General features: G+C 42.6%; 13 protein-coding genes, 2 long non-coding RNA genes and 2 other non-coding genes across 36 annotated transcripts; 13 read left to right on the top strand and 4 right to left on the bottom strand.

Annotated features, from left to right (window-relative positions):
* Window positions 1-2,714: 2,714 nt before the first annotated feature.
* On the top strand, window positions 2,715-3,680 carry LOC117720995 (taste receptor type 2 member 39-like). Its single transcript, XM_034519685.1, has one exon. It carries the CDS (start codon window positions 2,715-2,717, stop codon window positions 3,678-3,680), a length of 966 nt encoding a protein of 321 aa, XP_034375576.1.
* Window positions 3,681-51,204: 47,524 nt separating this feature from the next.
* On the top strand, window positions 51,205-52,164 carry LOC117720352 (taste receptor type 2 member 40). Its single transcript, XM_034518789.1, has one exon. It carries the CDS (start codon window positions 51,205-51,207, stop codon window positions 52,162-52,164), a length of 960 nt encoding a protein of 319 aa, XP_034374680.1.
* Window positions 52,165-75,996: 23,832 nt separating this feature from the next.
* LOC117720334 (glutathione S-transferase kappa 1-like) lies at window positions 75,997-80,467 on the top strand. Of its 3 annotated transcripts, none has more exons than XM_076913461.1 (8): window positions 75,997-76,229; window positions 76,673-76,754; window positions 76,869-77,065; window positions 77,524-77,624; window positions 77,774-77,809; window positions 79,393-79,509; window positions 79,844-79,937; window positions 80,233-80,467. In XM_076913461.1, the coding sequence occupies exons 1-8, from the start codon at window positions 76,121-76,123 to the stop codon at window positions 80,280-80,282; spliced, it is 786 nt and encodes a 261-aa protein (XP_076769576.1). In that variant the 5' UTR covers window positions 75,997-76,120; the 3' UTR covers window positions 80,283-80,467. The 3 variants fall into 3 exon arrangements, with proteins under 3 accessions (XP_076769576.1, XP_034374648.1, XP_076769577.1); XM_034518757.2 differs by having other exon boundaries at window positions 75,999-76,192; window positions 76,937-77,065; XM_076913462.1 differs by having other exon boundaries at window positions 76,026-76,229; window positions 76,937-77,065.
* A 3,372-nt stretch (window positions 80,468-83,839) lies between these two features.
* Gstk1 (glutathione S-transferase kappa 1) lies at window positions 83,840-88,248 on the top strand. Of its 2 annotated transcripts, none has more exons than XM_076913463.1 (8): window positions 83,840-84,128; window positions 84,527-84,608; window positions 84,792-84,920; window positions 85,379-85,479; window positions 85,629-85,664; window positions 87,198-87,314; window positions 87,651-87,744; window positions 88,014-88,248. In XM_076913463.1, the coding sequence occupies exons 1-8, from the start codon at window positions 83,961-83,963 to the stop codon at window positions 88,061-88,063; spliced, it is 777 nt and encodes a 258-aa protein (XP_076769578.1). In that variant the 5' UTR covers window positions 83,840-83,960; the 3' UTR covers window positions 88,064-88,248. The 2 variants fall into 2 exon arrangements, with proteins under 2 accessions (XP_076769578.1, XP_034374681.1); XM_034518790.2 differs by having other exon boundaries at window positions 83,842-84,032.
* Window positions 88,249-98,083: 9,835 nt separating this feature from the next.
* Window positions 98,084-100,443, top strand: Tmem139 (transmembrane protein 139). Of its 2 annotated transcripts, XM_034519330.2 has the most exons (4): window positions 98,097-98,187; window positions 98,518-98,618; window positions 99,136-99,391; window positions 99,611-100,443. In XM_034519330.2, the coding sequence occupies exons 3-4, from the start codon at window positions 99,153-99,155 to the stop codon at window positions 100,008-100,010; spliced, it is 639 nt and encodes a 212-aa protein (XP_034375221.1). In that variant the 5' UTR covers window positions 98,097-98,187; window positions 98,518-98,618; window positions 99,136-99,152; the 3' UTR covers window positions 100,011-100,443. The 2 variants fall into 2 exon arrangements, with proteins under 2 accessions (XP_076769575.1, XP_034375221.1); XM_076913460.1 differs by lacking the exon at window positions 98,518-98,618 and having other exon boundaries at window positions 98,084-98,187.
* On the top strand, window positions 100,232-118,909 carry Casp2 (caspase 2). 4 transcript variants are annotated; one of them, XR_013104053.1, is made up of 12 exons: window positions 100,960-101,114; window positions 103,429-103,579; window positions 103,806-103,973; window positions 104,118-104,199; window positions 104,782-104,876; window positions 105,155-105,331; window positions 110,203-110,331; window positions 113,360-113,450; window positions 113,535-113,595; window positions 116,186-116,335; window positions 116,511-116,620; window positions 116,776-118,909. XR_013104053.1 is itself a non-coding variant. In XM_076913458.1 (11 exons), exons 2-11 carry the CDS (start codon window positions 103,448-103,450, stop codon window positions 116,905-116,907), a joined length of 1,266 nt encoding a protein of 421 aa, XP_076769573.1. In that variant the 5' UTR covers window positions 100,232-100,374; window positions 103,429-103,447; the 3' UTR covers window positions 116,908-118,909. The 4 variants fall into 4 exon arrangements, 3 of the variants coding, with proteins under 3 accessions (XP_076769573.1, XP_034375474.1, XP_076769574.1); XM_076913458.1 differs by lacking the exons at window positions 100,960-101,114; window positions 113,535-113,595 and adding an exon at window positions 100,232-100,374; XM_034519583.2 differs by lacking the exon at window positions 113,535-113,595.
* Window positions 112,325-112,413, top strand: LOC117721122 (small nucleolar RNA SNORD88). Its single transcript, XR_004608391.1, has one exon. It is a non-coding gene; the product is annotated as a small nucleolar RNA SNORD88 (small nucleolar RNA).
* A 4,822-nt stretch (window positions 118,910-123,731) lies between the features above and the next one.
* On the top strand, window positions 123,732-154,358 carry Clcn1 (chloride voltage-gated channel 1). 5 transcript variants are annotated; one of them, XR_013104045.1, is made up of 23 exons: window positions 123,732-124,214; window positions 127,720-127,840; window positions 128,222-128,353; window positions 128,942-129,070; window positions 129,472-129,605; window positions 130,976-131,053; window positions 132,082-132,160; window positions 136,873-136,998; window positions 137,312-137,396; window positions 137,597-137,698; window positions 137,994-138,078; window positions 138,315-138,464; window positions 143,401-143,470; window positions 143,623-143,733; window positions 145,252-145,465; window positions 145,694-145,827; window positions 148,181-148,413; window positions 148,828-148,969; window positions 149,228-149,307; window positions 149,517-149,555; window positions 151,130-151,228; window positions 151,596-151,862; window positions 152,349-152,410. XR_013104045.1 is itself a non-coding variant. In XM_034519185.2 (23 exons), exons 1-23 carry the CDS (start codon window positions 124,035-124,037, stop codon window positions 152,718-152,720), a joined length of 2,988 nt encoding a protein of 995 aa, XP_034375076.1. In that variant the 5' UTR covers window positions 123,740-124,034; the 3' UTR covers window positions 152,721-154,358. The 5 variants fall into 5 exon arrangements, 1 of the variants encoding a protein (XP_034375076.1); XR_013104046.1 differs by lacking the exon at window positions 152,349-152,410 and having other exon boundaries at window positions 151,596-151,700; window positions 151,776-151,794; XM_034519185.2 differs by lacking the exon at window positions 151,130-151,228 and having other exon boundaries at window positions 123,740-124,214; window positions 151,596-151,700; window positions 151,776-151,862; window positions 152,349-154,358.
* Window positions 153,907-163,311, bottom strand: Fam131b (family with sequence similarity 131 member B). Of its 2 annotated transcripts, XM_034519187.2 has the most exons (7): window positions 163,130-163,310; window positions 160,645-160,754; window positions 160,340-160,375; window positions 159,983-160,076; window positions 159,522-159,719; window positions 157,459-157,602; window positions 153,907-157,238 (listed from the first exon to the last, which is right to left on the bottom strand). In XM_034519187.2, exons 1-7 carry the CDS (start codon window positions 163,155-163,157, stop codon window positions 156,766-156,768), a joined length of 1,083 nt encoding a protein of 360 aa, XP_034375078.1. In that variant the 5' UTR covers window positions 163,158-163,310; the 3' UTR covers window positions 153,907-156,765. The 2 variants fall into 2 exon arrangements, with proteins under 2 accessions (XP_034375078.1, XP_076769572.1); XM_076913457.1 differs by lacking the exon at window positions 160,340-160,375 and having other exon boundaries at window positions 163,130-163,311.
* Window positions 162,258-179,694, top strand: LOC143434523 (uncharacterized). Of its 5 annotated transcripts, none has more exons than XR_013104048.1 (6): window positions 162,258-162,322; window positions 166,933-166,991; window positions 171,139-171,208; window positions 173,067-173,206; window positions 177,378-177,493; window positions 178,476-178,612. It is a non-coding gene; the product is annotated as an uncharacterized LOC143434523 (long non-coding RNA). The 5 variants fall into 5 exon arrangements; XR_013104047.1 differs by lacking the exon at window positions 162,258-162,322 and adding an exon at window positions 163,438-164,955 and having other exon boundaries at window positions 178,476-179,694; XR_013104051.1 differs by lacking the exon at window positions 166,933-166,991 and having other exon boundaries at window positions 162,274-162,322.
* LOC143434524 (uncharacterized) lies at window positions 178,531-188,574 on the bottom strand. Its single transcript, XR_013104052.1, has 3 exons — window positions 188,346-188,574; window positions 183,386-183,448; window positions 178,531-178,672 (listed from the first exon to the last, which is right to left on the bottom strand). It is a non-coding gene; the product is annotated as an uncharacterized LOC143434524 (long non-coding RNA).
* On the top strand, window positions 187,294-196,167 carry Zyx (zyxin). Of its 3 annotated transcripts, none has more exons than XM_034518894.2 (10): window positions 187,294-187,425; window positions 187,974-188,198; window positions 188,668-188,870; window positions 189,014-189,106; window positions 189,219-189,713; window positions 193,709-193,829; window positions 193,954-194,123; window positions 194,233-194,411; window positions 195,110-195,230; window positions 195,624-196,167. In XM_034518894.2, exons 2-10 carry the CDS (start codon window positions 187,991-187,993, stop codon window positions 195,726-195,728), a joined length of 1,695 nt encoding a protein of 564 aa, XP_034374785.1. In that variant the 5' UTR covers window positions 187,294-187,425; window positions 187,974-187,990; the 3' UTR covers window positions 195,729-196,167. The 3 variants fall into 3 exon arrangements, with proteins under 3 accessions (XP_034374785.1, XP_034374784.1, XP_034374783.1); XM_034518893.2 differs by lacking the exon at window positions 187,294-187,425 and adding an exon at window positions 187,507-187,839 and having other exon boundaries at window positions 187,977-188,198; XM_034518892.1 differs by lacking the exon at window positions 187,294-187,425 and adding an exon at window positions 187,507-187,839.
* Window positions 196,168-196,356: 189 nt separating this feature from the next.
* Window positions 196,357-210,795, bottom strand: Epha1 (EPH receptor A1). Of its 2 annotated transcripts, none has more exons than XM_034518891.2 (18): window positions 210,632-210,795; window positions 209,702-209,769; window positions 205,378-205,659; window positions 203,616-204,018; window positions 203,236-203,391; window positions 202,594-202,938; window positions 202,355-202,482; window positions 201,973-202,123; window positions 201,616-201,712; window positions 201,343-201,401; window positions 200,498-200,623; window positions 199,576-199,761; window positions 199,387-199,448; window positions 199,080-199,286; window positions 198,802-198,951; window positions 198,344-198,537; window positions 196,714-196,869; window positions 196,357-196,618 (listed from the first exon to the last, which is right to left on the bottom strand). In XM_034518891.2, exons 1-18 carry the CDS (start codon window positions 210,711-210,713, stop codon window positions 196,540-196,542), a joined length of 2,931 nt encoding a protein of 976 aa, XP_034374782.1. In that variant the 5' UTR covers window positions 210,714-210,795; the 3' UTR covers window positions 196,357-196,539. The 2 variants fall into 2 exon arrangements, with proteins under 2 accessions (XP_034374782.1, XP_076769571.1); XM_076913456.1 differs by lacking the exon at window positions 210,632-210,795 and adding an exon at window positions 209,987-210,125.
* Window positions 210,796-237,832: 27,037 nt separating this feature from the next.
* Window positions 237,833-240,235, top strand: LOC117721069 (taste receptor type 2 member 143). Its single transcript, XM_034519762.2, has one exon. The coding sequence runs from the start codon at window positions 238,484-238,486 to the stop codon at window positions 239,366-239,368; it is 885 nt and encodes a 294-aa protein (XP_034375653.1). The 5' UTR covers window positions 237,833-238,483; the 3' UTR covers window positions 239,369-240,235.
* Window positions 240,236-240,278: 43 nt separating this feature from the next.
* On the top strand, window positions 240,279-247,841 carry Tas2r60 (taste 2 receptor member 60). Its single transcript, XM_076913455.1, has one exon. It carries the CDS (start codon window positions 243,578-243,580, stop codon window positions 244,541-244,543), a length of 966 nt encoding a protein of 321 aa, XP_076769570.1. The 5' UTR covers window positions 240,279-243,577; the 3' UTR covers window positions 244,544-247,841.
* A 14,394-nt stretch (window positions 247,842-262,235) lies between these two features.
* On the bottom strand, window positions 262,236-262,342 carry LOC117721144 (U6 spliceosomal RNA). The gene has a single exon (XR_004608406.1). It is a non-coding gene; the product is annotated as a U6 spliceosomal RNA (small nuclear RNA).
* Window positions 262,343-272,658: 10,316 nt separating this feature from the next.
* On the top strand, window positions 272,659-274,184 carry LOC117720330 (taste receptor type 2 member 41). Its single transcript, XM_034518753.2, has one exon. It carries the CDS (start codon window positions 272,659-272,661, stop codon window positions 273,583-273,585), a length of 927 nt encoding a protein of 308 aa, XP_034374644.1. The 3' UTR covers window positions 273,586-274,184.
* Window positions 274,185-284,851: the final 10,667 nt, after the last annotated feature.

Here is a 284,851-nt window from a genome sequence, read left to right as displayed (position 1 = left end):
TGGAACCTGAAGAGGCTACCTCCTGTAGCCAGGCAGGAAGCCCAGTGGAGTGATAGAGACACCAACCTATCCACAAAACCCAGTTTTGTTTCAAACCAAAATTTATCCTGTCTATTAGAAGTACAGACATGGGGGATGGAGCAGAGACTGATCGAATGACCAACCAATAACCAGTCCAACTTGAGACCCATCCCATGAGCAAACTCCAATCCTTGACACTATTAATGATACTCTGTTATGCTTGTAAACAGAAGTATGATGTTCTCTGAGAGGCTCTACCCACAGGCTGACTCAGACCAATACAGACACCCACAGCCAAACAGTGAGTGTAGCTTGGGGACTCTTATGGAAGAATAGGAATGTGGGCTCTGAAGAGAAGAGAAACTCCACAGGAAGACTAACAGTCAACTTAACCTGGATATTTGGGGCCCTCAGAGTCTCAACCAGCAACCAAAGAACATACATGGGCTGAACCTAGGCTTCCCCACACATATGAAGCAGATGTTGTACATCCTGTTCTTCATGTGGGTCCCAAACAACTGGAACAGGGGTTATCCCAAAAGCTCTTGCCTGTATGTTCTTCAAGGTAGGATGACTTGTCTGGACTCAGTGGGAGAGAAAGTACCTAGCCTTGGAGAAACTTGAAGTGCCAGGGTGGGGAGGATACCCAGTGGACCCCCACCTGCTCCGAAGAGAAGGGGAAGGAAGATCGATGAAGGATTGTGGGAGGAGATGGCCTGGATGGAGTGCAGGGAGCATGATGTAAAGTGAATAAGTAAAAAGTAAAAATTTTAAAAAGTAGTATCTTCTTGAAAGAAATAGGATAAAATACTAACCTTAACTCTATAGACAGCAAACAAATACCTTTCAAAAGTGAGGGGTTTGTCAAGATTTTAATGTACTCACATACAAAAATGTGTCTTCTTCTAATTATTCCTTTTAAGTGGTTATGATATCATAAAAGACTACCAGGAAAACATCACAGTTGAATCAAAAATATGTCTTACCCCCCCACACACAGACACAAACACACACACACATAAACACACACATAAACATACAAACACACACAAATGTGCACGCACACATGCATGCGCACACACACACACAAAATCCACACAGTGAGCAAGACTATGCACTGATGCGGTCAGGCCTGATTGGTACATCTACATACCTGTGGCTCAGGGATTATCTCAGAAAATGAAAGACTGAGTTACAGGACCCAGATGCTTACTTGCTGTGAGATAGTATCTTACCTAAAAGCTTACCCAGAAAATCTCAATAAGTCTGCCTGAACAAAGCAGCATAATGAAGCCTGGCATGGAGTTGCACACCTTTACTTCCCACACTGGGGAGGCAGAGGCAGAGGAATTGCTGAGTTCAAGGCCAAGCTACTCTACAGAGTGAATTCCAGAACATCCAGGGTTATGCAGAGGAAGTCCTGTCTTAAAATACCAAAAAGAAGGGGGAAGAGAGAGGGAGGAAGAGCAAGAAGAAATGGGGGGAAGAGGAATTAGAAGGAAGAAAGCAAGCAAGGAAGGAAGAAAAGAAGGAAAAAGAAGAGGAAGAGGAAGAACAACTGTATAGTGCATGAAACCAGTTGAAATGCCAGCATGGAAGGTGACATTTTACAGGTTCCCATCCTTAAACAAAGAGCAACAAACAACCAATGACTGCTGAGAGAATTGTTTTTTACAGGCATGAGCCCTCTGATACATTATGTTATCCAGGTTATACACTCTCAACTGGTCTGCCATAAGCACAAATAATAACACTAAATGGGCTCAGTAGTGTGTGTGTGTGTGTGTGTGTGTGTGTACGTGCGTGCATGTGTGTGTGTGTGTGTGTGTTTTATCTAATAAAAGGGTATAGAAGAGTACACAGGAGACATTGGACTGGGGAGAGAAAAAGTAGGAAATGATGCAAATACAGCACTCATGTATAAAATTATCAAAACTTCTCAAAAAGAGAATGACTTCAAGTGACTTGGATTTGAATACCAGTCTCTCAATCTTAAGCTGTGTGCTTTAGACATGTTTTTAAATCTCTGCATAACTGAATTTCCTCATCTACAAAATGAATATGGTAGAATTGCATAATGTTGAAGTGTGAGTGTGTGTGTGTGTGTGTGTGTGTGTGTGTGTACACGTGTGTGTGTTATTTATACATTAGCACAAAATAAGTACATACACAAAATAGTATGAGTACATATATACCTATGCCATGAATTTTAATAAATTCAAACACTCGAAACTGATATCTAAAAATTCACAGAGAGATCATTGATTTATCTTCATTTCCTGAATTCACAAGTGAAAATTCATTCAATAGGGAGTTGGTTTATTATATTAAATTTTTAAGCTGAACAAGTCAAAAGCATTGTTCTCAATACCACGTTAGTGGTTTATGAAACTGAAGCCATTACAGGTGCTTCCCTGGGAGTCCAGACCAAACTAACATAAACACATCCAAATCTAGGGAGAGGACATGAAAGCAAATAATCCCATCATTTGCATCTCTGTATTTAGATACAAGTATTTTGGAATACACAAATTGAGTTTATTTTATTAAAAAAGATAAACAAACTGAATATGTTTGGGAATGGTACATGAGCTTCTTCCTTCTATGACTTAAGTCATAGGAGTTGTCAGGGACCTGCTGGGTGAATTTCAGGGACAGATTTTCCTGCAGCCTCCAAAGAGGAACCACCCAGGATGGCTCACCCTAGCAACTACTGGAAACAAGATGTTCTACCATTGTCCATCTTGATTTTAACACTTGTGGCCACTGAGTGCACCGTAGGTATCATTGCGAGTGGGATCATCATGACTCTGAATGTAGTCTCATGGGTTCAGAAAAAGGCAAGTTCTGTAACTACTAGGATTCTGATTCTTCTGAGTGTGTCCAGAATAGGCCTCCAAAGCATCATGTTGATAGAAATGATCTCCTCCATATTCAATGTTTTTTTAGAAAACAGTGTTTTATATAGAGTCTCAAATGTAAGTTTTGTATTCTTAAATTATTGTAGCCTCTGGTTTGCTGCTTTGCTTAGTTTCTTCCACTTTGTGAAGATTGCCAATTTTTCTTACCCCCTGTTCTTCAAGCTAAAGTGGAGAATTTCTGGATTAATGCCCTGGCTTCTGTGGCTTTCCGTATTTATTTCCTTCAGCTCCAGCATGTTCTTCTGGAACCACAAATACACTGTTTACAACAACAGTTCTCTAAGTGTCAACACCTGCAACTTCACCAGGAAATTGTACTTCACTGAGACCATTGTGGTCAATGTAATGTGTTTATTCAGTTTTGGAATCCTCCCTCCTCTGACAGTGTTCATTGCAGCAGCTACTCTTCTGATTTTCTCTCTCAGGAGACACATCGTGCGTATAAAAAACAGTGCCACTGGCTCCAGAAACCCACACATAGAGGCTCATATGCAAGCCGTCAAAGAAACCAGCTGTTTTTCCTTTCTCTACATTTTAAATGCAGCTGCTCTGTTTCTGTCCACATTCAACATAGTCAGCACCAGCCTCTTCTGGAGTATTGTCCTCAGAATCATTCTGCCTGTCTACCCAGCCGGCCACTCAATTTTACTGATTCAGAGCAACCCTGGATTGAGAAGAACATGGAAACAACTTCAGTCCCAAATTCATCTGTACTTACAAAGTAGATTCGGATATTAGCACCCAACATGGAGGACCACACAACATGGACAACCACCCCCACATTTCCCTTACCTGGATCTCTCTTTTCTCTGCACCTTCCTTTATCAAACACAAACTGGTTCCTTCACCTGATGCAAAGTCTCTATTCAGGATAGATCAACATTGCTCTCTAGTGCTCTGTGGGCACAGTCTTTGTGATATTTAATATATTCTTGTCCTTAGGGCTCTGTTTATCTCCCACTTTCTCTGACTCCAAGGCAGTGACTCTTGACATCCACTACACATTGGAATACCAAGGTCTTACTTGAAAACATCATCTAGTCCAGCTTTGCATTTCACAATAATCAAATAAGGATTTCTGGTGTTCTTAGAAGCTTTTTTTAGTACTCCAGGTGGGTCTAGTGTGCAATCATAGTTGATACAAACACCAAAGCAAAAGCTTCTAAAATTTAAGTTCCTGAAAACTCCTCTCTTTCTCTCTTCATGTGCCCTTCAACCACATGGGGCTTTTCTAATCAATATCTGGAAATGCATTTGTGTGCACCCTCCAAAGATACAAGCTAAATAATTTAAGAAGAGCTAACAATACAAAAAGCATCCTTCAAACTAAAACCTATTATCTGACGGTTTTTTTCTAGATAAATGATTTTATAAATTTGTAGAAATGCAGAAGTACACACAAGAAGAAACTCACTGCAGAATTGCTCTTAATAAGAAAACCTATATTCAAACTACATCATTAGTATGACATATAAATTTTGTATTTATTTATTATCTGTGGGTGGGTACATGCACACTTGCCATGACATTCATGTGGAAGTCAGAAGATAGCTTGCAGGAGTCAGTTCAATCCTTTTACCAAGTGGATCCTGGGAATCAAGTGCAAGTCGTCAGATCAATCAGCAGTAAGAGAATCATCTCAACAATCCTATGTTCCCATTATTAAAAGGAGATAGATACATATATAGATTAAAAGATTTATATTCTATTTGTAAGTACAAAAACAAAATAAAGTTTTATTCTAGTTGTTTGTTTTGTTTTATTCTGTTTTGTTTATTTTTATTTATTTACTGTACATCCCACACATACCCCCTTTTCCACAGTTGTGCCCCCATCCTCTCCTCTCCTTTCCCTTTGGGAGGGTGGAGTCTCCCCCTGGGTATCCCCCCACCCTGCCATAGCAAGTCAAGGTAGAACTAGGTGCATCCCATCTCACTGAGGCCAGACAAGGCAACTGAGCTGGAAAAACATATCCCACAGACAAGCAACAGCTTTTGGGATAGCCTCCTCAAGTTGTTCAGTACCCACCGAAGACCAAGCTATACTTCCACTACATAAGTGGAAGGAGGCCTAGGTCCAACACATGAATGCTCTTTGGTTGGTGGTTCAGTCTCTGAGAGCCTGAAGGGTCCAGGTTTGTTCATTCTGTTGGTCTTCTGGTGGAGTTCCTATCTTTTTAGGGGCCCTCAATCCTTCCCCAAACTCTTTCATAATAGTCTCCAAGCTCCACCTACTGTTTTACCGTGGATGTTGGCATCTGTCTGGTTCAACTGATAGGTGGATCCTCTTAAAGGACAGCCATGCTAGACTCCAGTCTGCAAACATAACACAGTGTCATTAATAGTGTCAAGAATTGGTGTTTGCCCATGGGATGGGTCTCAAGTTGGGGTGGAAGAACTCAAAAAGTTTGCCATCAACAACCCAAAAACCTTAGCTGTGACTCACAGCATTGGAAATATGGATCCTGGGGAGGCTGCCTCCTGGGGCCAGGCAAAACTCTGGTGGAGCAATAAGGACACCAACCCAAGCACAAAACTTTGGACCCAAGATTTATCCTGTTTACAATACATGCAGGCAACAGGGGAAGGAACAGAGACTGAGGGAATGGTCAACCAATAACTGGCCATTATTTGGTATGTTGATGTCTACTTTCTTCAGTTCATTATATCTTGGAGATCTGAGCCCTTTGTCAGATGTAGACTTGGCAAAAAATCTTTTCCCAATCTGTTGGCTGCTGTTTTGTCCTATTGACAGTGTCCTTTGCCTTACAGAAGCTTTGCAGTTCCATGAGGGACCATTTATCAATTGTTGATCTTAGAGACTGAGTCATTTGTGTTCTGTTTAGGAAATTGTCTCATGTACCAATGTGTTCAAGGTTATTTTTCACTTTCTATTCTATTAGATTTGGAGTATCTGGTTTTATGTTGAGGTTCTTCATCTACGTGGACTTGAGTTTTGTGCATGGTGATAAATATGGATCTATTTGCATTCTTCTACATATAGACATTCAATTGGACCAGCACCATTTGTTGAAGATGTTTTTTTCCATTATATGCTTTTCACTTCCTTATCAAAAATCAAGTATCTATAGGTCTGTGGGTTAATTTCTTGGTCTTAAGTTTGACTCCATTGACCAATGTGTTTGTTTCTGTGCCAATACCATGCATGCAGGTTTTTTTCTTAATCACTATTGCTCTGTAGTATAGCTTGATTTCAGGGATGGTGATTCCACCTGAATTTCTTTTATTGTTCAGTATTATTTTGACTATCCTAGGTTTTGTGTTTTTCCATATGAAGTTGAGAATTTCTCTTTCAAGTCGGTCTATAAAAATGCATGGAATTTTGAATGGGATTCCATCGAATCTGCAGACTGATTTTGACTAGATGAACATTTTTACTATGTTACTCTTACCTAACCATAAACATGTGAGATCTTTCCATCTTCTGATATTTTCATCAATTTCTTTCTTTGGGGACTTGAAATGGTTGTCATACAGATTTTTTTACTTGCTTGGTTAGAGTTACATGAAGATATTTTATATTATTTGTGACTATTGTAAAGGGTGTTGTTTCCTGAATTTCTTTCTCATCCAGTTTATCATTTGTATAAAGGAGAACTCTAGGAAAAAAGAAAAATTAAGCAGACCAAAGAAGAGTAAAAGGCAGAAAATAATCAAAATCAGGGCTGAAATACAATCAGTTAGAAGCAAAGAATTCAATACAAAGAATCTATGAAACCAAGAACTGGTTCTTTGAGAAAATCAACAAGATAGACAAACCCTTAGCCAAAGTTATCAAATTACAGAGACACAGTATTCAAACAAACAAAATCAGAAATGAAAAAAAAACATAACAACAGACATTCAGGAAATTCAAAGAATCATTAGGTCTTGCTTCAAAAGTCTGTAGTCCACAAAATTGAAACATTTTAATGAAATTGATGATTTTCTAGACAGATATCACTTATCAAAGTTAAATAGGTAAACTATTTAGACAGCCCTATAAGCCCTAACGGAAGAGAAGCAGTCATTAAAAGTCTTCCAGCCCAAAAAGCCCAGAGCCAGATGATTTTAGTGCAGAATTCAACCAGACATTCAAAGAAAAGCTAATACCAATAATCCTCAAACTAGTCTACAAAGTAGAAACAGAAGGAACACTGATGAACTTATTCTATGATGCCACAGTCACCTTGATACCTAAACTACACAAAGACTCAACAAAAAAAGAGAACTTCAGACCAATTTCTCTTGTGAACATTGATGCACAAAAAAAACCCACTTAGTAAAATACTCACAAACCTAATCCAGGAACACATCAAAGACAACATCCATCAAGCTAAATAGATTTCATCCCAGGGATGCAGAGCTTGTTCAAAATGTAAAAATCAATCAACATAATCTACCATATAAATAAAGTGAAAGAAACAAGTCACATAATTATCTCATTAGATGCTTAAAGGGCCTTTGATAAAATCCAGGTCCCCTTCATGTTAAAGGTATTAGAGAAATCAGGGATCCAACGCACATACCTAAACATAATCAAAGCAATATACAGTAAGTCAATAGCCAACCTCAAGGTAAATGTAGAGAAACTTTCAAAAGTCTCACTAAAATCGGGGACAAGACAAAATTGCCCACTCTCTCCCTGTCTATCCAATATAGTACTTGAAGTTCTAGCCAGAGCAATAAGACAACTAAAGGAGATCAAGGAGTTAGAAGTTGGAAAAGAAGAAATCAAAGTGTCACTATTTGTAGATGACATAATAGTATTCATAAGCTACCCCAAAAATTCTACCAGAGAACTACTACACCTGATAAACCCCTTCAGAAAAGTGGCAAGATACAAAATTAACTCAAAGAAATTAATTGTTTGGGACTCTTATAAAAGAACAGGAGGAAGGATTGCTGCCCCTAAGAAGATAAAAGTCCACAGGAAGACCAACAGAATCAACTAACCTGGATCATTGGGCCTCTCTGAGACTGACCCACCAACCAAAGAACATACACAGACTGGACCTAGGCCTACCTGCATATATGTAGCAGATGTGCAGCTTGGTCTCCATGTGTGTTCCAAACAACTGGAGAGGAGGCTATTCCAAAAGCTATAGCCTGGTATATGTTCTTCTAGCTGGACTAACTTGTCTGGCTTCAGAGGGAGAGAATGCACCTCACTTCGGAAACTTGATGTGCTAGCCAGGGTATGGGTATGTACAGTATATGTAGTGGGGGGTCCCCACCTACTCAAAGGAGATGGGACAGGGTTTATAGAAGGGGGTAACTGGAAGGGGGCAGTGAGTGGGATGTAAAGTGAATACATAAATGATGATGACGATAATGTATTGAAAAGAATTATATTCAATAAAAGAAAGAGAACTTAAAAAATAAAAACAAAAACATCATAAATTTTGAGGGCAAATGGGTGGAACTCAAGAATAGCAACCTGAGTGAAATAACCGAGTCCCAAAATGGCATGCATGATATGTACTCATTTATAAGTGGATATTAGCCATAAAATGCAGGATACCTATGCTGCACTCCACAGACCCAAGGAAGCTAAACAAGAAGGGAGGCTCCAGCACAAAGCTTGAATCTCACATAAAAGCAAGAAAAAAATAGTCATAGAAGGCAGATGGAGGGAGGGAACTGAGTAGGAGAGGGAACAGGGAGAGGAATGGGGTGGGTCAAGATCAGGTGTGGAGAGGGACAGGAAAGATGGCCAGGTGGCTATGAGCTTGAATAGAAATCTGCAACTGACTGGGATGGGGAGGTAATGGTTCACCTCAAGGAGGATCTAGAGACATAGGATAAGGGAGGTGGCCACAAATCAATGGGAATGACCATAGTTGTGACTCACAGCATTGAGAATATGGAACCTAAAGCAGCCACCTCCTGTAGCCAGGCAGAAACCCCCAGTGGAACAACTGGTTCATGAAGCCACCCACAAAACTTTTGACCCAAATTTATCCTGTCTACAAGAAATGTAGGTACAGGAGGAGAAGTGTGGAGCAGAGCCTGAATGGCCAACCAATAATGGGCCCAACTTAAGACCCATCCAATGTGCCAACACCAATTCCTGACACTATTAATGATATACTGGTATACTTGTAGACAGGCATATTCAGGATGTTATAGAGACCTAAGATAAAGGAGGTACCCAAGAATCATCAGAGTGACCTTAGCTATGATTCCCAACACTGGGGATATGAAACCTGAAGAGGCCATCTCATGTAGTCAGGCAGAAACCCCAGTGGAGCTATAGAAACACCAACCTACCCACAAAACTTTTAACTAAAAATTTATTCTGTCTACAGGAAATGGAGCCACAGAAGATGGAGCAAAGACTGAGGGAATAGCCAACCAAAAACACAGATTGTTTTTCTTCTTTAATATTTCTGCTTTCCAAGAATACATATTTGGTATTTATTTATATTCCTTATGTAAAATCCTGGAATAGTGTGACAAAAATTATTAGCAGATGACTTCTTTATCAGGCAGAGTATCTAGACTACATAAAACATGTTTAATCTGATTTATGCCTTTCTGTCATCATATAACCTTCAGTCCATGACCACAAAGATATTTTTCATGTCTACTCAAAAAAAATAGTATAAGATATTCAGCATTGCTTCTCTGAACTCTCAGCTTGCCTACTTAAACTATATGATTTGTGTCTCTCAAGTAAATACTACATGTGCTGTTAAACCTCAGTACCACAGCTCTTTCTGTGATGCTATAGCAGAATGTGACTAACAGTGAGATTTATGATGAACAAAAGCATTTGACTCAAGGTCTCCAGCCTAAGAATTTCAAAGAGATGATGTGATATTATAGATGTGTGTGTGTTATGACATTCATCTTTTTACGTAAATACTAAGGATCCAGAATTCAGGTCCTCATACTTACACAACATGTACTTTACAACTGAGCCACAACCCCAATCCCCTGTGGCAGTTAGGAGATCATTTTCAACATATAAAATTTGGGGTCCACAGTCAAAACAGCAATCAGTAACACATTTTCCACTAACTTGTCTGTGGAGCCATTAGCTTACCAATCAATGTACACTGTGACCCTCTACGTGGAAGTTGTAAAATTAATTCCTACCTTTTACTTTTATTGTAATAATGTGCTCTGGGATATAAACACTTGTGGGACTCAGTTTACAATGACTCTGATAGCAATCCTTTGGCTTTCTAAGAGTGTATCAGGAAATGGGTTGCATTTTTAGCTTACAATACTTTTGCCTTATGATGAACTTATCAGGGTGTAACCTCAATGCAGTTAGAGAAACATTTCCATCAGCTTTGTTACCAAACATTCCTCTCTTCTGTTTCAGTTTTTCCCATACTTTAAAAGTTTCATACATGTACATAGTGAGTCATATACATGTTCATCCCATTAACCTCTTTTATTCCCCCTCTTCACTCTCTGAAATCCTTTTTCCCAATAAGACACTCCTTTCCTACTTCCATGTCTCTTGGATATGTGACCTACTAAGTTTCATTAAAGTTTTTTGCATGAGGATAAATAGTCATATGGTCAAACTATCTTCTTTTCTTTTTTTTTCTTTCCACACGTTTTTTTATTGTGTTTTTATTTACATTTCAGATGCCATACCCTTTCCCCATTTCCCCTCCCTAGAATACCCCTATCCCATACCCCCTTCTCCTTTTTGCTTTTATACAATTTTTTAATGGTCAAACTATCTTCTAAACACTCATGTGTTTACATGTAGATCAATGCTCTTTCCAGCCTTTCCAGGGAAGCATCTTAACTGCACTAGGTGGTACTTGATGCAAGCATGTACCTTTCCTTTGCACTTTCTGATTTCCCACTTCTGTTTCCTTGCTTTTATTAGTTGGCTTAAGCTTACTTTGAGAATTTTTTTTGTTGGTGTTTTCCTCTTTTAAACATGAGGTAAAACTTTTCACACTGAAGTTTCTAACAAGGAAAAAAATATTTTTATGAGTGCTTGCATGTAAATCTAAAATGCTGAGGGATCTCTTTATGGTTGAGTCCTTGTCTTCTGGATACTGCTGTTTCTAAATCATTTTTACCATCAATATGAGTCTTAGCAGTGTGTGCCTTTCATTTCTATCATGTGAAAAATAAAATTATATCCCCACACATAAGCTGGTTGTTAGCTATTACTTGTTCCTAAAACAAAGGCAGTGTTGCATTTAGAAAGTCACATGGATGGCGCTCGCCTTTAATCCCAGCACTTGGGAGGCAGAGGCAGGTGGATTTCTGAGTTCGATGCCAGCCTGATCTACAGAGTAAGTTCCAGGACAGCCAGGGCTACACAGAGAAACCCTGTCTCGAAAAAAAACCAAAAAAAAAAAAAAAAAAAAAAAAAAAAAAAAAGAAAGAAAGTCACATGGAGAGACAATACTGTTGGCTGTGTTTGTCTCTCAGCAGGCTAGATGTGGCAGAAGCAAGAAAGGAAGTGGTGAAATGAAGAAAGAGAAGGAAGCATGCAAATAGTTGATGGAGAGATGGTGTGTGCTATGAAGAAAAGCAAAACTGGAGTAATGAGGGTCATTGTTATTCTTGCTCCTTGGGAAATGGTGAATGTCCATCAATGGTGTCAGTAACAAACACAAGTGCCAGTGGCCCTTGTCTTCTTTCTTTGAGAAAATTGATCATGTGTGAGCCGCTGTGATACCCTGAACTGCACCCTAGCCCAGGAAGATAAATAGTATCTGCAAAGTAGAGACCCACAACTGACTTGACATCATGTTATGATGACTTCTCATCATTGGCCTATTGGCTAATCTCTCTAGTTGGTTGTCATACTGATTCAACCATGAGACTGGATGACTCTGTGTTGAATTGCAGTTTTTCTGTGCTGTGTTTTACTTTGACCAGGGATTGATTTTCTTTGGATTCTAAGGGTCGTACAAACATTTAACCATCCTATCTTTCAAAAGAAGATGTCATTGCAGACACAGTATATGTGGGCACCACTACAAAGCAGAACAGTTTGTGTACCATGAAAAAAAAAAGTGTAACTGGAGATATGAGGGTGGTGAGTAACAGCCTAGTGTGAATAGAATGGTGTCAGTAATAATCACAAGTGCCACTGGACCACTACTGAGGCCATGGTAAATTCCTGGCCCATGCCTCCACCAAGGACCATGTCTGGGTGGTAGCCCAGCAACAGTAGGAGAGATGGCCCTAATGGCATGGCATAGAAGAGTTGGTTCCACCCCTTAACCGCTGTCACAGACAGGAGAGCTAGCTGTGCCCCTCACTTGGACAAAGGAAGAGAGCTGGTCCTGGTGCTGTGAATGCAGGAGAGCTGGTAGGCAGATCTACCACCCAAGGGCCAGATCAAGGACTTTGAGTTAGCTCATCCCATCTTCTACTCCATCTATGAACTTCTGGAGCACCTGTAGGAGCCAGGCCTGCAGAAGTAATGCTGCAGAATCTCTATGACACAGGGCAACAACAAGATATCCAAGATGAGTCCCCTAGTGAGAATCCAGTACTGAAAGTGTGACAAGCCAGAAGCCTGGAATGGACCAACGACTCATTGCAATGGACATGGATGCTGTGACACACCGCAGCATCCATGGCAAGATGTAGTTTTGTTTTGTTGGGTTTTTTTGTTTTGTTTTACTTTGTTTGTTTTTAGTTTGTTTAGGGGAGAAGGTTGCAAGGGTAGAGGGTAGATATGGAGGCAGGGGGGGGATGAGTGAGGTTGGGGTACTTGACATGAAATTCACACAGCATCAATTAAAATGTTCAAGAGAAAAGAAGAAAAGTCACTTGGAGATGAGTATAAAAAGAAATCGGATTGGCTGCTGAAGAAATTAAATAATAAAATGCAACATTAAAACAGCAATAAAACTAAAGAATATAGAGATTATGGAAAATTGGTAATGATATTGATAAAGTAGTCAAGTTCAAATCAGAAGTCTTGAGTTTCTATCTGCTCACTTTCCCAAATGCTAACTGTCCCTCTCAAATTTATTTTCATCAACTATTACATAAAAAGTTACTACATCCAGTAGTGGATGGAAACACATGCTGAGACCCATAGCCAAACAGCAGGTGGAGCACAGGGAGTCTTGTGGAAGAGTGGAGGATAGAATTGAGCAAGCTGGAGGGATTAAGGATACCACAAGAAGACCTACAGAGTAAACTAAGCTGGGCCCATGGGGCTTCACAGAGACTGGACCACCAATCACAGAGCATGCAGGGGTTGGACCTAGGACCCCTACACATTTGTAACAGATGTGCATCTTAATGTTTATGTGGGTCCCCTAACAATTGGAACAAGGGTTGTCTCTGACTCTGTTGCCTGCCATTGTATCACTTTCCCCTACCTGGACTGCCTGGTTGGGCCTCAGTTGGAGAGGAGGTACTTAGTCCTGTTTGAACTAGATGTCCTAAGGTGGTGTGGTAGACAAGAGGAGGAAGGACCTGAGTATTGGAGAAAGGGTTTGGACTGGGAGGAAATGTGAGTAATGTGAATAAAAATATAAATTATGAAAACAAGGTTAATAATACGAAAAAGTTTATAACAGTAACTGAGATAACGTATTCATGCTAAGTAGTTGACATGCTATGTAGCCATATTGGTCACTATGTATCAGGAGCAGCGAATGATGCTGAGTCACTAATCTCTAGACCCTGACCCAAGACAAATTCTGTAGACAAAATCTATCTCACTTTCTATTTTATCTACAAAGAGCTTAGAGAAACCCCTGCTTAGATAAAGACACTACACTTTTCCCCTTCATGGCTTTTCCTAAGAACCTCATTTTATGAACTTTGGTGTTTCTGGGCTTCTAAGTGAAGACAAATGCAAAACTAACAAAAGTTAAGAAGAATCCTGGGACTTGTCAGTAAGCAGAGATACTTGGGATGACTTTATTTAAGACCGGTCCTGGAGGTCATGCTCATGACTTGGAATAGAAAGCACCCACAGGAAGTAGGTCATTATATAAGAAAAAAAGTGAAGTTCTCTCTCCATCTGCTGAACCATAAACACAAGCACTACTAAACAAATGATCCATGGGCCATGTTAGCCAGTGTTTTTGACAGGCACCATCCTTAACAGCTACCAACAAATCCTGGGACTTTTTTATTCAGTTTTTTTATGGACTTCTAAGAAGAAAGTGAGTTTTCTAAGCAAGTGTTTAAAAAAATGCTGTTGTTGGTTATTTGATCCTCACTGAGGATTTTATTGTTAAAAAAAAAATAAAGCATTTGGTATTCAAAATGATGGCGTGCTTCCTCGTATCTTAACAAAACGGATTTTGAATAATATGCTAGATGTTGAGAAAATTTGCAGACATTCTTTGTGAAGCCTTTTCTGATGTCACCGTTCTAGGCGGACATGAGCAGTATCTAACAGAGCCATGGGAAGTGAGACACGGAGCAGCAAAGCCAAGAGGAAATGCCTGGGTGTATTTACACATATCACTCATATCACAATCCTGGATTCAAGATAAAAGTCAAATGCATTTTCATGGTTTCTCTATATAAGATTTCAGCTCTTTAGTTAAGTTTATTTCTAAGTATTTTATTATTATTGATCCAATTGTAAATAGGTCTATTTTTTAAAATTTCCTTTTTAGGTAATTTATTGTTTGTATAAATAGATACTACTGATGTTTGTATGGTGGACTTGATTATTATTTCTAACATATGTCCACATGTTTAGGGGTTCCTCCATGTAACTAACAAGTAGAGATAATTTTGCTTCATCTGTTCTAGGGGGGGAAGCTCCCTTTAACCACTTTCATTGTGGGTTTGTTCATATTTGTCTAAAGATATTCTCTGATTTCTATTTTGATTTCTTCTTTGGAACACTAGTAATGTAATTTGTTTGTTTTAAGTCACAAATAATAAAAAAGATGCCTACGTTCTTGGATTCAAAGAATTGATTTTGTCTAAATGCCCACTCTACATAAAGTGATCTATAGATTCAATATTATTCATATCAAAATGTCAATAGCATTTTTACAGAAATAGAAAAGAAATCTGGGAATGGTGGTGCAGTACTGTAATACTTGCATTTAGAAGCTAAAGCAAAAGGATTATAAGTTCCCCACAAGCCTGGGTTCCAGAATAAGATCAGAAAGGAAAAAAATAGGAAAGGAAAGGAGAGGAGAGGGGAGGGGAGGGGAGGGGAGGGAAGGGGAGGGCAAAATAATCTTAAATAATATTAGCCAGAACAAAATAGAAAGAAGCATATTTCATCATGTCAAGACTTTATTACAAAGTCACAGTAATGAAAGGAAAATGATATTAAGATCAAAACAAACAGTGGTCAACAAAGTCGACTGGAAATCTCAGTTTACTCACAGTTTATAGTAAATTAACCTTTGACTACAAGGACAAAAAATACACTAAACAAAGGGTAATCTCTTCAGTAAACAATGCTGAAAAGCTATGTATCCACTGGGAATGAATGAGATTTTACATCATACCTAAAATTGATTGAAGACAAATATAAAAAAATTAAAGTCTCATACATTCTACAACATAACATGGGACATTCATATCAGTGGTCTTGGCAATGGTTTCTGAGATATATCAAAAGTACAGGCAGCAAAAATGTAAAAAGGCAAATGGTACTACATTAACTAGAACCTTCTCCATTAGCAAAACCATCAAAAATAGCCACCTATGTTAATGGAAGAAAATATTTGCAAATTATATACCAGATAAGTATAAGTAATTAATATCTAAAATGTACAAGGAACTCATGCAACTTAATAGCAAAGCAAAACTGAAAATAATCAAAAATGTTTAAATATACACTTCTCCAAAGAAGGTACACAGGCAGCCATTGGGCATATGAAAAGGTACTCATGACTACTGATTATCATGGAAATGTAAATCGAAGTTTCAATAAGTTTTCATCTGTTAAATTGGCTACTTTTTAAGGTCAATAAATGTTAGTAGGGTATAGAGAAAAGTATTCCTATAGAATTCTGATAAAATATAAATGGCATGACACTGATGAAGAACAGCAGAGGGGTTGCTCGAAAACTTAAAAATGTACATACAAGCACATTTTGATCAAGCAATATCTTTTCTAAATAGATATCAATAAAGTCAGGATCTCAGTAGGTATTGTGGCTAAATTGTAATACCAGGACTGGATCTCCTATTTTTTTTTTTTTTGAAGTGTTGTAATAGTGGTTAAGATTTAGAAAAAAAATCCAACACCCTTACACACACACACACACACACACACACACACCTAGCCTCACAGAGACTTGCAGTGACAGGGTTGAAGGGAGTGGATACCCAAGGAGTCCCCCACCCATCCAGAGAATAAGGGGAGGGGAAAAGAATTGTGGAAGGGGTTACTGGGAGGAGAGCAATGACTGCAATGTTAAATGAATAAATAAATAAATAAATAAATAAAACCAGCATGGTATTCGCATACAAATAAGCATATTGATCAGAGGAATCGAATTGAAGACCCAGACATAAATCTGCATACCTATAGACTTCTGGGAGGAGAGCAATGACTGCAATGTTAAATGAATAAATAAATAAATAAATAAATAAATAAATAAAACCAGCATGGTATTCGCATACAAATAAGCATATTGATCAGAGGAATCGAATTGAAGACCCAGACATAAATCTGCATACCTATAGACTTCTATTTTTTTTTATAAAGAAGCCAGTAATACACACTAAAAAAAAAAATATATCTTCAACAGTCAGGGTTAAAACTGGATAGCTGGATGTAGAATAATTTAAGTAGATCAAAACTTATAACCCTGCACAAAATTCAACTTCCAGTGCACTAAGGACTTCAACATAAAACCAGATAAATTCAACCTGAGAGGAGAAAAAGTGGGGAATGTCTGTGAACTCACTGTTACAGGAAAAGACTTCTTGAACACAACACTGATAGTGCAGGTAATAAGATCTACAATTATTAAATGGGACCTCATGAAACTGAAAAACTTCTGTCAGGCAAAGAACACTGTCACTTGGATAAAGACACAGCCTACAGAATGGGAAAAGATTTTTATCAACTCCATATCTAGTAGAGGACTTATATCTAAAATATATAAAGAACTCAAGAAATTAGATATCAAAAGTCAAGAAATCCTACATGATCATGGTGAATGATCATATGGTGAATCATGTGTTCTTGGATTGGGTTTATGAGAATTATATTGAGTATTTTTACATCAATATTCATGAAGGAAGTTGGTCTGAAGTTCTCTTTCATTGTTGGGTCTTTGTGTGGTTTAGGGATCAGTGTAACTGTGGCTTCACAGAACAAATTGGGTAATGTTCTTTCTGTTATGTCTTTGAAGGTCTGATAGAATTCTGCACTAAAACCATCTGGTCCTGGGCTTTTGTGGTTGGGAGACCTTTAATGACTGCTTCTATTTCTTTAGAAGTTATGAGACTGTTTAAATGGTTTATCCGATCCTGATTTAATTTTGGTACCTGGTCACCGTCTAGAAAATCATCTATTCCATCTAGATTTTCCAGTTTTGTTGTGTATAGGCTTCCTGACTTTGTTAATTTAGATACTGTCTCTGTGCCCTCTGGTTAGTTTGGCTAAGAGTTTATCTATCTTGTTGATTTTCTCAACAAAAAAAAAAAAAACCTCTTGGTTTTGTTGATTCTTTGTATAGTTTCCTTTATTTCTACTTGATTTTGACCCTGAGTTGCATTATTTCCTGCTGTCTACTCCTCTTGGGTGTGTTTGCTTCTTTTTGTTGTAGAGGTTTCCGATGTGCTGATAAGATACTAGTGTATGATCTTGTAAGGCCCCCATGAAGGGAAGACCTCACTCAAACCTCAGGAATTTGTGGCCACCCATTAATTCACAAGACACCGAACTTGATGCAATCAGCAAGAGGTATATTTCGATCAGTATACTGAGGTCAAGACCCATGACCCACACAGGGGCAGTGGGGTCTGACCCAGGGACCTTGGAGACAGAGAGAATTTAAAGCCAAAAACCAGAACTCAGGGGGGCAAACCACAACCTAGGGGGAGTGAAGGAGGGTTATTGGAGAGTACCTGTGGAAAGTCCCAGCCCATTATTCAGTTTGTGACAGGGTCCAAGGAACAGTCATCATGGGGAACATTTTGTATAGACTATTCTCTAAGAGCCTATATGTAATCAGCCATCTATCTTGTGGTCAGCCAAGTTCCTGAAACACAGAGCTCACGACCAAGCTGACCTGCACTCTTGGTTCTGCCCAGACTGTTAGGAGATGTTGAAAATTTTTAACTTTCAATCTCTCCAATTTCTTTACGAAGGCACTCATCCCAAGGATGCAGAGATGGTTCAATATATGGAAATCAATCAATATAATCCCCTATATAAACAAACTCAAAGAAAAAAAGACATGATCATCTCATTAAATGCTGAAAAAGCCTTTGACAAAATGCAACACTCCTTCATATTATAAGTATTGGAGAGATCAGGAATTCAAGGTTCATGCCTAACCATAATAAAAACAATATACAGCAAATCAATAGTCAACATCAAAATAAATGGGGAGAAACTTAAAGCAATCCCATTAAAATTAGGGATAAGACAAGGCTGCTCACTCTCCCCTTATCTATTCAATATAGTACTTGAAGTTTTAGCTAGAGCAATTAAGAAATTGGGGAAATAATGCCCTTCACAATAGTCACAAATAATATAAAATACCTCAGCGTGAATCTAATCAAGTGAAAAATCTGTATCACAAGAACTTCAAGTCTCTGAAGAAAGAAATCAAAGAAGATCTCAGAAGATGGAGACATCACCCATGCTCATCCATCATCAGGAGTAATGTAGTAAAAATGGCCATCTTGCCAAAAGCAATGTACAGATTCAATGCAATCCCCATCAAAATTCCAACTCAATTCTACATAGAGATAGAAAGTGCAACTTGCAAATTCATCTGGAATAATTAAAAAACCTAGGATAGTGAAAACCATTCTCAACAATAAAAGCGCTTCTGGGGGAATCACAGGAATCACCATCCCTGACCTCAAGCTGTACTACAGAGCAATAGTGATTTTTTAAAAAAACAAGAAAAAAAAAAAACCCAACAAAAAAACAAACATGGTATTGGTACAAAGGCAGGCAGGTTGATCAGTGGAATAAAACTGAAAAACAGAAATGAACCCACACACCTATGGTCACTTGATCTTTGACAAAGAACCCAAAACCATCCAGTGCAAAAAGAGCATTTTCAACAAATGGTGCTGGTTCAATTGGTGGTCAGAATGTAAAAGAACGCAAATTGAGCCATTCTTATCTTCTTGTACAAAGTTCAAGTCCAAGTGGATCAAATGACCATAGGTGTGTGAGTTCTTCTTAGTATAGGACACTCAAATGGCTGATAAACACTTAAAAGAACTGTTTAACACCCTTAGCCATCAGGGAAATGTAAATCAAGGTACTATGAGATTCCATTTTACATCTGTCAGAATGGCTACAATTAAAAGCACAAGCGATAGCTCTTGCAGGCAGGAATGTGGAAAAAGGGAAATAGCCTTTTATTGCTGGTGGGAGTGCAAACTTGTATAGCCACTATGAAAACCAATATGACAGCTCCTCAGAATATAGGAAATCAATCTGTCTCAACACCCAGATATTCCACAATTGGGCATATATCCAAAGGACTCTTAATCCTGCCCCAGAAATACTTGTTTAACCATGTTTCTTGCTGTTCTATTTATAATAGCCAGAAATGAGACACAACCTAGAGGTCCCCAACAGAAGAGTAGATACAGAAAAAAACTGTACATTTACACAATAGAAGATTATTCGGTCATTAAAAAAATTAAATTATGAAAGTCAAAGGTAAATGAGTTGAACTAGAAGAAAAATTTATCCTGACTAAGGTAATTCAAACCCAGAAATACAAATATGATGTGTGTTTACTTATATGTGGATATTAGCTGCTATGTTGATGATAACCAAGCTAGATTCCATAGAAACAAAGATTAGAACCTTATTCAGACATCATCAGAGAAGCTTCCTCTTGCAGCATATGGACACCCACAGCCATACCTTACACAGAGTAAAAGACCTCTTAACACTCATGCCCAAATGGAATGGTTCCATCACATCCCTTCCCTTAAGGTTCAGGAAGCCGAAGAAAGAGCGGGTAGAAAAAGTGTAAGAGCCAGATGGGATCAAGGACACCAAGAAAACAAGGCCCTCGACATCCGCATATGTGTACATATGCTGATATATTTGTCTCTCTTTCTCAACTGTAAGTCTACAGTCAACATCAACATGGCCTCCAGCTACATTAAGCTGTAGCAGCGCAGATTCAGATACCACCATGACCTCAAGTGCCTGCACAGGCCACAGACATCAGCATGGCCTAAGGCAGTGACACACAGATTATGGAAATAAAAATCACTTTTAACCTCACTCAAGATCCTAGGTTTGCACGAAGCCTCACTCCACAGCTAGGAACCATGCATCCACGATCCTCCATGCATCTTCAGGCAGATCAACCCCCACAGTTCCAGAAGCCCAGTAGGTGAACCCTACACAGCCTCTTCTCCATTGCATTCACACAATACTTTCACTAGCAATTCAGTCAAGACACGGAATTCACTTTCCAATCCATTCCTGGCTATTATCACTCCATTCTTTTCATTTTTGTGGATTATTTTTGTCTCCAATGGAATCTCAGAGAAAAACATTACAGAGTTCTATTAAGCGAGAACTTATTTCATTTCAGAATCTTTCTTTATGCTAGCTAGAATGTTTCATCATGGGTAATCCCATATTACACAAAGCTTCATTTTGGGTAGGCTAAGATGATGTTCTTGAGGCAATCTGTGAACTACAATATAAACTCCACAGGTAATAGTCTATTTTGTTTTCTTTTTGTGCACTTTCTTGCCTCCTAAGAAAGCTGCTGGTTCCAAGATGTTCTCCTTCGGGAAAAGTTTACCTACTTTTCAGATTGGTTATTCGATGACAGTCTCGGTTTCCCATTCTCATTAGCAAAGTTCCATTTCACAGAAAATTTCCAGAAAGTTCAAGTTGGTAGGAGCTGATGGTCGGACTGAAACTGCAAGGTGCTTGTGATTGCAGATTTTACCTGTGAGGTCGTTAGATTTCCAAATGCCTCCCTGCTGTATTCATCTGCGCGGGGACCAATTTCGAAAAGTAGGCTAGGATTTGGAATAAAATCACCTGAAGTGAAGGGCCAGAGAATCAAAAAGCAGTGAGGAAAGATGAAATAGACCCTTCCCACTGATACTAGATTTGAGGATGAATTAAAATGAGACAGTTTGAAAGAAACTGGCAAGATGCTTAAAATGCCTCATGTAGGTCCATAAATCCTTTTCTGTCTCTCTGTCTCTCTGTCTCTCTCTGTCTCTCTGTCTCTCTCTCTCTCTCTCTCTCTCTCTCTCTCTCTCTCTCTCTCTCTCTCTCCCTCTCTCTCTTTCTCTGAATTTCTTCTATTCTAACTGCTCATGTGCCCTCAAGCCAGTGCCTTCCAAATGTGTGTTTATTATACCTGTCTCCTGATTTTTAAGCATTCTCTACCTCCCAGAAAGCCTCTTACCTTTTTAAATTTTAACTTTTTAAATTTAAACTTTTTAAATTTTGGACCCAAAATATTGCTAAATAAATTACTCCATCTCTATTTTCTGCCTTGAAAGTGACAGGTCATTGAGTTCTAAGAATTATTATGGGTCGGCATCTGTGGCTAGGATGAAAAATAACCCCATTAAATTGCCTAGAAACTGTTGTTTTCCTGAGGACACGCAGGCTTCAAGAATGCAAATAAGAGACTGATCCAATTTCTACCAACACAGCAGAGGAAAATGCCATTTGCATCTGCACTGAAGATCCTCAATAGCTGCAAATAAATCAGTAGCTCCTTGAAACCAGAAGCCAGGCACAAGTAGGGAGCTTGAGTGGCAGAGGATTTAGAAAGAGAGACAGAGTACACAGCACCTAAAGTCAGGATGAGTGAATCTACATCGCCACTCAAACAGAAAGGTGGGCAGTGTATTCACACATACTTAACCCGTGCTGGTTAATGCCAACTCCTTATTTTTAACCAAAAGTGAGAAATTCGGAGAGCTGGACACTAGCTTTGTGGAATAGCGCTGCCTCTGACTAATATTTCAAGTTCAATTTCTGCAAAACTACAAACTCTTCTTATCGAATGGGTAGAGAAGAGATTCTTGCTTGTATTCTCCTGTTTCTTGAAATCAGCTGCCCAGTTCTTCCACCTAAATGCTCTACTGGCCTGGAAATTACTTCTAGTAGGTAGCATCTCCTCCTAAGGATTCTCCAGCATATGCCACTGCCACCATCCTTTTCTGAAACATAATGGTTTACAACTGTCAGAAAAGAAAGCATACCCCTGATCTTTATTTCCTCAGACTTTTACTAGAGAAGAAATAAACAGTGTTGAGAACAACACATCAACCTGAATTTAGAACATAAACAATTAGGAGGGTGGTGCTTCACACAACAATGATTTCTTTTGCAAGTGCTTTTCATTGTAAACATGTATGTCATAGTGAAGGGTGGGCATAGTAAAAGGTATTGAGGTAGGGTAGTTTTTAAGGGCAAAAAATATTAGAAGCATGAAATTCGAAATTTTTGTAATAATAATCCTTGGCCATAATAATTAATAATGAGAGTGGTATTTGTCCAAAGTTAAACAATTGGGCAAGCGTGATGGAAATATACATGAAGAAGCATGTTTGGGACAAAGTTGCTGTGACACCTACATTAGTTTGGAGTCTGGCAAAGTCTTGCATGATAGTTACCAATCCAGCTACATTTGGGAATGTTTCCTTGGGCTCAAGAGGTGGCACCCACATCTGGTTAGTCAAAATTGTCTGTAACTCCAGCTCCAGAGCATCCAATGCCCTCTTCTGAACCCCATGGGTATCTGTACTCATGTGTACATACCCATATAGAAACAAATACATGTACATAATTTAAAACAAAATACCTCCCTCTCTTTTTCTAGATATATGGTCTCACTGTGCAGCTCTTGCTGGCCTGAAACATGCTATGTAAATCAAATGGGCTTTTCACTCATAGAGGTCTACCTACTTCTGCCTCTCAAGAGCTGAGATTAAGGGCATATACCATTATACCCTGAATAAAATTTTTTAAAGGAAAGAAAAGAAAAAAAACTCTTCCTTCACAAACTCTCAGCTTTATTTACTTTTTTTTGGGGGGGGTGGATTAAGGTTGACACAAGTGTCTATTTTGGTTTTGACAATTTTCACATTTCTTTTGTGAAAAGAAAAGCAAATCATTAAAATATTTTTAAACATTTTAAATTCTATAAATTTTGGCCAACACCCATCTGTGTGCACACAAATAATAGGTGATAGATGACAGATTCGATAGAGAGATGATAGGTAGATGGTAGATGGATAGATAGATAGGTGATAGATAGATAGATAGATAGATAGATAGATAGATAGATAGATAGATAGATAAGAGAGGGGATAGAGAGAGAGCATCCATTTTAGAGCACCTTATTTATGATGGACACCTTTACACTGTCATGCAAGTCATTTATGAAGTGAGAGCAAGAACAGTCACTTCTAAGAATCACACAACATAGAAACCACCTTCCAAACATGCAACTATGGAGTGAAAGGTTAAAGCACAAAACATGAGCTGAGAAGGAGACCTCACCCCTCAAAGAGAGATAGGGAAAGAGGCCTTAGGACAAGAAGGAAATAGCAAGCAGCAATACCGGGGGGGGGGGGGTAGACAATAAGTAGATTTGGGGACGGGAAGAACGTACACTATAAGCATTCTAAGCTGAATGGTGAGCAAGAGGACTAATTATCCTCACTTCTGGAGTAATGGTTGGGTTCCTGTACCACAATCCTGAGAGGGATCTCGCCCCAAAGTAGCTTCCCTGCTTTCTCAGTCACAAACCAGAGCTTGAGAGTCTTGCCACAGTCCCAACTTCTTTCCCCTCTGGCTTCCCCAACTCGTTATTTTTCTTCCTTCCTTTCTGTGCTCCTTCTTAACTTCCCTTCTTCCTTCCTCACATTCTTTCCTCCTTGTCCTCTTTCCTTTCATGAAATATCAGTAGATACACCTTGCTTTTATAAATAAAATTATTTTAAACTGAAGGTAGAAACCAGCAAGATGGCTCCGATGGTAAAGGGAACCGATCCTTAGAAACCTTATGGTGCAAACTAACCCCTGCAAGTTGTCTTCCCACCTCTACATGCTATGGCACATGGAAGCACACATCTCATCTGCACTTAGATTTATAAATTTAATTAATGTTTAAAGTAAAAAGTAAATAGCAATGATTAAGTGCACTGAACAAGACAGACTTTAACTTTAGTTAGTATTCTGTGCACCTGAACAAGCTATTTCTACCCATGCCCTTTTCTTGGACAAATAATTATGCAAACTTTGGAAATAAAGACAGCATGTAGCCCCAGAGGTAAGCACAGAAGCTCTGCTTTAATTCTAACAGTGGCAGTGCACCTGCATTGGCATTTTAAAGGTTTGTTGCTATTTCTGAACTAGAATCAGGTTAATCCTCTTTAAACTCTCTTTGTTCTCTCTAAAAACCTTGTCTCAATACATTTTTCATGTAATAACTGTTAATAGAGTACTGTTAATAACTATAATAACTGTTAATTGTGGCATTTTGAACTTCTTAAAATCATACACAGATATATTGCATACAATAAAAACCACAGGCAAGTTGGTTTTAGTCTAATGATTGTCATATATCATTTCAACCTTTGTGGGTAAAGTCCCCTGCTGTGTCCCTGGGTGCCAGCAGGAGAGGATGAGGTTGGACAGGACAGAGGCTCATTTACCAATGAGGGGACAATATTGGGTTCATATATGATTGGTGTCCTCAAGAAACCCACAAAATTTTTCTGTTTATAGCTTGAGAGGCTAAGCAACCCATCTCTTTTTACATTGGGAAGCATTTGGAAGCTCAGTTTTAAGCTGCAGAGATGCAAACTGTATGCCTTCTCCCAAGTAGCCATATGCCCCAACTATTCCTGCCAGCATAGATTTAAATACAGTCTTCTTGCTCTTCCTTCCTGAGCAAGCTGGTAGTCAACAGTCCAGGCTTCCCTTTCTTCTCCCACTACCCCTTAAAAGGTGAAAACCTTACCTCTTTTCTCAAATATCTATATAACAGAAACCCAGTGTTTCTGAGAAAAAAAAAAGGAAAGCCAGGAGTCTCCAAGATCCCCATCAATCCCCCTCTTTGTAGGAGGAAAATCTTTCCAGTCTGTGGCTGATTCAATAAAACACTTAAACCAGCTTTGTCTCCAAAAGCAGCTTGTTCTGGATTTATCAGAACACCTGGATTCCAAAAGCATTGTGATGAGTAACTCTCTCTAGACCATTGCCTTGGCTCAGTCTTCAAGAGTGCCTCTCTTCAGCCATGAGCAGCCAACCTGGCAGAGCCTATAGCTTTCAAGACCAATCAAAATAACTTACCTAACCCAAATAACTCCATTCTGCTTCTAGCAATAAGAAAGAGTGAAATGGAGTCTGGTCTTCCCTCTTTTGCTTGCTCAAATGCATCAATTCCTTTAAGGAGGCAGCATAAAGAAGAACCATGGGACTTACCTAAGTACCATGGCTATTCCATAATGACTGAAATAAGCAAAATAATGCCCCCAAAGATGACAATCTTCTAATTTGTGGCACATGTGACTATGTCCCCAGATATGATGAAAAAGCATTTGATGGTGTGCTTAAAGGGAGAACTGTACAATGGAAGAATGACCCTGGATCTTGGACATGAGCTTAGTATTACCCAAAGTATTTTGAAAAGTGGGAAGAGTCAGAAGAGTCAGCATCCAAGAAGAAATATAACAATAGAATCAAAGGTTAGAATCATGCCATTGCTGGCTGCTAGCTAAATTAAGAAGTGGGAGCAGCTTGGGGAAGCCGAAAGGGCAAGCAAAGGGATTTTTCTGGACAGACATCCAAGGGAGCACAGCCTTACCAGCAACCTGACTTTGAAAATGATACAATATAATAAATTAGAGATGGCTTATGCTGCCAGGATCTCTGTTACCTTATTATAAGTGGAAAACTAACGCACTTATGCCCTGTGGAGTATGTGATAGATTTTCCAGAACCCCATAGCAAGGCTTTTAGTGCAGGAGCTTTCTTAAAAGCAGAGTATTTCAAGCTTGGGCACTGTTTGCCACCCGGAAGGAAGTATTTCTAATTTATGAAGACATTCAAGGTAATCATGACTTGGGCGAAGCTTCTAATATCAAGTGGTTGCATGCCAACCTGCTTCTGACCCCACTGTATTGCTCAGGAAGCCCCAGAGCAAAGCAATATTTGGTCCAAAACTTCAGGGCTGCCAAGGTTAACTGAAGAAAGAAATACACCCTTTAACTTCTTTTAAATCTCTCTCCTTCTCATCACATAGCTCCATTAAAATCTGTCACAAAATAACCTGAACCTAGTTTAGGATGTAGCTCAATTGGTAGAGTACTGTACCAATGTAGGATGAATTTAAAAGCCCCGTATTCAACCCCAGCAATATGTAAAACTGGGTATGGTAGAACATATGTGTAATCCTAGAATTTAGGATATAGAGGCATCAGGAGGATCAGAAGTTCAAGATAAGCTGAACCTGGTTAGCTTCTACAGTGGGTACCTGGAGAGGAAAGCATTACCCACATATTCCCAATCTCTGTCTCTGTCTCTGTCTCTGTCTCTCTCTCTCTGTCTGTCTGTCTCTCTCTCTCTCTCTCTCTCTCTCTCTCTCTCTCTCTCTCTCTCTCCTTTTACTTGAGGATTATATTAAAATTAGATCTTCATGGAGCTGGACAGATGGTTCAATGGTTAAGGACACTTATTGCATTTACAGAGGACCAGAATTCAATATCCAGTACCCAAGCCATCATGGACCTCCCAACTGCCTATAACTCCAATTCAAGGAGATCTGACATTCTCTTCCACTTTCTGTAGGCACTTTCATGCATGCATACACAGATACACACACACACACAGAGAGAGAGAGAGAGAGAGAGAGAGAGAGAGAGAGAGAGAGAGAGAGAGAGAGAGAGAGAGAGAAACAAAATAAAAAATTTTTTTCTCTGTGTAGCCCTGGCTGTCCTGGAACTCACTCTGTAGACCAGGCTGGCCTCAAACTCAGAAATCCGCCTGCCTCTGCCTCCCAAGTGCTGGGATTAAAGGTGTGCGCCACCACCGCCTGGCTAAATTTTTCTTAAGACTTTGATTCTCTATTTCAGAGTTTGGAGTTCTGGATATAATTGTGTTATTATATTTTGAGAAAATTCTATGGTCTAAAGTCTTTGCAATTTATAAAACACTGCTTGTCACAAGAAATGATGAATGTAGAAATGGATACGCCACCAGCTGATCTGCATAGTGCCATGAGCAGGTGTCAGAGTGCCACACTGCATTCTATTCTCTATGCTATTATAGGCAGCTGAAGACCTACTAACTTTAAGATTCACAAAACTAGTAAGGCATCACCTTTACATGGATAGCACACTCCAAAACAAGGCAGTGCTTCTCAACCAGGGAACTTTTTTCACCAAGTGATATTTGGCACCATCTATCTGAAAACACTTTGGTTTTTTATAATTTGCCCAGAAGTTATTTGTATGAGATTGGAATTTTAAAAATAGATTCTAATCCAATAAGAGAAAAGAAGGAGTTTCAGAAAGTCACAAGGCTATTGAAAGGATAACTTAAAAGTGTGGGGGAAAAGAACAGGTAACATACAAAATAAGAAGTGAGCTGAACACAGCTCTAGGCTTGAGACTCCCTGGTTAGGATGGAGGACACAGCCTAAGCTGCATCTAAAAGGTAAGTGAAAATTGAGAAAACTTTCCCTCAATAAAAGTCCTCATAAGCTTCAAATCCAGTGTCCAAGTTTGGAGAGGAAGAGTACTTCCTCCAGTGGATCAGAGCTAAGTAAGAATCAGTCTGTCATCTGTATGACTCCACAGGCCAGACATCATCTTAAAAGGGAACCTATTGTTAGCTAGGTGTGGCAGCATACACCAATAACTGCAGCGCTTGGAAGGTAGAGATAGGAGAACCAGGAATTCAAGGTTATCCTTGGCTCCATAGTGAATAAAGAGGCTAACCTGCTCTTTGTAACTAAGATATTCAAGAAGGAGAGGATGGCCTACTGTCAAGAACTAAACTACCCTGGGGCCTTAAAACAAGAAACAACCACAGATCAGGGGCCTCCTTTTAGCCTGTGACAGGCCCCCAAATCAGTGAAAGCCTATGAAAGCAGCTGTGAAGAACAGGAGAATCATAGGCCAATAAGCCAAACTGCAGGTGGTTCAAAGCTTGGCTCAGACAAGAAACTGCATAGAAACAAATAGGTCCATAGTCTATGGCTGGGGGCAGTTCTCATTATCTGTGAATGGACTGGAGTTTGAGAGCTCTGATGCTGAGGAAAGGAGGTGAATTCAACCCTGGGGTCACCTATGTGTCATTCACAACTACAGATCCTGAAAATTCAGATAATAGGGTAGTGTGCTGGATACTCATGGCTGCATCATGATCAGATACTCAGGAGATCTTGAAAAGTGAAGACAGGCCCTCCATCTCTACAGATCTCGTTTCACACATGCCCAGCACCCTTGGAGGATACTCCAGGCTAGAATGTTAACCCATTCAAGATGAAAGTGCCTAGTCCATTAACTGCAATGCCAAGTGTGGCCAGCAGAGGTTCCTGGTACATAAGGAAGAGACATTATAGTGCGAAGACAACAGACCCACATTAGATATGTGTTTGAGCCTTGGTCATGAGAAAGATAAGAGTCTATACGAGCTCAATTCATCAGTCCTCACACATATAACTGATACTGTCCATTTTCTAAGGACCCAAGAAGGAAACATTCTGACATTTCATCTTTTGCTTTCTGACTCTTGCTTCCATGTTACTGAACTTTAGCAATATTTTTACTATGTTGCATTGGGGAAAATACACTTCTCTTTTCAGAAAGTTTTTTCTTCCTTTTCACTTCATTGCCTTTTTTCTATTTATTTTAAATGCATCAATATCACTCCTTTATTGTAATTATCTAAAATTGTTTTGAACTTGTTCATTGTTAGAATTTTTTCTCCTTTCTTGCTTTTTTTTCTTCTCATTAACATAGCAATTCATTTCCACTCCTCTTCTCTTTGTTTCTTCTCCATGACCTTGCTGTTAGTTTCTGCCTCTCCTTTCTTTCATTCATATTATTCATAAATAGTTCATTTATAAATAATTTATAACTTTTATAGCACATTTTGCAGCAGTGTTTGCATTGTCTGTTTTTGTAACTAGTGATGCAAGGGAACATTGATCCATTTTACATTTATTCTTGATCTTGTACGGTTGGATGATGTTCTTCCTTCTTTCTTTTCTCTTATGCTGCCCTGGGATTCAGGCCTTGGGATTCAGTTGCTCAGAATGAAGACTGACAGTAAGACAAAGCTAGATCCCAAATAGCAGGTGACTCAGTCACAACACAGAACCTTGAGAGAAACATAGAAAAGCAGCACTGTGTTACTGCTCTGAAAAATTATAACTCCTGAACTGCCAAACTCACATGTGTTTAAATAAGTAAGTTACCACATGAATATTTTTAGCTTTTCCTATTAAAAAAAAAAAAGAAACCTAATGGTTGACTTGAAGACAATATAAACAAGAAGCTTGTTATGAAATAAGTCCACCTCAGACCACAACATGAAGACTCTTTTTTCTTTTTTTTTAATTTTTTATTAGATATTTTATTTACATTTCAGATGTTATCCCCTCACCCCATTCCCCCCACAAGAGCCCCATATCTCATCCCCCCTCCTCCTGCTTCTATGAGGATGTGCCCCCACCTACTCCCTCCATTCCCACCTCCCCACCTTCGAATTCCCCCACACTCGGCATCCAGCCTTCATGGGACCAAGGATCTCCTCTCCCACTTATGCCCAACAAGGCCATCCTCCCCTACATATAAAGCTGCAGCCATGGGCCCCTCCCTTTGTGTTCCCAGGCTGGTGGTTTAGACCCTGGGGAGCTCTGGTTGGTTGGTTTCCTCATGAGGCTGCAAACCCTTTCAGCTCCTTCAGTCTTCACTCTAACTCCTCCATTAGGAAACCCTTGATCAGATCAGTGGTTAGCTGTGAGCATCTGTCTCTGAATGTGTCAGACTCTGGCAGACCTCTAAGGAGACAGCTATATCAGGCTCCTGTCAGCATGCACTTCCTGGCATCCACATCAGCATCTACCTTTGGTGACTGCACATGGGACGGATACCCAGGTAGAATGGTCTCCAGACAACCCCTAAAGACTATTAAAGTCAAAAAGAAAATTTTTATTGCAAGCCAAAGGCTGCAATAGAGAACTTGCCCAAATCATGCAGTGCCAAACCAAGCCTTATATCCCTTTGTTGCTGTTGTCGTTGTTGTTTTGTTTAAAAAAAAATCCTGGTTGCCATACTTTAGTTAGCAAAAATCAAAACTAGAAGACAAAAAGAAATGTTAGTACATTTAGGAACCTTCCTCGAACTATGGATTCTCTTTATGGATCAGGTCTTTGTTCCCATTTTGGTAAGTGCTGAGGCCTATGCTCTGGGTTTGAAGGTCAGAATGGTGCCTACAAGATGGCATTAGTTGAGCTAAGGTCTGGGGACATATTACAAACTGTATTCAGGACCCAAAAACGACAACATAGAGGGAAAGCTCATCAAAATGGATGAGAAATCATAAATAAGCATGAAAATGTCAGCATCATGGAAGGAAAACATCTCTAGGGAAGTTATGATTTTGAAAAATAAAAATGCTGAAAACAAAAAACTCAGTAAATCAGAAAAGGGCACATGAACAGAGAAGAATTTCTCTAGGATATGGTATAGATAAGCATAGTTAGTGCATTAGTCAAGGTTCTCTAGTGGAACAAAACTAATATGAGAGAGAGAGGGGGGAGGGGGGGAGAGAGAGAGAGAGAGAGAGAGAGAGAGAGAGAGAGAGAGAGAGAGAAATTGGAGATGAAGGCAATGGGAGAGGGGAAGGGGAAGTAGTGAGTGAGTTAACTAAAACTAAGAATGTGTAGAAAAGGCCTTGTTAAGACCCACAGGTTAGCATGTTGCTCTCCCCTTATTGCAAAATCCATTTGAAGAGTCTTCTTGGTTTTGAGGTGAGTGACAACTGTAGGATCATTTCTTTAGTTACTTGTCTACCTATGATCATTGACTTCTACTCAGAGAGCTCAGTACGAAAGCAAGATCCATAATTAGCAAGCTGTTGCATACCTTCTTTGTTGGATAGTGGGGATTTCATTGTTAACTTTCAGGAAAACATTGAGAGACAAAATTTCTGTTTAATGCATCTTTCATAGAAATATGCAGAACTGGAAGGACACACTCTGGTACATCAACCAGAGAAAGAGCATGCTCAGAAAGCAAGAGAGAAGGAGGTAGATCAGGGCCTACATGCTTTATCCAGACTTTCCTTGAGTAAAATACCAAGCGTTGCCTTCTCGTCAAAACTTTTCTTCACTACCACAAGTTTTAAATAATGTCACCACCAGAAACCATTTAGTCTAGAGAAAGGAAACGATATCTGCTTTCTCTCTCTAACACTTCACCCTATTTTTTCTTCATTTTTTTTTCAGAAACTACTATGTTTTTTGACAAAGTGGCCCATCACTCACTTCAACCGGCAGTGGACAACAATTCCAATTTCTAAACATTACCATCAACACTTGGCATCACCTTTTCATTTTACCACCCTAGTAGGTGTGGGGTAATAGCAGTGTCAGGTAATAGCTCCTTTTGGATGTGTTTTAATGTACATTTCCCAATGGCTAGTGAGATATTTCCACATGATTTTTTTTTTTACTATTTCTCTATCCTTTTGGAAAAATATCCAAATTCTTCACCCATTTTTAATTGTTTTTCTTATTATTCATTAGTATGAGCTTTTATATAATATTTTTATTTAATAGTCTATCATATAAAGATAATTTATGGTTTGCAAATATTTTCTTCCATTTTGTGAACTATCCGTTCATTTAACACCTTTCAGAACATAAAAAATATTTTTAAAGTAAATTTAAATTATTTTTCTTTGATTATTTGTGTTTTAGGTCTCATCTCCAAGATGTATACCTATATCTCCTTATATCTAAGTCTTCACTCTTTTTCTGTTAATTTTTCATGAAAAAGAAGACTTAACATGAGTATTTGATTTTTCCATCAACATTTATGAACACTATTCTTTCTTCTATTGCATAGCTGTTACACACTTGTAGAAAATCAATACTTTGATTGACATGAGTTACCAACTGAAGTTATATTATTTGTTTACCTATCTTGTCTTCTTCCAAAATTCCTTAATTGCTCTCCCTCACACCCTGTCCCCATGTCCACACAAATAAATGTTCCTTTTTGGAAGAGAGTTACATCTCACTTAACTATTTATTTCCAACCAAGTAGTGGATACTAATCACATACTCATGTTAGGAAAGAGACTTGAGCTTTCCTAACTTATTTGAAAAATAAGTCATTGTATACTACTATACCTACATACAGATAACTTCCTAAACCAATTATGCAACTAATTCCTGGGTAAATAAAAGGAGCCTAATAAGGCAAGTAACTACCCATTGATAAGGAAACAGCAGAGAATTTGAGTAGAAACCAAATACCAAATATAAAAACCCCAGTAAACTCATTCCTTAACATTCTAAAATTATCTCGATGAGTTTATGAATTTACATGATTCGTTTCTAAATTTATTCTCCTTATATGGAAGGCTCTAAGGCTACACCTGTTTACAAACCATTGTTCTATTATTCTGATTCCTATTTTCTTTAGAAATAAACTCTGTAGTTGCTTGAAAATATTTTACTTAAGAAATTAGACATTTTATTACTTTTCAAAAATAAATATAACTATTCGCTTTAAAAAGATAATACTTTGAAGGTGTAAAAAGCATTGGAGTGGCTCAGGCTCTAAGATCAATTATTGACAAATAGGAGCTCATAAAATTGAAAAGCTCTGTAAGGCAAAAGACACTGTCAATAGAACAAAATGGCAACCTACAGGTTGGGAAAAGATCTTTAACAACCCTACATCTGACAGAAGGCTAATATCCAATATATACAAAAAACTCAAGAAGTTATACTCCAGTGACACAAATAGCCCTATTTAAAAATTGGATACAGAGCGAAACAGAGAATTCTCAACTGAAGAATCTCAAATAGCCGAGAAACATCTAAAGAAATGTTCAGCATCCTTAGTCATTAGGGAAATGCAAATCAAAACAACCCTGAGATTCCACCTCACACCAGTCAGAATAGCTAAGATCAAAAACCCAGGTGACAGTAGATGCTGGTGAGGATGTGGAGAAAGAGTAACATTGCTGGTAGGATTGCAAGCTGGTACAATCACTCTGGAAATCAATCTGGCAGTTCCTCAAAAAATTAGAAATAGTTCCACCTGAAGACCCAGCTATACCACTACTGGGTATATACTCAAAAGATGCTCAATATATAACAAGGACACATGCTCCACTGTATTCATAACAGCCTTATTTATAGTAGCCAGAAGCTGGAAACAACCCGGATGTCCCTCAACAGAATGGGTACAGAAAACATGGTGTATTTGCATAATGGAGTACTACTCAGCTATTAAAAACAGTGACTTCGCCCGGCAGTGATGGCACACGCCTTTAATCCCAGCACTTGGGAGGCAGAGGCAGGTGAATTTCTGAGTTCGAGGCCAGCTTGGTCTACAGAGTGAGTTCCAGGATAGCCAGGGCTACACAGAGAAACCCTGTCTCAAAAACAAAAAAACAAACAAACAAAAAAAAAAAAAAAAAAAAACGGTGACTTCATGAAATTCACAGGCAAATGATTGGACTAGAAGATATTATCCTGAGTGAGGTAACCCAGACACAAAAGAACACACATGGTATGTACTCACTGATAAGTGGATATTAGCCCAAAAGCTCAGAATACTCACAATACAATTCACAGACCATATGGAGCTTAAGAAGAAAGACGACCAAAGTGTGGATGCTTCAATCCTACTTAGAAAGGAGAACAAAATAATCATAAGAGGTAGAGGGAGGGAGGGACCTGGGTGGAAGAGAGGAGGGGGAAAAACAAGGGGGGGGGGATAATGTATGGGAAAACACAGGAGAAAAGTTCAGAGGGTCAGAAAACTGAACAGAAATATGTAGCAGTGGAGGACGGGGAACTGTGGGTAGCTACTACAAATTCCCAGATGCCAGGGAAGCAAGAAGTTTCCAGGACCCAACGGGGATTACATTAGCCGAAATACCCAACAAGGGAGAGATAGAACCTGTGAAGACCATCTCCAGTAGGTAGGCCTGGCCCCCAGTTGAGGGATGGGACCACCCAACCATCTCAAAAATTTTAATCCAGAATTGCTCTTATCCAAAGGAAGTGCAGGGACACGAAAAAAAAAAAAATGGAGCAGAGACTGAAGGAAAGACCATCCAGAGACTGTCCCACCTAGATATCCATCCCATATGTAGACACCAAACCCAGGCATTATTGCTGATGCCAAGAAGTGCTTGCTGACAGGACCCTGGTATAACTGTTCTCTGAGAGACTCTACCAGCACCTGACCAATACGGACGCAGATACTCACAGCCAACCATTGGACTAAAGCCCAAGGGACCCCAGTGGAAAAATTAGGGGAAGGACTGAAGGAGCTGAAGAGAATTGCAACCCCATAGAAAGAACAATATCAACTAACTGGACCACCCAGAGCTTCGAGGGACTAAACCACCTATCAAAGAGTACACATGGAGCGGCCCATGGCTTCAGCTACATATGTAGCAGAGGATTGCCTTATCTGGCATCAGTGGGAGTGGAGGCCCTTGGTCCGGTGGAGGCTTGACACCAGAGCGTAAGGGGATGCTAGAGCTGGAAGGGGGGAATGGGTGGGTGGGTTGGTGGGAGAGCACCCTTAAAGAGGCAAAGGGGAATGGGGATGGAACGGGGGAGTTACAGAGAGCAAACCAGGAAGGAGAACAACATTTGAAATGTAAATGAATAAAATAACAAATAAAATAATAATAAAAAGATAATACTTAATGAAAATATATAATCCTGACCATAATAACAAAAATTAAGAACTCTCCCTAAAAGATAGATTGGTAAAACCTCTTAGCCAACTGCCTAAAACAGAGAAGTTTTCCCTTAAGAGGCTCTCACTTGGAAAGACCGTGATTGCTCACCAGTGGATGAACTAAGGAATTGCTCCACTTACAGAAAAGCTTCATTCATCAGCTCCATCTCCTGGTGAAAAGTGCTAAGTATTACATAACTCCTTGAAGGTGCCAGGCTTGCACTGGCAAAGTCACTTAAGACTTCTGAATCAGTCTCAATTACAAAAGATTACACGTCTTGTTGTCTGGGATTAAAAAGTCATAGGAACATAAAATTCTGATTTCTTTGTTTCCTTCCCAATATGTAGCTTTTGTACAGGGTCTGAAACATTCCCTTTGTGCACAAAGTCTTCCTTGAAGAGGCAAATAATGCAATTTAAATAGAATTAAGAATACAAGGTATTTGATTTTTTTTTTCAAAAAAAAAAAAGACTTCTGAATCTGCAAAAAAAAAAAAAAAAAAAAAAAAAACCAGACATGAAGATCTATGGGTGATGTAGGAAAATTCAAACTAGCTACCTGGAAAATAACTACTTCAGCTTGCCAAAGTTTGTATAAGTGCATACATACAATGATGGTCATAATTTCAGTACTTCCAGAAAGCTAAAAGGAGAAATATTTTATTTTTAACATTTCTGTCACGGTTACTTACCTTTTGTTTTGGAATCTGAATAATTGTTTTAATTTCCATTGATGCCAAAACACATTGCAACATAAACACAGAAATCGGCCTTGGTTGCAAACTATTCACCAAGGTCAATATCTAGCTCTGTGCAGTTTAACATTAAAAAGGAACTATTCACAAAGCTGATTATTGAACCTTAATTTTAAGCATAAATTTAGAGAGGCTACATGGCCTCGTGCCTAGCTGAGGAGTTATTGAAAGATGATGGCTTCTGGGGGTAGGGGTTACTTTTTCTTTTAGATTATGGCCATTGATATGTTGGCCATGCTCCAGGGGCTGCCCCCACATATGTGCACATATTGTCAGCACTAACCAGACTCAAAGGAAAATAAGTGAACAAATCTGAAATTGGGAAGAAAACGTGTTAGGAGAGCCTAAGGGAGATGGAAAGTACAAGTTAGATACAGTCAATATATGTTGCACACATGGATGAAAGTTTCAAAAGAATAATCTAAAATATCTAAAATAAAATAATCTAAAAAGAAACATTTCTCCATTAACTTATTTATTCACTTTACATCCGGATCACAGCACCCAACTCCTCCCAGTCTCCACTCACATGGCCTCTCCTCCATCCCTCCCTCCATCTCTGAGGAGGTACCCACCCATCAGCACACATCAAGTCACTGAAGGACTGGGCATGTCCTCTCCCACTGTGACAAAATACCTGAGAAGACCAACTTAAGAAAGGTAAGCTTTCTTCAGACTTGATATGATGGAAAATATAAAAGTCCACAAAAGCAGGAAAGGAAAGACAGTAGGGACATGGAGAGACTGATCAGTGGGTGCACAGTCAGACAGAAAGAGCAAATGTAGAAACTTATCTATCTTTCGCTTCTTTCTTCATTCTTCTTTTATTTTTATTTTTTTATTTATTTTTATTATTTATTTATTTTATTATATTTACATTTCAGATTTTGTCCCCTTACACCATTCCCCCAACCACCCAGGAACCTCCTATCCCATCCCCCCTCCTCATGCTTCTATGAGGATGTGCCCCCACCTACTACCCCATTCCCACCTCCCACCCTAGAATTCCCCCCCACTTGGTGTTCAGCCTTCATTGGACCAAGTATCTCCTCTCTCACTTATGCCCAACAAGGCCATTATCCCCTACATGTATAGATGGAGTCATAGGTCCCTGCCTATGTGCTCCCAGGCTGGTGGTTTTGACCTTGGGGAGCTCTGGTTGGTTGGTATTGTTGCTTTTCTCCTGGGGTCACAAACCCTTTCAGCTTCTTCAGTCTTCTCTCTAATTCTCTATTGGGAACCCCTTGATCAGATCAATGGTTAGCTGTGAGCATCCACCTCTGTATATGTCAGACTCTGGCAGACCTCTAAGGAGACAGCTATATCAGGCTCTTGTCAGAATGCACTTCCTGACATCCACATCAGTGTCTACCTTTGATGACTGCACATGAGATGGATACCCGGGTGGAATGGTCTCCTGATGGCCCCTCCTTCAGTTTCTGTCCCACACTTTGTCTCCGTATTTGCTCCCTTGAGTATTTTTGTTACTCCTTCTAAGTAGAACTGAGGCATCCCCTCTTGGTCCTCCTTCTTCATGAGCTTCATGTGGTCTGTGAGTTGAGTCTTGACTATTCCAAGCTTTTGGGCTATTATCCACTTATCAGTGAGTAAATACCATGTGTACTTTTGTGATTGGGTTAACTCACTCAGGGTGATATTTTCTAGTTCCATCCATTTACCTAAGAATTTCTTGAATTCATTATTTTTAATAACTGAGTAATACTCCATTGTGTAAATGTACCACATTTTTTGTATCCATTCCTCTGTTGAAAGACATCTGGGTTCTTTCCAGCTTCTGGCTATTATAAATAAGGCTGCTATGAACATAGTGGAACATATGTCCTTATTATATGTTGGAGCATCTTCTGGGTATATGCCCAGGAGTGGTATAGCTGAATCCTCAGGTAATGCTATGTCCAATTTTCTGAGGAATCGTCAGACTGATTTCTAGAGTGGTTGTACCAGCTTGCAATCCCACCAACAATGGAGGAGTGTTCCTCTTTCTCCACATCCTTGCCAGCATCTACTATCACCTGAGTTTTTGATCTTAGCCATTCTGACTGGTATGAGGTGCTATCTCGGAGTTGTTTTGATTTGCATTTCCCTGATGACTAAGCATGTTAAGCATTTCTTAAGGTGCTTCTCGGTCACTCGAGTTTCCTCAGTTGAGAATTCTTTGTTTAGCTCTGTACCCCATTTTTAATAGGGTTATTTGGTTATCTGGAGTCAAATTTCTTGACTTCTTTGTATATATTGGATATTAGCCCTCTATCAGATGTAGGATTGGTAATGATCTTTTTCCAATCTGTTGGTTGCCGTTTTGTCTTATTGACAATGTCCTTTGTCTTACAGAAGCTTTGCAATTTTATGAGGTCCGATTCATCAATTCTTGACCTTAGAGCATAAGCCATTGGTATTCTGTTCAAGAACTTTTCCCCTGTGCCCAAGTATTCAGTGTTCTTCCCCACCTTCTCTTCTATTATTCGTTGTATCTGGTTTTATGTGAAGGTCCTTTATCCACTTGGATTTGAACTTTGTACAAGGGGATAAGAATGGATTGATTTGCATTCTTCTACATGCTGACCTCCAGTTGAACCAGCACCATTTGTTGAAAATGCTGTCCTTTTTCCACTGGATGGATTTAGCTCCTTTGTCAAAGATCAAGTGATCATAGGTGTGTGGGTTCATTTCTGGATCTTCAATTTTATTTCAGTGATCTTCCTGCCTGTATCTGTACCAATACCATTCAGTTTTTATCACTATTGCTCTGTAGTACAGTTTGAGGTCAGGGATGGTGATTCCCCCAAAAGTTCTTTCATTATTGAGAATAGTTCTCACTATCCTGGGTTTTTTGTTATTCCAAATGAATTTGCAAATTGCTCTTTCTATCTCTATGAAGAAGTTATTTGGAATTTTGATGGGGATTGCATTGAATCTGTAGATTGCTTTTGGCAAGATGGCCATTTTTACTAAGTTAATCCTGCCAATCCAGGAGCATGGGAGATCTTTCCATCTTCTGAGATCTTCTTCAATTTCTTTCTTCAGAGACTTGAAGTTCTTGTCATACAGATCTTTCACTTGCTTGGTTAGATTCACTCAAAGATATTTTATATTCTTTGTGATTATTGTGAAGAGTGTCATTTCCCTAATTTCTTTCTCAGACTGATTATCCTTTGAGTAGAAGAAGGCTACTGATTTGTTTGAGTTGATTTTATATTCAGCCACATTGCTGAAGTTTTTTTTATCAGGTTTAGGAGTTCTCTGGTGGAAGTTTTAGGGTCACTTAAGTATGCTATCATATCATCGGCAAATAGTGAAATTTTGACTTCTTCCCTTCATATTTGTATCCCTTTGACTTCCTTTTGTTGTCTAATTGCTCTGACTAGGACTTCCAATACTATATTTAATAGGTAGGGTGAGAGTGGGCAGCCTTGTCTAGTCCCTGACCTTAGTGGGATTCCTTCAAGTTTCTCTCCATTTAGTTTTATGTTGGCTACTGGCTTGCTGTATATTGCTTTTACTATGAATTCCTTGAATTCCTGATCTTTCCAAGACTTTTAACATGAAGGGATGTTGAATTTTGTCAAATGCTTTCTCAGCATCTAGTGAGATGATCATGTGGTTTTTTTTCTTTGAGTTTATTTACATAGTAGATTACATTGATGGATTTCTGAATATTGAACCATCCCTGCATTCCTGGGGTAAAGCCTACTTGATCATAATGGATGATTGTTTTGATGTGTTTTTGGATTCGGTTTGCGGGAATTTTATTGAGTATTTTTGCATCAATATTCAAAAGAGAGACTGGTCTGTAGATCTCTTTCTTTGTTGGGTCTTTGTGAGGTTTAGGTATGAGCATAATTGTAGAACAAATTGGATATTGTTCCTTCTGTTTCTATTCTGTGAAATAGTTTGAAGAGAATTGGTATTAGGTCTTCCTGGAAGGTCTAATGGAATTCTGCACTAAAACCATCTGGTCCTGGACTTTTTTTGGTGGGGAGACTTTTAATGACTGCTTCTATTTCTTTAGGGGTTATGAGACTGTTTAAATGGTTTATCTGATCCTCGTTTAACTTTGGTACCTGGTATCTGTCTAGAAAATTGTCCATTTCATCCAGATTTTCTGATTTTGTTGAGTATAGGCCTTTGTAGTAGGATCTGACAATTTTTTTAATTTCCTCAGTTTCTGTTGTTACGTCTCCCTCTTCAGTTCTGATTTTATTAATTTGGATACTGTCTCTGTGCCCTTTGGTTAGTCTGGCTAAGGGTTTATCTATCTTGTTGATTTTCTCAAAGAACCAGCTCCTGGATTTGTTGATGTTTTGTATAGTTCTTTCAACTTGGTTAATTTCAGCCCTTAGTTTGATTATTTCCTTCCATTTACTGCTCTTGGGTATATTTGCTTCTTTTTGTTCTAATGCTTTCAGGTGTGCTGTCAAGTTGTTAGTGTATGCTCTTTCCACTTTCTTTTTTGTAGGCACTTAGAGCTATGCGTTTTCCTCTTAGTACTGCTTTCAGTGAGTCCCACAAGTTTTGGTATAATGTGTCCTCCTTTTCATTAAATTCTAATAAGTCTTTAATTTCTTTCTTTATTTCATCCTTGACCAAATCATCATTGAGTAGAGCATTGTTCAGTTTCCACATGTATGTGGGCTTTCCATTGTTTTTGTCATTATCAAAGACCAGCCTTAGTCCATGGGGTCTGATAGGGTACAGGAATTATTTCAATCTTTTTGTATCTGTTGAGGCCTGTTTTGTGACCAATTATATAGTCTATTTTGGAGAAGGTACCATGAGGTGCTAAGAAAAAGGTATATTCTTTTGTTTTAGGATGAAATGTTCTATAGATATTAGTTAAATCCAACTGGTTTATAACTTCTGTTAGTTTCATTCTGTCTTTGTTTAGTTTTTGTTTGATCATGGAATGATCTGTTCATTGCTGAGAGTGGGGTGTTCCAATCTCCCAGTATTATTATGTAAGGTGCAATGTATGCTTTGAGCTTTAGTAAAGTTTCTTTTATGTATGTGGGTTCCCTGGCATTTGGGGCCTAGATGTTCAGAATTGAGAGTTCATCTTGGTACATTTTTCCTTTGATGAATATGAAGTGTCCTTCTTTATCTTTTTTGATTACTTTTGGTTGAAAAATGATCTTATTGATATTAGAATCACTACTCCAGCTTGTTTCTTGGGACCATTTGCTTGGAAGATTGTTTTCCATCCTTTTACTCTGAGGTAGTGTCTGTCTTTGTCACAGAGGTGTGTTTCCTGTATGCAGCAGAACGTTGGGTCCTGTTTATGTATCCAGTCTGATAGTCTATGTCTTTTTATTGAAGAATTGAGTCCACTGATATTAAGAGATATTAAGGAAAAATGAATGTTGCTTCTTATTATTTTTGTTATTAGATATGGAATTATATCTCTGTAGCTACCTTCTTTTACGGTTTTTGGAAGATTACTTTCTTGCTTTTTCTAGGTTGTAGTTTTCCTCCTTGTGTTGGAGTTTTTCCACCAATTATCCTTTGAAGTGCTGGATTTGTGGTGAGATATTGTGTAAATTTGGTTTGTCATGGAATATCTTGGTTTCTCCATCAATATTGATTGAGATTTTTGCTGGGTATAGTAGTCTGGGCTGGCATTTGTGTTCTTTTAGGGTCTGCATGATATCAGTCTAGGATCTTCTGGCTTTTATAGTCTCTGGTGAGAAGTCTGGTGTAATTTTATAGGTCTGCCTTTATAAGTTACTTTACCTTTTTTCCTTACTGCTTTTAGTATTTTCTTTGTTTTGTACATTTTATGTTTTGATTATTATGTGACGGGAGGTATTTCTTTTCTGGTCTAGACTATTTGGGGTTCTGTATGCTTCTTGTATATTTATGAACATCTCTTTCTGTAGGTTAGGAAAGATTTCCTCTATAATTTTGTTGAAGATAGTTAATGGCCCTTTAAGTTGGGAGTCTTCACCCTCATCTGTACCTATTATCCTTAGATTTGGCCTTCTTATTGTATCCTGGATTTTTTGGATGTTTTGGGTTAGTAGGTTTTTTGTATTTTGCATTTTCTTTGGGAGTTCTGTCAATGTTCTCCATTGTATCTTCTGCACATGAGATTCTGTCTTCTATCTCATGTATTCTGTTAGTGATACTTGCATCTATGACTCCTGATCTTTTTCCTAGTTTTGCTACCTCCAGGGTAGTCTCCCTTTGTGATTTCTTTATTGTTTCTATTTCTATTTTTAGATCCTGGATGGTTTTGTTTAATTCCTTCACAAGTTTGGTTGTGTTTTCTTGCAATTCTTTAAGGGATTTTTGTGATTCCTCTTTAAGGGCTTCTACCTGTCTACCTGTGTTCTCCTCTAATTCTTTGAGAGTGTTATTTATGTCCTTCTTAAAGTCCTCTATCATCATCATGAGAAGTGATTTTAATTCTGAATCCTGTTTTTCCAGTGTGATGGAGTGTTCAGGGCTTGCTGTGGTGGGAGAACTGGGTTCTGATGATGCCAAGTAACTTTGGATTCTGTTGCTTATGTTCTTGTGTTTGCCTTTCACCATCTGGTTAACTCCAGTGCTACCTGAACTCACTGTCTCTGACTGGAGCCTGCTTTTCCAGTTATCTTGCTTGTGTCTGAACTCCTCAGGGTCCAGATATCTCTGTGATCCTGTGATCCTGTGATCCTGTGATCCTGTGATCCTGTGATCCTGTGATCCTGTGATCCTGTGATCCTGTGATCCTGTGATCCTGTGATCCTGAGCTCCAGCTGCTCTGAGTACAGTGGCTCCTCTAAGATGTCTCAGGATATGGTGTCTCCATGGTAGCAGACCAGCTAGGTATCTGCTGCTTTGTGTGCAGCATCTCCTCTAGGATGTCTCAGATTAAGGTGTCTTCACAGGAGCAGATCAGCTAGGTGTTCACTGCTCTGAGTGTAGTGGCTCCTCTAGGATGTCTCAGGATATGGTGTTCACTGTTCTGAGTACAGCAGCTCCTCTAGAATGTCTCAGGATATGGGGGCCCGATGCTCTGAGTTCAGTTCTTCCTCTAGGATGTCTTGGGATACGGTGTCCACAGGGAAGGAGACCAGCCGGGTGTCTGCTCCAGGCACAAGGCTTCTTCGTTCATTCTAAAACCTCCACCCATGGAATAGAGCTTCCTGCAGTTAATGTAAATCTTCCCACCTCAATTAATCCAATCTAGAAACTCCCTTACAAAACAACGCTTAGAGGTCTGCTTCCAAAAATTCTAGATCTTGTCAGTTGGATGATCAGCATTAACCATCACAACTTTCCAAAGTGAATCTTTTCACACTTGTTAAAACATTTGTAGGAGCCTAGCTTTCAATCATCGCTGCACTAATTTCCCCATGGTCTATCACACTATGGTGATCAACCTTCACTGTACAGGTGAGACTTGGTAGCTCACTGGACCACAGGAGAATGCCTCCACAAATCTGAACTCAATAAGCCTTTTGGAGAAGTTATTTTCAGTATATCTCAGGTTTTATCATGCCCTCAATAACAGTCCTAGGAACTCATACACAGAAAAGAACTAAGAAACGAAATGCCAGATGCATCACCATACAGCATCTTATAACCACTGTGGTTGACTTTCAGGGAAACATTCACAGGGTTTTCTCTCTCAAAAGACCAATTGTATGATAAAAATCTTTACTGCTAAGCATAAGCACATTTTTCCCCTCAGATGATGTAAGGTTACTTCTTTCAGCAGACCAACAACAGTCTCTTTGTTCTGCTAGGACAGAGCCTCCTGCCTTATGTGAACTGACTGGTCCATGTACTATATATCTGATTGCCAACTCTCTGTGTCTTCAGCTTGGACAGGAGGCTGAATGCAAGTGGTGAGCAATGTCTGTGGCATCTTCCATTTTTAACTTGTAGCAAAAAGCAATGCCTTTTGAATAATGCAAATGAGCATATGCAAAGCCTGTGTCCTTACATAACTTGCCACATAAAACTCGAGTTTCATTGCAAGTCCAGTATTAACTCCGTACAAACCAGAAATAGAATCATAAAGGTACACAAATTTATATTCAACTGTTCAAAAGTTTCCACTTTCCACAAAAGCTAATTTCTAAAGTACTTTGCAGTGTCATGTCTATCATGAGCACACTGTCCAAAATATTTCCAGTCATAAAAATTTGCAACACATGGTGAAGAAATAAAGCTAACTATTATATTAACATATTTTAAATATGCTTGTGGATAATATGAAAAACAAACTTTTTTACATAATTTATCTTTCAAATTCTTAGCCATATTTAAATAACATGACTTCAGAAATGTCATTTAGCATGTTAACAACAGTGTTTCTGGTAACATTCATATTTGCACATATTAACAACTTTATAAAACACACAATTTCCAGTAAAATGTTTATTCAGTAAACATTTCCACAACTTGCTATATGTGATAAGTTGCATGCTTCAGGAAGATATTTCACTTACATATATGACTGCTTAATTTATAAACAAAGATAAAATCTGTTCACATTTCCATTGTCTTCTCCCTCCACTAGATTTAGATTGCAGTTTTTATGTATCTTGTCTTTGTTTCTGTAGTACCTTGTTTCATGATGGCTTTCAGACTATTTTCTTTCATTATGCCTTATGACAAATAAAAATATTCATTAATGAACAAAGTGGAAAGTATGCCCCTCTGGGGTATAGTTTTTTTTTCTCTATTTTTTATAGAGATATGTATCCAAGAATTATGCTTCTTTCTAACACTGTATTGTGGGTGCAACTCCACAAACCAGAAACTTTGATTTGTAAAGGACTATAATTATTTCTTATAACTCAGCCATTCAGTTGTATTTCCTTATACCTGATAGAAAAATACATCTTTCTTAGTCTTCTCTAAAAATTCACTGAGTCATTGCTACAGAGTATTCTGAGTGCCATTGTTCATGTTATCATTGTTCCTACAGACCATATGATAAAATCAAAAATAGAGCCCCATAATGAATGATGAGTCTTAAAATATCTCCATTATCTCCAGTTCCCTACTAAAACAAATATAGAGAGATTTAAAAGGCAATAATTCAGTTATTCTCGAGAATAAATGTTCAGACTCCATTAAGGTTATCGAATGGTGATTTGGATGTTTTTCATGAGTTCTTTGGAAATTTTAGGCAGTACATAGACAGCCATGAGGAAGATAGGTAGGTCAAAATAAAGCAGCAAATGACTAAAGCTAAATGCCAATTAAGGTAAATCTACTTACATAAAAATTACGGTTATAATCAGCAGACAGAGGTCTGTGTTAGAGACACCAGAAGAACTCAAAAGCAAGCTATCACATGACAATCAACACATGGAAGCCTGACATTCAGAAGGGTTAGATGGCCAGATGGTGATGACCAAGAAAGCAACAATTCCAGGAAAGCTATGAGGAAAGAGCAGCCAATGAAATAAAAAGACTCTGTCTTCTGTCTCCCACATCAGCTGGGACTTGAAGAAGAAAAGATGGATGTCTCAGAGCCTACCCTATGCCTAGGCAATCCAGCCAGCAAGGGTCTTAGCTAAAACTAACTAATAAAACAGTAGAACATAAAATTTAGACAAATATTAAGGTAAACTGAACTGTTAATATTTTTATTATAAAGTATAAAAACTGATCAATATATCACTATGGATGACAAAGGGGGTATTCAGCACCATTCTGATGACCTCCTCTCAGGCTAATTCCCCTTATATGAAGTGACATGACGCTATAAGGAAATTATATTTTAATGCTTACTTGGTCATACAATCTGTATTGTGTATTTCCTTACTGAATTTTCCCAGGATTTCTCCTTCCTGTTCTCTCTAAAATGAAATCCATGTTCCTTGGGTATCATACTCACATGGCATGGTAGAGAGGACTGGAGTCTAACCCATGGCTTTACATTGACCTTAAATGAATGATTGACCTTTTATCAGAACTACTTATTAAATCTGCCAGCTAAATTAAATGTTGCTCTCCTTGGGATCCACCAATTTCTTCAATGGATTTCCAACTCTTTCTGTGGATGTTATGAGGGTTTAGCAGCTTTCTAAGGGGTAGATTCAAATGCTGTTTTGCAGCTCTGCTTGTCTTTGACACTCCCATGAAACCTTAAGAAGAGGACAAGGACACAGATCATAGAGATCCTTCCTCTACTTTCTTCTCCTTTTGTTCTTTCCTCTCCAACTTGAGAAGACATTTTCTATCTCTATGTGCTGGTGGAGAAAGAAGTATTTCCCCTAACTAAATATTCTTCCAAACCTGATAAAATTTTTCAACCAAATGGCCATGGTTCACCATAGGATCTTCCCTGCAGTACAGATCCTTCTATCTTGGTCTATTATGTGCTATCATAAGAGAATGCCAAAAATAGGGCAATATATTAAAATAGAAATTTATTTTTTAAAGTTCTGGAATATGAGAATTATAAAGCCAGGTATTTTTTTATCTGGCAAAGACCATCTTGCTGCATCCTTCCATGGAAGAAGGTGGGAAAAAAGTGAGCAAGAAATGGCTGAGCTCACTTCTATAATAAACACACTGCTGAAGAAATATTAATCTACTCATGAAAGCAGAATTCCTATGACAATCACTTCTTAAAGGACCCTCTCACATGTTTAGCCTTAGATGAGGTAACTATTATCACACAGGCTCAGAAAACATCTTGAAAGAGAGGATAGAAAGATTGTAAGGGTCAGTGACTGGAGAGGCATGCTGGAAAACAGTATCTTCTAGTCAAGTTAGCATCATGGTGCTTAGATTCTCATAGCATCTGTGGTATGTGTCAAAGAGTAGTTGACTCAAAATTCTAGCATATATGTATGAGAGGGGAGCACACAACATCTCAGCCCCAGCTGAGGAAATATTGATGGAAGATAGATGCTGGGGAATAGAAAGTCAGTTTTCTTGGTTGTATGGCCCCTGATAGGTTGTCCACACTACAGAAAATGGCCCTACAACCACATATTTAACTTCGCATAGCACTAGATGGACTCTGTGAATCATTTAAAAGGACATGAAGTTGGGTGAGAAATCTGTTGAAGGTATCTAGGTGGAGTTGGAAAGGATTGGCATGATCAAATACATTGATTTGAAGATGTTTGGCCCATAGTGGGTGGTCCTGTTAGGAGGTGTGACTTTGTTAGAGGAAATGTGTTGCTGTGGGAGTGGACTTTGAAACTCTGCTCAGTTTGGAAGAGTCAGTTTCTCCTAGCTGAAGTCAGATCAGGATGTAAAACTCTCAGATCCTCCAGGGTCATGCCTGCCTGAACACTGCCATGCTTCCTGCCATGATGATAATAGACTGTACCTCTGAACTTGTGCCAGACTCAATTAAGTGTTGTCACTTATTTTTTTATTGGATATTTTATTTATTTACATTTCAGATGCCATCCCCTTTCTCCATTTTCCCTCCCTAGAACCACCTTATCCCACCCCCCTCATCCTTTCTGCTTTTATACCATTTTAATTACATGCAAGTATTAAGGTCAGTTCTAGGTTGAGGGACTAGTAATACAATAGATGCAAATAGTCAAGGAACAAGCAAAACAGTCAACACAAATAGTCAAGGAACAAGCAATGCATTAAACTCAATTATGTGAACACTCCTGTGATCACTGTTTCTAAAGGCTTATCAAGATGACCAAAGTATCTGAGCCTACTTCCATTTTTTAGCCCAAGATCATTTTCATGTCTGAAGCCTACTTCCTTGTTCTACCTAAAATTTAGATTCCTGTCTGAAATTACTTCTTTGTTCTAGCCTAATATTTAGATTCCTGCCTGAAGCCTGCTTCCTTGTCCTTGGCCAATGTCATATTCCTGCCAAGCAGCCCCTTTTCTTGTCCTTGGCTCATGTCAGATTCTTTCCAAGCAGCCCCAAAGGCTCTCCACCTCTCCCCCTTTTTTATTTCATTAGCAAGACTGAGCCTGTCTTAGGTCATTCTGACAAGAATGCCTTTCTTACCAGTCATGGAATATGCATTATCAAAAGCAATTCACTCTGTCTTAGTTTGGTAAGGCTCTGTGCAGAATCTTGACTTTCCAGCCTGTTAATTTAATAACTCTGTCTGGGGAAGTGTTGTCACTTACAAGAGTTGCCTTGGTCATGGTGTCTTTTCACAGCAATGGAAAACCTAACTAAGATATCCCTCCTCTCAACACTGTTGCTTTTGGGAATCAAATTTGCAACACATAAAATTTAGGGGACACATTGAAGCCATTTCACATTCATTCTAGCTCTCTATATTAAAAGTAAATAAATGAGATGAGTTGACAACACTACAGTTATAAAATTATGACTTCCTTGGATTTGGCAACCTTAGACTTGCAGCCTGTGTAGACCCTGAGCACCCATTTCCAGACCTTGACTGCTGCCTTCCCTTGCCTCCTTGTTCAAGTCTTTGTAATTGCAGGCAAATCCTGCCTAGCATGTCTTTCTGCTCTCAGGTGAAGAAAAGTATGAATGAAAACCAACAGAAATGAAACCAGAAAAATTAAAATCAATAACTACAAGTGAGAAATTTGTACATATTTATTGAAAACATATATAAGTTGAGTCAAAATAAGCAAAAAAATGAAAGCTGGTACTCTATAATATAATATAATATAATATAATATGTAAAGCTACTCATAGTCATTAATCTCCCCTCCTAAGAGAAGAAATTGAAGACAGTGTGCCTCTTACATGAAATGTCAGACTGGTCAATAAATACTATTTTCTGTTCCCACCTGTGATGACTGAAGAAGCTACGAGTTGTCTTGGGTAAGTCTGTATGTTGACATTATGATTTCTTTTTCTCTGTAGAATACTTTAATCATTTTGTAATATTTATCTTTGTCTAATACTATTTTTATACAAATATGAACAAGTAGCACAATATAATTTGACTGGGCTTAATTTTCATTTTGTTTGTTTGACACACAGTCTTGCAATATGGAACTTGAAAAAAATTCTCAAGCTTTCTGTCCTATTGCCTCAGCATCTTCAGTACTAAAGTAAGAGGCAAATTCTACTGTGCCCAGCTACACAACTAAGTTTTTTAGTAATCAATTTGTAACACCTTCTTTTAAATCAAATTAATTTGGGGTTGTGAAAATTCATGATTTATCATCCTTTTCATCTAATAGGACAATTTCATAAGAAAATTATAGCTGGTACCAAATCTGAGTGTCAAAAGATATTGAAAACTGCACTATATGTTTAATTGAAAATTATATTCCCTGTTTAAAACAAGCAACCTGCCTTAGTCAGGGTTACTATTGATTGCTATGCTGAATCACCATGACCAAAGCCACTTGGGGAGAAAAAGGGTATGTTTTACTCTCAATTCCATATAAACTGTCCATCTTCAAAAGAAGTAAGAACAGGAACTAAAGCAGGACAGGAACCTAGAGACAGGAGTTGATGCAGAGGCTATAGAGGGGTACTACTTACAGGTTTACTCCTTGTGGCTTGTTTGGCCTGCTTTCCTGTACAATTCAGGACCATCAGTCCTAAAATGGCACTACCCACGATAAGCTGTGCCCTTTCCTATCTAATTTCCTTAGCTAATAAGAAAATGTTCTACGTGCTTACCTACAACCCAATCTTATACAGACATTTTCTCAGTTGAGGCTCCCTCCTCTTAATGACTGTAGCTTGTTACAAGTTAACATAAAATTAGACAGCACAAAACAATTGACTAGATTCAGCCAAGTCACCATGCAATCTCAAAAAAATAAAAAATAAAAAATCTTCTGGTTGAATGGGAGGTGTTGGTGCTACCAGGGGGATCAGAAAACCAGGCACATGAACCCACACCATGAAGCCTGCCGGTCCACAGAACATACTGGCTCACCCATTCTCTTTAATCTGTACAATGCTTAGAGGCAAAAAAAAGGCCACCCTCTCAGAGGAAGACTGTGTCGTCATCCTACTTTGTGCAGTTTAAGACCTTTCCAGAAATAACTTCGTTGTAAATGAAAGATGTTCACATATGAGTTAAATGAATTTTTATTGTCTTACATGGTAACTATAAAATTAAATCTTACAAAATAAGGGCAGTAAAACATGTAGCAGGTGGGGGAATGAGGAACTGAGTACAGTCACTGGAGGGCCTCAGACCCCAGGAAACAAGAGGCTCCCAGGACCCAACTGGAATGATGTTAGCAGAGAAGGGTAAATAGAACCTATAGAGACCACCTCCAGTAGATAGTTATGGCCCCCGGTGGTGGGATGGGGTCACGCACACATCTCAAGGTTTTTAACCCAGAAATGTTCCTATCCAAAGGAAGAACAGGGACAAAAAAAATGGAGCAGAGACTGAAGGAAGGGCCATCTGGGGACTTCCCCACTTGCTGACAGGAACCTGGTGTGGCTGCTTCTTAGGAGGTTCAGCCAGCAACTGAGCAATGCAGATGTGGTTGCTTGAAGCCAACCATCAGACTGAGCTCAGAAACCTGGTGGGAGAGCTGGTGGAAGGACTAGAGAAGCTGAGGGAAATTGCAACCCCATAGGAAGAACAGCATCAGCTGTCCAGACCACCCAGTGCTCCCAGGGATTAGACCACCACCCAAGGAGTATACAGGGAGGGATTTGTGGCTCCAGATACATAGGTAGCAGCAGGTCAGCCTTATCTGACATCAATGGGAGAAGAGGCCCTTGGTCCTGTGGAGGTTTGATGCCCCAGTGTAGGGTGATACTGGAGGGGTGGGGTGGGAGATGGTGGGTGGGAGGGGGAGCATACTCATAAAGGCAAAGAGAAGAGAGGAGAGAGAGGTTGTGGGATGGGAGGATTTATGGAGGGGTAACTGGGAAGTGGGATATCATTTGAGATGTAAACAAATGGAATGATTAATAAAAAAAGGAAGGAAGGAGGGAAGGAAGGAAGGAAGGAAGGAAGGAAGGAAGGAAGGAAGGAAGGAAAAAGAAGACTGAGCACAATAGTGTATGCCTATAATCCCTGCTATTTAGGTAGCAGTGGCAAGAGAATGATAGGCTAACCTGGGCACCATAGAAAGGAAAAATGAGACAGCGGTAGGTCTTTATAAATAATAGCAAGTAGCACCAGTCTTGTGAGATATGTTTAAAAAAAATCACGGGACACTGGGATTTCTAACTTGGGATTCTTCTCATATGGACTAAAAATAAGATGAAAAGATACTATGCTGGACATTCTTGAAAATTTTGTCTTATCTGTTTCTAAAAGCTCCCAAACAAATGGGTGTTTATGAAAAATGGAGTCAGAGCCAGTAACCAAATCCTTTCATAATTTGCATGTCAAACCTCTTCCTTGTAGTCATGTGATAAACAAATAAAGAAAAATAGGAAATAACTCTCAACAAAGAGGGGAAGTACTGCAGTAACTCTGACTGTGGGAAGATCACAGGTAGACACCACTTCTCAGTGAGGAGCCTAAGTCGGAGTCAGACAGAATGGCAATAAGAACCACAAATTCTGACTATTATGCTCACAGGTATGAAATCATAATCCCTTTCATGGTCTCTGTAATAGACTGTCTCGTTGGCATCATTGGCAATGGCTTCATCACAGTCATCTACGGGACCGAATGGGTCAGGAGCAAAAGACTCCCCGCTGGTGAGAACCTCATGTTGATGCTGAGTTTTTCCAGGCTCTTGCTACAAATCTGGATAATGGTAGAGATTATTTATAGTCTATTTTTCCCGATCATTTATATCCATAATACTGTGTATAAACTATTTAAAGCCATCTCTGTGTTTCTGAACTACTGTAACCTCTGGTTTGCTGCCTGGCTTAATGTCTTCTATTGTCTTAAAATTGTGAACTTCACTCACCCTCTGTTCCTTATGATGAAGCAGAAAGTCATAGTGCTGTTGCCTCAGCTCGTGAGTCTGTCAGTGTTGCTTTCCATCACCTTAAGCTCTGTTTTCTCTGAAGACATCTTCAATGTGTATATGAATGCTTCTGTTCCCATCCCTCTTTCCAACTCCACAAAGATGGTGTACTTCTTTATGACCAACGTACTCAGCCTGGCTTTCTTATATTATATGGGGATCTTCATTCCTTTGTTCATGTTCATCATGGCAGCCATTCTGCTGATCATCTCACTCAAGAGGCACACCCTACACATGGAAAACAGCACCACAAGCTCTAGAGACTCCAGCATGGAGGCTCACTTGGGTGCCATCAAATCGACCAGCTACTCTCTCATTCTCTACATTATCAATGCACTGGCTTTATTTTTTTGCATGTCAAACATCTTTCCTACCTACACCACCTGGAATAATTTGTGCAGCTTTATCCTGGCTGCCTATCCAGCCGGCCAGTCAGTGCATCTGATCTTGAGAAACCCAGGGCTGAGAAGAGCCTGGAGGCGGTTTCAGCACCATGTTCGTCTTTGGCTTAAAAGGTAAAACCAGTGAATGGAATCTGGAAGTATAAGACCTGACTCAACCAGTTCTGCCTTTCCTCACAGATCTCTTCATTCACTTTTCCCCGCATACAAAGCTTGCTCTAACACTAACTACTGCTCCAGTAACTGGATTTTTACATGAATGTGAAATTGGATTAACTCGAGAATCTAAGTAGATATAAGGAAGAAATTTGAAGATTGACTCAAAAAACACCTTTACACAGATTTTTTTTTTTAATATCTGGCCCCATCTTTTTTTTTTTCTTCTCTCCAAGACTCCTTGAGGCTTAGGAGAAAATCTCAGTTCAGCTAGGAGAAGCTTTGAATGATGATGTTATCTGCTCAACAGCCTTTGATTCTTGAAAATACTCCAGACAACATTTTAAAAAATCATCTGATCTACTTTTGACATCCTAATATCCTCAAAGAATAAAAAGAGAACTCCTATCAGGCACAGCATTCAGAGCGATAAAGGAAACCAGAATTCCTACAAAGAAAGGGATTTAGGAAACAAACAACTGGCCACAGTTACTAGGACATAAGATATTAGATATTAAAAAAATAAAACGTGAAGAAAAAGGCTTTGGGTTGCAGTGATTGGAGGCCATGCTTACTGCTAAAGAAGTGATAAAGTGGCATCCAGCTTCCGGAAGTCTCCAGATAGGAAGAAGAAAAGGTGAGAGAGCATGTAAAGAGATAGATTCTAAAGACTAATAACACAAGGAGTTTCTCTGGATTAAATGGTGAAATAGAAGACAGAAAATGGAAACATGGTTAAACGAATTAGTTGTTTTTCCAAATGGGAAGGGATGAAGCAAGAAGACAAGAAAAATGGAATAGGAAAGTGTCAAGTAAACATAAAGATCAAATAAAATATCAGTTTTTCTTACTAGCCAACTCATAGCAATGTAGCAGTTACCCTCTGGCTTTACCTGTTCCAGGCTACCTTGAAGAAACTAATGGGGCTTGGGTTACATGGGAGAAGATGTGGAGAAGGAAAAATTCCTTTTCATTGTCACCTCTGAGAGTGGCATTGGAGGCATTATTTCAAAGGGTTGTGTGCAAAATGGGAACTAGAATATACCTTCTATTGTGTACCTTGAAAATTAAAATTACTGAAGAAAACAGAGAATGTTTCTGCTCATAGGAAGTTTAAAGATCTCCCAAATAAAACCCAAGGTTGACAGGAAATACAAAACCTAATTCTGTGCCATTTTGCCTCTCAGATTCATGTTATAGAGCCTGTTACACCTAAACACTACAAATGAGAAAAATAAGTCTCTCTCTCTCTCTCTCTCTCTCTCTCTCTCGCTCTCTCTCTCTCGTTACCTTGTTACTGTGAAAACAGTCTTTTGATTTAAGTGACTATTACCTTTTTATAGTTATTATAGTAAAGATAAATTAGATTGCACATTTTATTCCAATGACTATAAAATGGAAAAAATTGTTTTCCAAGTAACAGATGTTGATAAAGCACTTCCATACCCACTGTATATATACTAATACATCACAAAAGAAACATGAAGTTGATATCACATTGACAGGAATTCTGGTAAGATGCCAGAATGAGTAATTTCTCTTGGGGTTTGTTCTGAAGAAATGGCATCCCTTTGTTTGCAGGCACCTACAGCAGTAGGCAGGAAACTGAGTAGCTCATCGATGCTGTGTGTTGTCCTGCTTTCAACTTGGTGAGACTCATTCACATTCACTTTCTTCCTTTATGAAGAACTATACATACAGAAAGGACCAGAAGGCTTAGTCTTCAAGTATGTTTGTTTAAGACAGAAATCAGAAGTCCTAAATAAAGACAAAATTAGACTACTGCTGAACTGAAGAAAATAGCTAACTTCTCAAACCCTGGCTTGCTGTTGTCCTGGCATCCTTACTGGAAGTACTTAGAAACTCTTTCTGTCCGCACCCCCCCCCTTCATCACCCTCAGAGATATACCGAATTTTTTTCTTACTCTGGATAATTATACACTGTATGGGAAAAGTAATGGACTTTTGGTGGCTGAAAGACTATAGTGTGGAAAGCTCAGTACTAAGATAGAGGGTCCAGGGTCTTAGATCTGGCTGAGTTTCCACAAATGAAGAATTTATGACAGCCCAGGGGAACATAAAATCTGTGACTTGAGGAGTACTAAGCTACCCCACAATCCAACACAGTACTGGTCTATCCCACAACCCAACACAACCATCTCTCTGAGTGTCTGCTAAAGCTCCACAGTGGTTTCTCTGTGCTTTGAATTTGGAGATAACTTGGTTTTTTGATTCCTGCTGTGTCCTTTGGTTTGGGCTACTGGACAAAAGGGTCTCTGTCTCCGCTTCTAAATAGGCCAGAAGCTGCCTGCTTCAGGAGAGGCAATGGATTCGGGGAAACACTTACCTTGTGTGTTCTCTGGGAAGAGGTAACAGAAGATTCTATTGATAAATAGAAGATGGAAATATTCAGGAGCCTGTGGCTGAGAGTGGACAGGTCTGGGCAGGAATGATGCGGAAAGAGGAGTTGGGGGAGGAAAACAAAACTGTGAAAGGGAAGGTGAGAGGTGCTAAGAGCTGAAGTTGGTCTTGGCCAGCCTCAGTTTGGGAGTAGTTTTCTTCCCACAGCTCTGGCTCAGTACTTCATACCCAGCAACACAAAGGGTCTTCCATGATTATTCAGAAGCAATGTGTCTTAGTAGGATGCTTCCTGGTTAAAGGTAGGTAGAGCACAGGTGCTCCTTGTAGGTACATTCATCTACCAACAGCTTTATTGAGAAAATTCAATGTTCTGGTTACACACACACACACACACACACACACACACACACATTTGTGGTTTTATATACTGTGTGTGTTAGGGTCTGAGGATTTGGAAAATAATCTACTATGAAAACCAAGTTTGATGCAGCAAAAGTATCTTTATTCAGAAACTGATATATCAGGGAAATGACTGAGATTGGTATCCAAACCTTGTTAGCCAGGGCCAGGATAGAGCAACCTTTTAAGCAAAAGACCACAAACGAGAAAGGGTGAGGCTGAGGGCAGGCCAGCCAATCGGGTGCATCCATGCTGTATGTTTCCAGTCATTTTTCATACCTGGCATCCTAAGTGGGCTACTGCTAGTCAAATACCTCAGATGGCATCTCTGACAACCTAGCCTAGATCGAGGCCAACCAGTCAGAGAAGCCATGGGGTTTCATCCTAACTGGAAGCTAACCAACAAGGCACGGGGTGGGACATTGTGGTCTAAGTTCATACAGAAGCCATTTCAAGGAATTCAGTTGTTTCTTAGAATTTAGCTTAGTACAAAATGGAAACTATGTATAAGATGAAGTCCCTGTAGCTGAGGAGACCCTCAATACATGTAATACACACACACACACACACACACACACACACACACGACATACATACTCACAATTGTATGAATGTTCATTTTTTCAAATTGCATAATGAAAAAGTAATAAAATGGGTTTGTTAAAAATCCATGTTAAGTTACACAACAAAGGTATTGAGAGAGGTAGTTCAGCAGTTAAGAACACTTGATGTTCTCACAGAAGATCCAAGTTTAGTTCTCAGAGCCCACATGGTGGCTGACAACCGTCTGTAAGTATAGTCCCATGGGGTCTGAAACCCTCTTCTGGCTTTTGGACACCAGGCATGCACATGGTACCCATACATTCATACAAGCAAACATTAAAACAAAAATTATAATTTTTTAACAATGCAAAGAGAAAAGAATCTGTGTTTTCCTGGGCTTTGGTATGACTCCACAGCAAGCCATGATGCGGAGAAGAAAGCTAAATTGTAAAGTTAATAGGAAAGCTTCTTTGGTCTCTTGGACAATGGTAGCTCCACCCCATGCAGTTTCTGTAGGCAGCAGTCCTGGATTTGCTCTTCACTAGTGTGAGGCCTTGGGTTGTGGCTACATCTCCAAGACATCTGTAAATCCAAGACATCTCCAAGACATCTACATCTGTAAATCATAACATCCACCTCTGGATTCAGAATGCCCAGAGCCAGTCAGATCCAGCTGGATACACAGAGCACTTAGGCGTGGGGGAAAGAGTGTGACCACAGGTCAGTGGTAGTTTGTTCTACTTGAATGGAAAGTGGAAAATGGAAGGTAGATGCCCTGAAGCTTTTAGCCCCTGCTTCTTCACTGGGCAAGAAGAGACATGATTGCCAAGCAGCAAACATTCCAGTTTTAACTGCCTGGGAACTGTTTCAGTGTTGATTTGAACAAAATAGGGCACTAGGTCAGGGGTCAGCAAGGTTTTTTTTTGGTTTGGTTTGGTTTTTGTTGTTTGTTTGTTTGTTGTGTTTGTTTTTGTTTTTGCCCAGAGAATAAATGCTTTAGGTTATGCCAGGCACAAAAGGTCTCTGTTACAGGGACTCACTTCCTGTGTGACAGCACAAAACTGTCAGTGATGTTTGATTGGATGAATGTGGCTATGGTACATAACAATTTTATTTAGGGACACTAAAATTTGAATTTCATATCATTTTCAAATGTCATGAAATATTATCCTGTTCTTAATGCCAGGTGTGGTGGCATGTCTTTAAACCAAGCACTGGGGAGGCAGAGATAGACTAGTCTCTGAGTTTGAAGGAAGCTGATCTACTCCAGGACACCCAGGGCTACACAGAGAAACACTGTCTCTAAAAAGGAAAGAAAGAAAGGGATGACTTGCTCAGGCTGGTTCTCTTTTTTCACCGTGTGAGTCCCAGGAATGAATTTAGGTCATTCTTTACCTGATGAACCATCTCCTCATCCCTAATTTTAGTTTTTCAATTAATTGATTGATTGATTGATTAATCAATTAACCCCTTAGTGCTCTGTGTATCCAGCTGGATTCGAGTGGTCTCTGGGCATTTTGAGTCTAGAGGTAGATGTTATGATTTACAGGAAGGAAAGGAGAGGAAGAAAGGAAGGAAGGAAGGAAGGAAGGAAGGAAGGAAGGAAGGAAGGAAGGAAGGAAGAAGGAAGAAAAAGAAAAGAATGTAAAAAATATCCTTAGTGTCTGACCTATACAAAGAAGAGGAGGTGCAGAGGTGGTGGAAGGGGTTCAAATTTCCCTTAAGGCACAGTTGTAGACCCTGTGATTTCACTGTAAATCACCGATGCTCAAAGTAAGAGCTTTTGCCATTCAGTATTTCCAGTACTTTATCACTTGTTATTTCTTCAGCCTTTTCCACTCCTTTTCAAACCTTTCAAACACAAACCCACAGAAAGCCAACTCCCACAAACTTTCCTTTGACCTCCACACATTCCCTGTGGCATACTTATGTTTGAGAGCATGCCAATACATGCACACATGTGCGTGTGCACGTGTGTGTTTACACACAATTAATTAATTAACTAATTAATTAATTGAAAAACTAAAATTAGGGCTGGGGAGATGGTTCATCAGGTAAAGGGTGACCTAAATTCACTCCTGGAATTCACACGGTGAAAGAAGAGAACCAGCCTGAGCCAGTCATCCCTTGTACTCTAGTATGCATAAACCAGGCATGTGTTCCATGCTTGTAACTCCATCATGTGAAAAAGGCAGGCTGGAGGATCAGAAGTTCAAGGTCATCCTTAGCTACATAGCACGTATGGAGCCTAAATACTTATATAAGACTGTCTTTAAAAAACATAATACTGCCATTCTTTATTTTAAAAAAAAATCTAGTTTCATAGTTCTACCTGTGAAGGGCATTAAGAGAGGATACAGGGCTTAGCCCTTTGAAAGATTCTCTGAAGCCACTCATTCAATGGTAATAAGTAAAGACACTCACAGCTTCAGTCTCTAGAGTATTTGAAGGCATTATCTATGGCTTTCAAATAGTCACATCCCTGTCAACTATCTCTGCTAGGCTGAACCTCATGCCAGACCATTTCCCTTCCTGTGTCTGACTCTACACAGTAAAGCTTTTGTCTTTTCATGACTAAGTAACAGGCTAGCTTATTATATGATGATGTGTTATGTCCAAAGTCCTTGTAGTCTGTAAGAAAATACTCTCTGATGCCAAAACTCTAGATTTTGGATTTCTGCTGTGGTGATCATGGGTACCACTCTGAGCCTGTCTCCCTATATGGAAAACAGATAATCTTAAAATCCACTTCTAAGGTTGCTGTGAGTCTCAAAGGTAATGACACATGTGTGAGAAATGAGAAATCACTGTGTGAAGATTGACGCATATGTTCATTCAAATAAATATGTATTCTACAACTCAAAGATTAAGCTAACACAATTTTTCCCCATAAGAGTGAGTTGTCTGAGATGGAAAGACTGACTAAATTATATTTAACTAAATATTCTGTGTGCAGGGTGGGAGAGTTTGTGTGCTGTGCGTGGATTGGAGATGTAAATCAAGCCTCAAATGATCGCACTTAAAACTTCTACTCAAGAAAATATAAATTTTTTTCTAAATCCTGGCCTTCCTTCCTTTTGCACTTTTGCCAGAGAAAGTGGAGACCTCAGAGAAAAATCTCTTGATTTCACTAAATCAGTTAGAAGAGATCAAGATAGGAAGAAATGGGAATTTTCCACTGAGCATCTTTGGAGATACACATCAGACCAGGCTGCAAATCAGCAAAGGGGTCCTGTTACACCACACCCTCCCTAGGGAAAGTTGCAGTTTGCATCTCCTATGGGGGATCCAAAGACTGCAAGTAAATCTTTGGTTTATTCAAACCATTTAGAGGATGATACATTCAGGTCCCTATTGCAGCTGGGATATGAGTGACAGAAATGTTCATCAGGAAAGAGGCAGCAAAAGGCTTCTTAGGAAAGACCATGACCCACACAAGCCCCTACCTCTCTCACCATGCTCCATAGTGGAATAGCACCACAAGTACCATATTCATGCATGCAGTGAAAAAATTACATTTGTCTTTGCATTCAGAGGGCCAGGAAATCAACAAGTGATAGACAGAGTCTAAGGTATGAATAGACTATATAAAGTGTTTAGGCACAAAAAAAAAAAAAAAAAAAAAAAAAAAAAAAAAAAAAAAAAAAAAAGAACAAGTGAGATGACTTTTCAGGTTTCTGAAGTGCCTGTAAGAAAATAGGGCAACCCTCTAGAGTCTGGAATCTAGATAATCAGTCCCCACTAATTAATAAATAAGCTGAAAACACTGGAGATTATATGTCTAGAACTGCTCTCTATGCCGCCTTGTGTAGCCTCTGACCAAAGGGAATCATTTATTTTCCCCCTGGGAGACTCATTTTTCATTCACCCAGCCTTAATCCAGGCCCTCACTCACAATACAACGCAGTAATACCAAGGAGAATTCATCAACAAACCCTTCTGTTCTAGGTGAACCAAGAGAGCACCCTAGCACGGCCCAAGACACTGAAGTATATCGTTCAATAACAGCCTTTGCCACATTGTTCATTTTTATGCCACTTCTTTATGATCAGGAAACATGCATACCCATATGCTCTTGAGTACATATGCACTTTCACATACACACAACTTACATACACTCACACCACCTACTGAAAATCCTCCATAGGCTATTGATTGGCATAGCTGTGTCCACTGGCATGAGAAGAAAAAAAGCTCACGGCTGCATCTCAGGTGACTCTTTTCTTGACTTCTCTTGATGTTTTTTTTTTCTTTATATACCCTAGCCAACATAATCACTTAAAGAGTTTGGTGGGTTGGCTCCTTTGTAATTTTGATTTTGGAAATGTTCAATCATGCAGAAAAGTAGAAGAGATACTGCAGCCATCCCTGTGAATATACTACTCAGCTTTAATAAGTGTTGTTTGAGATCTGAAGTGTCCCCCAAATGCTTAGATGTTAACTGCTTTTTTCCTGGACAGTGATGAAATTGAGGGATTATTGTATTATGGGGGCTTAATCCATGGATGAATACACACCTGAGTTCACAGCTGAACAGACTAGAAGAGTCCTGCTTGGAAGAAATACATCCCTAAGTGGGAGGAGTTGTGTCTTTGAAGGGAATTTGGGACCCTGGTCTTTTCCACCCTCTCTTCTGCCTTTCTAACTCATCCTCCTTCTAACCACAATGAAATGAGTTCTTTTCCATGCGTGTCTCCCAACCATGACACTCAGTCACACCATAGGCCTAGGTGACAGTAATAGGATGGAGTGACCTTTGACAGAAGCTTCTGAAACTGTATACCAGAATGATTCTCTCCTCCCTGAAATCATTAATCTTGGGCATTTTGTTACAGCTCCTGTTAACATTTTGCCAGAACTGATCAATGATTTTTGAGGTAGATTACAAATACTTTTTCAGATATTTCTTTTGAGGGAGATTACTATACTTCAAATACTTCAAATATTTCTATATTTCTTGTGTCTCTTAAAGCTAAAGATTTTTAAGAGTTCTTTGACTTTACATAAATTTCTACGTTCTATAAAAATGAACTGGGTCCCAAAATTAGTCTTTGAAGTGTAAGCTGAAATGCACCAAATCACTCCTCTGAAATGATCTAAATATTTTCTCTAATACAGCCTTCATTATTCCTTAGGGTGGGAGCAGAGGATGTGGCAAGACAGGCTCTCACTATGTAGCCTGGGCTGGGCTAGATCTTGCTATGAGACCAGGCTGGCTTCACTCTCATAGGGATCCTCCTGGCGATGTGTTCTGGGGGCTGGGATTAACCATCGTGCCCTGCCATGGGACACCATTCCAGTATTTACAGGAAACATGACTAAGCTCCATAAAATCTAAACTGTAATGGCTTCTCGGTCTTTCCTACCACCTCCGTCATGTCATGTCTTCTCCATGCCCTTCTCCATAATTCTTTTGACAGACACCTCTTTTTTTTTTTTTTCAGACCAGGCTGGCCTCGAACTCAGAAATCCACCTGCCTCTGCCTCCCAAGTGCTGGGATTAAAGGCATGTGCCACCACCGCCCAGCTGATAGACAACTCTTTCTCCTGTCCATTTCTGTGCACATTTCCTCTGGACTCCTCTCCTCAAACCTCATTTCACATTGAAATGATACCCATTAGTATAGTATTCTCTTGCAGATCAAACTTTGACTTCAGAGATTGACCACTGTGTAGTTTGGTGATTTCATTGTGTAAATAAATGTCTCACCATGACAAAATTCAAACTACCAGCAGCATGTGTTTAGTGGGTTTTGGAGACAAGCTAGCTTCCTTCTGAACAGCAACAGAAGACATCTCCAGAGATACCGTTTTCTTCGGTCTAGCATTATATTTGTGGTGTTAACAAGATGCTCAGCTCATCCTAGACTCAGTTTCCTCATTTTTACATACGTTTTATTGATTGTTTACACACTCTTTTATTGATTGTTGACCGGTTTCATAGAGTACCTAACATGGTGACGATTGGATGTGGGGCCACTAGATGGCGACCGAGTCATTTCTTTAGCATAAATCTTTTTTTAACTGTTTCCAATTCAATATTGAGCAAACCACAATTCAAATATATGAATTAAACTGGTGGCGTTTATTTTCCTTTCTGTAAACTTTTTATTATGAAAGTTTTTGTGTTTTCCTTTGAAATTCTCTTCGGAGACTCCAGATCCCGGCCCTTTTGTATGGCCATCTCTCAAGGTCCAGTATAGAAGCTGTTCTCCCTCAGGAATAACTAGTCCCCAGTGAGCTGTGGAAAAAGCTATATCCAAAGCCACATCTGTCCCTGAGGTATCGACTTCATGGCCTTTGCTGTCCTTCTCCCTCCCTCGAAAGAAGACAAGATGGTCTCCATTATCATATTGCCCACCTAATCTGTGAAAGGCTACCATATATCAATTCAAATCATTTTATGAATACTGGTTGAACAATGGTGTGAACCAGATATGGTATCAGACACAGGCCAGGCATCCCACAGACAGAGGAGGCAAAAGCAAACAGTGCCACGGAGAAACAAGAAATTCACATCAGCAAATCCTCCCTTGGTGCTGAGAGGGTAAGTGGACATGAGCGCCCATTCATAGCCAAGAGGCTATCTCCAAATGACCACCACTTACAAAGGAAAAGTTAGCTCTCCAGTGGAGTCTCTCTGGGTTTACAAACCACACTTAAGGACAGACAGGCCTTGGGTTCATCAATAAATAGCCATGACAAAATAAACTCAATGATTTTTGTAGATTTTTTTTTTTGGTCTCATATTTCTTTTGATTTTTTTTTGCTTGTATATTATGGTTTCTGATTCTGTGTTCTTATGGATTATTTTTTCCCGTGTGTGTGCACGTGTATGTGTGTGTGGGGGGGTATTTTTCTTTGGTTTTGGTGTGTTTTTTTTTTTTTTTTTTTTTTTTTTTAGTTCTGACTTGTTTGTTTTCTAAACAGAAAGGAAGAGAGTGGAGTTGGGTGAAGGGTGGTGGGGAGGATCTGGGGGGAGTGGGGGGAGTAAAATTGATCAAAATATAGGATTTGAAAAATGTGTTTCAATTTAAAAAAAAAAAGTAAAGGAAGAAGGGAAGGAACGCCTATATCAGACACTGAAGCAAGCTGGGTTACAAAATAAGAATAAAAAATTATGGTAAAATCAGATTCATTTACTCATAGATATCTATATCAAGTGTGGATGATGTGGGGAGATGGAGTTATTAAAGGCACTGCCCAGGAGAGTCACAGCTTGCAGAGAGACAAAGGTGTCCCAGGCTTTTCTTTAATTCAAACACAAATTCACATGGCTAGAAAAACATAAAGGAAGCATTTAAACCTCTGAAACAAAGATATCATTCGGGTGGTAGAGGGCTTGCCTAGCGTGACTAAGTCCTGGAGTTAGTCCCAAGCGCTGTATAAAACCAGGTATGGAGGTGCATGTACACCTGTACGCCCAGGGTTTGTGCAGTGGAGACAGGAAGATCAGCTTCAGCTATATAGCAGGTTTAAAGCCAGCCGAGATTATAGGAAACTCTACCTCAAACGTTAAAGATAATGATAAAGTTATAAAATAAATAGACAATAGCAATAACTCATGGCCAAAGAGCTGGAAGTGACTTATTGAAGAACCTTCCCTTAAGCTCTAATCATAAGGCAAAGACTGATTGGATTTCCATTGAGTATGGCACGAGTAACAACAGCAAGGGTCACTTGCTGTGTCTTTAAAAACAAGAGACAACTAGCTAGACTCCACAAGGGAATGTACATGTCCATATGTGCATACGGGGAAAAAGAGAGAGAGAGAGAGAGAGAGAGAGAGAGAGAGAGAGAGAGAGAGAGAGAGAAAATCAATCAATGGGCAGTGATAATCCTGTGGGACAGGAAGCCATGCTCACTAATAACCAGAAATATGAATATTAGAACACCAATAACACTTAGCTGCCTTTATGTATCCACAGCCTAGTTTCTGCAGCTTCAGTTACCCACAGTCACCACAAGATAAGCATGGTATATTATAAGATTTTTGAGAGAGAGAGAGACCACATTCACATAAATTTTATTTTATCACTAATAGTTGTTAGCCTCTTCTATACCACATTTACAAACTAAACTTTACAGTAGAAAAGCCATAGTATGTATAAAGTCCAGTGCCATTTTTTGGTCCAATGATCCACTGAGGGTCTGTCACAACACTCAACGTGCCTCAAAACAATGAAAAATTAGCTAATACTGATGAGAATGTCAAAAGGGGAGAGTCTTCTGATGCCGGCTGGAGTGCCAGACTGCACTGTCATTCTGAATGTACACACCTGGTGAAATAAAGCACTCACATGTCCTTTGACTCAGAGATCCACCCCTGGGGAGGGTTCCAAGAGAAGTTCTGGCACCAGTTCATAAAGGGACACAGATAAGGTCTCCTCGTGTCATTGACGTAATGAGTCCAAATCTCCCCAATGGAGAGAATGGGTCAAGGAGGTGTGGTAGATAACCAGGGTAAAGCATGTAGCAGTCAGAAGCAATTAACCCGGTGTGTTGATAGCACTGTAGACAGTGTGGAGCGAAGGACGTAAGACGAAAAACAAGATCTGTAATACAGTGCCATTTATGGTTATGAAAATCACATCATGTGCAAAATGGCACCATATATGAAAGGAGGTAATACTTAAGCCCAAGGTTAACATTCACCACCAACAGCAAGTACATCTAGGAGACACACACACCAGCACCCAGGACATAGTATACCACAGAACTTAAAGGCATGGCTTCTAGAGTGAGGGAACACTTGACTGAGTTCAAGTTCTGGCTCTGCCACCAACTTCCTCTGTCACCTTGCGGGGGGGGGGGGGGATTATGGAGGGGGAAGTCTCTTTAACTTTTTCCTAAATCTGTTTCCTTAACTTTAAAATGAGAGCTTATCCTTGTAACTCTTCTATGGAACTGTTGTTAAGGACCAGTTAAGTTACTATAAATTAATTTTAAAAAGTATCTAGCTACTGTGGACCTATTGGCTATCATTAGCTACTGGAAGGAGATACAGTTTTCTCTAAGAAAGTACTGTAGACACCGGTAAGTTGATCATAAATAAAGAATGACCACACAGCTAAGAATATTTGGGCATCATGAATTGGGCTTGAAAGTGTTACTCTTAAAGGACAAAAAGTTGGCTGAAGAAGGAAGGGGTGATGGACCTGGGAAAATAGTTAGGGGACAGATGAATATGATCAAAATATACAAAACTCTCAAAGAACTAATTTTTAAAAGTGCCTGACTGTAAAGTGCCAAGTTTTATTATAGTAAGAATATAAACACAGGATCAAGAATGAAAAGAAATACAAGTTCTTTGTTAAAAAAAAGAAAAAAGAAAAAAAAAGGAATTGCCAGGTGTGGTATATCACCTCACCATTCATCCAACATCATCAAAGCATTAATTTGAAGCCAAGCTAGGCTACATAGTCTATTATGATACAATAAGGCCTGTGATAAGGGAACACAGAGATAACACAAAGCTACAAAAGAAAATTGTACCTAGTCAGGAGGTTCACAAAGGCCTTCTGGAAAACAACCATTTGGGGCACAAGTTAGGATCACAGTTTTGTCTATGTTTGCAGTAAATTATATTTCCAGCATCACCTAGAAGACAGCCAGGCCCTGTGAATACAATATTAGATGTCAGAGACTCCTGTAAAGTCTTACCACAGCCTTATCTCTGACTAACCTTCTCTAAAGGCAGACATAGCCCTAAGAACATGCCTAGCAGGCCTTCAATCAACCATGTGTATGCCCACCTGGAGTTTTGACAACAACACTTCTCCTTCCTGCTTGGGTTAGAATGTGGAGAAATGATTCTCTAAGCTCTTTTCTAGCCCTCAGCAAAGATAAAATGCAAAGCATGGTGGCCATACCAAGTCTTGAAAGCAGGAGAGGCTGATGAGGATGGAAACCTTTAAAATCAGAAGTAAGCAATTAACAGCCAGAGGCAAAATGGTCCTTTGAGCAACGGGCTCCTCAGCTCCTTGGCAGACCACACACCACCATTGGCATGAGTACGACAGGCTACCAGCTGCTCTGTTAGAAAGAAATCCAGCAGGCACATAGACTAAATCAGTGGCCAGGATGTTATTTCATCCTAAGAAAATGGATCCTGGTCTGTTCACCAGAGGGCTTACAAATCCCAGCTGAAAACACGATCAAGGTCTTTTCACATTTCTCGTGAAAGGAGCACAAAAAAGAAAGTGCTTCAGCATCTTGAAATTTACTTTTGGATTTACCTTATAGTCAAAGACAAAAACATAATGTCACAGGGGTTCTGCCCATTCCCTATAAACAGAACTGAACCGCACATTCTCTAACATGCCCGAACGAAGTTCAGGCAGGGGTATAGGCAAAGTTTAATCTTAAAAACTTTGAACAGTCTCTGAGGCAATCATTATCAATATTCTGCACAGTCTGCAGAGGCAGGCTCAAATGGCAAAGCTTCAATTGCCATTTTCGAAATACAGGATATATAATCATGTACAAATTTCCCCTTACAATAGAGGTGATGGTGGTGAGAGTACTCATTTGTATTAGTTTTTGTTTTGTTTTCTATTGCTATGGTAAAACAACCCATAGAAGGAAAGGCTGATTTGGAACTTATGGTTCCAGAGGGACATTATCATGGTAGGAAGCATGAGAGTAGGTAGGCAGGTAGTAAGCAGATGCTGTAGCAGCAGCTGGGAGCGCATGTCTTGAATTACAAACAGAAAGCAGAGAGAGCACAGTGGGGATGGTGGGAGGCTTTCGAAAGTCCCATTGATCTCCTTCAATAAGCCACACCTAATCCTTCCTAGACACCTCCAGCCACTGGGACCTGTAGCAGGATGGCTTCCTGCTGCTGATACATTATTTGCAATAAGCAAGGTGATTGAGGAGGAGCTAATGTGGCAGAAGCAAGGAGAGGAAGAGGAGAAGGAAGAGGAAGAGGAGAGAGGAGAGAGGAGAACCACGTATGGGTCCAGAACAGTCTTGGGTAACGATTTATATCTTAAGGTTAGGTATTGGATAACAACTCTAATTGTTTAGGCATCTTGTTAATCGAACATTTCCAAATATATACATATTGGATAATATTTAAGCAATAAGAGTCTTCATTCTACCGGGTACCGCGGACATGGCAGGTATTCTGGGGTTCAGCCAAGCTTTGTGGAGACAGGGTGGTAGGGCCTGTATTTCTGGCTGGCCAGAGCCATGGTCTCGTGGGTCTAGTTGCGGTGCATGTGGCCTATGGCCGCTTCCAGCTGTGCTGTGCTTGGCTCTGGCAGCGGAACTTGGTGGCCTGAGCTAAGCAGAGCCACTGTAGCATAGATAGTCAGCCTGTGCAGTGGCATTTTTTAAATATTGCCCGCAACAGGGACCCAAGTGTTTAAATACATGAGCTTATGGGGACCATTCTCATTCAAAGCACCACACCTTCTGAACAGCTGCTTTTGAAGTTTGTAGGTTTCTTAAAAAGTTAAACACACTTATCACTAGACCTGGTGATTCTGCTTCTAGTTATCTACTCAGAAGAAATACAAATGTATGCCCTCACCAAGGCTGGATGATGTAATTTTCACAGCAGCATTGTTCCTAACGTCCAAACGTCCAATATCTAGAAACAATCCAATATCCATTACTGATAATAAGCAAAACATCATACATCCACACAAAAGGTTTTGACAATAGAAAGTAAAACACTACTGGTACGTGGTACAACGTGGATACAGTGTAACAGCGTGCCAGCTAAGGAAAAGAAGCCAGGTACAAAGGGCTATATAGATACAACTTCTATCTGCAATGTCATAAAAAGGAAAGCTATACTGACAGAAAGCAGAGAGCAGCTTGCTGAGGCTGGGCCAAGAATGGGAGTGAGTGAAAACCAGCACAAGGTAAGTGTTTGGGGTGGCAACAATGTTCTAAAACTGGATCACAGGTGATGGCTGTAAACTGTGTAACTGATATATCTACCTAAAATCTTTGACTGACACAGGCAGTGAGTGGGTTGTATGGTAAAGAAAGAAAGACAGGAAGGAAGGAAGGAAGGAAGGAAGGAAGGAAGGAAGGAAGGAAGGAAGGAAGGAAAGAAAGAAAGAAAAATACCTAACGCTGGGTTGTTAAACTAGTTAATATTTACAGAACATTTAGAATTGTACAGAGAATAACAAGCTCAATGCATGCTTCCTAAAAAATAACAATAGTCATAGCTGTGCAGTTCATCACAGGAATAAATAACCATCCTTGTATAAATTCTATACCATGGGAAGCACATCTGAGAACTTAGTTTAATTTCTGATCTTCTATGAAATGTTTATAAAATCACAGTGAGCTTGAGGTCAGTTGAGTAGAGACATAAAACTCAGCCCGTGGCCAGCATCTGCCTGTTCTGGCTTCCACCTCCAAAACCCTTTGGCTGAAGGGAAATCTCCCAGTTCTTTGGGGTTCCAGACAAAGCTGGGCAAGCTTCTGGGTCATTGGGGAATATTCACCCCCTTTTTCTGTTCCTTAGAGTGGATGTTTATCTCCCAGAAAAATCATATTGAAATCCTAACAGTATCCGTAGGAGATAGTTAGGAGATGAGGCATTTAGTTATGTGTAGGTACGTGATAAGGGTAGAGCCTTTTGGAAAGGGATGCATGCCCTGGTTAAAGAGACCTTACATCCTCGAAGACACAAACAGATGACTGCCTGTGAATCACAAAGTGGGTCTTCACCAGGCACCATATCAACTGGTACCCTGAACTCCAACATCTGAATTGGAGCCATTAAAATAAACTTTTACTGTTTATAAACATCCCAGCCTACGGCATCCTGTAATAGCACCATTGATTAATGACAGTGTGCATCGCTTATTTCCTAGCAATCCTTCAAGTCTTCACTTAAGATCACTTCCACTAAGTAGGGTTTTCTGCTTATTTTTCCTTTTCCTCATTGTCCTCAGGACATGCACACACGTGCATTCATGCACACTTCACACTTACTGAAGTTGTGTTACTAACCTTGCCTTTTGAGTGCCTCTTCAAAAGGTTTTCTGAATGTTTGTGTCCCCAAGCACTGAGAACAGTAAATGAGATGGAAAAGTTCATAACTACAGCACAGTGCACTCCACCAGGGTGATCTTAACACCACCTCGGGATATGCAGCAACTTCATCGCCCAAAAGCTGTCCTTGTGTCATTTTTCAGCCAGTCCCTCTCACTGTCAAGTCCCCTATGCAAACCAGCCCATATTTTCTTTTTCTTTTACTTTACTGACTCATTGGGAGAGGGGGTGGCATATGCATCTGGGCACATGTATGTCAGAGGTCAATTGACAGAAGTTGCTTCTCTCCTTCTACCCTTTCATTTTCAAGAACGAAACTTGGGGGTTTTAAGTTTAGTAGTGAGTATCTTTAGCCACTGAGCCATCTTGGTGGCCCTGTGCTTCGCGTTTTCTCAAAATTTCACGTAAAAGAAATAATACGTAGTCCGCTCTTGTTTATCATAACATTTGATTAATATGAATGGGATTCAGAGAGTTGCGAGGTGCATTTTAATGAGTACAAACCAGACATGCTACAAAAATGTCCTGCAACAAAAGCAACAGCCTCCTACAACCAAGAATTATCTCATCCTATGTGTCTAATGTGGAGGCGGAGAAAGTCAGCACTAGAGAGGTGAAAGAAGGTATTTATTAACAGGTGAATCTTTCAAACCTTAATTCACAGATTATTCTTAATGCCCTCTCAAATTCTTAAAAGGTCTTTAGAAAATTTCCATCTATCATCTCACATTTATGGTCCTGGAGACAAGTTCCAAACTGGATAGCTGCACTTTGCTTCTCTAGTATTATATGCGAAGAACTCGTTAGGACAGTATAGATAGGATTGATTAGTAAGTGAGGGACCTTGACAGATTCTGTATGTGTTCCCTCCAGACATAACCCAGAGCCAGCAGGATGCTCTTAGCTCTTAGCTTTCAACCTGCAACTAAAGAACTGCCTCAGACAAGGCCATGTCTCCTATGCAAGTCAGCTCATACAATGTGACTGATTCACCAAGGGCTGGGAAGGTTTAGCCAACGCATCCAGAGTCTGGAGAAGCCAGAAGGGCCAGCCATCCCAGGTTCACTGAAGGCTTAGCTGGGACCTTTGATACGATATCACATAGCACTTGGGATGTAGTTCAGTGATAGAACACTAGCCTAGAATACAAAGGCCCCATGTTCACTCTCAAGCTCTACTCAGCTAGCTTTGTTCCCTGTTCTTCTTTCTCTCTTCTTCCCTTCCCTTTCCTTCCCTCACTCCAGATACCCCTCCCCTTCCTTTTTCCTTCCCATCACACCCTTTCTTTTCCAGAGACCATGATCATAAAATCAATTCCCACTTCAACCTCCAAGACTTGGCTGTGACAGTATGAAACAACGGCCCTGGCTGCTAAAAGTTATTTTGTACTTTTAATACATAGAAAAGTATCTGCAGAGTAACCTACCATTAACAAAAAACAGACTGGTATGAGGATGGGAGGCAGAAAGGGGTGAGGGGCATGATTGCAGTACTCATCAGAGAACTTTGGGGTACAGTACAAGTGTTCACTGTCATGGTGACAAAGAGAGTTTCATAGTTTCATGGATGTACACACATGCTAAAACTTAGAAGGTACATTCCTTATATATTTGTAGCTTATTATATATTGACTATAGTGTAGTGAGGCTGTTTAACAAAACAGAAAAGGGAGAGGAGAAGAAAAAGGAGAGAGAAAAGGAAGAAGGGCAAAAGAAGGGAGAACGGATAGAAAATAGAAAGGAAGGGATTGCGCAGGCCTAAATTTTTTAAAAAGTCTAAACAATAAAGAAAAATGTGTGTGATCCCTAATACAGCTACTTTTTTGTCCATGTGAATATGTGTTTTACAATGGTATGCCAGCATATACATGCTCTTCAGTGTTATGATATTGGTTTGTCCTAATAAACTCTGAGATGGGAATGCGTGTTATATCCATCGTGCCCTCCATTGACAGAGATTCCATCTTTGACAGCGGAGAGTGATATATACCAGGGATAGAGCTGTAACAACACCAGCTCACTGTCTCACATTCTGGTGTGGCTGCGAAGTGAGAAAGCTAGCACATGGGATACAGTGGCACCCTCGCTGCGTCCCTAGGAAAATGTCAGGCTTCAAGAACTTGCGATGTAAATACGCAGTTGAATCTTGGCAAACATTACATCTTAATGCTGTTTCACACATGTTGCTGTATAGCTTTGCTAAGTGGAATTTTCCTTAAATTAAAGTAAAATATGCAAGCTGTGCTATGTCACTTAAATGATAACTGTCTTCTAGCTCCCTGTGCTATGTGCATAAGTTCCAGGGGACAAGCCTCATTTGTTCCTTTTTAATTCTTTCTTCCTACTTCAGTCTTTTTTGTCCTAAAGCAGCATCCCTCCCCGCTTCCTTCCTTCACACATTTCTTTTTTATGAGTGTCTTACACACTCAGGTTTTTTTTCCTGGAAACACCAGTACTAAGCATCATGCCCAGCAAAAGCTCTTTCCTACCCAGATAGCATCACTCCTAAAAAAAAAGAAAAGAAAAGAAAAGAAAAGAAAAAAAGAAAAAAAATATGATCTTCTCAGATTTCTGTCTTTTCTCAGCAAGATGAAGAAACATGCAATTGTAAGGATGACTTATAAACCTGCCAGTCCCTGAGTGGACATACTGATGTCTCCATATTGCTGAGAAATTCCTAATGGTGAGAGAGAAGAAAAGCATCTACGGCTGGGCCTTTTATGCTGCATCCCTGGAAATCCAGTACTTGACAGACTGAGGCAGAAGGATCATGAAAGGCAAGCCTGAGCTACACAGCCAGTTTGAGGCTAGAGCAGCACTAATGTGTATGTGTTTATTCGCACAGAGTATACCAATACTTTAAAATGGAAATATATACTATTTGATATGTTGATGTTTTCACAGATTAATTTATCAGATTTTTTCTGTGACTCAATCTAAAATCTATATAAGAGGATCTTGCTGAAGCTGGAGAGACACTCAGTGGTTAGAGCATTTGCTGCTCTTGAATGCAACCTGGATTCAGTTCTCAGAATCCACATGGCAACTCATAGCCATTCATAACTCCAGTTTCAGGGCACCCAATGCCCTCTTCTGATCTCCTTGGGCACTAGGTGTGCATGTGGTTCACCTACATATATGCCAGCAAACACTCATACACAAAAATATGTTCTTTAAAAATTTTTAAGATGAGCTAATAAATTATTTTCAGATTTCCAAAATATTTTAAATATTAATCATCAAATTGAAACTCTAGTGAGGAGCATTTTCACAGTACCCAATATGTTGCTATTGCAAAAAGTGCTACAATAAATAACTTCATAGGAGAGATCAGTTCCTGTTCCCTATGTGTCTTCAGGACATAACATCTGGCTTCATACATCCATAGTGGACAAGCACTGACTGTATTTAGCTCTAGAGTCTAACCTGAGGTCTTTCCCAGGCTGGACAGAGAGGAAACGACAGCTGTAATGTCTGTAGAGCATTATCTTCGATCTGGCCATTCACAAGTGGCCTAAAAGCAATCTAACAAACATCACTCAGTGTTAGGACCCAGCCAATAGCAGTAGACTACATATATCTCATAGATTTTGAAAAGCAGCTCCAAATACAGTTTACATTCCTGTCCAATCAAAGCCAACTTACTCAGCAGCCCCACCTAACCTCAAAATATACTCAGTGGTCTTGGCAGATAGAAATGCATAATTAGTATACAACTGAATAGCACCAGTCAACATCAAAATAAAAACTCTGTATAGCTTAAATATAGAAAGAATATACCACACAATGGAGGCCATATATTTAAAAACTCACAGATAACATCTTACTAAAGGGTGAAATGCTGACAACTCTTCCTCTAAAATCATGTACAAGACAAGGATGCCCAATTTGTTTTCAACCTAGAATTAGAAATCTTAGCCAAGAGCAATTAACCAAGAGAAATAAATACATATCCAAAACAGAAAACAAGAAATAGGAAAATGGAGAGATGACTCAGTGCTTAAGAACACTGGCTTTTCTTCCACAGGTCCAGAGTTCACTTTCCAGCACCCACATGGTGGCTCACAACTGTCTAGAACTATGAGGGATCTGATTCCCTCTTCTAGTGTGCAGGAATACATACAAACAACACACTCATATACATAAAACAAAGAACTATTAAACAGAAGAAAAGAATAAAGAAATGGAATTATTTCTGTTTGCTAATGACATCCTTGTACAAAATTTTAAAAAAAGACTATACCCACACCCCAACCTTGAAATAAGACTCAAATTCTGAAATGTTGAACAATACAAAATACAAAATAAACCAAAAACTGTATATTGGTTTTATTCATTTCATAATGAACTGTTTTTTTTAAAAATTAAACAAAATGACAATAACAAAGGAAAAGAAAAACTTTAGGTATTATTAGTTTATTTGGTTTAAAAGGGGGGATGAAAGATTACTCTTTAGTGAACACATAAGAACACTATCAAAAGATACAGAAGACACAAATAAATAAAATAGGTCCTTGTTCAAAGACTGGGGAAATTAATCACTTAAATGTCCTTTCTACTCAAAATGGTATAGAAATTTAATTTGTCACCTAAGTAGAAGAAACAAAACTAAGGTAAGTGAAATAGTAAATATGTTAATTACCTTGGTGTAATCATTCTCTCTTATGTGTACTTCCATATTTGCATTATGCCACATATGATTTTATTGTCAGTTAAAAACACAGGCCAGAGAGGTAGCTCAGCACTTGCTGCTATTCTAGAGAACCCACACTGTTTCAGCACCCACATGAAGAAGATCACAAATACCCATAACTCATGCCATTTGTCTTATGGTGCACACCTGGGGCTTTATCCTTGACACTGGCAATAATGAATATTTTCCTTCATCACAAATCTGTCCCAAGCCTATTTCTCTTCTTAGTGCAATTTATGAAAGCTGATTGTATTCCTTATTATACAGTCTTTACTTATTATTCTATGGGGGGAGGGCCGCATATCGTATATTTGACTTTAATTTTACTGCATCTTTCTGGCAAGACAACTAATACTGTCTCCTTAAACTTCTTCCTAAAATTATATGAATCAAATCAGGAATTCTATAAAGTCATTAATACATATAATAGCATTATTATATGAAAGTACATCTTCATATTGATCTGCAGGAAAATTGCCCAGCAGGGAGGGCTGATGCCCAGGAATCATTAGGTTATATAATAGAGACAGGAAAGGCATGTCAGCTGCAAGAGTGCACCCATCCCAGACATGAAAATCAGCAGGCCATCTCCAGACAATTAGTTTGCCATAGCCTTTTCTGTATGGCTTCTGTGAGATAACTAAAATCAACTTTTAAATATGAAATAAACACAGATTATATTTACTCATTTATTTCCACCCACTAGATTTCGCCAGACACTTTTTAATTCTATGTACCTGAGCATGTCTGTCTTTTCAGGCTTTTTTCATTTGATATTACAATTAGCCATGCTGTCTGTCATCCCAGATATTTATCAAACGTTTGTCTGTAACTGTCTCAGCCACTTCATTGATTTGCCTTAAAGAGTTTAGAATTTGATGCTACCAGTTTAACTGTGGTATATGTATCCAACTGTATTTTACTAAAATCTCTCATGCTAATATCATTCATTGAATAATGACTCTTTTACTAAATTGAAAAATCAGCTTATTTAAAGCTTCCTTGGGATTAATTTATGGCTCTGTTTATTGAGGTTTCAAATATAAGTATTGTCTTTTAGTTATATAAGAAGATGAAAATGTTGTTTATAAACACCAATCTTTTCCTCCATCCTCCAATATCTAATAATTGTGTTTTGTTCTTGCTTAACATTCTGTTTGAACAGCTCTCATCAGTGTCTAGGGTTCAGCTGAATAAGTAGACAGCCAGTGCCTCCAGTAGCTGAAGGTTGTCTCTGGACCTCAAGTTTCCATTAAAAGAACTGCAGTGTAACTTATTTTAAAAAAAAATTAACTGAGACAATTTAGGAACCTGAGTTTCCCAACAAGGAGCTGGGTTTCATACAGTTATAAGCATCTAAGTTTAATGAATCTCAGGTAGTCAGCCATCAGATGATCATGTCCTAGTACAGACAACTCCTCACCATGACCAGCTATGTCTGAACCTTAATCTCTCTCTCTGTAAATATTGACTGCCCACATTGCAGAGTGGCACTCTTTGAACCTCTCCTGATGCTCAGTACTGTCTGAAGGGTACTTTGCTCAAAAGTACTCTAAATTGTCTAAAGCTTTCTTTTAATATTGGGTATGACTCTCAGCAATATAGTGATGTAAGAAAATACAAATATATGTATTTTAAACTGTATGTGTTATGGGTTTATGGTTGAATATAAGAACATGGATAACCCACATGAGGTGGTCTATCCTTGTCTTCCACCTTGTTTAAACAAGGTTCTGTGATATACAGCAGCATATATGCCAAGATAAGCAGAGAGCAAGCTTCCAAGGACTCTCCTGTCTCCACCCCCTATCTCACAGTGTGAACACTGGAATTGCAGATGAATGCTACTAACCACAGCATCATGTGTACTCTGCATATCAAAATTTACGTCAACAAAGTTTCACAGTTGACCCACTTAAACTACCTCCACAGACAAAAAGAAAATATATTTTTGTTGTTTCCCACATAACATCTATAATGCCCAAAATTGTATAATAACTAAGAACAATAGTATATCGTTCCAGGACAGACAAGGCTACATATTGAGACCACATTTCAAAAGATCCTAAATAAATAAATAAAGGTAGTAGCAAATGATGCCCTGTGCCTTCCCTTGTGAGCTGTAAGTCATCCTTTTGTTCACTGTGCTCACACTGTATACTCTACCCGCCTCCATTTCTGCAACCACTTCCATTATCAAATCAAGTGCTGTACTAATGAAATACTTATGTTCAAGTAGCACTTTTATGATAATAAGGCACAATTTTTTAGTATGATTGATAATGGTTTTTCTAGCATTCATCACTAATGTTCCTAATTTATAAGTTATATTTCACGGATATCTACGCATAGAATAAAATACACTGTGTACAGTTTAATGCCATCTACAGTTTCAGGCATCCTCTGGATGTGCTGTAGTGTATACAATGGAGATAAGGAAAGACCACTATGTCAATTGTCAAATTCATTCCAAACATTGTTCTACTCTCTGAGAAAATGAATACAATAAAAGATGTAATTCAGAATTTCCACACTGCTGGTCTTTAAACGTCATCAAACTGTAACTGCAAATTCGGATCCTTGTGCATTGCATTCTTGCTTGAGGGATAAAGATTCAGAGCCATTCCGAGTAGCTACACACACCTAAGAGCCTCCTCTCTGTGCACCCTTCCCCTTTATCTCAGACTCCACCCTCCTTGTCCTGTTTTGCCTTTTTCCTCAACCCGACTACAACCCTTGGTACGGCCCCTTAAGGCGGGGTCTCTCCCGGAGGCTGCGCACTCAGGCCCTTAGCTGAACAGCCTCCGATTCGGCAGCTAAAATCTGCTGCTTGATCCTGACCCTGTAGTTCTTTAGCAGACCAAGTCTGCTCCTTCGCTTTCACTCTCCACTGCAGAATGGGGCGGGCTCCGCGCATCCTGGAACTGTTCTACGACGTGCTGTCCCCCTACTCCTGGCTGGGATTTGAGGTGACGCGGGGCAGCCACGGGGGCTCTGGCCTGCAAGGCGAGTGCACAGTGAGGCACAGGTTACCAGGCTCCAGAAATTCCTGATGATGATTCTCTCAGGGTTAGAACAGAGTTCAGACCTTTCCCAGGTTGAAGTTCACTTTGTGCCTTTAAACGGACTGTGACTCCTCCAAATAGGGTCGTGGTCCTAACTAAGGTCAAACATTCTCTTTCCACAGACCCTAGAAAGAACAGGGGCTACTCCAGTGAAGCTAGGTCGAGTTCGGGGACAGGGATCAGGGGTGCTAGGACACTCTACAGGATGAAAACCATACACTGGTGTAAGCATTCTGAAATGTATTTCAAAGAGCTGAGAGGTTTCTCCTATTAAACCAAGCAGTACAGTGTGGAGTAGCCATCCATGCCTTGCACTTAGAGCCAGGGGACAGCCCTCTGTCCTCAAATGCTAAAGAGGCTCCCCTTCTGTCTCTACACTTGTAGGTCCTGTGCAGATACCAACATCTCTGGAATATGAAGCTGCAATTGCAGCCTGCTTTAATGGCTGGGATCATAAAAGACAGTGGTAAGTTTGAAGAAGGCCCCCTGCTGTAAGAAGAGGCTTGCTTTCTAACAGGAGGGGCCTGTCCTGCACTAAGTATACAGATCTCACACTAACCTAGTACTTTGCTTTGTACAGGAGTGGATTCCCAAGCCTGAGAACCTCATGTCCTCTCTCAACCAATTGTCTTTACTCTCCACTGCCAGGAAACAAACCACTAGCTATGGTTCCCCGCAAAGGCCAGTATATGTTCAAAGAGATTCCTCTCCTGAAGCAGCTCTTCCAGGTTCCCATCAGTGTACCCAGGGATTTCTTTGGTGAGAGTGTTAAGAAAGGTAAGGAGGAGGCTAGACAGATAGCCCTGCAGGTAAGCACACTAGGTGCTCTTCCAGAGGTCCTGACTTAATTTCTAGCACCCACATGATGGGTCACAATCATCTATAACTCCAGTTTCAGAGGAAATATAAATAAATACATGAATTAATAAATAAAAACATCAATAAATAAAAAGTGAGGAGGGTCCAAAGATTTGGGAAGTCTAGTGGAGAACAGACAAGCCGGGGACTTTCTTAGGATATCAAGAAGTAAAGCATGCTTGAATGGGCATCAGCTAGCCAAAAGTGAGAGGTGGGCAGACACAATGACTGAGAAGAGTAAATCCATTATGAGAAACTGGGATTGGATTAAAGACTGCAGGTGACTGAGCTTGGGGTCCTGTATGAAGTAAGGATGAGCTGGTCCTCTATCAGGACACAGGAATAGGAATCCTAGCTCTGTTGCCTCTGCCCCACAGGAAGTGTAAATGCCATGCGCTTCCTCACCGCTGTGAGCATGGAGCAACCAGAGATGCTGGAGAAGGTGTCCAGAGAGCTATGGATGCGTGTTTGGTCTCGAGTAAGAGCTGAACTCTGAATCCTGGAGGGAAGGGACAGGAAGCTACATGACCTTCTGACCTTGTCCAAGGCGCTTTCCAGAAATAGGGTCCTGCTGTCATACCTGTCTCTTTCCTATTTCCTTCTGGCTAAATGTTCTCTTCTTCTTAGGATGAAGATATCACGGAGTCCCAGAACATTCTGGCTGTGAGTTTCTGGACTGGACTACCCTACTATGGTCACAGGGAATCTGAAAACAAAAAAAGATTCTTAAGTATCTGAAAAGAAAGTTAGTGTTTGAGGGGACAGGTTACTATAAAGCTGAAGTGAAGAGGATTCTTTGAAAAATGTTGTGTGGCTTACAATTGTACCTCACTTCTAGAGTTAAGCACAGTTCATGCATAATCTGTTTGAGTCCCTGAGTTCAATCCCCAGCCTCAACAACAAAACACCTACTGTGGATAGCATATGAATAAATTGAGTTTGATGATAAAAGTGAAATAAGTCAGTGTGGGACAGGGAGGACCATGGGAGAACCCTAGATGGGAAAGGGTGGAGCCTTCTGTTCTCAAGCCTCCAGGGATTCCGCACTCAGGCTTCACTAATGTTTGCCTGTTACAAAGCAGGAGTCTTTACCCAGACAAAAAGATAACTGACAAGTGAGAATTAAACAGATGCTCAATGAGAAGTCAATGAAACATGCTCAAAAATGGGATGCAGGCCAGACAGGGAGAGGGCTTCAAGAATTGGGTGCTCTTTAGAATGAAGTCAAGACACTGAAAATGATCTTTTTCTCCTATATACAAATGATACTTGACACATATTCTCTTAATAAGTGAGACATCAAATCACTCCTAAATGCTAGATTTGAAAAAAAAAAAAATGGCTACATATTCCTTTAGGGTCTATATCTAGTTTCTAAAGCCACATGGGTGGGTGTGTGTGTGTGTGTGTGTGTGTGTGTGTGTGTGTTATGTGTGTTTAGTCTGTTTTTACTTAATATTTAGCAAATCTTTTTAATTCAGTGGCTTATCCATTTCCTCTGTTTCTCAACAACTGTCTGATTTAACTATTACGGACAGTGGCTCATAGGAGGTCAAGTTGTAGCTTCACAACCAGAGCTGTACACTGACATAGCCATGAGTGCCAACAGTCACCCTCAAGAAAGGCTGATGTGATGTCATCAGTTAGGGAATGGCCTTCATGCTGGTACTGTGAATATTTCCTCAAGAGATTACAAGCTGAAATGCCACTAAATCTATACTTTAATGTGCATCCTAGTCAGAAACCCTCTCATTGTCTGCCAACCAAGCAGGTAGCAGTAGCCATGACTCCTTCCTAAAATCTTCAGGAAATTCTACAGGAATCAGACTAGCCTGAGACTGTTAGGAATTCTGAGGCACAGGGGGAAAAAAAGCACTCTGGGCTTGAATTATACGGATATGGCATTTATTGACAAACTCTGTGCCTCTAAGCAAGTAATAAATGGCTGTTCTGTGCTCTGTCCTCATCTCATTGTGAAGTGGAAAACTGAGGCAGGCTGGCCTCTGGGATGCTCTCTGGTGAGGTTTCTGTCACTATGACTTCTTTGTGCCCTCTGCCTTTTCCACTTATCTCCAGACTTTGGCAAAAGGAGACAATTTGTCTTGACTAGGCTAGAGAACAAACAGTTACTTACAATAGGGCAAAGGTCTTTCCAGGAAAATTTGAGAACAGAAAAGGAAAAGAATAGGGTTTTCTTCCACCCCCACAATGAAGTCTCAGCTGCATGCTCTTCCTTTTCTCCTCAGGCAGCAGAGAAGGCCGGAATGTCCACAGCACAAGCCCAACACTTTCTGGAGAAGATCCCCACAGAACCAGTGAAGAACAAGCTCAGGGAGACCACTGAGGCAGCCTGCAAATACGGGGTGAGCAACTCCATATGTTTCCCCAGCCCCTGTCTAAAGAGAGAGAAGTCATGTTGCCATGGCTGGGAATGTTCATGGCTGTTAGCTGCCTTTCTTCATTGTGAGACCTCCCCAGGTTTCCTAAACCCCTCATCCACTCCCTCCCCCTAAGCCTAGTCAAGGAAGGAAAGGATGGTGGTTTAGCAATAAGAATCTATATACCACATAGGTAAAGCTAAGAAGATGCTGAAGCCAACGAGTCTCTTAGCAGACCTTTTAACTGCTTTGTTCTGTGTACCTCAGTCCTGTAGGCACCTGCTTTGTCACTGTCCTTCCTTTACTCTGTTTGCTCTAGGCCTTTGGGCTGCCCACCACTGTGGCCCATGTGGATGGTAAAACCTACATGTTATTTGGGTCTGACCGCATGGAGTTGCTAGCTTACCTGCTAGGTAAGTTCAGGGTTTCATTCCCTTGACCTTTTGACCCCTGCCCAACCATTACATCACATGACCAAAATAGCAACAATAAAAATTTCTGGTATTTCTAACCCAGAAGCCTTTCATTTACTTGGTGCTGATCTAGGTTGAGTCGAGTTCAGAAGCCTCCCCGGATAGGGGAGAAGGGAGCCTTCTAGACCTTGAAGCCAAGCAGGTCCTAGAAGGTCCTGGGACCCCTCAGGACCATGTCCCACTGCTACCCTGTCTTGTAACCATGTATAGACATCTGTGATTTTTCTCTATCTAGGAGAGAAGTGGATGGGCCCTGTGCCTCCAACCCTGAATGCCAGACTTTAAGATTGCCTTAGAAAGTAACCTTTGATTTCTCTATCTGATGAAGCCATTTTCTGTGGCCCTGGGAGCTGGAGCAGGAGTCCACCTTTAGCTGTGGCTGCCTCTACTTCTCTGCCTCACAAGTGCCTTTTGAAAAGCCTTAAGTTCTGCATTCCCATAAAATAAACCTCATGCTACCAGACAAAACATTTTCGAGTCTGTCTGCCTGGGTTGTGTTGGGGTACCCTGATCCTGTGATCACATGCTGCCCACTCCAGAGATTGGGCCACAAGAGCCCTTTCTGGATTCTCAGCCCTCCTTGCTCCCCCAAGCACACTGGGGCAACAGTAGGGTAGGTGCAGGAAACAGTCTCCCTTTCCTCTTGTTTATCAAAGACAGGAAACTAAGCTCAGTAGACTTACCTGCAACACATCAGCTTGGGATTTACTGGCTCTGACTTGCCTGGGGAAGTAGGAGAGAAGTAGGACTGAGATCCTAACTGTGAATGGTGGAGGGATCCAGGAAAACATCCAGCTGTGCTCAGACAAGTCATCTGAGTTTAGAACCAGAGCAAGGTAGTCTCTGGCCTGGCTGTGACCTTCAGACATTGCTTACGCTTTCAAGAGCCTGAGCTATGCAGCCAGTTTGAGGCCATAGCAGCACTTATATTTATGTGTTTATTAACACAGAGTATGTCAGTACCTAAAAATGGTAATATGTACTATTTGGCATGTTGATGTTTTCACAGATTAATTTATCAGATTTGTTTGTGTGACTTAATCTACAATCTATATAAGAGGATCTTCCCAGAGCTGGAGAGATCGCTCAGTGCTTAAGAACACTGGCTTTTCTTCCACAGGTCCATAATTCACTTTCCAGCACCCACATGGTGGCTCACAACTGTCTAGAACTATGAGGGATCTGATTCCCTCTTCTAGTGTGCAGGTATACATACAAACAGAACACTCATATACATAAAACAAAGGAATATTTTTAACAGAAGAAAAGAAAAAAGAAATGGAATTATTTTTGTTTGCTAAAGACATTCTTGTATAAAAAGCGGGAAAAAAGACTATATACCCACACAGTCAACTTAGAAATAATATACTAATTCTGAAATGTTGGACAATACAAAATAAACAAAAAAAAATGTATATTGGTTTTAATCATTTGATAATGAACTGTCTTTAAAATATTTTAAACAAAACAACAAAAACAAAAGCAAAGAAAAACTTCAGGTATTATTAGTTTATTTGGTTTAAAAGGTGGCATGAATAATTACTCTTTAGTGAACACATAAGAACAATATCAAGACAAACAGAAGACACAAATAAATAAAATAGGTCCTTGTTCAAAGACTGGGGAAATTAATATCATTTAAATGTCCTTTCTACTCAAAGTGGTAGAGAAATTCAATTTGTCACCTAAGTAGAAGAAACAAAACTAAGGTAAGTGAAATAGTAAATATGTTAATTACCTTGGTGTAATCATTCCACTCTTATGCATACTTCCATATTTACATTATACCTCATAAATATGTAGAGTTAAGATTCTGTTGAGCTACCAGAGCAGTAGCTCAGCACTTCAGAGCACTTGCTGCTCTTCTAGAGAACCCAGGCTGCTTCAGCACCCACATGAAGAAGATCACAAACACCCATAACTCATGCCATGTGTCTTCTGGCCTTCAAGGGTACACATTCAAGTGGCATACACAGATAGAGAAAGAAAAAGAAGCTTTTTGTTTTGTTTTTAGAAATAGGTTTCTCTCTGTAGCCTGGCTGTCTTGGAACTCACTCAGTAGAACAGGCTGGACTTGAAATCAGATTTCTACCTGCCTCTGCCTCCCCAGTGTGGGGATTCAAGTCACGCACACATAAATAACCTTATGTCACATTATACTTCATGTACAGGGTCATTTTTATCATAAATTCTCAAAACCATTGAAATCGCATGGTTTGTGCATTGGTAAATCAGAGAGATGGTGTACTACACAGCCCTCAACAAAATCTTACCAAACTATACTGCCTGTTTCTACATAAGAAAATGGTTTTCCGTTAATCTCTGTCAACTGTGAGTCATCAGACATCTTGGTCTTTGTCAGCTACATAAGGAAAAAATATAGTGGTACACCTTTGACTGGCAATTTTTCTACGTATGTATGAACAGGTTTTTAGTATGCATTTGAGAGCCATCTAATGTCCATTTCTATGAACATTTTATTCTTTTCACTTACTTGTATGTTTTTTTCACTGAGGCTCTGTCTGTAAATATTGACTGCCCACATTGCAGAGTGGCACTCTTTTAAACCTCTCCTGATGCTCAGTACTGCCTGAAGTGTTCTTTGCTCAAAAGTACTCTAAATTGTCTAAAGCTTTGTTTTAATCCTAGGTATGACACGCAGTAATAAAGTAATGTGAGAAAATAAAGGTAAATATATTTTTAATCTGTGAGTATGTGATATGTGTGTATGGTTGAATATAAGAACGAGGATAGCCCACATGAGGTGGTCTATCCTTGTCTTCCACCTTGTTTAAACAAGGTTCAGTGACATACAGCAGTACTTATCCCAAGATAGGTGGCCAGCAAGCTTTCAGAGACTCTCCTGTTTCCACCTCCTCCTCCACGTCTAATTGAACACTGGGATTGCAGATGAATGCTACTAACCACAGCATCATGTGTACTCTGCATATCAAAATTTAGGTCAACACAGTTGCACAATTGACCCACTTAAACTACCTCCACAGACAAAAAGAAAATATATTTTTGTGGTTCGCCCCCATAACATCCATAATGCGTAAACTTTTCATAATAACTAATAATAATAGTATATGGTTCCTGAATACACAAGACTACATACATATTGAGACTCCATCTCAAAAAACCCTAAATAAACAATGAACAGTAGTAGCAGATGATGCCCTGTGCCTTCCCTCTTGGAATGTAAGTCATCCTTTTGGTCAGTGTGCTGACACTGTATACACTACCCACCTCCATTTCTTCAATCACCTCCGTTATCAAATCAAGTGCGGTACTAATGAAATATGTTCAAGTAGCACTTTTATTATAATAAGGCACACATTTTTAGTATGATAAGCTATCGTTCTTCTAGAATTCATCACTAATGTGCCTAATTTATAAGTTATATTTCACAGATATCTATGTATAGAAAAAATGTACCATGTAGAGTCTGATGTCATCTACAATTTCAAGCATCTTCTAGGTGTGCTGTAATGTATACAATGGAGATGAGGAAAGACCACTATGTCGACTGTCAAATTCATTCCAAATACTGTTCTAATCTCTGAGAAAGTGAATACAATAAAAGATGTAATTCAGAATTTTCACACTGCTGGACTTTAGACGTCATCCAGCTACAAATTCGGATCCTTGTGCATTGCCTTCTTGCTTGAGGGATAAAGTTCCAGAGCGATCCAGAGTCGCTGGACACACCAGAGAGTCTCCTCTCTGTGCAGGCTTCCCCCTTTCAAGGACTCCGCCCTCCTTGTCCCCTTTGCCTTTTTTCACTACCTGACAACAACCCTTGGACCCGCCTCGTGGGGCGGGGAATCTCCCGGAGGCTGCGCATTAGGGCCCTTAGCGGACCCGCCTGCAGTTCGCCCACTCTTACTGGCTGCTTGTTCCTAACCTTGGAGCTCTTCAGCTCGCTACTGCTTCTTGTTCCCTTTCTCTCACCACTACAGAATGGGGCCAGCTCCGCGCATCCTGGAACTGTTCTACGACGTGCTGTCCCCCTACTCCTGGCTGGGATTTGAGGTGACGCGGGGCAGCCGCGCGGGCTCTGGCCTGCAAGGCCAGTGCACAGTGAGGCACAGGTTACCTGGCTCCAGAAATTCCTGGCGATGCCCTCGGGTTAGAACAAGGTTCAGACCTTTCCCAGGTTGAAGTTCACTTTGTGCCTTTAAACGGACTGTGACTCCTCCAAATAGGGTCGTGGTCCTAACTAAGGTCAAACATTCTCTTTCCACAGACCCTAGAAAGAACAGGGGCTACTCCAGTGAAACTAGGTCAAGTTCGGGGAGGGGGATCAGGGGTGCTAGGACACTCTACAGGATGAAAACCGTACACTGGAGTAAGCATTCTGAAATGTATTTCAAAGAGCTGAGAGGTTTCTCCTATTAAACCAAGCAGTACAGTGTGGAGTAGCCATCCATGCCTTGCACTTAGAGCCAGGGGACAGCCCTCTAGGCCACTTAAGCCTTCTGTCCTCAAATGCTAAAGAGGCTCCCCTTCTATCTCTACACTTGTAGGTCCTATGCAGATACCAACACCTCTGGAATATCAAGCTGCAGTTGCAGCCTGCTTTAATCTCTGGAATCATGAAAGACAGCGGTAAGCATGAAGGAAACCCCCTCACTGGGCAAAGATGCTTGCTTTTTGGCCAGAGGGGCCTGTGCTGCATTGAGTATGCAGACCTCAGACTAAGCTAGTAGTTTGCTTTCTATGGAAGAGGTTCCCAAAACCTGAGACCCTCAAAGCCTCCCTCAACCACTTGTCTTCACTCTCCACTACCAGGAAACCAGCCACCAGCTATGGTTCCCCGCAAAGGCCAGTATATGTTCAAAGAAATTCCTCTCCTGAAGCAGTTCTTCCAGGTTCCCATCAACATACCCAAGAATTTCTTTGGTGAGAGTGTTAAGAAAGGTAAGGAGGAGGCTGGACAGATAGCCCTTCAGTTAAGTGCACTATCTTCTCTTCCAGAGGTCCTAATTTAATTTCCAGCACCCACACGGTGGGTCACAATCATCTATAATGCCAGTTTCAGAGGAAATATAAATAAATACATGAATTAATAAATAAATACATCAATAAATAAAAAGTGAGGAGGGTCCAAAGATTTGGGAAGTCTAGTGGAGAACAGACAAGCCGGGGACTTTCTTAGGATATCAAGAAGTAAAGCATGCTTGAATGGGCATCAGCTAGCCAAAAGTGAGAGGTGGGCAGACACAATGACTGAGAAGAGTAAATCCATTATGAGAAACTGGGATTGGATTAAAGACTGCAGGTGACTGAGCTTGGGGTCCTGTATGAAGTAAGGATGAGCTGGTCCTCTATCAGGACACAGGAATAGGAATCCTAGCTCTGTTGCCTCTGCCCCACAGGAAGTGTAAATGCCATGCGCTTCCTCACCGCTGTGAGCATGGAGCAACCAGAGATGCTGGAGAAGGTGTCCAGAGAGCTATGGATGCGTGTTTGGTCTCGAGTAAGAGCTGAACTCTGAATCCTGGAGGGAAGGGACAGGAAGCTACATGACCTTCTGACCTTGTCCAAGGCGCTTTCCAGAAATAGGGTCCTGCTGTCATACCTGTCTCTTTCCTATTTCCTTCTGGCTAAATGTTCTCTTCTTCTTAGGATGAAGATATCACGGAGTCCCAGAACATTCTGGCTGTGAGTTTCTGGACTGGACTACCCTACTATGGTCACAGGGAATTTGAGAACTAAAAAAGGTTCTTAAGTATCTGGAAAGAAAGTTAGTGTCTGAGGGGACAGGTTACTATAAAGTTGAAGTGAAGAGGATTATTTGAAAAATGTTCTGTGGCTTACAATTGTACCTCACTTCTAGAGTTAAGCACAGTTCATGCATAATCTGTTTGAGTCCCTGAGTTCAATCCCCAGCCTCAACAACAAAATGCCTACTGTGGATAGCATATGAATTACTTGAGTTTGATGATAAAAGTGAAGTAAGTCAGTGTGGGACAGGGAGGACCATGGGAGAACCCTAGATGGGAAAGGGTGGAGCCTTCTGTTCTCAAGCCTCCAGGGATTCCCCACTCAGGCTTCACTAATGTTTGCCTGTTACAAAGCAGGAGTCTTTACCCAGACAAAAAGATAACTGACAAGTGAGAATTAAACAGATGCTCAGGGAGAAATCAATCAAACATGCTCACAACATGGGATGCAGGCCAGACAGGGAGAGGGCTTCAAAAGTTAGATGTTCTTTGGAATGAAGTCAAGACACTGAAAGTGATCTTTTTCTCTTGTATACACATGAGACTTTATACATGTTCGCTTAATGCATGAGACAGCAAATCTCTAGATATGCAAAGAATGGCTACATATTCCTGTAGTGTGTATATCTAGTTTCTAAAAGCATGTGTGTGTGTTATGTGTGTTTAGTCTGTTTTTACTTAATATTTAGCAAATCTTTTTAATTCAGTGGCTTATCCATTTTTCCTGTTTTTCAATAACTGTCTCATTTAACTATTAGGGACAGTGGCTCATACGAGGTTAAGTTGTTGCTTTGAAACCTGGGCTGTACTCTGACATAGCCATGAGTGCCAACAGTCACCCTCAAGAAAGGCTGATGTCATCAGTTAGGGAATGGCCTTCACACTGGGACTGTGAATACCTCCTCAGGAGATTCCAGGCTGAAACACCACTAAATCTAAACTTTAATATGTATCCTAGTCAGAAGCCCTCTCATTGACTGCAAGCCAAGCAGGTAGCGGTAGCCATGACTCCTTCCAAAAATCTACAGGAAATTCTACAGGAATCAGAACCTACCCTGAGACTGTTAGGAATTCTGAGGCACAGGGGAAAAAAAGCACTCTGGGCTTGAATTATACGGATATGGCCTTTAATGTTGCTATTGACAAACTCTGGACCTCTAAACAACTAATAAATGGCTGTTGTGTGCTCTATCCTAATTGTGAAATAGAAAACTGAAGCTAGCTGGCCTCTGGGATGCCCTCTTATCAGTAACTGTGACTATGACTTCTTTGTGCCCTCTGCCTTTTCCACTTATCTCCAGACTTTGGGAAAAGGAGACAATTTGTCTTGACTAGGCTAGAGAACAAACAGTTACTTACAATAGGGCAAAGGTCTTTCCAGGAAAATTTGAGAACAGAAAAGGAAAAGAATGGGGTTTTTTTCCACCCCCACAATGAAGTCTCAGCTGCATGCTCTTCCTTTTCTCCTCAGGCAGCAGAGAAGGCCGGAATGTCCACAGCACAAGCCCAACACTTTCTGGAGAAAATCCCCACAGAACCAGTGAAGAACAAGCTCAGGGAGACCACTGAGGCAGCCTGCAAATACGGGGTGAGCAACTCCATATGTTTCCCCAGCCCCTGTCTAAAGAGAGAGAAGTCGTGTTGCCATGGCTGGGAAAGTTCATGGCTGTTAGCTGCCTTTCTTCATTGTGAGACCTCCCCAGGTTTCCTAAACCCCTCATCCACTCCCTCCCCCTAAGCCTAGTCAAGGAAGGAAAGGATGGTGGTTTTTAGAAATAAGAATCTGTATGCCACATAGGTAAAGCTGAGAAGATGCTGAAGCCAACGAGTCCCTTGGAAGACCTTTTAACTGCTTTGTTCTGTGTACCTCAGTCCTGTAGGCACCTGCTTTGTCACTGTCCTTCCTATACTCTGTTTGCTCTAGGCCTTTGGGCTGCCCACCACTGTGGCCCACGTGGATGGTAAAACCTACATGTTATTTGGGTCTGACCGCATGGAGTTGCTAGCTTACCTGCTAGGTAAGTTCAGGGTTTCATTCCCTTGACCTTTTGACCCCAGCCCAACCATTACATCACATGACCAAAATAGCAACAATAAGCCTTACATTTACTTGGTGTTGCTCTAGGTTGAATCCAGTTCAGAAGTCTCCCCCGATAGGGGAGAAGGGAGCCTTCTAGACCTTGAAGCCAAGCAGGTCCTAGAAGGTCCTGGGACCCCTCAGGACCATGTCCCACTGCTACCCTGTCTTGTAACCATGTATAGACATCTGTGATTTTTCTCTATCTAGGAGAGAAGTGGATGGGCCCTGTGCCTCCAACCCTGAATGCCAGACTTTAAGATTGCCTTAGAAAGTAACCTTTGATTTCTCTATCTGATGAAGCCATTTTCTGTGGCCCTGGGAGCTGGAGCAGGAGTCCACCTTTAGCTGTGGCTGCCTCTACTTCTGTGCCTCACAAGTGCCTTTTGAAAAGCCTTAAGTTCTGCATTCCCATAAAATAAACCTCATGCTACCAGACAAAACATTTTCGAGTCTGTCTGCCTGGGTAGTGTTGGGGTACCCTGATCCTGTGATCACATGCTGCCCACTCCAGAGATTGGGCCACAAGAGCCCTTTCTGGATTCTCAGCCCTCCTTGCTCCCCCAAGCACACTGGGGCAACAGTGGAGTAGGTGCAGGAAACAGTCTCCCTTTCCTCTTGTTTATCAAAGACAGGAAACTAAGCTCAGTAGACTTACCTGCAACACATCAGCTTGGGATTTACTGGCTCTGACTTGCCTGGGGAAATAGGAAAGAAGTAGGACTGAGATCCTAACTGTGAATGGTGGAGGGATCCAGGAAAACATCCAGCTGTGCTCAGACAAGTCATCTGAGTTTAGAACCAGAGCAAGGTAGTCTCTGGCCTTGCTGTGACCTCAAATTTCGTTTAATCTTTCATAATTTTGAGATCTTGAGAACACAGTGAGCCTCTTTACACAGCTGCCTATAATGCCCGTTACCTCCTAATATTCACACTGCTCTCAGCCATTTATTGCCTAAATCCCCACTTTCTATGTATTTCCTACTGTTCAATAATCAAAAATTTCTGCACTTAATGAAAGATCCCCAAGAGAGGAGTCCCTTACTCAAGTCTTGAGATGTCACAGCCACCCAGTAATTCACAAGACCCCAATCGAGATGCAATCAGCAAGAGGTATATTTCAGGATCAGTGGACTGAGGCCTAGACTTGTAACCCATGCAGGGGCAGAGGTGTGTTGACCCTAAGGCAGGGAAGTACAGGGTATATAAAGGAAAAAAACCCACAAATTTGGGGGGTATTATGGGGAAACCAAGGAAATATAACATAAAAACAGTGAAAAGTCTCAAAAAGTCCCAACCCATAGTTCAGTCAGTATAGTATGAAACTGATAGAAGTAAAGGAGAGAGGATGGATGGGTGGGTGGATGAGTGAATGAGTGGGTGGATGGGGAAGGAAAACAATAAGAAGTATAAAGAAGAGTCTGAATGTCACTCTTCTGTGTAGTAGAATAATAGTTACAGCAGGACAGGGTAGAGGTGAGGAAGATGCTGGGAAGATATTGAACGAAGACTACAAAGTTTATTTTAATTCATCGTTTTATTTGTTTCTACTTCAAATGATATCCCCCTTCCTGGTTTCCCCTCCAGAAATCCCCCATCCCATCCCTCTTTACCCCCTCTACTTTGCCTCTATGAGGGTACTCCTACACCCACTCACCCAATCACACCTCACCACTCCAGCATCCCCCTGTGTTGGGGCATCAAACCTCCACAGGACCAAGGGCCTCCCCTCCCATTGATGTCAGATAAAGCAATCCTCTGCTACATATACTCCTTCCATGTATACTCTTTGGTTGGTGATTTAGTCCCTGGGAGCTTTGGGTGGTCCAGTTACTTGATATGGTTCTTTCTCTGGGGTTGGCATCTCCTTCAGTTCCATCAGTCCTTCCCCTAACTCTTTCATTGGGATCCATTGGGCTCAGTCCAATAGGTTGGCTGTGAGTATCTGCATCTGTACTAGTCAGCTGATGGCAGAACCTCTCAGGAAACTACCATACCAGGCTCCTGTCAGCCAGCCCTTCTTGGCATCAACAATGGTGGGGAGGCGGGGTTGGTTGGTGTCTGCAGATGGGATAGATTCCTAGGTGGGGCAGTCTCTGGATGGCCTTTCCTTCAGTCTCTGTTCCACTTTTTGTTCCTGTCTTGGGGGGGGGGGGACAGGAACAATTCTGGGTTAAAAATTTTGAGATGGATGGGTAGCCCCATCCCTCAACTGGGGCCTGTGCCTAGCTACTGGACATAAGAATGTCTTTTCAAAACCTCTTGCATGACATGATGACTAGATTTATTTCCAAGTTGCAAAAGAAATTTATATTAAATCTTTACATAGGTGATGTTAATAAACTCACTGCAATCTTTCCACAGTGTATACATATAACAAAACATTGTACCACATGTACATATGTAGTCATAGATCAGAATGTTAAAATACAAAAATCAGGAAAACATGTAAGGAGATTACAATTCTAAAGTGCTCCACACCTCTCCCTGAACAACTATGCAAGGTCGGCATTAAAGATTGCAAATATGTGTTCACATAGTCTCAGAAGTGGCTTATTGCTTTCTATTGTCACACTGAAATTCTTCATAATTCTTTGAGGGAAGGTTGAGGCAGGGTATCACTACCCATCTCAGCTAGCCACGAGTCCTCTTGACTCAGCCTCAAGACTCCTGGAATCAAAGGCATCCCATCTATTGCATCACTGTGTTTCATTTTGTTTTGGTTTGGTTTGGTTTGGTTTTTAATTCATTGACCTGCATTTTCCTTTTGCATAGGACTGCCCCCCCCCCATACATATACATTATTTCCCTGATCTTGGAAGCATATAATATACAGTGAGTAAATTATCTCAACAAAATGAAACAAAGTTTTTGAAGGGGGAAAAAGGGAGAGGGGAAGGTGGAGGTAGCAAAAATTTGGCGAAAACAAAGTCAGAGGAGAAGGGCAAGTCAAGAAGTATAGAAGTCAAGTGTAGACTCTAGGAGCTGGTGCCTCAGGGGAGGCCAGAAGATTGAGAACATGGGAGTCTGGGGAAAACTAGAGTTTGGGACCCATTAACCATCTTTGTCGTTCTGGAGAGATTTGCAGCCCTTCTCTCTTCACCCTTATTCATGTGCAGAGACAATAGTAACAGCTCTTCAGACCCAGAGTAAGAGGGCTTGAGAGACCAAAGAAGCCCTGCTTCCTCACCCTATGCCTCTCATGCAAGGACACAGAGTCTCTTCTGTGGATTCACAGAAAACTAAGGCCATTGGCTTGGAGCTGATCAACTCTTTTATTTATTTATTTATTTATTTATTTATTTATTTATTTACTTACTTACTTACTTATTTATTTATTGAATATGCTTTATTAGTGGATTATATTAATGATCATAATAGATTAGCGGACATGGAAATTACATGCTGAAACATTTCAGAATCACCCAAATGGACACTTTTGTATGATGCTGTTTGAATTGTGACTGCTGTGTACTGTTAATGAGAAATGTTTTTACCTATTTAAATGTTTAGTTGTCATCTCAGTCTTTAATTTTCTGTGGCAACGTTTATTTTTCTGAAACCCACAAAGAATGCTGGCTTATCCCTATCTTTCCATCTGTATTTTGTTGCCTTGATGTACTATATTTGTTGCATGTATATTAAAGTTTTTTTAACCATTGAAAAAATGTTTATTTGTTGAATGTAAGTTTGAAGTCAGTCACTAACATCTAAGTCCACATGATTCCAGAGAGTTACCATCTCTTAAGAAATAAGTGGGAAGGCATGGTGACACAAATCTTCAATATGAGCATTTGGGAGGCAGAGGCAGGAGAATCTCAGAGTTTGAGGCCAGAGTGACCTAAATAGTGAGTTCCAGGACAGCTAGGACTACATAGAGAAACCCTGTCACAAAAAAAAAAAAAAAAAGTAGAAGTAGGAAAAGGGAAAATCAAGAGATTAGAAGATCATGAGTTATTAGATCAATACCTATCTACTAATTACCATCAAATGACAAAGCAATTATTTATTTCTTACTCCATGCTAATAACTAATACACCCATAACAGAAATGTGAGCAAGCCCTCTTTGGCGAGTCCCAGTCTCCACCCTTCCCAGCTCTGAGTTCCTCCTCTGACCCACAGTAGCCTATTGTACCTTCCTTCCAGCACTTCCCATTCCATACCCTGCTTTAGAGCTACCCATCCTTCCACAACAGAATGTAAGCTCCCTGCCAGTGAGTCTTCACATTAAGCTGTTACATACGCCTGACAAGTGTAAGATAAAACAGTTGTTGACTCTAAGTTTGCTAACACTTCCTTGGTGTGTGAAGGAGCAGGCACTTGTGTGAATCAGGATACAAGGTGCTGAAACTTCTTTGGCTATACCTACCACAAACTTCATTTTGAAAGCTCGTACCTGGAATGCCAACACTTGGAACGCTGAAGCAAGATGCTCAGGGCAGAGCTGCTATGTACTACATTAGACACCCGGTGTCCACATTTTTAATACGAATAAATTACAGAAAGACAGAAATTAGTCTTATTTACAAATACAAATAAGGACAGATGTAAAATGATATTGACTGCTAAATCTTAAATGCATTCTAAATGGTTATCATTTGAAAAGTCATTGATCAAACGTATAGTTCCCTTAAAATAATCAAATTATGTATTTGTGGCTTATGCTATAATATGTTGACATTTTAAAAGATAAAAAGAAAATAATGCATGCCTATATAATTGACTGGGAGGTGACTGGAAGGTATTTTCTAAGGGAGAGTAGTGATTGCATTTGAATTGACACTTGGTTTTCCAGGTGTATGCCTGTCAAAAGTCAAAGAATAGCCTCCAGTTTCATGGGAGAAGGAAAGAGCTTATAAACACTGAACTCTACTTTATTCATGCTGAGGTATTTAGGCAGATATATTGATGTCTGCAGTCCCTTTTGAACTGTGCCTAAGGTGCATTGAGAAAATGAATAAAATGATAACTTGGATAAAATGGATATTTGTATGATAAAGCAAGTAAGTATAGTGCTGGTTGTAAAAACGTGTGGTATGTGTATTAGTTATAAATTTCTCTCTCTATTTCTAGTATTTAATAATAAAATGGTGTATTTGCACTGATAAGAAATAATATCCAATGTATAGTTACATGGAAAAAAGCAAAATGTAAATCAATATTAAATGGCAGGCTTCTGAATGCATTCAGGACAGTTTTTATCTGTCCATGGTCTTCGGTTGGGCCAACTGATCATCTTCAGGGAGAGGTACTGGGATTCCGTGAAGTTTGGAGCTAGAAAGAATCCTTTTTACTATAATTCTCTTAACTATAAGCAGTATACCATAAATATAGACAGTTTAATGAACTGAAACACTATATTTTAGTGGAAGGGATTTTTCATTCATTAACATGCACATTGATGCTTTCTCAGACCATCATTTATCATTTTTTAATTCATTTGCTTTATCATTCAGGACACATCAAAGAACTCTGGTGACCAAAATCAAACATGTTAATTCTCTAGGTAGGTCCCCAGGGAGGTTAGCATGAGGCTCTGTACAAAGTAAACAAGTGTTCCTTCATGAAATCATGTTCTAGTAACAAGATGGTGCCCTCTGCTGGTCTCACACAGACCCACCCAGTACATTCAAGTCTGGCTTTGGCCACGGTTCACCAAATCAGATCCCTCTGGGATCTTGTCAGAAAGCTCTGACAAGCAGAGGCTTTTTTTCTTCAAAAGCATGTAGATGAGAAACAGATGCTTTGTAACTCCACCCAGCATCCTGTAAGTCTCCTTAAGTGACATAGTTGAGATTTGAAACTAGGCTTGTCAATGTCAAAACTGCGTATTTAACCCTGGGGCCTTCTGCTTGCTGATATTTAGAGATGCCTGGACATGCAACTCATCCAGCAGTTATCTGCTATTTATTTGTTTGTTTACTTTTCTTTTCAATACAGTATCTTACTGAGTCACCCAGGCTGGCCTGGAACTCATGAAGTCACCTACTTCAGCCTGTGGAATGCTAGAGACTGCAGGCCTGTGCTTACACTCCTGGCTACACGTTGGTCTCTCTCCACCTCTGTTAACATTTGTAATAAACACAGTGCCATCCTTAGACTAAGACTTTTGTTGTTACTGAGCAACAACTGTAATTAAGTTCTCAAATTTCATTAAAGCCTTTGGTGGCTTGGTGAGTACGTGCATTAGACTGGCTGCCTAAACCCCACCGCCCGAGCCATTCCTTCCTAGTGAATGTTGTGCAATATTAAGCCTTGCTTTTGAGGGTGAGATCATGTATTATGTTCTCTATTGGAGGATTTACAGCTCTGAGGAAATAAGGGATTAAAGAAAAAGAAAGCACTACAGAATTAACAGGTCAAGGTCTGTTTGGTTCTAATGCATTCACTTTATCTGAACCGGCTGGATCCTCTGGAGAATAAAAATGATAATGAGCCTTACCCAACAGGCTTTTGACCAAGGACCAAACAAGACGGTTTTTAAAAACAGGTTCTCATTCAGGCCCACTCAATTATTTCTATGCAAAGTTATATATCTGGGATGTGTGAGTCAGCCTTCTCACACTATAATAAAATATGCAGAGAGAAGTTAATCTAAAGAAGGTTTATTCTTGGTTTACGGTTTCAGAAGATTCAGGTCAACAATAGATCCATTGCTTTGACGGAGCAAAGTCAACCAAGTGTAGGAAGCCGTGGTCAGCGGTGATATATGCGCCATTCCAAGATGGTGCAGACATCGTGTCCTCTCCGCTAGTAAACAATTAACTGCGCAGGTGCAAAGGCAGAAAGCCCGCCAAAGTCACTGGCCAATCCCGAGGCGTAATATTGGGTGATGAGTGAACAGCCAATCAGAAGTGAACACGTCACTCTAGGGTGTATTTAAGCTGTGTCTCTTCCTGTCTTTGGCCCTTCTGCGCCCTTCCACGTTCTTCACATCTGCTGATACAGATTAAAGCCTCGCTGTGGTGATACCCGAATACTGTCTCACGTGTCTCTCTTCCACGGGCGGAGGGGACACAGGAGGCGTGCGGAACAACCAAGCATCAGGCAGAGGAGGCTGTGCACCTTGTGGTGTCCAAAAATCAGAAAGAAAATAAGGGCAGGGTCTGGGGACAAAACATATCCTTCAAAGTCCAGCTCACTGTGGGCAGTGTCACACATGGGCAGGGTTGTATAAGAATGTAAGTTCTGGTTGTATAAGAATGTAAGGTAAGCAATGCAAGAGGAACAAGCCAGCCAGCTGCCCTCCTCCATGGCTCTGTTTCAGTTCCTGCCTTGAGTTCCTGCCCTGACTTTCTTCAATAATGGAGTGTGACCTGATTCAGTTGTAATATATAATAAACACTTCCCCAAGCTGTACTTTTTATCATGGTATTTATCACAGCTATAGGAACCCTAACCAAACTCTCTAAGATGACGTGGGACTAACGGGCTCAGGGAGTAACTGGAACTCAGATCAGTCAAGAGCTAATGATCCTGTGATGGTGAATTTTGTCAGCTTGACTGGGTTTAGAGCATTAGTGGGGCACACCTTGGGTGTGTCTAAGGGTATCTCCAGAGAGGACTGAGAGGGAAGACCTGCCCTGACTGTAGGCAGCCCCATCACATGAGCCAGGGTTCCAGACAAAATTAAAATTGGAGGAGGATAAGCAGAAATTGAGGTGAACACAGGCATTCCTCTTTCTCTGCTTCTGGTCCACCCAGATATGAGCTGCTCAGCTGCCACATCTTCCCAATACAAATGACCTTATTCCCTTAAACCTTTACTCAAAATAAGGTTTTCCTCCCTTAGATTGATTTACCTGATATCTCATCACAGCCATAACTAATATGGATACAAATCTTAAAAAAGGAAAGAACACAGGGCAATAAAAACTTTCCTTTCTGTTTGTCTCTCAATATAAACTTACTTAAAGTTTATCCATTTCTCAGAATTCATCATTCAATTCCTAAAAATGAAGAGAAAGTACACATAAGAAGATGTTCAACACACTGTGTAATCTTTGAAACACACAATTCACCACCACCATCTAATACTGGAATGTGTCTGTTACTGTACAAAAAAAAAAAAAAAAAAAAAAAAAAAAAAATTAACAAGCCAGGCAGTGGTGGCACAGGCCTTTAAGTCCAGCACATGGGAGGCAGAGGCAGGTGAATCTCTGAATTCGATGCTAGCCTGGTCTACAGAGTGAGTTCCAGGACAGCCAGGGCTACATAGTAAAATCCTGTATTGAAAAAAACAAAACAACCACCGCCACAACAAAAAATAACAATTGCTCCTCTGCTCCTCCCTCCCTTGCTCTGGTCCTGGCAATCTCTAGCCTCCTTGCTATCTCCTCTGGCATAATTTTTAATGATAGATGTGAATAAGTAGGCTGTTTGATTAACCCTTAACTCTATATAGCAACTTTTCAGTGTGTTAACCGAATTGCAGCCTAGCCATTCTATAAAATGTTTCATAGATGTTACAAATAACTTAATGGGGCTGAGAGTCTATAAGTCAGTGTGTTAGCTGAGTATGTGCAAAGACCTGAGTCTTATCCCCAACGGGAAATTACTATAGTCAAGACTTTTATCATTGAGTAAAATATATGTGACCTAATTTCTAACATATTTTAAAGCTGCAAAGCTATGAGTGTACACTAGTATGAGCCAGGGTATGGTCTATTTTGTGAACAGCCTAGAATTACAAAACTTTTAAATGATATCAAGATAATTAATGATCATGTTTTCTTTGCTTTTTAAATAGTTTATAACTTTTTGAAACTAATGCAATTGATTTTAAAATGCTGGATTACCGAATTAAAGACCACAAACTACAGACTGTCCAAACTCACAGACTTACATTTAATGCTTATCACAGTTAGCAGATCTCAAGGTTACAGCCTCCTCTGACAACCAAGAACCTTATGCTATAGAGATCTCAGTTCCCGCATCAGGAACACAGCCCAGACGGCATGACGTCGTCGACACTCCCACCCACACCCTCAGGCCCTTTGCCTTTTACCTCATTCCTTTCTCTCTCCGAACTAACACCTTAAGATGACTTGCAAAGTATACCAGGGACTTCTCAACAACTTCCTTCTGTTGGAGTATTAACTGAGGCTTTAAATTTGAATTCCAGCCATACTTTCTCCATACGAACTGAATAGTAAAAAAACTGGTACAAACAAATGAAATACTTGAGTACAAGCAAAATTACAACAGGTTGTCCTTCCTGCCCCACTTCTTACACTATACAAAGCTACACCTCATGTGGGTACTATAGTCTGTCATGATGCCCCATCCTTTCCTCCAGAGCAATCTTGGACAGAGGCTCCCTAGGAAGTCCTACCACTACAGATATGCTCATTCTCATGTTCATATCCATTTTCATCCTCTCTCTCTCTCTCTCTCTCTCTCTCTCTCTCTCTCTCTCTCTCTCTCTCTCTCTCTCTCTCTCTCTCTCTCTGCTTCTCCTATCAGTCTTGTCTACCCCCCAACTGTTCCTGAGGACCCTAGATTATATTCGCATCCCAGTTTCTCTAGCGCCATTGGATTTAATGCGGTGAGGGAACAGAGTGCACTGGGACCCAGCACACCCACCGTCCCCCTCTGTCACACTTCCTCACAGCCCAAACGCACAAATAGAGCATTAGAGCAGCTACAGGAGCCACAGGGTGCAATGAAGGGGCTAGCTCCTGATCAGAACATAAACTATGGAGCTACCCAGTATCAAGATTCACTTTTTTCAGGGATTCGACCAACATTGAAAAGAATCACTTTTCTTGTAATGCTCAGAGTAAAAGAACAGTAAGTAAACGTTAAACACTATATAATCAGGTAAAAGCTGGGGCAGAGGAAGGAACGGTGTGGTTAAGCAGTGCAGACTTTAAAGCAGGTTTCATCTAGAAGTAGGAATTGTGAAAAGCCTGCTGGGAAGCCAGGGCACACCTCCAACGCTTCCTGAGAAAGAATCCACAGACAGCAGCAGAGACATGATATGCCACTCCAATTACGACCATGGCTCCTTCTATACCCAACAGTGTGAGTACGCCACGGTCTCTGCTCCAGTTTTTCAGGAAAGACATGTACAAAACAAATCAGAAAGTACTTTGTGCTTAGGGTTGTGACTAGCACCCAAGATGCTTTGAGTGGGACGAGGAAAAGACTAATTCCAACTGCGGTCCTAAGTACAAAGACCATTGGGAGCGGGAGGGGACAGGACTTTACAGTGGAAACTGAGGTGGAGCAGTAACAGGAGGTCAGTCTTGGGAGAAAGGGGTGGAGAAAGACAAGGCTTGAAGGAAGGATTAGGGCAGAAGAGAGGGTGGGGCAAGTGGGCTCCGCCTTCTGCCCCTGTGTCCCAGGTCTGCTTCGGCTTTCGGCGTCCCTAGGAGACAGGTGAGCCCGAGCTCCTAGGATCTCTACAAGGGGCGGGGCGCAGGCCGTGCGAGTCGTGTTGGTGTGGGCAGAGAGGATCTGCGAGTTCTTGCTGCACTGAGTTCAGAAAACTGGAAGGGTGTTTGTCTGGTGTGAACTGTCTTGAGATTGACTGTTGCTGTTTTCTCAGAGAAAAGGTGTCCCTTCGAGCCTCTGTGCTGGCAGGAAACTTGAAATCTGAGATTAGTGATTTGGGGGAGGAGGCTTAGGTCAGGACTACGTGGTGTGTAGAAAAGCCATTAGGACTTCTGGTGGTTGCCCTAGGCCTTTCTAAAATTCTTCCTCGCTTAGTTGGTGTCCTTGTGGCCTTGTTGTGTCTGGGTTCACATTTTCCTCCATCCAGAGCATGGGCTGATTCAACTGTGGCTGACAGCGAACGTTCAGGCTGACAGGTAAGTGATGAGAACTCTTCCTATCTCCATCAGGGTCAATATTGGGGGCCCTCTGGCTGGGAAGAAAAGAATAGAGGTTTGACCAGACCAGGAAAAAGTCAAAGCTTGATTCATCATATGAATTCCAGACATTCCTGTGTGCACTGAGGCCACAGGCAAGGTGGCTGGCCCTGGGTCCTATATGGTGTAGTTGGGAGCTAAAAGAGAGACTTCAGAAGAGAGAGAGAGAGAGAGAGAGAGAGAGAGAGAGAGAGAGAGAGAGAGCGCAAAAAATGTAGGCAATGCCATAATAAACTCACCTTAGGGCTGAGAATCAGAAGTGGACTAATTTCCCAGCTTTTCATACCAATAACCTAGAGACAATAATAAAGCCACCAGAGGGCCTGAAGATCCATTTGTTTCAGACTGAATTCATCACTGGGAACCCAAATAAAGGAGCATAATATTTTTACCTTGGGGTCTGACACTGCTGCAGTGGCAATCACTAGCTAACACACAACTGTGTGTCTTTCTGCAGGTGCCCTGGGAGGGGCCATGGTGCCAAGGCAGCTGTTGGGAAAACTGAAGCAGCCATTTCTTTTCCTGAGCAGTGCCTCCCTCCTCCTGGGGCTGGCTTTACTGGTCATACAGCCTAATGTCGCCCCTGTTGCTTACTTCTTCCTCTGCTTGGCTGGCTTCTGCTTTATTGCCTGCCTCCTGGCCTGTGCTATGGAACGGTGCCTCCAATCAAGCTCAAGGCAGACTGAGAATCCAGAGGCCTCAGGCAATGCACAGTGAGTTAAATGGGAGATGGACAGGATGACCGGAAGACACCCTAGGCCCTGTTCCCTCTGTGCCCATTCTTTCTTAAACATAGACTCGGCTTTCCTCTATCACTGATATCATTAAGAGCAATGGTCAGCAGACAAAAGAGAGGTCTTTTGCAAGAGTAGAACAGTAAAAGGGAGGCTTCTTTCAGATAGCCACTAATGTCCATATTTCTCCTCCCACAGAGACAATGAAGCTTTTGAGGTGCCAACCTATGAACAGGCCGTAGTGGTGATGGATTCACAATCACAACGACACCTCCAAGAGCTGGAGCAACCACCTCCTTACAGCAGTATCATAATATCCCCAGGAGTTGAGGGGGCACAGCCTAACCAACCAGAGAGGCCCAGCACAGGCAGTCTGAAAAGGCGAGTAGGCTCAGAGGGGACAATGACTCCCAGAGGAAACCCTGGAAGAGCTCTTCGACTTAGGGGTCCACGAGTTGTGTCCACAGCTCCTGATCTGCAAAGCTTGAGAGTGGCCCCCAAACTGGAGCCTAATACTCCACCCCCTGACTATGAATTCTGTTTTGCTCACCCTGATGATGACAGTGTTTTCTATGAGGATAAACGGATACTTCCCTAAGCGATGCTCTCAGAACCTATCATCTGTGCACTCATTTGCCCAGCATTTCCTAATATCTATTGAATCAAAACTGGTTTTGCTCGGACATCACAGTTGAGGCCTTCAGAGCAGCGGGGAGTTGGGCTTCGGCATATCCTTCACAGTTGAGATAGAAATGGCACACCTGGATTCTTCTGGAAACATTCTGGAGCCTACCTGATGACCAGTATTTCCTGCGTAAGGTGGAAGATGGGAGAGATAAGTTGCCAACAGAAGCTGGAGAGATACCTCTGAGTGACAGCTGAGTTTCTTCTATTGCAGACAGCAAGTCTCGCTAAGATTCCTGATGGGGTATTACCTACCAGGATAATGAGAGATTCTAAGGGTGAGGGGTGCTGAATCGTTTGCACAAGAACGGGATGCTAGTAAAAACATAAAAATAACTCGAATCAAATCCCAATTCCAGTGCCTACTGTTTTCAATACCAACCTGGCAATCCACATTACTTTATAGCGTTGTCTTGGGACAACTGGTAGATAAGAGAAGTCTAAATAGAGACAGGACAGGACAACTAGGATAGGATAAGTGCGACCAGGAGCGCCCCCAGCCTGGGAGACGAGCGCCTCCTAGTGCTTTCCATCTTCCCTGCACCCTGGCCCTGGAAGTTCAAGGCGAACAAGGATAATAAGAGAAGGCCAGCCCCTTTGGGCTCCTGGTAGTTAGTGCAGGAGGGGCTGGAGGAACCAGAGGAGGGGGCTGAGATTTCCGCGGGAATCGATAGCCAATCAGATCCCCGAGTGGGAGAAACCTTGCTCTTTTCCCGCCCCTTCCCGTTCCTCTTAGAGCCTCCTCTCTTCCCATTGGGCTGTGCGTGCCTCAGCGAGCAGTGTGCGCTTGCGCTTGTTCCGGCGTGGGTGGGGCTTGCAGGCGTCGGGGCGGGGCCGTGCGCAGGCGCGGCGCGGGTGGGAGGCTGGGGGAGGGATGCGGGGGGGTGGCGGGGCCGGGCGTTTGTTTTGTGGGTGGTGCGTGTGCAGCCCGGGAAAAGCTGGAAATGGCGGCGCCGAGCGGGAGGTCGCAGTCCACCCTGCACAGGAAGGGGCTGATGGCGGCTGACAGGAGGAGCAGGTGAGGAGGGCAGAGTCGGGGAGGCGGCCGGCCGAGCAGCGCGGCTTCTTGGCCTGGTCCCGCGTGTGCAGAGGCTGCAGCAGCCTCCCTTTGTCCAGCGCAGAGGAATCTATACGAGAGTGGATCTTGTCAGTCCTGCAGCATCTCACCTTTTCCAGAGATGCTCCGGAACGGCCTTTTCCTTCCAGTTCTTATCTGAGGACTTAAACTCGTGTCTCTTTAAAACCAGAGACTTTGTGCAGACTTCGCGACTTGGCCTCGGGTACATTTGATTTGGGTTGACTATCTCGTGTCCTGCACTGCTTTTCCATATGAATAGATGTTTGTTAAGAGAATTCCACACAGGTTTGGGGGATTTGAATCCTTTGAGAGGATTAGATGGTCCCTGTTTCTCCGCCTCCTCAGTTTCGAAGAGAATAAATGCACAGGATGACACAATTTAATGTTTCCTGTTCAAACCTCTAACATTAATTTAGAAACGGGAACCATCAGAGGACACGGAATCAAAGCGTTAGAACCTTCTTGGTGTTCTTTTTCTCCTTTCCACTTTCCATGGGTGTCCTAAAATTTCAGGTGACTGGAAACTTCGGGAAAGTTCATATTTAAGCCTCTTCTGGTAGTTTGAAATAAAAGGAAGTAGCAGGTGCGCGGAGTGGCTGATGCTTCAAATCAACACCGGTGACTGCTTCGTTCAAAATTCAAACCTGGGACATAAGAGACTTTAGAACTGGAGTCAGTAAATTGTGCCTGGGGATGGGATTGTGTAAAGAAGAGGCTTGTTGTTGTTGTTGTTGTTGTTGTTGTTGTTGTTGTTGTTGTTGTTGTTGTTGTTTCAAGGGAGTCCTGGTGAGATGTCAGCTTTTAAAGGCTATCGGGCTATAATCCTGGCATCCTGATGCCTGAGGCAAGAGGATCAGAAAAGACCTATTTGATCTCCTGGCCCAGTCCTGTCAAACAGAATGAGGTGGTGGGGGAGAGGTCAGATGCCCTCTCAAAGAAACCAGAGCTTGGTGAGCAGAGTGAACCTGGAAAGAATAGTAGAGTGAAAATCAAGGGAATGGAGCCTTTTAAGAAGTGGCTGTTCCTACTGAACTAAGAACTCTGCTGTATCATTCATCATGTACCTGAGGATATACCCAGCTAACAGCTGCAGTATTCATTTTATTTTCACCAGATTCTATATTTAACCTCATTACTGTGTTGTCTTGTAAGGTGATTCTTACCTGAGGTTTTAAATTCATGTAGAGAAGATTCTAGTGAATTTTGAAATAGCTGGTACATTCTGAATACTTACTCTGCCTTGATACCTCTTGCTAATGCAATTCCCCAGGACCCTGTTTTTCTAAGTGTCAACTGAAAGGACACTTTATGCAAGGGGCATGTGACCAGTGCATAGTGTTTCAGTGATTGGAGATGCTTATTCGTTCCCCTATATTTTACCCACACTGAAGTCAGGATTCATCTAAAACTATCTTGATTATAAAGTCAACTGTTACAGTCTCACTCCATTGTCATCAGACTCTAAGCATTGTCTCATACTAAATAAACTGGAGATGAGGGAGCTACATGGCACATAAAGGATACATATTGGAAATGGGATTCTTATTCATGAGCATAAGCAGGTCTCTTTAAATTTGAGAGAAATACTAGGGAATCTTTCAAATATATTTATTGCTGGAAACTAAATTACCAAAATAATTTAACCCTTGCTTGCACTATTTTTGTGATTACAAGTTACAGCCTGCTCACCATTGGTATCTACCTCCTGTGGCTTTCACTCAGTTTCTACTTAACCATACCTTGTAGGATTTTGATCACTTTTTAGTATCAGTTTATCACGGAAATGTAAAATTTTTTGATATAATTTATGTGAGCAGTCTAGGACAAGTGTGTGTCTGAGAAATGTGGGTATCATTTTTAGGTTTTTATTACTTTATTCCTGTCTTAAGATCATTTTCAACTTAGGTTAGTTTTTTAAGATAAAAGGTATGCCATGTTTTCTGAACATTAAAGCTTGTCTGTCAGAGGAGTGTTTCTTCTCTTGGATGTGTTTGTGCTTCTGTGTATTAATTTGACCAAGATAGCTCCTTGCTCTCCTAATCAGGTCATTATCTCAGATAGTCTGATGTAAACATTCTCTAGAGAATTATACCTTATTTGCTTAGGGTCAGCATATTACTGCTTAGTACATTTTGATTTAAAGAGATTTAACAAAATGTGCCTTATCTTGTTTGTTCTTTTTACCCACTTCTTTTCTCCTCTTCTGTGTTCAGGCTTATACTTGAAAATCCCTGTGTCTGCCTTCTTTCTGTAGGATTTTGGCAGTGTGTGGAATGCATCCTGACCATCAGGAAACTCTGAAAAAGAATCGAGTGGTGCTGGCCAAACAGCTGCTGCTGAGCGAGCTGTTAGAACACCTCCTAGAAAAGGACATTATCACTTTGGAAATGAGGGAGCTCATCCAGGTATCTGGGGAGGGGAACGGCTCCAAGAAGATAAACTAGAGAAAAAGACTTTGGAAATGCCCTTCTCAGCCTTGAGAGTTTGATAGAAACCCTCACCTATGCATTCTCACTCTATAAAAAGTAATTCCCAGGATGAATTAGAACACTACTTAGGAACCTCATGTGGAAAAATAGCATTATAACTAGATCAATAAGTATAATTTAGTATTTTATTTCTGTGCTTTAGGCCAAAGGGGGCAGCTTCAGCCAGAACGTGGAACTTCTCAACCTGCTGCCAAAGAGAGGACCCCAGGCTTTTGATGCCTTCTGTGAAGCCCTGCGGGAGACCAGGCAGGGTCACTTGGAAGACTTACTGCTCACAACCCTCTCTGATATTCAGCACGTACTCCCACCGGTATGAAGCTCTAGGACTGTAGCCTGGGATGGGTTAGTTTGTCCAGAAAATATATAGAGCAGGGGGCGTGGAGAGAGAAACTTGGTTTTACTTAAGACAGAACCATCTCTGAGGTCTTTCATGGTGAGTCTTGATTTCTTACAGTTGAGCTGTGACTATGACACAAGTCTCCCTTTCTCAGTGTGTGAGACCTGCCCTCCTCACAAGCAGCTCCGCCTATCCACAGGTGAGAACCGAAAGGACAAAAGGAACCTCCCATTGACTTACCTGCTTTTTGACTGGTATCTGACTTTTCCCCAAAAGTGACACCAGTTTCATCATAGGAGCAGTTTTTTATGAATGTTGACAATCTAGTAGGATAGGTTAGAAGGATATAAATTGGACCCATTCCCCTCCATAATAGGTAGTATTCTTCAAAATAATTGGCTTTTTTGTGTGTGTGTGTGTGTGTGTACCTTATTCAGATGGGAAATATAATTTACTATGTATGATTTGAGTTGCCTTCTCTGTAAAGCCAAACAAGAAAAGTTTACATTTAGGGCTCCCTGTCTGAACTGAGGTGATTAGAACCAGGCTTGTCTCAGAAGGACTTTCCACCATTCAGCAAGTTCTATTTGAAGCCGTGTATAGGGGCACCCAGTGATCACCGAAGCCAGCAGGGCCTGTGCCAGCATGGAGCTTACGTGTTGGGGAAAATAAACATTAAGGCTTCCATTTAAAGGGCATCCTACAGTTAAAATGACTAATTAATGAAGTTACAGAGCAGTGCTGAAATGTGCACTGACTTCGGGCGTTCTCCCTACCACAGATACTACGGAACACTCCTTAGATAATGGTGATGGTCCTCCCTGTCTTCAGGTGAAGCCATGCACTCCTGAGTTTTACCAGGCACACTATCAGCTGGTGAGTTTGCATAATTTCAAGAAGAGAGGTCGGGAGTTTTGTCTGTCTTTGCACTTGTGAGAATGCTGTTGCTGATTGATGGCTTCTGTGGCTTTTCCTTGTTACCTAGTGTGATTTAAAAAAAAAAAAAAAAAAAAGAGGAGGTTGGATTGGGGAGTTGTCTGCTTTGGGGATGTGGGTTATTGTTTGGGGGTGTGTTTTGAAATTTTTGATCTTGTAGGGTAACCACATTGCCTGTCATCAAGAAGCTCCTGGTCTAATTGGCCTCCTCCTTCTAGGCCTATAGGTTACAGTCTCAGCCTCGTGGCTTGGCACTGGTGTTGAGCAATGTGCACTTCACTGGAGAGAAAGACCTGGAATTTCGCTCTGGAGGGGATGTGGACCACACTACTCTAGTCACCCTCTTCAAGCTTTTGGGCTACAGTGTCCATGTGCTGCATGACCAGACTGCACAAGTACGTGAGGCTGGAAAGGCTGACATGTAAATTGGGTGGGCTGCACTTGGGGGCTGGTGCTTCTGTTCCTCTTGGGCCTGCTGGATGTTTCTCACTGTTGTGCTGCTTCCTGCAATCTAGTAAAAGGAACTAGGGCCTGCCAGTTGTCTGAACATTGCTGTCTCAAGGTAACTGTGCTTTCATGGAGTTAGAATAGTCCAGGGAAGCTTGGGTTCCCACATGTATGTGTTAAGAAACCTGACTCCCAGTCACTCAGGAAGTGATGAGACACCAAGATCCATCCAAACAAACTCCAAAAGGGTATTTATAAATCAGGCTACGCAGGCATTTACTTTATAGTTGATACCATTACTTAAAGAGACCAATTATTGTTTAAATCATTACTTTTGGTAGACTCAGTAGATTGAAAGTGGAAAAATATATGTGAATGCTATTTAGAGATAGTCTAAGTCAGTGTTGGATTGTTTTAGGGTAGGTTGCTTCTGGACAAGTCTCACACATAAGCAATTAGTTATAAGTTGTTCCTCAGTGACTTGGTTTTGAGTATCAGGAGTTAAAGTTCAAGACCAGCCTCCTTTACATAGTGTAATTTGAAGGGCAGCCCAAGCTACTTGAGACCTTGTCTTTTATAAATAAATGAGTAAATAAATTCCCTTTGTCCCCATGCAGTAGAGAGAATTGTGGTTTTGTATTGAAAGTTTATTGTAGTCATCTTGGCTGTCCCACTTCTGTGAAAATAATTATGTATTTGCTACATCTTGGGTGTGGCCAGTTTCATAAGTATGTGCCTCAGTGCTGTTCCTGACATGGTGCTCTTGCCAGCTTGCCCATAATTGCCCACTTAAAATAGGTCCATTCTTGCTTCAAAGCCATGGCTGGGAGTTGAAGTTGTGGCTTGGTGGTTAGAACATTTGCATAGTGTATGCAAAGCCCTGAATTTAATCTCCTACAAGGGGAGGAGGAGCATAACAAGACCAACCTTTTCCATCATCAAGGGAATTGAAGTAGGTAGCTTGTCCACCTCTAACTGTTGAGGGAGTTGGAGGGTCACCTTACAGGCTTTGTGCTATGTTTGTTTTCTAAGGGTATGGTCTATCTTTTCCTTATATTTTTCGAGGAAACAGTTGTGTTACGGTTTTCTAGATTGTATGTTGTTACAGTGAATCTTAGATGCTTGATAAAGGATTCCATTCTTTTTCACTAATGTAGTTGAGTACTACTGCTTTTCATTTCATTTTGTTTTGTTTTTGAGACATTCAGGAAACTTGATAAGTCCATGAACTGTACTTTATATAGGTCATTTCCATTTAGGCTGTATTTAAGGCAGATTCAAGGGCTACTGAGTTCTTCACTCCCAAGTTGTTCTGTCACATGGGTTGCAGTGAAACTAAATTTTGAGCACTTTGTAATTGAGGACTATTAAATTAAAACACACACACATTTAGTGTGGCTCAGAATTCAAGGATGGATGTAGAGGGAGCTTTTAACATTAGTTCGTCCCCCTATATTACTGATAGGAGCTGAGTGTATAAATAACTTGAGTAGATGAGGTCAGAAGAGTAAATACAGTGGGTGAACTCACAGAGGCCGTCGAAGCAGAGGGAGCAGTGTGTAGACGAGATGAGCACATCATAAGCCAGGTGTTTGCCGTGAGTACAGTACTTTGCTACATTGGGAATACATTGAGAATGTGCAGAATTCTCTTTTCCTGTTGGGCTTATCTAAGGACTACTTTTTTAAAAGGTTTTTATTTATTATATGTAAGTACACTGTAGCTGTCTTTAGACACCCCATAAGAGGGCATCAGATCTCATGGTTGTGAGCCACCGTATGGTTGCTGGGATTTGAACTCATGACCTCTCGAAGAGCACTGAGTGCTCTTAACCACTGAGCCGTCTCACCAGCCCCTAAGGACTACTTTTTTGGCCGTGTGGTGGTGGCGCACGCCTTTAATCCCAGCACTTGGGAGGCAGAGGCAGGCGGATTTCTGAGTTTGAGGACAGCCAGGACTACACAGAGAAACCCTGTCTTGGAAAAAAACCAAAAAAAAAAAAAAAAAAAAGACTACTTTGTTAATATATGTGACAAGCAGAGAAACACAACCAAGAAATCTAAGATCCTCCTTTGTATCATCATTGGTTTTGAATAGTAGTGATTCCCTTGAAGTAAAAAAATAATAATAATAATAATAATATAATTAATTGTAGAGTACTTTTTTCTGCTGTTGGTGCTGAAGAGAACACTAGTGTTCTTACCACTTAGTTAAGTATTCAGTGTCTGTCATCAAACACGCATTGTGTCTACCTTGAGAGGTAACTTGACTCTTGAATCATAGTTTAGCACATTAGGAAGTAGAGATGTTTTCTAAGGTGATAAGTTTGATTCTCACCACATGCTGTTGTTTTTTAATTTGCATTTGGGTTACAGACAACTGGGAGAATGTAAGGACATTCTATGGGTCATCCCTCAAAAATATAGCTGTACAACTTTGCATTTATCTGTAGATGATATACCACTCATACAGCCTCCAGTACTCAGCTGAAGAATACTCAAGAGCTGCAGACCCTGCTATTTATATAAATACTATACTTTTATTTAAAAAAAAAATATCTACAGATCCTATTTTAAGCTGCATCATGTGTGGAAAAAAAAAATCCACCCAAATAAGTAACCTACATTTGTTGAATGATTTCTCTTTACTCAGTGACAAAGTATGTTTGTTCTCTTAGCTTTATTGTCCTCTTTTTTACTGATATAATAAGCTGCAAGTTTAACATGGCCAGGGATATGTGTGTGTGTGTGTGGTGTGTGTGTGTGTGTGTGTGTGTGTGTGTAATTTTTATTTCATTCTTCAAGCAAAATTAACTTTTAACTGTCTTTAGAACATTCACAGTTACTCATTCTCTTCAAATAAATTCATAGTTATTTATTAACAAATATTATGTTATGGATTGCTTCTGCTTACCCAAAAAATATGTCTGCTTTCTCAACCAAAACCAATTTCACCATTTCCAGTTATATTACAGGGTATACAAGCAGAAGTATCTGAACAGGCCAGGTACAGTAATGAGTGTTTGTGATCCTATACTAGCTTTGGAGACTAAGGCAGGAGGACTGAGAGTTGAAAACCTGTATGTGCTTCATAATAAGTTCTCAGTTAGCCTGAGCTATGTAGTATGTGCCTGTCTTTAAACAATCACAAAAACAAAGAACAAATATTTTCAAACAGATAGATTAGAAACTCTTACATTTTAAAATGTCAGAATTAGGGGGAGAGTTTATTAAAATAATTTGCTGAAGCTCGGCTTTGCACCGTTTGCACAAGTTCTGAGCGCTACTGCAATCACTGCTTGGGAGACGACACTTTTAAAAGCTCCAAAACATTCACAGGTGAGCTGCCTATTGGGAGTAGAAAGGATGATAAATGGGAGGCCTGTGTGCTGGGACTGTTCTGCTTAGAGCACATTCATCGTTTTAGTTCCTTAAAAGTTGTAATAAGATGAACTAACATAATAATAGGTTTTTTCTTTCTCTCTGTCCACTACAAGTAAGAAAGAAGGCTTGGACTGGACCTCTTAAGTTGCAAAGGGAGACACATGTTTACAAAGTATAATGGATACTATGTAGTTTTCTTTCAAAGAACCAAATTCTTAAGTGGGTGGTATCTGTATAATTAATCAATGAAGATAAAATTCTTAAGTTGGACCCTAGGTTGATCAATAGTAAGTTTCTTTGAACAAATACTGAAATTATTACTCAATCAGACATGTTTATTATAATAATGGAGGATCTTTGGAGTATCTGATTAAATTCTTTCCTTGCAGTATTCCACTTAACTGTCACAAGCTAAGAGAAAATTTACTTGTAATGATTTAATCGTAAAATGAAAAGTGGAAGTTAGAGGGACTAAGTCTCTTCTTTTAATATTGGGTTTCCTAACTGAATGGATCTGATCTCAGAGCCATACATGAAGTTGTTTTCCCTGTATGGAAGAACATCACAACTGCTTCTCCTGAGCAGTGCGTCTTATGCACACATCATTGTGGCTCACTTAGAATCCAGACAGATACTAGATAAGTCCTGCTGGTCTCCAGTTTTGAGAGTTGATCCCTCGTCAGAGCACTTTATGCTCTTGTAGCTGAGAAAGGGCTGTCTCCTTATGTATAAATGGGCTGGAGGCTTGGGAATGAGTCAAAGTTAGCACACTCAGGGTAACTTCATGTTTGTTTTGTTAACGTGCATATATGTGTGTTGGCATGTGTTTAGGGGTGTGTATGTGTGTGTGCATGCATATGTGTATGTCAAGGCCCTAGGGTTGGTGTCAGGAGTCTGACTGCTCTCTACCTTACTTGTTAAAACAAGGTCTTCTAGTTGAACCCAGAGCTTGCCAGCGTGGTTAGTGTAGCTAGTTAGCCAGCCTGCCCTGGGAATTCCTCCGTCTCTGCCATCAGGTGTTAGAATTATAGTAATCAAGGCCCTGTGCTCACCCAGTATTACTCAGGATTTGGGATCCAAGCTCTAAGCTTCTGACTTTAATGGATACACTTTGCCTACTGAGCTATCCCCACATACACCATGTGACTTCTTTGGTAACTCACTTTAATACAGGAGTTCTTAATCTATTTCAATGAATTCGTGACTTCATACTCAGAGTTTGATGTCTGAAGTCATGTGCATTTTTCTTTTGAGTTATAGTTTTCTTTAGCCTTTCAGAGAGTTTATGTTATCACACTGATCACAGGAAAATGTAGGAGAACACTTTTATCTTTCAGTAGGTCTGGTTTCTTTGAAGCAAGCCAGAGAATAATTCAAGCATTAGAGGTTGATGCTGACTGCAGTGAACAATACTAGCAGGTGTCTCTGTCTTCTAGGAAATGCAAGATAAACTTCAGAATTTTGCACAGTTACCTGCACACCGGGTCACAGACTCCTGCATAGTGGCACTCCTCTCCCATGGTGTGGAAGGTGGCATCTATGGTGTGGATGGCAAACTGCTTCAGGTGTGTATTATTTTGTGGAAGCTGACCATTGAAAATAGGCCGTTATATGTCCTATCTTTCCATCTGTATTAGCTACTTTTTCCTAGCTGTGACCAAATACTTGACAAGAAGTTTCTGAAGGGAAGATTTACTCTGGCTTATGGCTTGAAGGCATACAGTCCATTGTGGCAGAGAGGACTTAAAAGTGTTTTGTTAAACCATGTCATCTTAAATTTTAATACTGTTAAACATAGAATATCTTCATTGTTTTTCAGTTAATTTTTTTTATTTTATAATCATCAGAGCTAAGAACACTGCTTAACATGAATGCATAACATAAATAGCAGATGTATGTTTTGGACTGTTTCAGAAATTGTTGGAAAAGCAATCCCAATCGCAAACCAAAATCTATTCAATAATTTTTTTTATGAAACTCAATCCAACAATTCAAAAAGCAATTTTTAAAATCAAACTTTCTAACAGTATAGTCCAAAAAATTAACACCAGTCTTAACATGTCTGTGCTGAAGAATGCTGATAGAAAAATATTAAAAGTCAGTTTTCTATAATTAAACCATTATGCTAAAATTCTGTGTCCAGTAAAGACACTATAGGAATCTAAGCTAAGTATTTAAGCCTGCTTTATTGGGACACGCAGTGCCAAGTACACTTATTACATGTTCATGACTAAGGCTGAAATGAAGCCACACAATAGAACAGCAAGCACTAACAGAAGCACCTCAGATTTGTTATGCATTTGATGTTGAATGAACTTTTGACAATTGTGCATCAGAAGCCTTTTGATAAATCTTTTGACAACCCACACATTTAGACCTTATAGAAAGTTATGACCTAAAGGTTAGGAAACTCAGTTCTAGGGGATAGAGAGATGGTTTAGCAGTTAGGAGCACTTACTGCTCTATCGAGGATGCAGGTTCCATTCCTAGTACCCACAATAGGCTACTGAAGAGCAAGCGTGTCATTCCAGTTCCAAAAGACCTAACACCCTCTAGCTTCTATGGGAGTCTCCATGCACCGGATGCATATAAACTAGTGCAGGCACACATGCACATAAATACAAATAATAAATCTTTACAAGAAAAAAAAAGGAAACTACTTTTGTGATTCTAAGTCCTATCATAAGACACCCGAACAGATTACTTTTAAACCATAACCTGTCCCTGGTTCTCTTAAGATTTAATGGGCATCGCATAGTGAAAAATACATTTCTAAGAATCTCCTAAGTTTTAGTTGTTTCAAAACTGTTCAAAAGGATAAATGTAAAGTATTGTGAGACTGGAGTTAGAAGTTATAACAAACAAGAGAACCAATTTCACTCAAAACACAATGGCGGAGTAATCATTTCTGTTCTAAAAAGAAAGGAATGGGATCATAATAATGAAGTGGACAGACACTGCACTGAAACCCTCCTGAATGAATGACGAACCCACAGCTCAGCATCCAGGGTTCCTCAGTGCATCATTTGCTCCAGTTAACATGATCAACTTGATCCTTCCAGCTTGCAGGTGGCTTATGTGGCCTCTTCGGGGCCTGCTTCACTTGGTGCCAACAGCTTTCCATAGCAAGGGCCCCATGTTTCTGCTTTCTCCATTATATGATGTCTCTGTTTAAATCTCAGCAGTCACTTTCTGTTTTAGCCACTCGGGAGTTCTACACAGGTATCCAGCCTTGCTGAAGCTACACATTGCCTGGCCTCTTGGCTTTCTAGAACCTTGGTATAAGTATCTGGTTCTACCTCTTCTCTGCTGCCAGCTTGAGATGTAGCCTAGTTACAGCAGCCTCTGACTTTTAGCTGACCCTTGGAAAATCCTTCCCTGGGTAGCCTACATACAGCAGGATACACCTAAAGATGATTTTTTTCAGGTACTCCTGTTTTGTGGAAATTTGTCCCCTCAACCCTGGAACTCTCTTGATTGGAATCTTTTCCCCTAGTTTCCCCCTTTCCTATTGTCTAATGTAGAGCTCAATTTTTGCCTTAATGACTCAAATAGAATTCTCTCCCATGATGTCTAGCACTGGGCTCCAGTCATCCTTGAGGACACGTGTTTCCTAGAACCTTTGACACCTGAGAGTCTGGGGGTTCTGGTACATGATAAAGAGTTTCTACCATGTCCTTCATTTTAACCAAGTTCAAGGGCCTTTCTTCATGAAAGTACATTTTTATATCTTTATGCTGTAAACTTCACTCACTATAAATGTGGGTAAGTTTAGTGAGCAGTGGGTCACTATGGTGACCATGTCATACAGCCTGAATGTGGTGGTAAAATATACTCTGCTAAATAAATTAGTCCATTATTTCAATTTTACTGCAAGTTTTCAGAATACAGACGACTATATCCAGTTCCTCACCAAAGTGAGACACAAGCTGAGTTCTCATTAAACTCCTTGATCTGCTCTGTGATCTACTGAGCCTGGCCTGTGTCTTTATTTTTCTTAATTAACACTTGGGTCTCTTGAAATCCCGCTAGAATTGCCCATGAAGCCCTGCTTACAGCATTCTGGGCTGGGTAGCCGGCAGCTTCTAATTCTCCCATATTCCTCCAACCAAGTGGGAAGGTTTGTGGCTGTATTGACCCCTCTCTGGCATCAGTTTTCACTATTAGTTTTCTTGGTCTTAGACCAAATACTTAACAAGAAGCAACTTAAGGGAGGAACAGTTTGCTTTGGCTCCCTATTGGAGGATGTAAGGCCCCCGTGGCACAGAAGCCCACTAACTCTCCAGTGGAGGCAGGAGCTTGAGGCTGCTTTCTTGCATTTGGGTAGATCATGTAACATAAAAAAAAAAAAAGAGAGAGATGCTGGTATGTCTGGCTTTCTTTCAGTCTAGGTTCCAGGTCTTTCCTCCTTAGCTAATGCTTTCTGGAAATTCAGTACCTTCAAAAGTAAACTGAAGTGTATCCTAAGAAATTATAAATGTTGTCAAGTTAACATGATCAGCTTTCAGATGATGGTTGAATTTGTTATGTGTTAGATTTCAAGAGGTCTCACTGGCTACCTAACTTCCCCTCTCCCTTATCTGTTTCTGGTAGCTCCAAGAGGTTTTTCGACTTTTTGACAATGCTAATTGTCCAAGTCTACAAAACAAGCCAAAAATGTTCTTCATCCAAGCATGTCGTGGAGGTGAGTGCCCTGGCAAACCAGCATCTGGGTGGTGGCTCCTGGGCAGCCTCCACCAGCTCTCACTTTCCTGTTTGCTCCTCTCAGGTGCTATTGGATCCCTTGGGCACCTCCTTCTGTTCACTGCTGGCACCGCCTCTCTTGCTCTGTAAGTGTCTCCCAATGCATGGGGTGTGCTAGGACTTGGGCAGCCCATGGCTCTCAGTCTGATCAGCTCTGTACACCTCCATGGCTGTCAGGAATCTCTTACCAGTGTGTGCCCTTTTCCTAAGAACTTGGCTCTTCTCTGCTTATTAACTGCAATGTACTGTTTCTCATTCCAGTTAAGGATTTCTGCTTGGCTCTTCCTAACCTTCCTTCTCTTTCCCTCCCATTCTCTCTGTGCCGTGTTCACGCTCCCATGCGCTTGCCTCCTTCCTTTACCATTCTCAGAGCACGCAGGAGAACAGTACAGACCTCATGTCTGCCTCGGACGCTCCTGAACTGCTTCTGTCCTTTTCTTTCTTGCATGCAGTGTCTTCTACCCCTTTAAGAGCCAGGCCTGTGTAACATGGCTCAGAAGACACATAGGCCTCCTTCTCATCTAGAGGAAAACAGTAGTAATTAAGAATCTAAATTTGGAATCAGATTGTGACTCTACTGCTTAATAATTATGTGAAGTTAGAGAAGTCACATCACATCCCTCTACTTCATTTCCTTCTTCTACTGTGCGTAGTCAACTTCTTTAAGCTGTTATGATGATTATCAAAATTTGTACCTAAGAGCTTTTAGGGTAAATGTGGAAAGAAAGCCAACCATGGCTGCTACAGCCTGGTCAGCATCCTCATTGGGTTAAAGTTTGCATTATCCTAACATGCAGGTGCCTAATGTTTCCCTGTGTATCACTGCAGAGTATATTTTAAAGACTTGCAGTCACTGTAAATTGCATCACAGAAGCAGAAGAAAATGTCTAAGTCATATACGATTACTCGGGAATTAAACCAAGTGTATGTGGAACATCTTGGATTTAGATCTCATGCAAGGATGAAATTTGTGTGATAGCAACTGTATAAGTAAGAGTATGCAGTAATGAGGTTATCGTATCTGAGGCTCGTTTGAAGAGGCTTTTGTGGCTGGGAAAAGACTTAACTTAAACCATGGATACATGCTTTATACAGGTGTGAAGAGAGTCTTTCCGAGAAAAGGGATGGAACACATAACAAACAAAAGGTTATAAATTTACCTTCTAGGTGCACAGTGTGCCATTATTTAATGCCATCCGCCCACCCCAACTGTATAATATATTTGCAGTGCTCAAATCTAAAAGGCTAAACATCTCTATAAGTGATGTAGTGAGATGCGGCTGATCACAGGCTGCTAATCCAGCTAATTACCTTTAGTCATAGCTTTAGTCATAGCTGAGATTTTGAGCTTTAATGGATAATACTTTGTGAGTTTAACTATGAAATTAATAGGGTGCATTTTTCCGGGAATATTACCATGGAAGGGGAGCCGATCTAAGAAAAGAGGATGTGAGGTCAAGCATTTTTTATTTATAAATGTTTCTCTAGACCCAGAGCACTGCTTTACACAACACAGTAACACCTAAAATTTTTGAGTGAATAGAGGAAATCTGTGTATAAAAATGGGCAGTAATATAGAAAGCAGCTGTGAAGAAAAGGTAGATAATGTCCATTGATTAATATGCCTGAAACTTGAAGGCAGGAGGTGCACTTAAAGGACATCCTCAGCCTGGCCTAGATGGCAGTAACAACAGAGCAGGTCATTAATGACCATTTTCTTCCTACCTCAGAAGTATATGTAGTGCTGGGGCGAATGAAGAAATTGCTTTTCTCTGGACTAATTTTTGTTGTACCAATGTCTCAAATCAGGCCCATTAAAGTATAATAAGAAGCTGATGCTTCTCTGAAAATTTGAACTTGCCAATATTCCCAAAATACAATGATTGACTCCCAAGCTAGAAGGGTGAGCTCGATGAGAGTCTAGTTTTAACTCAGTGTGCCCCTGGATCTTAGGAGACAGTGCCTGGTAGGTGCATGGATGATACTTAATTTAAATTTAAGAAAAACAAATTTTTTGAGTCATTGAATCTTGGTCCTTTTACCCAAGTTCTTCAGTCTTCTGTTTGTCTTGCATGTAGGAAGTCCTGTGAAAGGGATCTTGGGTTTGGTGTGCTAACCTGTTCATCTTCACTCTGTTCCCGGCTGCAGACACAACTCCTTTCTAGCTCTAAAATAAACAGCAGCTTGTTCATTTTGTAGGAGAAAAATACTCATTTGTTTTTCTGATTTTAAGTTCTTCCGTTTTTGAACGTCTCTAAGTCTTGGATGCTTATCAAGTTTGTCTTATAAACTCAATAAACAAGTAGGAAAAGGCTTAGAAGTGTGAAAATTGCTGTGAAAACCTCTGATCACACTCTCATTTTTTAAAACTGATAACATAGTTTAAGGTTATAATTTTAATGTAGAATATGAGTAGTAAGTAGTCTTGGTTTTTCTTCTAAGACTGAATATCACTATTGTCTAATACAGGGGGAAAAAGTAATTTCTGTATATTACTAACTGAACAAGTTAATGTGATTATTAATTTTATTTTTTTAATTCTTTAGCTATAGGTTGGAGGCAGCATCTAAAAATGGCTCCTCAGTCGCAATTATAGGGAACGTGGGTGTACCTTTGACAGATGTATAGAAGATGGGAGGAAGTAACACCTTCATGTCTTCTGTTGGTCTTTTGCAGATGAGACAGATAGAGGGGTGGACCAGCAAGATGGAAAGAGCCACACTCAATCCCCTGGATGTGAGGAGAGTGATGCCGGCAAAGAGGAATTAATGAAGATGAGACTGCCTACTCGCTCAGACATGATATGTGGCTATGCTTGCCTTAAAGGTATTTTGAGACACCATAAGAATGTAAAAGGTTATACTGTCCTAGATGTGGGGTTTATTTTGTTTTGTTTTGTCTTCGTGCTGAAGTCTACTTCATATAGGAAGGGTAGAAGATGGAGTAGAAGTCTGACTTTGTGAGGCTTGCCCATGACCTCTGGTATGAACTCTGGTTGTAGGCAATGCTGCCATGCGGAACACCAAACGGGGTTCCTGGTACATTGAGGCCCTCACTCAGGTGTTCTCTGAAAGAGCTTGTGACATGCACGTGGCCGACATGCTTGTTAAGGTAAGTCAGTTCCAACTGACTCCACAAGCCTTTGTGTCTCCATAGTGGTGTTCTTCCTTCTTGTCTTGCACGCTTTTATCATCTACCCTTCTGGTTGGTCTGTACATGGAAGCACAGTGATCTTAGACTTTGGACCATTGGTTCTGCCTTCCCAGGTGAATGCTCTTATCAAGGAGCGTGAAGGCTACGCCCCTGGCACAGAATTCCACCGATGCAAGGAGATGTCTGAGTACTGTAGTACTCTGTGCCAGCAGCTCTACCTGTTCCCAGGCTACCCACCTACGTGATGCCGCCTGCTATTCTGTTGGAGGCCACTGGACCACTGGGGCCACAATGGAGACTTCTCTTCAGGATGGTTTTTGTTCTGTCTACCCCCTCAGGGATATGAGATTCTCCCAGGCTTGTTTCCTGTCAGCCATCTCCATCTTTGGGTATGAAACTTAAGGACAGCTCCTCCAGTGTTGTGTTCTCTTCCTATAGAGCCAGCTCTGAATGGATGTGTTGCCGGAAAGAAGCATTTTGGCTACAGCCAATAAGTCTAGAAAATGGCATTGTGAACACAGTATTATTGTGGGGAGAGGACATATGGATTTCTCAATGTCTGTGATATTTTCGTTCCTGGGGGCTCTCACTCTCGTTGCTTTTTTTTTTTTTTTTTGGTCAGTTAAGGTGTCTCAGATCATCTCCTACTTTTTTTTCATATCTACAACCTCATTTTTTTCACAGTGAAGATTTGGAAAATGTCCCAATTTAATGTAAGTGGCAGATGAGACCCTGCTACTTGAAAAGTTTCTGTGCATACCCTTGAGCTGAGACCCTAAGTGAAGAGCAGTCCCTCAACCTTACATTGATTCCTTCGTGTTCCTTTGAACAGAGCCTAGAGTCTGCATGCCATGACACTGGAAGTCCTAGAAATTTCCCTGGTCATGCTTTATTTGAATTGTCACTTAATAAACCTTATCGAGCATATCAACATAAAAATGCAGTAACCAGGTGAGTGTGCCATGTCTCATACTGTCACCTATCACCAGGATGTTTCTCCTTCCTTACTGTAGTTTCTGCCATACAGTAAACTGTACTTGACGGCTGGCCTCCATCTCGCTTGCTTTGCACTGGTCCCCCTCTTTACTTTCACCCCATTCACTGGTTCTGCTGAGTCTGTGAAGTCATCCTTTATAGGATGTTTCTGGCCACTTACGGTGTGCTGTAGTTGCTTATTCTTTCTGTCTTCTGCTTCAGCATAAGGCTTCTTTGGTTTTCTGCAGCAGTATCTCCTCATGTCTCTCTGTGTTTTGGTGAGGACAGTACCATACATGATACAACTAGAAGCACTTGTCTCTGCTCTTACGGAACATATTCTTGTAAACCTTTTACATTTCCATTTTTTCCTCTCTTCCAACTTATTTTCCATGTAACAGTAGTTTTGGTTTTTAAAATATCTGGTGATGTCACTCTCTTGCTTAGAGCACTAACTTCTGTTACACCTCATCTAAAATGCAAATTCTTACCCAGCTTATGAGATCTGGCTCTTAGCTTCCCTTTGGATCTCATTAAATGGTGATTTCTCACTATGCTCCAGCCGCTCTCAGTTTCTCATCTCAGTGTTGCAGGTGGTCTGAGCTCTTCTTTAGGCTAGTCTTTGGTTCTTGAGTCCGGCCGGTGGAGGCCCCTTAACCATGCTGCCCATGAACAGTCTTCTGTACCTCCTTATGACGGTATCATGGTGGTCCCTGTGGTGCTTACTGCAGGTTGTAATGTCAGGTTTGCTTGTTTCACTGCTTCCCCCTGAAGCTGAATGCTCCAAGAAAGCAGGAACTGTACTTCTTACTTACTGATGTTGTGTAACTGGCACTTACTAGGTCTTTGATGAGTGTTTCCTAAATAAAGGAAGGAGACAAGCTAACTTTAGTTAGAGTCTACTTTTTGCGATTTCTAAATTGCTATTATAGTATACAGTTTAATTAGTATTTGTACTCTTATGGGTTTTTTCCCCAGGTGTTTTATTTTTATCCACTGTTTTATTGTTGGTGGTTTTTTACATTGTTTGAAGACATATCACGTGTGAGACAACTTCCTTCACATTCCCATGGTGCCCAACAAATTTGAGGCCTATGGTAGTTGAGGTGCTCAATGAATGTTTGTTGTATGAACCAGGTGGTTTGAAGACTTGCTGCCAAATTCAGCCTTTGGGTCAGTATAGGATGCATAAGTGGTAGAATCTTCACACTTCCACTGCCAAGATTTTGTATTGCCATCAGGTGCCAAATAAATGTTGATACTTATTACTGATTTGTGCCTGCTGTATATTTTTGTGGATGCTCAATCTTCGGAAGCCTTATATTTTATTTCATTAGCCCCTTACACTGATTTCTTCCGTCTCACAAGGCATGCTGAGATCCCTCCAATTTTGCTACCACTGTCTTTCAGTATGACCAGGTTGTAGGCCTGTCTTCGTTGGCATAACCTGAGATTTCTCATGTTCAAATGAGATACAGGAACTAGTAGTTGTTCTGGCATATTAGTTATGGGACAGGGGCTGAAATAGCAGGTAGGGCTAAAAAGAGGATGTAGAAGTGGGGAGGGCACTGGGATTCCAGTTTTCATTCAGCCCATATTAAAGATTTTTCATAGACAAAAATTAACAAATTTTAGGTTGGCCATAAAGAGATGTAAGCAATGAGCTCTAGGCTGGTGAATACTTGGAGTTCATGCATCAAAAAGCATGTGCTCAAGTTGTGGAAGGTTTGATGAGAACCAGGAAATTCTGCTGGAGCATTGGAAAATAAACTGCTGCAGAAAGCTGCTGAGGGGTGACAAGTGTCTGTCAACCAGCCGAGTCCAGAAGCATGCCTGCAGGTGGGGAGAATGTTGGGACTGGGGAGACTGGCCAAAGTACTACAGTAAAACATGTACCTTGCGTGAGGGTGGATTCAAAATTCTAGAAGGGAAGTAGACATAGGTGCCTTTTTTCAAGATAGTAAGGACAGAGGAGGTGTGGTATTTTGGAGAATTACAGAGCAGAGCCTGCCTGAGCCTAAGTTCATGTCCTTCCCACCCGCCCTTGAATAAGGGTGTCAGGTTGAATTTCACAGCTCTCCTCCCTTCCCCCACTTACCTCTGCCAGGGGATTCTCTTCTAAAATTATCCCCTCCCTGAGGTGGGGGCCGTCCTCTGCTGCCCTTCCCCATCCTGTTTTCTCAAACAGGAAAGGAAAACAGGAAGATAGGAAACCACTGTTCATGAGGGCAAAGCTATAAGAAGGGAAAGGGGGGAGGGAGCTAAAGAGGGGGAAGCCACAGAGCTACAGCTGATGGAGTGTTGCCCACACAGAGCTGGGAGCCTTCCATTTGGTCTTCCCTGATGTCTCGTAGAGAGTCACTTGCCCTCGTTTTTGCCTAGAAGAGACAGTAAGGCTATCAAAAAAGGAAGAAATGCAGTATTGAGAGCATGTCTTGTAAGATCACGTAAATCTGGTTTTATGATAGAACTGCCTATAGTAATGTCTTTAATGAGACACTGGTTAAAGTAGCTAAGTCTCCACTTGCCCATACCTAAAGGTAAGGAAAAAGTTTGTGTTTTAAAGTCATTGTAATGGTTAAAAGTGATGATGCCAGGAAAATACTGTATTCAAAAAAGATAGAAACAGGTTTAAGGAAACCTGTGGTGGATGCTACACTGGAAAGCCAAGCCTTAACAAGCGATGGTCAGGGTGTGACCCTTTTGGGCATTGCCTTATCTGCCCTTGAGTCATTGTGTCATTTGTCTGTAGTGAACTGCCTGTTTCATACATGCACTCCCAGTGATGTTTGGGTGAGAATATGACTCAGTGATAGGATGCATGACTAGCATGCATAAGACCCTGGCTTTAGTCCCCAGTACTGCAAAGTTATGGTCATATTTATTGCCCCATGCACTGGGGAGGCCAAACCAGCAGAGGCTGGCATTGGAAAATAAGCATAAGCTGAAAGGAAAATCTGTTTCCTGGGGAAGGATACTAAAAGATAATCTCGTCTCATACAGAACTACCTATATCCACATCCTCCTGTAAAATACAGCCGTTAATCTTAGTATCATGAAACGTAGGAGACGATTTAGAACTTTGAAAGAATGCACATGCATGCTTGTTTATGAATTTGCTGTATCCAAGTTTAGGACTTTTGCAGGACTATCCACAGCCCATCTTGGGGCCCTCCAAATCAGAACCTAAGCACTGAGCACAGTGAAGTGTCATAGTAAGAGGTGGGCACGGTTTAAATTTAGTTCTTTTGTAAAATGATAGCCTTGGGATTTAAACTACTTAAAATTTTGAACATAAGGTTTTTGAACTCCTTTTTTTTTTTTTTTTTTTTTTTTTTTTTTTTTTTTTTTTTGAACTCTTAAATCCTGCAGTCTAGGTCGAGTTTTCTGTTCTTGCTCTTGCTTTGAGAATCTGGGTGTTATCATTGCAGTTGGTATTCATCTCAGCAGGATATCCGTGAGCACTTTGCAGACCCTGCAAGTCCCTGCTTTCACGTCTTAGGCTATAACTACACTGCTCTGTTTTAGGGATAATGTGCTCAGGAATACTTTGGAAGCAGCAGTCATGTCTGATAGTTGTTTCCAAAGGTTTCCTAAGAAAATAGTTACCCTCAGAGAGCCAAGCTCCACAAATGGGAAAAAAATCTTCCTGTGAAGATCTCCATGAATATAGTCCTTATTCTTTATTAGGAATTCCTTGGTGTCTGGCCCCTATTATCTTCATCTGACCCTTACTCCCTCTCCTGCCCCATATTTGTAATCTTTGTGGGTGGATTGTAAGTCCTGCAAACTAAGGACCGACTCCAGAAAGGGTGTTTTTTATTATTTTCAGCTTTACTGCTATATAATTGACAAATAGAAATGACATACAAAGTGAAAGTATACAGTCTGATGTACTCTCGTGTATGCATTGTAAACTGATCCCAGGATCCAGATTCTGAACCATCACATTACCCCTAGGTGCGTGTGTGATGTCACCTGAAACCTACCCTTAACACAGTGTGGTATTGTTCACTGTAGCCACCGTGAACATTGCCTCCCTAAAACTCAGAGCTGAATACCTGATGTGTGCCTATGGCCAGCATCTTCCCAGGACTCCCAAAGCCCACTCCAACTCAGCCTGTGGCCTTCAATTCTGTATGTATTTCACTACTTTATATTCTGCATATAAACAGCATGCACAGTATTTGAATATGTGTAACATCTTGCTTAACATTGCCTAAAAGAAAGTGTCTTTTTTTGTCGCTGAGTCATGTGTGTAAACTTCCTTTATACCTGCACCTATTGACAGCCACGGAGGTGGTTTTGTATCCTGGCTCTTATGAATATGCTACAGTGAAAAAAAGAACACAGATATCTGAGAGATGGTGGTTTGTTTTCCTCTCTCTATACAAACATCAGCAGGGCGGTTGTGTCATTTTCGACAGTAGCTCTGTTTCTAACTTACTGTTTTCCATAAGGACCGTGACAGTTTCTCCCACTGTTAGTATCTAAGGGTTCCCATGTCTCTGCTTCTTCCCCAGTGCTTGCCAATCTTGCCCTTGTTCCTCACTCAAACAGGTATGGATGATGTCTCACTGTGGTTCTCATGTATATTTCTTTCTGGTAAGCGATACTCAACACCTAGAAAAGTCACTTTTGTATATAAATAGCATCATAGTATTTGAGTGTCTGGCATCTTAGCATTGCCTTAGAAAGAGTGGTTATTGTTTGGGTTTTTTTTTGGGGGGGATGGTGGTTGTTGGCTGCTGAGTCACATATGTAAACTTCCTTTACACCTTCACCTGTTGACAGCAGAGGGTGCTTGGAGACTAATGACCTGAGTTTGAACCCCAGAATCCACATGGTGGAAGAAAAGAATTCCCAAAAGCTGTCCTCTGACCCTCACACATGTGCCAAAGTGCATGTGCACCCACAAAATGTACACACACACACACACACACACACACACTGATTCCTTTTTTTTTTTTTTTTTTTTTTTTAATTTTAAAGGGGTCAGAAAACTGGCTAGATGGTTAAAAGAACTTACTGCTTTGTAGAGGATCCACCAGCACCCGTGTCAGGCCATTCACAGTTGCTGTAACTAGCCACAGGGCATCTTGGTACCCTCTTCTCGACTCCACATACATACACCACACATGAAGATAGGTAACTAAAAATAAGGACAATAAAAATTAAATCTTTTTTGTTTTTTTTTTTTTTTATTTCAAAAGAAAAGGTACTTTTCAATGGTGTCTGTCTTTCCACTTACTTTGAGCAATCCCATTTAAAGTAGGTCAGAATCACATTGTAGACCAGATATGTACCTTTCAGTCCCTGAACTTGGACTTGTAAGAGAGACTCCTCTTGATGGTGGATCCAAAATTCAGTTTGTCTCAGTTTCTTCTATAATGGGAAAGAATGTCTTAGAAAAAGAGAACCTGATGGAAAAGCACAATGCCTATGGAGTACGCATCCTTCATCACATTTAATGGATTGACTAGAAAAGAGGTTACTTGTCCATCTTCTGTGTCTTGGATTCCTACCATCTGCTCTATGACTCTCGCCTACTTCTCTTCCCACCTGTTATCTCACCTACCCTGGTAGAGCTGCCATGGGCTCCATAGTCCAGTTGAGAGCTCAGTCCCTCCCTATTGATCTGAGCTGCTGGTGGGGCTAACACGCATGTCTAGGAAATGAGAGACATTCCACACCCAATGGTGATTAGGGTGGGATCAAGGGGAAGGCACTGGAGTGTTTTTAGCCGCCTTTGGCAGACTCAAAGGCAGAGAACTGGATGAGAAAGCTGGGAATTCGATGCATGTGGAGAGCTGGCCACAGAAAAGTCCAGATGAGGACTGAGTCCTTAAAAAATACTGAGCTGAAACCAGCCCAACAAGGAGAGATGGAATAGAGGCGTCGGCTACTCTCCCAGGTGAGTTGCCTGTTTAATATTACCAAAACATTGAGTGGCTTCATTCAGCACTGTATCTCCCCTCACTTTCCACGAAGTCTGCAGGGAAGGCTCAGTTGTACCCGCAGCCTAGAAATTTCACTTAGGAAATTTCTCATTCTGGTCCTGGTGATATTTATAAAGTGACTAGTAACCTGGAGCTGTGAGCCTTGTAGGAAAGGAACAGTGCTGGCTGGCAGAGGGAATTCCCTGTTGGACTCATCCACAGGTTCTCATCCTAGCCCCCACCCCCACACTCCACTCACACCTGCTTCGACCCCAGAAGGATCAGATGTGGCGGGGGGGGGGGATGTCATGTGATGGAGAGATAGCTATAAATAGCTAGAGGTGGGCATGTTGCCCCAGACGCCTTGGGGACAGTCAAAAGCAGAGGCTTAAGGAGCTACTGGGGGGAGAGTAGGAGCAATCAGGCCAAGGCCTGGCTGGGGTTTGGGGGGAGGACTCATGGAGCGGTCCCAGTCCCAGCGGCATGGAGGTGAACAAAGCTGGTGGGGCAGTGCCCCCCAGTACCAGTACATGCCCTTTGAACATTGTACCAGCTATGGACTGCCCTCAGAGAATGGGGGCCTTCAGCACCGGCCCCGAAAGGACATTAGTCCCAGGCACAATGCCCACCCAACACAGGTAATGTCCTCAGGAGGGAAGGGGAGCAGCAGACAGTTGTCTGGGGCCAAGGGTTAGTGAAAGTTAATTGTTATGTGAGAAGGGAGTACAGAATTTATTTTAAAAATTAAATGGTAAATATATTCAATATATGAAAGCCTTCTAAAGATCTGGGCTTGGTGTGTTTGCCTAAGAGCTGCATGCACTTTGACACAGCCTGTACTAGCAGAATATTCAAACCATGTGGGGAACTAGCAAAGCCACACTTACATGAAGAGTACAGGCTTACGTGCTTACATAACCAAAGTGGGTTTTGTAGGAGCTGCAAATGCTATAAGGATCTCCTCTACCTTCTTCACCCACATACAGGCAACATAGACTTTCTCTACACCTGTAGAATGCATGCATGCACACATACACACACACACACACACAGAGGGAGACACACACACACATGAGAAAGAGAGAGAGAGACTCACAAAAGACAGAAGAAAGGCATTAGGACAAGCAGAGGAAACAGAGTGGATGGTTTATCAATGGTCATTGACCAGTATTGAAATAAGCACAGAAATGGGATCCAGTTTTTAAGGGCTTGGAGGTAGAATTCTGGTGCATCATTGGCCTAGTATGAGTCTCTGAGATCTTGGTTTGTTTGTTTGTTTGTTTGTTTGTTTGTGGTGTGTAATTGTTAAAAGGGGCCAACAAAGTGATTCAGTAAGTAAAGGTGCTTGCCTCTAAACCTAACAACCTGAGTTCCTGAGTTTGATCCCTGGGTCCCACATGGTGGAAGAAAAAAAAAATCCACTCCTACAGACTATTCTCTGACCTACACACACACTTGTAAAACAAAGCTTTCTGTGAAACATAAGACACTAAGGAAAGTGCTGAGCTATGTCCAAAGACAATTACCCTCCAGGGCTTGGGGATCAGTAGTATATGGGCAACTAGAACAGAAATAGGTATAGGCACAAGATAAGGAAGGTGAAATTGCCTTGGGAAATTTACCAGCCACCATTAACATAAGTAAATGTATCTCTTAACTGCAGAGAATGCAGACTGGAAGAGAATGGAAGGAGTCTGAGAAACAGATCAGACTTTAGAAGTTTTTCTGACAGGGCTATGGCTCCTGGGGTCAGGCTCAGAACCTGGAGGTGGGCTGTGTAGTTGGTGTCAGCACAGGAGTCATGAGGATCTGTTCTCTGAGCAGTTGCTAAGGGTAGGTACACAGTGGGGAGGGAAATGTGTTAAGCAGGATATAAATGTCAGAGACAGCTCACCCCAGTGCCTCTCACTTCTGGAGAAGGCTGACTGACCACTTGAGCAAAGGCGCTGTCCAAGCACTTTTTTTTTCCTTGTATTGTCTTGTCTTTTGTTTTTTGGTTTTTCGAGACCGGGCTTCTCTGTATATTCTTGCCTGTCCTGGAACGAGCTCTGTCAACCAGATTGGCCTAGAGCTCACAGAGATCCACCTGGCTCTGCCTCCAGAGTGCTGGGCATAAAGATATGCACCACTACTGCCCAGCTAGTAAGAGCACTTTCTGGTGACAGGACACTTGGCCAAAGGAAAAATAGCAAGTTTAGTTTGGGAGCAGAGTTCATACAGATTCCAACCCACCTTGAAAGCAAGCAGGAATGTAATGTGTTTTCTTTTTGTCTAATGTTTATAAGGGGAAATACTATACTTGCATAGAAACCAGAGTGATGTAGAACTCCCAGGATACAATAGTTATCAGCATTTTGTCAAGATGGTTTTGCCCACTATTCCCACCTCAATCCTGCATACACTAGAGGACTCAAAGCATTTTGTCAAGATAGTTCTGCCCCAATCCCCACCTCAGTCTTGTACACACTAGAGGACTCTCAAAGCATTTTATCAAGATGGTTTTATCCCTCTTTCCCTCCTCAGTTCTCCACACACTAGAGGACTCTCAACACTTTGCAGACATTTCATCACTTGTACATTTGGGCTTTGATTTCTCCCTCCCTAAACCCGTCATTATGTGGTTACTGCTGGACCAGCAGAATAAATCTGGCTCTTAATAGTGTTTTCCCAGCCTGCGTGTTTGTTAGAAGGGACCAAGCACACTGTTTCCTCATTTCTCCCAGTCTGCAAGTCAGAGTGCTAAAGCAGCCCCAAGCGTTGATCTTAAAGGGAAACATTTGCTGGCTTGCTTTGTTTGTTTCTTTGTTTTTAAGAATGGATCTTACTATGTATCCCCAACTGGCTTGGAACTCTCTACGTAGACCATGTCGGCTTCAGATTTACAGAGGTCTACCAGCCCCTGCCTCCTGAGTGCTGGGACTAAAGGTGTGCACCACCATGCACAGCTAGGAGTATTTTCTATCTCTGGGTTACTGGTAGAGTCTGAAGAGAAATGATGATTTCCACATGAGCAGGATAGTTAGTATGTGCCTGCTCAGGACCGAAACATCACACTGCTGCTCATATTGTGAAATAAGATCTCTTCTACCCAGGCTGTCCCAGAATCATGGCCTGGGCTGACCCCGGCCCCAGAGGATGAGTTCGTGTTGAGTGTGTGGGGCCATCATCCTTCACAGACACAAATGCTAACATAGGGATGGGTCTGTCCTCTTCACTTGTCGGTGGGACCCAGTTAGCTGGCTTTGGGAAGTAAATTAACTTGCATTCTGGTTTTTTGTTTTTTTTTTTTTAAAGATTTATTTATTTATTTTATGTATGTGAGTACATTGTTGCTGTCTTCAGACACACCAGAAGAGGGCATCAGATCCCATTACAAATGGTTGTGAGCCACCATGTGGTTGCCAGGAATTGAACTCAGGACCTTTGGAAGAACAGTCAGTGCTCTTAACCACTGAGCCATCTCTCCAGCCCTAACTTGCGTTTTTGAGCCCAGTTCCTGTTTGTGTCTATAAGCTCTGAAATGTGAGATGAATGGGTTTTATGCACCTTTAATAAGGAAGCTGAGTGTCTCAATGCAGACAAGCATAGCAAGGCAAAACACAAGCAGACACCATCCAGCATTGTAAATATATAACTATATTTACTATATAGTTATATAACTATATGGTTATATATAACATAATTACCTAGATTTTCTGTGGCCTCTCTTTGTCTAAGTTGAGATCCTAAGATGCTAAGTCAATGCAGGAATGACAGGGAAATACAGAGACATGCAGGACACAGGGTAATACAGGAAATGCCTGCCTGGTATGGATGAGTAATTTCCACACAGTTCTTAGTTCCTCCACTTCCAAGTAGAAGTTAAGTTTCTTGATAAAAGCTTCTATGGACAAAGAGATGTCTGAGTTGGGAGAAATGATGAAACAGAAACAGGCATGGAAGAGCAATGGAAAACAGAAATGTGTGAATGGACAGAAGAGAGTTGAGAGAAGAGAAGACCGTAACATACTCTGCGTGCAATCTTCAGTGCCCAGGATTCAAAACAGCTCTTCTTTTCTCTGTAAATCTAAGTCTATGTAGTGCCTTTTGTATCCTTTTTGACTCTTCAACAAGATAGACACTGACCATTCTTTATTCATACAGATATATGGCCATCACAAAGAACGATATTCATATATGGCACAGGACAGGGGAATGCCCAAGAAGATGGGCTCCAGTTCTACCGTGGACAGCTTGGATGAAGACCACTATTCTAAATGTCAAGGTGATGGGAACTGAGGAATAAAGGAATCTGGAATAGGAGGTACAGGGATTAGGAGAATAACCTAGATGCCCCATTACACATCTCCAACATATCACACACACACACACACACACACACACACATACACACACACTTTGGCTTCTTTCACAGCCATAAGAAACAATAGTTTTACATGAGCACAGTATTTACATGGACATTACAGGACACTACAGAAATAGGGTGGCAGTGCTTTCTGGAATGACAGGGACAGCAGCTGGCAGAGACATAAAGAAATGTCCAGTGACTAATACAGAGGCAGATCCCACTTTCACTCCTCAGCCTGCTCCCAAAGAAACCACTAGAGAGCTGCTTTCTTCCTTCTTCACCTTCACCTCTCTCTAGACTGTGTCCATCGCCTGGGACGTGTGCTGAGAAGGAAGCTGGGGGAAGATTGGATCTTCCTTGTGCTCCTGGGCCTACTGATGGCTCTAGTCAGCTGGTGCATGGACTATGTTAGTGCCAAGAGCCTTCAGGGTAGGTTCTCCCTGGACTGCTGCCCTCTACCTTTTCCGTATGGAAACTGTTTTGGAGTTCTTGCCCAGAGTATACTAGGTGTGTTTGGACTGAGCATGTTGTGTGAGTGATCAGGTATGACTCTGGCTCCAGATAAAACTAAACTTAACTGAGAACCCTAACACCACCCAAGCCTTTCCTGCCAGCTGCCGTGCAAGCTATGAGTACCCCCCTAACAGGGTTACTGGCCTGTGCAGCTTTCCCAGTGTCATCACTGAAATTTCTAAGTCTTAGGAGCCCCTTCTGTTGTCAGTGGTTACCCTATGGCCTCTAGCCAAGTGCCACTACATCTTCTTACTCAACTGTGACTTGCACCACAGCCACTGGCTGCCTCTGCCAGAGGGAACTTGGACAAATAGCCACCTTCTCAGCTCAGAGTTTCTACACGTACAGTGAAAGGAATGCCCTGGGGCCAGGCAAACAGGATGCCCAGGGCATGAGAGCAAGTTGGCACACTATCTGGTGGTGTGACTGTGAGGGTGGTGGTGAGATCATCTGACTGTCCACCTTCCCTCAATTCTAACTGACCCAGGGTCTGTGTTCCTGCAGCCTACAAGTGGACGTATGCCCAGATGCAGCCCAGCCTTCCTCTGCAGTACCTGGCCTGGGTCACCTTCCCACTCATCCTCATCCTCTTCAGTGCCCTCTTTTGCCAACTCATCTCTCCCCAGGCTGTGGGTGAGTCCTTTCTATAAGATGACAGGCTGGTTTTTTACAGACCTCCCACTCTGAACTGCCCCCATCCTCTGCAACATGGTTATCTCCTTTCCTATCTCCACTTTTCTCTCCCATTTAAACTCTAGCCTTAGCTCATACATAACGTTATTTGGGTTTGGGTTTGTTCTGTTTTGGTTTTTTATTTTTTATTCTTTTTTTTATAGTCCAGTCTTTATCTCCCTCCCGGGCTACTCTCTGACTGTTCCACATCCCATACCTCCTCCCCTTCCCCCACCTCCACCCTACCTCCTCTCCAAGAGGACGTCCCCACCCCAACCCCACACCCCACCAGACCTCCCTACTCCCTGGGACCTCCAGTCTCTTTAGGGTTAGGTACATCTTCTCTCTTTTAACCCTTTTAGGCTCAGGAATCCCTGAGATGAAGACAATTCTTCGTGGTGTTGTCTTAAAGGAATACCTCACACTCAAGGCCTTTGTAGCCAAGGTAGTAGCCTTGACAGCCGGACTGGGCAGTGGCATCCCTGTGGGGAAAGAGGTAAGTGTTCATAGCTGAGGAAAGGGATGGCAGAGCTGACTGGACTCAGCTAGGGCCAAAGGGCCATAACAAGGGGAAGCCTTGGAAGTTTGTCACCCTGGGTTTGGTGACACAACTACTAGAGTTGGGAAACCTTACAGTAGCCCCTCAACTGGGCATAAATAAGGTTTGGGGCTGGAAAACTGCTGGGAAGAGGGGTGTTGCTCTAACCTGTGAGATGCATTATCCCTGACTTCAAACTGTAGATGCCAGTAGTAGGTCCAAGTTATAAAAACCAGAATGTCTCTAGAAAATGTTTGCCTTCTACATAATCTGAACCAATCTCCTTGTCTTATTTATTATTCATTTATTTACATTACTTATTTTTGATTTGTGTTTGGTTGTTTGCTGGTTTGAAATAGTCTCATTCTGTAGCTCAGGCTAATCAGGAACTTTTATGTTGCCCAGACTGGCCTATCAGCACAGTCCTTGGGTTTCCCATTATTTGCACATGAGAAAACTTGAGATGTAGAGTGAGACTTCTTCGTTCAAGCTGCCAGCTAGGTTCCTTCGGCTTCATCCCTGTGAGCACACTTGCCGCATCACCATTCTGCACAGTAGCCAAAGCATCTTTGAAAATAGAATTGGATGCTTCTGACCTCTAGTCAAGAAAGTCTTGCCAGGCGGTGGTGGCACACGCCTTTAATCCTAGCACTTGGGAGGCAGAGGCAGGCGGATTTCTGAGTGCAAGGTCTACAGAGTGAGTTCCAGGACAGCCAGGGCTACAGAGAAACCCTGTCTCAAAAAACAAAAAAACAAAAACAAAAACAAAAGCAAAAAAAAAAAAAAAAAAAAAAAAAAAAATGAAAGAAACAAAGAAAGAAACAAAGAAAGTCTTGAGAGCTTTCCATATCACTTAATATAAGATCTTCACTCCTCCCTACAGTTGGCCAGCCCCACGGTCTGCCTTCATCCCTGTGCTTGCATTATAAGGCTTTTCTCCTTTTTTCTACCATGCCATGCTGGTCCCACTCAGGACCTCTGGAGTATCTGTTTTCTAGTACACTCCCACTCTGACACCCATGAAGCTCACTTGTGTAAGTATCACTCAAGGGACTAACTTGAGTGGTGACTGGCTAGGGAAGGCCACCTTCTCCAAGTCCCCGCCTTGCCTCTTTTCCTTACTCCTCTTTGTTTGCTTCCTAGGCTGTGGTATTATCTGATAGCACACTTGATTTTTCATCTCTTCCTTCCTCGAATGAGGCCCCTTTAAGGCAGAACTTTTGTCTGGCTTCTCCATTTCTAGCAACTAGACCAGGGCCTGGAGCAGGAAATTCCGTTTCCATATGTCTCCTCCGTCCCTGAGCCCTGTCTCGCCTGTTCTCTTCCAGGGTCCCTTTGTTCACATCGCCAGCATCTGTGCTGCTGTCCTCAGCAAGTTTATGTCCATGTTCTCTGGTGTCTATGAGGTAAGGTGAGGCAGTACAGCACAGCAGGGACCAGTTGGTAGAAGGAAGCCCTCAGTATGTGCAGAGAGCAGGGGAGGGTTGCCTGCTGTGGGCTGGCCTTGGTGCTGAAGGTGGCATCTTACTAACCCATGCTCCAGTTCTCCATGTCCTGCCTGCTGATCCTAGCCATATCATCCCCTCTGTCCAGCTTCTGTCTGTCTTCTTAGTGTCTCTCCCTTCCTGATCTGTGTCTCCCTTTGGTGACTGAGCCAGGCCTACCCCACGTTACCTTCCTACCCACATGAACTGTCTATTCCTTTCCATGTTTCCTCCTGTGCCGCCCCGTTCTTCTGTGGTTTACATACCACCTGTCTGTCCCCCCTCTGCCACCTGCCTTGCCCGTCGTGCTTCTCTGTTGCAGACCGTGCCTGGGCAGCTTGATCTCCTGGTGCCAGCCTGTGCAGTGGGCGTGGGATGCTACTTTGCAGCCCCTATTGGAGGCAAGTTTCACTTCCTCCCTACCTTGGTTGCCTGAGCCAGACTTGGAGGGGTGGTTGGTGTCTGCTGTAGCTTTGGGGTTGAAGGGCCATGCTCACTGAAGTGACTTATGGGTGGGCAACCAGGGAGTGACTGTAGATCACCGCATCTCTGCTCCAGGGACCCATATGTTTCTACCCAGGAGATGAGTGCTCTTTTGACATTGGCTGCTCTCACGTGCTGGTTTTCTGTTGGAGTGAAGTCCTTGGCACCTCTTGCTACTTCTCCTCAGCCCCTCTTTGTTTCATCACTATTTGTTCATTTGCTGGGCATCTATTTGCTTAACATTTTTCTTGATGTGTTTTGGATTGTTGGCCTGGAGCTCACAAGGTCACTTCCTGATTGCCAAACTCACCGAGTTTCTCCTGGCCTGGGAATCACAGGGATGATGGGACTGTGTTCATCCTGTGATGTAGGCCTCTCATTCTCTTTTGTTTCCCATTCATGCTTATTCTCCTCCCATCTCTCTGCCTCTGCCCTTCTCCTCCTACCTGTCTGTCTCTCCCTAGTAGCAGCCATACTATTACACTGACATCCTGACAGTGGGCTGTGCCGTGGGGGTCGGTTGCTGTTTTGGAACACCACTTGGAGGCAAGTCTGCCCTATCCCCAGTGCATGAGCCAACCAGCTGGTTCTTGTCAGCTTCACCTAGTGCTGCAATTAACCAGTCCCACTAAAACAAGAACTGCCGGCTGCTCTTAGGTAGCACCTGCCTTGCGCCACTTTCTAACCATTTTACATGAATTCCCACCTCATACTGTGAGTGCAGTTCAATAGATCATCATAGAAAGACCAGTGACTGGAGCAGGGGCATGCTGGCAGCACATGCACAGCCAGGTATTAGAAACACAGCAGCTCTCCTGGTCTCCACTTAAGCTAAAGCCTTCTTGCATTACCAAGACTTTTCCTTTACACATACTGTTCTGTAACAGGAGATTCTGTGTACTTCCCTCTCCAAGGGAAAACTTACCTCTTTTGTTTTATTAAGGACACTGGGATTTCAGTAGACTGTGTATAGATTAATGATGAGCTTTAGAATCGGAAGTGCTTATGGGAGCTTTAGAGTAAGTTATTTTTTATAGGCCAGCAACTTAAAAGTGGGTTTCACTGCTTCTATCCATATAAGAAAAATAGTGATATTATCATAGGTTAGTAGAGACAGGACATGATTCACAAAAGGCAGGTCTGTTTATTCCCTTATCAAAGTTGAGTTGTAGCTATGTTAGCAGGGCAGGGATTGTATGGCTCATTCGTTGAAATCACTTGATGATGAAATTCCATGTTGATAATTGAAGAAATGCAGTTGTAGAAGGCCATATGCTTCTGAAACAGCCAGTTGCTAGAAGCCTCTTGTCGATGATGAAACTGCAGTCTGTCTTTTCAAAGGGGAATCTTCTATGAAGCTAAATGGCTTAGCTCAGAATTGGTGTATGGTGAGAGTTCAAAATTAATGCAAGCATATTCTGTATGCCTTGTTCTCATGTGGTGGGAGCACACAGCATAAGGGCATCCAGGAAGCGTGTTCACCACTGGCATCCTGTTTACACTTCTCTTGTCAGCTCCAGTCATTAAAGTCATTAGCCCATCAGTGAATGGTAGTGAGTTCGAGTTTCTGCACGTTAGATGTTCACACCCATATTTATTCACACGCTGTGTTTTTTTACCCTTTAGTCTTCCAAGTAAAAGAAGAATATATGGTTGTTTTGGGTGTCAGAAGCGTTAAAGTGAAGGGAATCTGCATTCTCTTCCCAACACTGCAGTTTATGAGCAGTCCAAGGCTTTTTCTAGTCTTGTCGCTTACCTTAGGAAAGTTATAGTAAGGCATTGATTGCTCTTGACACAGGAAATTGCTAAGCACTTGTAAGTGAAGGGGCTGTGCTCAGGCTGTTTGCATTATGCAGCAAATGACAAACCTATCTGCAGGTGGCAGTAGTTGATTCTTTTTTGTGAATATAGAATGAGAGAAAAAAAATGTAGTGTTGTGATCTTTTACTCACAACTCCAAACTCTTTGTACTGGTCAAAGTAATATAATTCAGCATCCTACTGAGACAGCCAAAGCCCTTTTGCTCCCATTGTGTGCCAGGTAGTGGAGATGATCCTGCTACTCTCAAGGGGCTCAGGGACTCAGGCACACAGATCACTGCAGGCAGTTAAGTGCCCAAGTAGCTTCCTAGGCAAAGTGCAATGCACCTCCAAGGCAGCCTGCGGGAGCCTGTTATGCTTTATGAAAGAGACATTGTTTGCCATGGGTGTAATTAGTAAGTAGAAGCCTAAAAGGAGGAAAGGCAACCCTGAACAGAATGGACAGTATCCAAAGTCAATATCTGCTGTTACAGTAATAAGTAGTACTAGGGAGAATGGCAGAGTATAATAGGAAGTGAGTCAGAACAGATGAGTGGGCCTGAATCATGAAGGCCTGCAGAAGTCATGCAGAATAATACAAGTTTTATTCTCTAGGGCAGGATTTGCCCAAATATGTTTTTCAGAGCACAGTTCTTCCCAGTGTTAATAGGTGTAATGGGTGAAAAGCCTTTCCAAGTTCCAGTTGGTTAGAAAAATGCAAGATTAAAAGGAATAAAAAAAGTAATTAAAAACATGTGAACTGGAAAGGTAATGAGAATGTCTGAGCTGTTGGAATGCATTTTGAGTTCCCAGGATGGCTGCAAACAGCATTTCCAACCAAGCCTTCTTTGTAGAGACCATGTCATGGGGCTTGTGTTGTCTCATGAGACTAACTTTGTGAAGTATTGTCATGAGTGAAGCAAAACCATGGAAGGATTTAAAACAAGGAAGTGACATAGTTAGCTCAGCCTGCCTATCCAATCCCTTTGGCACAAGTGTGCAGGATAGAGTTGGCCATGGATTAACAGGATTGATCTAAGATTAACAAGAAGACTATTGTCCTCGTCCTGATTCTACATGATGACAGGCAGAACTGGGCAGCAAAGGAGACATAGGAGGGGCTGAGAAACTAGAGTGGGATCAAGTCATACTGATGCTACCTGGTGGCTGGTGTTTTGTGAAGATAGGAGAGAGAGAGAGAGAGAGAGAGAGAGAGAGAGAGAGAGAGAGAGAGAGAGAGAGAGAGAGAGAGAGTTAGTTCTATATCAACATCCAAGCTCGGAGTGCTTTCAATGCAGTAGATACTGATAGCAGTGACCATGAGAGAAGACACAGGAAGTAAACTGGGTCTGGAGAGGAGTGAACAGATTTTACTTAGAGGATATTGAGTTTAAGATTCCTGTGGCCAAATATAAAATAGGCAGCTAGGTTGATGACTCTACAATTCAGGAACTGAGTTGAATCTAATCAGTATCCATGGCTGATGCCACAGGCATAAGTGAAATTGAGAAAGAAATTGTGTTTGTAAGTAGCAGGAGATGGAGACCGAGAGCAGGGCCTTCATTGGACAGAGGTGTGGCATGGGGACCAGAGAGAAAACAGAGTGGAAGAAGAGAGCAGTGTTCCAGATCTAAGACACCAGAGTTTCTAACTGCTGCTCATATTCTTAAAACTCTGTTTTCTTTTAGCAGCGTATTTTATGTTTGTCTTGGGCTAACATGAAAGTTAGCTCTCACTCCCAATCACACTGTGACAGACCTGCTATAGAAAAGTCTCCCAAGTCTCCATTATGCAGGAAAAGTGGTTGTAAAATGTAAGTTGGATACTTTGTTCGGGCAGAACAAAGCTTGTTTTACTTTTATTATGGCAACAAGATTCACACCGTGGACTTCTGCCCTTGCAAGTTAAAGAGTGAGGGTGGGGCAGGAAGAGTGGTGGGCATGGCTCTTCATTACTAGGCTCCAGTCTGAAATTCCCTCCCTGTGTTCTTTCCTCCCCCATATCCTCTCTTCTCCTCTCTACTCCAGTATAGGCATTGAATCCCAAATGGGTGCTCACCACTTATGCCAGGGCTTAGTTTCCTAAGAACTTCCAGTCTCAGAAAACTTAGTGTGAACAAGTAGCTACATCTGAAAGTGGAAAATACAATCATCCAAAATACTGGGAGAGCGGGATGAGAAACAGATGCTTTCTACCTGACAAGGAGGATGAGGATGGCTTTCTAGAGAAGGAGGCACCAGAGAAATTCTCTGCCAAACAGTTTTGGCTCCAAAAGAAAATAGCCCTAAGCCGCAGTCTCCTTAGTACATAGACTCAGCGTGACTAGTCACTGTCCCCTGCAAAAGAAATGGTGGAGATCATGAGGTATTTGAGAGATGTGACTTTTAAATACAGGATGGGGAGAAGAGAATTCCTGTTATGTGAGCTGCTGTCTGAATAGGGAGGGAATGGCCAGCCTTGAGCAGACCAACAATGTACACGATGAAAAAAGGACTAAGTTTGCATTGTTCATGTTTTGTTTTTCCTGTTGGGCTTGTCCTCGGCTCCATCTCAGTCCTCTGTCCTCCTGTTTGATATGGAAGAGGCTTAGCTAATGTTTAGGTAACGTCATTGATGACCTAATCAAAGATCAACTCCCTTATCCTAAAGCTTAGAGATACTTTTCTTTGTTGTTGCAAATGGTGCTTTTATGGCTTCGTTGGCATTCTTCCTTTGCCTCAGCACTCCTTGTGTATGCTACGTCCGCCCTCCTCACTTTTTGCTTGAGCCTCTCCCCTCAGAACATGAACAAGTGACTAGCTGCCATTCTTTTTACCTCACTCACCTTGCTAAGCATGATGGTTTACCTTCCTCTCACCTTGGCTGTCCTGGATTTGGTCCTTGTGAGTCACATTTTATATCATCATCATTATTAAGAACGATCCTCTTCTTTTTCTGGAATATTGAATCTTACAGATATGCATAATGCCCTATGCTGTCTTTCTTATTTCTCATGAAATTGCCCTTGCGTGGAGGAATTAACAGGGAAATGAACAGGGGTGTCAAGGAATATGCAAACCCTGAAGCCTCTTTGGCAACAATGCTGACCACTTGGTCTGGAAGCTTCTTCTCGTTTAATAATTCTGCAGAACTGTTTCACCTTTCTACAAATCTCCATGGATATTTAACAGTTGTGAACTCCACTCAGTCCTATAATCTAAGTACAAAGATACTTAAGCTTGAAGTTCAGGGAGTTAAGACCCTATTGATATCCCATCTTCTCTGTACCACATTGGTCTACATTTCTGGGCTGAGGGTAGAAAAAGCCTCCATAGACAAGTATGTGGCTATAGTAAGGAACAACAAGAAAACGTCACTTCCGCTGGTGCGGCGCAGACTCACAGTTCAGGTGAAGCTCCCGAGGTCTCAGCAGTGGGAGGTGTGGGGTGTCTGCACCTGACCTGCTTCCCTGCCCCATAGGAGTGCTGTTTAGCATCGAGGTCACCTCTACCTACTTTGCTGTTCGGAATTACTGGCGAGGATTCTTTGCAGCCACATTCAGTGCCTTTGTGTTCCGTGTCCTGGCGGTGTGGAACAAGGATGCCGGTAACAGGGGAGGTCTCGGTGGAGGTGGTATGAAATAGGGTGGTGGTAAAGTAACAGAAAGTGTGACTCCGGAGCACTTCAGATACAGAATGGATGGTGCTGTTTGGGAAGCAAGAGCAAGGGTCGGGGTCTAAGGAGGAATTAGATCATGGCATACAGAGTATAAGCATGGAGAGATGCTAGTAGGAAAAAGGACAATTCAGTGGAAGAGAAGAGCTGGGATTGAAAGAAGGGACGACCCCTCGAAACTTGTCTTCCTGTCCCCACAGCTCTCTGTGAGCTCCCACCCTAATGCTGCCTTTTCATCCTACAGTCACCATCACTGCTCTGTTCAGAACTAATTTCCGAATGGATTTCCCCTTTGACCTGAAGGAACTCCCAGCTTTTGCTGTCATTGGGTTAGTGGGACCGTTCTTTCTGGGTATGGGGAGCGGAGGCTAGGGTGTGGCTGTGGACCAGGAAGAAGCTGTGACCAGGAGAGCATAAATGAAAGTATGGATTAACCAGGAGGCAGCTGAATAGTGAGAGAAGGGGAAGCTGGTTTGCCTCCCTCCAGAGTCTGGGTCAGAGCTTCCAGCCCTGTGACTTACACCCTTAGGATTTGCTGCGGGTTCTTGGGAGCTGTTTTCGTTTATCTGCATCGCCAAGTCATGCTCGGTGTCCGAAAGCACAAGGCTCTCAGCCAGTTTCTTGCTAAGCAGTGAGTCATTGCCCTTCCCTTGCCCTGCACACTTAGCTTCTCATTCCCCCCCAGCAGTTCCTCCTTTAGGTGGATGCCTTTAGGTGGAGGTGCTGCGTACCGCTATGGGAAGCTCTGGTACTGTGGGTAGGGGCCAGCTGTGCAGGCTCTTTCCAAGTGATCATTTTCTTGACCAGAGACTATGCCCTGCTGAAATGAATTAGAAGACTATGGGAACAACAGCCTGGGCACTGACTATGGCTGCACTGTGGGCTGGCTAAGCCTGGGATAGAGCTAACCCTCTTTTCTTTTTCAGCCGCCTGCTATATCCTGGAATCGTTACCTTTGTCATCGCCTCACTCACCTTTCCACCAGGAATGGGTCAATTCATGGCTGGAGAGGTCAGCTCTAGGGGTGTCTAAGAACATGGGGTTAGCTCATACCTGTGGCTCTGGATCCAAGTCAGGAGCAGGGCAACTGCTCAGACTTGGAGCTTGCATAGTTTTACCCAAGGTTAGACTTTCTCTCAGAGAAAAGAACAAGAGTTCTGGACTAACGAGGCTGGGGACCCGTCCTCTGACACAGGACACACAGTCCATTCGTGGAAAACCTACCTGCTCTGTTTCTTTCCTCACAGCTGATGCCCCGGGAAGCTATCAGTACCCTCTTTGACAACAACACATGGGTAAAGCACATAGGTGACCCCAAAAGCTTGGGCCAGTCAGCTGTGTGGATTCACCCCCAGGTCAACGTGGTCATCATCATCCTTCTCTTCTTTGTCATGAAGGTATTCTGCCCCACTACATCCCCTCTCAGCTTCTGTCTGTTTACAGTAGAGGGGCCCAGACCTTGTACAGGAAGGATAGATCTTCATCTGCTCTGTGTCCAACCTAGACAGAAACCATAAGGAAACCAGCAGAAGTCGTCTGTCTATCAAAATGAACCAGGATGTAGTTTAATTGCTTCATTCATGTCAACTTAGTGATGTCGGCCATAATTATAATAACCCTTTTAATAGTTCCCCTTGTTATCTTTTTAAGGCATCAGAGCAGTCAAGTAAATTTGAGCAAGACAGAGTTTAGCAATATAGATAACTATGTTAAAACCCCAGGCCAATTAACCAAATTCCTCCCACGTGTTAGATAATTAGATATTTAATCTCCACTGATTTGTTATTTAATTCCAGGTGATTTGCACACAAATCTCTCTTATCTCTTTTCTAGAATTCTGAAGGTGATGAAATACCAAATCAACCTTATTAAGACTATAAATAATTCTTACAAATGTAATTATTCTCTGTTCAGGCAGTGAGAGTATAATAAGGGTTTCTAGACTAGACCAGTTTTTCTAACTTTAATTAGGAAATAAAAGCTAATACCTTTAAATTCTTTCATTTTTAGATTTGTCAATCACAAATTATCAATGTAGAGCCTTCACATTATTACCTTATACAAAGATTTTTTTTTTTATTCCCAAACCTGATTGTGACCCCTATATAGTTGATGATTGTCTGATGTTTCCTTTTGGTGATTTCTCTTTTACTAATAACATGCATTAAATAAGCAAGCCAGTATTTCCTGTGGGTATTGGGATTCTTACAGGTATCTCTGTTCAGCCTAAATTCTCATGCTTTTCAATACCTTGCTCTTTTATGATACTTTTATAATTTTATATCACACAAAAATATGAATCACTAAGTTATATTGGTATTGTTCTTATAAGACAGTGACTTAATAAATGCTATGAAAAACCACATGCCAAATACATAACTCTTGGTCATTGGTTTTTGGCTAATTTTATATTTCCTAGTTTTCTGCTGTTGCTTGTTAATGCATTTTTCAATGATATTATTATTAAAGATGCTAGCTGCTTCACACACCAAGTCTCCGGTCACAAGCTTAGACTCCCAGAGTTTGCCGTGGATTTCGTCTTTTCCAGCTCACTCACTGATGGTGAACTAACATCATCCATATTTTGGACACCTTATTTTACCCTTTATGTTTCTTTCTTCAAAATGAATGCTAATTTTTCCTGAAAATATTCCAAGAATCTTACTTAGGATTTGATGTCTAGACTTTCATTTATAATTCTCATCTTCTCTAATTTATAAGTTCTGGCTTTCTATACTGGTTGAACTCACTTTACTGGGGAGTAAAGTTAGGTCTTATTCTGTAACACAGACTAGCCTTAAACTTGTCCTCTCCTGCTGAGATTATAGCATGAACCCCAACACAGTAACTCTGCATTGACTGTTGAATCTACAATCCCATATGCAGGAACCCAGTCCATGTTTTGATAGTATTTCAGAATCCATTATCCAATAATGGTACAGCTTGGTCTAAGCTGTATGTTACCTTTGGGGTCCTGCAGACTGCTAAAATGTCAAGATTTTGAAAAGTTTTCTAAAAATAAAATATCTTTTAACACTTACTCCTTACCTTATCCACATCCCCAGATTTCAAGTTCTATATCTTCCCAACATCAAGCTTATTTTCAGAACCCCACTTGAATGATATGGAAGGATTCATCTGTATGTCACTATAATTAACTTCTCACTGAATTATATCCTAGAGAACATTCGTATTGTAAGTGTGTAAGAAAAAGAAACACATTCTGGGCTATATTTCAAGCCTAACAGTTTATAGAAGATCTACACTATCCTTTAATACTTCTAATTGCGAAAGTATTCCTTGCTGCAAATTCCGTTTCCCCAGTCACTGCTTCCCAGTATTTTCATTGCCTAATCTCTGCACTCACAACAGTACTCTTCTTTTTTTCAAATGTGGAAAAATAGAACATGTAGCCAAATTAAAATAAAGAAGTACTTATATCCGTCTGTTTTTTCCTTATTCTAATTAAATATCTGAGGTAGGCTGCCTTATAAAGAAAAGAGTAAATTTTGGCCATCCAGTTCTGGACATCCAAGGTTATAGAGTCCCACCAGTAATGGCGCTCTTGCTAACAGAGTCCTAAGCTCTGAGGAACATCACGCAAAAAAAGAAGCACCTGTGTTTGGGCTCATCTGTCTGTCCTTGCTCCTCAGAAAGCTGCCAGGAAGCCATCACTAATATCTCATCCCAGTGTCTTGTCTAATCCTAACAAATTTCCAAAGCCTCCACTTCAAAGCACCACAGCTGGATTAGGTCCTCGCCCTCTTGATATCACAACAGAGATGAATTTCCAAATGGAAGCCTGTGAGACATTCAAATTGTGATCAATCCAAAGCAGGGACTAGTACTAGTACCACTTTTCATAATTAGACTTGAAATCTAGTCCATGTCCATGTAGCCTTCTGGCTGTGTCAGGGAGGGAGCTTACATTCTCGGTTCAGCTGCTTCTTAATATCGGTGAAAGGGATGTCCTACTTTTCTACCTTTCCCAGTCTCAAGGTGTGTGAAGTGTCATCATGTTGTCCATGAAGAGATTTTCCATGAACATGAGTATAATTCTAACATCTCTGCTCCCTTTTATTAAGGCTAATACCATTGCCTGTTGTTGTTGAGCTTTACCTAGCCTGAGGCTCTGTGGGAGCCTTTTTGCCTGGTTTTCATATTAGTTATTTTTGTGATGGGTCTAAATATAATGAAGTGAGTGATAACAGGTTTCTAGTTTCTCATTTTGCTAGAACTGAGTCTTTTAAAACATAGAAGTTGCTTGTACAAGTGCCACACGACTCTTGGGTTTTTTCTTCATGTACCAATAGCTAAAAAAAAGTTTGCTAATCTCAGTTACCCTCTTTGTGCCATGGGAGTTGATAGCTTCAGCACCCTCTGGTCTGGATTTACACTTATCTGGCAAGATAATCTGCTTCATGCTCCAAAATCAGACCTATCCATTGCCCACCATCTGTGTCATTGGAGCCTTCAGATAATCCCAGCCTACAAAATCCCTTATGACTACCATGTTCTTATTCCCAAGAATATATGAGAGTGCAAGGATTCTTGATGTGCTAAATGTCATCACTTAGGAAGCTTAAGCAACAAGTGCACGGGAATCCTGCCTCCAGATTGTCTGAGATGGTCGCCTCCAGAGGTGTCTGCTCATCTGCATTTTTAACAAGTTCTCTGGATGAACATTACTTTGGAATGTTTTAGTAAATATTAAGCTTTGATGAACCTTTACTGTTTTGCATGAATATCACTCCATCAATGTATTGTCTTTCTTTACTTCCTGTCTACATTTATGGAGCATGGTGCCACTGCAGAGGAGGCAGAAATAAGACTCACCATCTTCCTGCAAGAAATCATCAGTCTGCATCCTCTTCATTTTGCACATTTAATTGCAGTTCTCAACCATCTCGATGATCATTTTCTCATATGAAGTAGATGTTTTGCCTCATCTCACACTTCTGGAGTAAAATTCTCTCTGAGTCTTCATCAGTGCCTCTTGGGTTCAGCCTTGGCTTGAAGCAATGCTTTCTAAAGTTCATAAAATGTATTTTTTATTAATGTATCATACATATAATTCAAGGAATTTCAAATACTTTAATCTTTACAGTTTGCTAGACTTTTAGCTGTTTTCATTTTGTTCTTTTTGTTTGTTTGTTTTGTTTTCGAGACAGGGTTTCTCTGTATAGCCCTGGCTGTCCTGGAACTCACTCTGTAGACCAGGCTGGCCTAGAACTCAGAAATCCACCTGCCTCTGCCTCCCAAGTGCTGGGATTAAAGGCCTGGGATTAAAGGCATGCACCACCACTGCCCGGCTAGCTGTTTTCATTTTGTTCCTAATTAGTTTGGAATCCTTTTCTAAGATTTATTAACTTACATAGGAAGTACTTTCAAAACTATGTCTCATGCTTTTATTTTTTTCTTTAGATATTTAATGTTTAGCCATTATTCTTGTTCTGCTCTATTTCTGAATCCGTCTGCATTCTTTGCCTTAGAATGTACATACTGCTTTTGCTATAATTGCCCCAATTTCTGTTGGAATGGTGCCTTGCAAAGTTGACCTTGGATATCTTTTCTGTTGTATTGAGAGACTAATCAGGTTCTCAGTTTGCCCCTGTGGTACAGCCAAGACATATCAGTGATTTTTCTTTTCAGTACTGGGCATTGAACACAAGGCCTCACAGATTCTAAGAATACACTCTATCACTGTATGTCCCCAGGATCCAGATATCATTTTGATCCTGGTTTAAGGTGGTTTGATATCAGAGACAAAGGCTCAAGCAGAGCAGTCTTCTCTTGAGGATCCCTGTGATCCTTACTTTCTCTGTGGCTTTGTGAGTGGTCAAATCAAAGCTAAATTAATCCTACAAAAGTTCAGTAGACTTTAAGGTATCTGCTACATTGATTTGGGACCAATTTATAAAAATATAAGTTGAGAAAGTAAAAGCATCTTCCACCTTAGCATCTTAGACCACTCCCCAGAGATAAACTTCCTGGTCTGACAGAGTTCACTGGGTGAGGGTCATTTTGGAACAGTGAAAGAGGGATTTTCTGGAGCTTTCTTGTTCTAGATCACCAAAAAGAAATATATAGTCACTCAAAGTTGGAAGGATTTGTGTTAGCCATCTGGAGGAATTTTCTTATCCTTAGCCTAAAAGTGCCAAGTTTTTCAGGCCCTGGAGAATGGTGACAGACAAGAAGGCTTCCAAACGGGTTAGCTATCCCAGGACATTTCTGTTATGACTCTTGAAGCAGGAGGGAGGCGGGTAAAGAGCAGAGAAGGGCATGGGGAAAACTTTGGAAAGGGTACTGTAATGTTTCTTTTTTTTACCCTAGTTTTGGATGTCCATTGTGGCCACGACTATGCCCATACCCTGTGGAGGCTTCATGCCTGTTTTTGTGCTAGGTAAGGGTTGATGGCATCTTACTAATAGCTACAGTCTGGGTGGTTGGTGGAAAAACCTAGGATGTTTGTACTCTTAATGCCTAAGCACATATTATGCTGAAAGCATAGAGACAAATTTATCTTAATATTTTTCTTCTTTCACTTCCCTCTAGGAGCTGCATTTGGAAGGCTGGTAGGAGAGATCATGGCCCTGCTGTTCCCTGAGGGTATCTTATTTGATGATATCATCTATAAGATCTTACCTGGGGGCTATGCAGTAATTGGTGAGACATATTCCTAACCTCTGTAACCAGATATTGAGTACCCTGAATCCCTATAATCAAAGTCGGCTAACACATCTTCCTTCAATGTACAGCAAATTAGTTTAAATACAACACTATTTAATTCAAGTTTTGTTCAAACAACCAGCTCTTGGCTCTGCCTCTCATAGCTTCTTTTTTGTAAGCCTTAGTCCTCCCTCCTGTGGAAAATGGACACAGGAATCAAATAAGACAGTAAGAAGGGGTAGCCTGCATTGTCTTCGCATGTTTTGTAGGCTCTTTCCTGATAATTATGGAACCAATAATGCAGGTGATGAGATAAGTCCATCCAAATTGAGCTGTGCTAATGTTAATGGAAACTAAGAAGACTGGAGTAAGAGGGAGGAAGCATGAGCCCTGGCCTTCTAAGATGGCTTGTGAGGTAGACCTATGCATGGCACTCGACTGCCTTATCCTAGTTCACTTATCAAAGCTTCCTTTATCAACAGGCTTCTTCGGTTCTCTTCATGCCTCTCAAGCATCTCTCTTCCATAATTTACATTTCCCAGTGTGCATGTACTATGTAGTTGATGTTCTGAATGTCTCTGAGCGTCACCTACTAGGATCATACATCCCAATGTTGGACTCTGTGACCTTTTATTGTTTTTTTGTTTTTTGTTTTTGTTTTTGTTTTTGTCACATAAGCCTTCTCCTATATTTTCCCACAGGATATCTTCCTCATTTTATTAGCTTTAGGGTTTTAGGTTTTATTAGCTTTAGGGTTTACTAGCTTTAAGGGGTTGTTGTTGTCATTGTCATTGTTTTTGAAACAGGGTCTCTTTACCTAGCCCAAATTGTCCTGAAACTCACTAAGTAGACCAGGCTGGCTTTTTCTCATATTTGAATAAGAAATACAGTTAAAGTATGAATGACTAGTGAGTTGATAAGAAAACAATTTAAAATACATGAGACTGATTCTACCATATAGAATCATGATGATTTAGACATGTAAGAATTTTAGAAGATATTTAGTGACCTTTTCAGTCAGTGAATGAGAGCATGGTATCTCAGGGAAGTATGCTGTTATACAGTAGACACAGAATCGGGATCTGTGGATCCTGATTAATAAAGATAGTGCCATTGCTCTATGTCTCCATCACGATTCTTGAATTTTCACACTATTCATTCATAAACTATTGGCATTGACACCAGAGGCTCAAAGTAAGTTGCCACCACTGGGTCTTTAATGTTCAGTGGAAAAGCAAAGAATGGGTAAGCTCTCACTGTGTTCACATTATAAGTGAAATGCTCTACATATACACAGATTTTGTGACTTACTAAATGTTATGCGTAAATTGGATCAAACAGATAATTTTTAACAGGCCAGCTTTCTAGCCCTTACTCTTGAAAAGCAGTAGTCCTAGAATTGCTGACACTGACCAAGGTCCGTCTCCTATTCTGTGTCATTCTCATTGTAGCCTCATTTATTCTCCATCTCAAGAAAGACAGCTCCAAGCCATTAATACATTCCTGTCATTCCAGGAGCAGCAGCTTTGACAGGGGCTGTCTCTCACACAGTCTCCACAGCTGTGATTTGCTTCGAATTAACCGGTCAGATTGCTCACATCCTGCCCATGATGGTGGCTGTTATCTTGGCCAACATGGTGGCTCAGAGTCTTCAGCCTTCCCTCTATGACAGCATCATCCAGGTCAAGAAGCTTCCCTATTTGCCAGACCTTGGTTGGAACCAGCTCAGGTCAGTGCCGCTAGCTGGAATTAGTTTAGATGTGGGATGTGGGAGGTCCTGGAGTGGAGAATGAGTCTAGCATCAGTGTTGGGAAGCACTGTTTCTTAATTGTTTTCATGTTTCCACACACTTAGTAAATACTGTGAGTGAAAGGAAACATGGCAGACCTCGTGGGAAGAAGGGAGGGCCAGCATAGGCCAAGAGTGGGCTAACCCAGGATGCTTTCTTCCTCCTTAGCAAATTTACAATTTTTGTTGAGGACATCATGGTACGCGATGTGAAGTTTGTTTCAGCTTCTTGTACATATGGGGAACTGAGAAACCTACTCCAGACCACCACAGTCAAGACTTTACCATTGGTTGACTCCAAAGGTAAGTGGAAAGTAAGGGGCCCAACTAAGACTACCAAGCTGGTGGCCAGTAGGTTGTGTAGTGGCAGAGAGCACTGCTGTCACCTTGGTAACTTTCTAATGCTGATCTTAAAACACATGATATAAACAGGTGATGGGAAGAAATGTTTATTTCAGCTTATGGTTTCATGGAGCGCAGCCCAGTTTGGTAGAGACAAAATGGCAGAGCAGAGCAGCACACATTATGGCAGGCCCCCATGCCTCAAGATGCACCCCCATTTTTGTGCTTCTATTTTTTTTTCTGAGATGCAAAGCTATGAGATCATGCTACCTATATTCAGAGTGGATCTTCCCCCCTTATTTAATCTCTAGAAATGTCCTCATAGACACACCCAGAAGTGTGGCTCACCATTCTCCTGGGTGATCCAGAATCCAGTTAAGCTGACAATAAGCTTCACCGTTGCAGGTATGGACTTGAACTCAGAGCTATCCAGCTGCTAAGGGAAGCTCAGTTTGTACTTATTGGGGAACATGCTCTTCCTCTAGGAAAAACAAAAAACAACAACAACAACAACAAAAAAAAAAAAAAAACCCACAGTCATAACACAGGCACACAAAGGCAGTTAAAATCCAATTAAGGAAGTGTAGGCAATTCTATTATTGTCCGTATTCATGGCAGCCATGAATTTTAAAGTCTTCTTGAGCTTGGAATGAGTGAATAGTTTGCAGAAGAATGTTCCAAGGGGAAATGCAGAGCTAAGTCTTTTGACTCTGCTCATAGCTTTTTTTGCTAAGCAATAAATACATAGCTGTGTTTTATGTGTGTCTCTCTTTTAAGATACCGTATTTAATAGATATTTTTTCATTAGTTAACCCTGAACTTGTGGCCAACAGCATTGTAATCCTACCCAGACCAGACAAAACTCATCTAATGTATTTTCTCACTAAGGCAAAGCACAGTCTTTCCTTTCTGTGCTCAGAAACAGTAGGCAGCACTTCAGCAGCGCATCTGAGGGACATTTTAAACAGCAGAATCACCACACAAAGCAGATATTGGAAAAACACTGTGGCTTAGATAGACTGCTAACAGAACCCTTGTTTCCTCGGGCTGAAATGGGAAGGCCGAGTGCTGTTTGTTCAGCCTCAGCTGGGAACATGAGATTCACGCGGTTCACTTTGTTGTTGTTCTGTGCATGGCTGTGAATTACAGCCAAGACATCTCTAGTATTGGAATCACAGTTATATATTCTGGTAAGTGAAATTACAAATAGAGACTTCATAAACAATGTGGGTCAACTGTAAATCTGCCACCACCACCCCCACACCCAGACTTAATTAAATTCTGTCATTTCTTTAATGGCCAACCTAAGGAACAGTAAAAACTCTTGCTCACAGAGGAGTAAATGGCTTTGGTAAATGTTGATTTCACATTTCCTTCCATTTATCATTCTTCCTGCCCACCAATTTCACTCTAGTGTGTATCACTTTTCACTGTAGTTTGTCCTTCTCATTAGATTGGGTGGTCTTTGAATGTAGATACTATAATCTCTATATTTTTAGAGATCTAATTATTAGCTGGACCTTCCAGTCCTCATTTCCCTAGTCTGTGAGTTAGAAAATAGATATGAGGAGCCAGAAACAGTTAGTTTTTTATTTCAGATATTCAGAGTATCTAGATTTCTCAAGCTACAATAGTTCAGGCATTTCCCTAAGCTCAGAGACCTGCTAAGGAGCTCCTGAAGCCATGGCCCTTCCTTAGAGCAAGGGTGGAGCCAGTGGGGTACAAGGTTTTCATAATGATGGCAAAGATGTAACAGTACATGGTGTGTCTAAGATCTAAGTGCCCTTGGTGCGATGCTATGGTAGTTAACTTACTGAAAATGTTCTGCACTGTAGCAGAATTTCTATAAACACATAAAAGGCTCATGGAAAGTGAACATTTTGCTTATATTCTATCAGGCCCTAGGTACTTTAAGTGATGAATCTTCTAGAACAGAGAACCCAATGCTGGCACTGCCCATAGATTTCTTCCAGAGTGTGACTGAGTCTGAGATGGTTACAACGGCCTCTCAAGTTTCATTACATTTGGATGAGGTTGATCAGCCTATTGTAACAGTGAGCTTACATATTTGCAAACACTATATTGGGGCAGCGTACAGATAAGCACCAGTTAGTGTGCTGCCAACTGCGTCGGTAAGTGCTAAATGTGTGGACTTACAGGGATCAAGTGAGGCCACCCTGGAGGAGCTTAAAATGAGTTTTTAGTAAGAAAAGGTAAGAATTGCAGTAAGAAAAGGCTCTGAGCTCCTCCTTCACCTGACCTGCTAGCTGAGTAGGTGTGGAGCAGGCCCTCAGGAAGCATGGTTGTCCCCCAGATTCGATGATCCTGCTGGGCTCTGTGGAACGCTCAGAACTGCAGTCTCTCCTGCAGCGCCACCTGTGTGCAGAGCGAAGGTTGAAGGCTGCCCAGGAAATGGCTCGAAAGTTATCAGAGCTGCCCTATAATGGCAAGGCTCAGCTGGCTGGGGAGTGGCATCCTGGTGGTCGACCTGAGTCCTTTGCCTTCGTAGATGAAGATGAAGATGAGGACCTCTCCAGAAAGACAGAGGTGACCAAGACAAAAGGGAAAGGGAAGCTGACAGAGGGGTAAATGTCAGTAGGTGTCGCCAGTGACATTGCCATTGATAGCTGGGCTGGGCTGGGCTGGGCTGGGCTGGGCTGGGCTGGGCTGGGCTGGGCTGGGCTGGGCTGGGCTGGGCTTTGCTATGACAGGTGCTAACAAAAAAAAAAAAAAAGTGGGGAGGAAAACACAGACAAGTGCAAAAGTGACAATACGGGATCCATTGCAATAGAGACCAGTACCAGGGTGGTGTTTTGAAAAGTAAAAAGGGGAATTTGGGAGGTGGGAGAAAGGGGTTCAGTTAGATCTCCAGGGCATCTGCCAGTAAAGGTAGCAAGGTATCATGTGATGTAAGACTTCTCTGAATCTAAGAAGTTTTGCTTATTTTACTTCATTTTTTAGCTTCCACTGACTCCAACTCCTCCTGCTTCCCCTCCACCTCCACCTCCACCTCCCCAGTTTCCTATTGCTCCATCACACCCTGAAGAGCCTAATGGGCCACTGCCCAGCCACAAACAGCCACCTGAAGCCTCAGACTCTGCAGGTAAAGACCTCTCAACATATCTTGGGAATTACACTGGAGACTCACCTTTCCCTAAGAGCTTCTCTTGTAAGAAGATGTGAGGCTAGACGATTTCAAGAGCTGACTCTAATTGATTCATCTCCAGGGAGTTGGGACAGAAGTAAAAAAGAGGAATCCAATGAGGGACGGCATTGAGGAAGTGCAGTTCTTTAATGGCACAGTGTCAGGGGCCACTGGAAGCCCTAGGCACTTCCTCCACCTTCTCACTACTCCTTTCAGATCAAAGACCGTCCATCTTCCAGCGTCTGCTGCACTGCTTACTGGGCAGAGCTCACTCCACAAAGAAGAAAATAACCCAGGTAAGGATGTGTTTAGAGAAAGAAGGATGGTCAGGAGTTTGTCTTTTAGGAATGAGAAACCAAAGTCCTTAGTTAGAAGGGCAGAAGTTCCACGAAGATGGTGGTTTGAAAGAGGGGCTATGATCTGCCCAGGAAGACACAGCTTCTGAGAACTATAACTAACCTGAGAAGAGAAAGGAAGAGCTTGGCCTTGTGTCTTTCTTTCCTAGGATTCAACAGATTTAGTGGATAACATGTCACCTGAAGAGGTAAGAAAATCCACAGCCTGAAACGGATGGTTTCATCCAATGAAGGTATTGCTTTTTTTGTTTTGCTTTTGAGACAGGCTCTTATTATGGAGCTCTTGCTGTCCTGGAACTCACAAATATCTATCTTCCTCTGCCTCCTAAATGCTAGGACTTAAGGTATGCACAACCATTTCTTACTGTACCAAGAAGACTGAGCACCAGGTAGCCATGAATATATGAATATGGCTACTCAATGCCTGTTAGAAATAAAGTGCGTCCTGGTACAGAAACACTGGTTATATATTTTGAGTGTATCTTTCTCAAAACATACATAGAGAAGACATTATTGAGGAATAATTCAATAAAAGTAAACATTTAATATATTTTGAGAGATGATAATCTTGACCACATCAGGATGTTGATTTTTGACAAAAATCATAGTGAGCCAATACAGAAATTATGGAAAGAACTTCATGTGAAAAAAGTCCACCTGCTGTCCCAGCTATGATTTAAATCTAACATAGAGAGAGCTCTGGTTTCTAACTGGTGCTGAAGTTTTGTTTTTTGGTTTTTTTAAAGATTTTATTTATTTTACATATATGAGTACACTGTAGTTGTCTTCAGGCACGCCAGAAGAGGGTGTCAGATCTAATTGCAGATGGTTGTAAGCCACCATGTGGTTGCTGGGAATTGAACTCAGGACCTCTGGAAGAGCAGTCAGTGCTCTTAACCACTGAGTTATCTCTCCAGCCCCGGTGCTGAAGTTTTTATAAGACCTAGCAGCAACATCTTCTCCCCCTTAAACAGAAGCTGCAGTTGTATCTGGGATATGGTCAGCACACAAACCCTAGAGCCCACTAATGGCTGCCGATGTAGCCCTCAGCAGACTTAGCACAGTGCATCCATAGTTCATCTGCAAAATGTACGTAGAAAGTTGTTATGAGGCTTCGATGAGCTAAAACCGCATAGCAATTAGAATTATGCCCAGCACAGATGACGTTCTTGGCCAATGTTCTCTGAAAATGGTGTCACTATTACTAGGAAAAGGCAAAAACAAACAAACAAACAAACAAACAAACAAAGCTGAGAAGTCCTGGGATGATTGTGGAGCAAGAAAACGGGTCCCATCTAAGTCCCCTAGCCCCATCCTCTTTGCAGCATTTTGGATAAGTGTCATTTTATGATAAAAGCCAATTAGGCTGCATATGACCCTTTAGTCAGGAACATAGGAGTTTAGAGTATATATGGCTGTGTTCAGAAATTTCCCCAGGACATGACAGATGGAGGAAGGCTCACTGTTGACGCCCTACTAAATGCAAGAACAATCTTTACTGATATTCTCTTAAGGTTAGAGTGCAAATTTGGACAATCAGAGAGTTGAAGTGACATCACCCAGAAAGTAGGACCAAAGAACATCTTAAATTCATTTTTAATGCTGGAGAGAATGGCGTAGCTGGATTTGTGTCTTAGTGATTTGGTTAATAGCTCAAAAAGCCAAAACCGAGCAAAACATAGACGTTCAAGTCAACTACATACCAAGTGGTACAGAGAGTCTGCTCAGATTCAACAAATATTCACTCTGCTTTACACACAAGGGACAACTGCTAGCTTCTTTGGACTTCGCCTGTTGATATCACTCAGCACTCACTGAGTGTTCATCCAGTAGGCAGAGAAAAGGCAGTGCCAACATCAGGGTAAGTAAAACAGTGCCATTTCTGAAAAGCAGAGACTCACACAGTGTCAAGGTATGATATGGATGATTAGACAGAAAAACGTGTCTGATTGGGAGGGTCAGTAAGACACAGAATGATGGATGGAAGGATCAAATGAAGGTAACGAAGGTTGGAAGGTTTAGAGACCCAGGAGAACTCAGGAGACTATAAGAGGAGCCACTTTCTGGGTACCTGAAGGTGAACGGTAAAGTTTGAGGCCAGATAACACAGGAGAAGGAAGCCATGACCCTCTGAGAAGAAAAAGTATACCTATTGATCAACGGTGTCTAGGATGGTTCCTGTGGGACAAAGCCTAGTTGAAGGGGTCTCTGTGAAACTCTGTCAACAGATTGAGGCCTGGGAGCGGGAACAGCTGAGCCAGCCTGTGTGCTTTGATTGCTGCTGCATCGACCAGTCTCCCTTCCAGTTGGTGGAGCAGACAACCCTGCACAAGGCAAGCCCTTGCTGACTGCTCAGGGCTTAGGGAGGGCAGGAGTGGGGACATGCTGACCTGTGCTTTCCCCATCAGACTCATACGCTCTTCTCACTTCTTGGCCTCCATCTTGCCTATGTGACCAGCATGGGGAAGCTCAGAGGTGTCCTGGCACTAGAAGAGGTAAGGATGAACAGGCCCCACTTGACCAGAGAGAGGGAGGAATGGATCCAGGGCAAGGGGAAATGGATGGGGAACATATAAAGCAGATGTCCCTCCAGCAGACTGCAAGGCATGTTGTGGTCACTTAGTTCTCCAGCACAGAAGGGAACCCATGTGTTCTCCCAGGGCCCTGACTTGGGGAATGGGCTTTAGGTGTGAGCTATGGGAAGGGGTGTGGGACTATGAGGGAGAGATTGATTGAGCACTAGGAGGAGAAGGTTCCTGGGGGGGAGGGTGCTTTCTCGGGGGAAGTGGGGAGGAGTTGAAGTACAGGAATAGCTTTGTCTGTCTGTTTTCCCCTATGATCGTTCCCTGTCCGTCTGTGTCTCCCTTCCTTATTGTTTCCATTTCTGTTTCTTCCTGGTTTGTCTATTCTTGTGGTCTCTCATTGTCCTCTGCCTGCTTTCTTTTTCCTGCTATCTCTTTACCTCTCCTCTTCCTCCTCAGCTACAGAAAGCTATCGAGGGCCACACGAAATCTGGGGTGCAGCTTCGCCCTCCACTTGCCAGCTTCCGGAATGCAACTTCAATTCGGAAGACTCCTGGGGGACCACCCCCTCCTGCAGAGGGCTGGAATGTGCCTGAGGGTGGAGATGGGGCTCCTGGAAGAGAAGTCATGGTTCCTACCATGCCAGAGACTCCTGTCTCACCACCATCTCCAGAGGTCCCTTCCTGCCTGGCCCCAGCCAGAGTGGAGGGTGAGCTGGAGGAACTGGAGATGGTGGGGAGCCTAGAGCCTGAGGAGGATCTGGCTGACATCTTGCATGGCCCCAGTCTTCGGTCCACTGATGAGGAAGATGAGGACGAACTGATCCTGTGAACAACCTCCTTCAAGCTTTCTTCATAAAAACTGTAGGGCCCATGTCAGAGAATGGGCTTACATGTGATATGGGTACCCTGAAGTTGGGGAGGCCTCCACTTCATCTTGTTTCTACCCCCACTGTGAAAGGTGATGGTGATGATCTCAAGAACTTGATCTTGGGCAGGGAAGAATTGGGGTCCATCAGACCTTTCCCCCCATTTCCAGGGAGAGTTCAAGGACCCATGCTTAAAGGACTCTGTGTTTTCCTGCTGTGCAGGTTCAGTCCCTATCACTCTAATGCCCCACAGTTCCCAGTGTTGTTCAGTCACCATCCTGGCCCTGCCTGTCTATATTTCAGTTTCCATATGAAGTAGGTGAGTGGAGGCCCAGATTGAATGAATCTGCAGTTGTCACATTGGAAGGGAATGTGGGACCACAATATTGCCATGTGGATTGAACACTCTAAAATGTGCCCCCAGGCCTACCAGCCCAACTCTCTACCTGTGTCCTAGACCCCATCACAGCTGCCACTGTCTGTTTCCAGGCCAAGCCTATTATCAAGGCTGAAGAAGCCAACCCTTGTTTCCAAGGAAACAAATACAGTTCCCTGGAAAAGAGGTTGATGAAAGCTCTGTGGAGAGGCAGGTGTCATAGCCCAGTACAGGTGTCAGACCCCTGCAGCAGAAAGCTCTAATTCTTATCCCCGGCTCTCTGCCTAGTTCCATGTTACACCTAGAACGTGCATATTTCCTCCAGTCCACTGCCATAGCTAACTTAGCCTGCCAAGAGCCAGCTCTGCCATGGGGCCACTCTTTCTAGAGCTTCCCCCAGAACACACCAAGGCTCTCATGTAGCAACGGGGAATGCAGACTCCAGTCCTTTATAATAGCTCCTTGGGATCCTCTGGGATAAACTTGGTGGCACCCTTGGCTTGGCAAGCTTTAGTTCACTCTACCCTTAGAGGACGCCCATCTTTTTCCTTCCAAAAGCTTGATAGTCGTGCTGTACAGCATTACCCTGCTTAACTTAGATGTGCCAGGTGCTGTGGGCATTCAGACGCTCAGCTCCATTCATGGGCTCTTTCCTTCCCTCACTATATGCCTTTAGCTCTGAAGTTGAGCCCTCATATGTTCTCCCAGTTCTGGCCCTTCCCCCCACTCCCAGGTTTTGTCTGCCTCCCACCCCCCAAATAAGACACTCATAGTCAGAGGATGCCACCATATTCTGTTTAGTGTTGTTCCACACAGCCTCTGGCCTTCTCCAACATGGGCTCCTTCCACCACCCTAGGCTGAGACATTGAGGCCTAGGTAGGAGGATTAGTAGGGGGCATCCAAGCCCTGCCCACGTGTATATAATTTATAATACTTATATATATTTATATAGACTTCTCTCTGTAATATATGTCATAGAATCCTTCCTGGGCCTGGGGCGAGAGTTTCACATTAAGAAAACATGCTAAGACTGACCATAGAAATGGGTATTTCTCAGACCTGGAAGACAGTGTGGGATATATAGGGACAAGGGTAAGAACTTGTCCTTCAAGGTTCCCTTCTTAACACAAGGAAAAGAAGGGATGTGTGTGGGCTGGGGAGGCAGTGGAAGGGAAGGAATGGAAGGTTTGGATTTTCATTTAATAAAGTCAATTGAAAATGAAAGTGTACCCCCCTTAAAAAATCATTCAGCAAGAGCAGTTTCATTCACAAGAATATAAAAACACAGCCCTGCTCCCCAGCTGCTGTTAAGACGTGCTGCACAGCCTTTAACATCAAAGGAAAAGCAACCCTTCCCACCCACCCCTAACAGCCTCTCTGCACATGCCCCACCCCTCCCCTTAAAGTAGGCTAGAAGCAAACCCCCATGCACCCTGCCCCAGCACCAGAGAGGTGGTCCCTCCCTCTAAAAACAAAAAAAAAAAAAAAAAAAAGAGTTCAAAATGGTCCTGGGCCAGCTCCTTGAGTCTTCCCTCTTCAGAGTGGGGTGGGCCTCGCCTGCCTCTATGGCAGTATGCCAGCAGCCTGGGGAAACCAAGCCCCTGCTCAGTGAAAACCCTACTAGGCTTCTTCAGGTCTTTTGTAGTCTTTCAATGGGGACCATATTTGGCTTCCTTGAGGAATGGAAGGGGGAAAGTTGCTTTAGTTTACCCTTCCTAACTCTCCAGGGCCCTGAGCAAAGGGAACTGAGATGAATAAACCTGCTCATTGGACTTGTCCTCCATCACCTGGGGGGAAAATCTGGGGGCAGTAAGATGAGACAAACGTGTTGATGGAGCAGGATAGACAAGGCAAAAAGACCCTGGGCATAGCTTAGCTTCAACATGCAAACTCCCAGGGGTCTAGGACAGGAGGCCAGGGGTTAGGGGCAGTTGCCAGGGTTGGCAGGCTAGCCCTTCCTAGTCCTAGAAATGAGGTCCTCATAAGCTAAACCACAACACACTAGCAAACACGAGGTATCTTCTCCCATTCAGGCAGCATTAGATGAGCTAAGTGACTGTTCACCTACTTCAGCTCTCCTGGTCTATTCCCATGTTTCCTACATTAAGAGACCTTGAGATCCCATGCTTCCCCCATCCCCCTGAAGGATGTGGGACACCTACTCTGGTTACACTTCAGTGTATGAATGTGGTATAGGACAGCATCACAGATGAACAGAATCACTCCAGCGGTGAGCCTCATCATCTTGATGGGTAAGGGAGTAGTTTTGGACCCCTGACATTATAGTAGGACACAAGGCTTGGGACTGGAGCCATGGATAGACAGGAGGAAGGAGACAAACACGGCGACAAGCTTGGGCATCTCCTATCAAAACTCTGCTCATGCCAAAGGCCAGGCTGGAGCTGCGGCTGCTGCAGTACCCTCCTAGCGAGCCTGCACTGAGACTGCTATTGCTCCCTTTCCCCATGGTCCACTCCAAATCAAAGGGAAAAGGAGGTATGGGCAGGCAGGCTTAGGTCTCACTACAACCACTCCTATAAGGAACACTGGATTGAGGACCCCTGGGAACAGCTGACAAAAAGCAGAAACAACCAGTGTCCACCCTGGCCCCCAGCCAGCCAGCCAGCCCAGCCAAGGCAGTGACAGCACCAGACTCCCCACTCCACTCTGCTCAACCCTGAGTCCCCAAGAAGTTATAAAAATGTAGAAAAGGCAAAGAGAGAAAAGTGTAAACAGCTCCAGAGAATTTGGGAAGGTAGAGGGGGGCCCGTCCCTCAGGGTCCCCACAGATGGGGACAATGCATCCTAGGTCAACAGTTTGAGCCCCTTCCTTGGGGCTGGGTGCCCAGATGGAAGAAGGCAGAAAGAGAAGCCAGAACTGGAGTCACCAACCCCAGTGGGCTTAAGGTCCCCCTTCCAGCCACAGGACATTCAAGTGGCTATGTTTATTCTTTGTCTCATTGGTGACCCTCTTGTCTCTGAGTAGGCCTTGGGATAAAGAATCATACTGTGACCCCTGTCAATCCCAGATGCCATGTCCACCTCACCCTTGGCTCCTGATCTCAAAAGCCAAAGATTGCCTGAGCTGGGCCCACTGTCTATGCTAAACACAGAAGCGCCCTTCAGGCCACTCCTTCAGGCAAGTACTCTGCTATACATGCCAAGCCAAGTCCAACAGCCCCTGAGGCCTGCTTCCCACAGTGGGGCTGCACTGGTGCCATGGGCAGAGTAAAACAGAACCAGGAAAGCAAGAGTGAAATGGAGAAAAGAGGCATTCAGACAGCACAGCCAAGGCTCCTGGAAGACGAAATCAGGGGTGTAAAAACTGAGATTCAGTGTTCAGCGCGACAGACCTGGGCATGGACCCAAGAGCCAAAGCCATGGCTCATCTCCCACCACCATGCCACCTAAATTGCCTGGGTCTCAATTCCTGGAATGATGGTTTCTGGAGTGCAAGCCTAGATAAAACCCCCTGCTGGTCCTTCACTTTCCAAGGCAGCTAGCCGCCTGGTGAGGGCTGGAAGCTCCCAGTTCCCTGCTGTCTTCTGCCCGGGTTTCATCTGTGCTGCTGGAGCTTGGGGGGGTATGGGTTGCAGCCATGCCCCTCAGGTCAGAGTAGGGTGGGAAGAAGCTAGTTGTTGGCATCCCCCTCCTCCTCATCAAAGGACTGCACACCTGAGGATGTGACATCAGACACCTTTCGGCTGAGAGCAGTAGACATCTCTGGGTCCTCTCGTGGGGAAAGGGACTCCAGATCTCGGCATCCTGCATCTTCTTCCTCCTCAGGGGCCAGTGGTCTCTTCTCTTCCTCTACAGGTCCCCTGGCCAGGTCCACCCCACCAACCTCTGAAGCCCAGTCAGTGTCTACCCCCAACAAAGGTGGAGGATCCTGAGCAGAGTATCCTGAAGCAGGTTGGGAAGGCCCCATGTCATGCAGGCTGGGCTGTGAATCGTCAAATGCAGGGCCAAGATAGGATCCTGTAGCTGGAGATGCAATGAGGGACTGATCACTTGCTTCCCAGGCGTCAGATGACCCCAGACAGTACATCCCCTGTGACACATAGGAGTGAGGCCATCCATCCATGGGGGCTTGAGCTAGTGCATCTGCAAACAGAATGAGCAGGGTTGGAGGAGCCACAGAACATCCATCACAGGCAGTAAGGAGAGCTCACAGAACTGTCCTATGGTTATGACACAAATGCAGGGGCACTGGAGAAGCTGAGACAAATGGAAAAGCCCTAAAAGAACAGGGAAGGATAGACGGGGTCGAAATAGCTGAGAAGCCTCTTAGGCCTCAGGGTTTGACTCTAGAACCATTCCTCACCCTGACTTTCCATCAGCTCCTGGTAGTTGTCACTGTAGTTGCAATCCAGTGGCTCCTGGGTAGAATTGACACTCATGTCCTCACCATCCATGGAAGACCAGGCCATAAGTGTAGCCTCCGAAATAGCGAACTGTTCCATGACACCTAGGAGAAAAAAACTGAAATTATCTTAAGAGTCCTCAGCCCAGCATGGTAGCCCATGCCTTTAGTCCTGGCACTCATGAGGCAGAGGCAGGTAGATGTTGAGTTCGAAGCCAGTCTGGTCTACAAAGCAAGAGTTGCAGGATAACCAGGACTACACAGACCCTGTCTCAAAATGGCAAATCAAACCAAATCAAATCAAACAAAAGAGCCCTCAAGCCGGGCAGTGGTGGCACACACCTTTGATCCCAGCACTTGGGAGGCAGAGGCAGGCGGATTTCTGAGTTCGAAGCCAGCCTGGTCTACAGAGTGAGTTCCAGGACAGCCAGGGCTACACAGAGAAACCCTGTCTCAAAAAAACCAAAAAAAAAAAAAAAAAAAAAAAAAAAAAAAAAGCCCTCAAATAACCCTTAGACCCACACAAGGGGTATGGCGAAATCCACTGCTGCATGGTTCAGCGGAAGTAAAATATAAACCATGTATGAGATCATTTAAGAAAGGTTAGCAGAAACAAGTGAAATTAGTATAATAAATCTTAAATATAATATATATGTTTCTCTTTCAACATATATTCAATATAAGCATTATTAAAGAAGTGTCTTTCTTCATATGAAGTAGCCAGTGGCTACTCTAGTACTCTGAAACAAGGCTAGACCATGGGTCATACTTAGGATTTCTAGTTGGGGGGGGGGGCTCTTCTGGTGAAATAATCTGGGGGGGATTAAAGTTAGATGTTCCATAATTTTGTCTTTGGAGGTTTTAGAATTTGAACCTAGAGCGGGAGAAATGGCTTATGGGTAAAGAGTTCACTGTTCTGGCTGAGGGCCTGAGTTTGGTTCTGAGCACCCACACCAGGCAACTCATAATAGCCTATAACTCCAGCTTCAGGGAATCCAACACCCTCCTAGGTCTCTTGCACACACGTGAAACACATAAACTTATGCAGGCAAACATGCAAGAGCTTAAATAATATTTTTTTTAAGAGAAAGAAATTGAACCTAGTTTCAGGTGGTCTAGGACATATAAGATCAATGAAGACTCCCCAAGGAAGCATCAGGTAAACGTGGGTCCCCAGTCATAGAAGGGACTATATCAAGGACTAGAAGGAGAGAGGGCCTAACAGTGAGGATGGGAGGATGCGAGCATTGCAGATCCTTGTTCTAGTCAGAGCCATGAATAAGTTGAAGCTCTTATTGCTATTACCTTGTCCTCTCTCTCAGTCCCCCATGTCAATCACCCAGCCCCCACTCAGCCTTCCTCCACCATCCACCACCCAAACCAGCAACACTAAAACCCTTCCCCTCTCCTCAGACCTACCCTTCTTCTTGGGTATCTTCCTGATTCCTGCCGATAGGATCAATTCACCTTTGTATACATACCACATACTTGTCATCAGACCTATTCCACTTCCCTGGAACTAAACCACTGTCTCCAGGGCCATTCCCTTAATCATCCACTGGCTGTCACAGTAATGAGTACAGTAAGTCAATTCATGAAATCAAATGTTGACTAGCATGGCCTCAAGAAAGTCCCCAGGCCTCTTTCATTTTTAGAAACAAATACAAGCAAAGTTATTTGAAGCCCAAGGCCCCTGTGTTTTTCTTCTACACTAAGAAAGACCAGGGGGAAGACGGTACTATACCAGAGGAAAGAAAACATCTGGAAAACATGGCCTTACAAATTTCATCAGAGTCTCATTTTCTGCAGCTACATTAAAAATATATTGGAGGGCACTTATCAGAATTAGCCAGTCCAAAGAACAAAAAATACTTGAAATCAAGGCTGGTAGAAAATGTGAACCTGTGGCCAACATGCAAGAAGATAATTTTGCCATCGTGGAGCAGATTAGAGGGGTCAGTCTCTGACCATCGAAACAATAACAAACTATCAATTGAAGGCTTGGGATATTGGGATAGAAGTACCTGCTAGGAAACGTGCCTCCTTCTCACCATCGCTGAGGTCAGAGTAAGCATCTGTATCCCTGCGCACAGCCTCATGGCTGTGTTGTGGCTGAATCGTCGGGGCCTTCCCCCAGCCCTGCCACTCAATCATGTGGGCCACCCGGCCTTGGCCCATGGCTGTAGGCTTTGTCACATGGTCCTTCATGCTCCTTGAGATCCCTAGGGAGTCAGACAATACCCACACCCTTCAACATATCACACAATACTTAGCAGATTCTCTAGTCATCCCTACCCAGGACCCATGGGATTCTAAGCACTGGAGAAAGTATCCCCTAGTATCCTGTGGGAGATACTGAGGATTGGAGAGGCTTGACATAAAACCAGATGTTTCCGAGTTGTGGGTACGAACCCCATCAGGCTTAAGGAAAAGTGGCACAAGGAGGAACCCCTCACCAGTCCCATTTCTAGGTTTGGAGTCTCACCTGAGAATGATGACTTGGCCAGGGCCCCAATGCCATAGGCATTAGAGTTTCGCTTCAGCTTCGGAAGGATGGAAGTGGTATCCTCCATGGAGAGCTAGGGCAGGGAACGTAAGAGAGTGGGCAGAGGAATAAGAAGGCTTGGAGTGCCTTACATACAGATTAGAGTTTCTGGCTCCCAGGAAGGTGGATACCCAAGGTTTTCTTGACCAAAGAAAAAACCAAGGAAGTATATACCTGGTAGACCCCTGAAAACTGGGACGTCAGCAGAATAGCCTGTCTATAGAGGGTCCCAATGAACAACCAAGAGAAAAGAAGGGTCACGGTAGACTGAGAAGGGTTAGGGGTAGCTGCACTCACATTGATGCCGTCCCAGGAGAAATCTGTTCGTGTTTGCTGTAGGAGAGAGGAGAGGGGATGGTATCTGGGCACCTCTAGTAATACAAATAATCCTGCCTTCCTCTGAGGAACTTCCAGATATGCATAGGGAAGCAGACCTTCCAGAGGCTGAGAAAGACCTCAGTGTGTATTTTAGGGAAGCAGGGAGATTTATGAGGAGAATTTCCACCCCCTTGGGGCTTTATGGGATGATGAAATGGGCCAAGCAGCTAGGAGCTTGGGGGAGGTTGTTGGAGTTGGCGGGCTTCTGAAGCATCCAGCCTTACCTCTGTAGAAGGCCGGTGGAGGCTGCTGCCATGCAGTGAGCTGGTGCTGTCCATGTTGATCTGATCGACATCCTTGAGGCCTTTCCAGTCCACTGCAATCACCTCGTTCCCTGAAGCAGCCAGAAGATTAGTTTCCTACCTTCATTTCCCTGGTTCTCTGCTTGTTCCCTTTCCATAAACGGCAGAGGCCACACCCTAGGGTCCAGCCCTTCCTCTTCCTCCTCCCCTTTCTCCTCCTCCTCACCATCATACTCCTCTTCCTCCTCCATCCCCACCCCAAGTCTCCCAATGTCGTGCCTTCTGACTATCCATTTCCTTCTATGTCTACCATCCCCACATTTCTGGAGAGAGAAATAATAAGTGAGAGGAAACACTCCTTTTCAGCTCAGTGGGGAATAGCATACTTGGGGTGGGGGGGGGGGGGAGAATGCTTCCTGGCCTTTTCTGGTGTTGTTTACACAGGGAAGGGGGGGAGGTGTGTCAAAGATTGAGTTGTACCATTCTCCATTCTGTGCTGAGCAATTGTTGAGATTGTCTTTATTGGATCCAGACTGCTCACCAATTACTGCCGGAAAAACAAGGACACAGCTTTCTAGACGAACCTACTCTACTCTGCAGCTGGTTTTGATATTTGAGGGACAAGGAATGTGGCTTCCCCCTCGGGCCTCCCTAATCCTCAGGAACTTTGTTGATAGGAAAGATACGGTGGGGATAGAAACAGCTGGGAGGTGAAAACTTGAGAAGAGTTAGAGGTAGTAACAAACACGAGGATTTTATAATTTCAAAGCTAAAAGAAGAGAAATTTAAGGTGCGAAGACAGAAAACAACAGCAGAGGTGGACAGGACACTTTGAGAACTGGTGGGAAAGTAGGGGACCAGGAGATTCCTGACCTAAGTGCAAGGTGGTATCCTCTGTAACTCTTGGGGAAGAATTACTTGAGTATTTACAGAGAGATTCAAGAATCAGGTAGTTGCATACATGAACTTTTGCCTTCTGGGTTTAGAACCATAGATCCCTTTTCTGAAAGGCGTGCACTGACTGGGTCTTGGGCAGGAAGAGGCACCCTGCATGCAGCAATAGAACTGGTGACAAAGGGGATGGCGGTCCCAGGGATAAGGCTCAGCTCACCACACACCCAAAGTTGTTATGCTCTCTTGGGACCTTGTGAAATGATGAGACAGGTAAGACCAGGACCTGTGGCTAGCTCAGAGAGGAAAGACATCTGGACCTAGCAGTAATGGGGCAGGCAGAGCAAGCTCTCTCGGAGAAGAGTGGGAGCGAGGGGAGAGAGGGGGTGGACTTTGAGGAAGAGGGGGAGCTGACTCAGAGCCTTAGGGGGCAGGGAGATGGAGGGGAGGAGAACAGAGAAAGAGGTGAAAGCAGAGGAGGGTCTCCATGGAAATAAAGTGGGTCTCAGAAATCAGGCTTCCGGAGAGTGAGTTTGTTTGTAATAATAATACGAATTATTCTCTCAGCCTGAGGTCACTAGGGCGTGTAGGCGGGAGAAATTGGGAGTTAGAAAGGGGAAAATTGGGGGGTTTGGGAGAGGACTGTACTAATGTGTTCAGCCCTAAAGTGGAATGGATGCGTGGGGTGGGGGTAGGGGGCGGTAGTAAGGCAGAGGCTGGAAGGAGAGGATCATTAAGGACGCGCCTTTCTTCCCTCCTCCTGCCAAAGGTAAATAAAAAGCCGGCCCAGCCCCGCCTGCCCCCGCTGACAGGTGCAGGCGGGTCCCAGGGTTCCTAGGCGGACCCCACCCTTCTGGGAAACGGACTCCCGACCTCTCTCAGGGTGGTACACCTCCACCTCCTCCCTGAGTCCACGGCTCTTCCGGAACACCCCGGCCCAAGCCCATTCCCTCCAAGCGTAGAACCCGTTCCCTCCCGGTGGCACAGGCTCTTCCCGCCCCCGCCCCAGAGGGAAAATGCACGTGAACAAAGCAAATCGGGGGAGGCAGGAGCGACGGGAAAAGGCTACCAAGGGGGAAATGGTTGGGGGCAAAACACACAAGCCATATGGAGAAGAGGGTGAAGATGGGAGGAGGGCGTACAGAAGAAGAAAGTCAGGGATGAGGCTGGGGAGGAGATTCTGAGAAGAGGGGCTGCTCCAGAAAGACCGGCTCGGGGAGGCTCTGGCCACAGCAGAGTAGACGCGAATGGCCTGAAGGTGGAGGGATGGGGCCATCGGGAGTAGGGAACAGCGACGGAGAAGCGAAGGATGCTGTGGAGAGGCTACCAGGGAAGGACCGCGCCTGCGGGAGGGCGATGGAGAGAAGGCTATGAACTGAGAGGGATGGAAGCCCTGGAGGCGCGAGGGCACAGGGATAGAGGGACCTTAGCGGATGGAGGGAAAGTAAAGGCGCGAGGCAGGGCCGGGCGGGCTCGGAGGGAGGTCCCCAGGGGCAAGGATGGGGATGGGGGAGGGGGCCGGAGGAGCGCTCCAGGGCTAGCTTGCTCCTGACCCGCGCCCGGCCGCGGTACCCACCCACAGTCCGCGAGCCGATGCAGCCCATGGCTCCGGGGGCCGCCGGGGACCGGCCCTCACCGACTCGGGGCGCTCGCCGGGGGGAGCACCGGGAGCCGCGCCGCCGCCCCAGCCGCTCTGCAGCGCCGCGGCTGTCTCCGCTCGGCTCCGCTCCCCCCTCCCCTCTCCATCCCTCCCCACGGCAGCCTCCGTCGCCGCCGCTGCCGCCGCCGCCACCGCCTGGCTCCCCCGCCCCGCTCGGCTCTCGGAGGCCGGGGAGGGGGCTGCTCCGGGATTGGCTGTGCGCGGAGCCTCCCCGCCCTGCCCCCGACCGGGCGCCGCGCTCCCGGCGCCCCTCGCCGCGCTGCAGCCACGTCCCTCCGCCTGTCCTTCGCAGCCCCCGCCCCTGAACTCCTCGCTATCCCTGCTGAGTGCTCCCGGGAGATGCTGATGGAGAGTGGATAATAACCGGCTTGTGTCTCAGGAGCCGGGTCAGGAAGCCAGGGCCCACACACCCTTAGGATCTGCTTGATGGACTTTGAGGGCTGCGGGGTGAGAAGGCCGAGAGAGAAAGTGGGGCGGAGATGAGAGAACACCCTGCTGAATGGCCTTGGGTACCAAATTCCGCAAACATTTGTTTTCTTCCCGACGCTGCATCTGGGACGCACGAATCAGGATTGGATGGTGTTCTGGTTGCCCTGCGTTTCACGTGCGCTGCTTCGCCCACCCAAACAGATCGTGAAGTCTTTGCCAGTGGATGCTGCGAGATGCTTCCCTGTCCTCTTGCTGTTCTGGGATGGGTGTGGGGCTGGTGCTAGTAGTCTAGCTCTAGGTTGGTTCCGGATGGGAGGAGAATGGGAATAATTCTATTGCGGCGATAGGAAAATGAAAATATCAGGATCCGAAACCGGCCACAAGACATGGATTTTAATCAGATTTAACTTTTCTGAGCTTTATGTGGATGTCCAGAAACAGCAAAGGGAGAATACTGCCCCCTGCCGAGAAGGTCAGCACTACACCCAAGGGCCCTATAGGAAGGGAGTGGGAGATCTGAGTTGGTTGTCAGACGGGCACTATTACAACTGGCAAGAAGAGTCTAGAAGACACTCTAGGAAAGACAAGGAGACCCTTTCGTCTTAGCCGAACCAGTAACCGCAAACTCTGGGCAAGCAGGTCTGGGTGGTACCAGTGACCTGACAAGAAGCAAACACTAATTCTGGGACAGCTTGCTTTCCATAGGTTTTGTATCTTTCCTGGGACTGGAGAGAAAGAAAAACAATGGGGGAGGGCAGAAGCCCTTGTGGGTTTGAGGCAGAGAGGAAGGGCATGTCTTACACGTGTAAGTTTGTGACATTTAGATTATGATTGAGGAATTACATCCGATGAAGTATGAAGATGAAATAATCAGATTAAGATATGGGAGAGGATTTTTTTTTTTTTTTTCTCATTTTCTGGTACCAAAATGCCTCAGACCAGGAAGTTTATAAAAACTAGAAGTTTATTTGGAGGCTGGAAAGGCCAAGAACCTGGTGTTAGCAACTGCTGCAAGTGTCCTAAGGGCTTTGATGCATTGTGACACTTCGAGGATATGATGTGGTGAGACAGGATGAATATGTTAGCTTCGCTGGTGCCAACCTCTGTGACCTTCACTAATCTTTATTATTGCTCTAAGACCTTGTCTCCAAATACCATTAACATGTGAATTCAAGGATTAAGTCCAAGTCATGGATTTGAAGGGCCACTTGCAAACTCTATCTGGAACTGACACTAACTGCATACCTGGGAAGTGGATTTAGAAGATGTGGGGATTTGTTCTGGCCAGCTGCCTTCTGGTCCCTGCAAAGAAGGTGACTTCCTAGCACACAGGGGCATTCTCTCCCATTCACTGAATCTTATGAGGCAAGGCTAAGGAGTTCCAGTTGTTGCAAGGAAAGCAAGCTTCCTGGAAGACAATGTGACCGTACAGATCCTCTAGTATAAAAAATATATATATATATATTTAAAATTGCATCTGCTTTTACACTTACAAAGACCTTAACATAAGCTGTTAAGGAGGCCTAGCTGAAAGATTAAGAGTTCAGTCATGGCTGGGCTACATAGAGAATTCAAGGCCAACTCAGCTAACTTTGTGAGACTCTTATCTCAAAATGAAGTTTTACAAAAGGTCTAGATGATCCCTTGCCTAGAATATGCAAGGCTAGGTTCAGGTCCCCGCAAGGCAACAAACCCTGTTCTAGCTTGCCTTGCCGTGTCTATTGCTGTGATAAACACCATGACTGAAAGTAACTTGAGCAGGAAGGAGTTTATTTTATCTTACAGCTTGTGGCCCAGGGAAGACAGAGGAGGACTGTAAAGTAAAATGATTAGATTTGGGTTTTGTTTAAAACAATACATATCCTTCCTGCCTTCCATCAGTTTTTCTATCCAAGTCATTGAGGGAATTTCCTGAAAAAAAAAATGCTCATATTTTACACAATTCTGTCCCAAACAGACTTACAGGTTGACCCTCAACAAAATCCTAATATTATTTGGCTCATATTTGAAGTTTTATAATACAAGGCTCTGGCATGTACCCCATGTAGCACTTCCTAACTGATTCCCTTTGGGATAGAATCTCAAGGTGAAACCAAGTCTTCACTTCTCTTGTTGTTACTGCTGCATGCTGTGGCCTCTTGGGGGTATCTCTAGGATGGAAGGACACAACCACGGTCAGTGACAGTACTGTTTATTATGCAGACTCTTCCTAGGATCTATGGGCAGAATCAAAAAAAAAAATCCATTAACTTTGGGAAAAAAACTACATGTATCTTCACTAGCAGGCAACTGAATTTTTTCCTTTATGTGAGCTACACATGTAAGCAGAAAACCACAGTAGTTGTAGCATCACCAGTGTGCCTTCATCAGCAGTCAAGACCACAGATGCTTGCATTACAAAACAGTCACTGAAGATTTTTTTCTATGATATTCTTTATATCGCCACTCCTTTGAAATCATTTAAAAAGTATACTTAAAATTACATTTGCTGCCGGGCAGTGGTGGCGCACGCCTTTAATCCCAGCACTTGGGAGGCAGAGGCAGGCAGATTTCTGAGTTCGAGGCCAGCCTGGTCTACAGAGTGAGTTCCAGGACAGCCAGGACTACACAGAGAAACCCTGTCTCGAAAAACCAAAAAAAAAAAAAAAAAAAAAAAAAATTACATTTGCTTTTTACATTTGTTATTTAGTGATTTTATTGAGAAGCAGCAAGGTCAGGGATATAACTCAGTGAGTGGCAGAGCACTTGCCTGGCATGCATGAAACCCTGGGTTTTGTTTGGTTTTAGTTAAGCCAATGGTAATAATTATTTATTTTATTTTGAGAGGTTTGTGTACATATACTGTAGCAAAGGCCTGTAATCCCATTTCACTGGAAGGTGAAGACAAGAGGGTCAGAAATTCAAAGTTAGCCTTGGCTAGACGGCAAGTTCAAGGTTATCTGGGCTATAAAAAAAAAAAAAAAAAAAAACCCTATCTAAGGCTGCAGAGATGGCTCAGTGCTTAAGAGCACTTGGCTGCTCTTCCAAAGGACCTGGGTTCAATCCCCAGCACCCACATCACAATTCACAACTGTCTGTGATTCCAGTTCCAGGAGATCTGACACCTTCACACAGACATCCATGGAGGCAGAACACCAATGAGTATAAATTTTAAAAAAGAAACCCTATATAAAAAAAAAAAATAAAGCAGCTATATTGCTATATTAGGGACACAGGCATTAAAAAAAAATACTTGAAGCCTCCTGAACTCTAAATATATACATAGTAGACGATTCTCTTATTCTTTGCAGGTTCAATCTGATCAAAAGTCACAAATGGAATGACCACTGGGATTTTCTGGAGATCGGTGGTATGTATTTCCTTTCATTGAGAGTATGCTGAAAGGGCACTGAAACTTGGAGGATAAATAGTCCCCCCCATACACACACTCTCCCTGACCCACTGCTCAACCTTGAGGTATTTCTCAACAAGTAGAAAGTCTAGAGCCCCACAGCTTAATGATCTGTGTCTTTTGTTTCAATTGGGCATCAGATTAAGTTAAAGGACTAAGAAAATCCCAGAGAAAGAGACATTCAAAGTGTAAGAACAGGCAAGATTAGTTCCCTGAGCCAGTAATGAGGTGGGCGGAGGTTCACACTGGGGATCAGCACTGCTCCTTCAACCCAGACTGGGGGGGGGGGTTGGAAGTGGGGGGGAACAAATGGGCCAATGCTAGCAGGTCACAGGGCTTTAGTGTTAGAAAGATGAGGAATTCCATCTGATGACATGCTTTTCTGGAGAGCAGAGGACAAGCGCATATTCTGAGTCAGAGCATGGGAAAAGATAATACACAAATACCACTTTGCACCTGGAAAAGACTTTTCTGTCTACACATACAGAACCCCTAATAGGAAGTCTCAAAGTTGGGAGATTTTATACATGTATGTGCATGTGTGTATATACGTATGTATGTGTATATGTGTGTATATATATGTATATATGTATATATGTGTATATATGTATATATACACACATACATACATATATACATACATACATATATACACACATATATACATACATGTATGCATACACATATATACATACATGTATACATACATATACACACATATATACATACATATATACACATATATACATACATACATATATACACATACATATCTATACACATATATACATACATATATATACAAATATGTATACACATATTTGTATATATATACATATACATATATATATGTATATATATATACACATATGCCTTATTTGTATGTGTCCATGTGCATGTGTCCAGAGGACAAGAGTGAACGTGGGGGTGTCTTCCACTATAGCTTTCTGCCTCATCTTTTCTTTAATTTTTTTTTGTTTTGTTTTACATGTAAGAATTTTTGATTGTGTCTACTTTGCTTGCCTGGTGCCTGCAGGGTCCAGAAGAGGGTGTCAGATCCCCTGGAACTGGAGTTAGACATTCACGAGCCACCATGTGGATACTGGGAGTTAAAGCAAAGTGTTCTGGAAGATCAGTAGTGCTCTTAACGGCTGAGCCATCTCTTCTGTTCCTCAACCTTATCTTCTGAGGCCAGCTCTTTCAATGAAGTAGATCTTTCATTGGGGAGACTGGCCAGAGACTTCAGGAGAACTAACTGCCTTCATCCCCTCACAACCCCCACCCCCGATGCTAGGGTTACAATTGCCCACCACCACACCCAGATTTTATGTGGGAGCTGGGGATCTGAACTGAGGTCCTCATGTTTGCACAGCAGGTACTTCATTCCTTGAGCTGTCTTCCCAAACCCTTCAACTGACTGTCTTGTCTTCAAGTATATACTGCTAGAGATGAGAAGCCACGGGTTAAATCCATCTTAGTGTTGTAGGAAAGAGCTTTGGTTATGTGTTTCTTCATTTGCTTTCAAATAATTAGTGTCAATGAATAAATAGTATTACACATAACACTATGGAGACTGAGCAGGTTATATTTAGGGATGTACATGTATATACTTATACATAGTGTATATAACAATAATTAATGAAAACAGAGGTCATGAAAGGGAGCAAGGATGGGTAAATGGGAGGACTTTAAAAGAGGAAAGGGAAGGTAATTATAATCCCCAAAATAAAAGACAAAGAATTTAAATTAAAAAAAAATAAAGTTGAGTCCGTAGTGAGGTGGGGGAAGATCTGGGGGTAAATTAGGGAAAGGAATAAACATAGTGAAATACATTTTGTGAGAGGGTTTTTTTTCAATTAAAATAAATAAAAAATTAAATAAAAGCCGTATTATTCAGTTCAGGGAGTTTTAGTTGATAACCATTCTTTCTCTCCTGCCTGCCTTTAATTAAGGTGAGCTCATAAGGTAAGAGGGGATGCATCTACTTACATTCCAAATTTCTGAAATAGAAAACAATCAACTCTCCTTAGGAAGGCTTGCAGCAAGAGGTCTCGGGTGCTGCCATGTGATACTCATAACTCATGTCTCATTTAACATCTATGAAAAGAGTTTGTATCCCAAAGAGGTTCAGAAAATCCCCTTGCCGAGTCAGCTTTAGGGCAACTCATAGCTAGCTGCTCATAGGAGGCCTCTTGCTTACGGTGCTAGGAGTGGGGATGACACATAGGTAAACCTTGTCTGAGTAGAAATCACAGAGTCTAAGAACTGGCAATGATGACATTTATTTAATATACTTGAAGTTTTTTTGTTTCTGGGGAGGGAATGATACATGGTTTCTCACTACAGCCCAGGATAGCCTGCAACTTATTGTATCATTCAGGCTGGCCTCAGGGTTATGGTAATCCTCCTCCTTCGTGGTAGTATGTGGAGCTTTTTTCACTGCACTCTGGCTCTCGGCGAGGTGCTTAGAACCATCAATAGATGAGGTTCCCAGCCCCTGTGCTGGTGCAGACTTCTACACTGAGCACAGTCTGCTGAGGCAAGAAAGATAGCTCCAAGCAGTTTGTCTATCAAATGCCAAAAGCCACACCAGATGCTTTCTGCCTTCTGTTGGCAGGAAAGGGAGAAAGGCCTGTGCTGACCAATCTCAGATCTGCTAGACAGTGAAGAAGACATAACTCGTTAGGCCAACACAGCTTGCTAATTTTCTGCAATCTGGCATCTTTGCAACTCTAAGCTAGGTTCATTCCCATATATAATCAGATAAAGAAGCTTTAGGCATGGTTCAGGGTGGTAAGTGCTGTCTTTGATGCTGTTCCCAGGCACATATCTCCTAAGTGCATAAGTCTCTCTCATGGGTGTGATGGTTAATCTTTATTGTCAGCTTGACTATAGCTAGAATTAAATAAAAGACATACTTCTGGGAACATCTGTGAGGGTTTTTCCAGAGATAGTTAATGGAAAAGGGAAGATGCACCCTGAGAGAGTGGTACCATCCCATGGCCTGTGGTACTGGACTGGATGAACAAGAAAGCAAGCTGAGTGCCAGCATCCATCATTCTCCAGTCCCTGAGAAGTATAACCAGCTGCCCCATGTTTCTGTAGTCATGCCTTCCCTGCCATGGTGGACTGTGCACACTCAAATTATGAGCTTACTCATGGATTATTGGTATGTGACTCCATGTACCAGTGGTACTGAGGGTGAGGGAGCATCCTTATGTGATAATACCCATGTGATTGAACAGAAAGCGGACTACGACACTATCTAAAAAAGAGTAAGGCCTGTCCAAGGGGTCTGGGATGAGTGGAACTCAATTTCTCTCTCCAGTGGTCTAGTGCTCTTTTGCTGCTTCCTATCAGATCCCAAAGGTCACACAGGACATTGAGATGCTATCATTATGCCCAAGTCAAAAGCTGGAGCAGGGAGGCTGGAAAGATGGCTCAGTGGTTAGGAGCACTGTCTGCTTTTCCAAAGGTCCTGAGTTCAATTCCCAGCAACCACTTGGTGGCTCACAAGCATCTATAATGGGATGTGATGCCCTCTCCTGGCATGCAGGTGTGCATACAGACAGAGCACTCATTTACATAAAATAAGTCTAATGGAGCAGACCAGGCAGAAGCAAGCCTTAGCAGCTAAGGAACCAGAAATCAAAGGTGAGGAATTTGTAAATCTCAGAGAACAGGACCAGATGGAATTTTCTGAAGTCAGGGAACAAGTCAACTGTCATAAAGCCAAGAGAAAGAGAAAGATTTACATAGCTACTTACTCTAGCCTCAGTGACCCTCCTGACAATTTCATACCCCATCTTTGATGGAGTACCAATAGATCCTAGAACCGGAAGCCAGGTTTCTCAACACAGCAGATTTAGTTCATACACAGTTCGAGAAGGGAGCAATGAATACTCTGTTATGCTCTGGAGTCTTGTCGCCTCCTGTGGGGCACCCTGAACCCTCATCTTTATGTGGGCTCCCCTCAAGGAGATACCCCTGCCTGGTGCTGATAAAAGCCTGCTGGATAGAATTCTATACTACCTGTCTGTCTTCACTTTTAGCAGGTAATCAATGCCAGCTTCCCTTTTTTGAGGTATCTTTTTTTTTTTTTCAGATCCTTCTGCTTGGTTGGGTGAGGAACTACTGCAAAATCCACTTGCCTGAAACTTACTTACATGACAGATGTATGTGGTTCTGCCCATCATGCCTACTGTTAAACAAGCCCACTGAATTCAGGGAAGGTTTGCACAGGCCTTTATTTTTGTCAATTAAAAAACAGTGAAAACCAAGTATGGTGGTCCATGCCTGTAATCCTAGTATTTAGGAGGCTGAATCAGGAAGCTAGCTTACTGTGAATTTGTGGCCAGCTTGGCCACAAATATATGGCAAGTTCTGGGCCAGCCTAAACTCCTCAGAAAGGTTTTCTTTTGAGAAAACTAGCCAAATAAGGGCTGGAGAGATGGTTCAGCAGTTAACAGCTCTTGTTGCTCTTCCAGAGGACCTAGGTTTGATTCCTAGCACCCACATGATGGTTTACAACTATCTGTATCTCTAGTTACAAGGTATTTTGGGGCCATCCTTTGGCCCCCACAGGCACTGCACGAAAATAGCACACACATATGTAGGCAAAATACCTACACACACACACACACACACACACACACACACACACACACACACACACAAAACACAAACAAAAGGAGAAGTGAAGGCTGGGTGTAGTGGTGCACACCTATAATTCTGGCCATCAAACAATGAGACTGGAGAATTGTGAATTTAAGGTCAGCCTGGGCCACACAGTGCATTTGAGGCTATCCTGGGCTAATAAGGTTACCTTACTTCAGACAAACAAAAGCTCATGCAATGTGCCAACCAAAGTACAGCATTCAGTTCCTCTGACATTCTTAGTCTCCCATTCTTTTCCCTCCAGCATGTCTGCCAGGTGGTTCTGTTGGATTCTTTGTACATGATTTTTTTTTGAGGCAATGTTTTTCTGTGTATCTCTGACTGTCCCAGAACTCAATATGTAGACCAGGCTGGTCTTGAACTCAGATTCACCTGCCTCTGCCTCTCTAGTGTTGGCATTAAAGTCATGCACCACCATTCCTGGCTTATGACTTCTTTTTTTCATTGTGACATTAAATACTGTTGAAATAAATCTAGGCTTTATCTTCTTTTAAAATAATTATTTAAAATTATGATTTCTTTTTTTCATTGTGACATTAAATACTATTGAAATAAATCTAGGCTTTATCTTCTTTTAAAATAATTATTTAAAATATTGTTATTAGAGCACACATCCCATTGTGTATGCTCTACTACAATAAAATTTAAATTATGTATGTATATGTATATATGTATGATATGATACTTAAGATCTCCAGAGAACTTACTGTTCTTCTGTTCTGTATGTTTAAGAATGGGTGTGTAGTGTCAGGGGAGGTGTCCTGGTCATTATTTAGTTAAGGTTTTGTTATAATAAGCTCTCTGGGGTGCAGGACCACTGGCAGGCTGTTCACTAGGTGAGTCAGTTACAATTATTCTGCCTGTTAGTGGCTCCACCCAGATGAGGCCATTCAAAGGAAGCTGAAAACTCAATTTCAGGTAATGTGTGCTTCTCTCTAACTTAATGAAAGTTCCACAAACAATGTGTTCATTGTAGAAAAAAATTAAATACAGATTAGTAAAACAAAAATACATCATTATCTCTGTATCTTGTACTAGTAACATTTTGATATATTTCATTTAAACAAGTGTGTGGGTGGGTGCATGAGAGTGGGTGTGTTTGTACACATGCGTACACATGTGCTAGCAGTAGTAAAGGTTGACTTTTTAAAGATTATTCTGATTTTTAATTATGTGTTTGCCTATGTGTCTGTATGTATATGCATCTGAGTGTAAGGCCAGAAGAGGGTGTCAGATTCCCTGGAACTGGAGTTAAGGATGATTATAAGCTCCCTCCCTCTTCTCTCTCTCTCTCTCTCTCTCTCTCTCTCTCTCTCTCTCTCTCTCTCTCTCTCTTTGCCTCTACTACCCTTTTAGCTACCCTCCCCATGCCCTGAATAAACTCTGTTTTATACTAAAGAAGAAGGAGGAGGAAGAGAAGGAGGAGGAGGAGGAGAGGGGAGGAAGAGGAGAAGAAGAAAAAGAAAAGGAAGATTGAGAACCACTGCCCTACATGCGTAAGTATATGAACACATAATTCTTAGATGGTGGTATGTTTGGGAAGTGTGGAACCTTTAGGAGGGACCTGCCTAGAGAAAATGGGTCTCTTTGGGAAGGGCTTTACAGGCTACATCCAAGCCTTCATCTACTGCATCTTCCCTCTGCTTCCTGGCACCACAAACAGCTGTTGAACACTCAGTTACTCCAGCCAGATCACTTTGCCATGCCTTCCCAATTATGATGAACTTTAAGCCCCTGACCATGGCTCCAAAATAAATTCTTCCTCTATTAAGTTGCTCCTGTTAGGTGTTGGTTCATAGTTAAGAAAAAGTAACTAAGGCACAAAATTGGCAGCAAGAATGGGTCCCTTGCTGTAATGATCCTAATCATGTGGTTCATACTAATTTGGAATTGGTTAGCACAGGGAATGGGGAGCATTTGGGGCATCAGGTTACAGAAGCCTTAAGATACTGTAAGCAAAGCTTAGTAGGCCATTCTGGTGGGAGTTCGGAAGACCAGACTGCTGATAGAAATGTGGCTAGTTTAACGCTATGCCTCTGAGGTTTCAGAGGGGAACAAATACTATGTCAGAAAATGAGCTAGATGTCACTCTTGTTTTATATTCTGGAAAAGAATCTGACTGTGTTGTGCATGTGTCCCCAAGATTTTAGCTTGGTTTAATTAACAGTAGTTAACGTATTAAATCAGTACAGGGAATTGGAAGACAGTAAATCACCCAGGCTGTGATATGGTTACTACTCACTGCTCTTATGCAGATCTTCCAGGGACGAGGAACAGAAGGTAGAACGATGAGAGACATTTCTGGTTTGGTATGTGTGAGTGTGAGGAAGCTTCAAGTTTCAGTGAGGGAAAGGCAGCTACAGTTGTTAAGGATATCGATGCAATTAAAGAGAGACCAGACACTTTGCAATATGGAAGAACACCAACCCATAGAAGGCTCCAGGGTAGTAAACCAAAAAACTCATTTGAAAAACATGCATTATGAAAAGAGAGTGCCTGGAAAGGTAGAGCCTTTGGGAGTAATTTTCTAGAAAAAGGCTATCTAGAAAACTGTCTTCCGAGGGCCAGTTATAAGCACTTGTAGCCATTGTCAGAAGAGGACATCTCGAGCTGAGAAGAGAGCTTGGGACCATCTAGTTTTGAAGACATGCAGGATGCAAGAATAACAGGGACAAGAAGGCTTAAGCCAAGATTTCAAAAAGGAAAAAAAAATTACTCAGTGAAGCTAGATAGTGTGAACAGAATCAGGTTTCCTAAGTAATCAATGTGTGACGCTTTGAGAATTTGAAGCTTAAGCTACAATAGGGACCTTAAGATATTAGAGATGCCAGTAATGTTGAACATGTGCTGAAGAAAGCTGCATGCATGCACCACGTGTAGCCCGTCCAAGAGAAAGGTCGCATGGTGTTGTAAATGGAAACACTGTGGGGTGGGGCAACTCCAGCCTATTGGAGCCCACATGATGCTACCATAAACCCTGAGTGCTTTGTAGAGATACAGGATTTGGTGTTGGACCTATGAGTTTTATCTTGCTTTGGTCCAACCCTTTCTTGCTATTTCCCACTTCTCCCTCCTGTTTGAAATGGGGATGTTCAGTATTTGTCATTATATATTGAAAGTATCTAATTCTCCTTTTCAGTTTGTTAAGTTTGATTGAGACCTTGAGTCTCAAAAGTGCTCTGAACTTTGACTTTTCTTTTGGCTGCACTAAATTGTTCATTGTAGGTCTTACTTCTCTTTGGGGGTCATTGGCAGTCAACCCCTCAAGGACTAAGGGAACAAAAGTGATGAGCACAGTTTGGACAGCTGTAAGTAAGCTAGAAGGACTTCCAGAGATCACTGCAGTGAGACAGACAACTCTATTGTTCTAGGGATAAGATATATAGGGTCTTTTAGGGGTACAGGTGGAAAGTGCTAATTGGTCATAACATAGGACCTAATTATCATGTGGGTGGAAAGGGTTGATTGGTCATAATACAGTAGCTAATTATTTGGGTGGGAAGCCAGAGTAGGACTTATGTGCTGAGGGCTTATGTAGGGCTTGCAGAGAGTGCTGCACAAGGTCATTTTTCAGATAAGTGTGTGTTCAGGCACACTCTCTAGACAAGGTCAGGCAGACGAAGGGAAGCCCTAAGAGAAAAGGAGTCCACCATTTTGTGCCAAGCTTGGAGAGCCATCCAGACATAGGGGACCTCAACCTTAATAGGAGGGTCTCCAACAGTTTGCCAGTTACGATTTTACAAATATGTGTATTAGATGGTAGAGCTGCAGATGATTGCCTTCTCCAGTCTGCACAGTGACAGTTAGCAATAATGTGGTGGAGTTTGTGACCCTGTCTAAGGCCAAGGCTCTTGCAGCCTGCAGATGGCAGCTCACATATCACCTAGTGCTTATAGACTGTTTTGGTGATCCACTGGGTGTCAAGAATTCTTCTGGTAGCTTTACAGAATGGGTTAATAAATATAATCTCAAAGAATTTATAAGTTGCATCCTTAGGAACTGGGCATTTGTAGCCACCACAGAGGACACGAATCCTATATATAACATAAGCTTGCTAGTCCTTGTATCCCAGCCCGAATACTTTATCCAACTGTGTGGGATGGGAAGCCCTGAGCTTTGCAGAGACCTGCCAGATGTGGACCCTCAGGAAAAGGTGCAGCACATCTGACTGCTTCTTCTACCATAGCTCTCGGATATATTTGTATTCACCTATCTTGGCTTACTTGATAGCTGTGACCAGACCTGGACTTTTTAACTTTTGAATGAGGCTGAAGCTATTAATACTATGGGGAATTTTGAAGTCAGATTGGATACCTTCTGCATTTTAAGATGACCATAAATCTTTGGGGACAGAAGTAGCTGTTATGGTTTGAAAATAAAATGCTCCTGCAAGTTTATATGTTTGAATATTTGGTCCCTAGTTGTAGGAACTATTTGGGTTAGCTGGAACTTGGAAAGGAACTGTGGGCCACTTGGAAGAGATGGATCAGCATGGGTGGGGTCAATATGAGGTGGCTCTGGGCATTATAGCCCAAGGCCCATTTCTAGCCCTCTCAGCTTCCTGGTTGGTCCCATGAGTAAGTAGCTGTTGAACATTTTTGTTGCTCCAAACTAAGCCCATTGCATATCTTCCTCACTGAGATGCTCTAAACCATTGAGTCAAAATAAATTTTTCCTCTCCTTTCTTCTGTTAGGTAATACATCACAGCTATGTAAAATAACACAACTGAAAAACACTGTGAGTTTTTGTTGTTGTTGTTGTTGTTGTTTTGATCTAGTTAGACTTATTTTTGGAGGAGCATCTTTGCTAGGATGTTATAATAGAGCTGTTTCCTGTGGGTATGACATAACCATCAGCTATCATGAAGAAAATGATGTTAGCCTACAGAATACCTTAGCATGTAAGTACGGCCACAAAATAACAGAACAACACAGTGACAACTAGGCCTATGGTGATGGTATCATTCCCTCGACAGAAGGAATGAGGAAAGGATAGTCACAAAGGTCCCTTCTAGGATTCCGGTCACCACTCTCTCCTGTTCTGTGGAAGTAGTCTTAGAAGAAGAGTGCTAGAGTATATAGTTAGGAGGTTAGGACTCTGGGGAACAACTTTTTGTGAGCTATCGCCATGTTGGGGTTGGGATATTAGGTGACACAAGCTACCTTTGAGTTACCCATGTTCTTGTAAGCAAAGCCCCATAAACTCATTGGTTCTCCAAGAAAGCTGCCAGTGATGGGTCCTCTGGATGGATTTTTTTTTCCCTTGTCAGTGCCTATCTAGGGTGATCTTTTTGTGTATCTAGAAAAAAAAACATGTAATATGAGATGACTGGCATGCCCTACCATGCCTAGCTTTGTGGAAGAACAAACTTGGCACAAGAAATGTCAAGTGCAAAGCTCCAAGGTAGGAGTGTTTCTTGCCTCTGTTGTTGGAACAGAATGAATAGATGAGGTCAAGGAATACTTTTGGCAGATATGTGGGAGAGGGTGTGGCTAGGGAAGATCTTTCAATTGGTTTGATTTCCTCAGTGAAGCCAGAAGGAAGGCTATTAGTTGTGTGTGCTTGGCTCAGGGAGTGGCACTATTTGGAGATGTGGCCTTGTTGGAGGAAATGTGTCACTATGATCATGGGCTTTAAGACCCTCTTCCTAACCATGTGATAACCAGTCTTCTCCTAGATGCCTTCAGAACAAGAGGTGGAACTTTCAGCATCTTCAGTTCCATGCCCACCTGGACGCTGCCATGCTCCCACCTTGATGATAATAGACTGAACATCTGAACCTGTAAGCCAGCACCAATTAAATGTTGTCCTTATAAGAGTTGCTTCAGTCATGGTGTCTTTTCAAAACAGTAAAACCCTAAGACAATGAGGCTGAAGAACAATAAGATGAGGTCTAGACGTCTTCCTAGGGACTAGGAAAGTAAATGGACATTCAAACTGGAATGCTTATGAGGAAACATAGTTAATTGCCAAGGGGCACTTGAAGTTCATCATCATGAATTTTCAGAAGGCCTGTGTATTTTCTCCGATCTTGCTGAAATGCATGGGTGCAAGCATGGTAATAAAGGGGAGGGTAACCTATGATTAGGTTTAGTGGGTACCAAAGAGGAAGAGAGGAGCATAAAGGAACTGGGAGCTGGTTTAAGAGAATAACTTGTTTAAGGAATTGAAACTGATACAGAAGCATGGCAATGGAAAATGGAATTGTTTATCTTGGGTTCCAAGAATTGTCTGAGTTAAAGTAAAAGAAGTGGATGGCTAGAAATATAAAAGAAGGGAGAGAAACTTAGCATTTCAGAGTGAAGTAGTGGCATATTTATTTGGAACTGTTCTGTGATGGCAACTCGTAATGTGTCAATAATGAACACACCAAAAATGAAAATTGTCTCTGTAAGGCTTAGATTTTTCTTCTTTTTTTTCCCACATTTATTTATTTTATTGTATGTGAGTACACTGTCACTCTCTTCAGACACACTAGAAGAGGGCATCAGATCCCATTACATATGGCTGTGAGTCACCATGTGGTTGGTGAGACTTGAACTCAGGACCTTAGGAAAAGTAGTCGGTGCTCTTAACTGCTGAGCCATCTCTCCAGCCCCTCCCTGGTTTAGGGTTTTCTAAAAGTACTTTATTTAGGGTTCTCGAATGCTTTAACCTCCCTTCTAACCCATTGATCAGAGGTAGAGGAAAAGGTTTATAGGAAAAGGGGGTTGTGGACCTGTTTACAAATAGTTCTTTGAAGAGATTCCATTCTTTATTGTCAGGATACCAGCAATCCAGTCCAATGGCAAACACCAATACAGATCAGTAGCGGCAGTCTAGTCCAATGGCAAACACAAAACACATATCAGTAGCAGCGACTCAATGCAGCAGAAACTACAAGGCTTCACTGAATCAGCATGAGTCAGCGGAACTGTGAAGAATCAGCGGGAATACCACAAGTTCTTTCTCAAGTTTCTCTCTATAAAGTCAAGATAAGTGAAGATCAGCGAAGGCCAGCAAGGCATTGCATGACATGGCAATGCAAGAGCATCATTTCACCGTCTGTGAGGTTCTATTATACTCTTTCCAAACATCACATGCTTTGTAAAGTGTCTGTTTCAGCAAAACACCCTCCCACAAGATAGCTTCCAGAAAAACATCACGTGACACTGTAGAGTGAAAAATTATAAAGGCCATTTTATGAAATATGTGTAGATTCTTTGCCCTTAGACCTGGGCAGAAAAGTGCAGATTCCAGAATGAGGAACTGAAAACAAGATTTCAGGCCTTCACTTCCCCGGAGCACATTCCGGATGGGAGGACATTATTCCCTGAATCAAGCCTCAGGCAGTAGGCCCGCCTAAAGAGTGGAAGAGGCCCAAGGCAGGAAGACACATTCCTGACCATAAAAAATACAAGCCATCTAGGTGGGGCTGTGACTGGAGGAAATGAGAAATATTTTGTAATGACGGTATAGGGGACAGTGACTTGGTAAGACCACATTTTTGAGAAGAATGAGTGTGCAGAGTGATTTTCACATGACTCTAGATCATTTGGACTAGATTCCTCTGAAATGTTCCACTGTTCTTGGTTACCTCTCCCTCCCTTGATCTTCCCAGTGCTATGTTCAAAAGTTGTAAAACAACCAATCATGTGTAACCGCGCGAAAATGCAACCAATCATGTATAACCACGCGAAAATGCCTTCCTTTCCCCACCCCATGCTATAAAAGACCCCTTATCCCGCCATTCGAGGCCAAACCTTGCTCTTGGAGCTAGAGAGCTTGTGGTTTGACCACCGGCTAACTTCCCTAATAAAGCCTCTGCTGATTGCATCCAGGTATGGTTTCTTGTGATCTTTGGGTGGTCATGATTTCCTGAGACTTGAGGAAGGGTCTCCCGAGTATGGGGGTCTTCAACACAACAGCAGTTACAAGGAAACCAGAAATTTCCATTTCATGTCTCAATTGATGTGCTACTGGGGGGAAACACATTATCAGTAGCAGTGGCTCAATCCAGCAGAACCTGCAAGGCTTCACTGAATTAGCATGAGTCAGCAGAATATGTTTTCCTAACTGGGAGCTTTGGGCTGGTGATGGCTGCTGCTGAGAGGGGACTGACTCAGTTCTCCTTAGCAATGTGGCCCATGAGCCAGGCGACATCACCACACTCTTTCACATATGGGCAGTATTGACTGTACTCAGTGAGCTGTAAACGGGAGGAGGGAAAAGAAAAGAAAAAGGAGGAAGGAAGAAAAAAGAGACATATGGTTTGAGGGTGTGTGTGTTCAGTTTGAGAGTTAGAAAGAGTCGTGGAAGGTGAAAATGATCTAAATACATTGTATTCATATGTGTAATTACCAAAGAGCATATAATAATATTTTAAAAGATGTGCTATAGTGTAAATTACACTGAATTCTCATGAGTTAGTACCAATAAGAGATAGTTCACTAATAAATTTTAAAATATAGGCTATACATTGAGGTGGTAGGCTTTTACATATACTAGTTTTAAGAAAGTATATTATGAGGATGAAGAGAAGACTCAGGTGTTAAGAGCAATGGCTGCTCTTACAGGGATCTGGGTTTGATTCCTAGTACACAGAGGCAGATCGTAAAATCTGTAACTCAAGTTCCAGGGAATCTGATACCCTCTTCTGGCTTCCCTGGGCTCGAGGCATGTAAACAGTACACAAATGTACATGAAGGTAAGACACCCCCACAGAACCAGCCAACAAAGTATATTATTAGAAATAGCATCTCACTATGGGTGTGGATCACATGTCTGTTATATTTTGTGGGGAAAGTGGTGGTGATGGGCAAAGCTACGAAAGCAAGGAGTCATCTACAAGGGTTTTAAAAATGTCTGAACACTCATAGTACAGGCATTTTGGAACGAGTGAACTAGAACACAGCAACCCTCTAGTAATGGTCCCAGATGAAAAAGGATTGCACAAGGACATGCAGTAAGTAGTTCACAGTTTGATGACATGATGTTCAAAGCTGGGAGATATTATGGAGGAACAAAGGGGAATTGTGTAGACATGGCAGCGAGGATCCAAAGAGACATTTGTTCCATGGTCAGTGCTAGCGGCACAAAGGCTGTGACAGACAAACACTGCAGCTACTTGACAGGGCTACGGAGGAGGTGTGTCCCGGCAGCTGCAGCTTAGGGCAGGAAGAGAGAGAGAAGGCTTTTTTGCTGAGAATGGCCTGTGAGTTCCAGATCCAACTGGAAGGTTCAGGTGTTGAGCAAGAAAGCAGGATGGAAGGTGAACTGAAGAGCTAGGGCTTCCTAAGGGACTGACACACATGGTGTTTGGGGACTTAATGAGATGCACTCTGGTGTTTTCCAGACAGAAAACAAAGGGAGGCTTGTGAGCACAGGAAGGTAGAGAGGAGAGTGCTCCTTTACTCTCCTCTGCTAGAGGACATGGGGGATTGGGGAAATGGGGGTCATAGGTCATACTTGAGTCTGAGGAAGGGGCACACTGCTCCTCTACCTAGCCACTAAATGGTGTCCCTCAAGGCCCAGCATCCTAAGTGCTCTCAGCTTCTCATGCAATCTTTGCACTATTGTTTGAATGGTATAAACAAATGGTAAACAAAAGCTATATGGTAAAGGCTAGACCACCAGCCAGGGGCACTATCCTGAAGTGGTTGGACCTTTAGGTGGTATGGGCTGGTGAAAGAAAATTAGTTATAGGGGCTGGTTTTGGGTTTCAGAGGCTTAGTCCATGGTCATCATGGCGGGAAGCATGGCAGTGTGCAGGCAGACATGGTGCTGGAGAAGGAGCGAGGGATTCTATATCTTGATCTGCAGGCAGCAGGAGGAGAACTCTTGAGTATCTGAGACCTCAAAGCTCTCCCCCATAGTGACACACTTCCTCCAGCAAGGCCGTATTCTAATAGTGCCACTCCCTATGGGCCAAACATTCAAACACACAAGTCTATGGGGCCATACTTACTCAAACCATCACACACATGTTCCCATTATCACCACACTGTCCTACTGTGGCATTTATAAAATTAAGAACTCTTGTCATGCCATTCTATGTCATCTAAAACTCTGCAATAGCCCCACATTGTTTGTAAGATGAAGCCATAGCTCTTCCTCAAGCTCTGGAGTCTCCCCATCCAGCCTCTCCCTCAGATGTCCTGTGGGCTTGCCTCTCTGGGGTTCCAGGATGAGCTATGTCCTCTGCTATCAGAGCTATCAGAGAGTCTTGCAGAAGTTGTTCCTCCCAGTTAACATGCCCGTCTTCCTAATTTCATTTCATATCAGAAAAAAACTTTCTTTCTTTCTTTCTTTCTTTCTTTCTTTCTTTCTTTCTTTCTTTCTGTTTTTTGGGTTTTTCTTTCTTTCTTTTTCTTTTCTTTTCTTTTTTTTTTTGGTTTCGAGACAGGGTTTCTCTGTGTAGTCCTGGCTGTCCTGGAACTCACTCTGTAGACCAGGCTGGCCTCTAACTCAGAACTCCGCTTGCCTCTGCCTCGCAAGTGCTGGGATTAAAGGCGTGCACCACCACTGCTCAGCTTGAGAGAGAAACCTTTCTTGAGCTCTCGGGCTCAGGTAAGACATGCCCTAATTCTATGGTCTTTAAGTCTCTGGAACAGCTGCATGTTGGTTTTATTTGACGAACATTTCTCCTAGTAGGTCCCCTAAGGGTGCAGACTGTCTGTGAGGGCTGGGAGCGCATCCGTCTTCACTCAGTATTGTACTAGACTTGATGTTAAACAAAAGGCCGAAGAGCTACTTTGTTCACATTATAACCAGCACAGAATGTCCTGCATATAGTGCTAAATACATGGATGAGTTGGGATGTTATGAAGATCCTGAAGCCTTTTTCAAATATAGGATCAGCAATCTACTATGGATTCTGGTGGTTCTGAAACTCAGTGTCAGTCACTAAATGGATGATGCAAGGCTCTAGATTTGTTCCAGGCTCTGTGTTGCGCTGCTACTAAGCCAACGGCAGCAACTGAGTAGGAACTGGGAGATTCTGGGGTGGCACAAGTATTACAGCTCATACTTCAGTACCAGATCTTCAGGGGTTTGCCTGAGCAGGTTGTCGGTCTTGGCATCTGCTGTTCTGGGTAAATTCCTTTCCTCTCCCTGACAGAGCAGCCATTTGTCACGTAGCTCCCACCCTTGGGTGTTGAGGTAAATAGCAACCAAGCAGGTGGCATAAGCAAGTTCTGCTGGTTAACACATGAGCACCCACTTCCTGTGTTAGATCAACCCCTTGGGTGGGTTTCTGACGTTCAACCCATCTTATTGAAAGGGAGTGGAAGTAGGAAGCAGCTTCACGTAAGCACTTCTCGTCTCCGACAGAATAGGTTATCTATCCACACTCACTCGGTTCCCTGAAATGTTTACTGCCTGTAATGACATAGCTATTTTCAGTGACAAATGCTGCAGCTTCTAGGCCAGGCTCTCTGGTTCTGGCTTCCTCTGGGTACAGAAGACGGAAGCAGCAGATGCCCCACTACCGGTAGCCTCTGTGCCAGCAATCTGCCTATGTTGCTGTGGGTGCCCTGGGCCTCTTTTCCTGTCTGCCCTTCACAGCTCCAATGGTTGCTGACTCCTTGCCATTTGACCATCTGCCTTGCCTGGCCCCCACATTTGTGAGCTGATGATTGCAATGCTTTTGGGTTCCCATCTGGCTCGGCACCAAGGGTGAATGAAGGTCTCCTACCTGCTCCTGCTCCTCTGACCTCTGCAGACTTGGCCCCATAGTCCTTTCACCGATACTTCAAACCTGATGGGATCATAACAGAGGTTATAGATGAGAAGGCCACCCAGCTATTGTTGTTATGTCTCCTCACTAGGAAAGCACTGTGGAGTGGGTGATTTAAAAAGAAACAAAACAAAACAAAAAACAACAACATACTTTATTTTCCTTCTGAGAGCAAGGACTAGGGTGTTTAGAAGATGGAAGTTATGTGAAAATATGGGTTGACCTGAGTCTGGGGAAGGGGAAGAGAAAGTGCACACAAGAGGAGGCTATGACATCCATCAGTCATTTGGGCTGACCTGGAAGAACAGAAGCCCGGTGGCATTGTTAATTGTCTGTTCTACCCTTCCATTGGGGGTGTGTGTGGGGGAAATGGCAGCTGGGCATAGCAGGAAGCTGTTGGCTGGGACCTTGGCCACAAAGCTTCACCTTCATCTCATCCCCATTCCCATCAACATTCTCAAGCCCAAGAGTCTTTTGTACTGAAAAACAAATGCCAGTGGGACCAGGAACCAACACATTTGTCTGCAAGTGGGAAACCCTGAGTCACATGTCTGCAGCACTCGGTGCAAGGAGAGCACTCTGCAGATGCAGAGGCATGATGGGGTTTCACTTCTCTCATCTCTTATTTATTATATTATAAAAGCAGTCCATGTTCATGGGAAAATACAACTGATAAAAGCCTTTTTGCTATCCCTGGTTGTTTTTGTTTTGTGTTTTTCTGTCTGTTTGAGACAAGGTTTCTCTGTGCAGCCTTGGCTGTTCTAAAATTCACTCTGTAGACCAGGTTTACCTCAAACTCACAGAGATCAGCCTGCCTCTGCTGGGATTAAAGAAAAGCGTGGACCACCATGGCCTGGCTACTATCTCTGATTCTAGTCTCCAAACCTAACAACTGACATTAACAATTTTAGGAAACTTTCTGGCAACGTGATGCTATGTAATGATATCATAAACCACTTATAGATGGAGAAGGCATGTGCACATACATGGAAAGATAGAATCTGATGCTGATGTGAAGGAAAGGGTTTATTTGCATTATACATCCTGGGTCACAGTCCATCACTGAGGGAAGCCAGGCAAACATTCAAGATATGAAGGAAGGAACTGAAGCAGAGACCATAGAAGAATCTTGTTTATTGGCTTGCTCCTCATAGCTAGCTCAGCTTGCTTTTATGTACATCCCAAGACCATCTGTCCAATGATGACACTGCCCCCCAGTGAGCAAAGCCCTCCCACATCAATCATAAATCAAGAAAATGTCTCATAAATCTGCCTAGAAGCAATCTAATGGGAGCATTTTTACATTTGAGGTTCCCCTTTTCCAAGATGACTTTAGCTGTGTCAAGTTGTCAAGCAACTTAATCAACATACTGTGTTACAAAAACATTATGTAGTTTAAGAAGTGACAATCCAGCATCTAGTTAGCTTTAGTTTCCTTAGCAGCCAAATACAATATACGGGCCTTGCTACACATGGGTGTGTGCACCCAGGTGTGCTGCTGGAGGTCAAGCCTGAGGTGCCATGCATGCTAGGCAGGCCCTGTATCATTGCGGTGTACCTAGCCTGTGAACAGTCATTGCAGTCATTGTTAATGTTTCAATAGTACGCTGATGCTTACGGTAGTGGTCATATCTTTACTCTTTTGTCTGCTTGCAGCCAGCATATCGAAAAGACTTCTGATAGTATCTTTGCTTTGCAATTCTTTCTTCGGTCACTATGCTGTTTCTTCCATGAATGCTATGAATGCCACACTTTGTACTGTATATCTTTGAGGTGTGTGTGTGTGTTGGGGGGGGGATACTTCTCATATCTAGTGTGAGTAAAGCCTGGGAAGTGTGTAAGGATGTAAGGATATTTTAGTAGCCAAGGACGGTGGCCATTTCCTGGCTTCCTCTCCCTGGTTTACTATATGCTTGAGGTGGAGACATTGACTGACTTCCTACACATCACTCATACTACCCAAGAACATCAAATAGAATTGCTTGCTTAGGAAAACCCACCAAGAATCATTAGGGTAATTTCTGCTTGCTGTCTACATTTTAATAGCATTGACTCTAAGTCTGGCCAGCTGAGACTTCCTGGGCCAGTCCTTCTGACCCTTTTGGAAACTCTGTTTGGTTTCTAATTTGTATTTAGAACGGCTGGCTTTTAAAACTCTTAGCTCTAATATTCTGCATCTCGACTGCTCTTAGTTGTCTGTGAAATTGAGTCTGCCTACACACTCTCCTATTCTTGATTTATAAATAGGTTCAGCTGCCAACAATTACACATACTCTATTTTTCGACGTTCCTTAAAGAGGCTTTTAGAGGGAAGGTGGCTTTTACTCTTATAAAGTTATCTGGAAACTCCATTTCCCCACACGGGCATATTTGGAAGGATGATGATGATGACTCTTGGTCTGAAAAGCCCAAGAAAAAAATCTCTAACACACAAAGTAAATCCAGTATCAAGTTTCTAACAGATCTTCATAGGAGCAGGCCTGGGACCGGCTCGTGCATGTTAGGGTGTGTATACCTGAGTACTTTGTCTCATATATGGTCACGCATACAATGCGAAAACACTGGTGATGGAAACATTAAGATGACAGAGAAAAGAGTGGGGCCTGGAAAGATGATGAATGTATAGTCATAGATATGATTCAAGACTTAAGGTTGACGGAAGGAAAGGGCTCTGAATCTACTAAGACACATTAAACCTGCCTGGCAAACTAGAAGGGAACAAGTGAGGGAATGCTGCCTAGGTTAACTGGCTGGAAATTTCCGTTCTTTGCAGCCTGGGCCTTGCATGGAGGTAATACTGAGAACTACATAGACTTTTCAGGCATGGCACGCTATTTATTCTTTCACATAAAGCAGGAGGCAAATGAGTTAAATGCCATCCCTTTTACAATGGAGGCAATGAAACCGAATGAATGAAGAAACCTGTCCGCTGGGTTGGAAACTGGGCTCCCTGGCCTCACTCTGGACTCCATCTTTGCCAAGGGGGTTAATTAACTCTGACCTAAGTGCACCTCCTGGGGCCATCTTTCCAGGTAACATCCCAGTCTCTCATCCTAAGTTCATGGGGTTAGTTTGCATGCCCCTAAAGCTTAGTTCAAGGTTTCTGGACAGTAGGGTGTAGCAGATGGGGACAAGGTTTGGAAACTCAGAGGACAGTTAGAGCCTCAGCCAGGGATGACGGTGTAAAACAGAAGGAAGTCCCCGGGGGTTGGATATTGGACTAGAGGACCTAACGCGTAACTCTATAATTTGGACGAAGTTTCCGTGTGTAGTTTTACAATTTAAAAAAAAAAAAAAAAGGAGAGAGGGTAGGAAAAGGAAGGGAAGGGAGATTCAGAAAGTAAGAAAGGCAGACACCAGGTTTGTCAGATGTCTTTTATGTAGCCTGGGGCACAGTCTCAGGCTGAGGAATCCGGCTGGACCAGTGGGGGGCTCCACTGAGCTTTGTGTCCCGGGGGCCGCTGACAACCCAAAGACTCTTGAGGGACTGGGAAAGGCTTGCTGAAGGGATCCTCAAGGACTAGTCCCCGGAGGCTATTTGGGTCTTCCTAGATTGTTCTACCGCTCATCCTGACTTTGCCCTTGTACCTCCATTCCTGGACTCAAAGCAGTGGACACTCTCCCCGGGGGCAATACATTTGCAGGCGGGTCTAGGGCTCGGCGAATTCCTAGAAGCCTTACGAGGCTGCCTTGCTCAGGAAGTTAGCATTTCCCCTAGAGCGCTAAGGCTCCTGCTCGCACACGGGTAGGTTACAGAAGGCCGGTCTGGGAGCCGAGTGCCGGCAGGGCGAACGTCCCCTCACCATCCCCGCCCACCCAGGAGTAGGGTCCCATCCCGGTCCTGCGCTCCGGGACTGATCATAGGACACGTGGGATGCCGAGCTGAAGCTGCGGGGAGGGGCGGGGTCAGGCAATAGCGGGCCGGCCGGGGAAGCGGGACTGAGCTGCTTCGGGACCTCTGGGATACTCGCCGGCCTGCTCAGCCCGGAGTGCGGACGGTGAGTCAGTTCTCCAGCACTCGCGGGTCGGGAGGGGGAAGGGGGGGTAGGTAGCAGGTCAGGAAATGACATCAGAGGCCTGTGCTGGGGAAGGGTGGTCTGTGCCCGGCGGGGGCGGTGGTGAGTAGAGAGGCCGCAGGCAGACCTTTGCAGAGCCTGGAGCCCGGGGCAGGACCCGGGCCCCTTCCTGGGGGAGTTTCCTGCCTGGTCCTCCCTCCCCGGGCTCTCCCCGCCCCCTCTCCGGGCCGCTCCTTGTATGGTCTGGGCGCCGCTCGCTCCCCGCCCCCTCCCTCCCTTCCCTTGCCCGTCGTCCCTCCCCGCTTGGCTAGAAGCTGCTCCGGACCGGGACGCAGAGTCCGCGGACTCGGCGCCGAGGCGGTCACCCGAGACGCGGCTCTCACGCTCCTGCGCGCGGTGAGGCGCGGGGGAGAAGCTCCGTCGTCCCGGGAAGGGGACGCGGGGGAGGGGCGGGTGGGGTCACCGAGGGGCGCTTGGGACCGAGTGTCAGCCCCGCACGGCTCTGCGTAACCTGACGACCCACCCCGCAGCAGCCCCCGGCCTGGCCATGGCGGCCCCCCGCCCGCCTCCCGCGATCTCCGTGTCCGTCTCGGCCCCCGCGTTTTACGCCCCGCAGAAGAAGTTCGCCCCGGTTGTGGCCCCGAAGCCTAAAGTGAATCCTTTCCGGCCTGGGGACAGCGAGCCTCCTGTGGCTGCCGGGGCCCAGAGAGCACAGATGGGCCGGGTGGGCGAGATCCCCCCACCGCCCCCGGAAGGTATGCGGCTGGGATTGGGGGCCCGGATCCTTCTCGGGCGCCAGGTAGGGGGGTCGGTGGTTTGCGGAATTTGGGGTTGTCTGGAAAGGCTGTTGCGGAGGGGGCTGGGCGCTGGGTGGCTACCCTGTCCTGAGCAGATGTTCTTACCTCATCTTGGAGCTCCTGGCTGGGAGCCAGGACCCTTGGGACTGTTCCAAGTCTCCCGCCTGGGGGTAGGAGGCGGGAATGTGGGCCAGGAATCTTCCCCTCTGGATCCGTTCTCTGAAGTGTAACGGGAGCTGCACGGTTCTTCAACCTAGCTCGTTCTCACTCGACCTGCTTCGCCCAGGGCATCCTGAGCCCTCGTTATGGTCCGCACACACTCTTGGAATGCAGAAAAGAGTTCTTGGATTAGGGGGTTAAAACAATCGGCTGAGGAGAGGAGGAAAGAGGGTCGGTACTGATAGCCTTCTCTCTCCTTCCTACCCAGACTTTCCTTTGCCCCCTCCTCCCCTTATTGGGGAGGGCGACGACTCAGAGGGTGCCCTGGGAGGTGCCTTTCCACCTCCACCTCCCCCGATGATCGAGGAACCATTCCCCCCTGCTCCTCTGGAGGAGGACATCTTCCCCTCCCCTCCACCTCCACTGGAGGAGGAGGGAGGGCCTGAGGTCCCTACCCAGCTCCCACCGCAGGTAGGGAGGACTTGGAGGGCAGCTTTGCTGAAGATGGGGTGGGGGACACCTCCATGGGCTGGAGAGGAGTCTTTAACTCTCCCCCATGGGAGTGGGGTGACAAGGGAAGACTGGGATGGGTGCTCTGACCCCTGACCCTCTAGCCCAGGGAGAAAGTGAGCAGTATTGACCTGGAGATCGACTCTCTGTCCTCACTGCTGGATGATATGACCAAGAACGATCCCTTCAAAGCCCGGGTAAGGGGCAGGACAGTAGGAAAGTCTGGGCTTAGAAGGAGAGGAGGGGACACAGGAAGAGATGACAACCTCCTCTAAGTGCATTTCTCTCCCCTTCTGCTTCTCCTTGCAGGTGTCATCTGGATATGTACCCCCACCAGTTGCCACTCCATTTGTTCCCAAGCCTAGTACCAAGCCTGCCCCTGGGGGCACAGCACCCTTACCTCCTTGGAAGACCCCTTCTAGCTCCCAGCCACCACCTCAGCCGCAGGCTAAGCCTCAGGTCCAGCTTCATGTCCAGCCTCAGGCCAAGCCCCATGTCCAACCCCAGCCTGTGTCTTCTGCTAATACACAGCCCCGAGGTCCCCTTTCTCAGGCTCCAACTCCAGCGCCCAAGTTTGCTCCAGTGGCTCCTAAATTTACTCCCGTGGTTTCCAAGTTCAGCCCTGGTGCTCCGAGTGGACCTGGGCCACAGCCCAATCAAAAAGTGGCCCCTCCAGAAGCTCCTTCTTCTGTGGGCACAGGCTCCCCTCAGCCCCCTAGCTTCACCTATGCTCAGCAGAAGGAGAAGCCCCTAGTTCAAGAGAAGCAGCACCCACAGCCTCCACCAGCTCAAAACCAAAACCAGGTGAGGAAGCCACAGGCTGAGGCCAGGGGCTGGATGAAGTAGGACTGCAGAAAAAAGGGCAAGAGGGTGAGGGTAGGGTAGAGAACCAGAGGAGCCAGAGTGGGTGTGGCATGGGGGGAAGTATAGGGGTTATCTGGCTGGGCAGAGAGAAAGTTCTTCTGGAGGAAGTCTGGGACTAGCTGGGGCCTGGGTCAATCGGTAGAGCAGCCGGGGCTTAGAAGTAGGAGGATACAACTTTCCGATGTGCCTCTGCCCTAGAATGTTAAAGGGGAGAGTGAGATCACTAGCCCAGCCTTAGTTTTTCCCATTCTTGGGCCTTGACTTAATCCCTAGGCTCCTGAGTTTTCTGAGCACTTTCAACGCCTGAGAACCCATCTAGAGATAAAAGTATAGTCACTACCAGGAAACACTTCCTGGGCCAGCATCAGCTGAGTGCCAGACACTGCTCTGTGCTCTGGAAGTTGGGACCATGGGCAAGAGAGACGTCTCCAACAGGTTCAGTCTTCTGAAGTCACAGGTCTAGGGTAGAATGTCTAGTCTGTTTCTCACAAGGTTTTGGACTCTAGTAAAATTGGCCAAACTTTGAGCCTCCCCCCCCGCCCCCCGCCCATCTTTGAAATAGCTACCCATCCCAAACAATGGTGAAGAGCAAGTTAGCTTATCTAAGTCTAGCACATAAAAGCTCAAAATAGAAACCGACAGTCCAGTTGTTGCTTGTTAGTTCAGGGAAAGAGATCTGAGTTGAAGGGAATCTCTTCTGGCTCTCTGACTGGTAACTGTAAATGACTGCGTCTACTCAGACACAGTGTAGGAAGAATTAGTGTTGCTCAATTCCGATAGCTCAGAATCTATGAGTTACAGGGATTTGAAACTATGAGCCAACATGGGAACTGGCAACTTAGGACCAGCCTCACGAGGTCCGTCTGCCTTCAGGTCCTTGAGGACTCGAGAATCCAGAGAGGCCTGAGAATAGCATTAGGTGGGAAGAGCCTGTGGGAAATTCCAGGGTATGAACACGCGAGGGCTATTTGAAGAACAGAAAGCACAAGGCTCCTATGGGACAGACTTTGAGCTGTACTCGAGATTGGTAGAAGGACTAGGGAATAAAAGTCTTCACTAGGGAGCTTGTGCAGATTGGAGAATCACTGATGGTTTCTCTGTGTGCAGTTAGGCCAGGAGGACTGGTGAAAGCCATAGTACAAAGGTTTTCCAGCTGAGATGCATATTAGAGGTAGAGCGATCTGTGATGCCCGATCTGTGATGCCCAATCTGTGATGCCCGAGAGTTCACTCCTGGGCCACAGTAGTATTAGTTGCAGTGAGAAATATGATCCATGGATGAGAGGCTATGCCAAAGGATAAGCCTATAGGAGGTGGCAGCTGATAGGAGCTGGGATGGGAGAACACAAATGCTAGGAAGGCCCCGAGCCTGGGTATGCTGAGGAGTGACAGTGTTCCAGACAAAATAGAGAAGTGCAGAAGGGGAAATGGTTTGGACGGGAAGTAGAGGGGTCCTGGTGTCAGTGTGTTGCACAACAGGCTTTAGAAGCGCATGCCTTCAACTGTCAGTCAGCTAATGTGGGACTGTAATGCAAGGGCAGGCCTCAAGCTAGAGGTGTATGCACAGCCATACATACCATAGCTTGTAGCTGACAAGTCTTCTAAGAATTCCATAGCAGGAAGTTAAGAGCCTCAGGGACAGTGGGCCACCTTGCGCAGTGCAAAGAAGATGGAGGAAGATCCCAGGATGGGATTCTTAGACGTAGATGACGTGGCCTTGGGGATCTTTATTGTAGGTTTATGGAGCAGGACTGAGATAAGCAGAGGTTTGACTCTTAGGACTTTGTAGATGGCCTCAGGACTGTTTGTGCTATATGGTGGTGACAAAGTTGAGCGAGTTGGTGGAAACATGGAAGTTGGCTGTGTCGCCTGATTTCAGCGTTTGTCAGTGAAGTTGAGTATGGTGGCCTATTAAGATACAGAACATGGAAAGTTGAGGCAGGAGGATTGCTATCAGTTCAAGTCAGACTACAGTGTGAGAGTCTCTCCCTCTCCCTAGGAGAATCCAAGTTTACATTTCATTCAGGAGGCAGAAGCCAGTGAGAAGCCAGTGGGGAAGAGGCCAGAGATCTCTGAGAGCAGCAATTGATCCCAGAGGCACTGGAGGGAGGAAGGACAGGGTGACACACAGTGTTTGATTGGAGAGAAAGAAGGATGAGGGAAGTTACACTGGCCAGCTGCCAGGCATTTAGGCGGTGAGGTCATCAGTGCGTGTGAGGGAGGGGGTGAAGCTCTTGGGGGCTCAGGGAGATGGAAAAGGTTTGGAACAGCTGCTGTGGGGAAGGCAACTGGGAATCTGGCAGATCCAAATACCAGAGAAGCTGGGGCTGGAGGGTGGGAGGGTGGGGCAGGTGCTGCAGAGTTTTGGGAATTCTGCAGTGTTCAGTGGTCTCTCCACCTACTTTCTGCAGTGTAGAGGCAAAACAGGAAACAGGCAGTGCTGTGGCCCAGGGTTAGAGATTGGGCCAGATAGCCAGGGTGGTAGAAAAGGCCTTTGTTGAAAAAGCTAGTGACCAAGCCAGTCTAGGCACTTGATTGACAAGGCACAAGGGCAGGCTCTGGAACACTCAAGACCTTCTGTTAGGCTGTTAGTAGTATGGGTGGTGAAAAGAGAGGTGGGGATAGTTGGGGAGGATCTTGGGACCAAACTGCTGATAAGCATAGGCCCAAGATGTCCTGAGGTGGAAGATATGAAAGAAGAGAATTTTGAAGCCAACAGTGACATTGCTGCTGTCTGGCAGAGAAGGCAGCAGCTGATAGTGTCCTGCAGGAAGGACACGGGTACCCACAGGGAGACGTGCGGTTGAGTAGTTTATCCTTCCAAAGATGGGAACAGCCATTTATAGTAGCATTTACTAGAGAACAAGGATGAGCTGAGTCCGTTTCCCTGTCCTCGGAGGGCAGGGAAGGGAACTTGGAAGAAGACAAAGGTGAAGCTGCATGCAAGGACTCCTGTTACCGAGGAGTAGGAGACTGCTGGAGTCAGTCTTAGAGAAGGTGACTAAAGTCTGGAGGAGTGTGACTTCTGTGCTTTCCTTGGGAAGGTACAGCATGGGAGGTGGAGCTCTGAGTACAGTTCTGGAGATGGAGGGTAAGAGGAGATTGGTGGAGAGGAGATCGTGAAGGGTGCCAGAGGTGGAGGGGTGAAGGCACCAGAACATGATTGGGACCATAGTGCCCTGAGTGCATGTAATCCTGCAATAGACTAGACTCACCCAGACATGCTGGTGCAGGCCATACAGTCCCTCAAGTTGTTGCCCTTAACTGAAGGATACTCTCTCCCCTCTACAGTCTTTAGCACTCAGGGTCTTCTACATAGGAGGAGTGGGCTGGCTTAGCAGCTGGCCTTTTGCTCTCCCCTGGAGACTTTACTGAGGAATGATGAGGATCAGGCAGACTAGAAAACCCTCACTTAGATCAGGGTGTCTGTTTGAAAAGCTGCGAGCCGGGCCCCTACGTACAGATTTTGAGGGTTTAACCTATGCTTCCCACCTATGTTACATCTCATGCTGATGGACTACTCGGGAGCAGGTGGGAAGTGTGTTTGTGTGTGTGTGTGTGTGTGTGTGTGTGTGTGGCATTTGTGGTGGAAGGAAAGGGCTGTCTGAGCATGCTCTGTGAAGTTGATGGTGTGGCCTGGTGTATTTGGTGCTGCTGTATGTATGCTTAGTTGTTCTGGCCTGACTGAATGTCTGGGGGTGCAAGGGTTTGTACTGTATGAATGAAGATGTCCCACTAGGAGATGTGGGCTAAGGGTAGTCCTACCCCTATGTGTTGTGCTAGGGCTCAGGAAAGGGAGCCAGGGAGAGAGGAGCTTGAGACCAAGTATCAAGGGAAGGAGGTAAAAGCTGAGTCCCAGTGTAAGAAGGTGTCAGTAGTTCCATCTGGGAGGATTTAGAGAACATGAAAAGTGCATTGGTGGTTTTTTTTTTTTAGGTACGCTCTCCTGGAGGCCCAGGCCCCTTGACCCTGAAGGAGGTGGAGGAATTGGAACAGCTGACCCAGCAGCTGATGCAGGACATGGAGCACCCTCAGAGGCAGAGCGTGGCAGTGAACGGTGAGTCCAGCACCCACTCTTCGGGGATACCTCATCTGTTGGTGTGTTGGCTGGCCACAAGCTTACAAAAGCTCTTGTGAGCTTCTGTCCTTCTGGTTGAGATGCGTTTCTTTGGTCTTCCCAGAGCCCTGTGGCAAATGCAGTCAGCCACTGGCCCGTGCACAGCCTGCAGTTCGTGCACTGGGACAACTGTTCCATATCACCTGCTTCACTTGCCATCAGTGTCAGCAGCAGCTGCAGGGACAGCAGTTCTATAGCCTGGAGGGAGCACCATATTGTGAGGGCTGCTACACCGTAAGTGTGTTTTGGGGCTTCCGGTTTGGGGGTAGTGGTGGTGGTGGATGAATCTTGGAAGATACTTGGGTACTCTGGTTCCCTCACAACCTGCTGATTTGTCTTCCAGGACACTTTGGAGAAGTGCAACACCTGTGGCCAGCCCATCACGGACCGCATGCTGAGGGCCACTGGCAAAGCCTACCACCCACAGTGCTTCACCTGTGTGGTCTGCTCCTGTCCTCTGGAGGGCACCTCCTTCATTGTGGACCAGGCCAATCAGCCCCACTGTGTCCCTGACTATCACAAGTGAGAGTCTGTCCTGTCTCTTTTCTGTTCCAGCCTTGTTTTGTCCTGTAACCAGGCTCCCACCTGGCTTTAGGTCGGCCACAGACCATAGAGCTAACTGTGGCCTTAGGCTGCTTCCACATTAGCCTTGGCTCCCTTGGGCTGTGCCTTGTGTTCAGCAGTTGGTCCTGGGGTGGCTAGGTTCACATGCTGGCAGGGTTCTCAAAGTTCCTTTGGAGCGCAGCTGCTTGGAGTGCGAGCTTTTTTCCTAGAACTAAGTAGTCTGTCGCCATCTTGAACTGTATGTCTGGGGAATTTTGTGGGGGTGACTAGGATTCCTGTCCTTTCTCTGAGGTCAGGCTAGACATATGCACATGCAGGTATCTTGTGTCCCACATTAGGTAGGACTCCTGGTCAACTGTATAGTATGGGTGGGGTGAGGGTGTGGAGCGAACACCTGTGACAGAGGTGTGGGAGATGGAGTATTATTGTGTGAGTAGAGAGGCAGGAAATTCCTCTTGATAAGGGCCTGCTGTGTGTGTGCGCCACTTGTTCCTTTGGCCTTTCTCATGAACTTGCTCCACCCATGTATGTGGAATAAGCAGGTGTTGCCTGTGGCCACACAACCTGTTCCTCCTTATCCTATGCCCTCCTAAGGGCTAAATGGCGGAGGTGCCCGGCTCCGCTGAGCCTTCTGGACCTGCTTTCTGACCCTTTAGGCAATACGCTCCAAGGTGCTCTGTCTGCTCAGAGCCCATCATGCCCGAGCCTGGCAAAGATGAGACTGTGCGAGTGGTGGCACTGGATAAGAACTTCCATATGAAGTGTTACAAGTGTGAGGTCAGTTGTCCCTTCTGTCTTGCAGAGGTCTCTTTGAGCCTTGGAAAAACTAAGGGACTTGCCAGTGGGTGGGAAGAGTTGTGGGTTTGCCTGGTTTTTTGAGCATGCGTGCATTGGGATGGGGGTGTCGTAGCAGTGAGAAGCAGTCAGAAGGGAGTTGGGATAGGATGGGATAGGCTTCAGTCCTGTAGTGGGATGGCAGCGGGGAGGTTTCCTGCAGACTGTCTACTCCTCCTGCAGGAGAGGCCTGGATCAGGAAGACAGTGCAAGGCCAGGACATCAGCCCTAAGCCTGTGACACACTTGGTCTTACTTCAGGAGCAGCTTCAGCACAGTGGTGGGTGAAGCGAGAACCTTCCTAGCCAGTGCTCCTCACACCTTTTCTTCTTTCTAGGACTGTGGGAAAGCCCTGTCCATTGAGGCAGATGACAACGGCTGTTTCCCTCTGGATGGCCATGTCCTTTGTCGGAAGTGCCACTCTGCTAGAGCCCAGACCTGAGTTGAGGATGGACCACCTTCCAGACCACAGGTCCATCCCCCACCGGGGACCACCCACACTGAGGCCAGTCCATGCCTCCACCCTCCCTGCATTCCAAACCCCTCCCCTGTGTCTCAAGTGCCCTGACCCAGGGCCTCGACATGGCCTAGAAGTACTGAGGCTCCGTCCTGGTGCTCAGGCCCATCCCTGGGCTCCAACCCTTGCCTCTTCTGCAGGGATCACCTATCATCCTGAGGTCCCCAACCCAAGGGTCACATATAGTGCTGCTGCTTTCACTGCTGCACCAATGCCCTTGGCTGGCCTGAGCAGCCTATGCAATGTGCTTGCTGAGGGTAGAAGCCCTCCTCCAGGAGCGTGGCTCCAGCAGCCTGGACACCCACTTCGCTCTGTGCTGCTAGGTTGTGGCCACAGCTAAGATTATAAAACCTTATTTTCCAGAGTTGCTAGTACTTGGTTTTTTGATAATACCTGAACTCTTGGAGTTGAAATAGAGGGAATCAATGGGGAAAAAGATCAAGGAAGAGGGATGAAAACTCAATTGTTTATTTACAAAAATAGATAATGCATATGTAACTATATATATTAAACCCTCCCCCAGCACCCACCCACCCACTGTCCCCTTCACTTGTACCCCACCCACCCCCTTTATAAACAAAAGGCTCCTTGGTCCAAAGGCAGAGTTCTTACTGACTGGGCAGGAGCAGCACCAATTGCCTACACTTCGTAGGCTGAGGAAAGGCCCAGGGAGTGACTGGCCCTGTCCTTGCTAATGGAGGCAGGCAGAGGGCTGGAGCAGCTTTTCAGTGGGTGCTCAGTCCTTAAACCCTTGAATACTGCAGAGAATTCGTTTCTGGTGCCCTGGCAATGTGATTCCCATCTGCGTCAGGTCCCTGTGGAAGAGGGAAGGAGGCTGTGAGTTTAGAGGCTCAGACCTCAGCCACCCTCCCATGCCCATACTGGTGCTGCCTGGCCCCAGAGTTCTCACTCAGCCGTCAGCTCCAGCACACACTCCATAGTGTCCAGCCCAGCTGAGCGGAAGTGCAGGATGTAGCGCTTCATGCGTATCGACTCAAGCCACTCAGAGACACTCCGATAAGGGATCCCGTCAGAGCCGCTCAGGCTGGGCAGGCGTAGGGTCACCCTGTGGGAAACCATGTCCTGTTTGTACCCCTGAAGTACAGGAGCTGGTTGGCCTGGGCCACCACATTACAGCCAGCACTGAGTCAGATGCTTACATACAGCTCTTCTAGGCTCTGCACATAAACTGGTTGTTACCTGACCTTACTTCCTGGCCTGTTTCTTGGTATGCTCTGCTCGCTCAGAGTGGCAGGCAGGCAGCAGACTGACCTGTTCCGTGGAGAGTGTGGTTGCCATGGCCATTCCTAGTGAAACGAATCCTTTAGACATGACTGCTTCTTGACGGAGATAAATCAGAAGGCAGGAGAAAGGACCTACAGCAAGGTGCTATGCTCCCTTCTCCTAAGATGGCCACCTCAGAGCAGCCCTCACTTGCCACATTCAACCCCAGACTGTTATTCTTACACTCTGATAACCACAATACAATGAGTGTTCCTGTAGGAAAGCCAGCTAGAGCCAAAAACCATTAGCAAAGTAAATCTGCTGGGGGAAAAAAAAATATCCAGCATTCCAGAAAGATTAGCACACACAGTATCCAGCGTCCGAGGGAGTTGTGCTCCAAAAGATAGTCTCAAAAGTTGGAACAGGGAAAACACTTTCTCCCAGAAACAAGGTTATATATGGTGGGTTTGATACACGGGCCAGCACACCAAGCTGCCTTACCCGATAAAGCACTTGAAACCCAGCCTCGCCTGGCTCCCCAGCATGACTCCCTCCTGCCACTTCATTCTCTACATTCTGGCCATGTTTTTGAAATACAGTTTTGGGAAACTGGTCACCATTTCTTGTTCTCACAAAGTGCTACCTTCTCAGCAGGGCCGGTTCTCTGTCCTGACCTCGGCCACCTCCCGTTCTCAGGGCTGCAGCCCTGGATGCTGCCATCATTCTGTACTGTCTGTGATCTGTCGTTCCTCAGCCAGACTGGCCATGTAGTCAGAGGCCTCCTCAGACTCCCTTCTGTCCCTACCTTAATCTAGCTGCCTAAGCTCTCAGGAGCAGGTTCCAGGCCGTGGCACAGAGCCTGTGCTAGTACATCCTCCAAGATGTGTCAAATCTCTGAATCTTTCCTCCACATTCGAGACTACATATGTGAGGAAAGGAAAATATCCCGATTTTCAGACGGCTACAGGAACACCAGAGGTGGGGTCCCAGTTATTAATTAACATGGTGGGGGTGACAAGCAAGAATGACTTTAAATGTCCCAGGGGGAATAGAGAGGTGCGTAATCTAGATCTAACTCCTTGAATCATATGTGTTCCCTGCTTCTTACCTTGTATCAGATTACCACCATGGTAGCTGGATCCCACCTCCATTAATTAGCCTGAGCTTTCCCAGAAGGCATGGACTGGGTGCTGTCTCATGCTGGATTCTGTCCAGAGCTCCCCCCAGGACCCAACACTCAGCGGATAGGATGGAATGTCCCATATTATTTTTCCAGATTTGACCTCCAAACTCCCATCCTTCTTGAACATATTTACCTAGGGTCAAAGTTGGCAATGGTCCTTAGGGAATGGGGGTCAGTAAGCAGCTGTTCCAGATGTGCCTGCAGCTGGAGGAAGTGGGGCCGACGGGCACGATCGTAAGCCCAGCAGTTCTTCATGAGTTCATACAGAGGGGCAGGACAGTCCACAGGAGGGGGCAACCGGTACCCATCTTCAATGCTTTTCATTACCTGTGTAGCAAGAGACGGAGAGATGTCTAGGCAGGAAGATAGATCCACTAGAAAACCACTTATACAAGGTGACTGAGATGTCACCTAAGCAACCCTGACCAGGATTACAAAGAAGTAACAGAGAAAGGAGCACAGGAAATAGTGCCAAAGGTTGCAATTGAAAAGAAATACTCATAGGAAAAGACTGTGGGCGGGGGGGGGGGGTAGGATTAGAAGAGACGGGAGTTCTATTAGGGGTGATTTGGGGAAATAGTCCAGGTTTACCTCTTGATTACTCATCTCCCCATAGGGTTTGTCGCCGAAACTCAGCACCTCCCACATGACAATCCCAAAGCTCCACACATCACTGGCTGTGGTGAAGATCCGATGTGCAATAGCTTCTGGGGCTGTCCAACGGATGGGGATCTTTCCTCCCTAAGAAGGCATTGCATAGGAGAGTGGTGTTTCAGGGCATGGATTAGTACAAAACTGGAAAGGGAATCTTATACTTGTGCATGGGTCAACAAATGAAGTGTACATGTGAGTGTGGACGGGGCTCTAACCTGGGTTTCGTAGGTGCCATCAAAGTCATCCAGGAGGCGGGTCAAGCCAAAGTCAGATACCTTGCAGCACAAGTTCTGATTCACCAAGATGTTCCTGGCAGCCAGGTCTCTATGGACATAATTGTGGCCACTGAGGTAGTTCATGCCTGATGCTATGCCCAGCAGCATAGCCACTAGCTGACCAGGAGCTAGCTGGTCCTCTCGTTCCTGTAGTAGGGTGAATGCATATATCAGAGGATGAAGTCTCCTGCAAGATGTGAGGCTCCATGGTGTGACCCCTCCTGAACTGACCCTCTGCCAATCTCACCTTCAGAAAGGCATCCAGGGCTCCATTCTCCATAAATTCTGTGACGATCATGATCGGCTTTCCTGAGACACAGCACATGCATCACACCCAGACCCAGGCTTCCCCCATTGGCAGCCTACTCCTGATCTCCATTGCTCCCGCCCCTCTCCCACACATTCCATTCCCGTTCTTGGGGACCACTGCACATACTTTTTGTGATGACACCTTCTAGGTGTAGAATGTGTGGGTGGTTGAACTGGCCCATGATAGTTGCCTCTCGAAGGAAATTCCACCAGTAGCCATCTGGGGATGTGTCTTTCAAGGTCTTAATGGCCACAGTCTTGCAGTCTTGGCTGGGGAGTCTCAGGGCTCCCCGATACACTTCCCCAAACTCCCCTAGATGAGAGAAAAATAAGGTTGTAGCTTGATGAGTCAGACTATCCCATGATCAGGTAGTGTCACCTCCAGTCCTCGTTTCTCCTCATTGGAAATCTGAGGGACAGAGCTCAGATTGTCCTTCCAGAGAAGCAACAGTCTGGACGCGGCATGAAGCTGTGCAACCTAACCAGTACTGTCTTCCGTGGCTAGCGTGCTCCTCGGCTTATGTTAAGTATTCAGTAAATATGTACTTTGTTTATGAAGGATAAGTTGGTCCAGGGCCACTGCCTGTTTCCTGTGAGTGAGCTCCCTGGTCACAGCTCTTGCTGGCTTAGTTGCACCACTGACAAGGACACTGCCAAGCTTTGTTCTCTGTTGAGATCTATTTTCCTTGGTGACCCAGGGGATTGGGGCAGCTCAAGGACACTGGGCCCCTGATGGGGGTAGAATGCTCATTTAGGGAGACTCTGAATCTCTCTTGTTTTGGGAATCCTCTGAGAACAACGTGCACCTTGGCATGGTGACACCTCCACAGGTAGAGAAGGTGTGTTTAACATTCTTTACCAGAAACCCCATAACCACAGAGCAAAGTGTGTAGGAGGCTGAGGCTGCTCCAGGGCATAGAAATTCAAGGAGGATACAGGATAGAGAAGGAATGGGCTCATGTGGGAACTCAAGGCTCAAAGAAAGGAACCTGGTAGCAGCCACATGCTACCACACAGAGGGGACCAGGTGGGGTCACGGCAGGGCTTACCTTCTCCTATGACAGTGTCCACGATCAGCCAGGCTGGGTCCAGTTCCTGGGCAAAGTCTAAGGCTCCCTGTGCAGGGTCCTCATAGGCCTGGAGGTCCACATAGGGTTTTAGCCACAGCTTGTCCTCTGGGGGGAGGGGACAAGAGGGCTCAGCCACTGTAGCACAAGGATCAGAGCATGGGGGCCTAGGAAGAAGGGCAGACAGCTGAGCCCATTCTCAGCACTTCTTTGCCCTCTGAGGTGAGCCAGGAATAGAGGAAAATCTCTATTCTTAGCAATAAAGCCTCCACATGGACCCCAGCCCTCTTCTTGTCTATTTTCCAGGCTTTTCTGCCCTACACTTTAGGGTCCAGCAGCAGCCAGAATTCAGATCCTGCAGTAAATTCCCTGCCCTGAGTTACCCGATCTTCCTATGACTTGTGACCCAGCTTCTGTCCCCATGCTGTCCAAGTCACTTACAGCTCATTCACTCCCAGATGAAGCCTCCCTCCAATGCCAGCTACTCAGACAGCAAATTCTTCCTCTGTCAGAGACAACTAATGAGGTGACAAGCAGGAAGCCCACATGTCTCTGAGGACTTCAACCTCTTCCTGTCTGGCCTTAGCCCATAGACCTGGCCACCAGGATGGAGAACATGGTCCAGAGTCCAGGATAACTGTGCACTGGTACCAAGAGCTAATAGATCATTGCATCAGAGCTGCTGATAGTTATCAGGGCAGAGTTAATTAACCAAAATTAATTAGGTGGCAAAACAAGATCCTTAGGGACAATATACTGCACCCACATTCCCAGAGTTGACCTGGGTGCTCCCCCCTCTTCCCCACTCATTCACACTCCTGACTCACCTCGATCGACATTGGTGGTACGTTCACGCTGCCTCTGCTGTCTCTGTCGCTGGCCTCTCCTGTGGAAGTAGGGAAATAGGACAACTTCTTCAGGGACACAGGGAAACCTCAGTGGTCCAATGAGCTTTGGCTGAATTTGCCACAGACATGAAGAGTTGGGTGTGGGACATGTCTAAGCTTTGGTTTTAGGGGACAGGAGGATCACTGGGGGTACAGCCTTCTAACAAGGCAAAGGAACCCCAGATGAATGGGTAGGGAAGACAGACCCAGCACCTTGAACGGAAGACATAAATCCCGATCAGCAGAGCTATTCCAAGTAGCAATCCAAAGATGACGGCCACAATCTCTCCTCCGGTCAGGCTTCTGGAAACTGGGTGTCAGAGATCAGAAGGCTGAGGGCTCACAGCCATTAGAGGTGATAAAGGCTAAAAGGTAGGGTTCTAAGTATACCCAGGATCAGTTTCTAAGAGGACACTGGGTCTATCTTTCCCTTAACAGAGCTTATTGAATGGGCACCTTAGGTACGTAAATACAGAGAAGAGCAAGGGTCACTTTAAAAAGAGGAGCTGAAGTGTCTCCAGGAGATGACAATTGTGTATGTCTGGGTGGGACAAGAGATAGGTAACCTACCTGGTGGGCTTGTCCGAAACTCATGGTCAGGGGAGAAAGGACCAGGCCCCAGTGGGGTCAGTGTTCGCACTCTGACAATGTATGTGGTATCTGGCTGAAGTTTTGTCAGCAAGACCCTGGGTTCCAGCACCATCTGGTGCCATTCTTCATCCTGTGAGTGGGACTTGCATTAATGAGGCTGTGCTAAGCCAGGCTTGGTAGAGAAGTAAAAGAGTCATGGAAGGGCCTGGACAGGGTGGGCTGCCACAGTAAGGTCAGAGATCTTTGCAGACGTTTATCCTGAGAAACTTTGTTTTGGATAGTTCCTCCCATCCTATACCCCAAGTTAGGAATGCTAGGGTATACCCCAAACACTGAATGCTATCTCCAAGTATTTTCTGACCTGGTTCAGCACGTGCAGCTCATAGCTCAGATTCCCTCCAGGATTTCGGGGTCGGGACCCTGCCCAAGTCAGCTCCAGCTGCCTTGGTTCTTTCTTCACCAGCTTCAGTGACAGGCCAGAGAGTGACTCTGGACACCACGAATGACAAAGTTGAATTCGGAAGGTAAGAAAGAGTAACTTAAGTTGTACCTCCGCTGCTTCCTGCCCATCACTCATCCCTGTGGTCTTAGGTGCCTCACCTGCATGCCCCATGTTGATACTGAGGGAAGCGCTGCTAGGGCTGGAACTGTCCAGTCCTGACACTCTGTTTTGGGATTTGACTGTAAATGTGTAGTTGGCATAAGGCTCGAGGCCTTCAACTTGCACAGTAGATGCAGTGAGTCCGGAAGCCGCCGGGGAAAAGTGCACACCTTTTCCACAGGGTTGGCAGGGACCCCCATCCTGTGCAGTGCCCCGACACTGCAAGCACTCCACACTGTAGCTGATATCATGGCGTCCCCCTGTATCTCTTGGGGGCTCCCAGCGAAGGGAGAGCTGAGTCCCTGATGCAGAGAAGCTCAGATTTTGGGGAGCCGATGGGGGACCTGTGGGAGAAGAGGAGTTACTAAATAGGTGTCCATTTGCTGTCACCCAAGCCGCTGACCCCTGCTCTATCATCCCAATTACAGTTTCCAAAGCCCTCATGAAAGATTAAACTTCTTCGAAAGAGGAAGTAGTATGTAACACACCTCTGCATTCTAGAGGGAACAGAGGGCAGGGAATGGCTATAATCAGTGCTCGACTACCTGGGTCTCCATTACTTGGTAAGTTCTGGAAGTTTTTGTCCCAAGGAGGGTCTAGCACCTGTTGCCAGATCGCCAGGCCCTGACTGCAAGACTCACGTGTGCATGCTACCTGGGGGCCTTCCCCAGGGGCTCGATGATGTCCATTCTCACAGGCACAGATGGTAGACCCCTCAGACTCTGCTATGCTATGTTGGGGGCACTTGAGACAATGGAGTGTATTCACATCCATTCGATAGAAACCAGTAGGACAGGCTGGAGAGAGAAGGCAGAACCATGTTTTTTTGTTGTTTTGTTTTTACATGAAGAACAAAACCTTTAACCGCCTCCCTTATCCTCCCCATCTTCCCCGCACTTTGCTGGAATTGGAACACCCCCTCAGACATCCCACTTGGGTTAAAAATCATGGAAGCCTTGTTTGGGGACCTGGAAGCCCCACCCAGGTGGTCCCTGGGGTTTCCCATTTCCCCATTTCTCACCAGTGCACCCCACATTTCCACTGCTTTCTTCATAGCCAGGCTCGCACTGGCACTGACCCACAGGCACCAGCCACTCGCCATCAGGGCTGCAATGCATGCGTGGTGTACCTGAGGACCCCGAGCTGATCTGTGCATGGGAGAGGCAGGTTCCAGCTACTTCTACCAACCCTCCAGGTCCAGGGAGAGTGTCAGGGAAGTGGGCCAAGCCATGCACAGTCTCTGCACAGCGCTGGTAGAACACCCTTACAGACACTAGTGCCACACAGGAACCCGGGTTGTGGAAAGCTAGGTAGAGGCCACGGCGGGTGAGGTGACCCAAGGAGCAACGCTCTACATTCAGCTTTACAGAGCCAGATGCCAGGTCTCTGATGGTGAAGCTCTGGTCTGCTGCCACAGTTGTTACCTGGGGGAGAAGAAGGAATGATGTTAAAGCCCACGCTTCATCCTGTTTAATTTCATCTTGATTTAATATAGGATGGCTACCTCCAACCCAAAAATCTAAAATGCGAAGATCCCTATAGTATGCCACAACTAGGAACTTTCTATATACTATCTCATGTGATCGATCACAGTAAAGAAATGGAAAATTGGCTGGAGATGGCTCAGCGGTTAAGAGCACTGACTACTTTTCCAATGGTCCTGAGTTCAATTCCCAGCAACCACATAATGACTCATGACCATCTGTCATGGACTCCGATGCCCTCTTCTGGTGTGTCTGAAAACAGCTACAGTGTATGCCTATACATAAAATACATAAATCTTTAAAAAAAAAAAAATGGAGTCAAACTAAAAAAATTATATAAAACTCCTTCGAAACATAAATGAATTTCATAATTAGAATTAGGTCCCATTCCCAAGATATGTCTATATAAATACTCCAAGGTCTGAAATCTGAAACACTTCAGACCCTAAGCATTGTGGGTAAGGAACACCCAATTTGTACAACCACGATGGAAGAGCTCATGATGTGAGCATTTTATAGACATGTTCTTCGGCTCAGGAAATAACCCTCCGAGACAAGATGTCTTGCCATTTTACCTTACAGAAAAGGAAACGAACGCTACAGCAAACTAATTCTTCTAACAGATAGTATAGCTATGACACGATGGAGGTAGGATTGGGACCCAGGCAGCGGAACGCTACCGACCGTAAAATTTCCACCACTGGGAGGTGTTCCCAAGCCTGGTGCCAGTGAGGTGATCAGTTACGGAGTGTGTCATAACTAATTTATTACCAATAACAAACTTTACAACCTTCGCTCTTTGCAAAGAAATGAGAGCACATCCTATAATAATAAGCTCCAGACTGGTTTGCATTCTAGTATGTTTCCACACTAGGAAAGAACGGCACGGGACTGGTGACTGGCAGCCAGGAACTGTCCTGTGTAGTCCCAGCAGTATTCTTGGGGGGCACGTCACATATGAAAATCATGGGCACTGAAACGAAATGTCTGAAAATCTCCACACTATGCTTCCCCTTTGAACAACAGCATCAAGCTATTTCAATGGATGCAAGTAATAAGGTTATTATATGATGAGGTAACTAATGTTCAGAGAGGTTTAAATGATGCCCTTAAAGCCAGGGCACACCCACTGGTACTCAGTACAGCCTTTCCGTACTAGTGTCCAGTCCTGCCTTCTTATTCTACATTCGCACTTGCTTCCGGTTCCTTCTCTGTTTCTCCTTGGCCGAGCTGGATCATGGTGAGGACCAAGGTAAGAATCTATATCAGGGACAGGATGGCATGAAGGGGTGGCAGCACCTTTTGGAACAAAGGCCGTCGGAGCTGAATGCCCACATCCTGGTCACTCTCCATGTAGAAAAGGTTGAAGGTCTCTTTGCATCCCAGAGGCCCAGCTCCGCCTGGGAAACTCTTACAGTCCCGCACAGTGAACTGTAGTTCTACGTGGACGCGTGAAGCTTCTTCTCCTCGGTAGATCCAATTGGAGCGAAGCCAGTGGTCAGTGTCTCCATTTTCCTGTATTGGGCAGTCTTGGTACATGTACAGGGGTGTCCCATTCAGCATCTGTTGCACCTCACTCCACTGCAAGAAGAGAATCAGACTCAGTGACCAGAGTCACTGCCCTCACAGCTCTCAGGCTAATGGACCTCACCAGACCTCCCAGCCCCAGGACAGTAGGTTAAGTGTTTCAAGCTGGGGTGTTATTTGTACTTGAGGCAGATAAGATAGCAACCCCTTAAGATCCCAACTAGCCCTGGTTGGTCCCTTAATTTCATCTGCTTCAAATACAAGAGTATAGGTAGGAATTTTGACCTATTTCGTCAGAACTGTCAGGTAAAGACAAAGCTCATTCAAAAGCCATCTTGTGGTTTGTTTAGAGCCTTATTTTTCAAATTGTAAAGCCTCTGCTCTTGGAGGACAGGGAGAAGCAAAGAACTGTTGGTATGGAGATCTCACCCTCTCCAATATTCCTTCCACTTAATGCCACCACGAAAGTCTCAACAGTTAGCTGGACTCCCAGGTACCATCCAGTCAAGGGTAGCCCTTGACTTCTTTTTTTTTTTCCACATTGAAAGAATTTTTATATGTAGTAATCATAATGGCTGGCATTACCATAACTTGCCACAGGCCCCCGATATAGAGCCAGTGTGGAGTGGCTTGTCCAGTATCTGAGGCAGAGTTGGAGGACGAAGGCAGGTACTCCAGGTATAGAATTTATAGTCTTAAACCTTCCATCTGGCAGGTTCAGGATTTGACTAATAAAGGTTAGGTCTCCCCATTCTTCCACCTTTATTCTTAATGGTTTGAAATAAAGCCGTCTAGACCACTTTCAAAGCCTCCTGAGAAATAGTCTAAATGGTTCTGCCTTGTTAGAATAAATGTCATACAAGGGCTATTCTGTAATCTCCTTTGTTATAACAAATAATGGAACTAGGCCTATAGAAAACACACAGCCCCGTCTCTTGATGCAGTATATAAACAGCATCCGAGCATATGGATGCACCATAAGCCTTAGCCATTCACCTGTTGTTGGGTAATTAGTTTCTAGCTTTTCTTCCCCCCCCCCCTCTCATTTTATTCTAGGAAAGCAGACTGATGAATATGAGATTCCCATAGAATTGCTGAATCAATAGATCGATCTCAAATTTTATAAGATGTTGGTAAATTGGCCTCTTCAAAGGTTTTATCAGTTTACACTTCAGCAACAAGTGCACGAGAGAGAGAGTTCATTTTCTAAAAAGCTTATCGGAAGAGATATTAATGTTCTTTTTGCATTTTGTCAGTTCCACGGCCAAGGCAGCCCCATTGCCCTCCCAGTCACATTTCTGTGAAGGAGGTGGTTGTATGTTTCTCTTTTGTTCATCAGCTATGTAAATGTTTATTGACTTCTGTTATTCACTTGGGCGAGTTTTTAAAAAATATAGTGTAAATACTAATCATTTGCTTGATATGTATGCTTCAAATCTTCTCAGCCATGCCACATTTTTGCTAATGGCATCTTTTATGTGAAAACACATTTTTATTTTTTTGCATAATAACATGAGTTTTGGGCTGTGTGTTTTGGCTGAGATCATAGAATTCTTTTTATCTTTTGGCTTGAAAATTTTGTAGGGTTTTGGGGGGTTTAAACTTTATTTTTGCTAGAATTTTTTTTTTAAATGTGCTTATAGAACAAGGAGAGGAGTTCCTACTTTCATTCTGTCACAAAACTTAGAGACATCCAGTTGGCAGTATGGTGACCAATTAATTCTTTTAGGGGTCAGTACACACCCCCAACTATATTTATGTGGCATTGTTTGAGATGATCACTAGGAAAAAACTATACAGGATTAGCTCGTACAAGCTGCCCTTTGGTAAAAGAAACTTACATCTTTGGAAGAGATTGAAATTAGTGAGCTAACACTGCCAGGAAAAAGGCTGCTCACTGAAAACTTCTTTAACCCCAGAGACTTTTAAACTGGGCACAGCAGGGCAACCTTTGTTCATTTCACACTTGGGCCTGTCACCACCTCCTGCCCCCACTCCTTTGCAAAGCTCAGGGTAATACACAAGCTGCAACCCTCTGAACTTTCCTGGAACTTCATCCTGTGTGAATGAAGGTAATTAAAATACTGTTTCTCCTGTTCATTCATCATCTGTTGTCACTTTCACAGGCTCGCTTAGGGGAGGGTAGGAAGTATTTCTGTCCCCAGCAATACTTTCCACATTGACTATAAATTCCATGGTCATCCACACGAGAGTATCGTACATGTGGATTCTGTGTTTGGACTTTCTACTCTGTTCCACTGGCTTGGGTTTCTTGTCACCATTCCAGGTTTTAATTACTATTGATGTTCTGATTATCTGTTGCTGGGACAGATACCGGACTTCATCTTTCTCTGAAGTAAAATGACCCACAGATTTCATAAAATAGTTTACTGATATTTGAGATCCCATCCCATAACTTGATGGAGAAGAGACTGAAGTCCTAAGAAAGTTGACTCTGATATTTTATTCCACTCCAGTGAGTGGGCCCTCATGACTTAAAAAAAAAAAAAAGAAATCACTAATTAAGAACTGGTGGGTGGGGCCATTTTGAAGCACATAATTCTGTATTACGTCACAGAGTTCAGAGATCAAGAGGGGTGTCCAAAGGCCACAAAGCTGGAATGAAAAGACACCTGGAGTCTACTGAGGGGAAACTTTGCTGGGATCATAGGGCCCAGGCAGGTGGACAGGATGGTGGTGGTACTGTGCTGCAGACCAGTAGCCTGACTGCCAAGGCTGCAGCTGGAGCCTAGAGAAACAGATGCTCCCAGCTGTAAGTGCCTCTTCCACTTCCAGCAGTGACAGATGGGGACAATTCTGGGGCCAGGAACAGCACTAAGGATCCTTTCACTTGACACTCAGGAGCTGTTGGTTGCTACATGGGTGAATTCTGGGAGCTTGGCCCCAAGGACTTAATCTGTTTTAGAAAGAGGGAAGGGACATGAAAGAGAGTGGGTGTACAGTTGCTCGTGTGCTAGCCTGCTAGCACTGGACGTGAAAGGGGCCTTGCTTCCACTGGGGCTCAGTTGGGGAGTTATTTGGGTGGGGCTGGTGGAGCTTAAGGAAGAGCCAGTGGGAGCCAGCAGATGGTCCTGCTGCCTTCCTTGTGGGTGATTAGCTGGTTTATGAGATGAGGCACCTATTAAAGCTGGCCTAATCCGGGATTTTCCAAATGGCCCCTCCTGGAGGATATATTATGGTTTAGTCTATTAACGCTAATTATAGGCCACTCTGTGGAAGAGCTCGAAGGGGAGCCTCGACCCTACAGTCCAAGGGAGAAAGAAGGCAATAACCCTAATCCCAGAAACAGCAGCAACAGGTCTTGAGTATTGGAGTAAGGGCGGAAGCCAGAGAACAGATCCAGGACCAATAAGTCTCCAACCCCAGAGGCACTGTTCTGTGGTTCTAAGTCCTGATCTACTGGCTTGCAGCAAGGGTGTCTCTGGACTTTGGGTCTGAATACAGTCTCTATGACACACTAACTGTCCACCTCTGCTCACTGAGTCTCAATGGCACCTAAGGAGGTTAGTGACTTGGAGCTGGTTTTTCCTTTCTCAAACCGCTGAAATACATGGTGTTTGTGGAGCCTGCCTGGGAGGGATGGAGAGTGCGCAGGGGCCACGGAGAGGAGCAGCTTTTCAGTTTGAGGGAGTCAAAATACCTTTGAAGACTTTGATGAAAGTTTTGGCTCTCTCCTTCAGAAAAAAAAAATCCGTACATCATTTTCACTTTTATGGAGCTCTCTAATGTTCTGAAACCCATCCACATAACTCCGCTGTAATGAACAGAGCTGAGACTGGAGGATACTTTCCAGGTGTCTCAGTACTCATCCAGCCTTCCTTAGCGTTGGCATGCTCTCCCTAGGAGACGAGAGCTCAGACCCCACTATGGTAGGAGGGTGAGGGAGTACAGAGTGAAGTTTGGCACCCCCAGCTCCCCGCAGTACCGTTCAGGAGGCTCTGACTCAGCTTCCCCTCCCGCCCTTGAGGAGACACTTCCAGTTTTTCCTGCTCTTTTCTGTTTCTCCACCCACCTCTCCACCCCGTTTCCTACTGGCCTTCAGATTTGAACTTTCCCAGGTCCTTCAGACACTTACCCCAGTCTCTGGGGGATCCAGAAGCCAGCCCAACTCTCCTTGTGCTGTGCTTGTGTCCATCAGAGTGACTGAATCGGGGAGAAAAAAAGGATGTCACCCCTGGGGAGGAGGGCCCAACTCCCTACATTGGGTATTCTGGAACTCCCCAGTTCGAGGCTGCCACAGTGTGACATGCTGAGGCAGAGGAGAAAGGCAGAGTGGGGCAAGGGTTGGGGGACTGGAGCATGAACCAGAGTCAGGACAGCAAGCGTTGGAAGAGCAACCCCAGACATGGCACCAACGGACCCCCAGGAGAACATCTACAAGGATGCCGTGGGCGGACATCAGGGAAGCTAAGCCTTTGTAGTCCTGAGTGGGACCCTGGCAGGGGGATCCTGCTGGATTTTGATTCCAGTTGTCAGTGGCCTGCTCTGGTAGGTGAGGGTAGAGAAGGTGGGGCGCTAGGCAAAGCTATGATTTTAGGAAGTGGGAGGGGCATGGACAGAGGGTGTGCAAAACTTTGGGTGTAAGGTTGGACCCCTACACCTGGCAATCCCGTAAATTCTAACCCTTCCACCACTGGAGGATTAGTTATGTTCCGGTTAGGCTGGCAGAAGGAGGCTTTCTGCCTCAGACTTCTGAGAGCTGCAAAGTCAGGGGTGGGCACATGGAGGGTCCCATGATGCTGCAGTTGGAGTGCAGCTTCCTGGCTGTGGTCAGGAACTCCCTCTCCACCCGCAGCAAATAGTGCTGGCCAACAGGGTAGGGGTGACTGATCCCGTGGGCAGGAGTCTGGGGTTAAAGACCAAAGATTGGCCTGGCCAATCGATCTCCCCGCAGAAGCCAGGGAGAAGTAGTGGGGCGCGGGGGGGAAAAGGGCCTCCTCAGGAATGCCGGCTCTTGCAGGCTGCTGCCTGTCAGCCGGGAAAGGGAGAGGGCGGGGTTCGGTACCTTCCTCGGCGCGCGCCCCCGGGGACAGCGGGGCGCAGAGCAGCAGCAGCAATGCGAGCCCCAGGGGCCAGCGCCGTTCCATGGCGCCGGCCGGGACCTGGGACCACGGGCCCCTACGGCTGGGCCAGGTCGCAAGGGACTGGGCATCCAGGCCGGCTCTGCAGGGGCGGAGGGCGGGGCCAGAGGGTGGGCGGGGCCCCAGCTTCACCTGGTTCACCTTCTTAAAGGGACAGTGGGACAGGAAGGAAACTTGTTAGACAGGTAATAAACTTTAAAACCTGGAGGCGTCTTGGTCGGAATGAGACTGAGGGCGCCGCCTAGTGGGTGTTGCTAGGAATTGACTAGACATTCTTAAGCATATCCTAAACCCAACCCAGTCTTGATCCAGCTTTCAACCGATTTCGGCTTGTCTTGAAACAGATCTCCGTTTTACTTCTTTTCTTCTCTGTGGACTCGAGCCTTGTCATGCTCACTTGGAAATCTAGGAGTGGGAGACACTCCTTCATCCTTTTCGGCTTCGATGACAACCATGCAAATTGGTACAATCCTTAGCAAAGTCAGGAGGAGTCTTCAGAAAGAAGCTGGCGTGGCCAGGGTGTTTAGTGGCAGAGAAAGATTGAGATTGAGAAAGGCCTGCAGGCAGGGAGCCTCAAGGTGCGCTCAGGGAGTGGTACATAGACCAGTTTGACTGCTGGGGTACAGCATTTGTCTTGGGAGCCAGGGCAGAAAGACAGGTGCGGATCAGAGCCAGGAAGGTTTTGGTAAACAAAAGGAGGAGTTTGAACCTTGTCATATACCCACAGAGCAGACACGGAGATCTGGGGAGCATTCCCAGTATAGTTTCAGTGAAGAAAGGAGCTTACTACTTAAGGCAGCCTTAGTGATGGCATCTCTGGGATCTCTCTTTGGGACTGCTTCCCATCCTACTTAATAGATGTCTGTTCAACCTTCACTGTGCATGTGCTTTAAGCTAAGAGACAGTACAGTCCTTATCCTAAACAAACTACTTGTCTGAAGAGGGCTAGGGGTAGGGGGAGCTGACATCAGCACACAGATGACTATAAGGTAAACAGGACTGAACCCCAAAGATGTGAAAACAGGCTGACAGTGTGAGCTATGCAGTCACTTATGGCTCCAGTCCCTGGAGCCCCTCTTTTTTCATCCTTTTCTGGCTTCATCCCATGAATGTGACTCACACATCTTTTCTTTTTTTTTTTTTTTTTTTATCATTTAGATTGTTGCATATTTTGGTCATTGTACTGGAAGGGAAGTGGTAGATCATAGATACTACTGGAATTAGTGCTTCTTTTTATTTTTCATTTTTTTAAAGATATAAGTATTGCTAGATAAATATGGTCCCTAATTTCTTGGTCCAGCCACTCTTGTTGACATAAATAAGTAAACGTAATATATAATAGTCATTAGAAAAACCATGTCCAATGGAAAGACCTAAATGTTGACTAGAACTCTCCTTCCCCCACTCTGTAAGATGCCCCAAGTCAATCATCATCGACTACTTTTTGTAGTTCCTCTCAAAATTCTCTCCATGTCTCCATACCATTTTATATTCTCCCCCTCCCCCACTTCTCTACACAGATATGCATTTAAATTGCGAGCAGGGGGTAAGGGACAGAGGACACATACTACTTTGCACTAGGGATATCTTTTCCTCATGTTCAGCGTCTGGCAAGGAGAAGGCCCATGCCTGCTCTCTCCAGGCAGAGCTTTGTGATTTCAGAGGGGAGGAATGGATGAAGGGTGCACAGCCAAGAGAAGGGGGGGATGGAGCAGTATTGGACAGTCAGTGCTAGGAACTAAGCCAGACCCTGGTGAGGTAATGCATGTGCTGGTTCGTGGGGTTTGTTAAAGTTAGAAGACCCTTGGGACTCAAGGGGATGAGGGAATTATGTCATTCGATGGAAGCTGGAGTGTTGAGCTCTGGAAAGGAGCCTTGCTTTTGTTTTAGGGTAAACTTTCTATCCTGGTGTGCATTGTTTGTGTTTTGTTTTGTTTTGTTTTGTCAACTTGACACAAGTTATAGTTATCTGGGAACAGACAAACTCAGTTGAAATATTGCCTCTGTCAGATTGGCGTGTGGGCAAGTCTGTGGGGGTATTGTCTAGATTAATGACTAGTGGACCCAGTCCACTGTGTGCGGTGCCGTTCCTGGACAGGTGGTCCTGGGGAGTATAAGAAAGCAAACTGAGTAAACCTTGGGATGCAAGCCAGGAAGCCATGTGCCTTTATGATCTCTGCTTCAGTTCTTATCCCAGGTTCCTTCTTGATGACATCCCTTCATCCGATCCATAAGCTGAAATAAACCCCGTCCTCCCCAAGCCGCATGCATATGGGACCTGAGGTTTTTTTTTTTTTTTTTCATCTTCATTCAGGGTTATCTTAATGTGACATTTCTTTCTGATTCGAGTTACACACGAGGCACTTTTAGTTTGGACTCTGCCTTTAGCTAGCAGTACGAACCTGTGGAGATATTTAACACTCTCTGGGCTTCCGTTTCACTGACACAGCATCACATCTCAGGCTATTTTCAGGGCCTTTCCTGGCCAATGGAAAGACATCAGGACTCTGAGTCAGACAACTTAGGCCAGTTCCCTTAATTGTTCTGTGTTTTGGTTTCCTTGCCTATAAAATGAGATTAATCAAGCCCATCTCAGAAATGAGGAAAGACAATCAGACGGGAGAAAGCCTTCCCTTATCTGATACACCCTGAGCAAATGTTAATTTTCTAGAAGAACAGTGAGGTCCGAGGCGGCTTGTGATGCTCTCCCATGGGCCTCTTAGCTTACTCTTGAGCCCAACAACCATTGTGGATGACCTATCACTCTTTTCGTCCTTTTAAAATTAACTGTAGTGAGGACGGACATGAAATAAACTGCACCCATTCTGAGCATCCAGTTCAATGGGCTCTGACAAACGCATATGCCCTCATTACGGCCACGCCAACCCACATTACCTAGAAATCTTTCCTTGTGCCGTTTTGAACAACCCCACTTCTGGCCCCAGGCATCTGTCAACATAGATAGTGTGCCCTTTTCCAGAATTTCATTAGTCTCTGGGGTCTGGCTTTTTCTCTTTCGCAGGATGCTACCAAAATCCCTCTCTGTTGCACATGTGTCGATTGTTGGCACTTGTTGCTAATTGTCGCCCTCTGTGTGGATGTCCTAAGATACTACTTAACAATTTTAAGTGGAAACTGAAAACTCCTTCTCCATTCTGCTTCCCTAGCTGCCTAGGCCTCTGATCTGAGGGCCTCCCTCTCCTCCCTAGTTGAAGTTGTCTGACGTCATCCTTACCCAGCAGTCAGGAAGGAGAGCTGCAGTCTTTGCAGCTGGGGCTTCCCCTGAACTCTTGCTTATTCCTGTAACCCTGAACTTCACACTGCTTTGGTTATACTGTCCCCTATTTCTTTCCCTGACTGGTTCCTTTCTGACCCAGGATAAGGTTAAATTACAGCCAGCTTAGATCAAGGCCTTGGACATCCATAAAGCTCTGGTTAAAATGCAACTGAGATCCCTGGAAGGGTGGCCCATAAGGCTGCTAGTGACCCAGGCTGAAAGCGTTAGTACAAATTAACTTACCAGATCAGTGTTAGGTCTCCCAACAAGGGCTCATGTAGATGAGACCAGAACAGCTTTGCTAGTTACAAGGGGCCGGCCCACACTCGCAGAAGCAAGATTTAGGAGATTGTGTGGGCTGTGGGAAGGAAACCTAGCTCATAGCTGTGCAGCGTTGGAGTGGATTCTGTACATCTTTGATCATAGCCTGGTCTGGTCCTTCCCTTCCCTTCTCAGCTGTGTGCTTACCTATCTCCCCTCTGATCCTGGTTTACTATCAGGCACAGGGGCGGGGATAATAATAGTTACCGTTTATTACAGCACCTACGCACGCTGCTGGGCACTTCACGTATATTGTGTCTCGTCTCACACCAGCCCTTTGAGCAGTGTATTATTAGTCCATTTTATAGATGGAAAAATCCACGGCACAGACAGAAGTCACTCGTTAAAGTCACTCAAGTGTAGAACCAGGATTGACGTCAGTTCTGTAGGACCCTTTGGCTAGCATCCCTAACTCATGCTTTTCAGAAGCAAAGATGTCAGGGTCACTCCTTTGGCTCACTCCTCCCACCACTGTGCACTCAAAGGAACCTGTATCATAATGTAAAGTCTAACCAAATAGGTTTTTCCTGATTGTGCATTTTATAAAATGGCGTCACCTGGAATGAACTTTTTGGCATTTGAGGTCTTTGGTTCATATTGCCGGTGTGAGATTTAGTCACGTGGGGTTCCATGTTGATTTCTTCTCCAAGTGTATGATTCACTCTTATTCATTGCATGAAGAACGTCTTATTTGTAAAGGCCTCTTGCTCTATGGTTAAGTGTTATACACTTGAATTGCTACATTGGGTGACTCCCGTTGTTTATCCTGCTTGTCTGTGTGCCTTCTAAGCAGGTTTAATCCCACTGAGAGGAACTTCCATTAAGGTTTGGCTAACTTTGCAGTCATTGATTTATTAACATATACCGAGGCAGCCTGTGGCCATTCTCTTCACCTCAGATGTTTTTCTCTTGATCCATACCACTTTGCTAGGAGGGGGACACTCAAATTGTTCAGGTACCTGAGTTTTTATATCAGAACCAGGTCTGTTCTGAGATAGCGACAGTGTGGAGTTTCTCTGAGGTGTCTTGGAAGGTTTAAATACTGTTTATGTAATAGCTTGCTTGATATGATGCAAACCACATGGTTCCTCAGCCTCCGCTTTGCACAAAATGAGAGAAATGGTGATGTTATGATATGAGTGTGATCCCCCCAACTTTATGTATTGGGAATTTAATCCCTGGTTCATATACTTGGGGGTCAGGCCTTTGGGAAGCAACGTGGGTTAGATGCCATCACCAGGGTAGGTTTTATGAAGGTTTTATACAATGGAGAAGACACTCAAGTTTTTACCCTGACTCTGTCAGGTCCTGTTGTGATACAATCAAAAGGCCCTTAGCAGATGCCTTTTGCTAAGATACTCACTCTATACTTTTAACTTCTCCAGCTCCAGAACCTAAATCAACTTCTCTTCTTCACAAACCACTCAATCTCAGGTGTTTTGTTACAGTAACAGGTAAAAAGAGGAGGAGGAGGAGAGGAAAAAGAAGCTAAGAAAGGTGGCAATAATATTGGTCACAGAAAAGGCAAAGAAAATATGATGAAATATGGGAATAGAAGCTCCTGTAATCAGTATGTGACTTGAAGATACAGGCACTTTGTAAAAGAAGATTTGAGATGATCAATGATGAAGTCTGCCGAAACAAAGAAGGACACTGATTAAAATTAGTCTCTAGGTTAAACAGGATGTTTGGCTGAAGCTCATCTCAAGATGAGAACAGAAAAAACTAAAAATAAAAGAGAAACTAAGAGAAACCACTCAATCCACCTATGGTAAGAAGCATTAGGTGAATGGTACCTACCATATTGATGCTTCCAGTATATGCTGCATTTACTTACGCTGTAAGCTCCCTGTATATCTCTAAAGTATTAAAGTTCTCTAAAGCATCCTATTTTTCCTAGGAACAAAAAGGGAGTGGAGAAGCTGTGAGCCAGTGTTGCTTGCTTAGCCTGGGTTATGTGGAAGAGGAATCTCAGGTTGGAAAATGAATATAAAAAGCCACAAGAGGGAGGTGAGCTGATTCTGAGGCTGCTGGAAGGGGAGGTGGGGGCACTGTGTGGGAATTAGCTTGGATCTCTGGCTCACATCCAAGTGTGTATTTGTATGAGAGGAGCCTTTACCTAAATACCTTCGTATCCCTGTTCTTATCAGATCTCACAGCAAAGTTAAAAACATCGCTGCGCAGCCACTTTAATATTTCAATTCATTTCTGCATCATCGGAGTGTGAGAGTGGACAAGTCAGTACTGTGAAGAAGCTATGATTCAGAATCCTTGTGGTAATCCTTGTGTATGTCTTGTGAGAAACCCTGCCTTCCTACCCTGTCTTGTTTGCATGACAGCCTGAGAAGACAGCAATGCCAACCTGAAAACTTAACGTGTGGTTTTTAGTAACACCCAGGCAGGTAGATGGGTGGGGGTAGATGGGTGGGAGGAAAAGGAAGAGAGCACATGTCTTAGTGAACCCAGGCATGTTAAAAATTTAATAAGGGCAGGCCGAGGCAAGTGCTGAACACAACCCCCCAGGAACACAGTGAGATCTTGGTCATTGTCAAAAGTTTACTGGTTAAATCTTGGAAGAGGAAAGGAAAATGGCAAACTGAGTGTGGTTTAAAGTTGATTTTTAGTTTAGCAAGCATGGGAGGGGAGAGGGCTAAAATAGACTGCCAACTCTGTCTTCCAGACTAGCAGAGTTTGCTTCTAGAATGTGTTGCCAGTCTAGGCTGGAATCTCTAGGGAATTCACTTTTACAGAGAGCCAGGAAGAAAATTGGCATAAACCCACACTTGTTTTTAAAATTAAAGGTTCCTTGGCTTTAAAACCTTTTTATTTTATTTTATTTTATTTTATTTTATTTTATTTTATTTTATTTTATTTTATTTTTGTCAAAGAAGTACTTCCAGAACTCGGGAGGCAGAGGCAGGTAGAACCCCAAGTTCAGGGCCAGCCTTGTCCTACACAGTGAATTCCAGGACAGCCAAGGATACACAGGAAAAAACCCTGTCCGGAAAAAAACAAAACCAACCCCCCACCCCCAAATTGAAAAGTACTTAGTAGTGTAAGACTTTTTAGTTGAGCATAGATCGAATTTATTTCAAATTTTGATCTGAAAAAGTTTTTTTATCAAATAATTCTAATAGATAGCTTAGAATTTTATCTTAGTTAGCTTTCTTTTGCCGTGATATGAGTAAGGCAACTTATAGAAGAATCTAGAGCTGAAGTTCCAGAAGGTTGGAGTCTATCATGGCAGGTCACAGCTAGCAGGGAGCAGGCAGCTGAGGCAGCAGCTGGGAGCTCACATCTTGGACACCAAACAGGAAGCAGAGGCTGAACTGGAAATGGTACGAATCTTTTGAAAGCTCAAGTCTGCTCTGGTCAGACATCCTTCCTCAGGCTGCACTGCCTAATCCCTCCCACTTAGCCACCCACTGAGGAACATGTACTCAAATGCCTGAGACTTATGAGGGAAATCTCATTCAAACCATCACAAATTTCTTCTAGTTCCCTTAGAAAGGTATTATTACTATAAGTTACTGTTATAGGTACTATGTATTATAAACACATCTTCTATACTATTACAGATGCATTTTACATTATATATTTCAAATACTATTATAAAGTTATTACTATACATTACATACTATATATTACATATTCTATATACAGTTTTAAAGTTGCTATTCTACCGTCACACTTATGCATACACATTTGCACACAAAGACGCTAACAACTGCTTGTGAGAAACCAATGTACACCTTTCTAAATCTACCCCTGAGCTTCAGAGTCCCCCTCACTCCCAAAACCAAGTCATACAGTCTGAGAGCCACCTAGTGATCAAGGTTGGTAACTGCGTCTGCTTTTTAGCATTCCCGTATTCCAGCCAGTGAAATTTGTTTTCAAAACTCATAGAATATCAGGTAAACACTTTCAATGAACCGTTTCAGTGATATGACTTTCACCTATTATCATGATTATACAGATGGGAAAGGCTGTGAGGCAGAAAGATTTCCTGATTTCATCATCTAAATAAGAACGGCCTTCCAACCAGGCCAGGAAGGAAAACGCAGTAACTCTTGAACTCCTGTCTTCCAATATAACAAAAAGCAGAGAGCAAGTAGTTGAGGAAGTGCCTGCTGAGATAAAAGGACAGCCACTGTTAGCTGTTCCTGCTCCGTTTACAGCAGGAGAGAGGGATTTAGGAGGTTGGAGTATTTTCATGCTAACTAACCTCTGCCAGGCCATCAAATTACAAAAAAATGTCGTGTTCTTCCCCACCCACCGCCACTTCCTTCTCTTTCTTACTTATTTCCGTTCCTTCTTCCTCACTCCTTTTTCTTTTTTAATTCCCTCTTTTCCCTCCTTGTTTGGAATTCGTGTATAATATAGTAAAAGGAAGGCCTGAAATCTGGAAGTCCTAGGTGTTTAATGCACTTAGTCTTTGTTGTTTACTTTTAAAGCTACTAGGGTCGGTGGGAAGGACATAAGACCCCAAATTAACCTCCCTGAGTCTGAGAGCCTTTCTCAGGCAGATCCCTTAGATCCGGCTACCTCTGTTGAATGGCTGCATTCATATGAAAGGCAACTTGTTAGGGACAGAAAGAGAGGACCAGGACCGAAGGAGTGTGGGAAGTCTGTTGGCAGGATGCATATGGAAAAGGTGATTTTTATGTTCACTCTGGCAGTGTGACTTCAGTTTGAGCCCATTCATTCAACAGAAACTCACCAAACTCCTCTGGTAGACTGGACACTGCTCTCTGTGTTGGAGGCAAACAGGAAAATAGAAAGCCATTGCACATTTGGCCTCACATCTGGCCTCACTGCTTGCGTGTTCAGAGGAGAAGATATGTAGTACCCTAACAAGTAGCAGAACACATTTTTCATCTGGTAAGAAATACTAGGAGACAGTTAAAACAGGTGAAAGGAAAATTTGGCTTATTGGAGGACTTGTCTATGATGTAGACAAGAGTGAGACTTGACGAGAGTGTCAAAGAGTGGGGACAAGCACTGTCTGCTATCAGAGGAAGAACAATTGCTGAGGGCTAGGCAAGAAGCTGGGGCACATGAGGAGCTCCGTGGCCTAAGCAGACCTGGAAAGGAGGATCCTTGAAGCAGGTTGTCAGTGGGGCATGCTGGGACCGGAGACAAGTCAGTTGGATGCAGACACTACTTCAGGCCTGGGCAGGCAAGCTTGATAAGCACACACCGGGAGGGAGAGTGGCATCTGCCCAAGAACCGGTGTGCAGTGTGGTGTGGTGGGCTAGGCTGAGGTCAGTAAGGAGAAGGGGAAATAAACCCAACCATGTTGGCTGGAGCTGGCCTCGGGGACTGGCTTGTGGAGTCAGAACATTTTACTCTGTAAATCAGAATCAGCAATGATTCTGTACACGGAAGCCGGAAGCCGTTCGTCTAGATGTGTGTTCTTAGCTTTAGTGTCTGAATCAAGGAAGAGGAGGTAGAGAGCTGAGGCTGGCCAGAGTAAATAGTCCGGGGAAGAAATAACAATGGCTCATGTTTGGGTTGTTGGGGGAAGTGTGACACAATGGCTCATGTTTGGGTTGTTGGGGGAAGTGTGACATTCACTTACAGAATCATGGGACATGCTTGCTGGTTAGAAGTGGAGGTGAGGGATGTTAACAATTTCCTAGCAACATGCTGATGGTTGTGGTGTTTATTTTTTAAAATGCGTCTGAATGTGAAAGTAAGAAAGCTGGAATGACTTTCTTCTCCCCACTCCCCCTAGGAAAACACTTTAAAAACAAGAGTGAATGGAGATGGAGAGATGGCTCATCTGTTAAGAGGATTACTTACTGCTCTTGCAGGGACCTGAGTTTGGTCCCCAGAACTCACGAGGCAGCTCACAACCATCTCTAACTCCAATTCTAGGGAATTTTATTTCTCTTCTGATAGCTGCAGGTTTGCACCCTCCCCCCAACCCCCACCCAACACACCTAGACTAAAATTATAAAGATAATGATGGTGAGCTTTGCTTGTCCAAGCAGGGACACAACACTGAGGGACAGTTTTGAGAAATGGATTAGACTAGGGAGAGTCAGAAGAAGTGGGCCTTCTAGAAAGGCCTGAAAGGGGGTAGTTGAGAAAAGACAACCATGGTCTTAAATGTCTTTAGGAACAGAGCATTGGGAGAGTCTTAAAAGATATTTGTGAAGGTTTGCAGGGTGGTGTAGATTGGGAAGCAGCTTTCTGTCTCCCCACAGAGTTTTTATTCAATGGCACAGTTAAGTTTTCCTGGAAGGACTGGTTCGAAAGAGCAGTGTGACCTAAGGTTGTTATCTAGTAGGAGGACTTAGCAAGGAGAAAGTTCAGCCAGACTCTGACATTTCCGCTTTTCCTTTTCTCCTTTGACTGTGTCTCAGGACTGCTGGCTGCTCTTCCAGCCTTGTGTTTTGCCCCATGCTTCTGATCTGTGATTTGAGTTTTGAATCCTCCAACACGCTTCTGATCTGTGATTTGAGTTTTGAATCCTCCAACACGGGCTGGAATGGAAGTGAAGGGTACTGTTTGTAGGCTTCTCTGCATCTTTCTGGTGCTCTCCCTCGGTACCAGCCTTACCATTGACCTCCCTGTGGATCTAGGCCTCTGCCAAAAGGTTACATTTGTGCAGGTGAGGCAATTAAGTCTACCCAGTTCTTTACTTGCCTTTTATCTTCTGATTAGAATTGAATTTTGCCTTCTTTTATTACTTTTGCAGCTTGAAATACATCCCTTGCTGGCTTTGTGCAACTTTGAGAACTAAAAACAAATTGAAACAATTTAAAAATTCCTCCTGGAAAAAGGGCAACCTTGTTATTATTGTCACTATTTTAATTTGTCACAACTCTTTACAAAGCGCCCAGTTGTAGCAGGCTTGTAAAGGACAGCAAAAACAACAACAACAACAACAACAACAACAACAACAACAACAACAAAAACAACAAGAACAAACAAAAGCATGCATATGTCTTGTATGGGGTGTGTGTGTGTGTGTGTGTGTGTGTGTGTGTGTGTGTGTGTGTGTGTCTGGGCTCTTTTGGTCCTTGAAGAGATGAGATTATAACACCAAGATCCATGAACTTTCACTTACAATCAAAGCAACCAAATGTCTCAGATGTATTGGTCAGCCCTACTATTTTTGGCCTTTGTTCTTCATTCATTACTAGCTGTGAGTCTGTGGGCAAATCATTTGAGTTCCCTTAGCTGTGGATAGAAGACCTTACCTGAACTCTGGGGCAGAACTTCATGTTCTACTATAAAGGTTCTTTAACATTAAGATCACTAGTTAGATAATACTAACTGGTTGGCTCCCAGAAACAACTGGTGACCCATCACAGTTTCCGAATAATTTCATTTTCTCATAGAAAATTTCTGAGACAAGGCAATGTGACAGAAAGGAGGTACTGAGACAGCCTCTGAAGTGCGTGCTGCTGTGTGGGGAGGCTAGAAAAGGAGCTACATCTTCATCCTTCTAGGAGACCCTGACCCAGAGCACAGATGGTTCTTTAAGCAAACATTTCTGAACCATAGTCATCCTGATTCACTCTACATTCATTGCAGTTTGATCTTACAGGAAGTCACAATTCCGTCATTTGCTCATCTGATGGATGATGAAAACTCGGCAAAAAGCCATGTAATAGGCTCAAGGTTCTACAGCTAGTCAGAACAAAGGGGACCTTCTGAACGGAGAGCTCTGACTATCAGTTGCTGTGTTTGGCCCTTGCTTGTCTGTGTGGGCAATAGGGATGTGATTTCTGGGAGTATCTTGGTAGGGGTGACCATGATCCTTGGGATTCATGGATCCTGAGTGTTCACAAATGAAGGAAGTGGTAAAGAGCATTGGATGTCAGGAAATGAGCATTCAGGCCTGGAGAGAATGAACATAGCTGAATAACATGGGCTGCTGGTCTTCCCATTGAAGCTGTAGCAGGGTGTGATGCCCATCTAAGGTGTTTCCTGGGTCTGGAGAGGTGGCTCAGCAGTTAACAGTACTTGTTGCTATTGCACATAGGTTCTGTTCTAAGGACCCACGTGATCGCGCACAACCATCCACAGCTCCAGCTCCAGGGCATTTGACATCCTCTTCTAAACTCCCTGGACCTCAGACACACACACACACACACACACACACACACACACACACACACACGAAATGTTCATACACACAAAATAAATGTATAAATAGTGAATAAATGAGAGAGTCACATGAGTTCCGATAGTTCCTATGGGTTCAAACTGCAATGTGTATGCAGTTTTCAGGAGAATTCTGACTCAGGTGAGTCCAGCAAGAGCTCTCTCCCTGGTCATCTCAGAGCCCCCACACAGTTATAGGACATTATTTCTAGAGCATTCTGTGCTGCTATTAAAGAGTTAGCAAAGACTATCTAATATACAAATGTGGGGAAAGCTGTAATACTCGTAGATGAATGAATAAAGTTATTTCAGAAAAATTGACACCTTTAATTATTTACTAATGTAGAAACTATATACACACAAAGGTAGGTGTTTAAATCAGAGCAGTCTTGAGAGGATGGAGCAAGAAAGAGCATCCCCATCAGAAGCTCAAGGAGCACCAGGCAGTGGTGGCACACGCCTTTAATCCCAGCACTTGGGAGGCAGAGGCAGGTGGATTTCTGAGTTCAAGGCCAGCCTGGTCTACAGAGTGAGTTCCAGGACAGCCAGGGCTACATAGAGAAACCCTGTCTTGAAAAACCAAAAACAAAAAGAAAAAAAAAAAAAAAGAAAAAGAAAAAGAAGCTCAAGGAGCTGTTGCCAATGTTAAGGACAGCAGGAAAACAAGGACTTACCCTTGGGCAAGGCAGGTTATCCAAATACAGTATGCTTACATTGCCCAGTTTGAAGGAAGATGTTTTACACTTAAAAGATCAATTTGTGTGCAGCCTGAGGGACAGATGACAATGGCACTAGACTTTGTGCATCACACCGGCTTGTGTTGGTCTCCAATCTGGGGCCCTCCCCTCTGGGCTTGCACACCCCCACACAGCTGCTCAAGCTTCTCCCACAGCTGTTGTATTACAGCTGTTACTGTCTATCTCAGCTGCTGCTTCCTGCCTAGATCTCCCCTTCCTCTACTCCTCCTGCTGCTCGCAGGAAGGAGAAGGCCCATCTACTAGAAAGATGGCCTCCTCATCACCTTTGGTTACCTGATTCTTTAAATGACCACTGAGACCTGTTTTCCCACAGAAGACGGACTTTAATTTCTTTTGAAGATTTTTTTTTCCATTTAGTTAGTTTAGTGTATATGTTTTTATGGCTGTGCCTGTGTGAGGTTTATATGCATTTGGTGCCTGCAGAGGTCAAAGGGCAAGGGGTCTCCTGGAACTGAAGTGACAGGTGTTTGTGAGCCACCTGATGTGGGTGCTGGGTCCTCTGCAAGTGCAGTAAGCACTCTTAACCTCCAGGTCACTCTTCGTTCCGCAGGAGATACAGTTTATTTTCATATGGATTTTTTTTTTTTTAGATTTATCCATTTTATTTTATGTGTATGAGTGTTTGGCCTGCATGTATGTATGTGTACCATATGTATGCAGTACCCAGGAAGTTCAGACCAGGGCGTCAGATCCCCTGAAACTGGAGTTATGGATGGTTTTAAGTTGCCATGTAGGTGTTGACAGTCAAACCCAGGTCCTCTGTAAGAGCAGCTAGTGCTCTTAAACAACGGATTCACCTCTCTAGCCCCTCATTTGCTCATTTGATGGATCAAGACGTTGAAATCAACAGAGGCCAAGTAACTGTCTCCAATAACATCCACCAGTGCCTCTGCTAGGGGATGAACATGAGCAGGGTCCTCCAAAGGCCCACATGATAAGGACTGGTATGTATAGATAGTGCCTACTAGAAGGTATGGAAACTTTGGGAGCTGGGCATTGGCAGAAGGTTTTAAAGTCACTGCAGTTATATCTTGAGAAGGAATTACAGGACCCAATGAGTTAGTTCTTTCCTGTCTTGACCTCTTTTCCTAGATCCTGTCTTGCTATTTCTGCATCTATCTGCTACCCTAATGAGGTCAGAGCAGCAAGACCTTCTAATGTTGGGCTTTGGAACTCCAAGGCTATTAGCTAAATTAAGCTTTATTATTATTTTTTAAATCAAATATATTACCTTATTTGTCACATAGCCTTTTTCTAAGGAAAATCTTAGGGAATGACTACTATACTATTATTTGTTAAACTAACAAATAATACAGTATTTTAAAAGTATGATTAAAACCCTCCAAAAATGTCTGCATTGTAACATGAATAGTATGAAGAAAATGTGTTTATGCTGGGCGGTGGTGGCACACGCCTTTAATCCCAGCACTTGGGAGGCAGAGGCAGGCGGATTTCTGAGTTTGAGGCCAGCCTGGTCTACCGAGTGAGTTCCAGGACAGCCAGGGCTACACAGAGAAACCCTGTCTCGAAATAAAAAAAAAAAAAAAAAAAAAAAAAAAAAGAAAGAAAGAAAATGTGTTTATAGAAAACATTTTGATCACTTGTCATGGGTACATACAGATGGCATAATAGAACACACAGTTGCTTGCCCCTCTATGCAGGGTTTGGATCCAAATATAGGCAGGTTTAAGGTGTGTGTTGCTAACAAACACTGTGGATAAGTTGTCACCAAGTCTTGACTTTGCTCAGATGATCAAGAACTCATGGGAAAGATTCAAAGCAAACAAATTTTAAAAACTGAATTTATTTGGTTGTTCTATTCCTGGAAAAATCATTACATCTTAGAGCCGTGCAAAAATTACTTTGTGTTTATATTTAGTGTAGTTAAATTCTTAGCTCAGATATTTTTCACCCACACAGATGTCTGGTGGGAAACTCAATGTCATTGCTGGGGGTGGGGGATTGTTGTGTGGGACAGACACATCTTGGCCCCAACCAATGAGTGAATATCTGTCAGTAGCAACCCTTCCCCCTTAACTGATGACCTAGAAACACCTAGATACATTTCCTAAGAAGGTTTTTAAGGAGGTGGTAATTCCCTCATTTAGCAGAAATGCTTTAATAATAACATTTATTGTTTGCCCTGCCCTTAAACTTTTGTTTGAAATACAGCATCAAGTCAGGAAAATTCTCAGGAAAGATGAGGCATATGCCATTTTAACCAAGGGACCTCATGCTTAAGTTAGAGCATGAGGTGTAACTTTTTCAGAGGAAAGTTTCTCTGTTACACTTCCCTTTCTTATCTCTATGTGACTCCAAAAATCTAGTTTCACCTGGAAAAATCCAGAAGCCTAACAGCCTTTCCTTTTCTTGGACTTGATCTTTTTGAGTCTGCTCTTCTCTGCATGAGGACACAATCATAATTTCAAAGAGCTCACCCTACACTATTAAGAATAATCCCCTCAGGTATTCCAAGTCATCTTCTATAATTTGATACATGAATTCCTATAGAGAGGTTTAATCCACGAGGGACACCCGTTTGGTGGGTACATGATGACTTGGGTAAATGTCAAGTTCAGAATGGGAACAAGATAGGCGGAAGCTAATGTTTTTTTAGGTTGCCTTGGATGAGTAAGTTAACTTGATTGTGCATATTGAAGATCGCAGATGGCTGGAGGCATTTCTTGGAGAGACAATACTATTTTGGATGTATGCCCAAAGCCCATGTATGGAAGCCCTGCTATCTAGTACATTAGCACCGGAAGACAGGACTTTTGAAAAGTGATTAGTTCCTAAAGGCTCAGCCTTCATGGACAGGCTATCGGCATTTCTGCAATAGTGCATTTGCTGTCATGATAGGCTGTATCCTTGTTTGTCTTCTCTTGCCCATCTACCTTCTACTGTAGGAGGATAGGGTAAGAAGAGCTCCTTCAGGCACCAGCACCACTTCCCTGCATTCCTAACCCCCAGCACTGTTAGACAAACACCTCAGTGCTTTGTAAATTATCCTGTGTCAGACATTCTGCTATAGCAGAGCAAAGGAACAATGATAGGTGGTAAAATTAGACTTTTTTTTTTCCCCAGAGAGGCTGATGAAAAGGAAAAAGATCAAGGTTCCCAGACAGTAATAAGAAAAAAGAGGAGTCAGAATCCTGGAGTTACAGCTAGCAGGAAGCTTTGAGGATTCATCTTGGGCTTGGGATGCGATGCTGTAAAGGAGGGGGGCTTTTAGGGTACCACAGATGAAAGAGGAAGCTACTGAGTGTTCTGAAAGGAAGAAGCAGGACTCCACATTATTGAAAAGATGTGGTTAAAAGACTGGAGGTTTATTATATGTTAAAACATAACACTCCTTTTTTTGTTTAACCTAAGGAAAGCATATTGGAGAGATAGCTCACTGGATAAAGGTGTTTGCTGCCAAACCTAATGACCCGAGTTCAATCCCTGGGACCCATGTGGTGGAAGGAAAGAACTGACAAGTTGTCTCTGACTTCCATCCATGTGTCTTGGCTTTCATCCATCCCACACATGTACAGACAGAATAAAGCTTTAAAAATCAACAAGAACGTTTTAAAAGTACATTGGTATAGGAACACGATGGGAGAATTTCTCTTCAGAGAAAGGAAAACCACAGAAAGCATTCTCAGCTTTCTGATTCTTGTTTTGGATCTACAACCTTTGTATGTGTGTGTGTGTGTGTGTGTGTGTGATGTCTATTTTGCCAATGACTATCAAGAACTCAATGATGTTCAATGGACAACCCTTTATATAGTTATAATATTTAAGACAGGGGTTCACCTATCCTAGGCACGTCTATAGTTTTCTATGTAGCTGAGGATGACCTTGAATGTCTGATTTTCTTTCCACCTTCCGAGTGCGTGGATCATAGGTACACACTGCCATTCAGATTGTTTAGTGCTGGATATTGAGCTTATAGCCTCATGCAATCCATGGAAGCATGTTACCAACTGGGTTACAGCTGAAAACGCCCCCCCCCCAATATGTTATTGCATGCTCATGACCTTGTCTCATGTTACTATTACAATGGTTTGAGGAAGAGGCATCTCAGATTAGAACAAGAAAGCAACAGATACCAAACTGAAGGCAGATCAGAATCTGAACTCCGTGCTCCTTTCCCACAAACCAGCTCTAAGTTAATTTTATTCCAAGACTGTCAAGATGAGCGTTTTTTATTTTGCACCTTTCTTTGGAATGGTATGTTATTTTCTTAGACTGCTTCTAATGTTTGCCTGCTTGGGCGTATTTATTCATTGCCACCTGGTGGTAAATAAGAAATATTATGAGGAACAGGAGACGAAAGAAGGTGAGAAAACAGTTGTCAGTGACTCAGAATGGCAGTCTCAGTTCAGAAATGTGAAATGGAGTTAGTCACTGAAGCATGGCAACAAGATAAAGCCTGTTTGTTTTGGCCAGGATAGGCATTAGGGAATACAGGGAAGGCCTGCACTGCTAGGATGCCCAACTCAGGGCAAAGGTGGAGTTATAGAACCTTCCTTATAGTTTTCTAAGAACAAAGCAGAGCCATGGACTAGGTATCTAATAATAAAAAGCAAAAGTGGGACTGCATATGGCACTTTTAAATATGATTACACAAAGAAAACATGATTGCAAATGAGCTAAACACAGTGCCAGCCATATAGGCTTTCAAAACAGGTTAGTCAATTTGAGATCAAGTTTCTTTTCTAGGCCTACTTAAGTACCTTGTGATTAATTTTTTTTTCTTCTACCTTTATTTTTGTATTTCTGGTAAGATGGGAGGAGCTGATCTCACTTACCAGCCCAGCTACCTCAGAACACAAAGCTTGTCTACTGTTGGCTCATACAGAACGTACCTGGTGTTTGTGCAGCCACTGGTGGTCTCTCCCTAACTTGCCCTGTTTAGCCACACTGGATTCTCTCTTTTTATTTCATGCAGATAAACACAGAGACTGGGATTTTCTGTAATGATTGTCAGGGGAAGCTGCGCTGTGGGGACTTTTTTTTTTTTTTTTTTTTCTCCACTGTGTTCAAGGGAAATTGTGGGAGTTTCCATGTTGTTTTGGGGAAACAGTGGGTGCTTCATAACTTGCCTCTCTTTTATCCTCCCATTCCCAGCACTACCTCAGACTGGTATGTAGGTCATCACGTTTTGGCCTCACCCCAAGAAGACATCTCTTCACCAACACTCCCCTCAGACAGACCTGTACCTGCAGGAAGAGATATGAGGGCTGTTCGGGATGAGGGGAGGGGCAAGGAAGAGGGCAGAGGGCAGAAACAAATCAGAAGAAAATTACAATTGGGAGATGGAAATTTTGGATTATGATTTTCAATGTAAGCAAGAAAAGTTAAGTAATTTCAGCAGATGTGACTCGTTGATTTCTACCCCTTTCTTCCTCCAAATGACTATGAAAACACATACTTGGAGGATTTTAATGAAATTATGAGAGTTGGGTGATTTTGATTCTTATTCATGGAGGACAAAATCCAAAAGTTAATTGAAAGAAGAAAATGAAGTTTTACTTTTAGGAGGTACCACCATTGGTAAGCATTCAGAAGAACATAATTTGGCTATTTGTGTGTGTGTGTGTGTGTGTGTGTGTGTGTGTGTGTGTGTGTGTAGCCTTCACTCCACTTGCTGCATTTTCCCATTTTCCCCCTGAGATTTTGTCAAAATTACATTTGCATCTGTTCCAAGGAGTCAGACATTTGTACCAGATCTATTTTGAAAAAGCAAAAGAAAAGAAAAAAAAAAAAAACCCTCTGAGAACCTTGATTCGTGCTCTCATCCTCCTCACCTTTCCTGGTTTTAGAGGATGCCATTTTGACTCTTTTAACCTATGTGTACACATACATGTTGTGCACATGTATATGTGCGTGTATGTATGTACATGTGTGGGTACGTCTGTGTGTGGGTGTGCATTTGTGTGTATGTACATTATACAATAGTGCTGTTTTTGATTTTTCAGTTATGAGCATATTTCTTCCTCACCTCCAGTCCTGGTCTGCTCTTCCCATATCCCACTATTTACCGTAGTTCTAATGTTTTAAAAATATGTACACAATGTTTCGCTCTGACAATAAAAATGCTCTTTATATTGAAAGCATGTATTAAACTAAGACTATGTCTCCCTTTCAGCACACAGTGTTTTCTAGCTTAACAGTTGCTTGTTGGTGTTTTACTCTTTTTTGTTTGTTTGTTTGTTTGTTTGTTTTTTCTTTTCTTTGAGACAGACTTTCTCTGTGTAGCCCTGGGTGTCCTGGAACTCACTCTGTAGACCAGGCTGGCCTCGAACTCAGAAATCCGCCTGCCTCTGCCTCCCAAGTGCTGGGATTAAAGGTGTGTTTTACTCTTAAACACATGTCATTGGTGTAAATCTTTCTCAACAATTTTGTGTGCACCAGCGTTCTGGTTAGTTTTTATTGTCAGCTTGACAGAGTATGAGACAAGGGGAAGAAAGTCTCAACTGAGCTATTTCTCAAATCAAATTGGCTTGTGGCCATGTCTGCAGGGAATTGCCTTGGCTAGGTATTGATGTGGGAGGTCCTGTCCTGCTGTGAGCATTGCCACCTGTGGGCTGGTGGCTCTGGGTGTTATGAGGAGGGGGGCTGAGCATGACCTTGTGGAGAACAAGCCACTCAGGAGTCTTTATGCATGGTTTCAGCTTGAGTTTCTGCTCTGACTTTCCTTGGTAATGAACTCAAAGTGTGCACTAAAATAAAACCTTTCCTTCCTTAAGTTACTTCCAGTCAGAGTGTTTCATCATAGCAACAGGAAAACAAAACAAAACAAAACAAAACAAAACAAAACATAGAATAAGCAGGAACAACAGAATTTTATTTGCCTGGGATCATCCTTCCAGAACCTCTTGGTCTGCTCCAGCTTGGAATTGTCATGTTCAACTAACTCCCTCTTTCCCTCCCTCCCTCCCTCCCTCCCTCCCTCCCTCCCTCCCTCCCTCCCTCCCTCCCTCCCTTTCTCCCTCCCTCCCTTCTTCCCTCCTTCCCTTCCTCCCTTTCTTCTTCCCTCCCTGCCTCTCTCCCTCCTTCCCTTATCATTAACCTTTTCCTCTATCTCATCCTCATGGTATCTAAGATGGTCTCTGTCTTAGAGTATGTGTTGCTTACCCATGTTTTCCTTTGCCTCAGGAGATCCTCTAACATTGGAGAACATGTACTCTAGTGGCTCTCAGGAAAAGTGGATATAGGATAAACTTTTTTTTTTTTTTTTTGATTTTAATTTTTACCTTACCATAAAGCATAGTGTATTATGTCAGAGTATTTTCATATATATATATATTTTTTTTTTTTGCATGCCACTATACTATGTATTTTTGATCTTCTTCCTTCCCTTCTGTTGTTCCCCATCCCCCCTTTCCTCCCCAATTTTTCCCTTTCTGTCTTCATGTCTCTTGTACTTCAGCTCTCTGTGTCTTGCCATTCCCTCCCATTCTTGAACAAGAGCTCTTCAATCTCTTTCCAGTTCTTTTGCTACTTTTATTTGGGTACACTCAAACACACACACACACACACACACACACACACACACACACACACACACACAGAGAGAGAGAGAGAGAGAGAGAGAGAGAGAGAGAGAGAGAGAGAGAGCACAAGTCTTCAATCTTTGTATAAGAGAAGTCATGCAGCATCTGTCTCTCTGAGGCTGCCTATTTCTCTCAAGTGATCTTTGGCCGCATCCATTTTCCAGCAACCACACTGATTTCGTTTATCACTACAGCTGAGCGATTGCATTTTGTGTATCTACCTTGTATAAACTTTTTTTTTTTTTCTTTGAGAGTTTGTCTGTAAAGCCTGCGAGTTGCTCCTTGACCTACATGTGGCCACATTCCAGGAAAGCCATTGTCAGTTGAAAACTGTGATAGTCAAAAGTGCAGTTAAAACATCTCATCCCAGGAGTAACACAGCTTGACGGCCCAGTTGCAGAGGATTGGATGCTGCCCTGGAAACTGCACTGTTTTCTAGGAACTGCCCAGCATCTTAACAGTGTATCACCAGCCTGAGATAAGCTTAACATATGAGATCCAAAGTGTAATTCTAACCAAATTTGCATAGCTTTTGCACAGATATGATGTCAGAAAAATAGTGGGCTTAACCTTGTAAGCCAGGAATAATTTACCCTTGCAAGGAGCAAGGTAGAGAGTTCCAATTTTCCTTCAGTTCCAATTTTTCTTCAGCGAGGGAATCAGATTTGTTCTTCCAATTGCCCTGTTTTAAGTATGGTCCCTTGTTTCTACAATGACAATGCTTCTCAGAGAATCTCTTTTCTCTCTGCAGAGAAATTGAGGGTGAGGGATGGGTGGTACCCCCAGCTATGCAAAATGGGAGATATGATCTGGGAACTAGAGTTCTTTCTTCTGCACTCCTTCCCTTCTTTTCTTCCTTTCCTGCCATGTTGAGGGTCAAACCTTGGGCCCTCTGCATGCCAGGCCAAAGCTTTACTTCTGAACCCAGCTAGCTGGTGTAGTCTTCATCCTACACCGACTCTACACTTTCCTCCAGTGGCAGCCAGTGCCATTTTTCCCAAGTTCAAATCAGCTTCACTCTTGACTCGCCCTGCAGCTCATGGAGAATTCAGTTCTCACAAGAGGCCATGTCTTTGACTACTTGTCCATCCACCTTTCAGCTTTCCTCCTGTTTTGTTTTCCATTCTCTTCATTATTGTGACTTGATGCCCTTAAATAATTTGTAACAATCTCTGTGCTGCTATTTTAGAATAGTTTTGAGAAATGAATGAATGAACAACAAAGCCCCAGGGTTCTCTCTGTCTTTGTCCATTTGGTTGAGTTTTGGTCAAGGACAATAGTTTTGGATTTGTTTTCAGCAGTGAAGTCCTGATTTTAAAATCTCTAGTGGACACTCAGGATATAAAATAATTGTCAAGAGATCAGCTCTGTTGGATGAAAACTCCAAGTTTTTCTTTCTCTAATTCTTCTTAGTTGTAGTCCATAAGAAAATCCTTGAAACATAGTCTGCAAACCACTGAGTCAGAGGCTCTGAACATCACTCCCATATACATGATGTGTTAATGAACTTCATGACATTAAGAAAGGAACATTTATTTATTTTATTCCTTTGAAGCTTTCTGGGATTGTTCCTGGTTATTCAAATGGTGTAAGAAAGTGAGAAAGAGGGCTAGGGAGATGGCTCATTGGTTAAGATTCTATACTGCTTTTGCAGAGGACCTGAGTTTGCTTCCCATCACCCATGTTGGGGAGCTTATAACTGACTGTGACTTCAATTCCAGACACCTTTGACCTACTTAGTGTGCACCTAGTTCAGTGTCTACCTAGTTAAAAACATTAAAAATAAATATTAAAAAAAGTGTGAAGGCACCATTTTAATGATTAAAATAAAAGTGTATGAAGAATCTCCTTACAAGATAATCTCATAATTGTAAAAATGCCCTGAAAGTCCTGTTTTTTTCGGCAGAAAGGAAAGTATAGAGATTTCAGTTAAGAGCACTGACTGCTCATCCAGAGGTCACGAGTTCAATTCCCAGCAACCACATTGTGGCTCACAACCATCTGTAACAGGATCTATCACCCTATTCTGGTATGTCTGAAGGGTGACAGTGTACTGAGTAAAATAAATAAATAAATAAATAAATAAATCTTTAAAAAACAAAAACAAACAAAAAATATTAACCATCTCTAGATAGGTTTTGTGTGTGTATTTGTGATATGTTAAGATTTTGATACTTAAAAACTGCTTTCTTTTGCTTTTCTTTGCTTTTTTAAAAAAAATAAAAAATTTATTTATTTTATGTATGTGAATACACTGTTGCTTTCTTCAGACACACCAGAAGAGGGCATCAGATCCCATTACAGATGGTTGTGAGCCACCATGTGGTTGCTGGGAATTGAACTCAGGGCCTCTGGAAGAGCAGTCAGTGCTCTGAACCGCTGAGCCATCTCTCCAGCCCTTCCTTTTGCTTTTTAAGAGATTTATTTTTATGTATATGTCCTTGTATGTGGATGTCAACATATATGTTGGTGCTCACAGAAGCCAAGAGGGAATGTCAGATCCCTTAGACTTGGACTTAAAGGCAGTTGTGAGATAATATGCAGGGAACCAAGTCTATTCCTCTGCAAGAGCACCAATCGCTTTAACCTCTGAGTTGGCTCTCTGGCCCCATTCTTTCTTTGTGAGACAGGATCTCATTGTAGAAACAGTACAAGTGGGGTTTGCACTTGAAACCCTCCTTTCTCTTGAGTGCTGAAATGAGAGCCTGAAGCCCCACACTCAGATGTGTATTTTGGTAAATGGGATTATGAGAATTTTCCAAATTCATTCTCTGAGAGCTAAAATTCTCTTTTATAGTGGCATTTTATCAGAATCAATGTTACAACCTTACACTGTCTACCTAAAGAGAGTGATGAGAAGTTTGTAGGGCTAGACAAAGATATTTAGAACATTTTTAAGGTAAACAATTCTTAACTTTATGCATGATTTGGCCTAGAATGTATATGTGGCTTAGACATTAAAAGAGTATTTCTTTCTCTGTCTCCCTTTTCCTGGTACCTGAAGAAATCCTGTAAGAATATGGAAGTGTTTACTCACTCATCACAGGGCACACAAAAGTCCATTGGAGCATGAGCTAGAAGATTAAGAAAGCCTGTCAAATGTAGGACATTTTTTATGTGTCTTAACGACGACACAGCGCTTTACAAGTAATAAGAAAAAAGCAAAACAAAATGAAAAATTAACGAACGGAAGCAAGAAACAGAAAGCATTTATTCGTGAAGAAAATTAAAAAGAAGGAAATTTGGGTAGCTCTTTGGAGAATTTTCCATCTGGAACCCAACCCACTGGGACTTATTTGACACTAGCCTTCTCATAGAGGACCCAGGCGTCATTCCGAAAAACAACATAACCAATTGTGTCACAGAACAGAAGCTATCAGCTCACCTGGAGGCACCAGACAACTTTAGCAGAGAGAAATGGCACCTCAAGTTTTATGAGAAGATTTGCTGCTCTGATTAGTGTTCTCTATTTGACGGACTGTTGAAAACAGCTAAGCTGATGGGATACTGTCATTTGCTGGTAGAATGTGAATGTGTTGGATCTCTGAGATTTGTCAGATGAACCCTTGTGAGGCAACATGTGTTTGGAGAAGTCTCCTAATCCTCTGTCTCCTCTTCTTCCTCTTTGTTTTTCTGAGACTAACTCCGTAGCCCAGGCTGGCCTCAAATGCACTACATATAATGATCCTCTTGTCTCTAGTTCCAACGCGTTGGGATTACAGGCATGTACCACCATGTGCAGCTGCTGAGGACTAAACTCTGCATGCAAGGCAAGCGTTCTACCAACTGAGCTACATCCCGGATCCGAATTCAGCTTTCTCATGGAAGGGAATTGAGACATTAGACTGTCTGTCAACTGAAGAGAAGGCAAAATCTTTGGGGAGAAGGGACTGCTTCTGGCCAGGGATATGCTTTGGTGGTAGAACAAGTAGCTTGGAGATGCCTGTGAGCACACAATGTCCATTTAGATACACATGGTTACAACAGGGCGTGTGTGTCATGGCCCCAACTTGCTTGATGATGACATCAGGAAGTTGGCCTCTGGCCCAGGAATTTTGACGAGAGCCAAAACATTGTGAAAGGCCAGAGGCTGCTCACTGCTGCTATCCTCAAGGAGAAGCAGAGGGAAGCCTGCACAGTGCTCGGCCTAGACCCTGGAGCTGCCTGCCGAGTCAATCCATTTGGCTTATTGTTTCATCAATAATCTGTTGCCGATTTACTAAAAAAAAAAAAAACAAAGCAATATTTCAATCAAATGCTGTTCCCTTGTTGGCTGTATGTCTTTTCCCTATAGTTTCCATTCTAAATCTGTAAATGCTTGTACCTGTTTTCATCTCTCTTTGATATTTCATATGTAGGCCTCTCACTTCTGGCATCTTGATTGGGGCTTGGGGTGGGGCTCATATAAAGTCAGCAGCGAGGCCATTTTCTGTGAGCCATCCTAGTGGACCCTGACTTTAGGATTACTGGCATCTCAAGAGGGAATTGCTGTCTTGATTTTGTCCCAGCATCTTTACCTTGTGCTTTGGCTTCACTTCCTCTTCCCTCTTTCCTGTGGTGTTTTTCCCACTGTTTATGCACATAGGTTCTTTTGCGTTTTTACTTGGTTAGGTCCTTTCACTGCTCCCTGAGCTGGGCTGGCTGATCTGAACTGGCTTACTTTGTGTGGTTAGTGGTGAAGGCAAGATGTAACCTGTGTGACATAAATCACCTCGTGAATGGCAAGCTTTCTGGCAGGCTAGTTATTATGATCTTAGGTATTGTTGTAGAATGGAGCTCACTCCACATAAGGCAACCTCTTCTTTTGGGTCCAGATTTGTCTCTCGTTCCTCCTGGTGGAGTTTGGTTTCTCAGCTCCTACTGTGATGTACTCTCTGGGCCACTTTTCTGTTTTTGTCATTTTTTCCTATGGCTTATCTGCTCTCTCATTTCCTCAGAGCCATGTCAGGAACAGATACATTTTTATTTTTTAAAACATCAAAGCTAAGGTGTGAATAGATAGCCTATCTGAACACAGTACATGACAGAAGTTCATATTTTAGCTACAAACTCTGCTGTGGAGTCTATGAAGCTTGAGAGGTCAGTGAGTAGGGAGATTGTCTAAGCCTTAGACATACCCACTATGCCACTAACCTAGGGGGTTAAGTGTTAATATAGTGTTTAAACGACACTTAAATATTTACTCAGGGCATGAGTATCCTTGGGTAGCTTCTGTTTTAGAGAAGGAAATATGAGTAGCACATTTTAAAATATGTACTTCAGAGGGGGCTGGAGAGATGGCTCAGCAGTTAAGAGTACTGACTGCCCTTGAAGTGGTCCTGAATTCAATTCCCAGCAACCACCTGGTGGCTCACAACCATCTGTAATGGGATCTGATGCCCTCTTCTGGTGTGTCTGAAGACAGCAACATTGCACTTATATAAATGAGATAAATAAATCTTTTTAAAAAAGTACTTTAGAAGGAAATAGTATTCTGAAGCAATGTGTTTGCCAGTCAAGATGTGGCCACTAGTGTATTAGTAATATGCTTCTTATAGGAATAACCAACTGTTTTCTGACTGGATTTGAGGCTTGCTATGGAGTAGGGATTTCTTGCCCGTTTCTGTAAATCTGCCCCAAAGTCTGTGGCTGGGGAGGTCATGGACTCTATCAGAGAATATCAGACTGTTTTCTAAATATTTGTGCTTTATACCCAGAGATGTCTGCTGCTCTCACCATTGGTCAAAGGAGTTTCTTTTTGAAGTGGTTATAATTAATGCAGAGACTGTAATACTAAAGGGACTGTGTGAAGCTCAGCTCTAAACTGGACGTTTACATCCCCCTCCCCGGCCCACAGCTCAGAGAGAATATCACGGAGGAAGTGATAGAAAGGATATAAGGGCCGACGGTGGAGGACTGCCGTGAGACACTCATGACGGGGCTACTGCACGGATCAGCTCATTGCAGCTGTGGCTACCTGCGCAGAACCTTCGCACAGTCAACTCAAAACATCAGCACGGCTAGAAGAGGGTCATAAAGCCCCAGCCTTAGCTGAGAAGATAATCGGAGAGTCATTCCTCTTCAGAGGTGTGGCCATTTGTAGGCTGCTAATGTAGTAGTGGGAAGTCCCATACCCATATCTCCATGTTCACATGGGAAGCACTAATTGAATTTAGTGACATAAAGCAAGCAAGCAAGCAAGCAAGCAAGCAAGCAAGCAAGCAAGCAAGCACACTGAAAACTCTGAAGACATGAAGTTGGGTGTGTGGATGTCAAGATGTTGAGAGGTTTCTGGGGCACTTGTAAGAAGGGAGTGGATATTGTTGGTTTTTAAGTGAAGAGGCAGGATACTGAGGGGTCTTTAGGAAGACAGCTTTAATATGCAGGCTCAGATGAATTCTGTTTTGTAAAAAAACTTGATTGATGAATACAGTAAAACAGGACCTTTTATGATTTTTTTTGTTTGCCTCCATACGTTGGTAACATAACTCCATTGGTAGGATTCTAAGGATAGCCTGGGAGTGGAGGAAGGGAGGGCCACTTGTGAGATGTAGTAAGGTCTCCTGTGAGTATTTTGGCAGAGACTAAATTGCATGGCCGTCTCTCTGTCCTTTCTGCAAGGTCTCTGCAATGCTGATTAAGCAAGCATGGGGTTGCAGGAGATACACGGTCAAGCTTATGCGTATTCAAGGACATTGCTTGGCTCTTGCTGCCATTTTTCCCTTTTCTTTTCCCTGGTTATCAGGAGCCATATCATAATCATAATATGATCAGAACACATTGTACCCATGTATGAAATTCTAAAAAAAAAAAAAAAAAAAAAAAAAAAGCCATTCAACATTTCAACATGGATGAGGGAGGGGCTTGTGACACCCGACCCCTGCTGAGGGACTGTTTTCATCTGAAAGGTGTTGGGGGGTGAAGAGTCATTGTTTTTAAAGTATTGTGTGTAAGTGTGTGTGTGTGTGTGTGTGTGTGTGTGTGTGTGCACACGTGCTATGTGGGTGCTGAAGGAATGGAAGGGGATTTATGAATATATATATATATATATATATATATTCATATATATATTCATATATATATATATATAATCAAGAAAAAAAAAAAAAAGCCATTCAACATTTCAACATGGATGAGGGAGGGGCTTGTGACACCCGACCCCTGCTGAGGGACTGTTTTCATCTGAAAGGTGTTGGGGGGTGAAGAGTCATTGTTTTTAAAGTATTGTGTGTAAGTGTGTGTGTGTGTGTGTGTGTGTGTGTGTGTGTGTGCACACGTGCTATGTGGGTGCTGAAGGAATGGAAGGGAATTTATGAATATATATATATATATATATATTCATATATATATATATATAATCAAGATATGCTGTATACATGTGTGGAATTGTTAAAGAATAAATAAAATATTGTAAAGAAAAAAAAGGAGAGAGAAGGAGAAACAACCTTCAAATAGGGGTATTCCCAACCACTCCACAGTATCTCCTGCTAACATTTGCCTGCACCTGGCTGTGGCAGAGTAGGAAAATACAGGTTATACAAATTGGGGCAGGTGTCATTGAACTGGGAATGATTTACATGTCTAGGGAGACTAATTGTTATGATTCAAGTCCTAGGTCCTGGAGTTTTGCTGCTGGGTGGGCTTTTGCATGAATCCAGGGTGAGAGTTTCAATGTTTTTGATCCTAATAGTGGTTTGGCTGTAGATTCTGTTTTCCCCTGTAGCCGCTGTGTCTCAGCGCTTCGGAGCCTGTCTGAGCAGATCCTCCCTCAACACGATGCCCTCCACACCCACATTGATCTTCATCGTCATCTTTTACCTGGTGTCATTGGCCTCTATGTTGCAGAATGGCTTCATGATGATCGTGCTGGGCAGAGAGTGGAGGAGGAACCGGGCACTGCCGGCAGCTGACATGATTGTGGCCTCTCTTGCTTCCTCCCGGTTCTGCTTACATGGGATAGCCATCCTGGCCAATCTCTTGGCCTCCTTTGATTTTTGTTACCAAGCGAACCTTTTTGGCATCTTCTGGGACTTCTCTAACACTCTCGTTTTTTGGCTTACTGCCTGTCTTGCCATCTTCTACTGTGTGAAGATCTCTTCTTTCTCCCACCCTGTCCTCTTTTGGCTCAAGTGGAGGATTTCCCAGTTAGTTCCCAGGCTGCTGCTGGTATCTCTCATCATGGGTGGCCTGTCAGCCATCATTTCAGCCACTGGGAACATCATTGCTGATCAGATGATCATCTCCCAGGGTTTCCATGGAAACTGCACTTTTGGTCACATGTCACTGGACTTCTATCGGTACTATTACCTGTCTCACGCAGTGTTCATGTGGCTCATGCCTTTCTTCCTGTTTGTAGTGTCCATTATCTTACTCATGTTCTCACTGTACCAGCATGTGGAGAAGATGAGGGGCCACAGGCCTGGGCCTTGGGATCCTCACACTCAGGCACATACCATGGCTCTGAAATCCCTCACCTTCTTCTTCATCTTCTATATATTATTTTTCCTGGCCCTGATAATTTCTAGTACAAAAAGTAAAAGCATGCAGAGTTTCTGGTATTGGGCCATGGAAGTCACCATCTACACGGGCATCTTCTTGAATTCCATCATCCTGGTGCTTAGCAACCCCAAGCTAAGAAAGGCCCTAAAGATGAAATTTTAGGATATGCATACTGCCTGATCATAAGCTTCGAAGGCCCTGGACCAAAAGTGTCTCTGCTTTCAAGTGATCAGTATCAGTGCTGTGGCAAAGGTGTTCATATATAACCATGTGTCCATAAGACTTGGGTACACTCTCATTGCCTTCCCTTTTATAAATTTCTTCCACGTTCCACATGTTCTTTTTCTAATGTTCTGTGTTCCTATTGTCCCCTTCATCTCTTTCAGTTCCTGGTCTGAGTTCCAAATCACCAAGGCATTTCATAGCCAAAGGCCTTGGTTCCTCGGACGCTCCTGTGACTCTCTATGACGGCAACCCAAATCAGATCCTTCAAGCCTCATTTCTGTGTGTACTCCATTTATGACGACATGTGCCCGTTATCATTTGTTTTTGTGGTGAGGATTCCTGCAGGCCACCCACCTTGTGACCCCCAGCTGTCCCCCTCAGCTAAGTCCTGACTTTTTCAGTAGCTTCCTTCTACCTTTCTCTTCATTTCCTCCCTTTTTTCTTTTTCTTTCTTTTTCTTATTTTCCCCATCTTCACCACCCTTATAATGTGTACCCTGACTAAGCCTGATCCCACCACAAAGCCCATTTCAGATTAATCTAGGAGATGGAGGGCAGCAAAAGCTTGTGCTACTGCAGGTCCTTTCCATGACTTCATGTCCAACATTATATGACGTGAAAAAAGATTTTTAGGTTTTGGCCAATGAAGACAGATGGAAAACAAAGGAAATTCTTAGATTTTGTTTTGTTTTTGTGGTTGTGCTGGACATCCAGCCCAGGTTACTGCCCTTGTTAGATGAGGACTTTAAAATGGAACTATATCCTAGTATCTTGTTTTTCTGAGATGACTTCTTATGAAGCTCAGGCTGGTCAGAATCTTCCTGCCTCAACTTTCTGAGCGCGATGATTACAGGCAAGAGCTAAACCACGTGTCAACTGTTAATTTTGATAATCTTAGTCCCCCTGTTTGTGCTTGCTCAGGGGTATTTCCTGGATCTGTTTCTCAGGTTCGCCTTCTCCAGATTGGATCTTGTGAAAAGTGACATACTGGGAGTGCAAAGAAAAATGTGACAATTTTAATGTCCATTAACTTTTGTGTGTGTGTGTGTGTGTGTGTGTGTGTGTTTTACTATGTACATATCACAATGATGAAGCAGGGGCATGAATATATTTAATAAATATGCATATGGCTGTCTATGTCTTTGTTGCTTTAGGCTCTGTGTCACAATATCGTAGACTGAGTCACTATTTTTTACAGGGCTAGAATGAATGATTACCTTCTTACACTAATATAGCAGAGAAGAATCTGGGATTCTTTTATAGCCCAACTTTTTTATTAGAGATACCATCATGACCTCAAGTAAATTCCTGATAGAACTCAAGTGGCATACCTAATATAAGTGAATTTCTTTTAAAATTACTATTTGTGTGTGTGTGTGTGCATGTGCCTGTGTGTGTCTGTGTATGTTTCTGTGTGCATGCATGTATGGATGCCCACAAAGGCCAGGAGGCTACAGTTAAGGGCTGTGTGAGCTGCTGACATGGGTGCTAGAAACTAAACTCAGGTTCCTTGAAAGAGTAGCAAGCACTAAGCTCTCCTCAACTATAAATCCATCTTTCCGGTATAGATAATTGTGTTTTTACACACAACATTGAATTTTATTCATCCCAACATTGCTGAAACTGAGTGTGTTGGGAGAGAGACCACATGACACAGCAGGCTTTCAGAGGACAGCATTCAGAAACAGGTTCTCTTTTCCACCTGTGGATCTTGGGTATGGGACTCAGGTTGTTAGGCTTGGCAGCAAGTGCCTTTCCTTACTAAATTATGTCACTAACCCCTCTGATGCTGTCTAGGAGTTCTTGGGATGAGCAGGATGGTACATACCATTTAAAAGACAGCACACAGGGCACTGTCTTCACTTTTAATTTTTTCCAGCACAGAGTACTGACTCGAGCATTTCTAGGAGAACATGTATTCTAGATTCCTATCAATATATTTTCATATTTACACTTAAAAAAACTGGTGTCAACCTGAAACCTAAATCTAAATAAGACAAAGCAAAATGCCACAAATATAAGCAGTGACGAAAATTGCCATAGATTATGAGGCAGAAGAGATGACTCTGCTCTTGCAGAGAACCCAGGTTCAATTCTTAGCACCCACATAGTAGCTCAAAACCATCTGAAAACTCCACTTCCAAGGGATCTGATGCCCTCTTCTGACTTTATGGGCAGCAGACATGCACATGGCACATATATGCACATTTATGCAAAACATTCCTACATATGAAATAAAGAAAATATTAAAAACACACCATAAAACAATTATGCATTTAAATAAAAATGAGTATTAATCTTTTTTAATGAATTTAACTTACACATAATATATGCACAGTAAGTAAGTGTTTGTGGCTTATTATTTTTGTTTGAAAGCACTTTGACAGCAACTAATTCCCTTTTATAGCCCAATGCTTTTCATAGCATTATTATCTAATAAGAGAGGCTTACAAATAGTTCTTTAATCCTATGAGGCATTGATGGTCTAGGAGGTAGAAGGAAGAGATTGAAGTTTTCCATACTGCAAGGTCTGTGGCTGCCCAAATCCCAGAGTTCAAAGACCCAGTTTGCCTCTTTTCTCTAAGTTTGAGTAGAAAATGGCCAAAACTTAGCCAAAGAAACTAGGTCACAAAGAAGGAGTCTGGAGCTTATCTGATACCTCCCCCACTTCCCACACCCAGGCTGGTGGTCAGTACTGAGGTTACAGATTCTCAGTCATGCTTGGATTTCTCCATGATTGCTACGGAGATAAACTCAGACCCTCATACTTGTGTGGCAAGCACTTACTGAGCCATTTCTCAAGTCATAGTAATCGCTTTTTAATCAAAAAAATTATTTGTGTGTGTGTATGTGTGTGTGTGTGTGTGTGTGTGTGTGTGTGCTTGCGCGCTTCTGTGCTCTCAAAGAGGTGTTCATGTAGAGGCCCGAGGGCAACTTTGTGCAGTTGGTTCTTTCCTTCCACCTTTGTGTGGTTTTCAGGGAAGGAACTCAGGTCTTCAGGCTTGTTGGCAAGTTCTTTGATCCACTGTGCCATGTAGTGAGCCCCATTGACTTTAAAGGAAGCGGGATCTAGCTGGAATCCATGGTTGCTAGGCTGAAGAAGATAGAAGTGTAAATTATGTTGCTAGCTATGGGGAGAGAGACTGGTCTTGGCCCTAGTGTAGCTCTTGCTCTTCTGCTATGACTTAAGTGTGATTTAGATATGGGTCTTCATCTGTAACTTGAGATAAAATAAAAAAAAAAACTCGTTTCTTTTATCTATGAAATTCATCTGATTTCTTCATGTAGCCAAATCCAGACTTCAAGGAAAGTCTGTGCATTAGAACAAATACTTTTCATGTTATAGAGGTATGCATAAAGAAACAGAGGTGCTCCCTGGCATGCTCAAATACTCACAGCAAGGAGTGGGGCTTGGGTTGAAGCCTGGCTCTTGGCCAGGGGTCTCACTGCCTATCCCATTGGTTTCTAGCTATCTGGGTGAGATGCCATTGCTAAACTCACTGCTAACCAAATATCGTCTATATTTTTCTTAGAAATTTCCTGCTTCATTCTGTATAACTTCCTCTTCTGCTCTGTTCTGTGATGCTGAATCCTCAACTGATTAGAACTTGAGCTCTCTTGGGAGAGGTTTGAATCTGTTTCTGTCTCTCTGTCAAAGGGATGTTCTTACTGTACTTCTTTCGTAGGGTTGCTGTAGGAACTAAATATTTTGAAGGTGTCTAGAACAATGTCTAGAGCCTAACAATCACCTCTTCACCCCCCATCATGGACATGAACTCCATAGTTCAGTAGGGTGCATGCCCTGTGGATTTCATTACCAAGCAGCCCCAGGTGTGTGGTCTTAAGTATCAGTTTAGAGTAGCATAATTGCCTATGTAAGAGACACCACATGCAAGGGCCTGATACATTATTCACACTGATGTTGACAATGGGTAGGGCATAGGAAAGAGAGCAGGCAAATTCACAGGCAGGCAGAGGGAGACTTTGGAAACATAACCTTGGCAATATTTGCATCTATTCTGAAGGGAAGAAACACTTTTATCCTTCTCAGAGCCTGCATCCTCAACTCTGGCTTTACTTCTCTACTTAGAGCTTTTGGAGAGACAAACACATTGGAGAGACTTCTTAGAGCAACAAACCACCCTTTATGGGACCCATCATGTCCACAGGAGAAATGAGCCCAGGTCATACAGTTCTGGGATGTCAGACTACTGATAAGACAGTCATCACTTTATTTATCATTTTAGTCCTTTTGTGTCTGATGGCTGTGGTAGGCAATGGATTTATCATGATGGCATTGGGCATGAAATGGTTGCTCCGGAGAACACTGTCAGCTCATAATAAGTTACTGATCAGTCTAGCAGCTTCTCGCTTCTGTCTCCAATGTGTGGTGATAGGTAAGAATACTTATGTTTTCCTAAATCCAACAAGCTTTCCATACAACCCTGCAATACAGCTCCTCAATTTAATGTGGGACTTCTTGACTGCTGCAACCATCTGGTTCTGCTCTTTGCTCGGTTTCTTCTATTGTGTGAAAATTGCAACCTTAACCCATCCTGTCTTTGCCTGGCTAAAGTACAGGTTGCCTGGGTGGGTACCATGGATGTTGCTCAGTGCCGTGGGGATGTCGAGCTTAACTAGTATCCTGTGTTTCATAGGCAACTATATGATATATCAGAACTATGTGAGGAGTGGCCATCAACCTTGGAATGTCACTGGGAATAGCTTAAGACACTCACTTGAGAAATTCTACTTCCTTTCTATAAAAATAATTATGTGGACAATTCCTACTCTTATCTTTAGCATCTTCATGAGCTTGCTCCTCGTATCTTTGGTAAGACACATGAAAAAGACTTTCTTGGCCCTTTCAGAACTTCGGGATGTGTGGGGACAAGCCCACTTCAAAGCTCTTCTTCCCCTGCTCTCCTTCATCATCCTTTTTATCTCCTGTTTTCTGACATTGGTGCTCAGTTCTGCCAGCAGTACACCATTTCAGGAGTTCAGGTACTGGATGTGGCAGGTGGTGATTCATCTGTGCACAGTGATACACCCCATTGTTATACTCTGCAGCAACCCGGTTTTGAGAGTGGTGATGAAGAGAGGCTGCTGTTGAAGCTATAGGGTAGCCTGAATGGCAGTTGATGACAACCCTTGGACAGTGGAGCAGAAGGCACAAGAGCAAAGGACACAGCTTCCTCTTCTTTATTTTTTGTTCCATTTGATATCTATTCCCACTTTATTACATGATATATAAATAGCATCACTGTATAGGATTCAAGGTGGACTCCAAGATCCTGGATATGTGGACTTGATGTCATCAAAGGACCTGAAAGCTATGACATTTCCTGTGATATATGTATCTCTTGGATGTTAAAATTATTGGCTGGGAATCGGACGAAGAGACCCTGATACACCATATGATATTTTGTGTGCTGAGTGAGACTGGAGAAGATGATTAAAACTTCCTTTTGCCTCTGGATGCATCCTGTGGACCACCACTTTCCTTTTCACTACTTCTCAGAACTTTAGCCATATGCCATGGGGGTTTCTTTCTGTCATCAGAGACAAAGCTAAGACACTCCCTGATTTGAATTCTGTAGATGGACCTCAGTGTAGTTTGTATTTGAGTGCAGCAGTATGTGCCATCCTGAATGCTTATATTCTCAAATGACCTTCTGAGACTTGTCTGAAAGCCCAGGGTCTTAGATCTGTTTATTGTTGAAATTCTCTACAATGGCCTGGTTTGTGTGTCTTTTTTGTAAATGTCAAGGTTGTGGGTCATATTTACCTTCTCTTGTGTTGATACATGAATGTACTAAAGTTTTTGATATGGGCAGTGTCTCCTATATTGTTCTGGACCATATGTTTAAGAGCACAAAGACTCTTGGTTTGATGAGGAACTACACACCGCATCTCTGCGTCTCTTAATTCCTTCCAAGCCTCCGCTACACTCAGTTATCCCTTGAGCTGTTCAAACTGACATTTCTCAATTTCAGGTCCCATTAACAGCTCTCAGACAGCATTACTTTCTGCTTGTGACTGCTCCTCCCAGCTCCTCGGCATTAGAAGATAGATCCCTGCTTTGGGGTTTTCCAAACTGACATTTGTGCACCTAGCCACATTTCTCCCTTCCAGTCCTTCAACTAAGACAACACACAAAGTTTTATCCAGGTCTTTGTTACCCTTTCCTTCTTCAACAAATACTCTTCTAACATTTTCTTTCTGAAAAACAAAACCATCCCTTCCCATAACTTCCCCATTGATGGGCCATCTGTCAACCAGCCCCTTGCTGAGCATCCTCTGTCATGGAGTGCCTCCCTTAGTCACTTTGAAGTGTTTCTGTAAAGACGCGCGATTGCCTACTCATTTCATATTATCTCAGCCCTCACTCTCCTATAGTTTTTAGTATATGACTCTCTTGATAGCAAATGGTTTCTTTAGAAAGCTGACTTAAAAAAAAAAAAAAACAAAAGTTTTAAGTAATCTTTGTAAAGGGTTAAGAAAGATTGTGAGTATGGCTATCTTGTTACTCTCTGGGCTCTTTATCTTCTGAAATTCAATAAAATCCCTCTCCTTCTAGTTGTCACCACTCACAGAGCTTCATGTATGCCCCATAAGGAAGAAAATCACCAAATTCCAAACCTGTGTTTTCTTCCACTTGCTGAACAGTATTGCCTGACATTTCACAAGCACTCCAAACATAGCATATTTACATTTCTTCTTCCTCTCTTCTGTGTCCTTTTCTTGTTTCCCTGCTAGCTCTCTCCATTGTCCTGGTGCCTTTATTATGCTCCCACATTACTGGGTTAAAGTCTGGCTTCCGACTTTCCATTCCCATTTCCATTTGCTATCTGAAGAAAACCAGCATAAGGACAGCATTGTTGACATGCTGATGTGGACAGGGGAAATTCCACATTGTTCCGTTCCTAGATGAAGAACTAAAAGTGGTTTATGAGTACTGAGAGACGGAGACTCAGTTGTCTCCAAGGATGAACTTCATAAAGCTTGTGTAATCCCAAGGTGTCAGCCTGGACACATGCACATATGAGAAAAACGGAATGGATGCTGTAGGTTCTCTGTCTATCTATCTATCTATCTATCTATCTATCTATCTATCTATCTATCCATACATATTGTACATACATGCACATGTGTGGTATGTGTGTGTATGTGTGTGAGTGTGCGTGTATGTGTGTGTGTATACCAATAACTAAGGAAAATATCAGAAATTTGGGATTGGGGACAGTCCAAGATTGAATTGGAGGTAGAAGACTAAGGGACAGAAATAAAATAATTACACTGTTCATAGCTCTGTCTAGTTTTATGTTGAATTGATACAAACTAGAGTCATCTGAGAGGAGGTATCCTCAGTTGAGAAAATGCCCCCATAATATCTGATTGTAGGCAGGCCTATAGGGAATTTTCTTAATTAGAGAAGAGGGCCCAACCCATTGTGAATGATTGCATCATCCCTGGGTTCGTTGTCCTGGGTTCAATAAGAAAGGAGGCTGAATGAGCCATGAGGAGCAAGTCAGTACGCAGCAGTCTTCTGTCAGCTCCTGCCTCTGAGTTCCTCCCCTGCTTGAATTTCTGTCCTACTTCCTTCATTGCTAAGCAGCGATATTGAAGTGTAAGTAAAATAAGCTCTTTCCCCCTCCCCTGCTTTAGGTCATGGTATTTCATACCAGCAATAGTAACACTCAGTAAGACACTCATGTGTGAAGATTTCAAAAGGAAAAAAGGGTAAAACTATTAAAGAAAAAAGAATGCTCATATATGCCTCTGTGATGCCAAGCTGCATGAGACAGCTCATGGAGTAATGGAGAATGAGCCCAAGATGAAACTGGTGAGGTTGTCAGTTAAACCAGTTCCTGAAGTGGGAAATAAGTCTTAAAAACAAAAGTGAAATCAAAGGGAAAAGGAGCAGTTGGGGAGATGGTTCACCAGGTAAAAGTACTTGCTTCAAAGCCATGAAGATCTGAGTTCAAATCCCCAGCACCCACATAAGAATTTGGATGTGGTCACTTCTGTGCCTGTGGCCCCAGTACCCTGTAGGGCTAGACAAGGGCTTGCTGGGACTTGCTGGCTGTTGTCTTAAGCCAAGTTTCAGTGGGAGACATTGTTTCAAGGGAGTAAGGTGGAGAGTGATAGAGTGAGACACCTGACACCCCCTCGGGCTTCTGTAAGTTCATACATATGTGAAACACACACACACACACACACACACACACACACTCATTCATTGTTTTCCTACTAGCTCCATAGCACCATGCACACACACACACACACACACACACACACACACACACACACGTATATATGTATACATATATATGTGTATATATATATATATATATATATATATATATATACATATATATATATATGTAATATTAAATTGCTATTTGGTGGATTTAAGAAATAGCTTATCAGTATTTAAGATATTAATGTTATATTATCTTAAAATTACCTTTATACACAACATTTCAAAAGGTTTATTTATGTTTATTTATGTGTTTGAGTGTTTTGCCTTCATGTATGTGTGTTCCATGTGCATGTAGTGCTTGCTGAGGCCAGAAGATGGCATGAGACCCTTTGAGAACTGGAGTTACAAACACTTGTGAGTTGCCATGTAGGTTCTGGGAATCAAATCTGGGTCCTCTTCAAGAGTAGCAAGGTCTCTTAACCATTGAGCCATCTCTCCAGACTCCTATCTACTTTTTGAAGGTTGGGTCTCATGTAGCATTAATAGGTCTGTCAGGCAGACCTATTATGAAGCTGAAGACAACCTCTCGTCTTTACTTCCAAATGATGAATTATCTCTATATTGGAAACTGGAAAATTGTTAGAAACATTGTTTGAAAAGAAATTATACTAATACATGGCTTCTTATATTGTTTTCAGTATCTGTGCTAATAATTATGTATGAATTAAAATGATTCTCAATATTACCAATAAATTATCAATTATGAAAGGAAACGACCTAGCCTCAGGCATTTTTATTATCGCAACATTAACTGGACTAAGATGACTACCATTGCCAAACTAATCTTTGGAAGGCATAGCTCTGATATATTTCAAGAATACCTAACCATATATTAGTACCTATCAGACAAAACACAGACCTCTGAACTTGACATTCAAGGACATCTACAGTCTGGTGACAGCTCTCAGGAGAATCTTATGTTTCAATGAATTTGGATTGCCATTATGATGAGTGAACCTGAAGTTTCCTCTCTGACACTGGCCTGTGCTTCCTATCACATGTGCCTGTCAGAATTGTATTCAAAGGTTGAATACTTAACTTTAATAACTTAAAGGCTGGTCCACATGCTTCTTCCCCAATTGAAACCTTTTTGCATGCTCCCCAAGCTTTGATCTTTCCCACTTTTGAGGATACCTAAGGTGGTATTCTCCAGCTGTGACCTGAATTCTACCTTGTGATCCTGTTATTTTTATGCTGTATCCTCCCTAGGAGATATTAACTTCTTGAAGAAATGGGTGATTCATGCTCTTACATGTGTCTTCTGCAGTGCTTATAAGCACTTGTTGCCTTAAACAGATGGACTACTGCACCTGAAAAGTATGTGTGTATGACACACATACGTTTGCCTACACATTTATGTGGGCTGTCTGTGACTCAATGCCTAGGTTTAAACTATAACCCTTTCATTAAGTCACTGGCTTGTTTTCTAAACCTTTGTTTAATTTTCTATTCGAGGTATGTACCATAGAGGAATAATGAAGGTAGAGGTGAAAGCGAAATATATCATTTTCTGATGTCTTTCCATCCTTCGTTATATATTAGTGTGTTGCTAAGCAACTGTGCACCATCGGGCTATTAGATACTTCGTATCAATCTAACATGAGAAGCCAGTTCTTGCCTTTGTTACTGGCCCAGACTTCCTCTGCAAAGTGCCCTAAAAAAAAAAAAAAAAAAAAAAAAAAGCCTTTCTTTGTTCCTTTTGGTTTTCCCATCATTAGCTAAGAGAAGCCCAGAATCTAAATGACCTCCCTACAGGGACAAGTTCCTTTAGAGCTTGAACATATAGGAAAATACACAAGAAGCAAAGTTTGTTGCATTTAAGAAAGCCTAGTAATAATTTGATATTATCGTCAACTTTTGTTCACAGAGCAACTTTTTGCATATATTACACTGATGACATTGATAATGCTCACTGAGTATGTAGTTTGTATAAGACATGAAGCTAGAATATTAACTTAGATCTTTTATATGCTTGAATATTTATTATTTATTATTTATATGAATGTTTTGCCTGAATGTATGTAAAGGCCAGAAAAAGGCATCAGATTTCCTGGAACTAGAGTTAGAGATGTTTGTGAGCTATCATGTGGGTGCTGGGAATCAAACCCAGGTCCTCTACAAGAGCAACAAGTGCTTTAAACCACTGAACCATCTCTCCAGCCCCTCCATGCTTGACTTTTAAATAGCATAGCAAAGTAGAAATTGCAACTTAGTAGTATTAATGTTATGGTTAGTCAGAAGTAAAAATGGAATTATTGACTGCTATCATATTAAAGCAGTGCTGGCTGAGGATGGGGCTCAGCTAGAGTACCTGCCTGCTATGCACAAGGACTTGAGTTTTTTTTTTTTTTTTTTTTTTTTGGTACTGAATGGCTATCACTACCAGACAGTTCATAGCTTGGAGTTTATTATAAGGGTGTACTCTATGTTTTATTTAGAAACAGCTGAGTGGAGTTAACAGGCAACAGTCCAGATTACCTTACATGGATAGTTGGTTTTCAAAACATCAGAAATCCTTAGAATTGACATGACAAACATTTCTGTATTAATGTTCATTTTCATTAGAGACCTGTCTGCTCCAGACAGCTTCCTATATTGAATTCTAAGAGGAAATTGAGCATCTTTGGAGTTACTCCAGTTGTGGTGAGACAGCCACTAGGCAAGAATTGCCTCTTTCCTTCTACAGACAAATTACTGTCCAGAAAAGGACACACTTGCAGAATAGTCGACTGATTATATCTGCCTAGACAGAGTAATCAGCCCTTAATAATTCTGCAGCACTAAGGTCTGTCAGACGATCCTGGTCCAGAAGGCAGAAGAACAGATGCTCCAACGTTTTGAAGTGGAGCGAGTGTCCAGGTGTTCAGAGGTCTCTATAAATTGGCTAAGTTTTAGAAGCTATGCTTTGTGCTTCCCACAATTATAGTTAACTCAGTCATTCTGGATTTCTGACGGGGTTGAAAACTTATAGCTATTTACCTTGAGAGAAAAGATTTGAGTGGATGGTCGTCAGCTGACATTCATCCTAAAGCCAGGTTCAGAACTAAATGTTTTAGTTAGGATAGATGACAGAGGTGCTGGTTAGTCAACAAAAGGATGGACTGGGTATTAGGACTATCTTGTACCTCACTGGTACAAATTGGCATAATTATGCTCTAATTGTATTTTGAGAGAAAAGTTTCATTTTAACAAGAAGGGTGATGTGTAGGAGGAGCTAAGGTGGGAAGAGTACTGAGAGGAAGAAAAGGAGTAAGAAGAGGAGAAGAAGAAGGAGAGGAGAAGCTAGGTGATGAAAGAGAGAAAGAGGGGGGAGACAGGGAGGCAGATGTTCATGTATCTCCACCAGTCAAAGACAGTTGTTATATCTAGGTTGGGTAGTGGGTTACATCTCTGATTGAACAATACCAAACTTATAAAGCCTATGATTAACATTTTTTTAAAAAATGTATAAATGCAAAAAGGAAAAGGGGGTATGGGATAGGGGTTTTCTAGGGGGGGGGAATGGGGAAAGGGGATGTCATCTGAAGTGTAAATAAAATATCTAATAAATAAATAAAAAAGTAGAAAACCAAAAAAAAAAAAAAAAAAAAAAAGAAGAACCATGATAGGCAAAGCATTGTAAGCCATGGGAGAAAGGACTATTTAACAGTACATCAGCAAATTAATGTTCCAACCTGAGAGAACAAAGATGAAGTCATTTCAGTATAATTTTAAAGTATATGATATTTAACATAAATGTTGCCTAAAATTTTAAAGCTCTGTTTAGTTTTTACTAATGATTTAATTTGTTCCCTATATTTTTATCCGATACAATACTATCTCTAAATTGTAAGGAGCCTAATGTGGTTGTAATCCACAGGAGGCTGAGGCAGTAGGTTGCTATTAGCTAAAGGACAGCCTGGGCTATATAGTGAGTTCCAGGTCAGCCTGGGCTACAGTGAGATACTGTTTGAAAATAAAAAACCCAATAAATCAATAAATAAAGAAATGAATAATTTAAGGAAATGTTTCTATACATTCTTCATTGCATTGATGTTGTTATACAGTCTGCATATATTTTTTGGTTACATAATACAGGAACTTTGCTTTCTTAAGACAAAGACCAGAAATGTCAATCATGATGAAAACGTTTTCAGGATAGTCATCACTACAGCTAATGAATAAAGCCTAAGAAAATTTATGAGATCATTGCCAAATATTCTAGAATCCTTGAAAACTTTTAATAGTGATTTTTGATAAACACAGTACATTTAGTAATATGACACATATATATTATCTGAAAACTTGTAGCATATTTATTGAATCTAGAGACAGTCTTACAAAGTTCAAAAAGTTCTAAGAATGACCATAACTTCCATTGTTTTCATTTTAGAAAATTCCTAAGTTAGAGAAAGAAATTAGGTTATAGGCAATAGAAATGTGAAGGAAAAACTTTGAAAAATTATTTATTTATTAGTTTATTTATTTTATGCATATGTGAGTGTTTTTCCTGTATGTTCACCATATGTCCACCATACGACTGTCTGGTGCTCAAGAGGTCAGAAGGTCATCAGATTTCCTGGAAGTGGAGTTAAAGATGGTTGCGAATTATCATGTAGGTGTGGAGGACTAAACTCCAGGTGTTCTTAACTGCTAAGCCATTTCTCCAGCCCAGAAAAAATTGTGCAATTATGTATATATAATTGCATAAATATATATGGACAAATTCATATGGGAAAAGACATATGGACAAAGTCAAAGGTTATCATGGAAGCTGACTGAAGCCTAGAGGAAGACAGTGAAACTAGAAAGGCTCTTTCCTATCTTAAAATATTGTATAGCTTTACTATTTAAAGATCTGCATAAATATAAACCCATAGAAAAGTCCAGGACAGCAAATCTGTATACAAATAATAGTTTAGTATTAGTTCAGTGTGGCTTAAACTACAATTTCAAATCGGAGGAAAATTCTGTCACCTATGTTTAGAAAACAAGATAGCTATCTGAAAAAAAAAATGTTACTTTTCTTATCTCAAACCATAAACAGGATAAACTCCAAATGTATCAGAGATTTTAACGCCAGAAGTGACACATGATTGCCGGATGAAAATGGAACAGGAAACATTTTTGAAAAGCCAGGGGTGTGGAAAGTCTCTAACTCACAGAAGAAATGATTGGTTTATTATAGTTAGAAATTTTACATAGCAGGGATGGAGAGATGGCTCAGCAGTTAAGAGCACTGGCTGTTCTTCTGAAGAATCCTAATTCAATTCTCATCACCCACATGGCCACTTACAACTGTCTGTAATTCCAGTTCCGGGGGATCTGACAATCGCACACAGACATGCAGGCAGAAAACTAATGTACATAAAGTAATAAATAATAAGTAAGTTATTTAAAAATATATGTATGGCAAATGTATAAAAATTACAAGTTGGGAGAATCTCTCCCATCTGTATTAAAAAAAAAAACCCTTTAATCTCCAATATATAAACAGGTCTTAGAAGTAAAAGGAAAACAAACAGAAATAAGAAAAAAAAGAGAGCAAAGATTGAATATGAGATTCACAGAAAGAAACAAAAAAATATTTATAATTGGGGAAATGTAAACTTAATAAGATTGTAGTCATACCACTTAAAAACTATCTATTTGTCAAACTTCCTAAACATTCACCAGATTTTCTTTTGCTAAATTGTCAAGGAAACACTGCTTGCATACATTGCTGATGAGAGTATAAGTTGGTACAGTATGTACAGAGGGCAGTTTGGCAATATGAAATTACGCCCTTTGATGCAGCAATCCTTCTTGGGAGTTCGGTGTGGAGCACGCCTCTTCATATAGTTCATACCTCGCCCTCTCAGACCTGCTGTGACTGGGATCAGCAATGAAAGGAGGTGGGGCCTGGTTGTTAGCAGGCTTGCCAGTGCTTTGTAAGGAGTCCATTGTAGAATCTGAAGAGAAAGAGTGGTCTGTCTTCTTGGATTGGCAGGAAGAGCTGACCCTGATGCTTAAGAAGACCTGGCATATGTACAGGTCTATAGTGCTAGTTTTATTGGAATATACTCATGTATGTCCAGCTTAGTTTTCTGGATCCTGCTATACCTAGATTGGTGTCCTGAGTTATTCAGAGCATTAACATGACACCAAAAAAGAACTTTTTTTTTTTTTTTTTTTTTTTTGCCCAGCATGAGATATAGAAGCTTTTGCCCCTTATCTGGATCTTGCATTGGACTTTATGAGCCCTACACAAATTGTTTTCTCTTTGCCACATTCTCTAATACAGTCAGAGTCACAACCTTACCAACTGTCTATCCCAAGAGCACAAGAGAGACTTGCACATGCAGCAGATGGACTGATTTTGAGCTGACCGTCAAAGAGGGTCGGCAGTCTGCTTCCCATAAAATAGGAGAATGTACCCTAATGTAACAGCCATTAAGTTTTGCACACTATCCTCAAAGCACAGAACACAGATGACCAGGAAGCTTCTGGGAGTGATTTTGCTGAATTATTTCCAAGAGATCCACACAGAGAATCTATGCTTCCTATGCATGTAGCTTTAGAGTGTGTGGGCATGGAGGTCTTGCTTCCTAAGAACACTACTAGAAAGTGACACAAAAAGAATGTAATTAAAGTCTTGTGGCTTTGAGAGGTAAACATTGGAGAATGGTTTATACTAGTTTTTTGGTGTTACATCCAACATCAGAGTAAAAGATGTCCATAGTTGATTTCATTAAAACTCTCTTTGTTTCTTAGACATTTCAGCCATTCAGAGTTGTGGGAGAAGCTATGAGGAGATGGAGTGAACCCATTTTGTCAGTCAAAACTGAATGGTATCGCGGGTAGGTTATCCTTTGAGCATCCTCATCCTTTCCCAGTGCCCTACACAAAGCTGATGTACTCAACATCTTCGTAAGTTCACTGTTGGACTTTGCTCTTGACTTGTGAGAGGTGCTTTACCCAAAGGAGTTGCCTAGGAGATTTTCCCATACATTTCTTTGTGAGGATCTGGGGTAATGTCTATCTGATGCTGGATGATAATTGTACAGTCTCCATATTTTTGGGTGAGACAAGTTTTTGGCTTTGTCTACACCAAACAGGATCAAAGAGAATGTTTATTGACTAGGTGATCACCTTGTATGTTGTTCAGCATCTTCCAATATCCTATGCCTCATTCTTTTCTGTGGCTTTCATTTGAAAATAACTCTTCCAAATATCAGCTGTTCAAGTGTCTCCATCTCATGCTTTGTATCTAAAAAATGGAGCTAAGTGGTCCAGTTTTAATGAGGAATGTCTTTTATCCACATACGAATATCTCTTCTTTACACATCCAAATGACTATTTTAAACCTATATCAAAATCAAAATACTTGGTATCCTCTGAATCTCATCCCTAATGTAATTCTTTTGCTGTTTTCTGTTGGTTGGCTTTGCATCAGTATATGACATCTTCATCCTTCAGCTGCTTTGGTCAAAATCGTTTACAGACAATATTCAATCACTCAGCAACTGGGGTGACACATTTTACCTAGGGCTAAGCCATTTGGAGTTAACACACTTCTAGGTTGTGGTCCCATAAGAAGCCAAGTTGCTCCTACTATTTACTGAAATCAGATTGTGTCACAAAGGTTATGGTTTAAGTTAAAGTTGTCCACTTTCAAGTGTGTCTGGAATTCTTCTGTAATTCACTGCCTTCACAGTTATGGTCTGGTGAAAACCACTGTTATTACATGGCTGCATTGTTACAGTTGCCTCCTAACTGGTTCTGCAGCTCCTTCTGTTCTTTTGCCTTCTGTTTGTTTTCAACACAATAGTCAGTAGGATCCATTAAAAATACAAATTGTATCATGTCGTAGCTCTTTCATAACTCTGTTTGCTTTCCACCTCAAGAGGAAAGCTCAAGTCTGAGGGCAAAAGGAAGTGCTTAAATCTGAAATCATCCCCTTGTAGCCAACCATCTTCTCAGACTTTGTAGAAGAAAATATTTTATTTGTTCTTTGCCAGTTTCGTGCATGCATACACTGTCTTGAGCATATCCTATCCAAATCCTCTTCACACTTCTCTTGCCTGTTTGGCTTCCTTGATGTTCCTTGAATACATCAGGTATGTTTCTCAGATTCTTGCTTTTGGTGCTTGAAATGTTCTCCTGTAGATAGTGACCTAACCTACTCCTTCATTTCTTCCAGGCATTTGCATTACCTCCTTCTCTAAACTGCAGTCCTCCGTACTGCCTAGCCCATTTTTTCTACAGTTATCACTATCTATTGTCCTTATTTGTGTTGTCTACTGTTTATTCCCTCACTAATACTACAAGCTCCACAGGGATAGAGATTTGTGCCTGTCTTGTCTTCCTTCCACTGTCACATGGTAGGCACCCAATACTTATTAGTTGAATACATGCATAAATATTATAGGAAATGAGACTAATTTTATTCACATAAACATTTTTCTTTCTATCTCACTGAGAATGACCATTAGAACCTGAATCATCAACTGACATTATCTTATATATTCAGGATTGTGAGTGATTTTTTTTTGCTGGTTCCCTCATACAGCAACTAGCTCTTATGAGGTCTACAGCCATTTATGGACAGGATAATATCATTATACTTCTTTCACTTTTTAACAAGAATTTATTGGGGCTGGGGAGATAGCTCAGCTGATGGAATGCTTGTGTGTGCAAAGCCCTGTGCTCAATTCTTAACATTACGTGAATGCCATGATGCTATGTGAATGTAACTCCTACTCTCAGAAGATAGAGGCAGGAGTTCAAGAGTATGCTGGGGTTTATAGTAAGTTCAAGGTAAGCATAAGATATATAAGACTCTTTCTAAAAAAAAAATTCCAGTCCAATTAATTAAAAAAATTATTGAACATCTAGATATGGTGATCTAGATATACATCTATCTACTCAGAGCAATGGGTATGTGCAGGCACAGTGTTAACACTGGAGAAACATTCCATGCTGTTTTTTTTCCTGTATGCATGAACTAGTTAGAGGAATGCAAAACAATGAAGCGCTAAAGAGACTATAAGTCAAGTTCTAATAGTGTTTATTACTGAGAGAATTCTAGAATGGAGTTAGTCCAGCACAGCCATTGCCTAGCATGATCTATTTATAACACGTTGCTGCAAATTTTGTTTGTGAATTCTTATACTGTATCTTGGAGAATTTCCACCCATTTCTTATGGTAATTTATCTGGTTTGACATTTCCTAATGCCACCATGATCTTTTTCTGCCTCAGTGTTAATGGTTTGCCTCACTGACTCCTCTTGTGTGAGTCACTCAGGTGAAAACAGGCATTCTGCAGAAGAAGAGAGCCATATGAATGGGCCCCTAAGTGGGAGAACTGTGAAGCAAGTTGAGCCTTTGAAGTCAGATCAGAATTGTGAGGCAGAGGGCAAACAAGGGCAAAAAAATTGTGCTACTTCTCCTGGAGTTGGCTTCTGTCATAGGCTTGTAATGAAGCAAACTTTTAATGGTCTGGATGATGGGCCTTAGTAACAGATAAAGGAATTGACAGTGGGTTTTAGCAGTGAGTGGCTTGAATGTGTTTTAGAACTTCAGTAAGCTGCCTGACTGACGCAACTTTCACCTGTAAATAAGACTTATTCTGTTTGATAATGATGGAGTCAAAACTGAGGATGCAGGGACTGTGATGGTGGCCAGTTATTTCTGAGTACTTTAATTTTTGTTTCTTGTCCTGTAAATAAAATGATTTTTATAAGTGTTTGAATAAAGTAGTTAAGATAAAATATTTACATACTATCACTAATCAATATATTTTGTATATGGTGATGATTTTTAAAAAATGCAATATTAATTCTGTGCTAATAGATTATTGTACCTTTTGTATCAGAGCTAAAATATGCTCCCTCTCTGTCTCTCTGTTTCTCTCTTTCTCTGTATGCATGTTGTCATGTGTAGCGCATGTTTATGTGTGCACACGGAGTCTAGAGTCTTATATTTAATGTCTTCCTTGATCACTGTTCTCCTTATATTGAATCAGAGTTTATTACTTGAACCAAGAGATGACTAATTCACATAGGTTAAATGTCCTGCTTGGTTGCCGGGGGGAGGGGGGTGTCTTTTATCTCCACTTCCCCAGCGGTAGGATTGCAGGAAGGTTCGAACATCTGCATGGCACTTACGCAAGTTCAGGAATTTAGGCTCAGATCGTCATACTTGTATGACAAAGTACTCCACTACTGAGACTTCTTGCCAGTTCAAGTGAGGGAGACATCACTTTCTGTCTCCAGGAATAAAGGATTTATAACTGAAATTAGAGGTTTGTGGCCTTTTGCTCTGCTGACAAACTCTTTGGATTGTTACAACTTGGGTCACCTTAAGAGCAGGTTCCACTTAATCCTGATGCAGAAAGACCACATTGCAGCATCAATGTCATATATCATCAGCAATGGACTATGGATATGCCAGAGGTCTCACAATATATAAAGAAACTAAAAAGTTCATAGAAACATTGTAACACAAAGAATTACTCACGTGTTTGTGGGGATGCTGGTATAAACACACCTGGCATATCGTTAGTCACAGAAGTAATCAGCACAATTATATAAGTAAGTAATACTTGCTAATGAAAACCAATGACTATGCTGTTTCATGTCATTACTATGCTATATACTTTACTGTTACTTTAGAGTGTACTCTTGTCTATAAACTGAAAGCTTACAGTAATGTCTTACTGTACACTTCCCCCACCACAGCCTCACACATCTTAGCTTGCCACATTTCCTGATTGCATCAGGAGGCCACGGGGAGTGACTGCCTGCACCATGCAGGTTTGGGTGAGTGTGCTCTGGGAGGCGAATGTCAGATGAAACTGCCAAGTGACTCATTTCTCAGAAAATCTCCCTGCTGTTAAGCAATGCATGGCTGTACCGTCCCTAGTGGTGGGAAGTTTTAAAGAGAAAGAAAAATAGGCAGTTTAAAGATTTATAGTTAGAAGACGTCTGGATTCCTAACCCCTCTGAAGTATATTTAAGGAATCTATAAGAAGCTGGGGAGAGAGCTGACTTTCTCAAGTTAGACTCAGTGCCTTGTGTGGAGGTGATTCAGCCACATTCCTTATGGTCGCTGAGTAGTTGATCTGTTATTATGACTATTATAATTGCTCTCAAAAAGTCATTCTCAGCCTTCAGAACTGAGACGAGATTTCAGGGTTTCAACAGAAAAGACTGTTTTATATATGCACACTTATATGTACATATGTACATGTATATACACACATATGTATATGTACATGTATATGTATATTTATGTCTCAGAAAGTCCCACTATGCAACCCATGATGCTCTTAAACTTAGGATCTGCCTGTCTCTATTTCCTGAGTGCTGGTATTATACCATAGTTATTTTTCTTCTTATATTTTTAAAACATTCTTCACTTATTTAAATTTTACTACACTTACTTATTTTGTGTTTATGTGGAGGCCGCCAGGGAGCACATGAGACAATTTTCAAGAGTCAGTTTTCTTCTCCCACTGTGTTGTTCCAGGGGATTAAACTTAGGTCACCAGGCTTGGCAGCAACTGTCATTACCCACTGAGCCATCTTATTGACTCCTTATCTTTTACTTTGTGAGTGAGGATCTTACTGTATAGCCCATGGTGACCTACAACTACTGATCCTCCAGTCTTAATTTACAAAGTAAAATATCTTTGCATTGGAGTCACATGCACAGATACCTTAGTAGTATATGAAGTATACTCAGAAGTATATAAAGAAAATGAAGATGATGAAAATACGGATATTGCCCAGCAAGACGAGGGCTTCTCTGCTTCTGCTGTTATAACTTTATCAGAGAATCTACCAAGCCAGTTTCCTCGATTATTAGATACTGAAAACATCTGCTCCAAAAATGTGGCCACAAATCAAGATTATTGCAAAAAGGAAAAGCAGCCAACCCTAAGCCACAGGATAGCTATTCTTTTGTGTTGCTATGTGGGAGTAGAAGAAAACCATGCTTGTTCATTTGGAGAATGCTGTGCTTACTGTAGGACTCAGAGCCCTGTCTATACTGCAGCATGTGTTCAAATGAATCAGATTTTACACTGTATTCAGCACACATTTTTTTTTTTGCAAATCCCTTTGAGAATCAGAAGTTGAATGGTGACACATAATTTTTAAGGAAGGATCAAGAGTCACAGTAAATAGAATTATTTGTAGGCATTGCTGGTATACATATACATATATATGTATATATATCATTTAAAATATATAATAAGTTTTAAGCAATTTTTGTTTTGTTTTTTAAAAAGGCTTTTCTTTCTTTTTTTCCTAAGATTTATTAATTTACCTTATGTATATGAGTACATTGTAGCTGTCTTCAGACACACCAGAAGAGGGCATCAGATCCCATTACAGATAGCTGTGAACCACCATGTGGTTGCTGGGAATTTAACTCAAGACCTTTGGAAGAGCAGTCAGTTCCCTTAACCACTGAGACATCTCTCCAGCCCGCAAAGTTTTAAACTGGAGCTGTGAAGAGGGTAACATTACAGAGTATCCAGGATGTAAGGACCACAAAGTCCTTCAGATGCGGGGAGCATCTTGGACACTGCTTTGTGGAACCACTTCAAGATTCTGGAAAGTTCCCAAGATGGTGTGTGCCTGCACATGCTTCTGAGTCCTGCTTTCCACTAGAATGCACTTATGAGTAGCTATGGTTCTCTCATATCAAACGGGCCCCAAGGCCACTGAGTTTGGGGCACACGATCCCTGCCCTGACATCAATAGCATTCATTCTTAGGTAAAACTGACTGAAAAACCTTGAGATGTTTTCCTTCCTTCTCCACTCACATTTGCTTGCTTGTTTTAAACCGTTGGTAGCAGCCTATAAGTCTACTATAAAGCACATAATCTGGAAAGTCTACTGGTTTCCCAAATAAAACACTGCTCCTGCCATCTTCCCTCCAGCCTGGGTCAGCCCTGGGGCCACTGTTTTTGACCCACATTGTTAGTCCCTATCGCTTTTGTCCTTGTTTTGGAAGACTTCATCTTGCAAGGAGTACCTTATTTCCCCTCTGTTTCCCTGATCACCCTGGTAGCAAAACAACCAGTCATGACGTAACCCTGAGAAGTAAAGTTGCCAAACATCTAAGAGGCTTCCTCACTTCAGTCCCAGTTTGAAATCTGTAAATGGCTTCTATGAATTTAGGGAATCCTGTAGGGCCAGGACCAGAGAATTCACAAAGGATAGTTGGGACCATCGATCACAGCCAGATGTTAACCCAATCTCTCACTCCTAAAACACAGAGTGAGTCACTCCTATGTTCTACAGGCAACACCTTCAGCAGCCTCAGGATCCCCCTTATCAATAAGCAGAGATTTGCAAAGAGGAAGAAGGTTAATTAGGAGACAGGGGCATTCACTTTTTCTTAAATACACCAGACTTACACCATTCTTACTGCTATGAGAAAATAGGTAACAGTGAGTAATTTATAGACAACAGACATTTATTTTATTGCTACCATGGAGGCTGAGAAGTCTGAGATTGAAGTTCTGAGTTCCTCTTATGGGGAAAGATTCTTTCTTTCTTTCTTTCTTTCTTTCTTTCTTTCTTTCTTTCTTTCTCCTCCTCCTCCTCCTCCTCCTCCTCCTCCTCCTTCTCTCCTCCTTTTCTCCTTCTCCTTCCTTCTCCTTCTCCTTCCTTCTCCTTCTCTCTCCTCCTTCTTCTCCTTCTCTCCTCCTCCTCCTCCTCCTCCTCCTTCTCCTCCTCCTTCTTCTTCTCCTCCTCCTAGAATCACTTACTTATTTTATGTATATGAATACACTGTAGCTGTTTTCAGACACACCAGAAGAGGGCATTGGATCCCATTACAGATGGTTGTGAGCCACCATGTGATTGCTGAGGGCTTCTGGAAGAGAAGTCAGTGCTCTTAACTGCTGAGTCATCTCTCCAGCTCCAGGAGAGCTTATTTCATTGGTGATCTTCCACTTCATGTCAACTTCATAAGAGGGAAGATGGAAGGACAGTCTCATGTCTTAATAAGTTCCTCAAAGTCTCCAATTTTTGATGCTATAATACTGGTAATGTGATTTAAAATGAATTTTGGATGACAAGTAAAGGTCATAGCAGCATCACAAATTGTTTAGCAATTTAAAACCATTGATGTTCTCTTTGTAATCAATGTAGAAGACTTGAAAAATTGAATGTTATAAAGAAAATTTAAAATCTCTATGGATCCCCAGAGATAATTGCAGTTAGTACTCCTTCTAGATGTCCCTCGACCGAAGAATGGATAAAGAAAATGTGGTACATAATGGTCTATGTAACTCAACTGTTAAAAAAATGACACCGGTGGGTAGGTGGGAGACACCCAGGGGCTTGCCCGCAGTGTGCCTGCCCACAATGGGAACCACTACAATGTAATGTGCAAGAATGTGCTGGAGAGATGGGAGAGAAAGAAAAGCAGAAGGGGTTGAGAGCTATGAAGAGAGGCAGAACTGAGTACTTAGCCTTGCCACCTGAGGCCACAGTGAAGTCCAGGTCCATGCTACTGCTGAGGACCATGACTCGGTCCATGGACATGCAGCAATAGAGGTCTGTGTTGATGTCTTCATAAATTTGCGTGTCATCCTTGCGCAGGGGCCATGCTAATCTTCTCTGTATTGTTCCAATTTTAGTATTTGTGCTGCCGAAGCGAGCACTGTGTTGATGTCTATAACTCATATTATCACCAAAGGCCATGAAGATGTCCCTGGTCTGGGCTGCCATCTGGGACCATGTTGATGTTCAAGGGCTGTACAGAGCTTGTCCTGCACCTTAACAGCTACAGCACTTAGGAAAGTGGGCCCTACACCTTACCTGGGCAGTGTAATAGAGCTGACCCTGCTGGTGAAGGTAGAGGTGAGCCAGCCCAAGGCCATGAGAGCAGGAGAGAGACCCTGCCCCTTTCCTAACATTGAGTGAGCTAGCCTGGGCAGTGCTGGAGAGCTCTTCTTGGTGGTGTGGGTATGGAAGAATTGGCAGGCTGCCCAATTCAGCTATGACACAGGCCCAGATCCAGGGCTCTAAGTTGTTCCACCCCAACATCTACCCCATCTATGAATTGTTAGAACAGGTGAAGGGGCTGGTCCTGCAGATTCAAAGCTGCAGGATCTCCATGACACAGGGCAACAACAGGATATCTGAGAGGAGTCCCAGTGAGGATCCAGTATTGATAGTGGAGAAGAAGCCAGAGGCCTCAAACCAGCCCAAGGACTCATTACAGTGGACATTTGCAAGTAAAGCTGTGTGGGTAAATGGGTAGACTGTGTGACACACTGTTGCATATACACTACAGCTTATACAATGTGACTTTCAATGTCAGTTTTTTATTTTCTTTTTTTGGGGGAGGAAGCAAAAGCAGAGGTGGATATGAAGGGTTGGGAAATGAGTGAGATTGGGGTGCATGATGTAAAATTCACAAAGAATCAGTAAAAAGTTTTACAAAATGACATTATGAAATTTGCAAGCGAATGGATGAAATTCGAAAAAAAAAAAAATCATCCTGAGTAAGGCAATTAAGACCCAGGAAGACAAACAGGATCAGTGCCTTGTCCAGTCATTATCAGAGAGGTTTCCTCTGGCAGCAGATGGAAGTGAATGTGGAAACCCACAGCCAGGCATTATGCAGAGTCTAAATTGAAGAGCTCCTTTGGGCCTGTCCCCTCAGAGCTGGGTGAATCCAATGGAAAAGCGGGTGGAAAAATTATAGGAGTCAGAGGTGATGGGAGGACACCAGGAAAACAGAGCCCATCGAATCAATCAAGCAAGGTATGCATGGGCTCACAGACTGAAGCAGAAAGCTTGGGACCTGCTGAGTTTACACTAGGTCCTTTGTGTATGAATTTTTTCTTTTTTTTTCTCTTTTCTTTTTTGGTGGGACTCCTAACTGTGGGATCATGTGTGTCTTTAACTCACTGAAACTCATCTTCTCCTGTTTGGTTGCCTTGTTCAGCCTCAGTGTTGGTATCAGGCTCCGAACCCAGTGACATTACATCTAGGCAATTCCCACATCGTTGCCAAGGCAACCTCCATACATTCCCAGAATCCACCTGGCTACCTCACATTTACCTGGGAGAGGCTACTTCACCACCCATATAAAACAGGCAGAACCCCTGACCTCACTCTCTTTTTCCATCTCCTTCTTCTACTTCCCCACCCCCCATCTTTGCCCTATCTCCTGAATAAATCCCCCTTGGAACCTTTTGGTCTGGTGTGGTCTGTTCTAAGCTGTGCCTGGATGTCTAACACTGGTACATTGGTGGTATAGTTGTGAGAATAGCTGCCTTCCAAGCAGTTGATCTGGGTTCAATTCCCGGCCAATGCACCAGTGTTAGACACCTGAGCATGGCTTAGAACAGACCAAACGGTTCCAAGGGGGGGTTTATTCAGGAGATAGGGCAAAGATGGGGGAAGGGGAGAAGTAGAAGAAGAAGATGGAAGAAGAGAGTGAGGTCAGGGGGTTCTGACTGTTTTATATATAGGCGGTGATGTAGCCTCTCCCAGGTAAAGGTGAGATAGCCAGGTGGATTCTGGGAATGTATGGTGGTTACCTTGGCAACGATGTGGGCATCGCCTAGATGTGATGTCACTGGGTTCTGAGCCTGATATCAACACTCAGTGTGAGGGCTTTTTCTTTGTTTTATTTTGTTTGGTTTTTGTCTCTTGCAGGGGCTGTTGTTTTCTGAAGGGAGATGGAGGACAAGTAGATCTGGGGGTAGAGGGGAGGTGGTGGGGGAAGCTGGTCCGAGTGGAGGAAAGGAAAAATGTGGTTGGAATTTATTATATTAGAAAAAAATCTATTTTCAATAAAAAAGAAAATTTAAATCTCTATGGATCCCTAGAGATAAATACAGTTAACACCCACTACTCTTCCTAGACACTTCTCACTTTGAATTGTGCTAGTCTATGTGTGTTCTACAAAACATAATATCAGACACATAAACGTAAGTTTACAAAATTGGGAAAATACAACATGCTGCGACTTTCTTTTGTCTGCAATGACAGCCACAAGAAAGCTTTTTTATGACTATGAACAGAGAATTTGAAATATAAAAATAAGCGAGATACATAAAAAATATCAAGCAATGAATAACAAGCATGGCATTCTTTCCATTCCACAAGAGATATCATCTGTTTTGACACATGGCAAAATTCAAGACACCCAAATACCAGGAAGTATGCTATAACACAAGGAAAGCACCCATATCATGCTGTGGAGTAAAATTGTTTGGTTAAGCCAGTCACTGATAGAATTTTATTTTTACATCAACACAAAACTGTAAATAGAACCAGGTTGAAAAAACAAAACAAAACAAAACAGTGGTGTTTCTGAACTGTTCCATCACGGTGCCACTGACCCTTCAATGGACCCAGGGCAGCCAGAATGGGCACAGATTCCAGGCAAGTTCTTAACCATTTTTGTTCATTGTTAGAACCTACCATGGGAGAGTTGTTGTAGAAATTCAAAAGAGAATGGGTAGGCTAATCCTCCCTGTGTACTCAGCCCTGGCTTTTAACATCATGCCCTAAGTAGCATAAGTTCAGGTAGGTTGACAACACTTATTATTTATTTGACACTACTACAGATGCATGCTTTATTTATTATCTGAGACAGGCCCAGGCACTGTATTAGTTGGCTGTCACTTTGGGCAATCTTATTATAACTGTTTTATTTTGCATAGTTTTGTGTCATTTCAGTAATATCTGTCTGGTCTGTCTATCATATATACAGTGAAGTAGATTTGATGACTCTGACATAATGGGCAGAGTATAGGATTCATAATAGAAAAAAATCCAAATCTAATTATAGGAAGTCATGTATATTCTTTGAACACACACACACACACACACACACACACACACACACACTATGATTGTGCTGATTCCTATCTCATCATCTGTTCTGGGAATAAACGGTGACAATGGAGATTAACTGCTTAGCATTTTACAAGTTTTGTAAGTGTCATTAAAATCCAAAGGAAGATGATATTTTCCAGTTAAAATATGCTGGTGCCAATATCTACCAATTCCTTTCTAAGCATTTGGATAAATGTACTTGCAAAGTTACCTTAAATTCTTATTTAAATTTTGGAGATTAACACAGAGATGAGCAATATGCACTTTCTGGTCATATTAACACTAGTCAATGGTCTGCAAGTTCAGAGAATTTGCTAAAGAGATGGACTTTGTTTGCTCTTCCTATGAAATAAATGACAAGTTCCATGGTTTGAACAGTGCCCACTTATTAGCTCATACTTCTGTAGGCCAGTACTTTGTGTTCTGCATGGTCAGAAACACTGCTTATCTTCCTGGCTTGAGTTTGATTCTAATCTGAGTCTAGAAGTCCTCTTCCTGCCTCACTGATGACTATGAATTCATTTTCTCAGCCGTAAGATTGAAGACATCATTTTAAAATTGATTTTAATTTTTGACAGTTTCTCAGTTGTATATAGTGTAACAATAGCATATTACCTCATTACCTTCTCTTATGAGGTTCCCATTCCTGCCCACTCCTTCCTTTACCCTACTAGGCCTCTTCCTACTTTTCAGTACTTTTATCTATGGCTGAATTTTAAAAGCTCTACATTTTTGGATACAAATTTCTTCTCAGATTTGTGAGTTGTAAGTATTTTCTATTATTACGTGGTTATGTCTCAGTTTCTGATGGCAAAAATATTTTTAGGTTTGATCAAGTCCAATTTATTTTTCTCTTTAGACATTTATAATTCAGTGCTATATCCAAGAACACCTTGTTTTATACATATTATGAAGATGTACTCTTATGGATTCTTCTAAGAATTTTATATCTACAGTTTTTGCATTCAGAGCCATGACTCACTTTGAGCTTTTGGAACCACCTTAGCCACCATTTTTGAAACTTATTGAGTTTTTATGCAAATGAAAATATTAACGTATTTAAAGCAATTCAAATAGGACTAGAGGAAGAATAGCAATCATAAGTATACATTTGTGGTTATTATTTTTATCATTTATTACACTGTTGGCTATTTTTCTCTCTAATATGCCTGATCTATTGTCTCAAAGACATGTGATGAAATGATTTTATAGAATAAATAGCTAATAAGCAAGCCTTTTCTGATGAGACAGTCAATGGCTAAGGCTCTGGGCAGACACTATCCTCAACACTGATGATTTTATTGAATTTGACTTGTTTGGAAGCTGAGGGCTACTCAAACCTTAGGACATGTTAGCTGCTTTTTTTTTTTTTTTTTTTTTTTTGCGATGAGATATTATCCCAGAGAGCATGGCCTATAATCTCTGCATTCAGATCACCTTGGGACCTAGCATAAAAACCCTTAGGTATTTTCCACTCCTGTACTTGCCACCCACTCCTTTCTGTGTCCTCTTTCCTTTGTTCTCAGTGTAAGCTCAGGATGGAGGAAGTTCTCTAATATTAGTGCCAGCCCAGTTGGCTCCTGGGGCTTCCACCCTCTAGAAGCTGAAGGTATAACATTTACTCCAGCCTCTACCAACATTTACAGTCTCTACCAACATTCTTTGCCCAGATGATCTCATCCAGTTTAATAGCTTTAAATACCATGTAAGTGTTGAGTCTCCAAACCTGTTACTCCAGCCTTTGCTGCTTACTGAGATCCAGACTCACATTTCAATTGTCTAGCTCATGTCTCAACTTAGATATCTAACAGGCATCTCAAGTGCTACACGACCAAAACAGATTTCCTCCCACAGACATGTTCTTCCATTCCTCCTCGTCCCAGAAAATGACTGTGAAAGTCTCTCCAGTGACTAAAGATAAAACTTTCAGAACTGGTGATGCATTTTCCCGGTTTCTTTTAGTTCTATTCATCAGAAAAGTTATATCAACTCTACCTTCATAATACACCAGCATCTTACCTTACCATTGCTTTGCTCCCCTTGAGTTTTTACCTGAGGAAAAGCTCTGATCTGCTTGTACAGCCCAGGGGAGTTCCTCTGACTGTTTTTTCCCACTCTAACCTACCCTAGATCTGTTAGTTACACACTTGTCAAGGGGATCCACTTAAAGGAATAAATTTGATCAGTCATTCCTTATTTTAAACGCTCAAATGAATTTCAATTATCATAAAATACTTTCCAAATTCCTTCCCAGGACCAACATAATTTTTTTGATGCTGTTTTTTAATTATATGATACTAAACATTAATATTTCAATGAGGAGAAAATACTTGACTTTATGAGATTTCCTCCAGTTTAGCCTTTCCATATTTTCAAAGTATATGCACAAAAACCTATCCAAAACACCTCTGAAGCCCTTTAATAAAACAAACAAACAATCAGACAAACAAATGAACAACAATTAGACGTGAAATGTTGAGATGGTTATGAAGAGACTATTTTGTATAGATTAAATAATTGATGAAACTCTACTCTCATCTTGTAGTTTATTGAAAGAGACAAGGAAGTCTTTCCTTTCACCTCAAAACTCGTGGGGACCAGGAGCTTTCATCATGATATCAACTAAGCTTAATGCGTTATGCCTTCAGTTGGGAATCATAACAGATTTGGGGTTGTTCATTGATGGATTCGACCAATAGCAACTGAAAAACACAACAAAAACTCTATCTGTAATGAACATGTAAAGAATTTTTTTCCTGTCATTATTACCTAAAAAAAAAAAAAATCTAGCACTCTGCTGACACAGTAGTTATGTGGAACTATGCATTTTAAGTAATCTAGAGAAGCTCAAAGCATACAGATGTGCACAAGTGAGATTATGTTGTGGGAATAACAATTTTCAGATTATTAGTTGCACTCATTTTCTAAGATGACTCTTTCATAATAAAATCTTATCCTAAAGGAATATTTGAAAGCTAAAAAAAGCAGCCACAGACAAATTAAAACACATTCGAAGCATCAAACAGAAAGTCTCTTAATATAAATTAACTTGAATATGTTTTTCTTTAGAAAAAAAATGTTTGGAACAAGATGGCAGACTAAGGATCATAACCCATGTCTTTTCACAAAACAGTAGTAACTTCCTACTGATAACAGTTGTTCTGGGAGAGCTCCAGACTATAAGCTTTGGCTTTGCACCAGAGGTAAAAAGCTAGGATGGTTACACAGAAAGGCATAGGGAGCATTTGATGTGTGTGACCTTTGCCAGTGATCATGACAGCTCAAGTCAGGAGAAAGGTTGCTGGCACCAGTGGAAAGTGGACAGTAGTCCCTTCATGGCCTTCATTGCTTATTCTAGCAGGCTTTAACTATCAGAGATGCCTGAAGTTTTTTCCACTGAGGTTTCCAGCAGTTTTTACCAACCCCAAGCTCAGCTGATGGAGGTGTTCAGAATTCTGTGGTCCCTCGGCCCTGGGGGCCAAAGACATTATATCATCTGGAGCTGGAACCAACATTGTCCTCCCCATAACTAGAGGGTAATGTCGAATCTAGCCTATGACTTCGTACTTGCTCATATCTTAAGATTCTGTTTTTATTTTTGACACAGGATCTCATATAGCTCAAGCTGACTTTGAACTTACTGTATAGCTGTGGGTGATAGTGAACTCCTAATCCTCCTGCCTCTATCTCTAAAGTGTTGGGATAACAGGTATTAGTCACTCTGTCTGGCTTGGCTTTTCAGTGTTCATTTTTGTTTGGTTTCTTTGAAACTCAAGTTTGTAGAATCTGTGAAGGATAATTGCTTCTTTGATTATGCAGAATTCACACTCAAGATTATATGAACATAAAAAATATGAAGGAAATACAACATTAAAAGAAGTATAATAACTTTTCAGTAACCATTCCAAAGGCATGTATAAAATATGGTACTGAAAACCAGACATATAGATAATGAGACACAGCAGAGAGATCAGACAAAAGTTTACACATGTGTGGTCAACTGGATTTTGAGTAGAATGCCAAGAATATGCAGTGTGGAAAAGATGGTTTCCTCAATAAATGATGCTGGGGAAAGTGGGGGAAACTAGATATTCATAAGTAGAAAAGTGAAGCCAGAATCTTATATTACATGATACACAAACTTGCTTAAAAATAGATTGAACACTTAAGCCTAAGATCTTAAATCATAAAACTATAAGAAGTGAAGACAAGTGAACACTTCCTGCCATCGATATGGGCACTAAGCTTTGTGATATCACACAGAAAATACAGAGAAGAAAAATTAAAATAGAGAAAGAGGGTCCATGTACAGCAAAGGAAGCAATCAGTACAGTCATAAAGATAATTATTCCTTCAGGCATAAAAAAATTACACACAAGGTTATATGGGACAAGGAAGATCAAAGAAATACAAAACAGAAGGAACACAGTAAATTTCTAGTAACCAGCCCAAAAGAATGCAAACAACATAGTACTATGATAAAACCAGACATATGAACCAGTGAGACACAACAGAGACTCAACTTTACACACACGCAGGCAACTGAACTTTGACTCGGGTGCAAGAATATGCAATGTGGGAAGAATGGTTTCTTCACTAAGAAAGAAGAAAATTGTAAGGGAATTACACAGCTCAATAGCAAAATCATCTCCAAACAACCTGATTTAAATGTGAGCAAAGGATCTGAGATGATGATAGTTTTCAAAAGTGACACTCAAACGGACAAGAAATGTATGTAATGCTCTCAGCACCATCAACTTCAGAGAAATGCAAATCCAAACCATGAAGAAGCATTACCTCACACCTGTTAGTGCTTACCAAAAGGAGATAAATGTTGGGGAGGAGGCAGAGAAAACAGGTTCCTGTATGCACTGGTTGAAATGTAAATTGGTCCAAGTAGTTTGGTAAACAATATAGATGTTTAAGAGAGAGAGAGAGAGAGGGTGGAGAGAGAGAGAGAGAGAGAGAGAGAGAGAGAGAGAGAGAGAGAGAGACAGAACAATTAATTTATTATTCAACAGTCCTATTCCTGGGTGTATGTTATATTTGTTTCTTTTCTGTCACTCTAACAAAATACCTTAGGTTGGGTAATTTCTAAAGAGAATGGTTTATTCTTACTCAGAGTTTAGAATAAGCCCTGGATTATGACACTGGTGTTTGCTGAGCTTCAAGTGAAGGAAGGTGTCATGTGAGGTAAGTGGGTGTATGCAGAAGACAGTCCCACATCAAAAGGCCAGGGGAACACTGCCATCACTTTAGTTGTTCAAGGAAACCAATCCAGTCCTACAAGTGAGAGAATGTACACGGAAAAAAAAATCTGTCTTAATGAACTCTCACCTCTGAACATTCTCAACACCTTTTAATATGGCCACACTGGAACCAATGTTCAGCATGACTTTTAGTGTGGATCAAGAATATTCAAACCAGAACAGCAAATACCCAAAGGAAGTGAAATCATAAGTCAGAAATATCAGCATTTTCATGTTCATTACAATATCAGCTACAGTAGCCAAGACAACGAGGTGACCTAAGAAAGTATTAATATGTAAATGAGTGAAGAAAACACAATATATAACCACTATAAGATATTATTCAGCCTTAAATAATGACACACTGCTAGGTGAAGCAACACACATGAGCATTATGTTCTAGAAAGCATTAATCTAAGCAAAGAACTCTAGACCCAGAAAGACAAACACTGAAGGACTTCACTTATGGGACCTAAAATAACCAAAATAAGTCACAACCACAGTGATGTTACCAGGGATCTAGGATAAGGAGATGAATAGAAGGATGTTGGTCATGGAGTACAAAATTTCAGCTATGCTGAACAAGTCAGTCCTGGGGGCTGAATGTGCAGCTGTGTGACAGCAGCTAGTCATACCAGAGTATACATTTGCAACTTGCTGAAAGAGTAGACCTTATGTGTCCTTGTCACACATAAAAGTAATTGAAAAAGCAACTCTGTGGAATGAAAGACAAGTTAAGATGGTTTTACTTTTCAACCTGGTCTGGTAGGGGGTTCCTTTAATGACATTTGTGCCAGTACACATGGGGCTCTCATGTATCTTCATGGTAGTCAGATCTAAGGTGGCCTTCCTGAATACCAACCCAGACTTTGGTGACTTTGTGATCCCTCACTTTTCAAGTTGATAAGGGTTGTGTCTTCATTCTAGTCGGAGTCCAACATGTGTATCCTGTAACAGCGCTGTGTGTTTCTACTCAGTAACGCAGGCAAAGAAGGATAGGTTGACATTCCTAGGATTGTGTTGTTTCTATCTTGCCCATGCCTCCCTCTGCTGGTCTAATGAAGTAAGTCAGTGGCCATATTTAAATATGGCTACATGGCAAATATTGAGGACAGCCTCTGGTGCCTAACAAATATCCAGTAGGAAACCTAGGCATTCAGTCCTATAGCCACAAGGAAATACATTCTTTCGCTGGAAAAAGAGTAGTTTAAATGGTTATAAATTACTTATTCCATAGAAGCCATAGGGGACTTAAGTAGAGATTTAGGTAGAAAGGTAGACCTAGGTATTAACTTAGAAGAAGTGACTATCCATGAGTGGAGGTAGATGCATGGCAGAGAAACTCAGCTAAGATAGACTCTTTTGTGTCATGATATTTCCTAGGTGCCAGATATCTATGCATCTATGTATGTACATATATTTCCTACTTATGGTATGTACGTAGGTACATATGTACCTACCTACCTACCTACCTACCTACCTACCTACCTACCTACACCTAATAGGAAAAGACAAGTGATCACATAGTCCAATGATGAGGTAAGAACGATTGAACTCATTTACTAAGACTGAAAAACCTTCTCCACTGATGCTATTGCAAGCACGGCAGCATGTAGGCAAAATCAGAGAAGGCAAATCATGAGCAGCTGGTGCCCAGTGGTACCCGAGCCCAGGAAATATTTGCATCATATTTGAGCCAAAAGCACACCTTTTACCTACTGCCTGAGCATCTTTCATGTTAAAGTTCTAGCTCACATGCAGAATCCAACCCTTTATCTCCTGTCTCCAGAAGGGTGTGTGAGAGACTGTGGGTAGGGGCAGAGAGGAGGCCAGGAACCAAGGCAACCGTGGTGACAGGAGGAGGGGCTGAAATGCTATCAATATTATCATTTTTCTTCATGTTGATCTTTGTTCTGCTCTGTTTCCTGGGGATCCTGGCCAACGGCTTCATTGTGCTGATACTGAGCAGGGAATGGCTACGGCGTGGCAGGCTGCTCCCCTCGGACATGATCCTCTTCAGTTTGGGCACCTCTCGATTCCTCCAGCAATGTGTTGGGCTGGTGAACAGTCTCTACTACTTCCTCTACCTGGTTGAATACTCCAGGAGCCTTGCCCGGCAGCTCATTAGTCTTCATTGTGACTTTTTGAACTCGGCTACTTTCTGGTTTGGTACCTGGCTCAGCGTCCTGTTCTGTCTCAAGATTGCTAACTTCTCCCACCCTGCCTTCCTTTGGTTGAAGTGGAGATTCCCAGCATTGGTGCCCTGGCTCCTGCTGGGCTCTATCTTGGTGTCTTGCATCGTAACTCTGCTGTTCTTTTGGGGAAACCACACTTTATATCAGGCATTCTTAAAGAAAAAGATTTCGGGGAACACAACCTTTAAGGAGTGGAACAGAAGGCTGGAAATAGATTATTTTATGCCTCTGAAACTTGTCACCATGTCAATTCCTTGCTCTCTTTTTCTGGTCTCAATTTTGCTGTTGATCAATTCTCTCAGAAGGCATTCTCAAAGAATGCAGCACAATGCTCACAGCTTGCAAGAACCCAATGTCCAGGCTCACAGCAGAGCCCTGAAGTCGCTCATCTCATTCCTGGTTCTTTACGCACTGGCCTTTGTGTCCATGGTCATTGATGCTACAATCGTCATCTCCTCAGACAACGTGTGGTATTGGCCCTGGCAAATTATACTTTATTTGTGCATGTCTGTACATCCATTTGTCCTCATCACCAATAATCTCAGGTTCCGAGGCACCTTCAGGCAGCTACTCTTGTTGGCCAGGGGATTCTGGGTGGCCTAGAAGGCTTGGTTTCTTTATCTAGAACCATTGAAGAGACTCAGGTGTGGATAACTTCCCTTGGAAGTGAGCTCATCTATGTGGAAATGTCTTTGTCATACTGTGGAGTTCCTCTTTGGGAAAGAGGAGAAGAAAAATGCAGGGATTCTGAGTGTTCTTTCTTACCTTGGGATATTATGAAAATGGAGATTCTGAATCCTGGACCAGTATTGATCTAAAGTGCAAAGTACAGTATGTCCTGTTCCTTTCATGTCTGTTATACTTTTGTTACTGACTAATTCTTTAGGGGACAGTCTTGAACACCTGGATCATCTCATCTTGGCTGGCTACTGGGGAGGTAAAAGAAGTTTGTGTCACTGCTGTGTTGGGATGGACATGGGTGGGAAGCAAGTGTCCTTGAGACAGAGTAGCATTCAGTATGAGAACCCCAAAGAACAGGTGGCTGTGCACGCAGGGGCTGGGGCAAGGAGTCCTGGTTACTCTTCACTGTATGGAGATTATTTGTCTCTTGCCAAATTTGGAAACTTTGACTTTAGTTTTGTGAAGATTACCGGGAAAGTTCTTCATGCTACTCTGTTTCATTTCTCAATAATATTTTCCTTTTCCTGTCTTTAATTTTCTCCTCTCTGCAGCTTCCCTTGCTTGTTATTCCTAAAATAAATAAATAAATAAATAAATAGGATCAGTCCTCATTTTCCTAACTGTCTTTGGGGACCTTTTGACTTCCTTCAGGTGCATGCTACAAAGCCACTTCTGCACTGAATAAACATGATCTTTTATTCATAAAAGAAGGACTTAAGAATCTCACTTATTAAAAAAAACCTCACTTATTTTATATCCAGCTTCCAGTTTTTAAAGGGAAAATCACAGTATTGATTGTTCTAAATATTGTTTTTAAAAATAACTTGCTCTAAGAATTATACAAATGTTTTGAAATGTAATTTTGGAAAAAAAAATGTGATTAGACATGGGTGTTTGTAAGACAGAAAAAAAAAAACCCTCTTGGAAGTCCATGCCAGCCTCTTGCTCTTGCCTTCAGGAGGGCCTCTTTGAATCCGGTAGCCTCTTATGACCTTTTGTAGCCTTTCTGCAGATCTTTCTCTCTGGCACTATAGGGAAAGAGAGCTTTTGCTAAAAGGCGTCAACTTGTAAATTTCAGAGACCAGTTTACAACTGGATTTCTGATAGAGATCGCACTCTCCCTGGAGAATAAAAGCAGTTGCCCTGCTGGCTAGGGTATATGTAGCTGAGTTAACATGGGCTTGTGGACCTGCTTGGAGGAAGTGGTTCTGCACAGTAAATTTAACCATTTTTCATACATAACACATTGAAATGTTAAGAACTCAAACTGTATTGATGAGTATATATGGACAATCTCCTTTCTACTTATCCTCTTTGAGGGCTTTTTTTTTTTTTTTTTATCAGTTTTATCTTTGTGCTTCTAGAAATATTTTATTCTGTATTAATACCTCCCCAAGAATCAGTCCATTGACTTTCAAACCAGTAACTCTACACTCCTAACCAAATGTGTTGTTAACTATGCTGTGTCTGTGTTTTTCTATGCAAATGGTTGTGTAATATGTGTGTTGCTCAGTTCTTTGCTCTCTCCATTTCACAGTGTATCTTAGAGGTCTGCTTGAGTAGGCATACTTTGAGCTTCCTCCTCTTCTTCCTCTTTTCTTCTTCCTCTCCCCTTCCTCCTTATCCTCTACCTTCTCCTCCTGCTTCTTTAGTATAATGCAGTATGATTTAGTTACCTGACTGTAGTTATCCAGGTTATTTCTTATCTTTTGGTATTATGAAGATACCGTGACTGAGGATCTAAGTCATCAAGTAAGAGGGCTTGCTGAGCAAGCATGAGGGCCTAAATTTGAATTCGCAGCAATGCCATAAAAAGCTGGGTATGGCCCTGCATGCTTGTAACCATGGCACTGGGGAGAGGAGGTCAGTAGATCCTAAAGAGGCTGCTGGTACGTTAGCCTAGGCAAAAGGGACAGCTTCTGGTTTAGTGAGAGACCCAACCTCAAGGCTGAAGAGGTAAAAGAGGAAGACACATAGTGTCTTGCTCTGGCTTTTGTAGGTAAACACATGAGTGTGTGCACCTGGATACTCATGAGCCTGCATCATATATATTCCATAAGAAATGTGCACATGCACACACTTTGTAATCTTGCATGTGTTCACATTCTCTGAGATGTGTTTAGTCAAATGGCATGCAACTATCTGCTTTTGAATAAAATGGTCCTCGCTAGGTTTGCAACAACTTATTTTCTCACGAGCAAGCAGCATATTTTTACAATTTTTTTTGATCAACCTGTTAGGTTAAAAAAACCCATCTGTATTATATGTTTATACTTTGTATGACTCGTTTTGATAGACTTGTCATTATCTTACATATTTTGAAACATTTTTGTTTTGTTGTGTTTTTAATTTAGTCTGTAATGTTTTTCTTGTTGATTGCTGGAGATCTTGTAGAGAAATCAGATCTTCCTTTGACACAGTAAGTGCTCACAGAAGGGAGTGGTAAAACACTCCCTAAATCCTGGGGTTTAATTTTTTCTTAATTTTCATTATAACTTAAAAACTTAGTTGGAGAAATGATGATTCATAGGAAATCATATACATAATTTTGAGTGTTTTACCTTTTAAAAATGAAGGTCTTTGAGCCTGGTGGCGCATGCCCTTAATCCCAGCACTTGGCAAGCAAAGACAAGTGGATATGAGCTTGAGGCCAGCCTGATCTACAGACTGAGTTTCAGTACAGCTGAGACTACATAGCAAAACCCTGTCTCAAAAAAGCAAAAGAAACAAAACAAAGCAAAACAAAATGCAGAACTTCAATGTTACTGAAAACGCATAATACTAAGTATAATGAATCCTCTGTGACTCAGTTTTCTGGTATGTTAAATGGGGTGGCTACTTTCTCATAGTTGTAATGTGTGCACAATGTACTCATGACACATAAGAAGTACTCATCATAATTTAAAAATGTTATAGTAACTCACAAATAATGCTGTTATTATTATTATTTTCTGTATCTGTGTTGGTATGAGGAAGGCATAGTAGGGTAAGAAAATTTTCTGATCATGAGCAAAGATTTTCTGCAACTCTGATCTTTGTCCCCAGTTTTTCATTTGTCTCCTTGTCAAACAGGGGAACACTGTGTGTGAGAGGTGAGGAAAACTTTTATGGCAGGTAGGAAACCACGGAGAGGGACTCTGATGCTGTAGCATGCTTGGAATTGGTAGACGGCTGTTTGTGGGTGTGGTTCCAATTGAAAAACCTCACCCAAGTAGTATTTTGGTGTCAGCCAATGGAGGCGAAATAAAAGATCTAAGAGCGATTTTATTCTTTTGAAGGGAAAAAAAGAGAGAAAATTGTAAGAGAATCAAGAGCTTCCAAATATGGCTATTTCTTCAAATCTCTTCCTGAATCAGAATGTATCAATGAGAAATCAGATATTTAGGTGGATTCTGGACCAGGATTGCCATATCCACTGTCCTTCCATGTCTATGGTATCCAGTGGTTTGGTGTTGTTAATGTCTTTTACAGCCTTCATCTCACCAGCAGCAAACACCATACTTCACGGGTAGAGTTTTCTTCCTTCCTTCCTTCCTTCCTTCCTTCCTTCCTTCCTTCCTTCCTTCCTTCCTTCCTTCTTTTTGTTTTTCTTTTCTTTTCTTTTTTTTTTTCAGTCTTACTATGTAGCCCTGGCTTGCATGGAATTCACTTGATAGCTAAGGCTGCCCTTCAGTTCAGAGATCTACCTCCCTCTGCCTCTAGAGTGCTAGGATTAAAGGCGGTCAGCACTAATAAAGATTCTATAAAATAGAAAAGCATGTTTATACAGAGTGATCTACAGGTTAGAATCGGTTGAGAATCAATTCAGTTAACATTTTTGAATACGCAAGCAAAGTCAATGCCTGTGTCAGAGGAACTGAGGACTCAAAGGTGCAGCCTCCTCCTCAGGGAATCAGCAGTCTTGTGGGAGTCAGGAATTACATGTCTGACGTAATCATATTGTTACACATTGAGAAAAACGCCTGGAAGGGAAAGCGCATGGTTTATCGTGCACACAGCTGGAAAACATAGCTTTATATGGTAGATGTTTCAGAATGAGATTGTCATCAAGAAGCAGCTCCGTAATGAGGTGATAAGTGTGCATGATATCTATATTTGGACACACCCTGAAGTCTGGCGGTAAGTCCAGCTAAGATCCCCTGCGCTCTGCAGTGGGATTCCCAGTAAGAGGACTATTTGGAATGGAAAGTGCTAAATGGAGATTTTTTTTTCTGGATGGAAGTTTGGATTTATGTCATCTTGGGGAAGCCCTGTTTGTGGGTTAATTAGCCTTGTCAAGAAAGGTCAATTGCTTTCCTTTTTTGTCTCTAAGAAATTCTGTAAATACTTCTTAATTCTATCCCTTTTGCCTCCTCACTGCTCTTTAAGAGACTGACTGAGTCCTTGCTCATACTCTGACTGTGGATGCTGAATTTTGCTCTGGGGCTCTCATACATTGCCCCCCCCCCCCTTTTAATTAAAATGGTCTGAACTCTTTTCCAGGATAGGAACTCATGAGATTTCTGACTCTGTGTGGATCTGTATCAGAAAAGCAAGTTTCAAATAGCAGCCTCACCTAGGTGGGACTTGCCTAGTCAGGAGTTACCTTTCTGAAGCCTGCTATTGAGGTCAGATGTGGGTGCTATCACAGATGACCAAGGGTATTCTTTTTATTTTTGCTGAGCTTTCAGAGGGCTGCCCAGATGCCGTGTGGCTTCTCATAATAACAAAACAAAACAAAAACCAACACTGCAAAGTAGAAGGCACTTTGTGGATACTTGTATGTTTGGTTCAGTTCTCAATGTCAAGATTCATTTTTACTTCTAATATTTTCTTTGATGTTCTGCATAACTTCCAGTCCGTATGCTCTAGCTCACCAATATTTTGTTCTCTGAACTCTCCCCTAAAGCCCTACGAAGTTATGAAACCCATCTCAATAACTGGAAGTTGAATTATAAATGCTGTTTCCCTAATTCCTCCCCTGAAAACATGGCATAGTACCAGAAGACAGTGCACCGTTTTTCTTCCGTCCTTATCAGTACTACAGGCTTGTAGGAATACAGTTTTTAGTTACTGTGGGACATGTGCTTCCAGGATCCAAAACTGCAATGTGGTCATTGCCTATAATGTAAATTCCTTGGCCTTATTTTTTTTAATTTATTTTTATTTTTTTACTTATTTTTTTATTGGATATTTTATTTGTTTACATTTCAAATGTTATCCCCTTTCCTGGTCCTCCCAAACCCCCTATCCAATCCCCCCTCCCCTGCTTCTATGAGGGTGTTCCCCACCTACCCACTCCTGCCTCCTGCCCTCGAATTTGCCTACACTGGGGTATTGAGCCTTCACAGGACCAAAGGCCTCTCTTCCCATTGATACCTGACAAGGCTATCCTCTGCTACACATGCAGCTGGAGTCATGGGTCCCTCCATGTGTACTGTACTCTTTGGTTGGTGGTTTAGTCTCTGGGAGCTCGGGGGGGTCTGGTTGGTTGATATTATTGTTCTTCCTATGGGTTTGCAAACCTCTTCATCTCTTTCAGTCCTTTCTCTAACTCCTCCACTGGGGACCCCATTGGGGACCCTGTGCTCAGTCCAATGGTAGTCTGTGAGCATTCACCTTTGTATTTGTCAGGCTCTGGCAAAGCCTCCCAGGAGACAGCTATATCAGGCTCCTGTCAACATGTACTTCTTGGCATCCTCAATAGTGTCTGGGTTTGGTGTTGGCCTTATTTTCTAAGAACTACCATATATAGCCCTCTGCAGCCCTCACTCCTCCCCATAACTCTTCAGAATGAGATCTTTATCAAACTGGTTTTCTCACCTTCCAATAGCTCCTTCCTGGTCTCTGCTTCCTCACCTGGGTCATGCCATAGAAATAGCCCATCTTCCTCTACTTAGTCATGTACAGAAAACTGTCCATTTTCCACGACTCACCCTGTTTTTCTTCTCCTTTAATTTCATTTCAAACCACAACTCTTAACTCTCTAATGGAACTACATTAACTTGTAAAGTTTTCTGTCTCTTGTTTGGCCATTAACTAATACTATAAAACAGTATTTTTTTTTGTATTGCAGGGTTATGTTGGTATTTGGTTTTATTTATTTATTTATTTTGACATTAATCTCTTATCTCTCAACAGACTCTCCAGGCTGTGGGAGGATCTGTTTCTTGTTGCACCTGACACTGGGTGCTGCATTCACTGGAGCTTGATGAGGTATTTGTTTCTAAGATGCGGTATTCCAGATCCTGTGACTCATGCGACCCACAGGAGGAGGAAGATTGTAACAAGAGTGGTGATGACAGGACTGAGGGTTAGACACAAAAAAGATATTTGTTAAATGTAGAATTTGGTTGAATGGTTGACTGATTGTGGATGGAGAACTTGATATTTAGGGCAATGATGAAAATGACTAGGGCAATTATCCTGATGTTCACTGAGTCAGCAAATATGTGCATTAAGTTTCTGGATGGCATAAACTGCTTTTGAATCTTACTAGGAAAAGGGCAGAGTTAACAAAAAAGATTCATGTCCTTATTATTCAGATTTTCAAAAATAAGTCCCCCATCCCCTTTGTCACTTCTTTGTGCAGTTGCACTTTTTTGGTCTCAGTATAGGTGGTATTATCCCAGGATCAGGCCTTTTCTATTCTTGAGTTTTTTATACTTGAGTTCTTCAGTTCTTACTCCACTGTTCAGCTCAATTGTCTGGCAGCACCACTATTCTACTGTTCTGTGTGACAACCTGGTTTCTCTCTCTCCTCTTCTCTCTTCTCTCTCTGTCTCTCTCTCTGTCTCTGTCTCTGTCTGTCTCTGTCTCTGTCTGTCTCTCTCTGTCTCTCTGTCTCTTTCTCTCTGTCTCTTTCTCTCTGTCTCTCTGTCTCTGTCTCTGTCTCTCTCTCTCTCTCTCTCTCTCTCTCTCTCTCTCTCTCTCTCTCTCTCTCTCTCTGTGATATATTTTGGGCCAAAGGAGGAAGGCCATGAGAAGAGGGAGTTGAGGGTACAGGAGTTGAGGATACAGGGTCAGGAGGGTCAGCAGGTAGTTGGCTCTAAATAGACAAAGAGGTCAACTTGTTCCTGGAGAGCTGCATTAGAGTAAGCTCACTGACCCAGCTTATACCTCATGAAGCAGGTTGGTCAGTCTGCTTGGGAAGTTAGGGAAACCTAGTCAGAGTTCATGGTCTGAGACTGACCAAAGGACCTTGAAGAGGACTCTGAACATAAGAACATTTTTTTAAAACTAGATTCTAAGCTTCTTGAAGTCAGGGATCTTCTCTGAATTTTTAAATGCAAACATTCCTAATGTGTGCTTCCCAGTACAATAAACTCATCTGTTTTCTGTTTTTTTTTGTGTGTGTGTATGTGTGTATGTTGTATGTCCAAGAACCATAGTGTGTGTGTGTTGTGAGGGAGTCAGAATAAAGGCAGCGGCAGAGGCAGAGGCAGAGGCAAAGGTCCCTTCTTGGTCCTCCATAATTCAGGTAAGGTCAATGACAATAGAAAATTGCTCATTTGGGTCCCAGTGATAAATCAGGCTTAAGCTTCTGCTAATAAGATCAGGGTCAAATACAGGACATTATATCAATTACAATTATAGCTGTGTTTTGAAATTTTGCTGTCTCCTAGGAGAATGTTGGCATTTGTTTGACTATCAAAATGATTAATAAAAGACAAATGTGCATATCACATCCAATGACACCATTTGGAAGCTGTCAGTGCCCACAGATGAGGTCAGCAAGGGAGCGCCTCTCAAATCTTTTGCCTTTGTTATGTGTAAACTCTCTGTTATAGCAAAGGCATGTTTGCCTTCCAAACATCTCATTGTTTTGTTTGCTGCTTTTTTTTTTTTAAAGCAAACAATAAAGACTGATTTATTTCATTCTCTCTCTCTCTCTCTCTCTCTCTCTCTCTCTCTCTCTCTCTCTCCCCTCTATGAGTAATCTTTTCCTTTGCAGTAAGTCCCACTAACACACATTTCCGAGATGTCTACCGTCCCCCTTCTGTTAGTACTGCAGATTGAACCTAGGGCATCCTATAAGGCAGAAGACTGCTCTGCCACTGAACTAGGGCCCTAGCTGTAGGTCATTACAGTATTCACCTCCTACTGTTCTCTAATTTGATTGGAGACATGCTAATGGCTACTGCAAAAATAAGGAGAGACAATAGAGACACAGAGAAGACTGCCTGCTAGATAGCCCATCCTGGTTCCTATAACTTGAGGTTTAAAAAGCAACAAAAATCTCCAGAAGTCAAGAGTTGCCTGAGTACTATATAGAACGCACATTACAAGTCACCAGGAAGCCTGGATCACTCTCAAAAGCAATTCAATAAGAATCTCAGATGAGTGAGGTCCACACATGAATATATTAGTGAATTTCACAGACTGTGAAGCTCAGTGTAGGAATCACCCTTTTAACTAGTCTTGCTCTGTCTGTGTCTCTGTGTCCTCTCTCTCTTTCTCCCTCTCCCTCTCTGTCTCTCTGTCTGTCTCTCTCTGTCTGTCTCTGTCTCTGTCTCTGTCTCTGTCTCTGTCTCTCTCTCTCTCTCTCTCTCTCTCTCTCTCTCTCTCTCTTTCTGTGTGTGTGTGTGTGTGTGTGTGTGTGTGTGTGTGTGTGTGTGTGCAGTGGGTGGGGAGAGGCTTCCTCTGCAGCCTTGGCTGGCCAGGAACTAATTTTGTAGACTAGGCTGACTGCAAAATTACACAGATCTTTCCAGCTGTATATTCAAAGTGCTGGGACCACCTGTGAAGACCACCATACTTGCAAGTTTTGGTTTATTTTAAGATATGTTTTTTTTTTTTTTTTTGATAAGGGACGATGTTTTGAGATCAATTTAGAGGAAGAAAAAAAATCATGATTCTTCATTCATGCTGTCTGAGTTTGCATGATTTATGGTGAATCATGAGAAACTAATCTGGTATCTTAGCTTTTGCATAGCTGCAGTTGCTATGGGACTGTTTCACATGTACTGTTCTTGAATACCCTAGATCAGGTGAGAACTAGTGAGTATCCAATGAGATAAGGTATGAAAGAATTGTTCATGAACTTCAGAGTGTATTATAATGAAAACGATTAGTTCTAAGGTTAGGAGGGATGTAAGGGGAGGTACTGACACTAAGGTCTAGTTCCCTAATTGGTTCTTGATCTGTCAATAAAGAAGCCGGGAAGGCAAATGTTGGCCTGTAGGTATAGGTGGGACTTCTGGGTCCCAAGAGGAAAAGAAGCTGCAGGGAAGGAGAAAGGGGGGCTTTTCTGCCATTCTTTGGAGGAAAAAGGACACAGCAAACACCTAAGGCCTCAGCGGGGTGGGGTGGGGGGTAGGGCTAGGGCCTGCAGCTTCTGCTATGGGCTGGTGGCCAAGGATGTGAAGGAGAAATGGAGATAATGAATTGGTAAGGACGTGCATTTTCAGGCAGGAGATATTTGTGCCTAACAATTGTGCCTAGTGGGCAAGTTGTAAAGTAACAGAGCTGTCTGTGTGTCTTTTGTCCATGGATTCAAGGGTCTCAGGAGCAAAGGCAGGTAGGAAGCTGGGTTATGGCTGGTGGTGACTGATTTCAGAGCTAAGCCTGGTGGGACCAAAGGGAGCCAGAAAGGGCTGGTAGCACGTCTGTGGTCCCGGGAAAAGGCGATAATGTGATTTTTTTTGAAACTATGTGCTACAGAGGGATGGTTCGTAGAATCCAATGAAATAGAAAGAAGAAATATTTAACCCAAGTGTTTCTAATGTGGTTAAGAGATGGGGTCAGAGGTTGGTGGAGGTGATGGGAAATCAGAAGGGTTCTACCCTCCACCTGCTCACTTCCTCCGGATAGTTGCTCTGTGGCTGAGATGAGTTCCCTGTTTGATGACTGAGACCAGAAACTGGTTTTGTATAGCACCAGCTGATGAGTTTCTGAGCCCAGCACTATGTTAGTTGAAGCTTTAGGTTTCTCTCTCTCTCTCTCTCTCTCTCTCTCTCTCTCTCTCTCTCTCTCTCTCTCAGCAAAGCCAGTACCAAGCTTTGGTCCACAATGTTCCTACCAAGAATACCCACTGACATTCTCATGTAAAGGCAGTAACAAACGAGAGTCACAGAGAAGTATCAAGGTAGAAACAACTTTTAGGGCCATACATTCGACCTCACTGTCTCAAAATGCAGCTGAGGATCAGAAAGCAGATGCGATGGTTTGAGGTTACTTTCTAGATTGAAGCAGGAACATTTAAATAGATCTGGACTAACAATGCCCAGTTTCTTCTGAAAACACCAACTGTGTTGTCACTTATGGGGGAGGACTGGTGGGTCTCAGTGTCTCATGCGGGGTGGCAGAGGGTCTGGCTTGGGGTTGGAAGGATGTCTGGAAAATCTTAGTGTTTGGGATGTTCTCCTCTGAGGCTGGTTGAGTCTCTGCATTGCCATTAGGTTATATAAGAAAATGGCTTAAAATTTATTTAAAATGGACACTGGACTATGGGTAAATTTGCCTATCATACGACCTCTTTACAGTTTTGTTTGTAAGAGGGAACCATCCATTCTATAGTTAGAGTGAAAGTACAGAGCCCACACCTAGACACACAATCTTTCTTGTAATCGTAAGTAAAATTGTAGAAAAACATCTTCACAAAGTTTATTGTTCTAAGTCTTTTTTTTTTTGTTTCTGCTGACTTGTAGTGACCTAATTTAGAAACAGCACATCTCCCCTTTTACTTTGTTCTCCTCTAGTTTCTAAACAGAGACTGCTATGTGATATCAAACTAAAATAACAACATACAATGAAGCTCTTAAAAATGTCTACATGGCAATGAATGATGGGACATTGCAACATGGGATATGGATATGGATGTGATGGCGGATCATAGGCACCTACGAGGAATTTGAGGGAAGGGGGAGTTTTAAAAGCAAAACGTGATTCTCTTTTTTAAATAAACATTTATTGGTTATAAGGACTCTTGGTGCTGATGTGTATACTGCTTGTTGCTAGGAAACAAATTCATACCAGTGACTGACCGTTAGAGTGACTGACCGTTAGTTGAGATGACTTGCAAGGTTGCAGCTAAGAGCATCTGTTTTTGGATAGGGTGTCTTAGATATGTGGCTTTAACTGCAAGATTGTGCTTTTGGTTGCTTGCACTGTTATGGAAGTTTTCATTAACTAAATATGCATGAGGCCTCCTTTTTTGGTGATGTTGTAACTGTATTACAGGGTCTGACATGACTGCTTTGCCTTTGAC

The sequence above is a fragment of the Arvicanthis niloticus genome, chromosome 15 (genome assembly GCF_011762505.2).
Source record: "Arvicanthis niloticus isolate mArvNil1 chromosome 15, mArvNil1.pat.X, whole genome shotgun sequence".
Classification (NCBI taxonomy): Eukaryota; Metazoa; Chordata; class Mammalia; order Rodentia; family Muridae; genus Arvicanthis; species Arvicanthis niloticus.
The sequence above is the reverse complement of the archived record's forward strand: the minus strand, read 5'-3'. Positions and strand labels throughout refer to the sequence as shown.

What these genes read in the sequence shown, in the direction of transcription:
- Zyx (XM_034518894.2), top strand. Translation starts at nt 187,991, where the DNA reads ATGGCGGCCCCCCGCCCGCCTCCCGCGATCTCCGTGTCCGTCTCGGCC. An exon ending in CAGCTCAAAACCAAAACCAG is followed by an intron (nt 189,714 to 193,708) that starts GTGAGGAAGCCA and finishes TTTTTTTTTTAG; the next exon opens with GTACGCTCTCCTGGAGGCCC. An exon ending in ATTGTGAGGGCTGCTACACC is followed by an intron (nt 194,124 to 194,232) that starts GTAAGTGTGTTT and finishes TTTGTCTTCCAG; the next exon opens with GACACTTTGGAGAAGTGCAA.
- LOC117720330 (XM_034518753.2), top strand. Translation starts at nt 272,659, where the DNA reads ATGCTATCAATATTATCATTTTTCTTCATGTTGATCTTTGTTCTGCTC.
- Fam131b (XM_034519187.2), bottom strand. Translation starts at nt 163,157, where the DNA reads ATGGGCTGCATCGGCTCGCGGACTGTGG. An exon ending in CATCGGCTCGCGGACTGTGG is followed by an intron (nt 160,755 to 163,129) that starts GTGGGTACCGCG and finishes TGGCTGCTTCAG; the next exon opens with GGAACGAGGTGATTGCAGTG. An exon ending in GGCCAAGTCATCATTCTCAG is followed by an intron (nt 159,720 to 159,982) that starts GTGAGACTCCAA and finishes CTGACTCCCTAG; the next exon opens with GGATCTCAAGGAGCATGAAG.
- LOC117720995 (XM_034519685.1), top strand. Translation starts at nt 2,715, where the DNA reads ATGGCTCACCCTAGCAACTACTGGAAACAAGATGTTCTACCATTGTCC.
- Casp2 (XM_034519583.2), top strand. Translation starts at nt 101,041, where the DNA reads ATGGCGGCGCCGAGCGGGAGGTCGCAGTCCACCCTGCACAGGAAGGGG. An exon ending in ACCAGGCACACTATCAGCTG is followed by an intron (nt 104,877 to 105,154) that starts GTGAGTTTGCAT and finishes TCCTCCTTCTAG; the next exon opens with GCCTATAGGTTACAGTCTCA. An exon ending in TGGCCGACATGCTTGTTAAG is followed by an intron (nt 116,621 to 116,775) that starts GTAAGTCAGTTC and finishes CTGCCTTCCCAG; the next exon opens with GTGAATGCTCTTATCAAGGA.
- Clcn1 (XM_034519185.2), top strand. Translation starts at nt 124,035, where the DNA reads ATGGAGCGGTCCCAGTCCCAGCGGCATGGAGGTGAACAAAGCTGGTGG. An exon ending in GCATCCCTGTGGGGAAAGAG is followed by an intron (nt 129,606 to 130,975) that starts GTAAGTGTTCAT and finishes GTTCTCTTCCAG; the next exon opens with GGTCCCTTTGTTCACATCGC. An exon ending in TGTTCTCTGGTGTCTATGAG is followed by an intron (nt 131,054 to 132,081) that starts GTAAGGTGAGGC and finishes TCTCCCTAGTAG; the next exon opens with CAGCCATACTATTACACTGA.
- Epha1 (XM_034518891.2), bottom strand. Translation starts at nt 210,713, where the DNA reads ATGGAACGGCGCTGGCCCCTGGGGCTCGCATTGCTGCTGCTGCTCTGC. An exon ending in GACGGCCTTTGTTCCAAAAG is followed by an intron (nt 204,019 to 205,377) that starts GTGCTGCCACCC and finishes CTTCTCCCCCAG; the next exon opens with GTAACAACTGTGGCAGCAGA. An exon ending in AGAAGGTGTCATCACAAAAA is followed by an intron (nt 199,449 to 199,575) that starts GTATGTGCAGTG and finishes GCTGTGTCTCAG; the next exon opens with GAAAGCCGATCATGATCGTC.
- Gstk1 (XM_076913463.1), top strand. Translation starts at nt 83,961, where the DNA reads ATGGGGCCAGCTCCGCGCATCCTGGAACTGTTCTACGACGTGCTGTCC. An exon ending in TGGTGAGAGTGTTAAGAAAG is followed by an intron (nt 84,921 to 85,378) that starts GTAAGGAGGAGG and finishes TCTGCCCCACAG; the next exon opens with GAAGTGTAAATGCCATGCGC. An exon ending in GGATGCGTGTTTGGTCTCGA is followed by an intron (nt 85,480 to 85,628) that starts GTAAGAGCTGAA and finishes TCTTCTTCTTAG; the next exon opens with GATGAAGATATCACGGAGTC.
- Tas2r60 (XM_076913455.1), top strand. Translation starts at nt 243,578, where the DNA reads ATGGGACCCATCATGTCCACAGGAGAAATGAGCCCAGGTCATACAGTT.
- LOC117720334 (XM_076913461.1), top strand. Translation starts at nt 76,121, where the DNA reads ATGGGGCGGGCTCCGCGCATCCTGGAACTGTTCTACGACGTGCTGTCC. An exon ending in CGGGGGCTCTGGCCTGCAAG is followed by an intron (nt 76,230 to 76,672) that starts GCGAGTGCACAG and finishes CTACACTTGTAG; the next exon opens with GTCCTGTGCAGATACCAACA. An exon ending in GTTGCTAGCTTACCTGCTAG is followed by an intron (nt 79,938 to 80,232) that starts GTAAGTTCAGGG and finishes TTCTCTATCTAG; the next exon opens with GAGAGAAGTGGATGGGCCCT.
- LOC117721069 (XM_034519762.2), top strand. Translation starts at nt 238,484, where the DNA reads ATGCCCTCCACACCCACATTGATCTTCATCGTCATCTTTTACCTGGTG.
- Tmem139 (XM_076913460.1), top strand. Translation starts at nt 99,153, where the DNA reads ATGGTGCCAAGGCAGCTGTTGGGAAAACTGAAGCAGCCATTTCTTTTC. An exon ending in GAGGCCTCAGGCAATGCACA is followed by an intron (nt 99,392 to 99,610) that starts GTGAGTTAAATG and finishes CTCCTCCCACAG; the next exon opens with AGACAATGAAGCTTTTGAGG.
- LOC117720352 (XM_034518789.1), top strand. Translation starts at nt 51,205, where the DNA reads ATGGCAATAAGAACCACAAATTCTGACTATTATGCTCACAGGTATGAA.